This window comes from Hoplias malabaricus, chromosome 4, assembly GCF_029633855.1.
Source record: "Hoplias malabaricus isolate fHopMal1 chromosome 4, fHopMal1.hap1, whole genome shotgun sequence".
Classification (NCBI taxonomy): domain Eukaryota; kingdom Metazoa; phylum Chordata; class Actinopteri; order Characiformes; family Erythrinidae; genus Hoplias; species Hoplias malabaricus.
Genome location: NC_089803.1, coordinates 37,177,328 through 37,463,189, shown reverse-complemented (window position 1 = coordinate 37,463,189; position 285,862 = coordinate 37,177,328). Strand labels below are relative to the sequence as shown.

The window sequence follows — 285,862 nt, the reverse complement described above, 5'->3', positions numbered from 1 at the left end:
TCTCTGTACCATTAGTGAATAATAAGGTACTTGTACAGTTTGTTTCCTTTCTGACAGTGTAAGAGATGCTTTTTCTTGGTACTTGCAATCTCCCCAACTTCCTTTTGAGGTGATGACAAAGACTGTGGTTGTAATACACATCAACCTGAAAGGTATGCAGCCACTGAAAGTGAAAGCATTGATTAACCACAGTGTGATGTTCCATTTAAAATGAGGTTTGTTTTTTTAAACAGAGAGGGTTAAGCTAGAGGCAGAAGACTGTACTGTTTTTGTTGTGTGAATGAACATAGTGGGAATTCTGCCACACAGGAAGCTGGAGCCATGGCCCCATCAGCTGCCATCACATTAGCATACTGAAAAGCAAGAATAGGTTGATTCCCTCCATAGAGCTCTTAAACAGACAAAAACCACTAATGAGGGGAGCACTACAAACAATGGCTCTAAAGCGCACCACTTTTGAATGCTGCCCTTTTATTCATCAAAAAATGTAAACAGCATTTTTATAGGGCTATGGTTTAGATGTTCTTGGTGGTTGGGGTTCAAATGTTCAGCTATTTTTGTGTGTCTGTGAATGGGTGTGTTGTGTGTGTGTGTGTGTGTGTGTGTATGCGCATGTGTGTGCATGTATCTACAGTGCTGTCTTAGTAATTGGGCAGCAACAAAGGTTTTTTTGCTGTGCTCCAGCATTTTGGATTTGAAATGACACATTGACTTGGTTTTTAATTCAGAATGTCAGCTTTAATTAAACTAGGACCCTTACATTTTAAAACATATCTTGATGATTTTAAGGAATTTATGAATTAACATGATTTTTTTTAATTATACTGCAATTAGAACTAGCTTCTAAATCCATATCTCGTCTTGCCTGCAGTGTTTATCCTACTGCTGCAAATGGTAGCCACATCAAGTCAGATCTTGTCAAATCTGTTGTGACAACTGCACAATTATCTTATTGAGGTATCATACCATCTATGGACATTTCCTCGTGTTTTAGCCACTGTTCTCTGGTTTTCTATGGTCTGTATTTCTGGCGCCGTTTTTGTTAAATTTTCATTGCTCCTTAAAGGGGTGTAATTCTGTTATTATGCTTATGTTATAATTATATCAGTGGAATACAGCCTTAAAATGACAAAGTTATTCCTGGAAAAATGTATTGTGTACAAAAATATAGGCCGGCTTCTGTGACAGGCCTATATCAATTAAGCAAATGTTACTCTGTACAGGTTCCTTTCTAATCTGCATCTCCTGTGACTGGGTTTGCTATATTTACCTGTGTACTTGCCCGTGGTCCCTCTGCTAGCCAATTGAGTAAAGGGAGGTTGATTAGACAGACCCCACTTATAAGGCGTACTGTAGGGCCCACAGCTAGCTTATAGGGAGGGGGTGTCTTGGTCATACCCTGTAAAGAGATACACTGTTGATATTCCTGGACTATTTACTAACCAGTTATGTTTCTTTAAGGCCTTATCTCATGTTGTTTTATGTCCTGTTAGGTTTTGTAGTTATTGGTTTTAATTGTATTTATGAATAACTGTGCAGCCTATTCCTATATGGTGGGCACACCCCATGGATTCCATGGTTCACTCTGAGGGCAGGGCCAACCATATAAGAAGAAGGGGAAACGTATTTAAAAAAGACTAGCTGGAGAACACTCACCGCAGTCCAAGAGGGGGGCCACGGGTTGAGGAATAGCTTGGAGAAGGAGTCCCGTGGTCTTGCGACCTGGAACCATACTAACCTTTACTGTATCAGAGTCAGGTTTACTGCTTTAACTGTTTATTTTCATTTCAGTTTTTGTTTGTTTCTGTTCCGTTTCATTTCAATAAAATTGCTCATCATTCACAAGATCCCCAGGAATCATCGTCTTTTCCATCTACACCCATCCTCATTCACACTCGACTACATCCCGGTGGCTTCGTGTCTCCTCATTGGGATTTCGGCGAAGCGTCGTCACACTCCTCCGTAAAAGAATTTTGTCCTAGAGTCAAATCGGCTTATTCTTGTCTATTATAAGCTGTTGTCATCTTTGATACTAGTATCTATGAAAAAAATCTTTTGACAATTTACGATCCTCTTCTTCTGTCTTTAGTGATCTACCAGACTGTTTCCTTTTGCTAAGCTTTCCAAGCTGTGCTTGGTATGTATCAGAATGTTCATTTTCACAGGCCTACATTTTTAAGTAGAGATTGAAAATAGATTGATTTGATTGATTGATGCTAATGTCCTTTACAAAATCTGTTAGCTTCTCTTGCATAAACTTCTAACACAGCTTATAACAAAACTTGTCCAGTACATTTTGGTCCTCCTTATATGTAAAGATTACATATAAAAGCCATGTACCTTGCATTTCAGAAGAAATTCAAACACAGGCTATTCTCATCCGGCAAGTGTGTGTATGTGTTGAAAATGTATTTTATTATTATTATTTAAACATCTATACTATGAATCTATATTTAATTGTTTCAAATCCAGTATGCTGAGTCTAACAGCAAAATCTGTTACTATATAATTATTGAGTGTTTGCGTACATATACATAAACGTGATTGTGTGGTCATGTGTTTGAGCTTGAGTTTGTTACTTTGGGTGTTTATATAATTGAGTGACTGTGTGTGGGGACGTGATTTATATGTGTAAGTATGTGTATGTGTGTGTGTGAGATCGTTGAGTGCTCTATGGTGGTACATTGTCACCCACTTTTACTTACTGTCCATCCCTCTCTGACTTTTGTTTTCTTGTTGCCTAGAAACAATGATTAAATATAGGACTATGCCCTTCAAACTTTCCATCTCTTCTATCCAATGTGTCGCCTTCCTTCTCTCTTTTTCTCTGTCTCTCACGCTCTCTTATGCTTTCTCTCTTATTCTTTCTCATGTTTTCTTTTGTTCTTTCTTGTCTCTCTCTCTCTCTCTGTTGTATTTTTATTTAAGCTCTCTCATGCACTCTCTCTTTTCTTTATTCAGTTTTTGCATCTGTCTCTTCTCTCTGTCTGTCTTCCTCCCTTCCCAGTTGTGTGTTTTATTTTTTAGTTAGCCAGTCCCCTGTGGAACTGGAGCTGGAGGAGTTTTTGGTGAAAGGATGGAAAAGAGGTCCTGGAAGTGCCCCCTGCTCTGGTGGGATTTTCAGTGAGAGGATGGAAAACATTCTTCAGGCAGCACAAGCGCCTGTTGTCAGAGGCAAAGGCCAGCCTCTCTGAGTCACGCACTCTCTCTCACACACACACACACACACACACACACACACACACACAAACAGAACGCACACACACATGAATACTGAGTGACCCACTCAGGCCAAGTGGAGAAATTCACACCTTCATAATAGAGAACAACTCAGTGTTCTCAGTGCAGAGAGAGAGAAAGGACAGTATTATGTTCAGATTTCTATAGGAGCTGTGTGTCCTCAAGGAGGTACGCCACTGGGTGAAGTTTACTTTATTCCACTCGCCACTGTAAATATTTAAAGATACATGCTGCTAAAGATGTGTTCTGTAAAACAGGATGGTGTGCTTTTTTTTTCCAAATGATCCCCAGTTCACTGTCCTTAATCTGTTCGTTATAACCTGTTTGTTAACTAAATTTCGGCTAATTCTGTTGACTGATGAAATATTAATGAATGCACTGAGGGACATTATGCTTTATTTAAAGCTGGAGCAGGTGATTTGCCTTAAATCTTTTTGTTAGAGGCCTTTTTCTTGAAGAACTCTTTGCATCCTGATTGCAATTAAAAAATCTATTTGTCAGACGAATTAAATGAAGGTTCCTTTTTCCATATAAGCTATAGGGACCATATAAAACCCGTCCAAACATTTCATTTACAACAAACGAAATGACTGAATGGCTTGCGTGACGGTCTACAACACAACTCTTCTCCCAATGCAATGCATACTCCAGGCTTGTGCAGAGAGACTCACCTGGAGGCAGAGAGCGGTGCAAAGGCTACGGCTAAACACAGAAAAGAAGGTCTGATGTAGAGAAGGTTTCCAATGATAAGATGGATAAACCCAGTGGGCAGACCAACATGAACAGCAGGGTTGTTCTTTCATGTGAATAAAATATGAGATAGGTGGCTGGTGTTTGAAGGCAAGGTAAGGTCTCTATCTCCCTTCACACAAATCCAGAAATTTTCCAGGATTTACCGAGAGAAGCTGTATGTTTGAACGCAAAGTCCCGCAACATTTGTCACAGACTTTATCTGCTAGACCCCTAGTAAAGGCTCCGGGTAAAGTCAGAGTCAGCGCTTGTGTGAATAGAGCCAGAAATCCTCCACAATATCTCCTGCATGCACCCCATCTTTAAATGGACCACTCTGGGACATCTCCGGCCCTGATATGCTAGAGCTTCTCTGTAGTTATGTGAAAGGGGCTTCTGTGTGACTTATTAAGCAGTAGCATTACTGTTTTTGGGAGGAGAAGTCATGGGGTACATTCCATGGGATTTCTTCAAAAATCTGGCTTAAATTTTGTAGTTCATATAAAATCATCTACTTCAGCTTCATTAATGAATAAAGAAAGTATACCGTGTCAATGATGCAAAGCACAATCGCAGTCACAAAATGTGAGCGGGTATGTGAGAAATAACACCCTTTGTGGTGCTTCTTGTAGCTGTGAGTGCGTTACTAGCTCCATGAATTGGTTCACATCTAAAAATTAATAATGTATTACATACATTTTAGGCAAAAACCTAATGTTAAAAAAGAATGACAGTAAAATAATGTAGTTAAGTTTAACATTATATTTCAATCTAAAATAAACATATGACAGTGGTTCCCAAATCGGGGTGCAGGCCCAGTGTGTGTCTGTGTGTTTGGCAGGGGGCCTCAGCGAAGGCAAATGAACGTCACTTTGTTTGTATGTCACTATTAGTAATTTCACTCTAAAATTGATTTCTCACTAGGGGTGGGAGACATGGCTAACATTAATATCAAAATATTTCAGGATATTTTAGCGATAATGATATTCTTGGCGACATGACAAAGACGCTGGGGCTTCATAAACTCGTTAGGCCATTTTCAAATAAGCAACAACAAGGAAAAAACAATATGTAAACATTTGCTTATTTTGTAAACAACAGAAACTTACCAAGATTCTGATTTTGTGTAAAATAAATAATGTAAAATGTAAATCTGCCACACAACCAAAGTGCAAAAGGACTAAGTGTGTGTGCATATAAACAGCAATGTAAACCAATATACAAAAAAGTAACCTTAAAGCTTCACAGTAATTAAGAAGGCATTAACATAATAGATCTTTTTAGTCAGTGTAGTTCATCTGCTTGGGTTAGAACTCATTGGCTGTTGAACTCACAGCATTTTTTATTTTCCTCGTCTACTACCGGGTGCTTCTGCTTGAGGTGGAGAAACAGATTAGTTTTGTTTCCCCCTTTTGTTGCTACAGGCTTCTTTTATATCTTACAATTACAGTGGTTTGTTGTACATCTGATATTTGTTAACCAAACCAGCTCCACACGACTGAAATCACTCCCATTCCACCGCAGAGCAGCTTTCAACTATACTTTACACCTAAATGACTCACATAACGAATGTATGCCATGTTACGCATAACGGCATGACATCGTTATGTAAACAAGTTAGAATATCACTATTATTATTTTATTGATTTTTTTTTTCATTGTTTAAAAACATATCAATATTATCACAAATTATATGAAAAGACACAGCCTAGTTTGCCACTTTACAAAAATCTATTCAATTAGCAGTTTTATATTAATTATATTTTTTAAAGTGCCATTGGAGTCTGGAAGTAAAAGATCTGCATGTGTGTGTCGGAGAAGGGGGTTGATTTTCAAAATGAATACTTGAAACAAGACTAAAATCCAAATATGTACATAACTGTCACTATTATGCTTTGTCATGGAACTAGCTAAACAGACCAGCTGTTAGCTAAAAAAAAATATATTTTTTAACATACATATAGCTTTAAAACTCCCATCAAAACATTAAGATGAAGTTGCTTTTATAACAAATATCACCAGCTGACTCGCTGGGAAATGTGTCACAGTGTTATTTTCCATATGTACAAGGTTTAATCTGCTATATGGTCTATTTATAGTATGAATACACACTTTACAGGTTCTGAGGTACCAGTTACACACAAGTAACGTCTAGCCTCAGGGAATCCTGTGTACTTGACTTTCCACCACTGAACACCATATAGGTCCATTGTTAGAGGAATAGATTATGAACAGCTTTCTATCTCGGTTTCAGTTTTATAAGTTCAGGACAAGTAATGTTGTCCAAAGGTACACACTTAAAAATGAAGGTTCTACAAGTGTTCTTTATTAAAGGAAATGGTTCTGTATACAACCCTGAACATTTGAAGAACCTTTTGCATGATTAGTGCCATATAGGACCCTTCTATAAAAGATGCTGTATAGAACCATCTTTGGCAAATAATATTTTAATCATGCAAAAGGTTCTTCTAATCAGGGCTGTATATAGAGCCATTTCCTTTAATAAAGAACCCTTGTGGAACCATCATTTTAAGAGTGTAGCATCAGTTTCGTGCCAGCTTTTTCTGAAATTGATGTGTGACTTCTGCCCTTGCAGCCTCATTTCCGCTTTCTGTCACTGTAAACACATCTGTCAAAGTTATTTTGCTTGGATTTACTTTACAGACTGCTTCTCCAATTTTGCAAGAAACAAAGGTGTTACCAGACGTGTGCAGCACTGGACCGGTCGATTGAGTCTCCCAAATTTCATAATTATTTACAAGCAGCTACCTTTATATGTTAGTTAGCAATAGCTAAATTTGTTCTTAATATAAATTAACTAAATCTCTTTGCAAGTCCTGCTGCCATCGGTTTAGAAAGCTTCAAAGAGAGGGAGAGAGATGCTGTTTTGCGTTAATCTCATGGTTGGTGGTAGGACTGTGTATGTGTGTCTGTGTGTGGGTGGGCAGGCAATCAAAATCTTCCAGAGGGGCACTTAAATAGTGTAAATCGGGCAGTGCCAAAACACAAGAACCACCACTCAAGTACTTGCGACGTGTTTACTTACTGATGGCTTAGTATGAATGTACACATTTCCATATTATTTTAGCCTGTGAAGTTCTGTAGTGGTTTTTGTTTAGAAGCCTCTCAACCATGAACTGATCTGCTATTTGCAGCAATCCCTTTAAATCATCTTGTCAATGACTAATTACTTTTCATGCTGCCGACAGTAGTTGAAGCATTCAAGCATATGAGAAGCTGAACCACAGCCCCTCATGGGAATAGAGTCGAGGAAATATGGACTTCCCATGAAGCAGTGGGTTACTGTCTCTAAAGACATTGTTATGGTGATATCATCGTGGAAGTCCTGATTAGTTGTTTATATGGTCTTATTCCGTGCCAGAGTCTATCCACGACCGATAAGTGTTACTGTGTGTGTACACGGAAGGGCAAGGGAACAGGGCAGTGGCTGTATGTGTATTTAACCTGTGTCAGAAAATGAGTGTTATACAAGTGTTTGAAGGGAATTGCCACAACACTGACAGGAAATGTCATTTTAATTCTTAGTACCATGTAGTATTATGCTAATAAAATAATTGTCTTTAATTTCTCTGTACATTTACCTCTCCCAAATTAGGAATGGGCAGTTGGGTTTCACAGTTTTAGTGCATAGTTTTATCATTATCATAAAACCGTTCGTTAAGAGCGCAGTGACAGAGTGGATCAAATGACATCATTTGACTGGCTGAGTTGAGTGTTTTCCTGCGCTTGGCAGTTAACTAGACAGGCAGTTATTAGTCATGCTTACCAGTCAAAACCTACATGCTTGAAACTCATCAAATTTAATTCAGAAATACCTGAATATTCTGCTGTTGCTTAGGTGGGACTAATTGTTTTTCATTTGAGGCCCATAATGGTTGCACTCAGAGCATTCTTCTTTAACACTTTTAATGAATGTTGTAGGAACAAAACAAGTATTTGTACAGGATGTATTTAAATATATTTTAATGTATTAGTATAATTAAAACACAAATAATGCACTATACTTAAGTGAACTGCTGTAGATCTGTCTGAAATTAAGAGAATTTTATTTTCTCACACACACAATTTCTCTCTTTCTCTCTCTCTCCCTCTATAGGCTTGTATTGATGAGAATGCTGAGATGGTGCAGTTTCTTGTGGAGAGTGGCAGTGATGTAAACAGAGGGGACAACGAGGGCTGGACTCCCCTTCATGCAGCTGCTTCCTGTGGATTCATCCAGATTGCTAAGTAAGTGTGTGTGTTTTTATGGTATTGTGTAACTTTGGGGGTGCAACTCAGTCGAATAAATTTGTGCCCAAATGCACTAACTAGAAACATCTGCGTTACCACTTACTGAAACGTAGACATGAAACGGTTAACCTACGGGTTTCATCTTGCAATTCCTAACAGTGAATATTCAGTTTCAAGTTTCATTTAAACATTTCTTTTTGAATATTTCACGTATAGTGTCAACCAAACTTATGAACAGTCTCCCAAATATGGACACTGTACCTGTGCAGCACATTATGTGAATTTTTGTTTTGTTCCTGAGCTCCTGAAATCTCATGCCCCATTCTCACACAATCTCTGGAGGAATCTCTAGAGAAACTCTGAAGTGTTGGGTCTGAAGACCCGGGGGGTTCTTTTGCACAGGTACGCTCTCACAGCAGGAGATGAAGTGCATAGAGCAGCACCTGTACAGTGGGCGCAGGAGAAACTCCGGAACATTTCCCATTCTGTCTTCACATGCACAGAGTTGGACTTCACTGGGGGTCTTTATTAGGGCACTCTTAGGATAAAGTCCAGGTAATGTCTGGGACGAATATTGTGGGTGGTTGTATTCACACATACAGCTCTGCCGGGTAAACTTTGGAATAGTTCTGGATTACTGTGCATGTGTGAAAGGGGCATCATTTAAATGTAAGATGACTATGGACGAGATGAAGCTGCTGTCCTTTTAAATACATGGTTTAGTGATTTGATATAATTTTTAATGACAATGTGATTTTACATTAACTGGCACAGCAGCTTCCATTTCAGCATACAGTTCCACATTAAATGGTGCTGTAATTAGCATAATTTCATATTCAAGTGTTTGTTTTCCACCAACTAAATTGTGAAGAAGTTCTTAGCCTCTATCCGTCTTAAACAGAGATCTGGAACATATTGCTGCTCCTAGGTTCCACCTCAAATCATTTAGGGTCCAGTGCATTTTCTTTTGGAGCTATGTAGAATTAAAACCCCCCTTCTAAATAAATAAATAAATAAAAACAAAAAAAAGGACCTCAATTTTGTCATTGGAACAGTGTCATTTCTGTTTGACTCCTTATTTAAATTACTATTCAATCATCAAAATAAATTTTAATTACTTGATTATTAACATATTAACAGCACTAGATAATATTCTGCCATTTCAGTGTTTGCCACAAAGACTGGAACTGCAGTGTGAAACATTTTTAGCCAAAGACCCAGCCTCACATTCACCATGAATAAAATAGCTCTAAAATTACTTTGAACAGTTCAAATATCTCTAAAACCATCCGTATGGACACGAGTAGGAAGCCAGGACAGTACTCTAGGAGGGGAAGAAACAGGCTTGATGATAGAAAAACCTGAACTTAGTGTTGAAATATTAAATCTTTCCAGTTTTGCTCCTAAAAAATATTTAAAAACTACTGGTGACAAATTTTTCTTTTCTTTAAGGAATCATTGGCTTCTTAAGCAATTTTTTCTGTGTCAGTACTTTTCTGAACTTTTAAACACAATACTAGTTTTTTGATAAATGTAAGTGCCTGTTGAAATTAAAAGCCATTTTTGTATATTGTTAATAACATTTAATTCAAATGCTGAAATAAATGTTAGTTTATTAAATTTGTTTGTATACATTGTCAAATAAACCAGCTAATTAATGAAAAAGATCACCAGATTAATTGATAATAAATATAAGTGTTAGTTGCAGCCCTAAATACCCAAGTCATATGCGCATGTCATTGAAAATAATTTTAATTCTTTTAATTCAGTAATGTATCAATAATCTTTTAGTATTAGTATTTTAGTATAATCTTTTAGTGGCTAATTTACGTCTATGTGCATTGTATTGAGTCATTTGTTCAGGAATGTGACTCTATTCTTCTTGCAGGTACTTGATTGAACATGGTGCTCAGGTGGGTGCAGTGAACAGTGAGGGGGAACTTCCTCTGGATGTGGCCACAGAGGACGTTATGCAAAGACTGCTGAAGGGAGAGATTAAAAAACAGGGTGAGAGGGGAAAAAAGATTAAATACACAATTTGAGTAAAATGAAGTGTGTTAAACGTAATCCTTACAATGAGATGTTTTGCAGAAGAAAATCGGAGAGAGGCAAAAAAAAAAACAGACACACAGAAGGGTCATTTGGCGAATGCACACGCCCCATTAATTCACTCATGCACACACATGCACACACACTAAGCTTCACTTTGATTTCATTGTCTGCCTTAAGTTCTACCTGCTGAGTGTGCACTCATTAGAGCTTCAGAGACTGGTAATCAGGTTTACACAAACACGCATATCGACTGCCAGAGCAGTAGTCTTCTGATCTGTGTATTCTGGATTTTATTTAAAGGCAGCCGGTTTTCCAACTTCAAAGAACAATATAAATGGAGGACACCTCCCCCCCCTTATATTTAAGGAACTTCCTGTTATAGATAAACAATTGGACGTGTATATGCGTGCATGTATGCAGCAGGCAGATATGCAGTTCTGAATCAGCAGAAACCTTTTTGTTTGAAAAATTTAGTACCAAACCAATTCTATATAGTTAGAATACCCTTGCTTCCTTTTTCTATATTTCCCTTCTTTCCCTTTTGTCTCTTTTCTCAACCCCCCCCCCCCCCCTTCTCATATTTGTCCCTGTTTTGCCTTGTAACTGAAAACCTCAGACTGTCCACAAAGGACCAAATAGGCAGTTATGTTGCAGCTTGGCTGGAAGCTTCTGTAACAGTGTGCAATTGCACAGCAGTCAAAAGAAAGACTGCAAAAGAAGGTAGTTTATTCATTTATTCTGTAAATAACCCAAAACACATTCCAATGCTCAGAATTTGTTAATACCTGCAACTCTGAATCATGTGCAGCTCTAGTGAGCATGTAGCGGCATGCCAATGTCAGCATTTAAAATTAATTATTGATTTATTTATTTTATTATTATTATTTTGTTGCGCTGAGATTCTGGACATGTCCCTAATCTCTCCAGAGGCGTGCAGTGTTTAAAAATAGGTGCAGCGGTTTACAGACTGTAGATGCTATGTTCTCCATAAAAACCATTCAGAGATTTTTCAAACATTTGATCTTTCTAAACGTTCACAGAAGACAAGCTCAGTGTTTGAATGAATTATTTTGATTTGATTACACATGGTCTTGTGTCTGGCACTTTGAAAGGATTGTGTGTGTGTTGTTTCAAGAAGATTTTATACCTTTTAAAAAGTTGCCATTGTAAGTTGAGAAAGACATGAATATTTTGTCACCTTCACTCTGTAAAATCTCTTAAATATATTATTAGATTCCGGTGTTCTGTGGTTTTCTCACAAGCGAAGGCAATAATGTATTGGTCTAACCTCAAAAATGTATTTGTATAACATCGCTGCAGTGCTATGAGTTGTCTCGCACTGATAACTTCTGATATGATCAAACAACTGACTGAATGTGTTTTTATAATTTATTTTTCTGTAATAGAGTCTTCTGTTTTTTAAATGAAAGGCTGGTGTTATATTTCTATTTCAAAAAGCCAGTAGTTGCTCATTTGTAATTAAAGTTTATAATGCAAATCAAAAGAGGAAAATAAGTCAAATTTAACAATATCTGGCTCTGCAGAGTAAGTGTACGTTCTTGATTGTGAGAAGAAAGTAACTGGTTTAAAGTAAAGGGTTAAGGTAACTGTAACTCCCTCTTCCTCTGTCTCAGGCGTGGATATGGACCGAGCCAGGAAGGAGGAGGAGAGAGTGATGATGCAGGATGCCACAGCGGTTCTCTCAGGAAGTGGGTCTCTGGCACCTCACCCCAATACTCAGGCCACTGCGTTGCATGTAGCTGCTGCTAAAGGCTACATTGAGGTGCTCAAGTGAGTCCACGCTATAACAGGTCATGCTAAGATGTGTTTGGTGGGCACTACAATTTAATATCAGTTATACTTTTTGACTTCAGTCATTATTTACTTACTGTTTTCGATAAGAATAGACTGAAGACTGAAGGGTTAAAATCAATTTGATGCTGATTTTTGTTCAGAAGCACATACTGGTCCACCATAGTGTTAAGACCACCTCCTTGTTTCTACACTCACTGTCCACTCTTTGAGTTCCCCTGACCACACAGGAGCAATTTGTAGTTTTATAATTACAGACTGTAGTCCACTTGTTGCTCTGTATAATTTACCCCCCCCCCCCCCCCCCAAGTCACCTTGTTCTTCCATGGTCAGGACCACCACAGAGCAGGTACGATTTGGTTAGTGGATCATTTTCAGCACTGCACTGACTGATCCACTTGTACCAGCACAACATACAAACTCACTATCACCACATCAATGTCACTACAGCATTTAGAATGATCCACCACCCAAATCATACTGGCTCTGGGGGGGTCCTGGCCATTAAACAGGGTGAAAGTGGGCCAATAATGTATACAGAACAACAGATGGACTGAAGTCTGTAATTGTAGAACTAAAAAGTGCTCCTGTGTGGTCAGTGGACAGTGAATGTAGAAACAAGATGATGTTATGGTTCATTGATGTATAAAGGCTCAAATTTGTCTTCGCTGGTCTAGTTCATTTGGTAGAATATGTCCTAAATTTGTGTCTTTCTGTGGCAGAGTGCTTTTGCAGTGTGGACTGGATGTGGACAGTAGAGACTGTGATAGCTGGACCCCTTTGCATGCGGCCGCTCACTGGGGTCAGGAGGAGGCCTGCACCCTCCTCGTAGAATATATGTGTGACATGAATGCTGTCAATAATGTGGTGAGGACTCTCTCTCTCTGTTTTTTCTCAGGATTTTGTATGTGCCGTTGTTGTATGAAGACTTTTTAAGATGCATTTTGTGTTCCATAGGGTCAGACTGCCCTTGATGTAGCCGACGAGAACCTGGTTGATACATTAGAAGAACTGCAGAAAAAGCAAAATGCAGTAAGTGTGTGTGTGTGTGTGTGTGTCTCCAGTGTGGTGTACCACATAAGAAGTGCTATCTTATCACTTCTCCCTGTTTTATGTTTAAAAACCACTTTCGCTCCAAGAAAAGGTTATCTGTGCTGGAACGCATTCTGAAAGCCAGCAGTTTGCTGTAGCATGCACAGGAAAGTGAGTTGTGGCTGAACAAATCTCCTCAACCCAGCAGCCATATAAGGTCTTCACAATGTATGAGCACAGATTGTGTGTACTGAATTACAATTTCCTATTTTTTTCCTAGAAGGTAATTACTTGCAAGGCTTATTTTAAAGCTGCTGAATCCTAGTGAGATTATGATGGTTGCAGTGGCGTGTGGGAAGTACAATTTAAGCACTTTATATTAGTGGGGGATTCTGATTTATTGTGTAACTCTTCAGATGCGTACGGAGAAACAGAAGATTCAGCTTTCTGTCATTGATACCAGCCTACCCTTCTCTGTGGCACTAGGTCGTACTCGCAGGTAACACACACATATACACGTGTGTCTCAGATGTGGTTTGCATGTTATTTCACCAGCTCTTGCCTAACAGATTGACACAAACTTTAGTTTGCATGTTTAAACACAAACACAGGGATAATGTAACGGCAACAAAACATGACTAGGCACATGGACAGATAAGTGGGTAGAGAAAAAAAACACACAAAAAGAACCCTGAGTGACCTTTACATTACTAGTTCAGGGTTGAACTCTTGGAACTTGAAACCCATAAATTTCCTTATTTTCTTTGAAAACATTTACAATTTTTTTCCTAAGAACTGTGTAAGCTGTCATGTAGAAAGTTTCCATGTAAGCAGATAAGCACATTGACGGAATGTATTGGTACCCCAGTCTATCAATATTTAGTAATTAAACATTACAAAAACTTTAGCTGATCTTGGTCCATACTGGTCATGAACTGAGAAATGGGATGCCAATATCCTCCTCACTGTTTTCAAACTGCCTGCTCACTTATTTGCTTCACCTATTCTGTTGCCCTCACCCACTGGCTGGTTTGCATGTCACTTGTGCTGTGGCGGCCATGTTGCCCCTGCAGGACGTCCATCTCTCGTATGAGCAGCAGAGAGAAAATTACTCTGCATGAGAGAGAGAAGCACCCACCCCCTGCCCTCCAGACACCAACGACTGAGGAGGACGAGGAGGAGTCAAACTCACAGAACCGCTCCACTGCCCCAACAAAAGCCTCCAGCAGCTCCAGTTCTGATGAGGAGAGCGAATCAGAGAGCGATGCTGAGTCAGGTGGCAAATATTAGCACTAGGGAATTTTAATTATGTTTGATTTATGGTACTAGTTGTATAGACATGTTATTTGTGGCTCTGAATTTTTATTTTTTATTTTTGCCCTATTTCAGAAAAAGCAAAAACCAGGGAGTTGATTAACAACTTGAACAACAAGCGTAACATTGCCACTCCTATAACGACCACCACAGCAGCAGGCAGCACAACAGCTAACCAAGTTAAAAAGGTGAGCATGTGGTTTAGACCGCACAAAACATCATGACATTAGGACACTATCACCACGTGCTTGTGTGGTATGAGGGTGAGGTCATACAGGCAGAACAGGACATAAAATGTTAAGCCTCTTTTGTGCTGTATATTCACGAATTTGCATTGTTTATTACTGGAGACCCATTTAATTTAAAAGAGATTAAAGCCAGTGAAAAGAGACCTTGTTGGAGATATTAAGGCAAACGGCATATTTGAATGCGCTGACTCTGGTGTTTAACTGTTCTGGGTAATTTAATTCTGTTGCAGTTCTTTGAATGTGAGATTAACCCACTCCACCTTGTTTTATCAGAGTGTGTAAACACAGCTCACGTGGTACCGCTAAAGGTTCATATTTGTGTGTATAGTCAGAGCCAGTGAGGGCAGCAGTGAGTGAAGCTCCGGGCTTGTGGAGGACGTCTCTTCGTAAAGCAGGCAGCTCAGTGACCCTAGGGTCTTCAGGAGTCTCTGATACAGCCACTGAAAACCTCCGGTGTCCTGAGACAACCACAGGCATGACCCGCTCTGCCTCAAGTCCCAGACTCAGCTCTGACACTGATACAAAGGTAACACTGTAGAATGCATATACATATGCATGAGTACTTGTATTACTACATACACAATGCAAAAGAAAAGTGAAAATCCAGGATAATCAATTTTGCTTTTGGGAGTGCAGCAGAGCAGCTAAAATCTCCATCTTAAGGTCTTCAGAGATGCAAACTGTACTCATCTCTTGCATCAGCAATACAGTCTAATGTTTTCCTTTCCTTTTCTTGTTTTAATAAGTTCTTTTCAAGCACCCCCTGCTGGCATTCATGTTTTGATTCTACATGTTGCCGGTAGTGCACAGTTTTTGTTCCTCACTCTTTAATCAGTTTGCATATTCAAACTGCACAGTTGTCAATATCTGTGCCCTCTAAGCTAACTTGTATGCAAACAGCTAAATATGCAGACCAGCTAAAGTAGATCAATGGATTCAAAGGCTCTCTTGCTAAATGTGTTACAACATGCCCCCGGCTTTTGTCATTTTAAATTCTTTACCTTGTGCTTTCACTTTGGAACAGACGGAATAAATGTGTGGCAGCAGTGCATGCTCTTAGTATTTTAAGACTTGACATTTACTCAAACCGGTTCCCGATGTTCCATTTAAATCTGGATGAATAGGTTCTGGTTATGGTCCTGTGTTGTCACTGATGCTAAATAACTGAGGGCCGGCTTCAGTTTGCAAAACAATACATGCATTGACCATGACATTTCTGCTTGAATCTGAATGGCAAGATCGAGTTACACATTTCACAATCTGTTATATTTAAATGTTGCTGACACATTTCTGTCAATTTATTAAGTGTTTTAGAGAATTTTCATTTACTTTTCACCAAATGAGGTATTGTTTTTATTTTTTTTAGTGAATAAAAAAATCATCCAATGTGTCCTTTAGGTTACAACAGCAAAATAAAAGAATTACATCGTTTTTCTGTCATTTAGTGACTGAAATGATCCAAAATCAAATGAATTCTTCATGTGTTTGGGCGTTCCTATGGTAAACTGGTGTTTTTAGGGCCCCTGTGCTGCATGACCCTTCTTTTGATCTTCATTTCGCAGTTCAGTTGACATCTTATTTATTTATTTAGTTATATAGTCAGATATGCATACAAATTCTAAGAATTTTAAAGGGTCAACAAACTCCTTAGCACAACTGTACATGTTTATATGCCTGCTTACTCTAGTTTTGAACCCTACACATTTTAGTGATTTTTCCCTGCTTTGCCATGTCTTGTGCAGGAGCCCAGGTTAGCCAGAGTCCAGCCCACTCCTTCCAGACGCTTGTTCAGCATTGCAGACACCAACACCAGCACCGCACCAGACAACTCCGGCAGGTGTGTTTGAGCTTTGTATCTGCACATTTTGTAAGGAAAAAAGTGTATTTACTGAACACCCTTGTCTGATCTGTAAGATTCTGGAGAGCTTTATACTCATCCAGCCAGTGCATCCCATTCAATAGCCAAGTTTTTCTGTGAAAAGTATACAAAGTTTTTTGTGTGTGTCTGTATGTGTGACAGAACACCTGTGAGAGCAGTAGGTGGTAGGATTTGGGAATTTAATGGGAGTTTAATTCACTGAAGAAAAAGGGTGTTTCCAGACTTTTTGGACATGTTTGTATGTATTGTGAGATGATGTTTTTGTGTGTTTTCTTTGGTGTAGCTGGCTGAGCCGGAGCTCTTCATATACACGCAGGTTAAATAGCCAGACAAGCAATGAGCCAGCAGGCCAGAACTCTTTACCTCGCAGGTGAGTTATATATACACACACACACACACACACACACACACACACACAGATTCAACAGCAGAAAAATTTGAGGAAAATTCTGGGTTGTTTTTTTTTTTTAAATGTAATTAGCATGTTCACTGTTTGGTTTGAAACAGGAACACAGAATGCAATACATCAGACTATCAATAGGTTTTGGTTGTGTCACAAGACATGGATGTTTGGGTTGGTTTCCATTTGTCTTACCCATGTACGCACAGCTCACAAGCTTCCACACTTAAAATAAGACAACATTGTTAATAATACTCAGCAGCTCTTGCGGTTTAAAAACAGCCTTCTTTAGATTGTGATGTTTATTTTGGTTTCAGCCCTTTGTAAGAAGCCTGTGGATGTTTTAGTTGGGCTGCTCTAAACTGTGTGTGTCTTTCTCTAGCTCTTCTTATGGAAGGAAACTCGATGAACCCTCAGTGACATCTGTCACCTCACAGGGAACCTCGGGACTAGGCCGCCTCAACAATATCGTTTCTCAGAGGTGTGTATGTTTTTCCTGTATGCGTACGAATATGGATATGATCTGCAGTTCACCAAATGCTCCGTTTTGATCTCACATAGACTAGCTCAGGAACAGTCGGAGAAAAAGGAACCTGTCTCCACTACAACAACCGGCGAGCCGGAGACAAAGCAGAGGCGCAAGTGAGTGAGCATATGTGTATGAGGGACTTTTAATAGGTTTGCTGAGGATGAGTTCCAGGCCATATTTAAACCTTGTTTAATTGAGTCAAACACACTCTGTTTACAAAGTTAATTGAGGCCGTGTGTGTGTAGGTCATACCTGACTCCAGTGCGTGATGAAGAGGCTGAAGCTCAGAGGAAGGCTCGCTCCAGACATGCACGCCAGTCTAGACGCTCCACTCAGGTCAGCTTGCTCTAAACCCCTGACCTTTGACCTTGATGTTTACATTCTGCACTGTTCAGAGACAAGTCTGGCATTTTTTTTTGTTTTGTTTTTTTAAATGAAGCCCCACCTTTTTGAATAGGAGTTAAAACAAGGAGGTTTGAGCATATATGCCTATTTTTACGTTTAACAGTGTTGTTTTGTTTCCAGGGTGTTACACTTACGGATCTGCAGGAAGCAGAGAAGACAATAAAGACTGAAATCAAGGGAAAAGAGAGGAAGAAAGAGGAGGAGGAAAAAGAAGGGAAGCAAAAGAAGGGAGAGGAAGGGGTGAGAAAGGTTGAGTTTGTTCATTTAAAATTGTTCATCCATGTTAAGCTCATCTGTGTCTCACTAATAAGTTTTATTTTAGGGCTGCACAATAAAACATTTTTATCGTTTGCAATATTTCCATGGGAAAATATTGTATAATACCAAAACCGATCAAATTACTGTGAAGTAGTTGGATTACCTGCCACATAGAATTAGAAACATTAATTGCTGTACTTCACCTATGGAAAGAAATGAAATATCTCCTAAGTGCTTATAAAACTCACAAGCACAACTAAAAGTGCTTTATCCTCTACTACTGGTCTGCGTCTTTGAAATAAGACTACTGTAAATAAAATAATGACTAATTTCATAAAAATAAACAGCTTTAATTTGACCTTTTTTATTGCCCTAATTTCAGCCCATTTCAGGTCTTGATGTTGATATAATAGTATCTTTTCTCTATATATTTCTTGGCTCACATGTGTGTTCAGGAGGTGAGTTGGAGGTCTCGTATTGCAAACCTTCAGAAGTCAGATCTGCTGGGACTCACACACCCTCCTGGTGCCCCACGACCTGCTGACAGGAGAGGTGACCTTTTACCTTTGAGCCTTACCCTCTGATTACAGACTGGCCGCACAGATGTGTTTTGTTTACCTTTCGTTGTGTTTTTTTTTTTTTTTTCCCCTCCTCAGATACAGAGGATGTGGCTGCTGAAATTGAGCGGGCAAGGGAGAGGAGGAGAGCGAGAGCAAGGAGGAGAGAAAAACTAGAAGTAAGGAGTAGAAGCAGGAGTGTCTTTGTGAAGAAGTTAGTGATAAATAGCAGGACCAAGGTCTGATCTCCTGTGTGTGTTCAGGGTGAAGATAATGAGCCTAGCGCCGAGGAGGAGAGCAGTGGTGGGCTGGACCCACAGGTTTGTCCAGTCAGTTTTCAGGGTCTCTTTGCTTAATGCAGTAATGCAGACTTCCTTAAGCCTGTCCACAGGGACCCCCACTTAGTCCATGGGTTTGTTCATTCTTAGCTTGTGGCACAAGACACATTACTTTTGTATTGGGAGCTGGAATGGAGCATATGGGTTGCTTGGAAGTCCCTGTGTGCTGGGCTGGGAAATATTGCCCATTATTATAATAAAAATTATTTAACTTGTGCTCTGACGTGTGTATGATTTCTTCATTGCTCTGTGTCTCTCACCTGCAGATGGACAGATATTTGAGCAGCAGGTATGACACTGGCATCTTATCTTTTGACCTAAAAATTGGGCTAATTTGAGAACATCTCAGGTAATCTCTCTCTCTCTCTCTCTCTCTCAGGTCTTCAAATCCAACTTTCAATGACTGCATAATGACAGGGGGTTCAAGCATTAAGGATTATAAAAAGGTAGGTGTTTATGCCACAGCTTCTGTTTATGTCCATAAGAGAATATATAAACATTTTGTCATTTCTCATGTCAATGTTTTTGTGTGTACACTAGTTGTTTGAAGATCTGTCTAGAGAAAACAGTCAGCTGCAGACGCAACTACAAGACACCCAGCGAACTATTTCTATGACTAGAATGGAGCTGGAGAAAGCAACACAAGTAAACAAACAGTGGCATATAATTATGCATATTGCACCCTTCTAAACCACTTATCTCATTGATATAATGTACCAATGTGTGTTTGTGTGTTACAGAGACAAGAGCGGTTCAGTGACTGTACTGCTCTGTTGGAGCTAGAGAAAAAGGTATGTTCCTGCAAAGGGTACATGATGCAGTATTTGATGGGAAATGGTTGGGGGGGTATCTAAAATATAATTGTGAGACTGATGTTGAATTACAAGCAATATTTCAGCTTTATATAACAGCTATACATCTTCCAAATGCAAACCTGAACACCTGGGGTATCAGTCTATCTCGGGGTAACCATGTCACTGCTATATGAGAAAGAGTCCTCAGACAACACTCATGTTGTTGTGCTAAAATAAATATTCACATTTAGATAAATATATTCACACTAATTCTCCGATAAATTTTCGGAACTAGCTTTTGTATAATTTTGCCACAGTAAGAGTATGTGTATCTATTTGTAAATCTAGCATCTGTCTATCTGTCAGGAGCGAATGATATTGGAGAGACGTGCAGCTGAGCTGGAGGAAGAGCTGAAGGTAAGCAATAGTGGTAATACTGGCATCCATTTAGTTAATAATATTGTTTATATAATTGATCATTTTACATGTGAGCTTTTGTTATATAAAGCCCTTATTTTGTGTGTATGTTGTAGGTTTTGGGTGACCTAAGAGCCGATAATCAGAGGCTGAAGGATGAAAACGGAGCTCTCATTCGAGTGATCAGCAAACTCTCCAAATAGACACCAGCAGAAAGAGCAAGTGAAAGAATGAAGGGGGGTGGGAAAAACAGAATGAGGGACAATCCACTCCTCCCCCACCTCACATTCTAGTGTGCCAAAGAAGAAGAGAGCAGAGAGCGAGAAGTAAAGAGAATGTCACTTTCTTACGTGCACCATTTAGTTGAACTGCAGTTTGAATCTGATCCATGCCTGTCAGCTTCAGATGCTTGAGGAATCCCCTACTTTTTTTCTGGTGCGTGGGTGAAGTCACCCCTCAGCACATGAACTAATTCATCGGCATAAACTCTTTATCAGTATCGTATTGAGACTGATACATAGAAATGTCCTCACACACTCAAACACAAAGCTACAGGGCAAGGGTTGCACGATATTCTTCAAAATGTGCACAACATTCACACAAGTGTGCCACACAGCCATCAGTACACATTCCACAAGTCTCTGGCAGCTTAGATCTGCAGTACATTTTGCACCTTACATACACTCTGCACATGCACCCTCACATCAGCTCAGAGTAAAGCTGATCTAGCCAGTATGGAGTGTCCTCCTAGTCTGAGTCTCCAACTCTGGGACCACTTTGTTACACCAATCCAGTACTGCCCCAAAACATGGCAACCCTAAAAATCAATGATATGCAATCAATGCAGCTCATGCACACTACACACATCATCGGTGCAGACTTGCAAACGACTGGCACTCTACTGTTGTGCACATGCCTACCATGCTATGCATCATGTATTTTATTTTTCTTACACTTTTATTAAGAGAAAGGTGAAGAATAGAACGCTATTTTCATGTGTTTTGATTGTTTGCATCAGTTCCTCGCCCCTGTTGTTTTGGAGACGAGGAGGGTAACATTGTTTATTATATAAATGGACAAATATTATTCCCTTTGAGATAACGCCATAAAATATGTAATGTGATATTGCTACCCATTTTCTTTCACGGTTTTTTAATATATATATGAAATGAATGTCAGCACTTAATAAAAGGTTGTGTGTGTTTGTAGCTTATGTCAAGTATGTCCTTTTTCATTTTTTTTTTTTTGTTTGTTTGTTTTGTTTTGTTCTTTGACACATTGCTTTGTCAAGTGTCATGATCCATGTTTTCAGATCAGACATGTAGCACAAGTGGATTAAAACTGGACAGGACCTAGAAGATCATTTAGCACATTAGGTAACTACTGGGTTAACCTAAAAGGTTGCCCCTCTCTCTTGCTCTGTCTAGCTCCCTCTCAACCCTCTCACTCTAACCCTCCTCTGTAATGTATGCTTGTGTGCCTGCCCACCAGATGTCCTGCATCGTTGGGGGGGAAGGAGAGAGAAACAGCTGGAGCAATGGATATAACATTCCCACAGAGAGTGTGTGAGAGAGAGACAGACAGAGAGAGAGAGGAAGTCACAAAATGGAATGTGGATAAACTGGGTGCTAACACTGAAACGGTGTACTGTATCACAGCTATTGGTTGTTACGCTGCTTTGGAGAAGCTCGAAAGTTGTGAAAATTTGGAGAGCTAGATATTTACTTCTTTGACAGTGACTCTAATTTCACCGTTGACTGATGCATTTCTTTGACCAGAGAGAAGTATCTTTTGTGTCTCAGAACATCTTGCACATGTACGTTTATAGGCATGCCTGGAGAACTGAATGACCTTTAGGAGTACGCTACCTTCATCCTCATCTGTTTGTCCCATCTGCGCACACAGACTAGCAGTCTGTCCACTGTCCTACAAGGATAGGATGTAGCTGCTGACAACAAGCGCAGCTCCTAATAAGGTACGCAGAGTTGGCCTTGCTGTAAATATCTCTAAGGTCTGAGAAGGAAAGAGAGGGAATGAGGGAGGGAGAAGAGGAGAGGAAGAGAGCAGTAAAGGGAAAAGCATAGGGGATGGATTGCAGCCTTATAAGGACAAAGCTGCTCTTTTCCCAGGGTTCGGAGTTCTGACCTTCGGCACGCTGCCAAGCTGAACCCAACTGTGTCAGAGCACCATCTGGAGGCCTGAAAGTAAAAGGGCAAGAGAGATCCTGTGTAGCTTTGCAAACCTACTGGCCTTTTGAGGGTAGGTTCCAGTCTTAACCAGCAGACTTGATTCTAGAGTGTATAAAAACCTGTTGGAGCACAACATAGTGTAGTGCAAAAATCAGAGACTGATTTAATTTACTTGACAAAATGGATATGCTTTTTTTTACCATCAAGAAAAAGAAAGCTAAAGTAATAATACAGCAAAATATAATACTAGTTCACTCCCCTACCCCACAATTTACTCTTATTTCCCCTAAGATATCTACTGAACTCCATAAATGAAGTTGGTTAGTTTCCCACTTTTCATGGTCCAAGTATACAAACATATTCAGGGCTGTTGCATCCACTGATATAAGAGTTTCTTCTCTTTTTTTGGCCAGCAGACATAGCTCCTGAACACCAGAACATACAAATCCCCTGAGTCTAAGCAGGTTTGATCCTGACAAGTGCTTAAATGAGATACAGCCAAGGTAAGCTTTGGAAGCGGCTGGAAGCAATGTTGGCAGTCTGTGTGGATCCCCATGTCCAAGTGCTGTGATGAGAACAATGTGCTGAGTAAATGGCACCGTTCTTCGTATGAAACCTAATCCAAGGTCCTGACTCTTGGAGGTCATAAATGATCCCTGGGCATTTCCTTGAAAAGAGTTGAATGACTTCCCAATATCCACTGTTCTGGTCACTTCTGGCCTCCTGCTCTTCCCCAACTTCAATTGGTGTAATCAGTCCCCCTCATCTCTTCTCTATTCAGCAGCCATTGTGTGGTGAGTGTACTGGTGCAGATTGGCTGCATCATTCAGGTGGATGTCGCACACTGGTTGTAGTTGGGGTGAGGCTAATGTCCCAAAAATAATTATCCAGTTCAGGGGTTGCAGTGGGTCCGGAGCCTACCAAAAATCATTGGGAGCAAGGTGGGAAAACAGTCTTTCACAGGGCGACACACACTCGCACCTATGGACAATTTTAGTCACCAATCCACCTACCGACGTGTGTTTTTGGACTGTGGGAGGAAACCGGAGCACCCGAAGGAAACCCAGGTGGACACGGGGAGAATACACCAAACTCCTCACAGACAGTCACCCAGAGCGGGACTCGAACCCACAGCCTCCAGGTCCCTGGAGCTGTGTGACTGCGACACTACCTGCCGCGCCACTGTGCTGCCTTAATAATATATAAATATAACAATTTTTTTATCATTTGTCCACTTACTATTTTCAGTTACTATTTCTTAGTAGTTCCATATAGTTTCAGAGCCACACAATTCTCTTCTCACAGTGGAAAGATAAATAATAACACCTGTGATTCTTTCAGTGCCGTGACTAATTTTGCTTCCTTCTGTCTGACTTTGAGACTAAAACAAAGAAAAAATAAACAGCTAAACATGTAAATGCTAAATTGTAGCTATAGCACTCGTTAGCTAGAATTGATCAATATTTTACATCTTGTTGGAGTGATTCTTAAACAGATCTGTATTTACCTTCTTGACAAAGCATTCTTTAAAATTAAAGAAAAGAAAGTGTGTTTCATGTTGTTGTCCTACTTAAAGATATATTTTATTGTGTAGACTTGTACAGGCTTCTGTGGGTTGGCATCCGAAATGTCATTTCTGGGTTCATGATCTTAACAATTAACACAAGTTCACTGACATCACTGTAAGATCCAGACCTTGATGTCTGTGCGTTACAGTAGCTTTATGCAGTCTAACCTACTCCATGTTTTCGCCACACAGAGTCTATCAATAGTTTGTTGATGGAAAAGCATTCTGAAGTTTACCAAATGTATAGTTTAAGTGTTTGTATAACTTGTATTATTTGAACTCTGAAGTCCTGTTTTTAAAATTTAAGTAATATATCAATTCCGTTTTGGTTTTTAAAAAGCATAGTAAGAAATTTTATATAAAAATCGAATGACAAATTGATACAAGATTCACCAAGAAAAACATCTTGCCCTGAGAATTGAAAAAAAAGCTTTGAATTTGGTAATATACTTATGGCTGCTTTTTCCTATTTTTATATATTTTTTCTCTCTAAAGGTGTTTCTTTCGATCCTTCATCCTGCACATAATGGCCATTCCAAACTGTACTCAACATTTTGCTCTGCCTACATTGTAAACTCCATTGTTCAATAATATATTAATATGGCACAGTGTTTAAAAACCCTAGCAGCACTGCTGTGTCTGATCCATTTGCACCAACTAGTGCTCAGCACAGATTATCTGGCCATGAATATTCCGCAAGTCTGGTTATGGGAGGATTAAAACCTAAAACCATTGTACTTACTTCATTATTAAAACTAAGTTTAAAAAAAACTCCCCGCAGCTCGTCGCTTGAAAACACTTTTTCGTAGAAGATACTTGCATACAGTGTTTTTTTAACTGTATTGTTGCCTGAAAGTACAATTACAGAAGGAAGAAGTTCCCACTGCGATCCGTGTGTCAGTGTTGATAAGGACAGTGTAGATAAGTGGGGGGGCGGACAAATGTAAATCCCCGCTGATCTGAGAACAGTTGTTCTGTTTTCATCTGTACGAGTGTGCTGTAGTCATGAATGAGGAGAACTGATCGCAGGTCAGCAAAAGAAACATTCCCCGCCTTTTCTGAACCGCCCACACTTCCACAGTTGTGCAGTTCAGAGAGTGAGGCTTGTTTATCGTGTAGGCCTTTCATTCATCTTCAGTGAAGTAGTCAGAAACACAAAAAGTAAGCGAGTGGAGCAGCACCACGACCTTTGCTGACACCAGTTGTACTTTTGTAAGCGTTTTTAAAGTATTTTTAAAAGTTTTGTTTAATGCTGTTTTTCCGTGTTTGGTGTTTCTGAGAGAGAGAGAGAGAGAGAGTCAGAGCTAACTGTTCTTCAGTTGTTTAGCCTGATCTAACTGTAACTCTTCTCAGAATATGCTTACCATTATATCGCTTTAAAAGAAATATATATTCCTTGACACTTGAGAGTCATTAAACTAAGATTTCTGTTATTATTTGTAATGACCTATCTTCATCTACGTGTACTTATAACCTCTAACTTCTCTTTTCTTCTATTCTCCTTCCATTAGGACAGTTTGTAAATCGCAGTTTAAATAAACTAACAACAAATAACCTCAGGACAATCCATTAAAAAAAATAATATTTTGCGTTCAAGGAAATTTATATTATTCTAACAACACAAGTGAATTAAAATGAATCAGAAATATAAATTTGACCTAAATGGTAGACTGTTACACGTTGCTTTTGTATATAGTTTGTATTAATCACTTTATATAGATTTTTATTTGACCTATTATTGTAGGCTTGGTGTGGGGTTTCTGGGGCCTCATCAGACCATGATACATTCCTGTAAATTTGATGCAGACTGTACATTTTATTAAGATATTTACTTTACTTTTTTTTTTTTTTTAACACACTGCAGACAGCACTTCTTGATGATGATGTCCGACCCCGTTGACCCATATATTTTCACCTGTGACACACTACCTTCTGACCCCCGTTTTCTGCCCCCACTGGCCAATGGGCTGCTGGGCTGGAGAGTGTTTGGGACAATCATGCATATGGGTGGGGTTTATAACGGAGAGAAAGGAGCCTGCCACCGTGCTGATATACCCTGTCCACTGGAAGTCAAAATGAGGACAGAAGAAGAAGGAAAACACACATACACTTTGGACACACACACTGGTATACGAAACTTACTTTAACACTTGCTCAGTTAATAATTTGTTGTCTCTGTTTTTCTCTGTGAATGGCACGCTTACACAGCAGGTAGTGTCACAGTCACACAGCTCCAGGGTCCTGGGGTTGTGGGTTTGAGCCCCGCCTCAGGTGACTGACTGACTGGTATGTTCTCTCTGTGTCTGCATGGGTTTCTTCTGGGTGCTCTGTTTTTCTCCCTGGTAGGTGGACTGTCCTTTGAAAATTGTCTGTAAATGTGAGTGTGTGATGTGGACTGTTATGCTCTTCAGGGTGTGTTCCTTGCACCCAGTGATTCTGGGTAGCCTCCAAAGCCACTGCGAGCCAGAACTGAATAAGTGGTTGCAGACAATGAAAGAAAGAATGTTCTCCTCTGTATTCTGCTTCTGCATAGCTAGTGAATACAACTCTGACAGATGGCAGAATATAATTCTATTCTCATTTCTTCTTTCATTTTCAGGTATATTTACTCACACTATACTTACTTCTCAAGTGCAGGCTTCTCAGCTCTTTTATGCACACCGCCAGTACCCCAACTTGCTGGTAATGGAGGTATTCCTGAAGCGACAAATGACTACTGAGGAGCCCATCACGGTCACTCTAGATACCTCTTTCACACCACACAGTTATGACATCAGCTTTCAAGACGCTCCTGACTTTAAAGGAGGGAGGTACGTAAGAACCCAGGCAATAATACCTTATACTTGATTAGAGCCAATGTTATGCAGTATGCAGATTTTTACACAAAGAATATCAGCCTGTGTTCCTTTTGTTTCAAGTTCAATTTGAAAACACTAAACTGTTTCTTACAACAGGCATATCTTTGGGCAGACTATATCTCCAGAGGTCCCTGGAGGTCCTCATTCTAGTGTGCATCTTATCTGGACCCCACTGACCTCCTCAGTTACTCTTCTACCTGACCAAAGCCAGTCTCGCTGGGGTTTCCTGTTAGCAGCTGCAGAGAGCTGTGAGAGCGTCCAGACTTGTTTCAGCACTGGACTGGAGCTCTTTGAACATGGTGACCTGCAGACTTCACATCTAAGGGCTTGGGCGGAAATATGGCTGAGTAGCAGGGTGGAACTTGCAGGGCCAGAACCCCTCAGCCGAGCTGTAATTGGCTGCATGTTCTACCTCCTTAGTGCCTTTCCATCAATCACAGAGGCACCAAACGCATTTGGTGGTATCAGCCCTGGAGGACTTTCCAACGGGGGACAGGGACAGGACTACTGGGGACATGTTTTCTGGGATCAGGTAAACCAAAATACTAAGATCTGACTATAGGGGTGTCCAATCATGATATGTTAATAATAATATGATAAATTACATCAATCTGTGATTTTCTGCTCAAGTATATTATAGGTAAATCATTACTTTCATTTCTTTAAGAGCAATGAGGAATTGCCTGTATGAGGACAATGAAAATGATAATAGATTCTAATATGGTTGTATGTTCTCTTTCATATAATTACCGTAGTTTTGCTCTCTATATTTCAGCTCAGTTTGCTGAGTCCTCGTCTGATTTAAAAAAAACCTGACTGATAAGCTGAATAACTGATGAGCCTAATAATAATGATAATAATGAATAGTTGCAGTAATTTTCTGAGTTCCCTGTCTGATTCACTAGGACACATGGATATATCCCAGCATTGCACTATTTTACCCAAAACTGGCCAAAGCTGTCCTGGACTACAGAGTGCGAACAATAGAAGGTGCAAAAGCCAATGCCCAGCAACAAGGCTATAAGGTATAAGAATGGCTATTTGTGTAATTTTTCTGATGTGGCCATGTTGTATTTGATTGTTTTCACCAGTTATTATACTCTGCATGAGTGAAACTCAACAGCAGTTGCATAACATCCCATTCTAAATTCACATACATTAATATTAAACAATCTGATGCCTGTCATTGCCCTTGATGATGCAAGGCTTGCATGCAGCTGCTCACCATGGAAAACCAAGCTATGAAGGTCCTAGTGCACAGCCTTAACATTATGACCATCTCATTGTTTCCATTCTCATGCTCCACTGTCTAAACAGGAGCACTTTTAGTTCTACAATTACAGACTCTACAGTCCCTCTCTTGCTCTGCTTAACACTTTTATAACAGTTTCACCCTGTTCTTCAGTGGTCAGGATCATTCTCAGTGCTGCAGTGACACTGACGTTGTGTTAGTGTGTATTACACTGGTATGAGTTGATCAGACACAGCAGTGTTGCTTGAGTTTTTAAACACTGTGTTCCTTCATAGTCCGCACTGTTAGACACACCTAACTTGGTCCACCATGTGGATGTAAAGTCACATGGAAGCAGTAGCTCATCTGTTGCCGCACAGTTTCTGTTGGTCATACTCTAGTCCTTCACTAGTGGACACAGGGCCTGACCATTAAACAGCAAAGTGGTAGGAGGCTAACAATTTATGAAGAGCAATAGATGGACTACAGTTTGTAATTGTAGAACTACAAAGTGCTCCTGTGTGGTCAGTGGAGCTGAGAGAATGGATCGTGAGTGCAGAAACAATGAGGTGGTCATAACTTTATGGCTGATCAGTGTGTAATATTATTGTTTTGTAAAGGTACAAATGAAACAAAATGCATGACATACAACTGTAGCTCAGTTTTCCTAAACCTTCTGTTTTTTTCTAATTAATATATAATAATATCATTGTAATATATTACATCCAAAACTCTTAAAATGTGTTCATATTTCTGCCGGTACATATAGCATTGTTAATGTGAACCAAAAATTAATCAGTTAACCAATGACTGATTAGTCCATGTTTAAAGAGATTATTAACTGATTCTGATTATCATTAGAGCATATGACTTGACTAAATGTTTGTTTGTTTTATAACAAGGGCTTGAAGTTTCCATGGGAGAGTGCTGTATCTGGTCAGGAAGTATGTCCAGAAGACATTTACGGACAACAGGAGATCCATATTAATGGAGACGTATCTCTTGCCTTCCAGCAGTACTTCAACCTCACACAGGTGCTAAAGCCACACTGCTTCTGTTCTGTTCAGCATGAGAAACATGTGTCTAAATGCGGGAAAAAAATCTCTATTTTTAAAGGACCTTGAGATGTTCAAAGAGGGGCGCGGCAGTGAGGTGGTTTGGGGAGTGGCCGATTATTGGGTGTCTCGAGTTACCTGGAATCCTGAAGATGGACACTACCATATAAGAGGTATGACGAGTAGTGTCATAAATACACACTAAAGGCACACATCTGCTTGAAGGTCGTGTAGTGCTTTTTTTAATGTTTAGGTCACTGTGTACATTTGCTTGTGTGTCCATCAGGAGTGATGCCTCCTGATGAATACTATTACAATATTGACAACTCAGTGTACACAAACAGTGTGGCCAAAAACAGGTTTGTGCACTCCAAATTTCATGTGAAATTTAGCATTTTTCTCTGTGTCAATAGGCTTCATTAGATATCTTTCTCTTATAAATGTATAGTTGGAAGCCTGAACATATTGAGCAATTTTTGTCTGTGTCTGTCTGTCTATCTCTCTCTCTGTCTCTCCCAGTCTTCAGTTTGCTGTGGAGTTGGCTAACCTGCTGCAGCATCCTGTTCCCTCAGAGTGGCAAGAAGTGGCTGATAAACTCAAAATCCCCTTTGACTCTGAACTAAAATACCACCCAGAATTTGATGGTTACAGAAAAGGGGAGACTCTTTTTTTTTAATTATTATTATTATTTATTTATTTATTTTTTAAAGTGACAGTAAAACAAAACATTAAGGTGGCATACTAACTTGCATAAGTAGTGTTTGACCTAATTTTGATAATTAAATTTTAAACCTGTGTGTCATTACACAGGTGTTTCATTATTTATATTGTCTGCTATTGTAAGTATCTAAATACTATGATGGCATATTTTGTATGTTTTTGTACTTACAGGAAGTCCAGTAAAGCAGGCAGATGCTGTGCTGCTAGGTTATCCTCTAGGTCTCACTATGAACCCAGAGGTCAGAAGGAATGATCTGGAATGGTATGAAGCTATCACTGACCCAAATGGACCTGCAATGACCTGGGTAAGGAAATCCCAGTTTTACATAAATATTAATACAAGCTTTTCTCATAACTCTGGCCAAATTCATGGATGTTTATCCAGCATTTACATCTCATATATAAACAAATCACACATGTTGCACCATGTTCTATGTTGCTTGATCTGTACATTTGTGCACGCTAACGTAATTACAACCAGATTGTTATAGTACTGACTCGGATATTTTAAGCAGGCTGATATTTTAGACTAGTATTTTAGTATTTTAAATTAATAGTTAATTGCTGACAGATCCAAAAATAATCAGATTCTTATTAAAATTGCACTGGGGTGGAACTCCCCAAAACACCTTTCTCAGTTGGTTCCTGTTTATAACCTTCATATTTTTTGTGCAGAATTATTTTGCTTTGTTTTGTTTACAATTTATTTTAAATGTATAATGTCTGATATTATTGGCCAGTCAATATATTAGTCAGGCTCTATTGTGTATTTATGTTTGTTGAATTTGGTCACAAGGGGATGTTTGCAGTGGGTTGGTTGGAGCTTGGTCAAGCTGAGAAAGCACAAGAGCTTCTAAAGAAGTGCTATAAAAACATCCAGGGACCCTTCCAGGTACAATTTTTTTTAATGTAAATTGTTAAAAAAAATTCTCAACAAAAATAGTGCACTGATAGAAATGGTATGTGCTATTTATATTAAGATTAATATTTTAATTCGTTTTATGATGGTTTATACTTTATGTTGTAATAGATAAAGTTGATTTTAAATGCCTAAACACACATTGAGGATTATCATTACCTGCAGGTGTGGAGTGAGTCCTCTGATGGCTCTGGAGCAGTCAATTTCCTTACTGGTATGGGTGGGTTTTTGCAGGCTGTGCTGTTTGGATACACTGGGTTCAGGTGGGTACTGACATTTACACACATGCAAAAAGATATATAATACAAACATTACTTTTTCCCCATTAGTGTGCTCCAGCTGGTATGAAATCTCTTCTGTTGTCCTCTGTAGATTACAAAAGGACGGTCTGTCTTTTGCCCCTCTGATCCCTGATGAAGTGGCGGTGCTCAGTGTGAAAGGTGTGAGCTTTCTCGGTAATAAGTTGGACATGTTGGTGGAGAAACAAGAAGTCAATGTTGTAGTGAGGAAGCAAGCAGGGGATTCTGGGAGTGAGGTGTGTCCTCTGGAGGTTGTTCTGAAAAATTCGGGAAACATAATACCTCTCATACCAGGTAACCAAAAATAATCACACACCTTACACAAATAACCAGCAATTACTTTGTCAGTTAGAGAGTAAAAAGGTACATGCTTCAATAATTTCCAGTATCAGTGATACAAACCTTTTTTGAATTTTTGCTGTAGGCATGTTACAGAGTGGTGCATCAGTGTAAATGTTGTCCTATCATTTGGAGATTGCTGGTTTGATCTCTGGTGATGCCACTGCCCTCCAAGTCCAGAAGTCCAAGAAAGCAAAGTTGTACACACATGTAGGATGTGTTTATTTGGAAAAGTCCTAATTAATAGATAGAACTGGCAATAACTAATAGAGAGAAAACTGGGATATAAAAAAATTGTACTGTGATACCAAATTTTAACCATTTTGTATACATATAGTTTGGAATTTGTATGTTTTGGTAGTACAGATAAATTAATTAATATATTTTTTATTCCTACAGGCCAGACTGTGACATTCCCAAGGCAACCTGGCAAGATCCAAAAACAACATACTAGCTCATATTGTTGGCCACTCTGATGAAATATCCAAGAGTCAGAAGCCAAAGTAAACAGCTGTAAACCTAAAAAAAAAACATACAATGATGGGTATTAATTTCGCATAAATGCTGATTTTGTCATGTACAACAGCTGCTTAGTAATGTTTAATCTCATATTATTACATGTACATCATTTTTTTTTACTAAATAAAATAATAAATTCTGACATTCTTAAGGGAAGTTTCATTCATTTTTAATTATAATATAAATGAAATATAAAATGTTGATGTCTTTTAAAGTAATTGTGATTTGAAATGTTTTGAGTATTGTATTTGATTTTAAGTTTATGTTTAAACACATTTCAATTTTGCTCTACATGGATTCAGTATTTTAGTTGTATAAAGTTATATTTCTTAGAAGAACAGAGGAATGTTTACAGCATGGTTAGTGTTTATGGAAGCAAATCTGTCTCATCAGACTTTGAAATATTACCACATTTGAATATGTAGCACTGAAATTATGCATCTGAATTTTGTTGCTTTTGAAAATTATATTCAGATGCAAAATATGCAGAGGTGGAAATTTGAAGACTTAAATTCAAAAGCAACAACATTACAATGCATAATTTCAGTGCCAAAAAATTCAGTGCTACAGATTCAAAGGTGGTAATATTTCAAAGTCTGATGAGACTTGCTTCCACAGTGTTTGCACTGTGGCATGGTAATATATAATAGAACTGCTAGGTTAGCAAACAGTTGTATATGTATTTCACAATACATGAATTCTGCGTTTAGCCTGGTAACCAAAAGTCAGACCTGACCAATAGGAAAAGAGCTGTGGGAGTTTCCTATTGGATGGACCTCAAACTTGGGCTTAAATAATCAGACTACCTGAGAATTCCAATTTTTGTAGAAAATGCGGCTCGTACTGTTAAATAAATTATCATTTTGTGTCAAAACAAAGCCTGAAACTGGTGCAAACTGTTCAGCATAACTCGCTGTATGCGCGACGCCATTTCGTGTTACGTCGTGTTCTTTCGGTAATTTCCGCCGTGTCGCCTTCCTGTGTGTTGTTTATGTCCCGCTTAAAGAAAGTAGGAAGCCATTACATGCGGTTTGTGTTTTAAGGCCTTGTTAAAGCGTTGGAGCCAGGGGAAGAGTGGAGCCTGTGTTCCCCAGGCGGTCTGCGCTGTTGTTCTGTTATATGTGTGTGTGTTAAAGAGGTCTGAGTGTTGATAAAGCGCTGTAGAGGCGGTCGGTTTCTCTCGGCTGTGTTCGGCTGCGCTCGGGCCCGGCGCCTCCGATGGAGCACGGTTCGGCGGCGGAGGAGGAGCGGTTGTGCTCGGCGGAGGAGGAGGAGGAGAGAGAGAGGGAGGGGGCTCCGTCGGACACCGAGTCCGAGCCCGAAGTGCACACGATGACGGTGATGGGCGAAGCGGCAGGCATCGACATAGCCGAGTCCCTGCCGAACTCGCACGACGCCGAGACGGCATTCGCAGGTCGGTGAGCCGAGCAGCTCCGGAAAATTACGGAGAGAGACACAAACACAGCTGGTAGAGGGACAGGGCATTGTTTACACAGTGCGCAGACGTGTTAGCTCTCAGAGCTCAATGACTCAGTGAGCTGTTAACCCCCAGAGATGGTATTCACCCATATTTACACCCGCAGTAAATATTTCCAACGTCAATGCCCCGTCCCCAAAAGTTTTAGTTACCTCTTGTGAAAGAATTCAGCTATATTAAGGTAGGCAGGCTACAACTATTGTGGACAACGACGCTCAGTTGCCCACAATTTGTGTAATCTCCGCAAAATAATGAAAAAAAAAAAGCAGCTGTGTTCCCTGGAGTACATAGCTGAATCCGCTTCGTGATTAATTAGAGTGGGATTGTGATCCAGGGCCTGATCTCACTGATGATCATTTGGCTGAATCCAGATTCACACAGCAAAGTTCCAGCTATGTTAAACCTTTCCAGAAGATTAAATGCTTAGGGGAACAAACTACAGATTAATACCCATATTTGCTCGAAAAACAGTTTAACCGAAGTGGATAGACTTTACTGTGATATACGTCTCTGGTAGATAATAACATAATCTGAATTCTAGCCATTTCCAAAAGACATCAATCAAACGTTTGTGCTTCTCCGTAATTACTGTTTAGAAATGTCTTTAAAAAATGCAAATTCTCACTGCATTTAGGAGGTGTTTAGAAACTTTCAGACATTTAATAAACAAAGCATAAATTCAAAAGATTTAACAAGTTTATTTTCTGTTGAATCAAAACATTTCCCAGCATTTACTCAAAACAAAGTCTAATTATAAGGAAATGGGGTATTTATAACAGAGCATACTTATTTTGAACCCAGTAATTATTTACAGTAAAAATGATCTTTTTATAGAAGGAAATAAGCCTTTAGGAATGTATAAATACATTCTAAATTTGATATAAATGTGTATATATAAAATACTTGAAATTTTTCCCCTAGAGCCTATTTAATCAGACATAGTTATTTGATTTGCCCATCTCCTGAATCCCTTTACAGAGGTGACCACTGTCACTGTCGGCGGTGTCCAGACAGGAGATGACAATGTTTTCTCAACATCCGTTGCTACAGCAACCTCCATCCCTGAACATGTGCTTGTGAGTGTTTAAGGAAGTATCTAAATATATCAAGATGGAATTAGTGTTCCAGTGTTTTGGTGTTTTACAGATGTTGTTATCAACCCTGATTGAATGGAAAGGAAGAAATGTACCATGTTGGTGTCTGGATCTCTTTTCTGGGTTTGATATGTGTAGACAGGTCGGACGACTCTGCAGATCGGGGACAGTCTCAGCACACAGAAGGCCACTCTGATTGTTGTACACACAGATGGGAGTATTGTGGATGCCACGGGCCTGAAGGCCACTGCTGCTCCCATGACTCCAGGTTTGTGTGTGTGTTTAAGATTTGCACAAAGCTATCAGAATCAGCACAATATTTTTAGACTCGAGCTAGAGCAACATTTAAATCAATTTCTGACAGCAATATCTCATCATGAAATTATACGTTACAAATCCCTGACACTACTGTTATATGGACATTTTATATTAATATTGTTCGTTCATTCATACATTCATTCGTCATCTGTAAGCGCTTATCCAGTTCAGGGTCGCAGTGGGTCCGGAGCCTACTCAGAATCATTGGGTGCAAGCCAGGAATACACCCTGGAGGGGGCACCAGTCCTTTGCAGGGCAACACACACACACACACACACACACCTACGGACACTTTTTGAGTCCCCAATCCACCTACCAACGTGTGTTTTTGGACTGTGGGTGGAAACTGGAGCACCCGGAGGAAACCCACGCAGACACAGGGAGAACACCCCAAACTCAGACAGTCACCCGGAGCGGGACTTGATCCCACAACCTCCAGGTCCCAGGAGCTGTGTGACTGCGACACTTCCTGCTGCGCCACCATGCCACCCTATTTTAATATTAATATTAATGAATTAATATCAACTAATCGACTCTTATTTGTGATGTCCAGTAAGCCTGTGCTGTGTCGAGTCCCTGTTAAACTGCTATGTGAAAATCTTGATGGTTAAAAAGTGCCATTCAGTCTAGCCTGAGTATGACTCCTTTTATATGGAAATCTGCCATTATTAGTAATTATTATCATATAATTTATTCTAGGAAGAATAAAGCTACTGTCCATTTTATGTAATTATTAACGACGTTTATTAAATTTATTTCATTAAAGGTCCACAGACTCCTCCTACTCCACTGTCTGCTGGTCATGAGAAAGATGTGTCCAAATATAACTGGGATCCATCTGTTTATGAAAATGAGCTACCAGTGCGCTGTAGAAACACCAGTGGAATCCTCTACAAAAACAGACTGGGTTCAGGTGAGTCTGCCCACTAGGGGTCACCAGCACATTGTAAACTGCAGTCATAGCTTTACAGCCCTGCTGTTGGTGATCTCCTTCTTAAAGAACTGGTGAATTGATGTAGATGTTCGCAAAGGAAAAACACTAAACTCCGTTTGACCCTACAGAAGTGTTTTTAACTTAAAGTAATCTTCTGTTGTTTGAAAACAAATAAACTTCACTTTGTATTTTCAAGCCTGTGTTTAAAAATGTGTGCCTTGTTCTCAGGAGGTAAAGGCCACTGCATCAAACACAACAACAACTGGTACACACCCACAGAGTTTGAAGGGCTGGCTGGAAGGGCTAGCAGTAAGGATTGGAAGAGGAGCATTCGCTATGCAGGACGACCTCTACAATGCCTTATACAGGTCAGAGTGTGAGGCTGTGCAAAATATGCATGCACTTACAGTTGCCCCATAATATATTTAAACATTTGTGCCATAATAAAAATGTATTAAGATTCCCTTATTAGGAAACTAAATGTCATGTCAGGGGAGCCATTTCATTGCAGACTTCTGTTGGTTTGCATTCAAAATGTCTTTGTACTTTTCTTTGAGTTTACAGTTAGAGTATTTTTCCTGAAAAAAAGAAGAACATTTTATTTATTTATTAGAGATAGATCAAAGTTTGTTTAAAAGCTGCATGGGACCTCTGTACACTGTCTTAATACCAGAATCATTATATCTTCGCTGTACAGTGAAACACATATATCTCCCAAAAACATAACTTTACACGTAAAGGAAAAAACCCTTCTTAATTCAGTGGAAGTCAATGTAAATAGATTTTATTCTCAGCAATTTTGGAGCACATCTATTGGGCCATTCATTTTGACATTTTCACAAAGTGTGAATGAGCGCTGCTGTGTTCAGCTGATTTAGTAAACTAAAAATCCACAAAAAATGGACAGTGAATATATGCAAAATACACCTGAAAGTGTCTGGCATTGTGGGATCGTATACACTGTAGCTTATGGGACTGGCTTTTTTTTTTTTTTTTCTTAAATCAATATCCTTATTTGATTCTCAAGATGATGGAAGAAATTAGAGCAAAGGTCATGAAGACAGTTTACAACTTAACAACAGCACACATCAAAACATAACAAAAAAAAAAAGAGGTGTATGTAATGTTCACAATTCACTTTACGTTGAATGGCTTCTTTTTACAGGAGCGCATCATCAACCCCCATGCCGCCTCTTGTACGTGTGCAGCTTGTTGTGATGACCTGGCTGTGGTTAGTGACATATACTCTTAACTTCTGTTTGTTAATAACGAAAAAAAATACTAAGCAGTACTGAAGGTCTTCCTATTTGTCCTATTTATTAGCTCTGGGCTTAAAAACAGTACTCTCCAAACCAGTTTTTCTGGGGCATTCAAGCTTTATGTTTACTGTTTGTTATTTTGATTTTACTTTTTATTCTTGCACCCTCTGTCAAACCTTCTTCCAGAACAAGGATGGATCCTTTGTGGGAGAAAACATATCTATGGTAAAGAGAATGCATTACTTCTCTGAAACATCATTGCTTTAATGTGATGTATTCTTTTATTTTTATTTATTTATTTATTTATTTTAGATGCTGGTTGTAGATCTTTTGTTTAGATCTTTTGTTGTATTTATTCTCTCATACAGACTGGCCCTGTGCGACTCTTTGTCCCCTACAAGAGAAGGAAAAAAGAGAATGAGCGCCCAGGCTCTCCGGAGAAAAAAGAACCACAGACACCCAAGAGCATCACTCTGGCACATGGAGATGCCTGTGAGAGTGTGTTACTACTGCAAAGCTCACTTGTCTTCCACACAGCAGTACATTTACACACATTTATCTCTGAGCTCTCCATAAGATTTGTTCATCAGTAAATGTTGAGGAAATATTACTTCTATTTAAAGCACTTCTTTTCAGCATTAGACATGTAACTATATTAATCTGGCTTGATTATTGTTGTTTAAGAAAAGATTTAAATAGGGATGCATGATAATATATATCTGAACTCATATTAACTGTACTCCAGAAAAGTACAGTAGAGAGAATTTTCTCTTACTGGGTTTGTAACAGAAAATTTAATCTTACAGTTAATCTGCAAGGTGTCCTTTGGTTCCTTTATTGATTCCTGGTTTAGTGCACTGTTTTGTAGCCAAAGCAAAATATTGTTCATAATAGTGCTCTTATCTGTCCCCAGTCACAGTGAGCCCATCAGGTCAGCTGACCACCTCAGGCACACTGACATTTGAGCGGACAGCTACAGGAGACACAACAGCCATCATCTCAGATAGCCCTGCCCCTTCTGATGTCTTCAGTAGCACAGCAGGTAGGTCATAATAGCGTTCTCATATACACCCCCCTCGGGATGCATATTGGTATTGGCTGACAGTTGTTTAAGAAATAACTTTGGACGGATGTTTGAAATTGAGAGATATTTTATACATGTTTGTGTTGATTGTTTGCATTAGCAAATATGCAGATGATAAAATATTGGAAAAAGCATAGCAACAGCATAGATTTTTGCATTTAATTAGGTTTGCCAAGAGTACATTAATCATCTGAGACCTCTCAGAAGTCCTACAAATGCAGACACGTGTGCCCTATTCTTAGAGCAAAGATTGGTTGATTACCGCTCCACAGAAAGAGTCTTGATTTGAAAACTGGAATTGACTCTCCACAGATGGCAGAGTAAATAAGGTAGTCAGTGATATATGAATGGCAGTAATTCGAGGTTACATGTCGGTGCTTCATAGCATTTTGCCCACTTCATTTTATAACTGCCGTCTTTTGTATCTCTTTGTCAGATGTACAAATCAACACAAAGAAAAATGCATTTTAGCAGCATTTTAAAAACACAAAATCAATGTGTGTGGGTTTTTCTTTAATATGACTTTGATTTTATTCTGTCCTTGTAGTAACAGGCTATAGATGTGCATGTTTTCTGGCTAATAACTGTCAAGAAATGTGCTGTAAAAGCCTGTAGCTGTCTAATTAAAATAGCTTGGTTGTAATTTACACAGATATTTCTGTGTTCTGCTGTCAATTACAGTTTATTAGAAAATTGTAAGAATGGGAATTTAGTCTGTGCTTCATTTTCAGAGGAGTTCTGAAATAGACCCTGTAGCACACAAGCGAGCACACACCCAAACACATTTTGAGGTCTACCTGTTTGTTCCTACTCCTTCTGTTCTCTGAGTTCAGAGTGCTATAAACTTGAGTTGGTGTGAGTCAGAATGACTCTTCAAACAGGTGCCTGCTTTTTAAGCTGGAGCACTGTGAGGCTAATGAGGCAGTGAAGCCCCTTCCTGCTCTGTGGGACAGGGCCCTTTACCCTGGACCTGACCTTGCTCAGTTCCTCAGTCATTTCTATAACCTTGCAGAACACTAAAGGACATGTTGCAGTAATATGCAGTAAATTATAGTAAATGAAAAAAATGGGAGAAGGGGCATTCAGTAAGTTTTTTGTTTTTAGAGGACTTTCAGAATAGACCCTCTGGCACACAAGCTCACACACAGACAGGTGCCTCATCAGTGCTGACTGTAGTGTTCCTCTTTTAGCTGGAGTGCTTTGAGGCTAATGAGGCAGTGAAAGCTCGTTAATGCTCACTGAGACAGAGACCTGGGCCCAGGAACTGGCCTGTTTCATCCCAGTCTTTCTGCATAACTCAGAGTCATATATTTAACCCTGTAAGTCCCCTGCTTCTATAAAGTAGCTTTGCAGTATTTCAAATGAACAAGTGTTGTGTTTCAGTGTTCAAACAGTTATTTACAAAATATCTCCTCAACATCTACAGTCCCATTAAGAGCAATTTGTATGTTGGAAGCATATATTTTTCTGTTGTTTCTCATCTTAGATCAAAATTAGTTTTGACAGTTCCTACATATCATGGATGCCCTTGGGATAAAGGAGATGCAACCTGATTAGCTGTGTCTATCAATTGCAAAGGAAAAGGGCAAACATATTCTGTCCTATGATGTCTATGTGGATATTCTCTAATGACCATCTGGCCTGCATTAGAAATACTCTCTATTTCCTCCACAGAGGGACTGATTTCATAACTCTTGAGTTTTCAGCATTGCAAGTAACAGATTTGACTACTGTCCTGATACTTTTGGAGGTCACTACATGTTTGGGTATTCGTGGGTATCGGTCCATTAGACAGATGAGCCGAGAGCACTCAAAACAGCAGTCGTTCTCTGCAGTTAATGCCATTTCTTTTTTCTCTTCACTGATGCCCAGGCTCTATCAGTTTCCCCCTTGAGCGCAAAAACTCTGTCTTCTGTCTCTTCTTTGACATGTATTGATGAGACTACATTGTTTTTTAGATGCCTTCACGCTAGAAAAATGCCAACCAATCGTCTAGACCACAGGAAAAGCTGAAGTCTTAAATTTACTTTCTGGGCTATTTTATTTTCTGTTACACAACCTCCCATCCTGTGTTTAAAGGAAAAAACGTAATAATTTTACCTTAAAATTACAGCTTTAAAATCGCAGTGATACCTCACTGACCGGTAGAATAGGGGAGAACAGGGCCACTGCTAATATTCTGGGCTCAGCACTGCAGAAACTACACTATGCAACTTTTGGAGAAGGGCAGGACATTGTTGTGACATTGTTACTTGGAGTAAAATCTTTACCAATTAACCTCAATTATTAACTATTTTTCTTAATAATCAAAGACATATATATTATATAATTATTGCCCAGTTCCCCTAACAGGACAGAATAACAGTTATGAATAATTTGTGACTGTGGTAAATAATCAAATTGCTCTGCTTTAGGAATAGAATATCTAGTGTTAACCAGTCAATGTTGTTTTTTCCCACCTTGAATTAACATACAACTTAAACATTTCATATAATTTTTTAATGCATGGGGTGTTTGTGTCAAAGAGCCTACTGCCTTGCGGTTTCCTTCAGAAAAGCTTTAACAGTCCATCACCCCTAGACATGCCTTTCCTTCTTTAACCTTTTTCCTCAGATGAAACCGGAAAATGTGAAAGGATGATCTTGACGGCCGGAGACAGTTGACACACAGGTTGAGAGGGCTAGCTTATGTGGAAGGTGTTTATGTGACACAGTGCCCCTTGACAGATCAGTATATTGTTGAGCTCCATTTGAATGCCACAGCATTTTTGATCATAGCTGTCTTCATAACAACACTGCTTCCATCAATAATTTCTTACTTATGGGAAACCACCTGACAGTTAGAAAGTTTTTGACCAGAGGTCATGTTAGGGGCAGCACAGTGGCGCTGCGGGTAATGTCACTATTACACGGCTACAAGATCTTTGGGTCCTGGGTTTAGTGCCAGCCTCATGTCGCTGTCTTTGAGGTGTTTACTCTGTGTCTGCATGGTTATCCTTTGGTGGTGCTGATATTTTCTCACAATAAAAAAACAAATGACAACATTGGTAGGTGGACTGGCTGTGTGAGTATGTGAAGCCCTGAGTAGGACTGGCGTCCTGTCCATTGTGTGTTCCTGTCTTGCGCTCAATGACTCCAGATAGGCTTCAGACAAACTGTGGCCTTTATCCAGGTAAAGAAAACAAATGAATGAGAAATATTGATCAATCACTCATTTGACTATGTATATTATATATACAAACCAGATTCCAAAAAAGTTGGGACACTAAACAAGTTGTAAATAAAAACTGAATGCAATGATGTGGAGGTGGCAACATCTAATATTTTATCCAAAATAGAACACAAATCACAGATCAAAAGTTTAAACTGAGAGAATGTATCATTTTAAGGGAAAAATATGTTGTTTCAAAATTTCATGCCATCAACAAATGTTGATGCCATTTTTTACCACTGTGTGGCATCCCCCCTTCTTCTTACAAACACTCAACAGACGTCTGGGGACAGAGGAGACCAGTTTCTCAAGTTTAGAAATAGGAATGCTCTCCCATTCATGTCTAATACAGGCCTCTAACTGTTCAATCGTCTTGGGCCTTCGTTGTCGCACCTTCCTCTTTATGATGCACCAAATGTTCTCTATAGGTGAAAGATCTGGACTGCAGGCTGGCCATTTCAGTCTCCGGATCCTTCTCCTACGTAGCCATGATGTTGTGATTGCTGCAGAATGTGGTCTATCATTATCTTGTTGAAAAATGCAGGGTCTTCCCTGAAAGAGATGACGTCTAGATGGGAGCATATGTTGTTCTAGAACCTGAACATAGTTATCTGCATTAATGGTGCCTTTCCAGACATGCAAGCTGCCCATGCCACAAGCACTCATGCAACCCCATACCATCAGTGATGCAGGCTTCTGAACGGAGCGTTGATAACAACTTGGGTTATCCTTGTCCTCTCTGGTCCGGATGACATGGCGTCCCAGTGTTCCATAAAGAACTTCAAATCATGACTCATCTGACCACAGAACAGTCTTCCATTTTGCCACACTCCATTTTAAAAGACCCCTGGCCCAGTGCAAACGTCTGAGCTTGTGGAGCTTGCTTAGAAATGGCTTCCTCTTTGCACAGTAGAGTTTCAGCTGGCAACAGCAGATGGCACGGTGGATTGTGTTCACTGACACTGACTTTCTGGAAGTATTCCTCAGCCCATTCTGTTATTTCCTTGACAGTGGCATTCCTGTTTGAGTTGCAGTGACGTTTAAGGGCCCGGAGATCACGAGCATCCAGTAGAGTTTTACAGCAATTGTTCCAGATTCTCTGAATCTTTTGATGATGTTATGCACGGTTGATGATGATAACTTAAAAGTCTTTGCTATTTTACGCTGGGTAACACCATTCTGGTATTGCTGCACTATCTTTGTGCGCAACAATGGTGGAATTGATGATCCTCTTACCATCTTGGCTTCAGAGAGACACTGACACTCTGAGAAGCTCTTTTTATACCCAATCATGTTGTCAATTGACCTAATTAGTGTTAATTGGTCTTCCAGCTGTTCGTTATATGCTCAATTTCCTTTTTTCAGCCACTTATTGCTACTTGTCCCAACTTTTTGGGGATTTGTTGACACTGAAATTTTGAATAAACATATTTTTCCTTTAAAATGTTACATTTACTCAGATTAAACTTTTGATCTGTCATATCTATGTTCTATTACGAATACAATATTGACATTTGCCATCTCCACATCATTGCATTCAGATTTTATTCACAATTTGCTTAGTGTCCCAACTTTTTTGGAATCCGGTTTGTATTAAGAGGAGGATTGTCTTTTGTATGTGCATGTTGTTTTATGATATACTGGAGATTAGGCTCTGTGTGAGATGTGTAGGATGGTGGCTAAAGCCTGATAGCTTACTCATGAGTGGGCACTCCCTTTCTGGAAGGAGAATCGGTCTACAAAGCCCTGGTTGATAAAGAGCTGTTAAGGAGGCTGGGCCATTTGACACTTGAGACTTGCATGTCCTAAATTACCTTTAATTAAAGCTGGTATTCATGTGGGTGTAGTTGACTCCCTGGCCCAGAAAAGGTTCTAAATACAGGTATGTAGACAGAAGCCTAAGTGCAGCCACATAAAAAAGCAAGTTCTGCTTGCCATTAATCAGTGGGAGAGGTTCACTCTCACTTACTCATTCCTTCATAGGCCTAAACACACACACACACACACCAGTATATTCAGTTCACTCACACATCCCTAATTTACATTCAAATTCTGTGCTTCTGCTAAGAGTAGCCTGAATATCTGAATATCTAGTTGGGTCAGGTGTAAAGAGGGGCCGTTTAGGACAGTTCATCTTTTCAGTAGGGTCATCTCTAGCTGACAGGCCTGCAGTGACTTACTAAAGCACAGCAGCAGGTGAAACAACAGGCAATTATATTTCATTTTTTGAATTTGTATCTGTACTTGTATATTTCAATTTACCCACATACACATGGGGCCATTTCAGTATTCTTCTGTACATCAACTGAGTTGGATCATCTTTCTTTTCTCCTCCTACAGTCTTGACCACACTTCCCGCCCTGGCGGTGATTCCTCAGCAGACTGTGGTACAGACCAAAGTTCCCACTGCGGGCGCAGTGGTCAATGGAGTGGAGACGAGTGAGCAGCGCACCTGGCTCTATCTGGAGGAGATGGCTAACACGCTGCTAAACACCGTACAGCAGCTCAAAGCCCTCATCACCCAGGCCAAACAAGCCAGTCAGGCCAACCAGTCATTCAGCAGCAGCCTGGAGAAGAGCTGCAGCAGGAAGGATGTGAGTATTGTGTATCTGTGTTTGTCTTTGCACGTCATCGTTTACTGCACTTAGAAACTACTCTTTTTTGTTGATCAAGTATTGGCTCCCTCATCACACCAGCCAGATCCATGTCTGAAATTTATATCCATGAAATGAAAGCAATAGATAAGCATTAGGCTTTTAAAAGAATGTTTAATCAACTTCAAAGCATTTTAAAACATTTTTTTTTCCTGAATAATATTAATGCACTTTAAAAAGTGATATTGTAGCATATCTTAACACACCACCCCCCATAAAAGTTATATATTCTCAAATATAGAAGCTCAAATATAGCAGCAGAGAGGTTAAACCTCCTGCCCACACAGTGAAGACTAATTAACTGTCTATTGTTAATGATGAGATTCTTTCCTGTACCCAGGGTTGTTTTTCACAAGTCAAATGAGCACAATTGCTTAATGAAAGGAAACAAGCTCATTAGGTCATTGTTCTGGGATGCATTTATAGCACTAAACTCTTGTGTTTCAGACTACTGAACAACTTTGAACAAGTGGTGCTTGTGCTGCTCTGAAATCCCCTCCACCGAACAACTAGTGCATCCTGTTCCGCCGTTCGGATTGTGCAGAATCTCTCTTTACCTAGCCTAATTAGCCTTAAAAGAAAGGGTTCCATAACAAATAGAAAATGGTTCTCTCTTTACAGCTTTAGTGAATGTCCTTCATTTGACTGACGTAACTGTTGACCAAACAAATGTTTGGTGTAATTTATTTTTTCTTTCAGTGTTCAGCATATTAACCTACAATTAAAGGGCATTGCAACCTTGGCCACTCAGCTGGAAGACTTGACTTTGATCAGGATGTTCATACCCTCCACAGAAAGAGCTGTCATTTGTTAGAGCAGTTTTAAGCCTGACGGCACCATGGAGATCACCCCATGTTATCGGTTTTGATGCTGTGCATTATCCTCAGAAACAGAATATTTTCAGTCATTTTTAGAAAAATGTTTTCTAAAACAGTTAATGCACAGTTTATTGTCCAACAACATCAATAGGCTCAGACACTTAGAGAGCGCAGCTGTGGCCTTTGTAAGAAATGGGGAAAGCTGTGTGAGGAGAGTGTAAGTGATTAACAGCATAACTCCACCTCAGTGTCGTCTCTTGTGGCTGTGTCATCACTAATTCGGCTAATCATAAGTTTCTCTACATTAGTCTTTTCCCAGCCAGCTGTCACTTGTCGATGACCCTGAAGGGAAGATTACTGAAATTATCATCAAGGCAAGTGGGTCTTTGTCTCGTTTCCACTCTTTCCCTCTCTCCTCTCTCCTTTTCCCTACAACTTGCACTCTTTCATATATTACTCAGCAAGTGCTCCTTTCTTCCAAACTCTTTTTATCTTGCTCTGATAAATAACAGCTGTATTATATATTGAACACACTTAGATCAAGTTTTAAAATATTTGTGAGTTACCTTACACACTGGTTTGGAATTTGTGTGTCATGTTATTTCAGTTTGTGGAAATGCATTTTGAAAAATGTGAAACATCACAGCTGCTGTAGCTCTGGACCGTCGTTCAGTTTCACTTATTAAGAGCTTAATATCACAGTTTACTCTTCAGAGTTTGAATTCTCTTAGCAGTTGTGCGTGATGTAGAAGTTGTGTGTGACACCTCAAGCTATCGTGCAATGACCATTTCTTTATATGTGCCAGACTTCTGCTTTTGCTCCAACACTGAGAACATTAGGTTAAAAAAAAACCTAAATATGAAATGAACTGGACGTTCAAAGACATCTCTCTCAGTTAAGCAATCATCTACGCTATTGTTCCTCAGTCGTTCGTCATTTTTCCTCAGTGGGTTGTGTAAACTCTTTGCTGTAAAGTACATGTAACTCTCTAAATCATTAAAAGACTATTCAGCTCATAAGAGATTTTCTTAGTCATGGCTGTGATTTAAAGTGCCCTTATTCAAGAATGAAATGTATTTGTCCAAATGTTTGTATAAACACCCTTATAAACAGTGAATTCAGGCATTTTAAGGGTCACCCGTTGTGGAAACTGACATTCAGGTTTGAGCACACAGCTTGACTAATCTCTATAGAAATACAAGGAATCAAATAGTGCACTAGAGCAGTTGCACTTGATGCTTAGTGGCCAGTGTAGGCTAGAAGAGGATAAAACCCATAAGCATTAAAATGTATTGAGGACAAGTCTATACATTTGAAATGAGCTGGAGTGAGATTTGTGATCCAGAGCTCATCCTCCTACATCAGGACCAGACATCACTAATGTTTATTTGGTCGTAAAGCAATCAAGTCTTCAAAGAAATATAACATCTAGTCAAAATAAAAGTAAAAAAGCAGAAGCTGTTATTTCAGTAGATGGGGGGGAAATGGCCCAATAAAATACAAAGCAATCTTCACCCGCTAATCTGCACTATGTGCGTAAAAGTAGTTTAACTGGAGCTATTTGCTTCTTTACAGCACACCTGTGTGAACTGTGGCCGTGAGGCTTCAAATGAATGTACCGGCTGCCACAAAGTTCACTACTGTTCCAGCTTCTGCCAAAAAAAGGTGAGCATTAAATACCATTTACCTTTGTGGCTAAGTACTATTTAGCCTGTGTTGATCTTGAGAACCTCTGGTTTCCCTAGGAGTCCCCTATAATCTACCGATGCTTAATTATGTGAATTTAATTTGAGTTTTTATTATTATGAATTGGGCCTGTACACACCAGGACCATTGTTTGTTAATAGGTTTTGTTCAATATGTTGCTTGCCATCTAAACATTTAGTGAACCCCTTACATTTGTTTTGTGTTGTAACCATGACAATGAAGTTCTCATTGGAAAATCAAGGAGGCTCCAATTAAAAGCAGTTTAGACTATTGGACATATTTTCTTCAATTTTTTACTTTTGTCACTTGTGATCCTTTCACACGAGATCCTTTCGACTCTGGTCACAGAATCTCTACTAGGGGCTAACAGGATATATTCCACGTAGTGTCCAGGACAAATGATGCAGGCGTTTGCGTTCACATATAGGGCTCTGACGAGTAAACACTGCAACATTTCTGGGTTACTGTGCATGTGTAAAAGGGTCTTGAGCCCCAGTTATATCTCTCAGCAGTGGTGTTTGTGTTAGCTGTAAGTGGCACAGGAGGGAAATTATTGTTCCCAAATTGAATGTATGTTTTTGTGCCATTTTCAGGTAAAGACAAACCTTCCCACTGAACTTGAATACATTTTTTTGTGTGTGGACATTCTCATGTTAGTTATAGCTATTGTTTCTGTAACTTGCATCACCGGACCTTTTGAAGTGTAATTTTCTCTGGACAGAAACATAGCTAGCATCCCTTTATATTACAGTAAATTAAATTTACTGAAGAGAACAGAGTTAGCTGAGCAGCAGTGCAGAACTGCATATTGATTATTTGTAATCTGTGGAGTGTTGTTTATTAAAACCAAAAAGGAACATCGACTCCTTTAAATTTGATTCAATTTTTTTTGCTGTACATATTTCACGGTTCTACACAATACACACTGTTTAATGTGGTGCATCTTTTAAACATATCTCTCTGCAGGACTGGAAGGATCACCAACACATATGCTGTCAGTCTGGTGTAGGAGAGGGACTACATGACGAGGATCATATTGCCAGTATGGAGGTAGAGAAAGTCAAGGCTTAGCCCCCAACACAGCGTCCAACTTCAGAACACATCACAGACTCTGATACGGGATGGATGTGAAGGCTTCTGTTTTCTGAAACACTGATATTTATTTATTTATTTATTTATTGGTAATTCAAAGAAAAATCTTTAAGCAGTAGGACAGAAAACATAAAAAATGTGATTCAAAAGTATAAGTAAAACACAGAGATATGTATAACGTTTATTTTCACTAAAATGCTGTTGCCCAGTTTTGGACTATGCATTCTTAAGCCTGAACCAGACATGACTGCAGTGGGCAGGCCAGTTTTTGATATCATATCTGTGTAACAGCAGCCATTCATTCCTGTAGTTAAATCAGTTTCTGTGTTTACTGTCTCTTGTAACAACGTAAACCTTTCCTGCCATATTTTTAAATACCTCTTTGATGCAATTATAGCAGAATGTCTAAAGTCTGAATTGAGTTTGTATTTAGCAGTTATTTTGATAGGGATATTATGGGCTGAACCAGGTAATAAGCAGTTTCCTTACATTTTCCTCTTGTCATTAGTCTTAAAGAAATGCTTTACTAAAGATATTTTGTTGCTAACTATAAATTAACTGTAGCTAGCTGCAGATAGCATGATGTGACCTGTCTCATTCTGAGAAACGAGGGCATGAAAAACAATATAGTGTATTTAATAGTATTTTAAATACAATGGTTGTTGGCAGAGGGGGATGTTACAAGATGAAAATTATATCTAAGTTTCCTAGTATAGTACATCAGCTAATCTGAAGCCAAGAATAGCAATGTGGAGCAAAGGTATTTGATCAGCAATGCACTGTTGATCCTTTAAATTTAGTGATGGAATCCAGTTCTGTAAACATAAAATGACATCCATAACTGTTCCACACCGACTAACACCCACCAAGTATTACACTCACTACAATTACTGTGACCAAAAGGTTCAAAATCAAATCCTAGGAGAGTAACATATTGAGGAAGTGTCATATATTTTTTATTCATTTGTATGTGTTTGTTCAAAGAGATTTAAGTTTGATTAAATGTTTAATGTAGATTTCATGCATAATTATAAATGATAACATTAAAACTATGTTGTAAAAAGTCATTTATTTATATTTGATAATAAATCTACAGACTCTTCAGTGAAGGGTGACCTCTCATCGGTTTTATTGTCCCAGGTTTAGGAATTGGTGAATATAGAAACAAGGTCAAGTGCTTTTAATGAACATGTTTTAATGTTGTCTTATCTGTCACATTCAGCCATACAAACATGAAATCTCCTCTTCAACCTTTGGAAATTTGGTTTACTTTCGTATACTGCAGTTTCTATTCTGTGGGGATTTTTTTGGAGCTGCATATGTCCAAGGGAATCTGCACTGTAACTTGCAAAGACATGACAACTCCTAAGAGAAATGTGTTTTTAAAAGGTAACTTGAAATATTGTGAATTTTGAGATTTAAATGTCTTGTCAAAGGCCATCAGCAAAACTATATAAATATATATAGTGAATAGTCCTTACTATTACTGGTGACATTGCTCTTTTATTGCCTCTCGTGACTGTGTCTGGGACACACACACACACACACACACACATTAGTCTTCTGAATCTTATTCACAAAGTCAGGCTTAAGCCTTGAGAGCATGTGCTTAACAGTGTTGATTGCCTTCCCACATCCCCTTGTCGGCTTGGACTGGACTTACCATTTTCTTATGGCTCCTCCACAGGCAGGACTGGAGAGTGCCTTTATTAATAGCCAATTTATTACAGGGTGGGAAAGGGATTTTTCTGGCACCATAAGAGACGAAAGATCAACTTTCCTGTGTTCAACTGGAACCAGTTGACTATGTCACGGAAGTGGTGTATTAATTCACACAATTGACCTGATCATTTACTCTGGGTTAGAATGATGGATTTTAAAGCACACACATTAGCTAGGCTTACCTCTGAAAAGACTTACTGCCACATAACTGGGTTTCTAATAGTCATCTGGACTCAGGACTGTTAAAGGAACACTAGGGAAGAATGGATATTTTTGCTCCTGGGCTTCCCCTACAATTGCAAAGAGCAATTCACTTTTACAGCACTGTCCTGAAATCAAGGGTAATGATGGGAGGTGGTGGAGGGGGGGGGCAGTTTCTACACTCCTCCAAAATTGATATAGTGAGAGACCCTGTTCTCCCTGTTACAAATCAGTGAAGCATCACAATGATTTTGAAGCTTTAATATTAATGTAAACATACTACCTAGTTAATTTAAAAGTTCATTTAAAGGAGCAAACTCAATAAACATTTATTGATGGCCAATAGCGTTTTTTAGCTTCTGATGCAGATAGTTTCCTCCTCCATGAACCAGCCCTCCCTTGGTCTTCTCTCTCGCAGCTTTCCCTTTTTTTTCTCTCGCTTATTAACGATTTTCTCAAAGCATCGGGAAAAGAGTCTGAGAGACAAACGTGTGGAAGTACCCAGCATGTAATTAAGAAAACAAAGCCATTTAAAATGCACATGTTGATTGAATTCTACCTGCTTTGGCCTGGCCTGGCCTGGGCAGGAACAGTTTCACTTTGTAATTGCAATTGTAAAGTCAAGTAGTATCCTGCTGTCAGAATGACCTTGTCTAAAACTTCAGTCTCTGTGTGGTGATTTAGCCCTCGGGGCACTGCTTGAACAGCCACTGATGTGGACCTGCTGTAGGTGACACAGGACTCTACAGGGTTGTCTAGTCACATCTACCTCCAGGTGATTTGTGAGCACACTATAATTTATTTTCTCCCCTCTGTCTCTCTGTCCGTCTTTCTCAAATCCAAAATGTCTCACAAAAAGTGCTTTAAAGCACTGGCCTTTTTTTCAGTGGAAAACAAGTTGATTTTATTTATTTATTTATTTTCATATGTCCTCTGCATTTAAATCTTTATCAGTTCCATCCTTTTGTTAAGACTCCCCAATCACATGGTGGTCCATGATGGTAGGGTGAAGACTAGCACATACACCACAAGCCACCACATCTATTTTCCAGACAGAATTTGACAGTTTCACTGGATAGTGCAACACACAAGGAGAGCACTAACTGCCCCACTCTATTACATCATCTACCATTTCTAGCATCATGCTGAGTGCAGGCAAGGTCCCCCAGCCACCCTACCCACCCAGAGGGAGCATGGCAAACTCGGTTCTCTTGGACACCCTGCTGAAACATCACCAGGATTTGAAATACACCATTCTCCTGATGCCTTGTTCATTTCTCACACAGTGGAGCCCCCAAACAAGTGAGTTTTAGCCGTCCAGAGTGTGTTCCTGCCTTGTGCCCAGGTAGGTTCTGGACCTTAAACAAAATGGAGCAGTTACAGAAAATGAATGAATGAATAATGATAACCAGCAGAGAATGTACAAATATACACTGTTCCTAGAGCATCCATTCACTCTTTGTCTGTGGTATGCCCTGAAAGTGGCAGTTCATTCATCCAGAGCTAGCAAGTTGTGATGCAACATTTCATGCTGAAGAGTGGTTTTATTCCCCGCTGCCCTCCCTATTCTTTTATCACTGCTGCTATTACAGTTGTACGGTTAAGTGCTGTCGTCATATTGGGCTTCTTCAGGCTCCACAGGGGAATAAAGCTGTCCAGTCGCTTGCTTTTCAGGAATTCCTCGCCTCAATGACTGAGCAGGGTTCACTTTATTCCTGGCCTTTGGAGAAGCCGGGAACATGTATTTGTCTTTTGAGGTGAAAACAGTGGCACCTCCAAAAGAGCAAACTCAAGTCAAGGAAAGGTGAGGGATTTGTTGACAGAAAAGGGAGGTCACCGGGGGTCAGGGTTTCAGTTTTGGACTTACAAAAAACCCCTAACAGCTGAAGGAAGGTTGAGCTGAGCCCCTTTTCTCTGTATCTCACAGTAATCACAGGCTTGGATCTTCAGAAAGTGACATTGCTTGAAGATGTGCTCTTTCAGATGTCTAACCTTTACCCAGGGCACTGGGGCTAAAATAAATGGCCAGGACTTGCAGCAGGATGTAGACAGACTGATTGGCTGCACCTGGAGTGAGGAGGCTGCCAGCATCTGAAGCAAGTGCACTGCGAGACATCACTAATGGCCTGTGTCCTTCATCTTCTAACACGCCCAAGTAAGCAAGTCTACACACATCCAGATGGTGCTTTTTTTGCTCACTCACCCACACTCGCATTCTCCACCAGGGGGAGCTTTTTTTAAATAAGTTCAAAATACTTTAAGTATTAGCAAGACCAGTAATCTAATTCAAATGATCTGATACATATATAAATTAAGGGAACAACTGACTCTTGTTGAAGAATGAAAACCCCGGCTCTCTTCCAAGCTAATTCAAATTTCTCCATCTCATGTTATTTTAGGGTAACTGTCATGTGTGTAGCATTAAAAATGACAACTGTCACCAATTTGACAAATAATAACCTAAATATTAAGTAGTTTGAAAAAGGAAAATAAGAAGTATTTATTAATCACTGCAGGAAATGTGATTTTGCATTGAAATGACTTTGCATCGATTGGTTCTGTTCTTGGGAATAATATTGTATCCAAAATACATGTGATCTATGGTTTAGATGTTCTAATGATGGGTGGTGCAGCAGGTAGTGTCGCAGTCACACAGCTCCAGGGGCCTGGAGGTTGTGGGTTCAATTCCTGCCCCGGGTGACTGTCTGTGAGGACTTGGTGTGTTCTCCCCATGTCCGCGTGGGTTTCCTCCCACAGTCCAAAAACACACGTTGGACTCAAAAGTGTGTGAGTGTTTGTGTGTCTGTGTTGCCCTGTGAAGGACTGGCGCCCCCTCCAGGGTGTATGTAATGATGATCTCAATGTCAGCAATAGTGAATGTAGCATGTTAGTAGTTATATTTTAGTTTAAGGAAGTATATTTGAATTTGGAATGACAAATATATATTACACAAAAACACTTTAAAATGTATGTGTACAATTAATAAATAACCATGCTTTGTATCTGTATCTCTCTGCTAATCCATAGCTTTAAAAAAAATTGTGCGCATTGCACCACTGGAAGACACTGACTAGAACCTTTATTTGGAGGATCTCAGGAACGCACAAACCTTTTATGTCCATAAGTTTGTCGTCTTAAAATATTTTTTTAAATTCACAAACTCTTTACTAGTGTAAGCTTTATCAGAATACCTACGTCAGCTTGCATGAGGACTACTGCAGGAAAAAGTAAAAAAAAATTGCTATGGAAAAGTAGAATTCGGAATCAGTGACACTGTATGTCTTCAGTCCTTCATCAGAGCCATGTGAGAGCAGCCTTGGTCACTTTAGACCCCACTCACCTGTCGGTGTCAGCCGTCACTGACAGGCCTTTTTCATCCACAGACAGAAGCTTTTCTAGAGGGGCTGTTCTTGACCGAGACGGACAGTTCCTGCTCTGAACCTAATAAGAACTGACACTGTCTCTCTCGTCTTAAAATCACCGAAAAATGGACTGACCTTCCTGCTGTAAAAGACATTCTACGCTTTTATTTTGACCCTGATATCACTTTGTGCTTTTTAAAGTTTTCAGGTTAATTTAAGCCTGACATTGGAAGACAGAGTGATTGATGTCTGAAGTAAAATGTGACACACTGTACTTTTCATTGTAGGAACACTTTAAGGTGTATTATTAAAAATAATACTGAGCTAACTATCCCTTGAAATATGTTGCTGCTATCAGCAAAAACGCAAGGAAATGATGAAAACCATAATATACTTTCTTTTTTTTTTTGACTCTGAGGGAAGAGCAAATGAACGTGATCATCAACGGACAACTGTCCCACTGAAACAGTTTTGAGACATGTATTGAAAAAAGTACATATAGAAATACAAAAAAGAACAATGTAACTGCAAGATATACATTCTAGTATGTACAGTATATGAATCACTGCTTATACGATAATTTACAATCATGGTCATGTCATGCTTATAAGCTAGCAGTCCAAATGTTCGTTAGGCATGCAGAGTGACTAGCAGCAATTAGGCAGGAACTTCTTGAAGACCTTCCTGAACTCTGTGTTGAAGACAGTATATATGATAGGGTTGAGAGCACTGTTGACGTAGCCCAGCCATGTGACAATGCTGATGAGGAAACTAGGAATATCGCAGTCCACACACAGAGCTCGCATTGTATGTACCACGAAGAATGGAGTCCAGCAGAACAGGAAGGCACCTGCAGAAATAGGAGAACATAAAGTATGGATCAGATGCTTATTAATATAGTAATATAATATAGGCTGATTCAGTTTTTTGTACACTTACTATAACAAGTAAAAAAAAATACTTTAAAAAGTCATGATATTCACCCTGCACAGCCCACACACGACAATTTGTGCACAATAATTTATATTCATTCTAATTGTATTTCTATATGAGCTCGGGACACTGGTATAATTATATTTAATCATCCCACTTCTAGATAGGAGGCCTGCTGTTATTTCATGTTAAAGGCAGCATACTCAGCAAAAAAGTAACCTGTAGATGCAAAAATAAATTGGCGAAAGAGAATTCTCATACTAGAAACAAATCTCCAGGAGGATGCCAGGCTGGAAAATTAGCCTCCGGTCTGTGAGAACTGATTTGTATTCATTTGGAATGACTGTAACAGGAGTGCCACTGACAGCCTGTGACTCAGTCATCCTCACGTTATGAATTATGGACTAGCCATCTATCACACTGCCTATTGTCGACTAATGAGAACCATCGTCACTCCGTCAAACAGGACTGAGATGAGAAGGGAAGAGACAGTTAGGGCAACTTTACGCAGGGATGACTTCCCCTTATATTAATTATAAACTATTTAGCTAGTTACATGTTGGAGCACTGCTAAAAGATCAGTTACATTCAGCCACATAAACATTAGTCACGTACTGGTGTTGGATGATCAGTTTTGGATCAAACATGAAACTCATCCTAAAGGCAAATGGAAGGTGCTTCATTACCTCAGAGAACACAGTTGCATTGGTTGTTGGGGGATACTCCTCTGGCCAAAACCTGACATTACTCATGTGTACCTGCTCCGTTCACCAGCATATTGGCAATGCTTTCCTATTATGATTACATAGTTCTCCTTCTCTGCAGTCCAATGCAGTGTGGGAGGATTAATATACCTCTAGTTAATGCTTGTAACTGAGCATAGTGATTTTAGGATATTGTCTGGCTGCTCCACTGCTTTCTATGGTGCTTATAGAAACTGTGAGCAGAGTTGAACGTCTGTGTCTCAGTAAAGGAAGCACATTAAAGCAAATAAAATCACTCAGCAGTAGAAATGTCTACAGACTGGACATGCAGTACATCAGTCCCTCAACACATTGCAGGGGGCAATTACAGATCATGTTAGACTCAGCATGACAGCTCAAACCCAGGGAAAATACAGCATAATGATGTTCTGGTGTGTCTGGTTTGATTTTCGGTCCCCAACTATACTCTCTGACTGAGGCTGATAAAGAGCCTGCTCTGGACTGAGCTACTTAGCAGCTCTTGAGTCTTATGGTGGAGACACCCATACCTCGTCACACACAGACAGCACTGAGGCGTACAAATATAGCTGGGCATTAGAGAGTCACTGAGCATCTTTGTTTGTTAACCTGTGTCCTACCTTATCAAGGCGGACCTGTGCGTCAGGCCTAAGATAAAGATTACGTCATAATAGGATTGGAGGATTTAAGTGGTATGATTAGCCAGTGTGGCACAGAGGAGTTTTCCTCATTTCTCTGCATTTCTCTCCCTGTATTTACAAAAAAAAATGATACATTAAAGGGAATGTCTATGATTTTGGGGAACTGCAGTTCTCTATGGTTTGTTTACATTCAGTAGCATTTTTTAAGGTGGAATGGTATGTTTGAGGAGACTGTTTTTAAGTAGCTGAAAGTTAACTTGTCTGTATGTTTTTATTTACTGTATGAATTACCACAGAAACTCGTTTGTAACTCAAATTGTTTAGTTTTGTAGCTCTTTTGATCTGGGTTTACGTTCATGCAGTTAGCGGTATCCCGAATTTACAATGAGCTGCTATCTAAATAATCTGAAAAAGCAAATATAAGTCAGTATTACCCACTTATGTAGCAGGAATAAAGCAATATCTTCATCTCTTTTCATGATTTTCAGTGTTTGGATGTCTCTTTGCTGTTTTTCTGTTGTGAGCAGAGACCTAACGTGTCTTACAAAGCCACTGTTTTTTCATTCATTTAAAAATACCAGGGCTTCCTTAACGCAGACTTAGACCAGTTTCCAGCACTCAAACAGATTGGAGAGTTAGCAAATGGTAAAGAAACATCATCTGAGTTTTATAAAAAGTGTATTTGGATTACAATGATGAGTGTCACCTTTAATTTTAGGCATGCTGCAGGTACTAAAATGCCATGCAGAATTACAGACCACTACATTAGAAATATGTAGAATGATGACCCGCTCACCCACTACGACAGGAAGAACCCTCATGGCCTTCCTCTCCCGCCTATTAATCTTGGCCCTCTTCTTCTCCTGGTGTTGGTCCTGGTTGTGTGCTCCATCAGGGTAAGAGAGTGAGTTCACAGGGCCATCAGTATATTCTGTGGGATAGGAATCAATTTGGTCTGGGTTTTGGTCAAGTTCCTCCAAATTAATTTCTGTGATGTCTCTTTCTATGATGGGGGGCAGTGGAGGTGGGAGAGAAGCTAGTGGGGGTAAAGATGCTGCTGCCTCCTGAAGTTTCTGACTGGCCTGTGTGCCACTCTTCAGCTTGGCTTTCCTTGCTTCTTCCCACTTTCTGAGACCCCGGAATATTCCAAAGTAGAGCATCAGCATGATTGGGCAGGGTACAAAGAAGGAGCAGATGGAGGAATAGACAATGTAGTTGTTGTCTTCCAGTTTGCACTCTTTGTGGTCCCGTTCTTTTACATTATTAATGCCAAACAGCACGGGTGAGGCTACAGCCAGTGCCAGGATCCATGTTGTAGACAACAGGAATATCTGACGTTGGTCTACGTGCTTACGGTTGTAGTTGAGTGGAACAGACACAGCAATGAACCTGTACCAAGCAAAACACAGATGTTAGTAACAGCAGTTAATATGTCCTCTCTGGAAACATGGACCTTCTGTAACCTATTCATACTAGGGCTTCATTATACCACTTTTGCCACTATCATTGATAATGATTTTAAGAGTTTAATAGTCTGAATATAACTAGTATCAGTTAGTATCATATCAATTTGTAAAAAATTGCATGTCCTCACAGGTTTTACACATTGCTTAAATGCCTATCAATTCTGTAAAAAATTTTATTTAATTAAAAATATATTATTATTATAATTTAAGGCATTTTCCAGCTACTCAAATTGTTTAACTTAAGATAATAGAGACTCACAAATTCGTATATGTTTTCTAAATAAACTTTATTTAGCACATGTACGCCCTCAAACAAGACGTGCTTTCTGATGTTTGTATGTTCAAAGCTGAGGTGTTTCCAAGAGCTGTTCTCCAGGTCAGGAGAGTGTGTAAATATGTAATACAGGGGTAAACTCTTATTCTGCAAACTTCAACTCTCAGTCTTTTCCTGGTGCTGTTTTACTCATGTTGTCTCATTAGGGCTTGTACAGAGGGTCAGTGGAAACCGACAATGTCTCGTACCCACCTGTCGATGCTGATGGCACAGAGGTTGAATATAGAGGCAGTACACAGCATCACATCCATGGTCATCAGGCCATCACAGACGGTCATATTCAGTGACCAGACTCCACCCTGAAACTGCAACACAAAACAAGATGTGTGTCTACAGCCACTTTCACATAGAAACTTAATAGAAACTCCATATTCTCACATCCTGAGATGGCCCAGAGTGGTCTTTCCACACATGCAGCAAACAGCAGACAATTTTCTGCACAAGACATGTTCTCGCAGCAGAATGTTCTGTGTGCTTTAGGAATGACACATCAGTGTTTTAATGCTATTGTCCTGTTTATTGTATTCCTGCTTTGTCTCTCTTTTGGTTCCTTGTTTGCCATGTCCTCCTTTGTGGTCCTGTTATCTATCCCAGGTGTTCCTTGTCTGTGGTGTGTATTTAAGTTCCCTTGTTTCACTGTTTGGTTGTTGGACATTCTCCCTTTGTGTGCTTGTTTGGGCTGTTTGCATCTTTCTCTGCTATCAAGTCTGTTTGTACCTTTGTTCTACTGTTTGTATCGCTGTCTCTAGTTTGTCTGTATCTCTCTCTAGTCTGTGTGTATCTCAGTAGCTCCCTGGTCTGTCTTTATTTGTCTGGGTTGTTTGTACATTTGTTATCCTGTGTTCTGTTTATGCCTGCCTGTGTCTTGTTCTTAACTGGTTAGTCTCGCTGTCTTAGTCTCTCTTAGTCTCTGTATCCAGGTCTCTGTTTATCTTTTTGTTAAAATAAATCTGATGTTTTATAGTGTTTGCATCCTCCTCTATCAGTCCGCCCAGTTGTGACAGGTGTGGGCATTTTCCGGGACAGAGGCTGTGTTCACACCTGCACTGATTCTGAATTTACCCGATAGATTTTACTAGGGCGGGCGGCATGGGGACACAGCTCCAGGGGACCTGGAGGTTGTGGGTTCGATTCCCGCTCCGGGTGACTGTCTGTGAGGAGTTGGTGTGTTCTCCCCGTGTCTGCTTGGGTTTCCTCCGAGTGCTCCGGTTTCCTCCCACAGTCCAAAAACACATGTTGGTAGGTGGATTGGCAACTCAAAGGTGTGTGTGTGTGTTGCCCTGTGGTGCCCCTTTCAGGGTGTATTCCCGCCTTGCGCCCAATGTTTCCAGGTAGGCTCTGGACCCACTGCGACCCTGAACTGGATAAGCGTTTACAGATGAATGAATGTATGAAAGAATGATTTTACTAGAGCGCTATGATGATAATGTCTGTGTAAAATCCAGGACAAATGTTATAGGTGTTCAGGTTCACATACAGCTCCTCTGGGTTAGTGCCACCTAAATATTCTGCTCTTCCAGAGTTCAACCAGTATCATCTACTAGTATGTCTGAAATTTCAGTAAAATTTTAATTTATAATTTTGTTTACACAGGCACCTGCCCATACAAGTATGATCCTGATATCATACTTCCACAAATATCATTTCATTTGCTCTGTTCTCCTTCATCTTCACCCACCTGCTTCTAGTAGAACAGCAGCTATGCCTTGTTTGAAATCTATGCATGTTTATTAATCCTGACACACTCCAGGGCCCTTGAGTTGATGGGTAATATTTGGCTCAGCGATGTGTCTCAGTATCAAAAAGAGAGGAAAATAGAAGGTTGGGTAAAAGAAAAAAAAAAGAAGAGGGTTTAATGGCATTTTAATGATGAGGCATGAAGAGTGAAGAGACACTTTAATTGATTTTTGGTAATGGCTCCTCTCTCATGCCAATGACCCATATTTGCCCTACAAGTGGAAAGCATGAGTGCTTGGCAACGGGACATGGAGTATTATAATGAGGAATCGCTGTTGGATTACTCAATGATGGTATCATTAAAGTGAATGCCAGGTATCGTAAACCCCCTCCTTCCAGCTTGCGTTCTTTTTTCACTGGTTAGAATAGGCAGGGTTGGGGTAAGATGAGGTCCACGGTCCCTGTGATCATCCTCTTCAATAATAGATTGTCCTGTCAGAGACTGTTGGTTATTGTTGCGACTGTGTTTTGGTAAAGGGGCTTTGTGCTGCTGCAGACAGTGCCTATTGTATACGTGAGGCTGACGTGGTGGGAAACAGGAGGAGAGTGACACAAACACACACTGCAGGTGGTAGAGCTTGCATCACACAGACCTAGCCAGTCCTGTCCCACACTTCATTTATGGGCTGAGTGACAGCCCAGGAAATTACCCTTCAAAAGTTTTGACAGCAAAGCCTGTCTGTTGTCAAGTGACATTTGAGGGGAAGCAAATTTAGAAAAGGACAAACAGATTATATTTAGCTCATACAGCTTTAATTCTCTTCTTGTAATGAATTCTTCTCATATTTACTTTTCAGGGGATACTTCACTGATCAGTTTCCACTATTGCATTTAATATTTTTCTGTAGACTAACAGTAAAAAATTTTTTTTTTCTCAGCTCAATTCCTGTACTTGACTGTTTCAAGCTATCGCTGTAGTTGGGTCTAATGATAAAGTCCCTGAGCTGAAACTGTCAAAAAAACAACTGCATGTGGACCACAACAGTGAAGTAAGAAACAACCGATCTAAATGAATTCACCTGAATGGTTTACAGCTGAAAATGCTATATTTTGTGCCTTTATTTCTTTTTAATAGGAACTGTGTATACACACCCTTTATAAGGATTTACACAAAGCAATACATTTGTATAAGGGACCTATAGATTACACTAATAAAACCAGAATTTTATAATGAATAACATGTGTAATAGGTATTTTATATATGTAGGGAAATGTTTAAATGTGTACAGCAAATAAGTAGTACAGGAGAATCTGGATAAAAATCGTGTGAGAAAATTTTTTTTAGTTAACGCCATTCCTCTTTGGTTAACACAACAGTAGGATTGATGTGTATTAACCTAATATCAGACTAGGGAACATAGCATCCTGCGAACAAAGACACCTAATGTAACAGGAATTCCATGCAGTGTAGAACTTAAGCTTGATCAGATGTGTATGCAGGGGCAAGTCGGAAATTCAAGACTAGAACTGAAAAATGAGTTGGACTCATCAAACATTGAACTAGAGTTGAGAAACAATTTTAAAAGCACTGAGCTAAAATGGAACAAATTGAGTTAGAGTTGAAAACACTGAGCTACAGCACAGAAACACTGAGTTAATGGTGAGATACACTGAGCTATATGTGGAAACATGTGGAGCTAGATCTAAGAAACAGTGAACTACAGTTGAGAAACATTTAGATAAATGTGGAAACACAAAGCGTTAACTAAGAAACACTGAGCTAGAACTGAGAATCACTGAGGCAGATGTGGAGAAACAACCTCTTGCTACGAAACACTGAGCATATATGTGAAAATGCTGAGCAAACCCGAGAAACACAGAGCTAGAATTGAGAAACATTGAGCTAAAGCAGAGAAATATGAGTTGCGAAACAAGTAGCTTGATGTGGAAACATGCGCTAGAGTTGCAAAACATTCAAATAGATGTGGAAATGCTGATAGTTGAGAAACATTGACACACACAGAGTCTATACCACTTAAGTGGGCTAAATGTGGAAACACTAAACTAGAATCTAGAATCACTCAAGTGAGTTAGATGTGGAAACAAGATAGAGCTGAGAAATACTGAGGCAGATGTCGAAACATAAGACCGAGCTTAAAAAAAAACAGAGTTTGAGGAGGAAACACTAAGCTAAAGCTAAGAAACATTAAGATAGAGCTGAGAAACACTGGGGTATGTATAAAACCACTGAACTAGAGCCTGGAAACACCTGGAAAGGCTAGATTTGGAAACATAAGCTACAGCTGAGAAACACTGAGCTAGAGCTGATAAACTTCCAATTAGAGGTGGAAACACACAGACATGAAAACGCTGATTTAGACCTGAGAAGCATTAAGCAAATCTTAGAAAGAGGGAGCTATATGTGAAAATAGTGAGCAAGTGCTGAGAAACAGGTAAAATTGAGACAGAAGAGAGAAACACTGAGCTAGACATAGAATGACGGAGTTAGAGATGTGAAACACTTAAGTAGGTGCAGGAGCATTTGCTAGAGCTAAGAAACTCTGAGGTTGTTCAGGAATACAGGGCTAGATGTGGAAACAATAAGCAGTATCTGATACACATGAAACTTTGAGCCACAACTGAGATACGCAGAGCAGGATCTAAGAAACAACGGTCTAGGTGTAGAAACACTGAGGGAGACCAAGCTAAAGCTAAGAGAAACACTGAGATGGAGCGGTGAAACTCTGAAGTAGACCATTAAACACTAGGCTAGACCTAAGAAAGACTAGGTGTGAAAACACTGAGCTAAATGCTGAGAAACAATGAGCCAGAGGTAGACGTGGAAACGTGAGCTAGAGCTGAGAAAAACTAAGATGAATGTAGAAACACTGAGGTAGAGCTGAAAAACTTTGAGTTACAGGGTTGGAACATTGAGCTAGACCTGAGAAACACTGATCCAGAAAAATAGGTAGGTAGCTACAAACACTGATAGAGCTGAGAAGCACTGAGGTTGATGAGGAACAACTGAGCTAGAGCTGAGAAACGTTGTGTCAGTGGTGAAAACGCTGAGCTAGAGCTGAGAAACAGAGAGCAGGCGCTCGTTACCTCGGCGTAGACGAAGAGGGGCAGCACGAGCACCGCCAGCAGCAGGTCCGCCACCGCCAAACTCACGATAAAGTAGTTGGTGGTGGTTTTGAGCGCTTTCTCCGCGTACACACTCACACACACCAGTACGTTCCCGCAGATGATGACGATGATGAGCAGCACTCCGAATATGAGCGCGGGAAAGTTGTACTCGGTTGCTGTATGGGAGCTGGTGGTGTATGAGGGAGAGGACCAGTTCCGCGGCATCGCTCTGAGAGAACAGCGATCACTTCAGCAGCAGCAGCAGTCGCCATGGCTCTGCATCTCCCACTACAGCCCGGCGAGGAGAAACTCCCCTCTCATTACACTGACTCCTCCGAGCCCTAGACCCATTCACTTCCTCACTCACACCTCCACTTCTTACCGCTTCCTCTTCACTCCAACATTTAACTAATTCACTGTTACACTCACCCAACTCTGTCTCAATCCTTCACCATTTCACTTCATGTCTTCCACACTACGATACAAATCAGCTTCTCACTCCAATTTCACTCCATCATTCCTTCACTCCTTTACCGTTTCTCATCCTCACTCCTTCACAGTTTGACTGCCTCGCTGCTTTACGTGCTCACTCCTTCACTGTTTCACTCCCTCAGTTTTTTACGTCCTCACTCCTTCAATGTTTCACACTCTCATTACCATTTCACTCCTTCAATTTCGACTCTCTACTCCTTCACTTATTTACTCCCGTCACCTCTTCACTGCCTTAGTCCTGTGCTTCTTCACCTCACTAAACCTTTCGCCTGGTTGCGCTGCGTGACGTTCCGTAACGCTAAGCGCATTAACGCGCCTTCACGCGTGTCCTCCTCCCAAAGTCCCAGACAGCAGCGTCGCTCCACAGAGGGGTGTGTTAGTGTTGGTTTAGTTTAGAGCAGGGCCGTCACTGGAGATGAATGATTAGGGGGGCTAAACTTTTACCAGGGGGTCTGGGGTAATTGCCTCATAGCAGCAAAGTTCTTGGACAAAGTACAAATTTTAACAAAGCCACAAGGTGCCTTTACAAAATAATAATAATAATAATAATAATAATAATAATAAATAAATAAATAAAAATCGAATATACTTCTACAGGTAGAAAAGTATCTCAGTGTAAACAAATATTATATACAAGTATCTGTAAAATACACACAACGCCAATTTTCTGAAATCAAAATAAGGAGCACAGAGGCTGAGGGACCAGTATTGTAAATCCCTTTCGACTCTAATCAATCAGACAAAACCTTTTTGTTGTCAGACATTTATTAAGCCAACTGCCATCAGGACTCTCAGTGTCTGTCAGTACAATGGCAAAGACGTGTTTTTTTGCAACGGCTGTATTACCAGTTTAAAATACCTATTATTTTAAATAGTGAATTAATTACAATAAGATCTGAGGTGAGATAATCTTATTGGTCTAAAAGTCTAAAAGACAGTCTCATCCTCAATGTATAGATTTAATTATTTATTTAGGTTATTTATCTTGTCTTACATTTTGTTAACAGGTTGTTAATGTTATTGTTAATATATAAAATTATTTAATGTTATTTTTATGTATAAACAATTACTGTGATTAGAAAATGTATGTGTGATGTGAAAATGGGAAAATGAACTGTAGTTTCCCCAGGACACGGTGCTAACGTTAGTTCTATCTAAAGCAGAACTGTAGTTCCCAGTAGTGATGTGTTGGTCGCGAACGAACCGGTTCAAACAGTCGGCTCTTTTAAGTGAACGATGAGAGTCGGTTCCCGTCTAAGACCGAGCCATTTTTTTCTAAGGCTTGTCATTCAACCAATCAGAGAACAACAAGCAAAAGAAGGCCATTCAAAGGCCTCGGTTTACCCACGGCTAATCAAGGTGATGGCAGGGCGACTGTGTATTGTAGCGACATCAGTACCCTCTGAAAGGATCTTTTCAAAAACTGGGCAGATATTAACAGAGAGAAAAAACCGAATCAACCCCTCCAAGCTGAGACACTTGGTTTTCCTGAATGCCAATCTGCCTCCCAAAAAATAGTTGAAGAAAATGTTAAATCAGTTAAATGTTTGTTGACTGTTGTGGTTGTTTTAATGACTACCGTTGAATGCTGCTGTTTTGCACTTTGCAGAGTTTTTTTTTTTTTTATTTCCCAGAAACCGATGATTATTTAATAAGCTATTTTGTAATACCTACCTTTTGAGTTCCATTGGCTATATTTCAGAGTTTACAAGTGATTTTTTTTATTAAGGTGTTTAAATAAAAATCCATTCCCGCTCCAGGTGACTGTCTGTGAGGAGTTGGTGTGTTCTCCCTGTGTCCGCGTGGGTTTCCTCCGGGTGCTCCGGTTTCCTCCCACAGTCCAAAAACACACATTGCAGGTGGATTGGCGACTCGAAAGTGTCCGTAGGTGTGAGTGTGTGAGTGAATGTGTGTGTGTCTGTGTTGCCCTGTGAAGGACTGGCGTCCCCTCCAGGGTGTATTCCCGCCTTGCGCCCGATGATTCCAGGTAGGCTCTGGACCCCCCGCGACCCTGAATTGGATAAGCGGTTACAGATAATGGATGGATGGATAAAAATCCAGTTATTTATAAAATTGAATGTGTGAGTGCAATCAGTGAGTTATTACAAGACAGCCATAAAAACAATTGGCCATTACAACACTATTTATTATTTTTAATATTGAACAATAATATTTTTTCCATATAGTTTCCATATAGTCATGTAAAATGTAGGTAATATTGTTCTGTACCAGTGGAAATAAGTGGTAAAACAAAGAGCCATTTAGGAGCCGAAAGAGCCGTCTCTTTATGAAGAGCCGAGCCAAAAGAGCCGGCTCCCCAAAAAGAGCCGAAATTCCCCTCACTAGTTCCCAGTGTTTTAGCTCTGACCTGCTGCTCTCAGCGCCGCCGCAAAACAACCCCCTGTAGGAGGAACTGTGACTCCATTGGCTGCTGCACTCAATGAAGGAAAGATAACTCTGGCTGATTATTGGATAAATAAAGGTGACGACCAATAAAAAGCGTCTTCTCTGTTTAGGAGCCGTGGATAATCTGCCTCTCGCTCCCACCGACAGAGAGCTGTTTGATTCTTTCTCAAACCGTTGCCAAAACAGTGTTACCTCAAATATACGCAACAAAATGCGTCAAATAAAGCAACACAGACCGATATCCAACGGCGTGAAATAGGCATTCAGTAACCGCAGAAGTTCCCCCAGGTCCTAGTATGCCCAAGTTTCATTACATTGTTAATATGAAGACAGCGAGAACCATTGTTGAAAATGAAAGATTTTAGGGGGGCTATAGAACATTTAGGGGCGGGGCTACAGCAGGTAGCACTCCTAAAACAGGTCAAACGACCTCCATGGTTTAGAGCTGTGTGTGAGGGGCTACTGTCCCCCTCCGCCCCGCGCCAAAGACGAAACTTGATAATTCACTACTGTGCAGGAGATTTTAAACTTTGATTCTACTTTACAACAGATGGAATAATACAACACTGACCTTCAAAAGAGAGACAAAGCAATTTCCCAGAGTTTATTCAGTCAGTGGTGGTGCTTTTTTGTCTCAAGTTATATGCAATAGTTTGGTATCCCTGGTCATTTTGCAGCAGCACTCTTAGGGAGAAAACCAATTCGATTTCAGGTGTTGTCTAAGGCTGACCTGTCTCCTTCTCTGGCTGGGTAGGTTGGCCCTCTGTCTCCCCTCACCACAAGCCCAGTGTTAGCCTTCACGAAGCATCTGTTAGCTGACAACAGATAGCAGTTTACATTCCAACTGTTCAGCGGTCCAGTGGCATTGGGTCAGCAGCAGATAACAAAGAAATGGTAGTTGCCTTCACATGTCTCGTAACATGTGTGCGTTTGCCCTCAACCTTCCAGGTTGGTGGCATTGTTTGAATGTGGAAGAACCATATAAGAGTGGAGAAAAAAAATGTATATATCAATATTCAGTTATTTTATATTTAATATAAATATACAAATTGTGGCATGTGGAAACGTTTGGAAACCTTAACCTTTTAGCACTTTGAATGTCTTTGAGAGATAATACAGTTGTCAACCACATTTGATGCCAACTAGGAGTCTTGTCATCTGCACGTCTTTGTAGAATGCTTCTGTTTATCTGATTTTGGACCATATTACATGCACAGAGACATTTCAAATTGATACATTTTCAGTAATGTCAAGATTATGGTCTTCTGGCCAGACACTTCAGCTTTTTTTGCCAAGTAATTTTGGAGTATTAATTTGGGGATCTGGACCCACTTCCAACCCACACATATAAAACAACACAGTCAGTTTTTTTGTGATCTGCCTAAGCCAGAAAACATGAGATAAATCTAGATGTTCTGATTTTGTACTGCATCTTAAACAGATAACAGGCACTCCAGAATTGTGCTGTTTCTTTTTCCGAGTCTGTTTAATAACAGCCCTGAACCCCTCTTTATGTGAAAGCGCAAAGATGAAGTTAAATGGAACAATACAAAACAAGTGCAGAGAAGTTTACTGCACTTCATTTTTTATCCATTATCTGTAAGAACTTATCCAGTTCAGGGTCGCGGTGGGTCCAGAGCCTACCTGAAATCATTGGGCGCAAGGCGGGAATACACCCTGGAGGGGGCAGCAGTCCTTCACAGGGCAACACAGACACTCACACATTCACTCACACACTCACACCTACGGACTCTTTTGAGTCACCAATCCACCTACCAACGTGTGTTTTTGGACCGTGGGAGGAAGCCGGAGCACCCGGAGGAAACCCACGCAGACACCCATGCAGTTTTATAAAAAAAACTAGCTTCAAAGTGATGTCTTATTAGAGCTTTGGAATGTTTGTACGATAATTTCTGAGAATTTGGAAGTGGGTTTCTATTTCAAGCAATGTATATTTTCATAGATAAACCTTTTGTAAGTAATCTTCATCTTCCTGTTGCATTTATATTTTCTTATTTTCTCCATGTTGGTGTAGGGAAGTGTTACATTTGTCATGTGTGCCATCTGTTATTTATTTGGCAGTGAAAAAGCAAGTAATCAGTGATCAAATGGTCATTTAATTAGGTCAGATACATTCTCAAAGGATTTCTTTACAAGTCACATGTATGGAAGACAGTTTTGCCAGTCTTACAATATTATAACCTTTTGTACAGAACAGTGAACTCACGCCTTGGCACTGTAGTATGACAAAGTAAGACAAAAACAACATCTCTCATCACTGTTTCTTCCTCCCCTGATTAATTGGAGCTTTCCTGTGTCTCCTGATGTGCTAGTGGCCACTATGTGCCTCACTGTGTAGCATTTAAACAATGGTCTGTGTGTTTGCGCTTAATCAGACGATTAATCAAAACAAATTAGTGCAGCTTTCACCTAGTGCAGGGGGCAAAGCCAGTGCCTGGAGGGAGGGGCCTGAGGGCGAGCTTTCTGTTTATATGCCTCTGGTCTTTTGAAGTACAAATTAGAGCCTGTGTCCCTCAAAAGGCTCTATCTATACAGTAAGCTTCAGTTACTGCACCAAACTGTCTCTGCTGAACAGGCTGGGGTATAAGGAGATATATATATATGCCAGGTACTGATGTTGAATGATTAGTTGTGGAGATCAAACTCCACTCCAACTCATCCCAAAATTACTGAAACTCTATCAGTCCAGATCACAGATTGGACACTAGGCACAGAAATGGTGTGTGGGAAGTTTCTCCTGGTCGTTCCTCTTTACTCCATTTATAATAATACTTATTTAAAAAAAAAAACGCAAAATCCTTTAATGTGTAATGGAGCATATGGCAGAACTCTAATAGCATAATATTTCAGTTTGTTTTGATGAAAGACCACCTCAAAATTAAAATGAGCAATTATTTTCATGGTCTCTGGAAATTTTTCCATATCGCTTGAGCTTGGGAGCATTTGTCAGAGAACTGACAGAGTACAGTGGTGTTAATTAGGTCTCAGCCTTATCAGTTTTTCACAGCAGCATTATAAATGGAACATATATATATTTCATATATATTTCACTGTAGTATAAAGGCCTTCATGGCAATTCGGTGTCATCCACTTCCATAAATACGTCATTTTATTCATATATCATTGCTTCTTGTAAACATGAATTGGGTGTATATCCTGTCCATTTTCAGGCAATTCTATGATTATTGCCTGAATAATAGGCCTGCAGTTTAAGGGTTTACCTGTGATATTGACATCAGTGTCTTATGCTTCCTCCCCCAGATGTTTTTCTGTCATTGTTTCCTAGACAGTGGCGCACTGTAAGCTGGCATAAGCAGGTGTGGGTGTGTGGGCTGGAATAAGCTGTCCCACTGAACCCAAAACAAACTGTGAAGGCCTCATAAAGGCCATGACAATATGAAATATTATACATCTTTCAGTTTTGTGATTTTCTATCATCTGCACACTTTTGATAGCAGTGACTGAAAATGACAGTTACAGTGAAAGTGTTCACCACATTACTGTCTATAAAGTAAGATTCACACAGAAAGTGTTGTGTGGATGCTGTTGTGTCCCCTGTGATGGATTATTTACTTTAACTTCATATTGTGAAATACAAGCATATATGTCAAACATGGTTTGACTGTCATGCTTCTACTCCAGCCTTGTGTTTTGTTTGTTTGTTTTGCCACGTGATTGCATCCGATCTCTGTTTCCTCATGTGTCTTCTAGCTAATAACTTTACACTGCCTTTACCTTATATGTTTCATGATTTGTCTCATTTATCTGACAGCTTCATCTCTTTATTTGCTTTATTTAGATCACAAACATAGAACTACACACACACACACACACACACACACTATCTGCACTTATATATACTTTTATATTTGTCATCATCAGAGATTTAATTGTTATTTATTCTGCTCCTATTTGATATATGTATATATAAAGCTATGCCATTACACAACCCTAAAAATGAAGTACTGGAAGAAATCATTGCAAAAAGATTTGTGTGTTTGTTTGAAAGCTGTAGTAGAGAGCTCCTCTAGCTGATGTAACACATGGCCACTCCATAACCACAGCAATCAATTTGCGTTTGATGTGCTGTTCACCAGAAAAGCTCACAGGTCTCTTCTCAGTAGCAGTTTTTGTTTGAAATGGTGACACACCTAAAAGTAGGAAAAGTATAATGAGTGGTTTTCATTCACATGATTTCTGTCTTTAAGGTATTGTTTGAAAAATCAGTATTGCACAGCTTGTTCTGTACATGGATGAGGATTATTAAGACGCTGCATCAGTTCCAGTTTTCAGAAAACAAGCAAGTTAACAGAAAATCCTTAATTAATCCCGAATTAATGCAGGCTTTACAAAAGCCAGCCTGAAGGCACAATGAATGCACTCTTAAACCTTAGAAAGAGACAGAGGACACTCTACAGCCCTGTTCCTTGGGAATATGCTGCAAGTGCCTTTAAAGAGAATGCTTGTTTACTTCATTGTTGGATGAAATTCTACTAATATATTTTATGCTCCAAAAGTACTGCATCTGTGTGGCTGCTAAAACATAACAAACAAACAGCAACAACAAATACAACAAAAAACCCAAAGCAAAGACTTTGTCAATGATACAAAACACCACATTTTGGTGCAAGTTCCTTTTAGAGTATAAGAAGCCTGCTAAATATGGGTGAATGAATGAGTGTTTGAGTTAGTGAATAAGTGTCTGTGTTTGTTAATAAATGAATAAGTGAGTGTGGGAGTGTGTGTAAATGAGTAAGTGTGAATGAGTAAGTGGTTGAGTGATTGTGTGAGTAAATGAATGTGTGAGTGAATGAGTAAGTGCCTGGCTAAGTGGGAAAGTGGGTGTGTGAGGTTTTATTCATCCCAGCTGCCCGTTCACCCTCACTGCAGGGTGCAGTGTATATTCCCGGAATCTGCACTCTGTTTTGTATAACTGTTATTATTTGCAGCGGTCTGACAGAGAGTGGAAGACCCTGGCATGCACTGTTGAGTTGTGTTTGTGTTTATTCCGGTGCAGATGGCTGCTGGAGCAGGTGCAGCTGCTGCTCAGAGTTGTGGGCCTGCTCTGGCTGCTCTTACTTTGATTGGCTTGTAGATTTGGTTTTGGTGCATGGGGTTCAGAGCCTGTGAGCATCCAGCAGGGCGGATGTCCAGAGAGGTGGCAGTAGATGCAGTAGACCCATGCAATAGATGCACTTACTCTAACAGAAATGGCCTTAGCAGGGGTGGTGGTGTTGTATGTCATGCTCTGTAAACTTTAGAGCTGCTTGCTGAATGGACTGATACATGTGTTTCCCAGTGACCTGGAACAAGATTGATTTCAGGCTCTGTTCCACCAGGGACAGGGCTTCCTGAAATGTGTGGATTTTTTTGAACTTCATTGATGTTGGCAAAAATACTTTTGGAATGTAGGGTAACACATCATGATATTTTTTATTTGTTATTAAAATAGCTAAGCTAGGGTTAGCTAATAATAATAATAATAATAATAATAATAATTTAGTGTTTGAACAGTCTGCTGTTGGTGTTGATCCAGGTGCGGTTACTTTGAGGTGTTTGTGATAGTAAATGTACTCTACATCAACAGTTTTCCAACAAATAGTGAAACCATGCTGTTTTATTGGGTCTTCCTTTTTACAGGACCACAGTTAATCTATTACAGGACCGCAGTTCTACCTGCAGGACACATTTGACCTGAGATGGGCAGATCAGTGTAAACCATATGTAAACAGAAGTAAACAAAAACCCCAGGAATAGTCAAATTAAGTATAATTAAGTATAGAAGTGTACAATAAAATGTAATTATTTACAGAACTGTAGTGGAGTGTCTTTTAAAGCCCAGCTTCCACTGAAGTGTGTTAGACCCTGCAGGACTCCAAATTCACATTGAGCCTAAAGAAGTAAAGCCACAAATTCGATAATCAGCTGTATCAGTTCTCTCTGTGTGTGTGTGTGTGCATTTAATGGATCTGTCCTTCCAGTGTTTGCCACTCAGAATCCTGCTGAACCGACAAGGGGCTTTTGGACTGTGTGTTATTGCCTGTCCCTCATTCGGAGCTATGTGTGACAGACACACACAGCAATTTAAATCAAGCCTCTGCTGTAATTACCGCAGCTTTTCCCAGCTCACTAAACCCGGTTTAGCTCCTCTAATAGTGTATTATTGTGATATCTGTCCAAACTGCCAGGGAGCAGACACAAACACTTCTACTCTTCTGCTGCAGCTACTAGGCCCAGGCCCTTAGCATCTTGGTGAGAGCCCAGAAGAGAGACTGATTGCTTCAATAAGCTCAGTGGAGTGAGAGGTTTTATTTGGTGATCACTTTTCCCCTTTACTGCAGAGCTGCAGACTTTTAAAGAATCACATCAGTTCACTGTAAATTTAAATTCCTTCAGCAAAAACACAGATGGCCTATAAACCAAAGGAGGGCCAGTTCCTCTGGAGAGGTGGAAGTATAGTATGTGAGCTGGGGGTCTGGAACAGGTCTCTGTCATCATTTAAACCTGTCTGCCCAATGACAGCTGTACAGCACTTTATTTGATTCACCTTCATTTCTATACATTACTCTCTCTCTGCCTTGCCCCCCCCCCCCTCTCTCTCTCTCTCTCACTCACACTCACACCCACCCTCAAACATATCTCCTCCGGATGAAGCAGTTTAATGGGTCCCAGCCGTACTTGTATGCTGCAACTGTATCAGCCATAACATCTCCTTAGAGAGTTTTAAAAAGACACAGCAATAAAAATAGTCTATTTAACAGAAAATGGTTAGTTGGACACTGGTCATGAAATATAATTAAGATTTTAGAGTAGAGATAGAAGATTATTTAATAGAACTTATTATACACCCAACACCTCAAATGCCACCAAATTAATTTACCACTACCCTGTTTCTATACAAGACTCTACAATTGGGTTTTAGGGCCACGGCATTGAAAAAAAAAAAAAAAAAAAAAATATATATATATATATATATATATATATATATATATATATATATATATATATATATATATATATATCTTATATATCTTATATATATATATATAAGATTCAGAGAATAAAGTCAGAATATTGAGAGAAGCACTGTTTTGAGTTATTATTTCTATTATTATAATTTCTATTATTATTATTATTATTATTATTATTATTATTATTGTCTTGCACCCAATGATTCCAGGTCGGCTCTGGACCCACCGCGACCCTGAACTGGATAAGCGCTTACAGATAATGAATGAATGAATGAATGAATGAATTATTATTATTATTAATAATATGTAGACAGACGGACTCTGTGCACATAGAGAGAGTTATGAAAAAAGCAGCCATTGAAGTGAACAGAATTATTTATTAAATGCATTCACACGACATGACGACTAACCCCCGTCAGTGCAGCCCCTGACTGCGATGCATACGTCTTTAGTTTATTCTACGAGTCCCTGAACTCTAACGCGATGGAGCCTCGTGGGCGCCGGAGTTCCACTCGCTCTGGATCCATCATTTTCCTGATCATTACATCATTTACTGATCATTAATTGTATCCTGTGAAACTACAACAGGTTCTTGCGCCGATTAAGGGTTTAAATGATCACAAGCTGCTCCTGATGTGGCAGAGAACCGTGTGTTTATTCCTGAAATCTATAGTATGACTTCAGCAACACACTGCATTCCTCAATGACGCTGTGGTTGTGTCTGCCCCATTGTACCCGCTGTGAATTATTCAGAGATTATCCTCAGAATTATTCAGAGATTATTTTCAGAAATCTGACTTTATTCTCAGAATATTATTATTATTATTATTATTATTATTATTATTATTATTATTATTATTATTTTAAATAATAATAATAATAATAATAATAATAATGCTGTGGTCCTAATACGCCATCGTAAGACACTGATACTGAGGTCTAGTGATGTGAGGTTTAGAGTGTCTGAAAACTCAGGGCCGTTCTCTCTGAGCTGCTGATCTTCAGATTTCAGGCTAACACTGCCACCAGTTGGTCTGTTAGGATTATTAGAGTCCAGCTCTGAGATTTGCTTGAGTTGGTATATATATATATATATATATATATATATATATATATATATATATATATATATATTATTATTATTATTATTATTATTATTATTTAATATATTTTTTATCATTTTGTTTTAAATAACCATCTTTGAATCCTGGGAAACACATAATAACTGCTTGTTCACATTGGGAGACTTGCTTTACCCGCAGGGATAAAAAATAATGCCTTTAATGCCACATGTTAATATGTATTATACATATGTTAAGGTAAATGTTAGAGTTAGAGTATTCACATGTCTGTGCAATTTTCCCTGAAGTCATGAAGACAAGACCATGTGTGTGTGTGTGTGTGTGTGTGTGTGTGTGTGTGTGTGTGTGTGTCTCTCTCTCTCTCTCTCTCTCTCTCTCTCTCTGTGTGTGTGTATGTGTGTGTGTGTGTGCATGTAACAATCATGATGTGGTCCACTGGTTCAGTCACTCCTCCCAGTATTTGCAATCAATGCTCTGGCACATAGCATGGAAAAGCTGTTTCATCTTCTATCAAGTGACTTGACCTTTCGGAGCACTGGACACAGGGCTGTGGGGAAGGCTAATCGGTCACTCCTGTATTCACACAGACAGTGGTTCACTCTTGGCCAAACACTCCACTTCCTCACATTGATTTTTCACTGATTTCAGTCCCAACAGATTGGATTGTAAAATAATAATAAGTGATTGTATCTACCAGTTAAGGAAGTGCTTAGAGCTAATGGTGTTTAACTTTATTAGCAAGAGCACACAGTCTGCCCTGTAACTCTCTGCAGGGTAAAACTCATGGTAAATAGGCAAAATGAGTAATGTAAATAAGCAAGGCCATAAAGGCTGTGGGGTTAACACAGGCAGGACGTGAAAGTTATTTGGCATGAATAAGTGGTATCTCATTTCTCTTGGTCAATAATCCTGGGGTACAAATAGGGCTGGGTGCAGAGCTGCCACCATTGTCCTTCCACTGCAAGAACATCACAGCGAGTGGACTCTTCTGCAGGTAAGCGGGAAAGATTTTAGCTCTGCTTTTAGCTCACCATCACCATTGAGAGGCTGCATGGTGGAGCTTCTGTCTCAGTCAAAATTGGTTTCTCCAGAGTGTTTAGCTCTTCTCCTTAAACGGACTCTTCTTCTGCTCTCTTGAAGGTGTTGTCATGCCTATTTTCCTGAGCTTAGCGCAGGTTGTCCTGCTATCAGCACTTTTTTTCCAGTACACCAGCACTCTTCCAGCTGTGGGAAGGTAGGTTTGTACTCAATTTCAGACTCACTTTCCTCTCAGAACTATATTTTCGTCTTTACCTTTGGGTTTGATCTTTTCCTGTCCTTAACTTGTACAGAAAAGTGTTTGAGTTATGTCTCTGGACTTTGACTGTTGGATGTTGGACTGACTGGATGTTTGACTGTAACGTCCTTCATAATGGGATTCCTGGGTTGGGCCTTATATTGAAGTGTTTGTATACAGGTGGATCAGCTACAGTGTGATGTACATATTATATGTTTTGTTTGTAGGTATATGCCAGATGATGACAACCACATTAGCATGGACAGTCACTTCTGCAGAAGATGTTTGTTTCCTAAAGACGATGCAGATGAAGATGCTGCTGCTGTAGAAGACAGTGGGTGGGTTGTTTTCTCTGTCAGCTCCACAGCTGCTGTAAAGTCTTAGTAACTGCAGTGTTTAAAGCTGCTTTAAAACTAAGTTTCTGTCTGACATTCAGATGCACGTTTTTCCCCCCTTCAGCGTCAATAAAGTATCTATCTATCTACACTAGTGAATTCAAGTACTGAAGCTCACAAACCCCACTCTGTCACATTAAAGTGGTACTGAAGAAAAATCTGTTGGTCTAGAAAATGCAGTTCCATTATTTCACAGATCAGTGCTGGGAGGGTTAATTTAACCCCTCTAGCTGATACCTGGCACTGGGCATACTTGCATTAAGCTCATGTGCAGCTGCTCCATATTATGCTTTTCTATTACGTTTATACATTTTGTGTGAACTATTGAAGGCCTGTGTCGTTAATGGGTGCCCCATGAGGTAACAAAGTTCATTAATGCAATGATAATGTAGTGTCATTATTGTAATGACATCCAAATGTGGTTATGTACTTACTGGGCTACCTCTTGTGACATTCTGTAAAGTGTAATTCATTTTAAATCAAAAGTTTATTGGCTAAAGACACATTCACTGATTAAGTCGAATGGAGCAGGTGAATAAAGACAAAGCTAACTAAGGCTGTGTAAAACACCATGTGCAGGAGCAGGAGGTCCAATCTCCAGATCAGACAGCTGGGAGACCTGGAGTTCACCAACCGCCATGCTGAGCTGCTCAAGTCTAAAGCCAAGCTCTCTTCCATTTGTTCCTTTCTCCGTCGAATGCAGAACAGCAAGAAGAGGTAAGAGAGCGCTACATAACGATGATGTGTTTATGACCAATAAACAATTTGCCACGAAAAATGTAGAAGAAATATAGGAAAATAAGTTAAACGTTAATGAGATTAAGAATTAGATTACTTCATATTAATGAACCAGTTTATGCTCATTAGATAATGTCTCCCACATGGGGATTTATTTTAGTACAGAATCTTTTACACAGCCAAGGCATTAGGTGGAAGTATAACAGCTGATTCATAATTTATAAAAAAAAATGGAATAATTACTTCTGGCTACTTTAGGTTTTAAGAGGTGTATGTAACCTAATGTAGTGTATCCTGGAACTGACATGTTGCCTGTATCAATGTACTTAAAAACACACCCACAATGGGCTCGTAATCTAGAACATGTTCAACCTAAAGCCATATTTAATAGAAAATACTCATAAATGTAATCACATATTTTTTTTAAACATATTTTCTCCTAAATTTTCTGTGTTTGTTGTTTTCTCCCAGTGGGCTCCCAGGCGACACAGAGCGAGTGAACACATTGATGAAACAGTACATGTGTGCCAGTGTGTACCAGTGACGCACTCATCAAACACTGCATCACAGCTCACAGCATGTGAACACTGAACACAATAAAGTCATTATACTGGACAGCTGATTGCACATTTATGGTTCATCATTGCAACTGCTGTATACTTGACAATAAACCTTTCTTTTTCCAAATGTCTCCCAAAGACAGCCTTTAGTCCTGTACACTCCACATTTCTGCTCCTACCAACAAACAAACAAATAATCATCTAGTTAAGACCTTGATACATTTTGTAAAGGAAATCAAATCATTATAAAATATCACACAGTACTGTTATCTAAAGTAGGTTTATATACCAACAGGTTCTGTTCCCACTTGCCATATGCTTGTCTAAATACTGTATGGAACCTTCAAAAATCTCATTTCTAAGCCTGGCAATGAAAGGTATCATCCATTTACATATGAAATTCCACAGCAGGATGTGTGACCTGCCTATTAGACCAGTCAGCAGGAGTTAGTCAGTCTATCAGTCAGAGGTGAGCTTAAACATCAGTGAGAAATACAGCTTGACACGTGGCCCAAAATGAACATATCTGATATGATACATCAATTAAATTATCATCCGAATTCAGAATACCTGTTTTGCAGCTCGCAGATCCTCTCAACCAAACAAGGCTGAAAAGATTTTGAAATTGGCAGCATTTTTGTTAGTCTGCATTTAAAGAAAAAAAAAGCAAATATCACTACTCAATTACTCAAATAATTTTGAATCAGAATTTGCCCAATTTGAAGGAAATTTAAAATTTTGTTAATATTTTCATATAAAATGGTGACATATCTGAGCATTACAAAAATGGACTGAATCTGAAAACATATGTTTTGTATGTGTGAAAGTCTCATGTGAAATACTTTGTAAATCGCAAATGTAACTGACCAAAATATCAAAATTGTACATCTAGGATCCACTGGCTTATGTTGTTAATAATGGTAAAGGTAACAGCAGTAGACAGCAGATTGATATGTCTCTTCTGGACACTACCCAATAAGTTCCAGAAGAATCTTCTGGGATGATGATTCCCTTTCAGTACAACCATTAGAACCCTGCCCGGGAGAGGGTTACTGGGACCTACCCCTGGAGCCAGGTCTGGGGGTAATGTCCGACGGTGAGCGCCTGGTGGCCGGGCAGCCCACGCAACCCAATCGGGTTCAGCCCGAAATGGCAGCGTAGGAGGATCATGTGGGCTCACCACCCGCAAGATCCAGAGTAGGGGTGTGGTGCAATGTCCCCACAATACTCACAAATCCCCAGCGGGTGGCTGTACAGCTGGAGTTTGTCCCAGTAAACAAAAGGGTCACCTCAATGAGGCTCCGGTTTGCAGAGAGGAAAACATGGACTGTTGTGTGTGCGTATGCATCGAACAGCAGCTCAGAGTCTTCGGCCTTTTTGGAGGTAGTGAGTGGAGTTCTAGAGGGGATTCCATGCACTGACTCTATTGTTTTGCTAGGGGACTTCAATGGTCACATTGGCAATGATTGGGAAACCTGGAGAGGAGTGATTGGGAGGAACGGCCTGCCTGATCTGAACTCGAGTGGTCATGGTTTGTCCATAACAAACACCATGTTCGAACATAAGGTTGCTCATAAGTGTACTTGGTACCAGAGCACCCTGGCCCAGAGGTCAATGATCGACTTTGTGGTCGTGCCTTCTGACCTGAGGCCATATGTTTTGGACACTCGGGTAAAGATAGGGGCTGAGCTGTCAACTGATCACCACCTGGTGGTGAGTTGGATCTGATGGTGAGGAAAGCTGCCGGACAGACCTGGTAAACCCAAACGTATAGTGAGGGTGTGCTGGGAAAAGCTGGCAGATGATTCTGTCCATATGGATTTCAGCTCTCACCTCAGAGAGAACTTCTCACATGTTCCTGAGGAGGTAGGGGGAATCTAGTCTGAATGGACCCTGTTCCGGACTTCCATTGTGGAAGCAGCTGCATGTAGCTGTGGTCAAAAGCTTGTCAATGCCTGTTACGGTGGCAACCCAAGAACCCGTTGGGGGACACCAGGGGTGAGGGGTGCTATCAAGCAGAAGAAGGGGGCTTTTCGGGCCTGGCTGGCTCTGGGAACTTCCGATTCCTCAGATGGGTACCGGGAAGTGAAAAAGGCAGCAGCTGTGGCAGTTGTTGATGCAAAATCCAGAGCATGGGATGAGTTTGCAGAGGCCATGGAAAATGACTTCTGGGCAGCCTCAACGAGGTTCTGGAAAACACTCCGACAGCTCGATAGGGGGGACACTGTCCAAGCTGTCCTCAGCAACGATGGTGAAACTCTGAACTCAACTGAGTGTATTGTTGGGCGTTGGAAGGAGCACTTTGAAGAACTCCTAAACCCGAGAGACATGCCTCCTGTGCAGGAGGTAGGGCCAGAAGTGTCTGGGGTGTCGGATTCCATTTCCTTGGCTGAAGTCATTGAGGTGGTGAAAAAGCTTCACAGTAGCAAGGCCCTAGGAGTGGATGAGATTAGCCCAGAGTTATTGAAGGCACTCGATACAGTGGGGTTGTCTTGGATGACACGCCTCTACAATATTGCATGGACCTCGGGAACGGTGCCTTTGGATTGGCAAACCGGGGTGGTGGTTCCTATTTTCAAAAAAGGGGATGGGAGAAGGTGTGCCAATTATCGTGACATCCTGGCATTACTGCTTTTGTTGTGCAATGCAGTCTTGCTTTCACCACAATGTTCCAGCCCTGGGTGAGCGATGACCTTTGAACATACAGCAAAGCACCCATTTTAGAGTATAGCCAGATTGAAAGTGTTGATACTGAATTACTCTTACCTTTCAGAATGAATATGTTGAGAGAGTGATAAACGAGTTGTCTCTCAGGGTTAGAAATTATTCTAAAACAAAAACACTTGCCTTCTCTCATCTGTAACTGGAGGGACATTTATTGCAATGCATACAGAAATTGTGATGTAAATCAGTGATGTGCACTGTGGAAAATTAACATTCTATTTTGAATTATATTATATAATGCAGCATCTTTTCTTGAATATCAAAAACTACAGCTGAGCGGCCACTTATTCCAGGACATTCAAGACTTGAACCACACTGTTCTTACTTTTCTGCTCTAATTTCATTAGTAAACTATACAAAAACATTGATATCGTCATGATTTTTGCTTCATATATATTTTGCGCCTCTCACCATCAATGTTGAGTTGAACGCAGTGCAATGTGCATGGCTGGGAGAAAGAAAGCAGTGGTTAATGTCATAGTTTCCATGATGCGTTGGTGCCTTTCTTTCAGTTATTTAGGCCGGATGTGTTTATAGTTGTTGTTTATTGCTGTTGGAGTGCATTGTGTTCTATTTCTTTCCTACAGAAAGGTGAGCATTCAGTCAATGCCCACCAAGTTCTTGTCAGCGCTATAGGTATGTGTTAAACCATGAAAGAGCCAGTGTAATGGAAAATCTGCTGCCTGTCTCTGTAACTTTGAAAATGCCACTATATGTTGTTTAAAATACATCATGATCCCAAAATCAAATTAATGTGTAACAGTCAAGTGTATTGTTACACTCCTAAGTTATAACAATGCCCATGCCAACATCAAAAGCTGGAGCTGAGGATTGGTGACAGCAACACCACATCAATTTTTTGCATACAGATGAGTTTATGTCAGGGGGGAAAAGTCCATCATGAACAGCAATTTTATGGGCAGTAAAGTGCTGATAAGATCACAAAGGCCAGTCCAGGAGCCTGCTTTCCCTCTTATCAGCCACCACTGTAAATGTGTAGCTTGAACAAGAACCTGACAGAGCAAAAGACCTCCTGATGCTTCACACTTTCCTATAACTGAGCCACCATGCCAGGACTAATGGATCTAAAACATCTGGATTTCTCTGTGAAAACACTGTTGTGTCTCCTGACTGTGTTCTCTGTCAACACATTCGGTCAATGTAAGTGCTGCATGAATCTGTGCCATTTTTCAAAAATAATCCATCATACTCTATAATTTGCACCATAAGTCACTTGCTTTTGTTGGGTTATAATTTGCTTACATGAGAGTTGGGGGCATTAAAAAAAATAATTGTGCTATTATGGAAATGTGATATAATTTGGAAATGAAAACTTCTAGAAAATGGAAGAATGCAAATATGCATAGACTACAGTCAAATTAACTTTCATTATTATAAATATAAAGTGTAGATTTGAGTCATTGTTAAACATGCCATATTGTAAAAATCAACCTTTAAAAATTGTGTAAAAAATGTTGGAAAGTAAAGATAACTTTAAAAAATAATAGGATTAATTCTTTATTACTTGAAAGAAAAAGACAACAATGTTCAGTAAACAGTAATTAACGAAAGAAAGTGAGTTTTATAATGTGACGACCATTTGCTATTGTTTCTTTTTTTTTATTCTTGAATATTAGTCCTAGGTACAGTTTATACAGTTTTATAAAGTAATTAGATGGTAGTTACTGAGCGTCTAGAAGAATCTGCTGCAGTAAGTTGGATTGTCACACTTCTTTTTTCATGCAAAGACTCAGGAGCCTTTATTATGTTTTTTTTTTTTTTTTCATTGAACCTAAACTCTTTTTTAATAAGTTGCTTTCTTTACAGACATACAATTTAATTTTTTTGTAACGTGATGGTTATTAATATTGTATAGTAAATCAAAAAAATATTTTTTAACTTTCTCAATAATGCAGAATTAATAAGACAAATATCTATAACAGAATTTGTACTCAGAAAAATAGGGTGCCCAAGACTTTTGCACAGTTCTGTATATAGCAAATGAAACCATACTGCCACAAGAAGTTTGCTGATGATTAAACAAGCATATTGACATATACAATCAGTACCTTCTCTGCTTATTAAATTAATTATTAATGTTAATTTAATTTTACTGACAAGATAAGCAGATTTCTTAAATATAATTATTTTACAAAATTCTCTAAAAACCCTGTGTACAGAGCTTTATAATATTGGTGAATTCTGGAAGTTTGTTCATGAATCAATGGAGTAAAGCTCCAAAAAATGGAAAATTTGCTCATTATTACTTGATACACAACTTCAGCTGCTCAACAGTCCCATATAGATGTCTGATTTTCTTCTTCATGATACAAAATAGGAGACAGATCTGGATTGCAGGGAGGTCTGTCAAGAAAATGAACATATAAAGTCATATTGGTTTAGCTCATGTAGAATGATCCCATTTGACCACAGCACACTTTCCCACCGTCTTTCAAACCATTTGAAATGAGCTTGAGATCAGAGAACTCATTCGTGTTTCTGTATTGACTTGACATATGGCTTTCTCTATGTTCTTTTCCATCTTGCACTACAGTATGTATTTTTTTGGACTTTTTGGGTTTGGCACAAAGTGGTGAGCTACAACCCATCATCACTTGCAGAAACTGAGCCTTTTTTTGAATACTCCTTTTCTACATTTTTTGTTCTCCTGCCTATTGTGTAATATTTCAGAATTGAATATTCCCCAAAAAATCTCTCATTTGTTGCAGCCCATTAATTATTAATTTGTTTATATATAAACATTACAACCAGTCAATTAAAACAATTTTTACCCTTTCTTATTTCATTAAAGTTTCAAGAGAATGAATAAATCACAAATTCTTGTTGCTCTTTTTAAGATATTTCACAAAATTCCCATGATATATATTGTTTTATTGGGATAGATTTCTTCTACATGTCTTACACTGGTGATTAAAAGTGACTTGTGAGTCAGAATATTCACTGTGTCTCTGTTGTACAGTATGTCAAGTAGGTCAAGACGTGATAATTTTCAAGGAGAACAACACAGTTGGTGCAACAGTCACTGCAATAACATTTCTGCAGATGGATGTGACTCTCAGTATCACAGACAACCCCAATGAGTCTTTTGGCATAAATACAAACTTGCTTGTGGCAAACAAAGTGCTGGACTATGAGGTAAATTTCCATTTCACAGACTCCACTATTTTTTATAATATACAGCCCAAAAATAATTATCCAAACATTTGTAATGTTATTGTACGTAGTAGTTGGTTAGTGGTAAAGAAAAAAACAGAGGCTTTCTGAACCACGCAAAAATGTAAGTCTAATTTTGCTAAGCTAAGCTTGATTACAACTGCATAAAAAGCATTAAAAGTTTTTTAAAAATTACATATTGTGGAAAGACGAAGCTAGTATTTTCACTCTCTATAACTGTATAAGGAAATCCTACATGTTTATGTATGTTTATCCCAGGCCCTCATTGATCCCACGTTAAGAGTTGGACTTCAATGTGTAAAAGGAGGAGAAACAGTAAGTTTAATATCACATATTATCTTTGATATTCCTGCTTATTGATGTCGTGGAACTCTATTATTACTCTGGTGTAAGCTAGCGTCAGTGAAACTTAATCACAAAATTATGCTTTACAGCAAAACCTACATGTGTTTGTGGTTGTGGAAAATATTAATGACAATCCTCCAAAGTTTGCACAGGAAAACTACTTTCTAGAACTCCCAGAGGTAAATCTTACCTTACACTGATCATATTTAAATGCTTGAAAAACACAATGCAACAATTAATTTTCTGACTGGACAACCCACTATTTTATTTATTTATTTATTTATTTATTTATTTATTTATTTATTTATAATGACTTAAGGAAGGGCATTATCAAATGTCACTAAAATGATGTTGTCTCTCTTATAAATAGCTATCAGAAGTTGGTACAAGTGTCGGCAGAATTGAGGCTACAGACCTGGACAAAGACAGACTGTACTACCAGCTAAATGCCCCCATGGTAAAGTTCTAAATGATTTTCAGAAATCGTAATAATAATCCTAAACTATAGTCATAAAACCACAGTGTCAGCTGCCTCATCTCTCTCTCACTCTCTCTCTCTCTCTCTCTCACAGAATGTATTTGGGCTAAAATCAGATATCGACCCAGAGATTCAGGTGAAAACGGTTCTGGATTATGACACCACTCAACAAGTCAATATGGTGCTCTTTGTTCAGGCAAGTCTCAGCTATTCTAGATATAGAAACCTAAGGTGATGTTAAAATAAATAAATAAAATTTAAAACCCTAAAAACCCTTACTCTCTGCCAAGTCGACAGTACAATAAACATAATCCAGTTTCTCTAATATATAACAGGAAAAGGTATGATCTCCATGCAGCATGTTGACATGTTGAAGTGACTTGTTCACAGAAATATCAATCAAGTTTTTGTCACCTAAATTTCAGGATACACCTTTATCATCAATGGAAACCCCTTCACATACTGCCTCAACCTCCATCACAGTTAAAATCATAGACATCAATAACAGACCACCATGGTTCCAGCCTTGCACAGAGAGCACTCTTGGAATCACCAAAATCTGCCTCAACTCTGGATATCAGGGAACAGTCAGACTAAACCAGCTAGAGGTGTGTACCCTCCCAATGCTTCCAACAGTCACAAATAATGCTCATTTCTGCCTTTTGAATGCAATGCCAAATGATGCAATTTTTTTGCAGGACCTTTATAATGGAAAACAAACGTCTTTGCTCTTTTTAAAAAGAAAGTTGTCTGTAGTGTTCATTATTCCTATAGGCTTTAAATTAAGCTATAAGACAAAGTCCATTCTGATAAATTGTTTATGTCATGTCACAAAATCCTGATGTTTACTTATAAATTATTTACCTGTTCAGCTACAGCAGTTTACCTCTAACCATTAAGGACTGTTTTTTGAATGATGGACATTAAGAGCAGCCAATCAAAAGGCAGAGCTATTTCTAAACCATCAGATTAATTGTAAATGTTAGATAATGGTAATTTAAAACTGAATTATGAGTGCTGTTTCCAAGTAAACCCATAAGAGTATCATAACAGACATCAATGTTCAATAAAAAAGTGTTTATTTTCCACACTACTGTGCAAAAAATAAAAGGACCAAGCCCCAAAAAGCAAAATTGATTGATTGATTTGATTAGGAAACAAATTAACCAATAATCTTTGGTTACGTTAAATTTTGAATTCTTGCAGAGATCTTCTAACAGAGAGTGTAGTTCAACCCATCGCTGATGCCTCTGACAGTTGATGAGTTGTTAAATCACATGCCTATAGTTTGTGTTTAATTTAAGATAGTGGGATCATCTCTTTATTATTTAAAGCTGACAAGAACAAAACTCATGGCTGATTGATTAATTCTCAGGTTCCTTCTACACTCTCAGAAAAAAAGGTACGGTAGAGCTACATTACTGGTCACTAAAGGTACAAACTGTTTAAATATACCTTAAAAGGTGCAATGGTGTTTAAATATCCAGTTTTGTTCCTTAAAGGTATATTACATTATCTTCTCCAGAAGGAGCGATAAATGTTTGCAATCTTTCCTTATAGAAATGTGTCATATAAAAGACACAATCTAAGTCCTGGGGAATAAATGGGGCATATTCAGTCAAAACAAATTTAAAATCTACAATTATAATAAATTAAGGTACAATTGTGTTCCCTAATTAAAGGTACAAATATGTACCCTTGAGGGTACCACCACAAAGACGGCAAAAGGTACCACCACAGTGACAAATTTTCTGACAGTGGATGATGATTTTTGCAGCGGGAGCATTGTCTTGCTGAAAATAACGTTTGGTTGTTCCTCATTTCAAAACATGTCAGCTGCAGAAGCAGACCCTTTCTTCTATTTTGTATTTGTTATAAATACAATTAAAGGCTGTATGTTTTGCCAATTTGGGCTTGACTTCACTTTTTTAATGCAAGTGTGTGCATGGGTTCTAACAAAAAGGCATGAATATTAATGACATGGTGTTCTTTTTTTATTTACAGACTGAGGCCTTGCCTCTTAAGCCTGGTCCAGTGCATGCAATAGATGGGGACAAAGGCAGAAATCAAACAATCCTCTACACAATCCTTGAAGGTCAGGCAGCAAATATATATTTTTTAATTATAGCGTTTAACACAGCTGTTCCACAGAATTTCACTCTGAAATGTGTTGCCTTGAGCGCTTTTAGTTGCTCCAGCCAGCAATTGTTAACTGAACTGACCACAAAGTCTCTTTCAACAGGAAACAAGAATAATACATTCAGTATTCATGCAAGCACTGGGGCAATTACAATGCAGAAGCCAGTGGACGTAGCAGGAACAATCACACTGACAGTGATGGTAAGAAAATGCTTGGGGTTTCTTTTAGCTAAAAGCCTGCTTTAAACTATGACTCTATTGCTGCCAAAAATACCAACTTCTCTACATATGCACATTTTTTAACACCCCTGGTGAAGTAATGTTTTTTCTTGTTTTTCTAAGTGAAAGCTTAAACTTGTACTTCTATAGTAACTTCTAGAAGTATAAATTATGTTTGATCCAAACAAACCAAAATTTACCTCACATTTCACCTGTGCAATGTGTATGGAAACATTATGGAAAACATGGTGAATCTGAACTTTTTCTGCAGGCCTATGAAAGTGATACCCCAGACTTCTTTGCCACCACCACTGTCACAATGCAGGTGGTCACAAGCAGCCTGCACCCACCAAAGTTTGTCAAATCCAAGTATGAGGGCTTCATTTCAGAAGATTCAGGTGTTGGCAGCCTGGTGCTAGAAAGCAAGACCAGCAACAAACCCCTGCGTGTTGAAGCCACAGACGCAGACTTTGCTGATGTAAGAGTTTGGATATTGTTACTGATAAAACTAATGTTCATTTGTCCAGTTTTCAAGATCATTTGTCTTGTTTAGAGAAGAGTATGATGGGTCATGGGTTTGCCTGCTGCTAAGTGGCAATAACTCTAAAGATTCATTGGGAATTCAGTCAGTGGTGATGTTTGTCATTCATCTAAGCGAGTGTCATAGGCCATAGTAGAAAGGCTCTGACATGCACTCCCCTGTCACACACCAAATACAAGCCATTGTGAGCATCTGTTACCTGAGACAAATGTTTTGGTCAGTTACTATTACTGTCATGCAAAATAAAAACAAATAGCAGTGACTTAGGAATTAGCTTTCACACTTCCTGCTTGGTAACATGGAATTTGCTAAAAATAATGGACAAAGATTCTCTTTGATACTTTCAGTAATCTGACTTCACTGAAAAACTGACTTTAAGTTGGAACATTAATTCTCATTATTTGTGGCTTCCTTTATAGGGAGTGAACCCAGACATTAGGTTTGAGATTAAAGGCAACAGTCTCTTCCGAATCACTCCAGAGGGCTTCATCCTCACAACAAGTGCAATTCTTACAGGCATGGTGGAAATGGAAGTAAGAATTTGACATACTTTACTTATTTCTAAACACCTGTATCACATTTTACTTACTTTTTTAACTGGATGCTTTTAGCTTTAACTATAATTAAACTTTTTCAAGTGCATTTCATCAGTGGATTTCCTCTTCATTGCTCACAAAAGCTGACAAAATGAGCTTTTTTTTACAGCTACAAGTAATTGATAAAAGCAATGATGAATCTGACACAACTTCCCTAGCTGTGGAAATCACTCCAGGTGAGAGCAGATTAAGATCACATGCTTCTTATTATCTCATCCTTATTACCTTCCACCCTAATGGTGGTGGGAATTATAGCCATAATAGAAACCGAGAAACAATCATGGTGCCCTTTAACCACTTTTAAAAACATACCAGAGCGGGAAGTTACAATACACAGGGAAATATCGCTTGCTTGTGGGGTTGTGAGGGGAGATTGCAGGTGTTGAGAGGCTTATCTGTTTTTTTTTTCTTCTTTTCAGCCACTTCAAGAAATATGTTCTTATCTCAAATGAGGAAATAGATATTTGAACGCTTATCATAATGCTGAGGAACACGCTGACTATTATAGTATATCAGTACTGGTGTCACACAACAATGGTTATTAGCTTTAGCCGAATTAATGCAATAAATCTGTTGAGAGATTCATATTTTGAAAAGCATTTTAGAAACACATAAAACATACAATAGTGTTATGTTTGGAAGTCTGCTTTTTTTAGATTATTTTGATCAGAGCAAAATAGAACAAAATTCCAATCACACATGATGTAAGTAATTTCCTCTTTTTTAAAATTATTAACAGAGTGTTTATTCTTTACATAAATGGTTGCAACTGTAACAATAGCAATTTTCCTCTGGCATATCAATAAAGTATTTCTGAATCTGACTCTGAAAGTATCAATACAGGATTAAACAAATATTATAAAGTATTCTTGGGTCCTGTGAAGTACACTATATGAGTTTAACCTATTATTATTGCTATTATTATTATTATTATTATTATTATTATTATTATTATTATTATTATTTTATAATTTAATAGCCCTGTGAAGGACTGGTGCCCCTCCAGGATTTATTTCTGCCTTGTGCGAATGATTCCGAGTAGGCTCCAGACCCACCACGACCCTGAACTGGATAAGCGGTTACAGATAATGAATGAATGAATAGAAAACAACATAAATTATAAAATGTGCTTAAAATTTTCCATAGATTATTTGTTACATATAACTATCCTCATTTGTATTTATATCAAAAGAACAAATTTCCTACGAAAATTAATGTAATATAACTGAAAAATTATGCTGACTTTTATGGAGAATGCCCAGCAACAGCTGCTCCAGTATAAGCTCTTGAATCAGCCAGACTGCAACGGACTTGACAGGTATTACTGCTCTTCCTTTAGGGGTCCCTACAACTACTACAGAAATGCCCATCACAACCATCCCTACCACTACCATAACCACAGACATGATCACAAGCACTGCTGTAACCACAGACATGGCTACAGACACTTCTATAACCACAGATGATTTTACACAGCTAACCACCAATCCAGAAACCGTTACTTCCTCCCCCAGCACTATCCCCAGTGCTCAAACAGGTACATGCAAAAATAATACAGCTCATAAACAGTGATTAAAGAAATACACTACTTTATTATACAGTTTTTTTTTTAAACACCACGCAATCTCTGCCTGCACCACGTTTTCTGTAAGCATTTTATGTAGAAGCTCACTTCACCTGGGTGAAGGGGTTATTGCTGTAACTGCATGCTTAACTATGTTACTGCTGCTCTATGTACATAAATTCCAATCTAAACTGCTCTTTATCTCTGCACTCTGAGAAAAATGTATTGTCAGTACTATGTAGTTAGAAAGTGTACCATATGCCATTGCATTTAAACTCTTTAAAGGAACAATAGGTAATAGTTTTACCCAAAAAATTACAGCTTCAAAATCATTGTGATGCTCTACTGAGCTGTAACAGGGAGAATAGAGCCTCTGTCAATGCTACTCTTGGCTCAACATTACAGAAACTCCACTATGTAACTTGTGGAGGAAAGCTTTTATATCATGTGAACCTTGATTAACACAGATAATTGTACCTGTACAGTTCCTTTTTCTCTGTGTTGGAAATGTTTAACAGGGTTTGAATTGCACTGAGTGTATGATTCCAAATGATTAACTTCATATTTTAAGAATCCACTGCATGCCCATCTATGAACCTAGATTCCTGATAATGATGATGCCATGAGATTTACCAGTCCAGCACATGCCAAGATCATTATAAGAAATACAGTTCATACATTTCCTAGTGCTATATTCCTCATAATGATGTTGGTGAGCAGCTAGAATCATCAACAGGAATGGAAATTGCTGTTTGCACAAATTCATATTATCACCAATCATTATCAGTAATTCAGTCATTGGTAGTTTTTGGTTGAAGTGAATAATGCCTCCTTCTTGTTGTAAAAGTAATATTGCCTTTCTGAAAGTAGTTTAAAATATCTGTCTTCAATTTCCTTTCAGAGGAACTGCTTGTAGCGGGTGGTGACTATAAGGCAGAGGACATGGCAGCTCTGGGGGCCAGTTTGGCTGTAGTGCTTCTCCTCTGTCTGGTGATCATTGGCCTGCTCGTGTACCGCCTTAAACGCAATGATGCAGACTGGAAGAAACTGTCTGAGGCCAGCATCTTCCGCAGTATGGTAGGCTTTTCATAGAATAAATTAATGGTAAAATGTGAATCTTAGGAAATAGACACTGCATGTTAATAGCGCTTTTCCACTGCATTGAACCTACACGACATTACTCGACTCAGCACGGCTCTTTTGCTTTTCCACTGGCCAAATCTGGTCCCTGGTCCCTGGAACAGTGTCTCCGTGGGGTTCAACTGTGCCGAGTAGGTACTAAATTGTGACGTGTAAACCCTGCAGAGCGCTGATTGGCCAGAGACATGTCTATCACCACAAAATGCAGGGCTCATTCAAATCAAGCACAAACCTAAATATACAACAGCTTTCACATTTATTTTATCGGACTCACAAAGGCAGCATGTAACTTTACCTCAAGGTGTTTTGAAGAGGTTTATATGCTCCTTGGGTCAGGGGCCGACGAAAGTTTCCAGTGAAAGCCGAACGTGCATCTTCTGCTCCTCACTCCTGGGCTCTTGCGCTGAATGTAAGCTGTTGCTCATTTTCATTTAAAGCAGCAGGAGCTAACACTGGGTGTCCTGAATAGTACTGTTTACACAGGGGGAGAATGAAGCTGTTCTTGTGGTGTTTTGACCCAAGCCTTTATACTATGCGATCAGGAAACCAGGAGTTAACTTGTGAAAAAGGGCTATGATATGCTCCCTTCAGTATACACTCCTATAATTTCACTGAAAATTGAACATGGCATTAGCATCAATAGTTTCGTCTGACAATCGTGTCAATTAGACAACACACAAAAATAAATCTATTTTTACTGGTAAGAGCCAAATTACATATTTTACTGTGTTTTGTTAAAGGGGGGCTTATTAGAGTAGATTTCCCATATCCCACTTCCCTTTTAGTTTTAAACCGTGTTTATGGGCAAAACCTATGAATAATGACTGTGCAGTAGTGCTACTGTTTCTCATAGCTGTGTCCTTATTGGTTCCTGTAGCTGAATGGGGGTTCACCTGGGACTAAAGCTGGTGTGCAGTACACAAATGAGGGCTTCCAGAGTGATGATGACTTGTGCAGTGTGAGCTCCAAACAGGCAGCAGAGCTGCCTCTGCCTCTGGGGCCAGGACTGAGTCGCAGTGTCCCAGTGCAGCCGGACAAAGACGACAGCCCTTCAGGTCTTCAGAGCAGAACCAGCAATGAAAACAACTCTCCTCTAGCAGACTCCAGAAGCCACAGCTCCTCCGACAGCATAGACGGTGAGAAGGAGGTGAAACCCATCCTCACCAAGGAACGGCGAGTAGAGGATGGATACAAAGCCGTGTGGTTTAAACAAGACATAGACCCCAGTGTCAAAGAGGAAGTGGTCATCATTCCAGACAGTGAAGTAACGGATATCAACCATGATGATAATGAGGATGAGAATGATGATGATGATGATTATGATGATGATGATGATGAAGGAGAGGCAGACGAGGAACGTGTCAGACACAGCGATATGTCAGTAGGCTCAAAAAATGACGAGACAGATTTGTAGTCTCCAAAGTTCAAAGTTCAGCCAGTGACTGCAGTCTTTGTTCTGGAGAAATAGGGATAAAAATGTACACATTACAAGATGTACTGCTGACTCTTAGTTGTGCTAAAAGAGGTTCTTTGTGAAATGCCAAAGAAGAAACTCCCACTATTGGTCTCTTAAATACATTTTCAGTAATTTTTTTGGGGGGTAATGCTTTGCAATATGTAAAAATTATTAAACCTTTAAAGGACATTCACAAGTCAACCTTTAATAACATGGTTCTTTAAGAAACCATGTGTGTGGCATTCCTCAAGTACCCCTTTGCAGCACCATATTTTTTTATATGGCTGTTATAATAATAAAGACTTTAGTACATTTGCAAGGTGTGTAACAGCTCTGTAGTATCATTTTCACTCTTGCTTGGAAGTAAACATATTCAGTAAGTAAACTATTTCCTTGTAGAGTTTCAGAATACAAATAAATAAATACACTGTAAATGGAATAGCTGCTTAATATCAGACTAGAATAATTTAAGTGCAGATGTTTATACATGTTGGGAAATAACTATAAACATGTATCTGAAACACGTGTAATTGTGGTTGCTGTGGTTACCTTTCTGTAAGGCTCTGTGTTTATGTTAAAGCACTGTGAGCTGTGGACATGCACTCTTTGGCCTCTAATCATAATATAAATACCCAGTAATCATAAATGCCTTATCTCCAAGAAGATGAACTTTAACCATTACCTGAGATAAAGCCCCAGCATTATAATTCATCTCTTCTGATAGCAGGTCACTGTACAACACAATGATGATTATTCCATGACGTACTGTACCAGCTCATATAGGAACTGTTTGAAAATCTTTGTGTAAATGAACTATGTAATTTTTATCTCTTGACATTAAATATTAAGCACCACTTTTACTGTGGGTACCATAATTTGTATTATATGAATTGTAAAAATTATGCAAACACATAATGATACTGCTCTGGAACAATGATAATTGGGATTGTACACTGTTCTTCCAGTAGAACTGAGAAATCTTAGTTTTGTTGTTTTGTAATTTTATGACCTAATTAGCAAATTTATATTATGTTTAGATTCCCTTTTAAGATTTTCTGTAAACAACAATGAGTGAAAAATGTGTCAGCTCAATTTATAAATAACATCAAGGGACATGAATATCCTTCCTTGGTCACAACAATGGCATTGTTAAATGCTTTTGAATACAAATTGCCCTTGTTCAGACCTTTGCTTGGGATTTAAAATCAAACCAGTGTATTTTTTAATTCAAAACAACTATTTTACCATAGTATTTTCAATATTTAAATATGTTGCTCTTTTATATGGATTTTTTATTGCATTGAATTAGTATATACACTAAACAAGGCTATGTTAATGACATGATGGTGTTAAGCATATTCTAATAATTTAAAACAATTTTGAAAATGAGATTTGTACTCTCTGGGAAAGTGAACATATCTGACAATATCTCAATGACTGAAAATAAAGAAAATAATAACCAAAAATTAAAAAACAAAAACCATAAATTTCCCAAATTCAGATTTTTCAAATGTGCCTTTGCATTATTGTAAAAATAACATCTTTTTTTTAACTGAATAATATATTGGTAGAGTATATATTGGAACAGGTGAAAACACTTTTCTAATTCATCTCCTACTCAGATAAATTGTTTTTTAAATGTCAATGTAATATGATATTAGGGGACACAGATGCACCTAAAATGTATTACAAATAAACCGTAGCAGCCAAGAAAATACACAATGTGCGTCCATTATCCATTATGTGTACCATAGTCTACTGGTGGATAGTGGATGGTGTGATGTAAGAACATTGTCATATAGAGGTTGCAAAAGCGAGTGTTCCAAAATAAGTTCCATGCGTTATAAGCAACAGTAATTGGTTCCCTTGCTTTTGAGTCCTTTAAGAGATGAAAGTTTCATTCATGCATTGTGGTGCTGGGTCAGACTGACCTGCCTCGTCAAAGGCCTCTTCAGATGATGGATTAGAGTGGCTTTGGGACAAAGACCAAGATGAATTAAACTCCAAATAAGAAAGGGAAGTTAACACTGTCATGCATGGCAGGGCTAACTGCTCACCACCACCACCCGCTCAATGTGATTTTTTTTTCTGCGGTAGGACATTGCTTCTGCTTAACAAATTAATCACAGCACTATTGTTCATCACTGGAAGAGTGAGGCAGAATGCACTGGGCTCTAAATGGCTTCTTTCCAACCAAAGCATGAGCTGTATCCAAGCAACAGGCGAATTGCAAAGACCTTCAAGATTTTTTTTCCCCAAACTTGAAGAGAAGTGATAAAAACCTGATCCGTTTAAAAAGAGGAGAGCAGGCAAACATCAGCCAGACTAACTCCTGCAGTTGAGGGAAGGACGGGTATCTTGTGGAGATACCAACTCTGCTCAGGAGTGTTTTATTTGCAGGTAATTACGGATCTGCAGTGAAGTAAGTATATTTAATTTCCTTGTCTGACTCTTATTCATACAACAGAATTCAATACCAATGACTGCTGTAATATTCAGTCAGCTGAATGACCCTGATTTAAGTGTTAGAACTGACTTCAAACAAACATTGCTAAACTAACTATGGATTCACTGGAAATACAGTGTATCAATACAGTAAGCTTGTTTACAGAAAGGTTTGGTTATAAGCTGGTTAATTTACCTCTTTAAGCTCTCCAACACAGGCCAGCATAGCTGGAGGGAATTAAAAATATTATGGTTCTGATAAAGACACCTGCTTTTTTATCAAAGAATTTGCATCAAACCCCCCAGAGAACAGACGGCGCGCCAAGGACACAAAGATATTAAAGTTCTTGGGGAGTTCTTCTGAATGTTTTGACTTAAACCGAATGAAGTTTTGGATTTGAAACACTCTATAAATTGTCAGGCTGCCAGATCCATTCAAATTCCCCTTCATGTCAAGGACTTCAGCATCCAGTTGTTATCTGTTATACCATAAAGAGAAAGGTGTAATGAGAACAGGAGGGAAATGCAAGATTTCCACTCACCTTGAAGATCACCGGAATTGTTTTGGCTGTTCTTATGGACACTAGATGGCGTCACTTAAGCAAAGTAATATCCCATTATACAAAAAAAAGTTGAATATCATGTGATCGCTGCCTCTGAGGAAGCAGAGCATTATTGTATGTCAGTCTGTTGCTTCTTCAGAGGCAGGGATCACAAATGTGTGCAGGAATGTACTTCTCCAGAATCTGCTTCAGAGGCAGCAGAATTTTATTTTATAAGATTCTGCAGCTTCCTCGGAGGCACGGTGCACATTTATTCTTACTCAGTCATTTCTCTCCGTCAGAGCAGGCAAACATATACATACAAACGTTTACAGCTTGGTATTTAAAAATCTCTGCTCAGTCTGCTGTAACCAGTCAGAGTCATTCCTGCCTGTCGACTGGTAACCAACAACATTCCTTCTGCCTCGAAGACAGTGCTGCCTCCAGAACCATTTTGAGCAGTGATTTTGCACATGCTTAGAAGATCATTGACACAAAATTTTCCTCAATGTTCAGCACAATAGCACTCCCTTGTGGAGAATTCCCTCAATGTGGGTGAACATGTGAGAAAAAGCACCCTTTGTGGTGCAATGGCCAACTGGGAGTGAGTGAGTGATAGTGCTACAAGCCCGTCCATAAGATATTCTCAGGCATATCATGATTTAAGACAGAATTAGTGGTGAGTGCTTTGTGTACACCAGTTGTTCTTTTATAAATCATTTGTGCATGACATATATGGAGTGAGGAGTAAACACAGAGGTACAGCACTGTAAGAAATTACAGCATGGACCCAAATGTGACTGGCTTACCTCACTGCAATCAACAATATTAATATCATAATAAATGTTCCAAACCAGTGTGTCTTCGTAGAGATAGGGTGACCATTTGACTTATTTAGCATATGAACAGGCAAAGAGCCACAGCCACTCTCACTGTGGGGGCAGAAGACCTAATCAATAACAAAGGAGTAATCAACGACCATCACAGACAAAGGGAACTAAACATGAAGGTGTGGCAGAACTCAATTTCCACTGAGTGGCATTTGCACATGGACTGTATTCAGACACAAATCACATTACATTCTTCAGGAGGAGCTTAGGGAAGGCGGTATTGTCAGTCTATATATGCTGTGTTTTTCTACGACCCAATGTTCAGTGCAGCTCCGCTGAATCCAGGGTACATCATTGTATCTTGCAATTACTTGCTGTAATAAAGGTTTTCCATTTTTTCATCAATTTTTGAGAGACATCCCATTTTTCCTACAGCACACATAGGAGACAACATCAGTCACATTTCTTCGTTCTCTGCTTTCTAATTATCATTATAATTTCAGGAATACGTTGTGTGACTTAAAATCAGGTGAGTTCTTTATTGTTACTCTGTGTGGAATAGAAGGCTCAAGATTGACTCTTCAGTTCTGCTGTACTCATGTTTAGTTATGAGTTAAGTTGTGTTGAGTCACAGGCAGTAAGTATAAAATAGAAGTCTTTGGAACATTTTTAGACCATGGTTCTATATAAAACTTTATACACTTGGTAGTGTTTCAGATTGGTCCTCTACTGACTGACTAATAAAGACGATTAAGATGGAGCAAGAGGGTCTGGCCAAAGCTGCGCTGGAAAGGCCAGGACTGGTGATCATTGCATCATTGCTTCTGTTTCTACTGCTGGTTTTCCTAATGGTCTACAGAAGCAAAGACGTGTCTACAGTACCTGGTGAGTTCAGAAATGTTTAGAACAGAATCACAGAATTTATTACTATAGTCTACTTAACAATGGCAATGAATCCTTTACATCCTTGTGGTACCTTATGCTAAAAGCTTTGAAGGATCAATTCCGGCTTATACATTTAAACTGAAATTTTGTAAATATTAAACTTTTGAAAGTTGGACTTAGAGGCTACAGTTCAACTTATAATTCTAGAATTCCATTCAAACATTTTGCTCTAGAGACTTTAATCAGCAACATGGACTTAAGATGTTTTATGTTAGTTATCACTGGTCAGGAATGGCATGGCATTTTTTTATCCTGCACAGCAGGGGTCACAAGAATCAGATGCAAGTGGAAATTAGTAACTTACCAGTTATACTGTTTCTCCCAGGCCCCTATTGGTTACTGGGTCTTGGCCCTATTCTGAGTTACGGTAGATTCCTGTGGACTGGTATTGGCACAGCCTGTAACTACTACAATGAAAGATACGGCGACATGACACGGGTTTGGATCCTTGGAGAGGAGACACTGATTCTGAGCAAGTGAGTATCCTAAGAACGGAACATTGGTTTGTCTAATACCTTTTGTACGTCCTTACAGAGTTCACTAACTAGTTTATTAGTTTATTAGCTCCTGTGGTCCATCATTGGTGGAAGGCAATCACAAAGTCTTACATATGATTTTAGTTTAATTTTTTACCAACTGAACTTCAAACAAATTGTCACAAAATGTAAAGTCGGTGATATAGAAATGAATGAGTGCAGTAACGGACCCTATTTAATGTAGCAGTAAATATACTAGTCATCGGCCTTAAAACATAACCAAGAAATGTGGGACTCTGTTTCAGGGCCTCTGCTGTGTACTATGTTCTCAAGAGTAGTAACTACATCGCTAGATTTGCCAGTAAAAGTGGCCTCCAGTGCATTGGCATGGACGAGCAGGGCATTATCTTCAACAGCAACATACTACACTGGAAGAAAATGCGTGCATATTTTGCCAAAGGTGAGCCCGTTTTCTTATAAATAAGGCCTTTGATATGTTATGAAAAGTTAAGCAACTGCAAATAAAAAGAGTGTGATGCACCTCTTACATGTGTTTGTGTGGATGTTGCAGCTTTAACTGGCCCTGGTCTCCAGAGGACAGTGGGTGTGTGTGTTAATGCCTCCAATAAGCACATTGATGGCCTGTGTGACTTCATGGATCAGTCTGGTCATGTGGATGTTCTGAACATGCTGCGCTGCATTACGGTGGACATCTCAAACCAGCTCTTCCTCAGAATCCCTTTAAATGGTCAGTCAACTGAATAAATATCTCATAATTATGCCAACCAACCTCAGAGTACTCTATGATTCCTTTGTCTTCTCTGGTGATTTTTTTTTTCAGAGAAAGCCCTGCTACTGAAGATTCACAAATACTTTGACACTTGGCAGACAGTCCTTATCCAACCAGACATTTTCTTCAAGCTGGACTGGCTTTATAGGAAACATCACATATCAGCGTTAGTAACCCACAACACCTAAACCTGTTTACACTGTTGTTTCCTTAGGTCAAGGCCTATATTTTAACCAGAAATCCCACCCTCTTTCAGGAAAGAGCTCCAGGAGGAGATGGGAAGTCTTGTGGAGAAAAAACGTGAAATGATCAGTGCAATGGAAAAGCTGGATGAGATTGATTTTGCAACAGAGCTGATATTTGCTGAGGTTTGTACATGTCTAAACATTAGTAGCTAATTTCCTAGTCATAGATTATAATTTGCTTAAAAGTCAATATCTCAATATACACAAAAAATTTAAATAAGTTTAAAAAACATACAAAAATAAAACAACAAAAAATTAATTAGCATTTAAAATGTCCTTATATTTAGCTCCTCTCTGTTTGTAGAAGTTCTGTTCCAGACGTTCAGAGCGTAGTGGCTGAAAGCAGCATCACCAAAGGTCCTGCTTTGAGCAACCACTTAAAGAGAGGCACTTGAGGATCTAAGAGATCTTTCTGGTTCATAATTCAAAAGCATTTTCGAGATGTATTCTGATGCAATAGCAAATGTCTTATAAACTGTAAAAAGATGCCAGTGTAAAGACTTTATACCTGGTGTAAAATTGGTGTTAATCAAAACCTTGTTTCTTTTGGGATTTACTTTAAAAATCACTTGTAAACACCAGGTGGCTTTTATGCTGAGTGAACGTTATACGGCAAATGAACTAAAATGAACCATAAATGGTCTTTGTAACATTCACTTTCATTAACGTCATTATATACATTATATGTATTTTTTATCCTTTGCCAGTAAAGCTACTGTGATATACTGCTATGACAGTAAAGCCATGATGGCCCCACTCTGTCTCTCTCCTCCAGGACCATAGAGAGCTATCAATGAATGATGTGAGGCAGTGTGTGCTGGAGATGGTGATTGCAGCTCCAGACACTCTGTCCATCAGTCTGTTCTTCATGCTGGTGTTGCTGAAACAGAATCCATCAGTGGAGAAAAGCATAGTGGAGGAAATGCACACTATACTTGGTAACCCTCTCACCTTATGACAGGCTTCTAATAAGAACCAAAATGTATATTCAATGTTATAGTTCATATTCTAAGTAAATATTCGGTAGATTTGGCCTGGTCAAGACTACCACAGTGACTTCATAACACAAAATGAAACATGGGTGTTGTAGTATGCCTATATGTGTGTGTGTGTGTGTGTGTGTGTGAATACAGTAGGGCATATTGCTTTTATTAATGCTGAATACTGAATGAAAAGCTCACTCCTAGTCTCAGGAGGCGTGGCAGGAAAGGGATTAAAACAATTCTAAACAGATTGTAAAAACATAAGTTACTAAAAAAGAAGAAAGCCAGAGTGCTACCTGAATCCTGTAGAGCACATATGGGGAATCCTTCTGTAACATATCTCTCAATAGATTTGTGCCACACCGGTATCATCCAGGCCAAAACTCTGTGATCATATGCAGCAAAGTTTGATGTGCAAAATATTATATAAACTAGATATAAATATTAGATGAACTGAAGATTATCTCTGCATTTAGGTGAGCGGGAGTTGGAGACGGCTGACCTGCAGAAGTTAAATGTGCTGGAGAGTTTCATAAAGGAGTCTTTGCGCTTTCATCCTGTGGTCGATTTCATCATGAGGCGAGCAATCGAGGACGATTTCATCGATGGCCACAAAGTGAGCAAAGGGACAAACATCATTCTCAACATCGGACGCATGCACAAGACTCAGTTCTTTCCCAAACCCAATGAATTCAACCTGGAGAACTTTGATAGAAATGTGAGTAAGAAAGCAGATACAAGTGATCACTTAAAAAACCTCAAACCACTGGTTTTAATGAATTATCACTCTCTGAAAACATGCTACATGCTTTCAATGAAACACTAAATCTGTGGTTTCTACAGGGTCCATATCATTATAAAAATTTCTAATATAAATCATAAATAAGAAAATAGGGCGGCACGGTGGTGCAGCAGGTAGTGTCGCAGTCACACAGCTCCAGGGGCCTGGAGGTTGTGGGTTCGAGTCCCGCTCTGGGTGACTGTCTGTGAGGAGTTGGTGTGTTCTCCCCGTGTCCGCGTGGGTTTCCTCCAGGTGCTCCGGTTTCCTCCCACAGTCCAAAAACACACATTGGTAGGTTGATTGGTGACTCCAAAGTGTCCGTAGGTGTGAGTGAATGTGTCTGTGTTGCCCTGTGAAGGACTGGCGCCCCCTCCAGGGTGTATTCCTGTCTTGCGCCCAATGATTCCAGGTAGGCTCTGGATCCACCATGACCCTGAACTGGATAAGCGCTTACAGATAATGAATGAATAAGAAAATAGGTGAGAGAGGGGGTTTGATATTGTTGCCGTGGCTGATAAAAACAATATAAAACAATATAATCTTCTGGGCATCAAGAAGAGTGCTTTTTTTAACTTTTTCATTTTTAATAAGTGAAGAATAAATTATATTCTCTTCCAATCCTTTAGCAACAAGATTAAACTTGATTTCACTTGAACAAAGACAGATGCACAAGTCTGTGTACTAATCCGATTAGAAACAGAACTACATGATGATTTGTGCCCCTCTCAGGTGCCGAGTCGATTTTTCCAGCCGTTTGGTAGTGGTCCTCGTGCCTGTGTGGGGAAGCACATCGCTATGGTGATGATGAAGGCCATCCTGGTGACACTGCTACAGAGATACACTGTTAGTCCTCAGCCGGGCTGCACCATCAGCACCATCCCACAGACCAACAACCTCTCACAACAGCCTACAGAGGACAGCCCACCGAGCCTGGCCATGACATTCACACCCCGCACTGAAATCTCTCAGCACAAAGCCCAGGAGCAGTGAGCAGCACGTTCACCTGTTATACTCTGTTTTAGAGAACAACAGTGGTGGAATGTGTTTATGTCAATATGCTATCATGGCAGGTCTAGAAAATTTTAAGTTTGACAAATGTGATTTGTTTAACATTTTTTCCTCCTCGCATTTCCATTGAAACATATGATGTGAGATTAAATGTAAAGCTCCAACTTTTGTGCTGACTGCAAGAAGTAGAACTCCATGGCTGAGCATTTCAATTTTGAACCTGCTGTTACCCAAAGACAAAAAAATTCTGACAGCCATGGTTTCTTACATCATAAACTTGGGGGTTGGGACTAATTGCATGTACATAAATCTGGGCATAATGAATGATGGTGAAAGTGTAGGTGTTAAACCTCTTAAGGCATAAAGGACATATATATTTTTTTCCTTGGATATTTAATTTTGATTAACAGATTTTTTAGGGGTTTAATCAATGACTGGAGTTGGACTTTAATCAAAGAACTGGGTTAGTGATCTATAATAAGACATAAATGACAGAGTATAGGATCATTATTACTGCTCCTTTCAAGTAATTAAACAATACTTTATAAACTGAACTTCATGACGGAGTATTATAACTTTTCATAACCTAGCAAAGAGGTTTACATTCACACTATACTGATGTATTTCATAATAGCCCCATGGTATTGTTCTACAGTAAGAATTGTTCTGAATTGTTTATGATGTGTATATAATAGTAACATATCTACTTGAAGGCTTGCCATTGTTTTTTTCTGTTCCATAAAGCATCACTTCCCAACAGCTTTTAAAGAAGAGTTGGGCTTTCAACACAGTACAAAAAAAAAAAAAAAAAAACCACACAAAAAAAAAATACTGGAAAACTCATTTTGTCACGTCAGTAACAGTCCAAACAATACAATGAAAGCAAATGAAAATGGAGGAACTGAAGTGGAGAAAAGTAAAGTAAAAAAAAAAGTCAAAGCATTAAAATCAATAAATATATATTTGATATACAACTGTAATGTAACAACACTAGAGCCCAGCTTCTGAGTAAAATTAGAAAAAAATATCACTGAGATAATAACACAGTGCATTAGAGAAGGACCGTACACATATATTGCTTTACAGTCTGTCATTTAAAGGAAAATTGTAGTGCCTTCATAGCGCACAGATTCCTCGCTTCACTTCAGCACAGTCTCGGCAAGTTAATATCCTTGGCAGAAGGAAGATATTGTAAGACATTGCAGCGAAAATATGATCCAGCAGAAGCTCAGTGTCCCTGCAGAGCTCTCTGGCAGTGGTAGAGGAGGCAGTCAGGCAGAGAAGGCAGAGGAGAACGAAGCCACACAGCCAGAGAAACACCATGCACACGACAATGCATGAGACAAGGAGCGCCACGGAGCAGACGACAGGCCATGATACCCTCCGTCCCTGAGGGGAGAACAGAACTCTTAGCACTCCCAACAGTACAAGTAATAACTAACAGAGAGACACTGCGATATCACAATCATATCTGTATCAATATATAAGTACTCATTATATTGGTATTGGACAGGTGTTCAGATCTGACTTATTACACTCCAGATCTGTGTTTTTCCATTTTACTGTGCTAAAATATCTGCTTTTTATTTCACTGCAATCACATTCCTATTAAAAATATATAAAGGTTTGCTTGACTTTAAGGCTAATCCAGGCAAGTTTAGTCTCTATTTATAAATAAAAATCCCATTTCCAGAGAATTAGCGATGCTAGGCAAAACAACAATGTGGTGGTGTGCATGGCTCCTTAGTAAAGAGTCCAGTCCAGACCTGTTGCTTATTGAAAACATTGGTGTATAATGTAATGAATAACACTATAATGGATACCCCAATCTGCCGATCCTACATCAAGCAAGAATCAGAAGAGTGTCTAAAACTACAGCGATTGGTTTCCTGGGTTCCTCAACATTTACAGAGTGTTCTTAAAATAAGAGCTGATGCAACACAGTAGTAAACATGCACCCATCCCAATTTTTTTAATGTGTTGCTGGCATCAAATTCAAAATGTGCAAAAATGTTTTTAAAAAACCAATAAACTTTCAACATAAGAAAATAATGTCTTTGTTCTTTTTACAATGTCCCAAACATTTTGGAAATTATTTGGATTTTTATTATGTTTTTGCTTAGAGATTAAGGGAACAGAGTAAGCAGTGTGAAGCAATGAAACAGCATGCCTTTAAATGTATAATACAGGGTGTGCCATTTATATGGATACACCTTAATAAAATGGGAATGGTTGATGATTAACTTCCTGTTTGTGGCACATTAGTATATGGGAGGTGGGAAACTTTTCAAGATGGGTGGTGACCATGGCGGCCATTTTGAAGTCGACCATTTTGGATCCAAGTTTTGTTTTTTTCCCAATGGGAAGAGGGTCATGTGACACATCAAACTTATTGGGAATTTCACAAGAAAAACAATGGTTTTAACGTAACTTTATTCTTTCATGAATTATTTACAAGTTTTTGACCACTTATAAAATGTATTCAAAGTGCTGCCCATTGTGTTTGATTGTCAATGCAACCCTCTTCTGCCACTCTTCACACACTGATAGCAACCCGAAGGAGAAATGCTAGCACAGGCTTCCAGTATCTGTAGTTTCCAGGTGCTGCACATCTTGATGGTATGGTGTGGTATATGGGGTACAAAGATAGTGGGGCCATTCTTCATCATTGGAAACCTCAAGGCCAGTGGATATGCAAAATTGCTACATGTTGTGTTTTCCTCTTTATGCACTGAAGCTGGCACGTTCCCTAAGTTTTTCCAGCAAGATGGTGCACCACAACATTATGGGTGTCTGGTCCGAGCATTCCTAGATGAACAGTTTCCTGGAAAGTGGATTGGTCATCGTGGGCCATTTGAATGGCCCCCCAAGGTCTCCCGATCTGACCCCCTTGGACTTTTATCTTTGGGGTCATCTGAAGGCAATTTTCTATGCTGTGAAGATACAAGATGCAGCACCTGAAACTACAGATACTGGAAGCCTGTGCTAGCATTTCTCCTGCTGTGTTGCTATCAGTGTGTGAAGAGTGGGAGAAGAGGGTTGCATTGACAATAAAACACAATGGGCAGCACTTTGAACACATTTTATAAGTGGTCAGAAACTTGTAAATAACTCATGAAAGAATAAAGTTACGTTATTCTTATGTTATAACCGAGCACACTATTGCTTTTCTTGTGAAATTCCCAATGAGTTTGATGCGTCATATGACCCTCTTCCCATTGAAAAACAAAAGTTGGATCCAAAATGTCCGCCATGGTCACCACACATCTTGAAAAGTTTCCCCCCTCCCATATACTAATGTGCCACAAACAGGAAGTAAATATCACCAACCATTCCCATTTTATTAAGGCGTATCCATATAAATGGCACACCTTGTATAATAAGATTGTTATTGTGGACCATGTATGTATCTTAAATATCTTCTTAAAAATTAATACAAATAAATGACAAATGTCCAAAAAGTATTTGCAGGATAAATTGGACAATTCACTGTTAAAACCTGTTAAGCTAGGATGAAGTATGACTGTACTTACCAATAAGGTCTACTATATGTAGCTGGAGGCTGTCTTTCAAAGCATTTAGGGTGGCTGTGAGAGGATCCGCAGCATCTGTCAGGAGTTTCAGGTTCTGCTTAACGTCGTTTGATAAGGACAGCCACAGTTTTCCATACTCCTCCGTGCTTAATTTCAGTGGCCTGTGGGTAATGTGCATGCATTAAACACTATTAATATCAATCTCAGGTCTTGAAAAGCACAAATAAAAAAACAGATATCTAAACTGAGAAATGTCACAGCAAGAGATAAAATAACATAAATCCCATTAAATGCTAAATAGATATTCAGTTAAATAAAGATCATTAAGCAGCTCTCTGGTCACCGCTGGCAATACCTGATAAAGTCAGTTGTAGAAAGTTTGCCGGAGAAGGGCAGCTTGTGGGTGTGTCCAGGCTGTGTTTGGTAAGAGACTGACCCAGTGTAGGCCACCTGAGTTTGAGGCGTCTCCATCAGCAGAGTGTACCGACACACAGATGAATTTCTACTCTCCAGGCTCTCCATCACATTCCCTCTAAGACTTGCCTTCTAAAAGGAGGGATAAAAAAGATGCAAGGTTTAAAATGTAATTTATTATCTTCATCATCATAACTTTTACTTAAATTGTGCTTTCCTTTGCTATACAACAACAGAAAAGTATCATTTTAAAAGACTTAAGGAGTTGTTGCATTGTAGTAGTCTTTTCCCACAAAACAAGTATTTTAACTAACAAGTAATTTTGAGTTGATGCTATAACATTTAGACAACTAGACCATATCAATTACAAATAATTCTTTTTTTGAGTGGCTTCTCTCAGCTGATGTAGATAATAATGGTAGAACTAATTAAAATGTGCTCAAATATGTAAAACTAAAATAATAATAATAATACAAAAAAACACAATTATGGTATCAAAGAGCTTAAAAATGTTTTTTTTTTTGCAAATTTGGTATGGCCATTATGGACTGAATTGAAAATAACAGATTTTGATATTTGTTAAACATTATTTCAAAATTTCTACTTTTAAAAATGAGACAAAATACTTCTCTATAGAAGTGACTACACCCTGTAAGGTATTTATTTTATTGTTGTTTTTTTCCAGTAGTGTGTACTGTGAGGTACATAATTCCATATAAACAAGCAATGGCATAAATATATAAGGAGAAAACACCTGTTGAGTCTTAACAGAATGAGTAACATGGCACCTAGACCACAACCAGGATCTATATATCTGACAAGTTACTAGTATAGCATACCTCTAGCTCTTTACAGCTGAGCTCCACTGCTACATGTTTTAGTGCTGTCTCTGTGGGGTTGAAGAGCAAGAGGACGAGTAACAGAGCGTCTTCTCTGAAGACACGGCAGCAAGAGACAGACAAGTGAGGGTCAGACGTCAAGCTGATGATGTCCGAGTGGGGCAGTTCTCGTAGCTCAGAGGGTAACTGCTGGACAATAGGGTCAGAATTTCGGGGGACAGTGGAAGGATGTGGTTTGTTACAGTTCTGAGGAGGAACTAAGGCTTCTTCTACTAGTTTGTTGGGTCTCACTATAACCATATCACCTAAGATTTGACTTGAGTTTGGCTGTCTGGTGTCTTTTACACTGACAGTGGCACTACTCTTGTTTTCACTTATGGCACTGATGCTCTGGCTGCCATTGGCTGAGGTGGGCTTTAAGGCGTGGTATGAGCCTTGTACGGGTACAGCTGGCTCCTCTTCTAGCAGGCCACCATACAAAAAGCTGTCTGTCGTGTTGTGGGAGGAATGGGAGGAGTTTGAGGAAATCTCACTGGTGCCCGTCAATGATAAGGATGCTGATTCCTGCTGGCGGACCTTTCTTTTGAAACGCGGAGCTGTAGTTTCAGTTTTACTCATCTGACAGGGAGAGAGAAAGCAGTAATAAGTAAGCGGTTAAACCCGACTGAATGTGTAGCATCCATTAGCAACTGGTGAATAAAAATGCAGAAAAATCTTGAATTCTATAAAACTTGTGCTTTTAAAGAGAAAGTTTGCTTAGAAAAAAAAAATTAAACCTGAAATTGGCACACCAACTACAGATCAACTAACATTATGACCACTGTCTATCAATCAACCATAATGTGTATGATCCACTCGTCTACACACACTAACACACCACCCCATCAGTGTCACTGCCACAATGAGAATAATCCACCACCTGAATAATACCTGCTCTATGGTGGTCCTTAACATTGAAGAACAAAAACAAAGTATGCAGAGCAACAGATGGACTACAGTCTGTAACTGTAGAACCACAAAGGGCTCCAGAGGATGGTGGAGCTGAGAGAATGGACAGTGAGTGTAGAAACTAGGAGATGGTCATAATGTTCCAACTGACTGGTGTATGCATTAATGCAGATTGTACAGATAGAAAAGGGTCAGCACTTGTCAAATTCTTCTATAACCTCACCAACGACATAGAGTTCTCAGTGCCCAGTCCAACAAACAGTGATGAGGCCAGCTGCTGTTTCTCCTGATCCAGCCGTGGTGGCTCTGGCTCAGGCTCTGGCTGAGAGGTCTCTGCTGCTGCTTGCTGGTGTGGAGACTGAACTTCATCACTGGGCTCCTCTACAGCAGCAGTTGATCCTGAAGGCTCTTTCTGGGGTATGTACCCTTCTTTCCCCCACACTCTCTTCACGCCTTCCAACATTAGTGTGTTCTCACTGCAAACAAACAGCACTTACAAAATAATTCAACAAATATCTGCAGAAATATATTTGTCTCAGCCTCCCATAAAAATGTCCAAACACAGTAAAGATAGCAAAAGTAAATCAGACACTCAAACAGTAAAATCATATCTACAACAATGACCATATTAAACAGAATAAAAATGAATATTAAAGAAACTGAATCTCTTTCCAAAATTAAGCTTGTTATAATTCTGATCTATTTTTTATTCACAACAATTTAACACTGAATTGTATTATTTAATTTCATTTTTTGGCGCAAAGGCACATTTATTTATACTGAAGATGATTCTCACCCCGTTCTGTGGGAGGGTTCAGTGCTGTTGGCGGAGAGACCGGAGCTCATGGAGAGGAAAGTGGGAGACTGCCTGTCTGTAAGGGTGCAGGACGACAGACTGATCGGCAGAGACAGTCCATATGGTTCCAAACTCAAAGCTAACAACAAACACAGAGAGGAACTGGCAGTAAATACAGCATTCATACACATTTAAAAGTATTATAGTCCAACATGAGATGTAGAGATTTTATAGAATGGCTTGACAGTGGACAAAAGTAATACACTATACATCCAAACATAACCAGCCACCCTTCTGAATTAATGGATACTGCAATGTAAAGTTCACACTTTGCTAGCAATATCATGCAATTGCTCACATACAGGTACGTCTCCAGAGAAAAGCACTGTCAAAAGAATGGGATGCTATGGAGCACCTGCACATGAGCCTTAGGTAAACATCATCAATGCCAGTTTGTCAGCGAGAGGGATATGAAGCTTGTGGAAATATTAGTACCTGATAAATCAGTGTACCAGGACCTGATCTCAAATGCAACTATACTATTTTACACAGCTAAAAACTAATTAGCTATATATTAAGATAAAACAAAAATGGTGGTCTGACAATCAGCCTCTGGTGTGAGTTTTTTTAAAAAACAAACCAAAAATCCCTCAATACAACCAGCAGAGATCCACAGATATATGCTGCCAATATTTATGATCAAATTCAGGCAAATCTCGGTGAAGTACCTCTCTGCTGAGTCAGTTCTTCCTGTCTCTGGTGGGGTGGTTTATATGGAGCAGCTCCTGCAGCTAGTGCTTCAGCTACAAAACCATCCAGGAAAGAGAGGGAGGAGTCCACCTGCATCAAAAACATGCAAAAATATTAACAAATACCAAGACAAATATTTAATTGACTTAACATATGACTGTCCAATGAAAAACATCCATCTCCCAAAATAGCAACTTTACAGGAGACGTAAAAAACCTTAAATTTCATTGAAAGTCAATGTAAAAAGACCTTATCCCAATTTTGGAGCATTTGAAGGACAGCTGTTTTGTTCAAATGACGTAGTAAACTAAACATTGACAGAAATGGAGATACATGAGTTTGATCGGACAGCGGCGATATGTTGTTCCATTACAGTCTGACCAAAAGTGTTTATCTAAAATGTTAACTGGTTAAACGGTAACTTTACAGAAGGTACAACATTCTCAACCTTTACATATGCAAAGCTTTTATTCAAAGTTACTTGGTACTGGTTATATTGGTCAACTGGTCATGACATTTTGACACAATATAAAAGTCATATTTTTAATTTTAATTAAAAAAAAAAAAGAAAAAAAAAGAAAAAAAAGAAAAACAGTGCCACTGATGCTCAGCGCCACTTCTTGTGATGCATTTTGTTAAATCTGAAGGATATAGGTGTTTCTCATCTAAAAATATCAAAAATAGTGAAAAAAGTTTTGTTCTAACATGCATCACTTGTTTCCATGACAGCATGTAAGTTGCATACCTCTATGCTGTCCCAGGGAGCTGCGTGGGGCAGTACTCGAGTGTTGAGCTCGGAATCCTGGCTGAGGATGCCCAGCTCATGTGCCTGCTGCCGGAGAACTGTGTCCAGAGAAGAGGACAGACTCTCAGCCAGCTCCAGCGCTAGCTCAGCACACCCAGGCCCTTCACGCAGCTTAGTAAGAGCAGACAGAACCCAACTCTTAGTCTCTGAGCTAACTCCTTTCTGCTCCAGCAGCTTCCGCAGCAGCCTAAAGGCCTCCTGCTGCTCTACATCCTTCTTCAAGCAGGAGTACTCTCCCAGCACCTGAGGAAGCATAGAGAAGGAGGTGCTCATATGTGATTACATGCAAATACTCCTACATTTTATAAATTATTGACAATAATTTGACCATTATTATTCTTAATAAATAATAAGTCGTTCATAAAATCACACACCGTAAATTATTGTACAGTTCATGTTTCTATAATTGGCTATTTTCTATAAGACCCTACCTAAAAGGAAATATTTAAAGCTAACCTTAAATCCAGTGTTCAGGTTTTACAATAACATTTTATTAAACATAATTCCTCACTTCATGATAATCTCGTATGAAGGACAAAATCTTGTTTCCCTGTAGCCTTCTGCCACATTTTAAGGACCAATTAATTCTTAAAATTAAGTCTTAAGATTTAGATAGAGGATAGTTCAGAGACCATCCTCAGTGGTTCGCTGAGACATATGGAAGAAAAACATGATTAAATTTGTCAAAAAGTATATCCACAGTCATGCAGCTCTAAATGTTATAAAAGTGCATAGAAATAAAAGCTGCAAATTAACTTACATTTTAGAGTGTATCTCAAGGGAGCACTGTGCCATAGTGAAAGGAAGTGGTGCATGCACCTACCCAGCTGATGACCTGTATGAAATGCTGAGGCAGACGAGAGCAGTCACCCATTAAAATGGCCAGATATGAATCCACTGCATATAGCCTCAGCTGCCTGTCTTCGTCCTCGTTCTCTGAGCCTAATACGTACAACCACAAAACCCAAGTCAGTTCATTTATCAAACTGATTTTCAATAAAAAACACTCTGATCCAGACTCACCCTCTGCAAACAGTCTGAGGAAACTGCTGGGAATGTCCGTGGTCATCAGGTCACCACCGAGGGAGAATACCACATTCATAGTCTGAATGAACCACTCATTATCTGGAGCATATGTACAGGGCTATTATAGGAATGTAACCATGTAAAATCAATACAAGTCTTTGCTGATAATATTTTATGGTCCTAAAAATGTTCACTATATGAAGACTTAAAACCACCGTAGATAATTTGGTGTTTTTGCTCCTGGGCTCCTCCTACAGAATGTAATTTACATAGTGCAATTTCTGCAGTGCTGAGACCAGAGTAGCAACAACAGAGGCTCTATTCTCCTTATTACACGTCAGAGAAGTATCACAATGGCTTTGAAGCTGTAATTTTAAGGTAAAAAGACTACCTAGTGTTCCTTTATATAAATATGGCTTAACTACACAAACACTTTTTGTGTTGATGCTTCTTAGAAAAATATAACGAAGGTGCATGAAAATAATTAAAGAAAAAATTCAATATCTGATAACAACAAAAGGATATTTTTCAGCCAGTTCAGCCACTTTTCCCACAAGGTCAATAATGGTGTAGTCATCATCACAGAGTCGCAGGAAGCCCAACATTTTTTCCACAATCACAGTGACATTCTGAGCATTAGTGATCCTGAAGAGCAGCTCTAATGTCTAAGGGCAGCAGCACAGACAGAGAGAGAGAGAGAGAGAGAGAGAGAGAGAGACAGAGAGAGAGACAGAGAGAGTATTGTCAGTTCCAAAGCAACCTAAAATGAAATCAAACATGAACAGCTGAAGTCAACTGAAACTACTGAGTTGTGGCATTACTATTTAATTGATCACAGGCCTTACAATCTTCCTCACCTCTCTCCTGATGATCAGATCAGAGTGGTCCAAACATTCTATAATAGTCATCTGGTGCTGCAGAGCAAGTTTGGCATCATGTTGAACCACATAAGTCAGAGCCTTCAAACCTAGACATTAAAACAGAGGAACTTCAGTGCATTCCCAGCAGAAAATAGAAGGTTCAAAAGTCTTTGGTTTGCAAAAACTAAAGAAAACACAGGATGAAGTTATGAGACGTAGAAAGTAAAATCTTTACCCAAATACTTAAGGTTGATCTTTGGTGACAGCACAAAGTTCCCAATACATCTAGCTGCTTTTTCCAGCAGCTCAGCTTTAGGGTGTATTGTATAGATAGCCTTGACACACTCATATAGAATCGCTGAAAAACAAACACCTGTCAAAGCCAAGCACAGGACAGGAGAATAATAATTTATTTTTACACACCTACTCAGTTCAAGTTAACCTACCATAAGTGATATTGTGGTTCATTTCTGCTCTCCGCAGGGATTCATCCAAGATGTCATACATCAGCTCACTCATGCTGCAAGTGCAAAAAAAATATTCATTCATTTCCCCTGGGACAAAGCAAGTAATAAACATAACCAACAGTCTGTCTGTAAATGTATCCTCCTCCACTCTTCAGACCAGCTGCCCACGCTCCAGCAACCACCAAGTGCCTTGAAGCTGTCCCTACACTGAAGTTCTCATGGACTACTAACTATCATCACCAGTAGATTGACCAGAGGAGGATGGGTCACCCCTTGTGAGCCTTGGTTCCTCCCAAGGTTTCTTCCTCAGCTGGGGGAGTTTTTCCTTGCCACTGTCGCCCCTGGCTTGCTCACTTGAGGGTTTTACATTTGTCTTTACATTTCATGTCAAATCTTGTCTTACTGGAATTCTGTGAAGCTGCTTTGTGACAACATCAGTTGTGAAAAGCGCTATATAAATATAAATGGATTTGATTTGATTTGATTTGATGTATTAGAATCTAATTATTTGCATTTTAAAGTAAAACCAGACTATCTGGACTATGGATACATGTATGTGGACTATGGACCAGTGTATCTGGACTGAGGGCAATTGGTCAGTGTATCTGAACTAAGATTTACTGTTCAGCAAATTAACAAAAATGGCTTCTGACCACTGCATATCGACTATGAATAATGGTATGTAGACCATGGGCTATTGGTTATTATATAAGGACTAGGAGCTACTGGTCCAGTTAAATCTTGTTAAATCTGGACTATGCTTTGCTGTGCAAAGCCCCAGGACACATACCTCTGATCTTCCCTCCCGAGCAGTGAGAGAATGCGAAGCAGCTGGATCTGCAGCCATGGAGCTGGGACACTGTGGTAGTTAAAGTCCAGAGGTAACTTCCCTCCAACCACTTGCCTCAGGATGGTCACAAAACTGCCCGTCAGATCCTTGTAAGTGTCGGGGCTCTCCTGTCAGGAAAAAAAGATATTACTTTTTTTGGATCAACAGGTAATAGAAGCAGACTAGACTAGCATTCACACGCAATAACAACAATAATAATAATATAATTAATATTTTTTTACATTTATAAAGCAATTTTCAAGGACCCAAAGAGGCTTACAGATTACAGTCAGTATGGAAAATACAACAGCAAGCAGACATTCCAAATACAACATAAATAAACTTTTACAATAGCGGGAATGTGAGGGAGCACATCTGGAGAAAGCAAGATCGCCTAGAACACGACATGTTTGAACAAAGAATAGAAAGCTGGCCAGCAGGGGAAGACCTAAGAGTGTGGGTGGGGCTGTAATATTGAAGAAGTTAGGATTAATTAAAGGAGAACTAACATCAATATATTTAACCTCAGAATACATAAATTCTAAAGGAAGTAACCTTTATCATCTGTAGGTAAATGTGTAAGGCAGAAGTCATGACTCCTGGGTCTTTGTCACACAAGGCTTTTCGGAATTTTCCATGAATATGCTGAACTTGATTTGGAGCAATCAGGTAGAACTTGTACAAAGCAAGCACTGCTTTCCTCCTTATGATTTCCCTGAAACAGATTAGAACACAGATTGGAAAATTCAAGTATAAATAGATATGATTAGCTCTTATTTCTGGAACTGCATCTGACTTACTTTGGATGTGACAGTTTCTCCTCTACCATTGGCAGAACGGCTGGTATCATTTCTTTGGGAAATATCTGACTAACCACAGTCAGAGCCATACACACTTCAATGAGGTTGGTGCTGTGAAGATCCTGTAAAAAAATATTTTGCTTTAAGATGTTCAGTTATTCATATATGTGCAGTAGTGAGTGAATGGGAAATCTCATAAGCAAACATTAAAACACACCTACCTTTAATACTGTATTAACCAATAGCAGAAGTAGTTCATGAGTTTCGTTAAGAAACAGGGACACTGCAAGGTAACCTGAAATTGTATGGGCACAGAAACAGGGCGTGGAAAATCAAATACAGATTAAAGACACTTGACAACAACTCTGTTTACATTAAGTGTGTACATACCTACTCTCTTCTCCAATACTGTGCCTTGTTGTGCCAGTTTGATGGCATGGATGTAAGCAAAATCAGCTTCATATCCAAGCATCTCACAGTACATGGCTCTTACCATGAGCTCCCTCATCTGTCTCTAAAAGTACAGTCACATAGTGCAGTGTTGATGTCAGTGCAAACCTGAAAGTGCTGATTAGTGAAACTAAAAACTAACTGATGCTTCAATTTTTCCCTTAGTTTTATGCCCTCCAGCTTGTAACTGTGAGGTTTAATGACTCTGTGTATGTTTAATGTAAAGTATGAATGGTCTAAATCTGCTTTTTCAGTGAACTATTCCTTTCATAACATGTCAAACAGAGATGTAGACAGAACAGACTCACCATAGATGTGTTAGGTGATGACAGCTGATCTTTAATAGCAGCAAGCTCATTTTTAATAAGCTTCTCCTCTTCCTGAAAGGCATGATACAAAGTGCCAAGTCAGAGAGATGGGTGAAATATGTTAAAAGAGCAAGATTATGGGGCTAAATAGCTGCCATAAATAACTGAATCTATATTACATCAGATTTTTTAAAAATCGGAATATTTCATCACCTCACAAGTTTTTAAAAAATCATTGTTATAGTTCTAATTTATGAATGATGCCAATAAACATTTCAAATTCAGATAAATGTCATTCATTCATTGTCTGTAACTGCTTATCTAGTTCAGGGTCGCTGTGGGTCTGGAGCCTACCGGGAATGACTGGGCGCAAGACGGGACTGGAGGGGGCGCCATAAACATAATATATAATTCAGACTCAATAACCTATGACAGCTATTTAGCTTCAAATAATCATTGATTTCCTCCAATGATTTTTATTCACAACTACTGCCCTAGATATTTCAGATATTATCTACATGCTAGCTTCTTAATTTGGTTCCTTAGGGGGTTACAAGGCAATGTTTTGTTTGTTTGTTCCAAAAGTAGCAGTCACTATCTCAAATGATTGTTCTTCGCTTTATGAAATATCTCTTATATACTGCCATGTAGTGCCCTGTGTGTGTCAGAGATTCTGCAGATGTCTACACCCATCTTGGGAGCCCAGAGTCTGAAGCATAAACAGGTTCATTCAGGAACTACAAAGCAGCGTGATTCTTCACTTCATGTCAGATTCACTTTTTAATACATGTCAAAATAACACATCATGACTCGACTGTTATCTACTTTTTGGTGGTTAAAATGACTGACTGAACCTGAGGCACTAAGAATTTAGCCGGTGACAGAACAGAGAGTACACCCAGTGTACGAGTGAGTACTCACATGTTTGGAGGTGAGCTGAGTGATGTTTCTGATGAAGAGCGCTAGTCTGGAGGTGGAGGAGAGTTTGGCGGCTCCGGGTTGAGAGTTGAGCGCCAAGAGAGAGGGCAGAGCGGTGAGGGTTTTCTCCACAACATCGCTCATTTCAGATATCTAGGGAGCTCAGAATCGCACTAACTAACAGCAGCACTCCTCTGTCAGTCACTTACCAACAGGACACCTAAAGGAGAGTCCAGAAAAGCACTTTAAACAGACCGAAATGTAAAATGGTCCCCAGAAAACGAAACAATATTTACAGTGTTTACATCTGAGTTAGAGCTCGAATCAGCCATAGTCACGGCCCGCTCCTTCTACACTCCCTGTACGGCCCTTACAGACACCGCGCTCAACACCGCCCCCCTACGGAGCCCTCACACACTACAGCGAGCACGCTCATACTTATACAAACATATCAGTCCAAACATTAAAACTAACTCCTGGTTTGTACTCGCACTCTCCTTTGTCATCTACAATTACTGTTTAGGAACAAGTTTTAACTTCTGCAGTCACAGATGGTAGTCTACTGGATACTTTGCCTCTTAAAGCTAGTGTGTTATATTTCTCAGAATATTCTTAGCATCCTGATAGCAGCCAATAAGAACAATAAGAAGGCTGGAGTAGTGTTCCCTGTTTTGTCTTCTGGCCTGGAGTGGATGATAGAGTTTTGGGTGCGTCTGAATGGGTCCTGTTATACTGTTAGGATATTTTTTATTTTATTTTATTTTTTTTTTACTTATCATGAATGAGGAGACAAGAGCTCTTACCTAAGCTTATATTTAAGAAATTGAACCTGGATGTTGAGTTCATTCCAAAAGTAAAAAATTATTTCCACCAGGTTGGGGAACCCTTAGTGGCTGTCAGAGGTTGCCTTGACTTTGCCCCTCCTTCGGGAATCTGAAAATTCAAGTAACCTCAGTGCCACCCACAATGGGAGGAAGAGGCAGGTTGGTTGACATGCAAACCTAATAAGATACAGTTTCCTATCAAATGACTAGGGTTCCCAATCATGGTGAAGAAAAAAAAAAAACACTCTACCACAACGGAGAAACTTAGCTCCACTGACTAAGTATTAGGAGAGAACCCAAAATTATCTTTTCAATGATTTTCCAAAAGATGAGAAACTGAATCTGCATGTTGTAGTGTTCCTCCTCTTGTCCTCTGGCCTGGAATGGATGGTGGATTTTTTTGGGGTGTGTCTGAATAGTTCATGTAAGTTTTTATTTATTTTTTTATTTTTACTTACCATGAATGAGAAGACCAGTTGTGACCTAATCTTCCATCCGAGAACCTGAATCTGGATATTATGTTCATTCCAAAATTTTCAGAAATACACTATTATTTCCATCAGGTTGGGGAATCCCCAGGAGTCACCAACTCCTCTCTTCTAATTATTGTATAATATAGTGTTTATAACTTAGAATCTGTATAGATTATCTCAGTTTATTTGAGGGTTTTTTTTGGCTCATGTGCTCATTTTATATTAGAGATGCCCCAAAGAGTTTTTTTTTTTTGGCTATTTTTGCAGTCATCATAGTATTTCCTTGATTATAGTAAAAACTGTGTTTTGAGAATTCCAGCCAGATAACTATACTATATAATCACTGTATTAGACATATTCTAAATGTGCTGAGTTATTGCCAGCAGGGGCAGGGAACTCCACAGTGAATATGGGTAAATGTACATAAATATATAATGTGTTGCATAAGACCTGTGACCATGTATAGGACCATATATTTTCCAAATATGCTTAAATATCCTTTCCTTGTCTAAAGCTTATATGATTAATGCAAAACTACTTATCAGACACTTCTTGATAATGCTCTCTACATCTTCATGATCCTTGATAGCCTCCAATAAATTTTGTGCCCACAATAAAGCTATTATTCTTGTTGCTAACAGGAACCTGCCACTTAAAATGGGAGCAAAACATTGACTGGCTGCTCTCATTGAAAACTAGCCATTCATGTAACTCTCCAATGAAAGCTCTTTTTCAGTTAATTGTAAATTGCTGTTTATATTTAGGTTCATTACTTGGCTCCTCTTCAGAAGGCTTGCAGATGCAAACACAACACAATTTAAAAAATGATTTGAGCAAATCAGTTCAAATGCCTCTCATACAAGACAAGTATAGAACACAAACACGTCAAAATAAACACTAAAGATTTCATAGAGAGTTTGTCGTTCCAGTAAGGAACAGGTTCTGGGTACAATTAAATTCTTTCTTTGCTCCTCATCAAGAATGCCAACTGGAAGAGAATATACAACAAATAACTAAATAACTAATAAAGTGCAAAGTTCCCTGAGATATATACATAAGTGAACGGTAACGTGAACGAGTGCTACAATAACAAACAGCAATAACTTGAAACAAACATTTGTGTGACAGTAAAAGACAGTGGCATGTAGACAGTAAAGAGCAGGGTTATTTCTGAGGTAGGTTCAGGAGTCTGATGGCAGTGGGGAAGAAAGTTCTTTAACCGAGTGGTCTTGCATTTGACACTTCTGTACCTCCGGCCTGAGGGCAGAAGTGTGAACAGTCCATGCTGGGGGTGGATGGGGTCTTTAAGGATGGAGGCAGCTCTCCTGTGGACTCTCTGGTGGTAGATGCTTTGCAGAGAGGGCAGTGGAGTCCTAGTTATCTTCTAAGCAGTCTTCACCACTCTCTGCAAGCGTATGCGGTCCATCACAGTCGTGCTGCTGTACCACACAGTGATGCAGCTGGTCAGGAGGCTCTCGATGACACAGCTATAAAAAAATTGAGGATTTTGGGTGACATCACAAACTTTCTCAGCCTACTGCTTCTATTTACACTTTTACTATTTATGTGATTTACTTTGTACTGAGCACGTACCCACCTGTTATAACTTGCAGTATTTTCTGTGTCTTCTGTCTGATAAGTCCTCCCTTGTTTCTGATTATCTCAGTCAGCTTGCTGTGATGCTTGTCCAAGGAAGCTGAGAAGTGCAGTTGAAGTAGAAACGGTGTGATTCTCAGAAATGTATTATCAATCTTTAAAAAAAATTGAAATACATAAGCCAAATGTAGTTTTATATTACAACTGTGAAGAGCAAACCTTCTTGCCATAGCTTGCATTAAATGTGCTATCCTGGATGTGCTGCACTACCTGAGCAGCTTCTGTGGGTTGTAGACACCGCCTCATGCTACCTCTAGGGGTGAGAGCACTGACAAAATGCAAGTGTGACCAAAACATCAGCCAGAAAGGATGAGAACCTAGAAATGGTCCATGGTCAACACCTGCAGAACCACTCCTTTATAGGGTTTATCTTACTAATTGCCTCTCATTTCTACCTGTTGCCTGTTCCATTTGCACAAGAGCAGGTGAAATTGATTCACAACAATGTTCATTCCTTAACTGTATGCTCTTTATTTTCTTTATTTCTCTGTATGCTTTTTATTTTCTCTATTTCTCTCTAAAGCTTCTTCCCTCCTTCAATCATTCAAACATTCATTTATTCATTCAATCACCTTCATTCATAACATATACCCACATTTAAACCCACCGTCACAAACCCTTCTTCACTCACACCATCATTAATACTCTTGCTCACTGACTCGCATATTGACTCATAACACACACACACGCGCACACGCTGAAATTCTGCTCTCAATGGTTGGGGGATCAACATTAAAAATGTGCCCAAGCTGCCACCAAAGAATCCCATGTGCACTTAAGCTATGCAGGCATTGTAAGACAGAGCAGCCTAAAGACAAGAGCTTTGAAGTTTGATGAAACGCATGACATATGGCTGCCAAAAAAAAAGCAGAGCTACAATTTGGTTTCAGCAAAAAATTGAAGCCACCATATTGGTGTGCAATATGATTTTTTTTAATCACCATGCATACTAGAAATTTGTAGTAGTAGTAGTAGTATTTGGAAAATGAAAAATTTATGAAAAATTGTTCATGACACTTTTGCTCTTGTGAAAAGTTTGATAAATAATATAATCAAATTATCATTACATAACAATATCTAGACAGCAATGATGAGATTTAAATATATTTAAATTGAATTGTAATATTGTAAAAGAGACAAAATTTCAGACTCAAACTAAAAATATAAAAAGACAAACGTTTGATTTGTCTATGTTGTAGTGTATTAAAAAATTAAAAAAAATTTTGTATTTAAAAAAATTCTGATTTGTTCATCCATCATGTTCTTTGTGGTTTCAGACCTGTTTTCAAAATTCTATAGAAGGTAGAAAAGAAAAAGCTTTGCATTTGTTACAAATCAAGATACAAATGTAGATAATGGAATAGTCTTTTGTGCTTTAAGTTGTTATTTTTTGTTTTGTACTGTTAAACAATTTGGACCCCTTATAATTCATTGGGTACTAGCAACAGTGAGGAGCCTGTCACCTCGATCCACAGCAAGCTTTCAGCTTGTTCTAACCACAGTTACCCTTCACCCATATATAGTGAGCGTTCATATACCTCCAGCCACAGTGAGCTTTCAGGTGGTCCCAACCACAGTGACCCTTCACCTACCCATAAGGAAACTTCAGCAATCTCAAAATTAATTTTAAATTTGGTGCCATATAAAGAAAATATGGCACTGTGGCCTCCTCCTCTGTCCAAGCAAAAGAAAAAGATAGTTCCACCTACATTGAGCCTTTAGCCGCCTGCACCATGACTTCAGCCACCTCCAGCCGCAGTGAGACTTCAGCCATCTCCAGCCACAGCATGAACTCAGCTGCCTGGTGCCCCATTGATACATCAGCCGGCTGCAGCCGCAGCGAGACTTCAGCCGCAGCATAAATTTAGCAAACTCCAGCCACAAGTGGAGGAAGATGGTGTAGTGTAACATATATATATTTTTATAATTTGTTTTATAGCCTTGACCTTATTCAAACTCCTCCAATCTCTGATATTTGACTTAATGATATTAATTAAAATTTATAATTGGCTTAGGCAATTAAAACATTAATAATTAGTTTGAGAATGAATAATAATCATGCTAAATGAGTACGTCAGGATTTTCAGGAAAATAATGAACAAATTGCAAACACTGATTTCAAATAATGAGAGTTTTATTAATAAAGAGAAGATATTTAATTAACATAGCGTAGCCTTATAATCTCACGGTATCACAACAGGGAAACCCGATTTTGACCTTAAGGTGGGCTAGGCTCTACTGTCTTGTGATTAAATTGTTGCTAACTAAGGTTAATAAAGGGTAAATTATAAAGAAGGGTTTACTTTTAGACATTAGCTCCTGGAAAAGGTTTGAGATACGCTAGCTTACTCGTTCGCCGTTTCACCGAGCCGTCACGTCCTGCTGTTTAATCTCCGTGCTCTGGGGTTGTTCTCGTCGTTCCCACGTGGTGAGAGGCAGGCCCGCTTATGGGAAGATCTCTTTCGGTTGAGTTGAAAACTTTCGACTTCAAGCTGAGCTGCGTCGATCAAGATTTCCCCTCTTTGGAGTTTCGCAGTCGTGGCTGGTTTTCCACCGGAATGGAGCGGCTTTCTCCGAGTATTAGCTCTTCTCGTTGTTCAGTTTTCCAGGAGTAATGTCTTCAGGAATCAGCTTATAACGTTAATATATCTATTATCGACTGATCAAAAGGTTGATATCTTATTCTGGCCGCAAATAAGTTTCACCCGCTTTGATCACTCGTGAGATCACACTTCGATGGGTAATAACATAAACAAGATTAAAAGAAAAGAAGATATTCAAATTACTCGACGTATTAGTAAAACTTCATACTCTTAGCTAATTTCGAGACGTCTCTCGTAAGCTTTCAATGAAGTCTCTGAGGTTTTCCTTTATTTCGTTGTCGGCGTGGAGACGAAAGCGTTTCTTTGTTGTTTCAAAGTTTCTCGGATCTCCTCGTTGTTGTTGTCGTCGGCGTCCTCTCTTTTCCGCTTTCTTTCGTGGTTCGTTACTTCTGTCGAGTTCTCGGGACTGAATTCTCGTAACTCTGTTGAACTTCGAACTGAGCTCTGTCTTGCTGCTCTGTGAATTCAAGGCTGGCGCGGTCACGCCTTAACGGGAGGTGTCCTCTTTCTGATTGGACACAAATTCAGTCTCACGTGACTCTCGCGAGGGGGAGAGAGTCGAAGGGGGTTTGAATCATTGATTCACACATAAAGAATATGAATTTCGCGTATCGAAATTCTTATACCTGTTATCGACATATAACAATGAGTACACTGGATTATTAATATCAAACGTTTACATAAGGTTCCATCTTTACGTCCCATTTATGATGCTATGCTGGGAAAGAATATTAATTCGTTTAATACTATTCAGAGGTAGGATTTCTCTTCATGATAGAAACAATCCACAATATACAACATTTCATTAGGAGGTAGGCATTCATCTGAGGGTACAGAAAGTGACATTAATACATCTGTTTATACACAAATAATCAGAGTTCGACTATTTTCCGCTATGGTTTCCGGCGGCTCCGAGCGAGGCGTAGTTTCGCCAGTGTCCATTTGGGGTCGCTGTTGATCCATGTGTAGGTTGTCGCTTAGATGAGTCAATGGGGTTCAATTCGAGGTCACCCCCTCTGAACATCTGTTAATTCCCGTGGGAGATAACGAGACATTGAGGCGCCACTTTGTTCCAAGCGGGATTATAACCCTTCCTTTTGTTTGAGATCCCTGTCTCTTAAAAGCATTATAAAAATTGGTTATCTCGACAGTTCCTGTTAGTTAAAAGAGAGAAGGGGGGTGTTGGGGCCATGTGTTACTTTAAAGGGTTCTTTGATGTTTCAGCTTATGTGTGTGGGGCTGCTATGTTGCAGACGAAAAGTCTTCTTCAGAATGGAAAAGTTTTAATTCAAAACTTTTCATTTCTTCATTTCGATCTGGTATTTGTATTTGGCCCATACTCCACTACAATGGTAAAGGAAAAAGGTAAATGTAAATCAGAATCTCCAAATGGCAATGAATATGATTGTCCTCTTGTTGCCCTTTTTTCAGCTGTTATCAGTTTGGCAGAAATAACTGACTTTTTTTATTCTTTCTTTCTTGGGTGGACATTCGCTTTTCGATTTGCTTTTCTTTCACTTCCCTCGTATGTCAGTCTGGTCTGTCCGTTCCTTCCATGTGCTTCGTGTTCTCATTTTGTTTGTCTGTTTGTACCTTTCTTGTCTATAGTCTGTTAGCATTTCCCTGTCTCTGGTCTGTCAGTATTTTCCATCTGTCTCTAATCAGTTAGTGTTACGAACTACCCTAAAAACCAAAGTCAGACAATCCAATATGGAAACCTGACTTATCTTTTAGCTAGCCAGCTAAGCTATACTAATCTACTTGTCTAGGGAAAAACGATTAGCAAAGGTTAGTTCATAGTATGAACTCTATCCCTACGTGATGCGAGGGACGTGAACATCAGCTCTATACTGTGTGTGTTAATCTAGGTCAGGAGCCACAGAGAAGGGTCAACTTACCCATGGTCAATTCTGTCGATTCTGCTTCCGTTTTCACAACGCTGTAGTCGACCAGCACCATTGTCTTCAACGCCCGTCCTTAGGCAGTTCAGTTCAGTTTTTCTTGGTTTTTAGTCGGTGGAGGAAAATAACAAAACTCGCATACGGCGCTCATTGGAAGAGGATTCATTAATGAAAGGGGATTACCGATGGCAGCGTCCTTACACGCCACCAAAATCCAGTCCCCTCCCCCATAATGCAAAGCAACCACTTTATTGGTCACAGGTAAGTGACGTCATCTGTGCTCCATTTGAAAGTCAGTGGCTGTCCCTAACCATGTGACCTACTTCCTAACATCCTTCCACTCTTAAAAAAAAAACCCACTAATAATTCCTCACCATTTTTAACTTTTTTTTTTTTTTTTTTAAATATATGTATATAAACTCATTCTAATATTATCCAAAAATTATTCTACTTGAACCATTTAAACAGCTTACCAATTTTTAAATTCCCCTTTTAATCACTCAAAAAACCACACACAAAAAAAGTGGGAATTGAAGAACCTACAACCATCTCTAGCACCATGGTACTCCTTACTTCCTGACTACTATCCTTCCCTTCTCAAGTTACTGCAGACATCCTAGACAGCATGTCTACAATTAGATTGTCTTTTCCAGCTACAGGCTGTATTACAAGGTTATATGGCTGTAGAACTAAACTCCATCTGAATACTCTTGTTTGGATGTTTGAAACTTTGCTAAAAAGGTGAGAGGAGTGGGGTAAGTGTATACAACTAAATCACCTGCAACATTGGACACAAACTTCAAAATGGCGAATGGCTAAAACCAATGCTAATACCTCCTTCTCTATGGTAGAATAAGCTCTTTGATGCTTAAGCTTTTTTGAGAAGTAAGCAACTGGCCTGTCCACTCCTGACTCATCTGACTGGAGTTATACTGCACCTACACCCACCTCACATGCATCCACAGCTCGCTTGAATGGAGCATTAAAATCAGAAGCCACCAACACTGAACAACATGCCTATTACTGCTTATATCTGATCAAAAACTTTAGCACACTTCTGTCCAGTAAAACTTTACATCCTTTCTCAACAGGCATATCAAAGGTTCTGTTACTGCTGAAAATTTTGGAACAAACCAATTACCTTCCCTTGGTCAACTTGGTGCCCTAAATAGACCACCTGACTTTTTCCTAGCTCACATTTTTGCAAGTTGCCACCAGCTGAGCATTCTGCAGACATTGAAAAAATTCTGGCAAATGCTTTACATGATCCTGCCATGACTCGCTATGAACTACAGCATCATCCAGATAAACAACAAAGTTAGATAAACCTGCTGTAATTTGATTCATCAATCTTTGAAAGGTTGCAGGGGCATCTTTCAACCCAAAAGGAAGAACTAAAGAACAAAAGCAGCGACTTCCCGAGCACAATCCAACAGCGACACCTGCCAATATCCTTTTAAGGTCAAGTTTGGAAACATTTTGCTTTTCCAATGCAATCTATACAATCTTCCAGCCTTGGTATTTGGAAGGCATCTGTTTTTGTGACCCAATTCATCTTCCTATAATAAACACAAAATCTAAATGGGCTTCGGAACCAGTACTACTGGAGAGCTCCAGTCTCTCTGACCAGGTTCAATGACTCCTATCTTTTCCATATAAGCCAACTCCTCCTTCAGTAGCTTCAATTTCCCAGGAGGCAGCCTATACAGATGTTGTTTTATAGGCTTAGCATCCCCCACATCCACATCATGTACAGCAAGTGTTGTTAAGCCAGGAGAATCCTTAAATAAACTTGGGAACTCCTGAACCAAACCCTCAATATCCCTCTGCTGCTCCGATGACAGGTGAGCAAGATGTTTAGACAACTCCTGCAAATTTTCAGAATTCTTCAAACGAACACTTACTAATTCCCCTTGCCCACTATCATCCTGCTCCACCAGTCTATTTTTAGCCCCAGTGACAGTAACCAGTCCCTCCAAATGTCCGTCAGATTCAGGAGTCTGAACCCCACCAATGCGAATTAACATGGCGACAGGCAATCCTGGGCAGTCTACTGGCCCAGTAGGGTTAAGCCCATTTGAGAAGCCTGCAGGCACAGTGGTATTAGCCACTCTTGAGCGGCAATAATAAGTTTTTAACAGATTGACGTGGCAAAGCCTAGTATTCATCCGCCATTCAGAAGTACTGATCACATAATTGCAATCACTAACCTTCCTGATCACAGAGTAAGGTCCTGAAAATCTACAACCCAAATTATTACCCCGTATTGGCATAAGTGCCAAAACTTTATCCCCCACAGCGAGTGACTGCTCTACTGACTTTCTGTCATATTGACATTTCATACATCCTTGTGCAAATTCTCTCTAGCAACCTCACATGCTGACAACCAACGATTCTGAAACAGACACATACTGCAATAAGGTACCTTCGTTCTCAGGTTTCAAGAACATTTCCTTGACCACCTTTAGGGGTCCCCATACCTCATAACCAAACACCAGCTCAAATGGGGTGAATCCTGTTGACTCATTAACAGTATCCCTGAGGCAAACAACAAAAAGGGTACTGCAGAATGAATCCCAATCCCCTTGAAACTGTGTACAGTATGTTTTTAATGTCTGGTGACATCTTTCAATGGCACCTTGAGACTGAGGATGCCAAGCTGAGGAAACTATCTGATCAATGCCAAGCTCATGCATTACCTCCTGAAAAACACCAGATACAAAGTTGGACCCACTTTGACTGTACTTCTCTTGGCAATCCAAAACGAGAGAAAAAGGTTAATAAAGCCTCTAAAATGGTACGAGCCTTGATGTTTTTTAAAAGGCACAGCCTCAGGAAAATGGGTGGTTATATCCATTATAGTCAACAAATATTCATTCCCTTTTTTGTTTTAGGTAAAGCCCCTACACAGTCAATAAGGACCCAAGTGAACGGTTCTTCACATACAGGCAATGGGTACAATGGATATAATGAGATTTTTTGGTTGGGCTTTCCAACCAGCTGGCATGCATGACAAAAGCAACAAAATCCCACTACATCGCAGTGCAACTTAGGCCAATAGAAATGCTGCATAACTTTTTCTTGGGAATGCCTATGTGACCTGACATGGGTGATTGATGGGCTAAACACAAAATTTGTGGAAGCACAATTTGAGCCCTCACACTCTAGTCCTCCGTAGCTGGGCAATTCAGTGGGCGCCACTTGCGCATCAAATCGCCATCACACCAATATACCCCATCAGCTACTACCTGCATCTCTGCAAAGGACATCGCAGTTTCCTCAAGTGTAGCCAAACTAGGGTCTCAACTCTGCTCTTCTATCAACCTTTCTTTTCTAAACTATTTATTACACTCCCCAAGTAAGTTAGCAAACAAAGTATCAGATAGTGCCACAAAAGACTCATCTGATATCTTAGATGATCCCTCAGCTGTAATAACGGCTAATTGCGGCTCAGCTCTGGCCTTTACTATACAAGACTGCACCACACAGACAGAAAAAACTTCAGGGAACTCATTCTCCAGAGCTTCTGTCTCATCAATGCATGGAGTTTCATTCACCACTGGAGTTATGCAAACTTGATCACCAGCAAGGTCATTCCCCAATAACAGGCTAATACCCTTAACTGGTAAGGAGGGCACAACACCCAAAACCACTTTACTGGTCACAGCATTTGGCCTTAGAAACACCTTGTGTAATGGAACAGAGAGATACTCTCTTGCTATCCTTTCTATTAAGACATAAGCTTTCATAGAAGTGCAACTGGACAACTCAATGATACCACTAAGCAACAAAGACTGGGCAGCCCCAGTATCCCTCAAAATAGTCACAGGAACCTCCTGTTCCCCCTCAGCAACAGCATCAGACACAAAAGCTACTGGACGATGTTCCTTTCTAGAATGTTCCATCATTAAAATAGGACATCTTAGCTTTATATGCCCAGGCTTCATGCAAAAATGACAAACAATGTCCTTCAAATGACTACTACTCAAATGAGACTTACTTGGAGGATACCTTAGACCAGAACTTCCTCTCTCTCGGCTCAGCACCTCATCCTTACACTGTTTCTGATTTCTTTCCTTGTATCAGATAAAGGCTCCTGATGCACCAAAATATAATTATCTGCTATTTCAGCTGCTATTCTAGCAGTCTCTATAACTTGTTCATTCAAATGTACAGCAACATGATTAGGAAAACTCTTTAAACTGTTCAATCAACATCAGCTGTCTAAGGTCCTGAAAAGCGGTAGGGGTTGGATCTCTGCGTGGTGACTGACGAGCGGAAGTGGCGAGTCCAATGGCGACAGAGCCGGCCAGTTCATTCGTGAAACAGGGCAACAGTTGATTTGTAGTGTGTTTATGGTTTACAGTTCTAAACAATATTTTAGTACTGTTTTAAAACAAAAAACCATCCCTAGAACTGTGTATTTCTAAAGCTCAAACAAGAAAGCTGTGAAATGGATGACAAAATATGATCAGATCAGGTAGAATAAGCATTTACTGAATCTGTTACTTTCTTTGCTAGATCATGCACAGTCCGTAAATATTATTTTTATTTTCAATTTTTGTAATTATTTTATTGCATACAATAAACATTCCATTCAGTTTTTAAATTTTATTCATTCACTGTGAAATCGATCTAAGAATATTTCATGATATAAAAGTTTAACTGCTTGTATTCAACTATGTCACACCTTGGCCCTGTCTTGTTTGTTCCCACCATGTGCTTAATTAGCACATGGCTGTGTTTGTTTCTGTCTCCAACCTAGTCCTGCCCTAGCTCCTCCCCCTCGTTTTCTACTCCAGGTGTCCCTTGTCAGTGTCGTCTATTTAGGCTCCTTTGTGTTACTTCCTGTTTGTTGGACATTCTGTTTGATTTGTTTTCTCCTTGTTCCACTTTCATTTGTCTTGTCTGTTCCATGATTTCCTTCTCTTCCCTTTGTCTGTCATTACCAGTTTAGTCTATTTAGCTCTGTGTTCTAGTTTACTTTGTTTACCTCTGTCTCCAAATTTCCTCTGTTTAGCTCTCCGTGTCAAGCCTGTTTAACTCTGTGTTCAAGTCTCGTCCATTTAGCGCCTCTGTCTAGGTCTCAGTTTAGCTCCCTGTGTATTGTCTCTTTGTCCATATCTATCTGTTTTTTGTTATCTCTTGTTCAATTAAAGTTTGTTATAGCGTTTGCATCCACCTTGGTCAGTCTGCCCCCAGTCCTTACACAATGTCCAACCTTAAAGAGGACACAGCTAACACAGACAGTTCTTCAGAGGGGCAGCAAAATGTTTCTGTAGGATGCATTGGATTGGCACCTGCTCAGCAAGCTGAGCCGGGTGTAAGCTCCAATTTAAAGCGAAGAACCAGGAAGAAGCCCCGAGACCTGTCCAACTCAGAGTCCTTCAAGCCCAGTTCCTGTTCCCAGTCAACTTTCTAGAGACCTGTCCAAAGTGACCTGTCTATCTCCACACTAACAGAGCTGCTTAGACACTAGCCACTTTACTAAGAACAACATTTCCCTTTATGGTTAATCAGGGAGGTCAGGAACTGGCCCCTTTTCTTTTTAAATTACAGGTTCTGGTGAATCTCTGAGGATGATTGTCCAGAGTTGAACTCTACACAGCTCGGTGCCATCGGACCAAGCTCCAAAGCAAGTCCCATTACTGCTCCAGCAGATCCAGAGCCCCAGGCTGCTCCAGCTGATCACAGTAAAGTTTTAAAAAAAGAATTTTTTTTTTTTTTTTTAAAGAGTTTTCTTTATTATTGACTTGGAATCACAACTATATTTAAAACACATTTAAATCTACATTTTATTTCATAGACAAGTTCTCAATTCCATAATATAATAATATAATATACAGGTCTGCTGACTTTAAAACACGTAAAACATGGTTGGTATATAATTTTTTTTATGTGTTTTGTATGACTAGTTTCAGTAAGATTATCAAACTGAAGCATGCATGTGTACATGCTAAATTTGATATAATATTGTCAGCGCTTTTGCAAAAGTGCTTTATAAATAAATTATTTCTATTAGGTTTTTCCTATAGGTTTTTTCTGAATGACTCGTCTTACTTCTGGACATGCACCCATGTTGTTCACTGTTTGCAAACAGCATGTTATATTTGCTTTGCAACCAGGCTTAGTTAATTCATCATTTTAATTAATAAATTTGATTACAAATTTTTGTATAGAAATAGCAAGTTCAGCAAAAACAAAGATTGTTTAATTACATTCTGATTTCTGTAGTGCAAAATTATTAAAAGTGAAAATAAAAGGGAAATATTTTCAGGTACTGCAAATAAATTACATACTAATGCATATAAAATTGCATCACAACATCAAATATTTGATGTTAAATATTTACCTCTTACGAATATTAAATAACTCCTATTCACCTTTTTTTTTAATAGCTGATATCAAGCTGACACAGAAACCCTCAGGTTTGTTCAATTATTTACTTGTTTTAAAAATGTAATTAGTACGTATTATAGTTCAAATAGACAATTATATATTGCATTCCTTATTTCATAATGACAAAACCTAATCAACCTCCCTATAGTTGAAGAAAATACCTTGGGCACAGTACATTTCAGTGACACAAAGGGAGAAGGCACATTGTCATGGCAGAAATGTGAGTCAATATTCACTTGTGTCAAATCTAAGGAGACATGAAAGACAGCAACACGGCACACAGGAGCGACCCATGATTTGCATAGATCCAAAGAATGGGATATGTAACACCAAAAAATCCCCATGGCACCAGATTTTCAATTCATGTATGTAAATGCTTTCATTCACAGACCTTTCTTTGTGAATTGGAGTCTTGCAGGGACTTCATGGGGATAGCCACTAGAAGTGGAAACCTTGGAAAGGAATGCCTTCACCTAGAGAGGACCAGGAATGCCAAAGTGTACAGTCCACCTGCGTTAAGCAATGAATCATTGCAGGTGATGGTGGAAAAGGGCCTTTTTTCAAAACCATGTCAAGAGTATTCACTGTATTGCTATATATATATATATATATATATATATATATATATATATATATATATAATAATTGGCAGGTGTAGACTTTTTCCTTCTCAGTATACGCTGGGCAAAAAGACAACTGGTGTTTGTTTGCAAGGACACGTGTCACGTTTAACACAGTCAGTAAAATGGCACTGCCAGTGCAGAGGCACAAAAACAGACTGAGTTGTGTACATAGATATGTATCTATCAAGAATGCCCACATCTGACACAAAATGCAGCTGAAAACAATGCTGAAGTGATTGAAGACATTGAAGAAATTGCTATTGAATGAGGACACAGACATACATGTCTTTGCAGAATGATGACTGTGTTCAGTTATTAAGATGACAAATTACTTTTGGACCTCCAAGAAGATTCCAAAACAGCTGTCACATGACTTTTGAACCAGAGAAAAGCCTCTGCCTGAGAAGTTTGAGCCAACTGAAAAAAGTGCCCATACTGTCCTGGACCAACTCCTCCAGATCTTGTGGATAATGAACTTAAAACAAGAAATGCCACCGTTTATAGAATGTATACAGTGAACAAATATACAATGAAATATGCCTTTTTTAAACATTACACCTTTATTGCTCTTGTAAATAAACAAGCAATTACTGACAGTCATGTGTTTTATTATAGGTGTAACAGTGTATGTTAAGGAGTGCCCAGTTTGCAGAATATTGGTCAGATTTCAGGACTATCAGTCTGGTTTCCACAACTTTGATGACAAAGTCCTACTTACAGATAGACCTGTTGTCAAAAAGGAGCACAAAAGGTATGCACAATAAGTATTGTACAATATTCCATTACATCAGTAACATATAATACAATGCATATAACATAACTGATTTCACATGTGATAAATACAAATCTTTGTTTCTACACTTTTTATCCATTTATTATTTCCACTTATTTAGGTGCACTATTTAATTCTGTAACTGGCTCGTCCCTGAATAAATGAATATAAAATGTCTGCATATGACACATCATGGATTCTGTATTTCTGTATTCATGGATTCCCATTTCTGATAGAATCAGATTGCTGTTGGTTGTCTATTACGCACAGTGGAAGCACATTCAGGAATCACTGTCACTCACAACACATTAAGAAAAGCATTCTCTCTTTTCTGTGCCCTGAGAGAGTACTCATATTGTTACTTTTGTTACGGGGTGGTCACCATCCTCCAATTCTGATTAGTGATATCAACTGGAAAGTTGCATTTGACTTACCAGGTGAGAATTACATATGACAAATTGGGCAGCACACCAGAATTAATAGGGTCCCAAAAACAGAAATTTTCAAAGGACTCTCTCAGAGAAAAAAGTGAGCTCAACAAAAGGTCACCTGAAAATAAATGAAGATGACCAGATTTTACAGTTATTGGAATCAAGACGGGTACAGTCTAATTAACCTTAGCAATGACACAAAGTCATGAACCATATTAATAATAATCCAATTTTAATTGCACAATTGTAAAATATTTATTTTTCTAGCCCAAAAAGGAAGATTTGGTCCAGGCCTGCAATGATCTAGGAGTTTCAACAGCAGGCTCACAACCAGATCTCATTAATAGACTTGAGGAACCTCTCCTTTATAAAAAGAGATCTACCCAAAAAAATGTTTGTTAAGCTGCAGACAGCTGGAGGTAAGAAATAAGTACTGATAAAATATAATTTGGTGGAGTTTGTGGATTATATTCTGTCTTTTATCAACACATAACATTATTACACAACTAAGCATAATTTTGACAGTCAAAATTAAATTACATACAACCATTCATGATAAAGAATGTGTCTTATCATTTCATTATCATAGGTGGAGGGCGGTACTCATGGGGTGGTGTTTTACCAATCAGCATTGTGGTGGAAAGAATCTGCCAGACACCACAGAGATGCTGTACTTAATTTCAAACATCCACCCACAGTTTTCATTTCAGATATTGCTGGACGTGTTTCCAGGCATGTCAACAATCGCACACAACAAAGGTTTTTCCAACCACATGATAGGTGTGTTCCCCAACGGAAGTCAATATTACAGGCATCAACTGGAAATCTGATGGTTAACACTGTGTGGGTGCAGAATCTAAAACTCAAATCATTGGCACCTGTGGAAGACAAAAAACAAGATAGATTCTCCTGTGCACATCCTGAGACTGGAACAGCAGAGAGATATTCTCTGTATGACAGATTTCATCAGAAGAGGCCTGAGGAGAGACTATGCAGTTTAAAACTTCTGCCAGACCTGGCATCTCTAGTAAATTCAGCTGCAGCAGAACAAATAAACCACGAACTTTCATCAATAAGATACTCCATATGCCAGATGAAGGACATATATTACATGTTTTCACTGCACCTGTACTAAACCACACTTTCTTTGATAAAGTGCACAGGCTTTCCCTAGAGCCCCTGTTTGTAGGACTTAATGGAAAATTGCTACTCAGTAAAGCAGGTAAGAATTTAAACAAGTTAAAAAGGACAACTCTTAATTTGTCTGCCATAAGTGATCTATTACAATAATGGCTTTTGTTTAATTACAGAGTTTATGTGCAAACTGAAATTATTTAAATATTTTGAGTATTATGTAATTCTTTATATATATTTACAGAGCCACATCAAAGATCTGAAAATCAGTCCCAAGATCCACAAAGTGCAGGACAATTGTTCAGTGACACAGAGACACTAAACAAATTCTCTGTTTCTATGTTCCCAATCAATGAACAAAATAAGGTAATAATAATTTGTACATATAAATTAACAATGTCATGGAAAAGGATAATAAAGAATTTAGAAGAATATAAAAATATATATTTTTATGTTTTAGGAAAAGCTCTCAAAACTCTATGCTGTGCAGAGAGAAAATCATAATTGCCAGATTCTCACGATGTGCCACACTGGAACTTAAAGATGTGAAAAGTGTTGTCCACCTCACCTCCTGCTAGACACAGGAAAGACTGAGATGCCTTGGCTAACTGACAATGTAAGCATTAATATAAATAACATAAATGGGTGTTTTGAGAGAATTCTATAGACAGAAATTATTATTTAGGAATGAGATTACTTAAGCATGAGGTTACATACAATGTGGATTAATAGTATTTTAAAATGTGTATTTTGTCTATGCTTTTTTTAAACAAGCTGTCAGTTGTCACCTTGCACAAACTGCAGCGGAGACAGAAAATGTAAGTCACTCATTTCTAAAAGTAAAATTAGCAGTCCAACAAACACATTCAGAATATCACACTACATATTTTCTTCTTCTCAGGTTGTGGCTGTATCAACAGACACATTTATTTTGTGGCATAGGGACTGGTTGGCTACCAAAACCATTGCAGAGTCACATGTGAAAGTTCTTGAGGTATATAACATCTTGCAATATGGATAGGGATTGTATCCTGTATGTTTTATGTAAGTTTGATCACAGTTATAAGTTAGACATTGTTATAAGTTATATACATTGTAGTATGCACAGAAAATCCTTTGTCCTTGGATAGTTGGAGATGAAGATTCACCAGAAAGAGGATGGCACTTCATACTTTGGGTGAGTGGTGTCATACATGTGACTACATGCTTTAAGTGGTTTGCTACTTCAATGTCCCCTGACTACAGGATAAGCTAGAAGTGTTGCAGACTTGACAACTATTATATCTTCGAAATTACCATGCCACATGCATGATTGAAACTCTACTAGCTGAGGTAAACCTTAATGATATACATTTTAAGTGTATAATAATTACTCTGAAATATGGCATATTACAATTTTTTAGGATTTTCCACCTGACATGGGAATTATGAGGGAAGGTGCAGTGGAAACCAGATGTATTGCACAGGACATAAATGCTTGTATATTTAAAAAACTGGGGAAAAATGTTTCCATTAATATTTATTTATGCTATACAACTGTTTTGGTACTTTGGCAGTTAACTGATTTCTGCTTTGTGTTTGTGTGTAGAGTCATGCATCCAAATGTGAAGCATCTAGAGTGGAGTCAGTGCAACATATGCAATAAGTGGCTGCACACTGAATCTGCAGGCATTATTCCTGCCACAGTGACAACTGACATGCCATTCAGCTGTGGATACAACATTCAATAGCCATACCCCTATGAAAGGTATAAAGCACAACCACATTTTGATAACATATTTGCAAAAGTCATTTTACTCTTAAAAATGGTTAAAAATAATGGTTATACTGATTCCTAGTAACTGATTATTTACTGTTTATTCACACATCAGAAATTAAATAATAAGGTAATGGTAAACACTCAGTAATGAATGACTTATTGATTTGGTAACTCTAAACAAATATAGGTAAAAGAATGTATATTTAAAATTTACACTGTCAAACTATAGAAGAAATCCATGTTCATGGTTTTCAGTACAAACCTGGATTACTGTAATGGATTGTGATATATTTCCTAGACTGAGGGTTTCCACAGGTTCCAATCAGAAATGGCCTTTGTAACGAAAGGATACTTGGATTAACTTTGTACAACTCCCCCTTCCTTTTTTTTTAAAAAAAACTTCCTGATGCCTAGTTCAGGGGTTACAAGTGTTTGTTTTGTCTTTTTTTCCCTTTAATTTTTATATATTAATTTTTCTTGTTTATTTCTTCATTTCTACTGAATAACGTTACATACTCATTATTATTAGAACATAATTTAATACTTAATACTCCTTGGGAACTATAATAAAATATTTTATACCAATTCTGTTTTTAAAATGTATTTTTACAATTATACATCTCCCCTCACCTTTATTGAAATAGTTCATACAGAAATAATAACCGGAGCTGACCATAAAAAAAGGCTTCTGATGTTGTTACCCCTGCACCAAAGTTTGGTGGTCGTGCAGTTTTAAACTAAAGAACTTAATATCGTTACAAGGTTAAATCTCTACAAAAACACCACACGCATTTTAGATTAATTCATCAGTTAATATTAGTTTTAAACATTAGAAATGTATAACTTGCAACAAGTGCACTGGCAGGAATATATTTATCATAGTAGGTACATCAAGATATCGTTTATAGATTATTTAACAATAATTATTAATAATCAAAATATTTAATAAATATCTATGAATACAATTTCTACAGATGAATGATGAGGCTGTAACATTTTCAGGCTACAGGCTCCGCCGATTTTTTTTTATCAATAACGCATATTATTGATTGCTTTATATATATATATATATATATATATAATTAATTTATTACAGAGTTGTTAACGACGAGATATTTTGCACTGAGGAGACAAGGGGTGTGGTGAAGTGGACGTTATTAATAAAACTGCCGAGGAACAGTTGAGATCACTAATAAAAAAGGTGCGGAACTGGCCGGTGTTACACCGAATTCTGTGACCTCAGGGGCGCTCTCTCGCCGTTTGTGTTCTCGTGCACGAGCGCTTTACGCAGACAGTGTAAGCCAGGACGGAGCACCAGGAAGAATCGCTTCGTTCTTTGCCATGCCGCGTTCAACAAGCTTAATGAACACAACTGCGTGTATTTACACGGACTTCAATATTTTACAAGCCTCCAGTGTGTGAATATCATATGGATAAAGACACAGTTTTTACACCTCACAACAGCAGGCTTTCTGTCTGAAGAAATGTAAGATTAAACAAATCAAACCTGGATATTTCCTATAATGAGAAAATCAAAAAAAGAACATATCACAATATTATATTTTTGATACTGTCATTTAAGCTGCCTATGTGGTTTATATTGGGTCCTAACAGTTTTTGATTAACACAAGAATTTTTACTTTTTTTTTTTTTTTTGGAACATATCTGCACTTTATCCCAGAAAACTATCATATACTGAGTATTTATTTCATGACTGTATTTAAGAAAAAAGGTCAGCATTTACCATTCTCTATTGATGACCTTTAGCATGATAATGCACAAGTTTTTAGCTGTTAATGATCTATGCTAATAGTCAATATCAACAAAAAGATATATTTTATGTACATTGCAGAATACATGAATTTTATATATAAAAAAGTCCAAACAAATATTTTAAGTGTCTTACCAAACTTTCACATTTTCATCAAAAAACAACAAAAAAAAAATATTAATTTTTTAAATGGACAGTGGAGCCCTAATATAGCAGTCACCGATTCTGATAGCTGCCATCAGAATATGTGACTGCACTGAATTCTCCATAAAATAGAGTTAATATCCAATCAAATTTTATCAGGTGACTTACCACACACACACACACACACCTCTTTTCATCCCAAATAAGACTTTTTGAATAGAGTGGACAGAGAAACCTTGGCCTACAGGTCACCGATTCTGATAGCTGCAGTTAAAATCCAATCAAATTTTATCAGATAACTTTTTGAATAGAGTGGACAGAGGAACCTTGGCCTACAGGTCACCTGACAACATCTTCCTCTTAATTTCATCACTTTTCAAAAGGAATGTAGTATTACTTCAATGAAGTGTAAGGGGACCAACAATTATGTCTACATCTTTTGAGTCCAGTGTATCTTTTTATTAAAAAAAGTGGAAACCATGTTTTATGTGAAATACTAATATATATAAAGTTCCATTTAAATTGGTTGGAATGGATCTTATTGGCAAGCTTGTCAAGACAGACCAGAACAACCAGTACATATGTGTCATAATTGACTTCTGTACGAGGTGGGCCCAGGCATATGCACTAAGTTCTAAATCTGCACCAGAAGTCACACACAGTATTTTAAAATTTGTTTTGTTCACAAATTCAAAGATTTGAAGTTCCAAAACTATACTATAACAATACTGAGTATTCATATATGATTATTCTTTATATACAGTGGTGTTTGAAAGTCTGTGAACCCTTTAGAATTTTTCTTTTTTTTTTGCATAAATCCCTCAATGGTCCTAAATCCACAGTCAAATGAATTTCACACCTGTTCTAAAGAGAGACAAATTAAATGTATATTTAAAAAATACTTCCGGATTAATTTATTGAAAACATTGATGCAACATCTGAGAGTAGCAAGTAGCAAAGTAGTTAAGTGATAAGTTGATGATGAATTAACAATCAGGTGTGTGTGGGTTTAAGTGTATAATTTTACATGTCATCAATTTTTGGACTTGTGTGAAGTCCTTATGTGACAATTAAGGCAAAGTTTATGCAGAAATGCAGATATATTTCATAGGTAACTAACATTATACCGCTATTTTAAAATCATAAAGTTTTAAAAATAAATGTAATTTTTTTCATAAATACTATTATGCATTAATATTAAATTCTTTCCTTTGTTGAAGCGCAATTTCTTATTATTCTTTACTACTTTATTAATAGATCAACTCACAAGTATGCAAAATACTTGGCATTAGGAGAAGTCTCTGTGCCCCATAATGACCCACAAACAAATGGTTTGGTAGAGAGACTCAATGGCATGATACAAAGATAAAATAGAGACTGTTAAAGATAAACCGGTCCCTTTTATTTGTTTAGTGTTTTCTAAAAATAAATTATGTTAAAACAGCTTTACAGAAGTATGTAACTGAAACCAAAAATACAGAATGTAAAGCTAAAACAAGAAATCACTGTTCTGCTGATCAACAATGAAAGTTTCTTTTATTGCGATTTACTCATAAAACTGTGTATTACATTCAGGGCTCTGAGCAAGTTAGTGGATGAGAAACCAACCAACTGGGACCTGTTTCTAGATGCAGTCATGTTTGGATTACGCACAAAGAAGCAATTAACCACACGGTTCTCTCCATTCTTTTTGATGTTTGGAAGAGAAGCACGCTATCCTGCTGAGGTGCCAGAGAACTATGAGGTTAAGTAAAATTTTGTCCTTTTCTCAGTATATACACTGGTCAGCCACAACTCTAAAACAGTGACCATATGCACTTTGTATTTCTGCAGTATCAGACCATAGTCCACCTACCCATTTACCCTGTTGTTCAAACTCCAGTTACACTATTCTGTCTGATACACTTACATCAGCACAACACACACAAACATACCATCACATTGCAGTCACAGTTCTCAATCATTCACCAATAGTTGTCCTATGGGGGTCCTGATCATTGAAGAGGTGTGCTTAATTTATGGCTCATTAGTGTATACAGGAAATGACTCATTTCATATTTATTTTAGTTAACCTTTTAAATCAGTATTTCAGTGTTTCAGTCACAGAAATGCATCTTCAGTGCCAAGTTTAAGTTTTCAACACGTTTCACACTTCTCTCTGCAGAAATATACAATTTATCACAACTAAATACCTGAAGGCTCTACAGCACTGCAGAATCTCAGAATTAAATCCATCAGAACATTAACCCTATTCTTCTTACAACAGGAATACATAATCTGTCTGAGCATCTCATTCATCTCATAAACACTTTTAAACTATTTTAAAATAAAATAACTTAAGTAAAATAAAACAAAAACAAAAAGGAGGCTGGATTTTAGTCAGGTGAAATAGTCTGTCCAGATCTGTTCCCCTGTCATAATCACCTTAAAGTAATCTTTTGTGATCTAGTACTGATGTGAGTGAGACATTTAGTCATTATTAATTAATAAAGCACAGGGATTAATGTAAGTGAATATAAAAACACAGATTTCTGTGGGGGGAACACTTAGACAGGTAAAAAAACATCTGTCCAGATTTGTTCACCTGTCATAAACAAGTCAAGTATTAGGTTTTATTGAAATAACTCATCAATATTTACAAGTTTAAAACCGACAGATCTGTGACTTAAATGATTTGATTCAAAGAGTCAATTTGTTTGTGAATCTTCGCTGGTGAGTCTTTGCTGGCCTGTGTTTGGAGGAAAAAAAAACAGTGTCAGAATCGTCAGGATGGATCCTACAATTTACACCAAAATTGTTAATTATAAATCACAAGGTGTTTTTCCCCACAATGCTACGAAAGAAGAAAAATATGTAATTAGGAGACGGGTGTTCCACCTTTCAGGTCGTCGGTAAGAACTATTATCCACCACTTTCACGGCATATTAGCCTAATAAAATAGTTCATGCTAAGATGAAGGCATTCATGTGATTTAATAGAAAATACTACATCGTTAACCAGTTTGCACAATTTGCTTTGCAAATCGCTTTTTGATTAGTACCCTTATTTTTGTGCTTCGTTCGTGTATAGTGTATATAATTTGCTTGTTTTTTTGAATAGATGGTCAGCTCTTTCATGTGAGCAAAATGAAAGGTAGTTCAAAAAGACAAAGAAAAGTTGTCATTGGTCCTGAAGAGGCCAACCAGATATTTACAGAATTCCATGCCAGTGCTATAGGCTTCCACTGTGGAATTCACAAAACGAAGGATGCCATATCCAAAAGATTTTTTTGGCCTTGCATGGGTGTGGATATCGAAAAATGAGTATGTAAGATTTCTGTTTTTGTAAAATGAGGTTAAGTATTGTAGTCTAATAACATTTTATGTTACAGGTTTCACAGTGCAAAAATAGCCAACTTTCCAGGGTGACCCTTAAGCAGGAGCCTGTTCACATCCTTATAACAGTATGTGTAATGCATTCAGCACATATCCATACTCATTCATTTTGTCTTAAATGTCATATTTGGCTTATGGGAAAAAGATTAGGCTAGGCTTTTTGTTAAACTGCTTTGTGAAAGTGCATGTTGTTAACAGCTCTTTATAAATAAATAAATTGAACTGAATTAATATCACCCGATTGGAAAATGTTGTGTTGACACACTCTTTAATAATTTGTTTTACATTTTAAGGTACACAGTCCATTTGAACTTGTTGGAATGGATCTGATTAGAAAACTAACAATGATAACACGTGGCAATCAGTACATTTGTGTAATGATTGATTATTACACAAAATGGACTGAAGCATTTGCCACCCCTAATAAGACAGCAGAGAAGGTCACGGAATGCATGGTGCAGTTTTTCTACAGATTTGGTGCACCAAAAAGAATCCTAACAGATCTGGGCAAAGAATTTGTTAATCAGGTTGGTTAACACAACTATAATAATAAAACTACATAATACATTTTTTACACATCATTTAATAATTTATTTTATATATATCAGCCATATCATTAAAATCACCTTGTATCTACACTCGTTGTCCATTTATCAGCTCCACTAACCATACTGGTCACTTTAGTTCTACAGATACAGACTGTAGTCCATCTGATTCTCTGCATACTTTATTATCCTCTTTTACTCTGTTCTTCAATAATCAGGTCCCCTGCAGAACCACCACAGAGCAGTTATTATTTGGGTGGTGAATGATCATTATTACTGTAATGACCCTGATGTGGTGGTGGTGTGTTAGTGTGTGCTTTGCTGCTACAATTGAATCAGACACAGCAGTGCTGCTGAAGTTTTAAACACTGTGTCCTCTCACTGTCCATATTATTAGACACACCTACGCTGTTTGTCCATCTTGTAAATGTAAAGTCAGGGAAGGTAACTCATCTGCTGCTGCAGTTTGTGTTAGTCATCCTCTAAAACACACACTAACACCACCACCATGTCAGGGTCACTGCAGTGATCCAAATAATCTGCTCTGTGGTGGTCCTGATCATTGAAGAACAGAATAAAAGGGGGTGATAAAGTACACAGAGAAACAGATGGACTACAGTCTGTATCTGTAGAACTGCAAAGTGACCTGTATGGTGAATGGAGCTGATAAAATGGATAAAGAGTGTAGATACAGGGAAGGTATTTTAATGAAATGACTGATCAGTGTGCATATACAGTCACAATACTAACTGCTAGAAACTTATAAATTTATTACCAGATTAACAGGAAAATGTGCAGCTTTCTTGGGGTAAAGCGAAGTCTTTGCACCCCATACCACCCTCAGACTAATGGCTTGGTTGAAAAAAAATGAATGGAACAATTCAAAAGGTAATATTTATTTAAGATAAGGTTAATAAAAATAAAGCTTTTGTGTGTGTACATATAATAACACACACACGTTATTTATTTATCATTGTAATGATTATATAAATCTGTCTCTTAATCTCAATTTATTTACTGTAGGGCCCTGTGCAAATTAGCAACTGACCGGACTGATACTTGGGACATGTATCTTGAATCTGCTGTGTTTGGCTTGAGAACAACACAGATAACAACTAAGTTCTCACCATTCTACATGCTGTTTGGTGTTGAAGCATGCTGCCCCTGCAAAGTCCCAGAGATGTATGAGGTATGAATTTAACTATCATTATTACAAAAGCTCTTGTCTGCATATATGAAATATTTCTAGATAATATTAGAATTTTTGCATGTTTTCTTTTACTTATATTACAAAGGTAAGCAACAGTGTGGAAGCAGTTATTGGTGAAGAGATTATCTCCAGGGCCATTCAGATGAGGGAACACATTGACAAGATAGTCAAAAGCAGAAAGAAGAAAAGAAAATTCCAACTCAGCAGAGCCCCTTTTTTCTGTAAATGATAGTGTTGCGGTTTAATGCACAAAGCCATCAGAGAAAAGGTGCTAAATTGGAAAAATCTTGGCTTGGTCCCTATACAATAACTGCCATTCAGGGAAAGGGTGCAGATATTGTAAATGATAAGGGAGTACAATTTTTTTTAAAAATTGATATTGATTTGCTTAAGCACTTCAGAGAGGAGTCTCCACACGTTCCACACAGAATACAGTCCTCCAGAGTGCAGACAACTTTTTGTATCAACTTGTACAGCACATGAACACAGCACTGCAAGGACAGTCGTCCCCAGTACCTGCAGGAGAGCACACAGCACTACAAGTACAGTCGTCCCCAGTACCTGCGGCAGAGCACACAGCACTACAAGTACAGTCGTCCCCAGTACCTGCGGCAGAGCACACAGCACTACAAGTACAGTCGTCCCCAGTACCTGCGGCAGAGCACACAGCACTACAAGTACAGTTGTCCCCAGTACCTACAGAAAAACACACTGAACAGGCATTACAGCCTTGTTTTGTAGGTTCTGGTACTAGAAACACTTCCTTGGACAGAATTCATAACTGTAAGTTGAGTTTTCAGTTAATTGTGCTTGTAACAACAGGCATATGATTCAAGCCTTGTGATTTATTTTGTTATTCCTTATAGCTGTACATTAAATTAAAAATATTAAGAAAAGTCTGCATAAATCTTTTTTTTTTTTTCAAAGCGGATTGTGTTATCCGTTATTTAGTACTTTTTGTTGTGTTTCAGCATCCGTAGATGTAGAAGCCAACAAATTCAGCACTGAACCAAGGCATTAGCACAAAACACTTCGTTATATTTAATCTAACTTCATGATCACACTGCGGCTGACTATTGAGTTGGCTCACCTTTGAACGTGCCAGCTAGTGATCGACCGATATATCGGCCGACGGATATATCGGTCGATTTTTGGTATTTTTTTATAAAATCGGCATCAGCCGATATATTAGTGCAAGAGGCCGATATTTACACAATGCACACAGGCAATGCTGTGGGCAGCTCCGTCATTCTGGCTGTTAGAGCGCCCCTTGCGTCCATTTTGCCATCTTACAGACAGACATCATGGATCACAAGTACAGGAGTACAAGCCTCCAACCAGTAGCTGCATGCCGTCTCAGAGAAAACGGTATGAATTATTATCTCTTCTTCAGCTCTCACCATTTTTTACTGGATGCTCTTTGTAACATACACTCAATAATCTGCATCATAAACAACTGAACTGATAGTTGTAACCTATAAACCCAGTGTTATTTAGCCTCTTATTTTGCTCATTGGTCAGTGGCGCCTATTAAAGAAAAATCACTCATTGTTAAATCCATCTTTATATCTCAAGTACTACAGGTCCAAAGTCGACAGACAATGTACCGAATTAAAGCTTAAAGTCACTGATTTTCATTGATTTAATCATTTTATATGTAATCTCACTCAATAAATAAGTATTTTTGCTGTTACTGGAAATTATGATAAAATAATGACAGTAAAGATTTTCAGATTTTTTACGGCACCATATTTGAGTAATGTGTACATATCATACACCAATCGAACGGTCAGACTCAGGATCACAGGGATATACACTAAAAGCACTAAGTGTAGGACTAAGGAATTAAAGCCAAAAAAATAAGATATTCCAAACTTCCTCTTCGATGACAAAACCGCTGCTTCTCGAAGCCCGAAGAGCCCACAAGCGGCTCACGCAAAGTTAGCAGAGCAGCGCTCAAAATGAGACTAAATCAAACTTCTCCGTCAAACCATTTGTGAGTAATCCTCATGTTTGTGTCAAGTGTACTGACCGAAAGAAAAATCTTGGAGAAAAAAGTATACATTTTCAAAAAATAATTAAAATATGATCCCCGTGGACCCATGTCACTGCAGCGTAGTTTAGGTGCTCAGCTTTTCAATGACATGTCAATCAAATCTGTAGACCAATCAGGGTGGGTATTTAAATACAACAGGGGGTGTGGGGGAGGGTGCCTTGCTCTAGAGCAGGGGTGTCAAAACAAATCCACGGAGGGCCATGTGGGTGCAGGTGTTCTTTTCTACCACGCAAAAGCCCCACACTACTGAAAGTCAAGATCTATTGATTATATCCAATGATTAAAAACAGTTGGAATGAGGTGTGGCTTCTGCATGGTTGGAAAGAAATCCTGCACCCACACGGCCCTCCGTGGATTTGGTTTGACACCCCTGCTCTACAGCCAATCAGAGCGCAGCTCTCGCCTTTTAACACGTCAGTCATTTAAAGGAGCACTGTACTCGGTAAGAAACAAGTGGAACTATCAGAAATAAACTCAGTACATCAGAATAAAACACACCATAACTAAGGGTTTTTACTGTTTGGTGAGGGTTAAATGGCCACTTGGTGAGGGACAGGAGATGAGTTTCTCAAAGAAAGTAAAGAAAAACACTAAGGTGTTGACATTAGGTCTAGACAAGATATATACTGTATTTTTGCAGTAAAAGTAATCATTTTCCTTATGGAGAGCTTGGGGTCTAAAGAGACACTTGAATAACTTCAAATCAGTATGAGGTATCAACTCCAAATTTTACCTGATGAAAGTAGACCCATGGAGACAATTTTAAAAAGAAAAAAGTAATGGGAGTCATGAACTCTTCGGTTTAGTCACTAACATTTTTTCAAAAATAAGACAATCGCCTACATTTTTTTTGTGGTTTTCATTAGCTTTTGACCACTTCAAATTTGTAAAAGAAACCATTTAGAGGTCCTGAAATATATATGAAGTGATTTCTGTAAAAATAAATCATGAAAGTGCCTCTAGTTCCTTCACTGCCTGAGGAATGGGAATATCAGCTTTACATATCAGCCACTACTGCTGTCTAAAAATCGGCATCGGCCATCAAAAAACCCATATTGGTCGGTCACTAGTTCCAGCTCTATTCGAGCCTTCTCCAACTCCAATTCCTTCTCTTTACTTGTTCTAGCAAACTCACACTCTTTTATAGCTTCTTCCCTAGCCAATTCAGCCACTGCATCAGGTATACCAGAGAATAAAAGCAAAATGTTTACAATTTCTGATTTTCTCATATCATCTGAAACCATATCAACATCATAATGATCTACAATTTTAATAAGCTGGGGTTTCGTAAGCTTGATTAGTTTGACACGAGTTAAACTCGGCCATTCTGACCAGTACACACACACACACACAAGTTTGCCAGAATCACCAATGATAGTACTCAAAAATAAGTAAACAATAAGCGGCTCATCTCAAAATAAAGGGTAAGAAAACACGCCGTTTACTGTTTCCCCCCCTACAAATGTCATTAATTATAAATTAGCTAACTACAAACATCAACATCCCCCCAGAATAGATAAAGCCACTCAAGGCAACCTTCGTTCGCCCTTAACACACCTTCACACGGTAGCTCCCACAGCCGAGCTGTTATTCCTGACCACACATAACAAGCGTCCAGAAAATAATAGTTTATAAATGGACCATCAAACTCAACTAGCAAGCTAGTGATAGCTATATTACTTAACCGTATACTACACACACACAAACATATTCCCTCACGACAAACAACGCCAAACCAACTCCTTAACTGCAAAGTAAACACAACACAAACCGACTCTGGTCCCGGATACAGCCCCCGTTACGAACTACCCTAAAAACCAAAGTCAGACAATCCAATATGGAAACCTGACTTATCTTTTAGCTAGCCAGCTGAGCTATACTAATCTACTTGTCTAGGGAAAAACGAGTAGCAAAGGTTAGTTCATAGTATGAACTCTATCCCTACGTGATGCGAGGGACGTGAACATCAGCTCTATACTGTGTGTGTTAATCTAGGTCAGGAGCCACAGAGAGGGGTCAACTTACCCGTGGTCAATTCTGACGATTTTGCTTCAACGGCAGAGTCTTTTCACGACGCTGTAGTCGATCAGCACCGTCGTCTTCGACGCCCGTCCGTAGGCAGTTCAGTTTAGTTTTTCTTGGTTTTTAGTTGGTGGAGGAAAATAACAAAACTCGCAAACGGCGCTCATTGGAGGAGGATTCATTAATGACACTGGAAAGGGCCGCGTCCTTACACGCCACCAAAATCCAGTCTCCCGCCATAATGCGAAGCGACCACTTTATTGGTCACAGGTAAGTGACGTCATCTGTGCTCCATTTGAAAGTCAGAGGCTGTCCCTAACCATGTGACCTACTTCCTAACCGTTAGTAATTCCCTATCCTGGTCTGTATGTAGCTGTCTCCCAGTCTAGGTCTGTATCTGTCTTTCTAGTCTAGATCTCTGTTTAGTCTCTTTAGCGCTCTCTGTCTGTTTAGTTCTCTCTGTTTAGGTTTGTCTGTTTAGCTCTCCCTGTAAAGTCTTTCTGTCCAGGTCTTCTGTTTGATTATCTCTGTTTGTTATCTTTTGTTTAAATAAAGTTTGTGTTATTTGCATTTGCGTCTGCTTCCATCAGTCCGACCGGTCCTGACAAGGGGGGTCTACAGCCCCCGTACAACAAGTACGACAAAGATTATTCTCTCTGCAGCGCTCTCTCTGTGCATACATTCACGTGTAAATTGGGGGAGTGGTTTTGGAAAGAGGGCTGAAAGAATGGGATGGACGTTTTAGTAGGATTTCTTTCTAGGACCACCACAAGCCAGGTTGTGGATCATTCTCAGTGCTGAAGTAACACTGACGTGATGGGGGTGTGCTGCGTTTGGTAATAGTGGATCGGACACAGCAATGCTGCTGAGGTCTTAAACACCAGAGTGTCGGTGTCATTTCAGCACTGAGAAAGATCTACGACCAAAATCATATCTGCTCTTTTGTGGTCCCCCAGTGTCCTGATCGTTGATAAACATGGTGAAAGCGTTCAAACAAAGTATGTCAAATGTTTATAGACAACCCTCATTCATCCATTTTAGCCCCTTGCACACGACACATTTTACCCACTTTATTTATTCTGTATTCACTTAATTTGATACTTGTTAGTCTCTGGGCCTGTCTGGTTGTTTGTATGTTACATGTTATACATGTAGGGTGGTATGGTGGTGCAGCAGGTAGTGTTGCAGTCACACAGCTCCAGGGTCCTGGAAGTTGTGGGTTCGAGTCCTGCTCCAGGTGACTGTCTGTGAGGAGTTTGGTGTGTTCTCCTCGTGTCCACGAAGGTTTCCTCCCTCAGTCCAAAAACACATGATTGGCGACTCAAAAGTGTCCGTATGTGTGAGTGTTTGTGTTGCCCTGTGAAGGACTGGCGCCCCCTCCAGGGTGTATTCCCGCCTTGTGCCCAATGATTCCAGGTAGGCTCTGGGCCCACCATGACCCTGAATTGGAAAAGCGGTAACAGATAATGAATGAATGAAAGTTATGCGTGTGCACTCAACAACATAAATTCCTTGTATGTTCAACATACATGGCAAAATAAATTGATTCTGTTAATCAATGAATTTACATACGTTAAGGTATGTTATGGACAGTTGTGCGTAGGATGTATAATAAGAAACACCTGACATGACATTAAACACTTTCAAGCAGCTGCATGTGAATTTAAGGTCACTATAAAGTGTAGACTGCAGGGGTGTAAAACACCACAACATGGAGCTGTGGAGCACTGTAACTGTTCTCTGTAGTAATGGAGCATCTCTGGGAGGAGCTGGAGTGGCTTTTGAGATTCATCATGTAATAATTCAACACCAGTGCATGACCTCACTAATATCCTCATGCCACAGTGTCATCATTTTTTTCACATAAATGTTCCAGCATCAAGTGCACAGCCTTCTCACAAAAGTAGAAGCTATTACTGCAGCAGGGTGTGACAAGGACACTGTTCATATAATTTGTTTCAGAAGAATTGTTTAATAAGCAGTTGTCTACTTAATCATAAATGTAAATGTAATAATTCTCTAAAATATGAACAATTATATTTACTTATGCATTAATAATGTAATAAATAATATCTACCTAGTGTTATACAAGCAATTGAAGTGCCATAACTTCTTCACATAAATGCAGTACTATGATTAAAATGCAATAAATAATCACAGATGTATATGGGTCCAAATACTAATTATGATGTTTTAATAATAATAATAATATATTACAGTTTATAATACTGAGTGAAGCACCAAGGAAATATTTATGCATCACAGATGGCAAGATATAGTATAATTTTAAAATGTATTTATGCATCAGATTAGAGGCTAAAACACCTTTGGTTGTAGGTCCTTTTCCCATACTTCCACCACATACATCAATAATAATAGAGTAATATTTCTCTGATGATGTGGTAATAAAGTAGGCTTACCTGTAATCACTGTTTGTGTTTGTCACCTGTGTGATGACTGTTTTAAAAATACATTCTTAATAAAAATTCCATTCTTGTCTGACAGGGGTCCAGCAGGCAGTTTAGTAACAAAGGATAATTTTTTCAAAGAATTAGCCATGAGTTTTTTTTAGTTTATGTCTGAAAATTGTGCAAGACAACAGAGGCATGTATTTGTGTACATATATCAAGCAACTTTAATTTAGATAAAGCACATGAAGTGGCCAGTGAGTGGAAGTACAAATAAGGTTCTGATAAAGGGGATAATGAATGTGTTATTAACACATGACCGTGGTAAATAAGAATAGATACATAACATCTTTCAATTTGTAAAACTCATTTATTAATTTCTGATGATGATACTATTATATATAATCATATATACACTCTGCTACAGTAGTAAATTACTACAGTGCAAGTATTACTTCATCACCAGACAAACATATATCAGGGAGTGGGTGATAATGTATTATTCCAACTGAGTATGGATTGTCTGCATATTAAAGTAGCAATCTGCTAGTTTTCCAGCTGGATGATACGTTTGACCAGAGGCTCCCAACCACCAGGCTGGTCCCTGGCTGTGAGTTGTTTGGTAAAACTTGCCAACAACAGCAGGGGGAAGTAGCAGCAATTACCCTTTACTTTTTATCATTATTATAATCATTCATATATTTTAATAGTGTATATTTTGTAAGACTTAATGATTGCAGGTAAAATACTCAAAGTAATTATATGTGATTATAAATATCAGTCTACTGAATCATATGTTGTACCTTCTGCAACAACAAGAAGACTGAACTCTCAACTTTATCGCCATTTCTGTCCAAATATTTGTATGAGGCTGGGTTTATATGACATTAATTTAATAAATGTGAGTTTCGCTCTTCATGAAGCACTCATGGAGTTTCACTGCTCTCATGAAAAATAAATATGTGCATGCTCAGGTTTGCAGTATTCACGCTCAAGTTTATAGTGTGTTCTCATGAACAGATTTCCAGCAGAGTTAATATTAGTCTCTGCTTCCACTGCTCATAACCTGAGGCTGTTGAATATGTCCGTGTTGAAACAGGCTATAAATAAACAGGCTGTAAATGAGAAGAGCAGCAGTAAAAATTTCATTGGTCAAACAGGACAAAGACTTAAGGAACTGATATCCACTTGAACCCAGAAATCTCAGCCAGGTATAGGTGTCGGTCTGTGGTGGTAAAAACGTTGTGAACCCCTGAACTAGACTCTCAAACTGTGTCAACCCAATACACCAGCCTCTTACAAACAGCCATCTGTGTTTAAGAGGGAAGGACAGAGATGCAGTTTAGATATGTTAAGAATTACACAGGATATCAACGGAATATAGATGTATTCACCTAAATGGCCTCAACAAGATCATAGATGTAATGAGTGATTACAGAAAATAATAAAGGGCCAGCAGTAATTACAGAAATGTTGGTGTAAATAAACCAGAACAGTAGGCTGAACACTGGGGAGGCATATATGCAGTGTTCTCAGCCAAGAACCTGGTTCTGATCCTGCATTAGCTATGTTTTTTTAAAAAGAAGCAGATAGGCTTGTGCTCAGATTTGTGCAGTATAAACTATTGTCATTCTCCACCCTGAACTATTCTATTGTGTTTTTCTTATGACTTTCACATATTGAATTTCTAGATATTCTAGTTAATCTTGATGTTGATAATTAAGCCAGACAGCACCTAGCATGTTACACACTCCACCTGATGGTCAGCTCCTCAGGCCCAAACCTGCAGAGACAAAAGACATTCAAAAATAGATTATGTGGAATTGTTTTACAAAACAAAACAGATTACCTGTGTGCATTGGGTATTAAAATTATTGACTTGAATAGCTATCATTCCCAACAATAAACTGCTGACTAATACATTCACTTAACTTCACTTAAGTATTTCTAAAATTAACATGAACCAGATATTATAACATCATAACATGAAGGAAACATATTATAATATCTGGTTCAGGTATATAATATATATATATATATATATATATATATATATATATATATATATATATATATATACCTGAACCAGATATTATAACATGTTTCCTTCATGTTATGATGTTATAATATCTGGTTCATGTTCATAATTTTAGAAATATATATATATATATATAATGCAGCAGAAGCATTATCTGTAACCGCTTATCCATGTTCAGGGTCACGGTGGGTCTGGAGCCTACCCGGAATCATTGGACGCAAGGCGGGGACACACCCTGGAGGGGGCACCAGTCCTTCACAGGGCAACACACACACTCACATCTACGGACAATTTATGAGTCGCCAATCAACCTACCAACGTGTGTTTTTAGACTGTGGGAGGAAACTGGAGCACCCAGATCAAACCCACGTGGACATGGGGAGAACACATTAAACTCCTCACAGTCACCTGGAGTGGGACTCGAACCCACAACCTCCAGGTCCCTGTGATTGTGACACTACCTGCTGCGCCACCGTGCCACTCAAAACATGATCTTATTAATTAATATTAATTTTCACACCCTCTGATTCTTGGTGATGTAATAAAAACAAGAAGTACTTTTAAAATAACCAAAAGTTCTTACCTTGAGAGCTTATCCTACAATAACAGGGTCATGAACTTACACAATGTTTACAATGTTCATTTGAGTTTCAGGCAGATTTTAAATGATGTTTGGAGATTAGATATGATCAGCTAATTCAAGCCTAACTTCAAATATCCAGTGTTTTTCAAATGTTTTGTCATGTGAATATAAATCTGAATTCAAAGCAAGGTCAGACAATGAGTACAGATATCCTCCTCATTCTCTCACCCGTAAAGTGTGGTCCCAGGACCCTGAGCAGAACGCTGTCCCATCAGGAGAAACACGCAGTGTACTGACTCGATTCTCATGGCCAAATAAAATGGACACACGAGTTCCTTTTAAAACATCCCACACATTGATGGTGTAGTCATTGTACCCAGCAAACAGCAGTCGACCTACAAGACATGATATAGATCAACACCATGCAAAGAGGTTTTTTTTTTTATTTGACGAGTAACTGTCTAACTAAACTCTTTCTAATTATTATTGTTATTAATACTAATGCACATTTCAGCATACAGATTTCCAAAATCTCCAAACAAGAATACTAGAGTATTACTAAATCTAAAGTAACACCTCTTTTTACCTAATAAATCAATTAATAAATATGTAAAGCACATACAACAAGCAAACAACATAAGCTGACAATGAAGGCACTTACCACTGAGAGAGAAGTCTACACTGGAAGCTCCAAATATGATGCTCTCTTTGGAATAGATAGCCACCTCTCTGTCTGCCCTCAGGTCGAAAAGACGACACTGAAAAGAACCCAGACTGGTAAAGCTAGAGTAAGGCAGTAACTTCTTAGGGCTGTAATTTTAAGCTTAAAATGAAGGGAAAGGAAAATAATGGGGACACTTACAGTAGCATCGTCTGAGCCAGATGCAAACGCATCCCCACTAGGATAATACCTACATCAGAAAAAAATCAGAACAAGCCGTTTCTTAAAAGGCACATATTTATTGTTCACTCCTGTGAATATTTTCTGCTGCATTAAAAATATGAAGCACTAAATGCACTTTTAAATCTTTTTTTAAATTATTTTCAGAAAATTATATGGACGATATGAATTTTTTAAAAATCATTAAATTATTCATATAATCATTCATCAATTACTCATTCATTTATTAAATTAATTATGAAATAATCTTATGAAATAAGATGGGAATGATAAAAACAATTATCCTAATAAAAAATCACACAGTAAGAAACAAATCATTTTCCATTCCACACAGCTAATTCACCCGTATAAAATCAACACCATTAGTGTAAAAATGTAAACTTGTCAACGCTCTCAGTGTTAATTTAACAATAATAGTGTTGATTTAGTACTGGTGAATTTACTGTGCAGTCATATTTGCTGATTCTGGCCTGTTACAGATAGCTGACATTAAATCTGTGCCATCTCTAGATGTAGCACATAGAGAAAAGGTAGACAACAACAAAGAATTCCATTCATTAAATGGCTTTTAGATCACACAGAGAGGGAGGGACTCACCGTACGCTGTTAATATCCGATTCATGTGTTTCGAATGACTGAATACACTGCCCCGAGCGCATGTCCCATACGTTCGCCTTCTTGTCACAGCCCTGAAGAAGCAGAGAAAAATACAGGTCATTGCACAAGCATAACAACCCATATGGTGTGAATGAATCAGTGTGTGAGAGTGGAGGTATCTTCTAACCCCAGACACGAAGGTGTGGCCGGTCTCAGAGGGGGCAAGGTCCAAGCAGAGTACATCAGCTGCATGACCATGAAAACTTTGTAACAGCTGCCCACTCTCCACATCCCACAGAGCACAGGTTCCATCACCACTCGATGTCAGAATCTGGAAATAAAAATTAAATCACAGACTGCGTCAAGATTCATAGCTTGTGATATCAGTTACAAAACTGTCTGAAATAGGGCTGGGCAATTAATTAAAAATTAATTGAAATCGACATTCAGAACTTCTAATTGACATCATCGTGTCTGATTATATCGATTATTTTTATTCTGTTGTGTACCCACTGTGTGTTCATGTACTGTCTCTTTAAAACCACGCTACCAATCTGTAGTCATGCTTTTGCCCCTATCTGCCACATGGAAGCAACCTAAACGCAGAGGCCAACTGAGCATCTTGAGCAGCTCATACCAAGGAAGAACACAGTGTCTGTGGTGTTGGCATGCTGAATTTTGACTTTAATTAAGATGACACTGTACAAGAAGAAGTCAAATGTGAACGCTGAGAAAAACAGTTTCAGCGACCAAAGCACAATCACACACCAAATACAAACAGTGCCCAAAAAACAAGAAAGGAACGAGCTCCTAGCAACATTAGAAAAAATATCCCAGCTTTAACACTGAAGTAGATTTACAGTACAAGCCTCATCACTATGAGGGTGAAAAATACAAAAACAAAATAATAGTTCATTCATCGCAATCGTGGTAAAATATACAATTAATCATGATATTGATTTGTGCTCATATCGCCCAGCACTAGTCTGAAGCTGTGTGCACTGCTGGGTCTCTGGCTTTTCGGTGGTTGTTACTATTAGTCAAATAGGGAACAAACAGTTGTCTGCTTTGCACACGGTGCCAATGAATAAAACTTTCAGAGCACAATATCCTCTCTGATATCTACCACTTTGATTCATATGTTTCTCTTTTCTTAACAATAGTCTTCCCCTAAATTGTATACAAAAAACAAAGTCTGTGGTCAATTTGTTTTTATGAGTCAAATAGCCCTTTCCTGTAAACGGAGGTGGTTCTAGACCATCCCTCTAATAAAAAGCTGTACTAGTGCAGCACTGCATGATAAACCTCAGTTATGCATTAGGACTGTTTTTCAGTAACTTGTTCTGAAATTTATTACTGAATGACTACTATACATATCTGTGTCTGCCCAAATATGCCACGTTAAATGGGAAATGTTACACTTTTCCACAAGTTCAACACAATTTGGTGTCTTAATGAAACTTCTGTGATCTTTCGGTCAAAATACCAGAAATCAAACAGCACATATCTTACCCTGTCTAAACAGACACATTCAGAGTGGCTGGTTTTAGCACCTTCCTTTAAATGAAAATGAGCCACTGTTTACTACAAACACCAGAGAGCCCAGCAGTGAGAGGCCAAAAAAGAAACACTGGTATTTATTCATTTTTGCTTTGTTCTCTTTCTTCTCTCTTGTCGTTTTTTCATTGATTAATCAGTAAATGTACTTCTCTGTTCCTATTCTGTTTATTTTTCTCTGTTTAACCTTCTATATGTGCTTTCACATAAATGTGGGTCCAATTATGTGACTGGAGAAACCCAGACGAGCAAACAAAGTGCCTGCACTCAATGTTAAATGCAGTATAATTTTAAAGAATTAATATGCTGTTTTAATATGTTGCATATGATCTAAAGAGCAGATGTTTGCAGGTGACCTCTGTGTGAAGAGCTGACATATTTTTAAACATATGTCCAAACCTGCATGTCAGAGTTGGTGAAACTGCAGGCGGATAGGTAATTGGTGTGCATGGCCACCGACTTCTTCTTAGCTGCCAAGTTCTCGTTCTTGTCCAGGGATAACGGGTACACTGAACACTTGTTGTCAAGACCACTGGGAGACACAATCAGGAGTACATCATTTTGACAGATGTTAAAGACCAACTATTCAACTCCAAATGTATTAGAGGCTTCAAAACTAACAATATACTCAGTAACTACTCTCTATCTATCTATCTATCTATCTATCTATCTATTTTGATGTAGATTATGCTGTAATGAGACCAAAGAATTTATACTGTAGTTGAAGGGTTAACTCCACATTTGTATCAATAATCAAAACTTAATTGGAAAAAAGCAACTTTAAGTTTTTCTCCAGAGAATTTGTGACAAATGTGTATTTCTTCATAAGAGAACTCCTTCATAAGAAGGTCCCAGCTCCTCACCCACAGGCAATTGCACATCCAGATGGGGCATATGCACAGGCCATCACCCATGTACATGGCATAGTTACAGCATGCTCCTACAAAAGGGAGAGAAGAAAGTACTTAAAAAATCTGCAGATTTAAAAAACCTCTTCGTGTTTGACTTCACATGCCTCTGCTTACTTTTAATGCCCCTGAACATAATTACCTTGTTTGTTGTGAAAGCATCCCATACAATCACTTTTCCATCCTGGAGCAGAAAAAGAGGACACAATGAGTATAACACACATCTTTGGAGTTGAATGTGGACCAAAGTGGTTCACTATGAGTCTGTCTCAAAACTTAGACAGCTCCTACATAGACAGCAGTTTATGTCATAATATCCACACTTATTTCAGAAAAAAAGTGGGGTTTATCAGAGACTACCTCCAGAATTTGGGAGTGGAGAGGATGGAATGGCCTGCCAGCTCCTGACCTCAACCACATTAACACACTTATGGGATCAGCTTGGGTGTGCAGTTCATGCCACAGTGACCAACACAACCACGTTGGCTGACTTGTAACAAAGGCTGGTTGAGGAATGGAATGCCATCCCAAAGCAGTGTGTAACCAGGCTGTTGACCAGCATGAGGAGGTGCTGCCAGGCTTTTGTAGCTGTATATGGTTCTTACACATGCTACTGAGGCTCCTGTAATTGTTAAATTTCCTATATGTCTTTTTCTTAAAGCTTCAATCATCCAGTCCACCAAACGTGTCAATGGCAGAATAAGATGTTTGGCATTGGCTGAGAGGATATGCCAAATTTTTTCATGGGCACAAACCACATACTCAACTCTACTGCTCATCTCACAAATGCATGTTCCTTACAATGCCTAAAAGCATTGTTACAACAAATAAAATATTCTACCAAACACAAATTTCCTTACTTTTTGTGCTATGTTTATTTTATATAATTTGAGGGCGCGTCTGACACATCCTCTAGACTTTAATTCATTCATTCATTGTCTGTAACCACTTATCCAGTTCAGCGTCGTGGTGGGTCCAGAGCCTACCTGGAATCATTGGGCACAAGGCAGGAATACATCCTAGAGAGGGCACCAGTCCTTCACAGGGCAACACACATTCACTCACACACTCACACCTATGGACACTTTGTGCATCGCCAATCCACCTACCAACGTGTGTTTTTGGACTGTGGGAGGAAACCGGAGCACCCGGAAGAAACCCACGCAGACACGGGGAGAACACACCAAACTCCTCACAGACAGTCACCCAGAGCAGGACTTCAACCCACAACTTCCAGGTCCCTGGAGCTGTGTGACTGCGACACTACCTGCTGCACCACCTTGAGAGACTTAGAATTGATATTATTACTGTCTTACCAGAGCATATCTATAACAACTCTTATGAGCCTGGATGTGGGTTAGAACACTGACTACTTAGAAATCTCACAAGAAAGTGAGATACACTCTGTATGTCCAAATGTGTGTAGACACTCATTATAATTGCAATGATAAGCTTCGTTTGGTGGGATATAAAACCCCCAGTGTTGGGTCATGGAGCATGGGAACTGTCTATTCTGGAGTGATAGACCATCATCATCCAATACCTTTGGGTTGGGCTGCATTTCAAAACTTATCATCCAACATAATTAGCTTACCTGCTAATATTTTCATGATGGATTGCCAGATCCTCAAAGAAATGCCTCAGTGACTTTTCTAAAGGTTTCTTTAAATGTAAAAGCCACAGGGGAAAAACTAATAATCAATTTAATTGATGTCCACAAATTTTTGGCAATGTCCACAAACTTTTGTCAGTGCTGTCCTTTTGTGTTTTCCCCTTCAGAACCATGGATAGGGGTTAGCATGATGCTTAAGGCTCTTTCCTCTGTGGTAAAAAGTTAATAGAAATAAAAAAGAAAAATCAGTGCTAAAACAGTTCACCTGTGAAGAGCTCACGATTCTCCTCTTGTCTTTACACCAGTCCATACAAAGCACCTTATTGCCGTGGCCCTTCAGGGTTCTCCTGGTCTTCATTACGAACTGACCCAGAGGCTCCACCTTCTCAGCCACTTGGTGCACTGTGTGAACAACCACAGCTTTATTTACTCACCCGTTTATTCAGTACATGTTTATATTAGGTCATTTTAACGGTCAACTCTTAGTATTTCGTACACTGCTACATTTATAGGCCACTGAACATCTACAGGGAAGAGGGGGGGGGTCTCAATAGCGAGCTGCCTTATCGCCTTTGAACGAGAAAACAACGATTTTAAATAATGTTATTGAGTCTGTGTGGATTAAAATGAGCGAAGACCGTCAAAATAGATAAATATAAGATATACATTCATTATTCCAAATGATTTCTATATATTGTCGGTTGGCTGGTACTGAGACACCGTGATGGTGCGGGAGACCCTTAAAGACATAAGTACCGCCGTTTGGCTCCGTACTAGGCTCCATATTAAAGACCTAGAGCTCAGAGAAAACGTCGTAATACATCGCAGTAAAGGCACAATGATGATATACAGCATAAACATGACCTAACCTCATCTTGCTCCGTGGAATGAGCAGCACACACACACACACACACATAGCATAATGATATAGTTTGAGAACACCGCTCATATAAACAAACAGCGTGCTGTGGACCGTCCCTGTAACGGTAACTTTACAGGAGAATGAAAACACGTTCTCTGCTCTGAAGGGAGTAAACGGAAACGGACATTTCCCCAAGCCATGTTGGAATCCCTCTATTGGTCTGTTCTTCATTAATTTTTAACACAGCGCAAATGGCCGCTGGCATGTTCACATAATGTCAAAAATCATAATGAGATGAGAGACGAGGTTTTGACCCGACCGCGGTTTATCTGTAAAGTGGTGTATGTTGGTAGTGTGCCGGGCCCTTATGCGGCTCTTACGCTCCACATCGTGCAGTTTAGCTCTCTCCTCCTCGAGCTTGGTTTTCAGCGCCTCGGACTCGGTTTTCAGCTTCGTGATGGTTTCACTGGGCTGCAGCTCCTGAGCAGCCATCTTCAGCACCCAGCAGAACACACCGCACCTGACCACACTACTGAGAGAGTGTTTTTCCGGCCAGGAAAGGGGGGGGGGAGAGAGAGAGAGAGAGAGAGAGAGAGAGAGAGGGGGGGGGGGGGGTATGCTGGAAAGGCAACAGCTGACGCAGCTGTCGTGACGTCACCAGAAGGCTGCTCTACCCAGGGACCTGAGGGAGTTCAGTTACTGCCCTCTGCTCAACAGAGACCTTTCATGGAATATATTACAAAAACAGTGAATACAAACGGAGCCAAAATTTTTTTTTAAATTATAAGATATCATTATACGATAGACAGCTTTTAAACTGTTATTTAATCTTTCCAAGAAGACAACGGAAGGCACTTGGTCTTAAAGGATGTGCAACTGCCAAGAAGCTGTTATGGAAATAAAAGCTCATTTATGGCCTGGATATTTTTAGGCAGTGTGATATCCTCAGCCCAAAAGTAACACAGAGATGTTTATCAACTCCCAGAAGAACTGCAGTGCAGAAAACACACACACACCCACACACACACAAATCCAATGTTATTGGATTCTGAAGGGCTATGTTCTGATCTATGGCAACACTGGGCAGCAGGTTCACAGAGGCTCCGCACTTTCCCTGATTTTACTTTATATTTGATGGAGAAACCTGGACAAACCTCTCAGACCGAGCATAAAAATGCTGGCACACCACTGACTAGACCACTGCTGGTCCACCAACGGAACACTCTGTTCGGTACAAGATATAACTCATTTATAATCTCCTCAAACAGATTTTAAATTCACAGAGACTTTTATTCTGGAAAACAAACTAAAGCCTGATATAAAAAGATTATGCTGAAAATGTTGACACTGTGCTTTTTTTTTTTTTTTTTTTTAATTTTGGATTAAAATTATTTACTGATCTTATTTATAAAGAATAACAAAAGAACCCAATGAAGGAAAAAATGTAAATTGGACTGTGAATGGAAAATGCTAAAATGTGGCATTTAGTCTAAAATTCTGTTTAATCACCAGTGGTCCGCCCAGAAAACGCTGTGCAAAACACTAATGAACCTCCAACTTTGTCCTCAGTGGGTCACAGTGGTCCGCCGTCTCCTTGCTATTAGGGGTGTAACGATGTATATCTGCACCAGCCATAACTTTATGAAATCCTTGTTTCTACACTGTGTTTTTATTAGCTCCACTGACCACACAGGAGCACTTAGTAGTTCAACAATCACAGGCTATAGTCCATCTATTGCTCTATTGCATCCAACGGTCAGCCCCACCACAGGACTGCGGTTAAGCCAGCCGCCGTTTGAGAAAACCCGGTTAAACTAGCCGCACGTCAGATTTTAGTGCGCGTATACTAGTGACATACCGGTAATACTCAATGCGCGTGAAGACCTGAGCTTATGCCCTTCATTTTAAAGAAAGTAACAGCATTTAACCGGTTTATATATTGGTCATTTCTAGTAAGTAGTCCAAACAATCAACAGATATCAGTTCAGGGTTTATTACACTATGTATCTATGAAATATGAAGTGATTTTACTGTATAGTTTTTGAGTAAATGATATTCAAAATCACAATAATTCTCCATTGTTTTTAATGACGACTCAAGTTTACTGCTTTATAAAATGATCGTTTCTAATAAGTAGTCCACACAAACAACAGATATCAGTTCAGGGTTTACTACACTATGTATCTATGAAGTATGAAGTGATTTTACTGTATAGTTTTTATGTAAATGACATTCAAAATCCCTATAATTGTCCATTGTTTTTAATGTTAACTCAAGTTTGATGTTTTATAAAATTGTAATTTTGAATAAGTAGTCCATACAACCAACAGATATCAGTTCTGTGTTTACTATACTATGTGTCTATGAAATATGAAGTGATTTTACTGTATACTTTTTGAGTAAATGACATTCAAAATAACAATAATTGTCCAATATTTTTTTTTAACCTGAGTCAAGTTCACTGCTTTATAATATGGTTATTTCTAATAAGTAGTCCATACAACCAACAGATATCAGTTCAGGGTGTACCACACTATGTACCTATAAAATATGAAGTGATTTTGCTGTATACTTTTTGAGTAAATTTTTTTGAGGGCAGGTGTGATTTGGGTGGCGGTAGAAACAAATGAGGTCTTGAGGGTAGTAGGCGTACTTCTACAGTAGGTGTATTTCAGTTAAATACGGATTAGCCATGTATTAGATGTTTTAAAATGTTTTGTATGTGTAACATATAATCATAATTTAAAATGTAAATATTCTTTGCAAATTTTTAACGAATATTGAGTAGTTTGAAAATGTCGAGCGAGAAGAGTTTATCACTGAAATCAGGAGTGTATGAATTTTGAATTACACGTTAAACAACGATGTACAAATAAGTTTGAAAGCATTTAATACTTTCCTTACCTCTTAAATGCTTTTATGTCTTGTTTTTCAACATTGTTTTCCGAATAAAAACTGAAAAACTATTATAAAATAAAGAAACTGTGTGAGAGCTATTCCCTGCTTCACTCAGATGTTCGCAACTAAACCATTTTCTGTTCTTTGTTTCACACCTAAATAGTGAACACTGATCCTGGGTCGTCTGTGTGCTCATTCTGGAGAGTATGACTGCTGTGATTTCTGCAAACCGCCAGATGTCACTGTTTTAAGCTTTAAATCTTCTGGCCAATCAGGATAAAGCTTCAAAACAGTCTCCACCTTTTTGAGACTTGAATGATTACTAATTGGAGTCAGCTGTGTTGTCTCGTTTCAGTTCAGCAGATTTCCCAGCAGTCTTGTTGCTTTCTGAAAATAGGATCTTGTTTTGTTGTTGTTTTGGTTGTTGTCTTTAGATGAGGTTGAATTTGTGTTCTTTTGGGTAAATGCGTTTTAGAGATTTCTGTTTTATTCATTGCTTGGTTGATTTACCAGCTTGACACAATGAATGCTGTAAACAAGGGCTGTTTGTAGATTGTGAAGTTCACTAGCTCTTTATGAATTGTTTTTAGTTTCATTGGAGATTTGTAGTTTTCTTTTATGATGAAATGTGTGGTTTTATTCTGTGGAATCTTTTGGGCTATTTTATTCTGTGGAATCTTTTAGAGACTTCCAGGTCTTTGTTGTTTGTAAGGGCTTTTAGGTGTTAACCCAGGTCCATTCAGTAAGGGGCAATAAAAAAACAAGACTTTCCATTCAATCCACTCACATCTGAAAGGGCTTGGTTCCAGTCTGTATGGCCAGTGTGATCCTCTTAAAGTGTTCGAGCCAGGTCTATGAAGCAAGTCAGAATCTTTATTTGCTCTCTTGTGTTTGTCACCTGACATTTGGCCATGGCCTCTCAGGTGGCTATGGAGGCCACTTGTTTTTTGGGGCAGGATAAGGAGCTGGATGGTTGCTTTGAAAGTCTTGGTACAGGTCTTTGGCGCTAATGGGATCTTTCTAAACGGTTGGATTGCGTTCCATGAGGCCTCCCCACTCTCTCTCCAGTTTATAAAGCAACAAACTGATGGACTGCACTCCATCATATAATGTAGATACCACAATTAACATGATAAAATGGCAAATAGGTGGATGATGACAGACAAGACACACAGACCTGTAAACTGACTGACAAAGATAAGCCATTCAGAATGTGTATACATGGTGTCATATGCTGGGATACTTCTTTGTAATTATTAAAAGGTCTTAGAAGATTTACCAAGAAATAAATTATTTCATCAGCTGTGAGAGAAGCCCGGAATAGAAATGGAATGTAGGCAGAGAAATGGTAACAATTTATTGAAAACTTGTATATATATATAATTTATACTACATGATAAATAATATATGTGACTTCAATAATTTATAACACCACATTAAGCATACTTCTGGTATGCTGATCTGGTTCGAGCAAAGATTAATTAAAAATTGTTTGATTTTGACAATGTATAAACACTGATTATATTTTTTGCCTTACAATAAACAAATTTCTGTTTCCATGAGACTAGTGTTTATACATAAAGTGGTTGTAATAATAATAATAATGATAATAAAATTAAACACATGGCACTATTCCATGGCACTAAATTATAAGTTATAGCTTAGTTACTATTCTCAATTATGAATCATAAAAAATAGTTAATAGTAACATACAATATTGCAAAATGAATTTAATATATTATTAATAAGATGTTGATTCTGGTTTTGATTCAAAGTTTGAAGCTGAAGAATTAGTCAGTGGTCTGAAGCTGGGGCAGTGGTCATATTCTGTTGACAAAGTCCAGGTGAAGGCTGCTGGGCACCTGCAGGAGTTCTAGAGCTTGAGTGGAGGGGCAAAAAGGAAAAGTGACCTGAAATCTATACTGTGCGTCCATCATGAGGTGATTGGAACCTTCACGCTCCTGCAACAGCGCCTGTGTTACAGTAAAAACCAGACATCAATACACAGCCAGAATCAGTGATGTCAACTTGCAGTGATAATGTTAATTCCTTCCTTATATAATGACAGAAATCAAATTACCAACTAATGAGCCTCAATAAAACACTTAAGTCTACTACAGGATCCTGTTTACATTTTGCATTATCATACATCTGCAGTGGGCTAAACTCTGAGATCTGTTGACCTCCTGAAAAGCCAGGTTTAAATAACCCCAGGAAGCAGTCAAGCCTTATTCAGAGGTGATCAGAGATGGATGTTGACCACATTTTTACACAAATGTAAATTTTCATAACATTTTAGCCCACTTGTATTAGCCAGTGAGAAACCATGTGTACAGTAGAAACTAAAAAGGAATCTATGTATGTGCAGATGTGGTTTATATGTGGGAAAGTTGTGTATATATATATATACACACACACATACACAAAATCTTTAAATGAAACACAATAACGTGTGTTTAGCATGTTCTCTCGGATGATAACAGTTTTCATGTGTACAGACCAAGGAATATTTACCTGAACTTTGCGTACAAATGATGGGGCAACCCTCTTTTCAAAATCATCGATGGGTGTGTATGAGTTGAGGATTTTCACAATCTTAAAAAAATAAATAAATAAATAAATAAATAAAGAGACCATTTAAAGGAATAGGCAACACACAAAGACAACTGAAGCATTTGGGATTTCAGTTTGTCCACTTCTTAAAGTACAAACAAATCATTCAGTCACAGCTTAGAAAATTTAAACAGACATCCATCTAATGTTTGCTCCTTTTCAGTGCATTCAAACCCTAACTACTAGATTTGAGGCTATGCATCTCCTATGAAGTGTGTGGATGGATACTGTACCTGGACAGATGAGAGCTCAAAGCATCTCTGCTGGATTTCAGCTGCATCCTCATCAGTGCTTTTGTTCACCTGCAGCAGCCAAGCAGCTTGAGAGAGTGGTCCTAATGTCTCCATCACACTGCAGCCCTGTAAATCCTTCTCCCTCAGCCACTCCTCCAGATAACTAATATTACACCTGCAGCAGAGAGACACAGACCCTGATAAGAATACAGGATTGCATTGACATAAAAGACCCTAAATTGAAGTGATGATCGTTTACTTTCCACAAAATAGAACATAGAGCAGTATGCATGGGCAGACGTAAATGCACTGACCTGATCTGCATGCCTTTGCGACAGGAGCAGAGATCTTTGCGGAGGAGGATGCTATTGAGGGATGTAGCTCCTATCAGGTAAAAGAGCTGGCGTATGGCCTGACCCTGCAGCTGCAGCTCCATGCCCTGCTGAGCCATGCTACTGTGGAATGCATTCAACAGCTGCAAAATGGAGGCGACCGTGTAAGCCTGACCCTCACTGCGTCCATCCTCCAGCAAGCTGTTAGAACGCTTACGGAAACCTGTGGGTTTCATACTGGAGATGCCCTGTAGACTCTCATGCTCCAGCATTGCAGGAACTGCAGACACATACAATACCCAACCATCACAGGGCTGCAGTATAATACACTAATAATACAATAAATGTGGTCACAGGATAAATGTAATTTAAGAATGTTTTTAAAACATATTTTAAATTTTAATTTCCACTTTTTACAGACATGGATTATCAAATCAAATTCAATGCATTTAAATGCAAGACATGTATAATGATAAATAACCACCCAAAACACACAGAATCAAATATGCTATTCTATAATGTTTATGTAAATAATCTGTTTTTACACCATACAATTTTCAAAAGGCTGTGAGCTTAAATGTACAAAATGAACCTGTCTCTCTCACTGTGAGAGAGAGAGGGCTAAACTGCAATAGGCCAAATATGCAGTAATATATAAATGTGTCCATGGTTATGGTATAACAACCCTGGCAAATACTAAATGGCTGTTTTTTTAGCTGTGTGTTCATGAACTGTTTGTACTGAAAACTGAAGAACTAGGAACATACTATTCCCATAATATCCTTCAGTAGCATGTTCTATAATGTTATAAGACATAGTACTTCTTGCTATCCAAAAGTAAGTTAATCCAAATCACTGCAAGATAACATACTTAACTGAAAATGCAGAAAGAAACTTACCAATCATAGGAAACAGGGCATCCTCCATGATGTTTATGAACTGGTGATAGATGTGGATGGCAAGATCACTGAGGATCTGTCTGTGCTCTGACAGGTCAAAGTTCTGCAGGCAATTCTTATTCTGTCGAGGTGTGTTGTGCTTCATAAACTCCTGTGGCAACAGAAAGACTGTTTAATCTCTTAACAAAGCTTTCTAAATGTATTCACGTGTGGGTACGGTGTTAACAGTGAGTCAGAAATGGTGGGACTCCACTGAAAAAAAATGGCACTTTGAATGTACAAAATGTTTCCATGTGATAATTTGCATAATGTTAAATCATCTACACCCAGATCTCAAATTTGAGAATGAGTACGTTACTCAAATTATGTGTCTAGATGTTTTTACTTTATGCAACTTCTAACAGAAAAAATAAATTCAAAATGGAAGGCCCACTTCTTCTCCACTGTACTGTTTGAGGCAGTTGAGCAGGTAGTATGTATTCGAGAGCCAGAAGGACAACATCTCAAAGCTTTCTTGATGATTCTGGAAACATAAAGAGAAGCAGTTCAGGTCATTATTTAGAGAGACATTCCAGTAAACAACAACAAAAAAAAACATACTTATGTTCCCCACATTTATCCTTTTATAAGACATCATTACTAAGCAGCTAAAAACTACAGCAGTGGTAGTCATCAAAAAGCATAAATTTCCATGTACGTTTGGTCATTTTCAGAGCTCAAAGTGTGACCTACTCTAATGATTGCTGTGGCTAATATTGATGTCAAAGGGAAAGTCAGTCTGAGATCTTTCTAAGCTACCCCTTTTCATTTACCATATTATTCTGGAACAGTCAGTGCTTACCGTGATAACCTTTTTAATTCCAGTGATGATGGTATGCATTAGGGACTTAAGCTTGTTTCCATCATTGAGGTAATCAGCATGCCTCACACACATAAAGAGGAGATAGGCTGCCAGTCCAGGGATCATATTCACCACCACACCCCTCGGCTTCAGTTCTGCACAACACAACAGTCTCAAGAATGTGGGCATTTGTGTACGTATTTGTGGATTTTCCAAATCATAAATGTATTTTCTGTAATGATTATAATACAATAGGGAACATAACTTGAATCAAAAAATAAAAAAGTAGTTTTTGCATATATGGTGCAATTACATAAATATTACAGTATAATTCACATTTATTTAAATTTGCACGACATGCTATTTGAACACATTAGCAATGATATCAATGTCCCATGCAGAACAAGAAACAAAACTGCATAATTTAAGGCAGTATTTCAATTTTTCATTATCACCGAAGTCACTGGCAATGTGTTTATAACCTTATTAATTTCAGTATAAAATGGAAAGATCTAAAGTTTATTAAATGTACCACAAACAGCAAAAAAAAAGAAAATTTGTTGGTGAAACCAGTCTTTATTTACAAACTTTAAACTGAAAGTGGCATTCTTTTCTATTTTCAGCCCTGCATTCTTAGTTGGTATGTGTTGCAGTGAAAAGAGAGTTTACCCAGTATTAACTTGCGCAGAAGCTTGTCTTCATCCTCTTTCTTAAACTCCAGCATGCCAAGGTATTCTTTAGGAAGGGCTGGAGCAGCTTTCTGGCTGACTGTAGAAAAGATCAAACACAGGACACAGTGAACAGGTGTTCCTTCATCTAAACCCAGACAGTAGGTCACAAGCAGCTAGACACACACATATTACCTTTCAAAGGTGCCTGAAGAGCTTTGATTTGGTCCTGGAGCCTCTTTATTGTTCTGTCTTTCATATCTAACTGCTCCTCAAATTCCTGCAGACAGCAGTGGATGTAACAAATGTTATTTTTTTCCTCTTTTCCCCTAGTTTTACTAGATGACATTAACTAACAATGTATTATAATTGCACATTTTTTATAACGATATGTTCATTAATTTAATTTATTGTAATGGAGCCAACTTTAGATAAGTTCAGTTAATCCATTCATCCCAAAACGACCTCCTAGTATAAAAGGTAGATTGGGCACCCACAATGATGCTTATGAAATGGAGATGATATGGATGATAAGGTGTGATATGGTACATTATAGCAGTGATGACAGACTATTTTTTTAAACTTGTTGGAGACACTTGCTTTTTTCTTTACAGTGGTATGAAAATGTTTGGGCACCCCTGATAATTATCACGATTTTCTTTTATAAATCCATGGTTGTTGAGATCAGCAATTTCAGTTAAATATATCATATAGCAGACGAACACCGTGATATTTGAGAGGTGAAATGCAGTTTATAGAAAGTGTGCGATAATTATTTAAAGAAAATTAGGCAGGTGCATAAATATGGGCACCCTTGTCGTTTTATTGATTTGAAAACCTTTAGCACTAATCATTGGAACACAACATTTGTTTTTTAAGCTCATTGACCCTTGAGTCTCTTGGTTTTCATGTTTACCCCAATTTACAGCTGCGTGTCTGAGTCCCCCTGTCTGTTCTAATTTAGTTTTATGTAGTTAGTGTTTTACACCTGCTCATGTTTGTTTTTGTATTAGGTTCATCTTGGTCCTGTAAAATAAAGTGATTCCTTATGTGGACGTCCACCTCCTTGTCTTCTCCGGCCCAGCCGTAACAGGAACATAGTGAGGAAATGGAAGACCACAGGCACAGTTCTAGTTAAGTCCCGAAGTGGCAGGCAAGAAAAGTCTCAGATAAGCAGAGGTGAAGGATGGTGTGAACAGTCGTAGTCAACCCACAGACCAGCTCCAAAGACCTACAACATCATCTTACTGCAGATGGTGTCACTGTGCATCAATCAGCTATTCAGCACATTTTTCACAAGGAGAAGCTGTATGGGAGAGTAATGCAGAAGAAGCCTTTTCTGTGCACACGCCACAAACAGAGTTGCTTGAGGTATGCTAAAGCACATTTGGACAAGCCAGCTTCATTCTGGAATAAGGTGCTGTGGACTGATGAATCTAAAATTGAGTTATTTGGACATAAGGGGTGTGATGCATGGCGGAAAAAGAACACAGCATTCCAAGACAAACACTTGGAACCACCACCAAATTTTACTGTGGGTAGCAACGCGCTGTGTGGCCAGTGCAGGTACTGGGAATCTTGTTAAAGTTGTTAAAGGTTCGCATTTATTCCAGTCAATATCAGCAGGTTCTTGAGAACAATGTCCAAGAATTAGTGACAAAGTTGAAGTTGCGCCAGGGGCTGGATACTTCATCAAGATAACGACTCTAAACACTGCTCAAAATCTAAGGCATTCATGCAGAGGAACAAGTACAATATTCTTGAATGGCCATCTCAGTCCCCAGACCTGAATACTAATGAAAATCTGTGGTGTGATTTAAAGCAGGCTGTCCATGCTCAGAAACCATCAAACCTAACAGAACTGGAGATGTTTTGTAAAGAAGAATGGTTCAAGATACCTTCAACCAGAATCCAAACTCTCATTGGAAACTATAGGAAGCGTTTAGAGGCTGTTATTGCTGCGAAAGGAGGGTCTACTAAATATTTGTGTAATTTTTCTGTTGGGGTGCCCAAATTTATGCACCTGCCTAATGTCACACAAATATCACTGCTATATGATATATTTAACTGAATCTGCTGATCTGAACAACCACAGATTTATAAAGGAAAATCCTGAAAATTATCAGGGGTCCCCAAATTTTTTCATACCACTATAACTGCATTTTTTGTTGTTACATGATACAGAGGACCTGGGGAAAAATGGTTTATTAGGTGTATTAAAATTACAAAACTTTAGCTGTTTACAATAAACCAATTAAACAAGAACACTCTAAATAGCTCAATATAATGATGGAGAATTAGGAAAAAAGTGAGCATCTGAAAAATATATGAATCCACTTATTCATAGATCAGGCATCAAGCAAAGAATATAGAGACATGTGACTGTAATAAACAAATAATATAGAGACATGAGAATTATTTTAAACAAATGAGTTTTATGGCAAAAAATATTAAAATGGTCAAAGGGATACTTGAGTTTATAACTCAGGCCTGAACTCTATAGAAAAAAAGTGGTGTAGCGTGAGATTGTCTGGTACAGTATGAAATACGACTTTCTTAGAAGACAATGATACTTTTTAATTGGGCTATGATATACTGCGTCCTTGGGGAGATAAGGGTACCATTTTGTGTCCTATGGAATGCAACCTAATAGGAGGGGAGAGATGACCTCACCCCAAAAAGGTGACTATGTAAGCTGTGGTTGTGGCTTGTGTCTTTGTGAGTGACTCCTTGGGAGGCTTCTGAGACTGCTCCCCAATGCTTTAAGAAAATAAAGAGCCTGCTGATCTTCCAAGAAGCCGTCTTCGTCTTTCAAGTATTTTTTAACAAAACTAGAAACTTTTATTTGAACTTTTTCTTTCAAGTATTATAGTTAGACTAGATACAAGATTAACATGTCGTGGTAACAACAATAACGAGAGCTTTCTTCAAATTCAACACAAAATGTCCCTTTTAATGACTACTGCAGTCACTGAATAATTCAATCACCTCAATACAGTCCCTCTTAAGAACACACATTTGCAAATCGGGTGTTGTCTCAAACATACCCTCATGTAACTCAAGGACTGCATTATCCGTATTTATCACTGGCTGACACCAGATTCCTGAGGAGTCAATTGATCAAAATCACTCAGGTGACTGAAAAAGATCTGCAGCAAATTTGTTGGCAGCAGGTATTGAGGTTTCTATTTGCACAATGGATAGCTGAAAGTTTTCATGTCCAAACTCCAAGATGCACGACTCTACTGACGCAAAAGTACAAAGCAATTTAGCTCCAATATTCTCAAAACCAGAGGCCACCAATCTTATCCACAAAGGGCCAATGTGACTGCAGGTTTTCATTCCAACCAAACAGAAGCACACACTGTTTAACTTTTTAGAAAGGAGACTAGCTGATTAAACAAATAGAATCAGGTTTGCTCTGCTTAACTGGAATGAAAACCTGCAGCCACACCGGCCTTTTGTGGATAAGTTTGGTGACCCATGCTCAAAAACATATAAATTAGTCACACAATAGCCCTATTCGGACAGGATTAGTAATTATTACCTGAGTATTTTAATCCTGTCTGAATATACCATTTCAGTCATTTTTCCAGAGTGTGTGCTCTCGTTTCAGACAAGATTGAAGATTAAACCTTTTACCTACTGTAAAACGAGTAGTAAAAATGACCCCAGGTTATAGTAATCCCATCCGAATTGAAATGTTGGGTAATTTTGCGTCTTTTTTTCACAGGTTCTCTTGAGAATGAAGGAACTGAAGAAGGCCTTTAGTGATGAAATATATGGTTAAAGCAAAAATGACACACAGGACATTTTTCATCTTATCCTGTGTATGATTATAATTACCTCTGAGACTGCAGTAGTCTGTTATATTATTTGTATTGAGCTATTAAAATAGTTAATTCATTCATTCATTATCTGTAGCCGCTAATCCAGTTCAGGGTCGCGGTGGGTCCAGAGCCTACCTGGAATCATACACCCTGGAGGGGGCGCCAGTCCTTCACAGGGCAACACAGACACACACACACATTCACTCACACCTACGGACACTTTTGAGTCGCCAATCCACCTACCTATTAAAATAGTTTTATTTTGTTAATTGCAAACAGCTGAAAATTTGTAAACTTCGCTAATAAACCTATTTTACTATGGGGTTGAATCATTTTGATTGTATTTCTATGTGCATTATATTCAGTTTAGTTCAGTTCACTTCACTTCATTCAAGTTAAATTCACACACACATTACTCATGACATGTGATGTACACAGACTGGTTGGGACACGAAACACACACAAACGTACCATGTTCTCAGCAGTAAGGCGGGAAGCCTCCTGCCTGAATTTGTTCTTGGCTTCACTATCTGTCTGCTGGAGTCTCTTCAGCTGCGCCATCTCTTGCATAAGTTCCTCCAACCTCCTCTCCATCTGCTCTTTCTCTCTCTCACTCTCTCTGCTCCTCTCCTCCAGGAGCCTGTGGGTAGAAATCAACACAAAATATAAATGTACACACAACATCAGCTCTAAAATTAAAAAGTGTAGGGTTTTATTGAATAAGTGATATTTACCTTCGTTGGGAGCGTTCCTCCTCAACTTTGTTCTGAAGTTCATTTGAAACTTTCAATATTTTTTCTGTAAAATAAATTTGGGTGAAAACATCACAAGAATCCCAACCACAAGAGGAAGCTATAACAAAGAAATTAAATTGTCAAAAGTTATCCAGTGTTAATTTGTGCTGATGTGCTCACCAGACATCTCAGTGCTTTGATCATTTAAATGAGCCTCTAGCTCTTGTCTGTGTCGCTGTAACTCTGCGACCTGCTGCTTCAGATTTGGAATCACCTAAACTCAAAAAAATTTTAATTATGTATTTTAAAAAGGCACATATTGGAAATCTTTTTCTGAGTGCTGACATCATAACAAAAAGTGAACATGTGTGTGCTATATGTCACACTTCCTTCTCCGTTTCTGTGTTTTGAGTTCTGTTGTCTACCATGTGCTCCTTTAGCACGTGGCTCTGTTTGTCTTGGTTCCTGTCTCCATCTTAGCCCTGCCCTGTCTTTAGTCCCTTGTTATCCTTCCCAGGTGTTTCTTGTCTGTGCTCCTTATATATACCCCTTTGGTTTCAGCGCTCCCTTGTCTGGTGTTGTGCTTTTAGCTCAGAGTTTCTATGTCTTTGTGTTTTGCATTTGTCTACCCCAGTTCACAGTTGTTTTCTGTTCAGTATTTTCTTGTTTGTTGTTTTCTGCCACTTGTGCTTGTTTTCAGACTGTGTTCCCTGTTTATATTTGTTTGTGTTATAGATTTCACTTTCGTTACGGGAGGTGCACTGAATCAGGTATGGGGGAGAATGTAAACCCATAATTCTAGAGTGCTGTGGCCATCCTTCAGTAGACGTGAACAATAACGGTTTATGCACCATCATATTTGATGAACTGATTGCTCAGCAATATCTGCAGGCTTAAAGAAACACTATGTACAGCTTCTAAATGATTGTAATATTTCACAGAGCTGTAATAGGGAGAATAGAGCCTCTGTGGCTGCTACACTGGAGCCTCTGCTTGTTTACTGCACTAAGCAACTTATGAATCACGGCAGAGGACTCTTATGAGAAATGTGTAACACTTTACAGGACAAATCTCATGGGTGGTTACCTAGCTACAGGAAGAATCTATCTCAATATTCCTGGTATGGATATTATGGCAGAGAGAGCAAGGAGGAGAAGGAGAGTCACTGTGCAGTGGGACAGGGATTGTGACTGCTAACTTTAGCAGATTAGCAAACTTCACAACGTTGCACATTGATTTTGTTAATAAGTGCTTTTCTGTCAGTTGCAGTGGTTATAACAGGTAGTGTACCACCAAAGTTACATTTTATTGTTGAAATAATACTGTACAGTGTGTAATATGAGTGATATATGGGTGTTATCATGGAGTCAATATGTGAATGTGATTTACACTCAGTAGCAGGTAGGGGGAGCTCAGGAGACAAAAAAATGTTTACATTGTATTCCTTTAACATTTTCCAACATTCAGAAACCTGAATGAAAAATGGTAAAAATTGTCTTTGTAAAAAAAAAGGTGACTGTGTGATGTCCAACAATACCATGTTCTCAGCTGTTAGGCGGGCCACTTCCTGTCCAATGCTGTAGTTGACATCATTCTTCTCCTGAAAGAGAGCTTGCAGTTGCTGATACTCTCTGGTGAGGTGGTCATTCTTAAAAACCAGTGCCTCCAGCTGACTATCATAACCTTCCTTCTGCTCCTTAAACTGAGTCTCCACCACTCTACATCAGAGAGAAAGAGTGAGAAAGAAAGATAGATAGATAGATAGATAGATAGATAGATAGATAGAGAAACAAAGAAGAAACAAAAAGGTAGAAAGCATAATAGCAAATATAATGAACAATTACTAAACAAAAAAACACCAAAAGAAAATGTATACATTGAACTTTCAAACCTAATAGCATTCTGCAGCCCTTCAAGTGCAAATTGAAAATCTCCATCGGAAGCATTTTCTGAGGCCTCTTTCTTCATCCTAAAACATGACCAATCACTGATATCAGAGCATGCAGAAGAACCTATGCCTATGAAAATGTATCATTATTGGAAAAGTTTTTAGCTGTCTAAAGGACATAAGTCATAAGAGTTAGTTTTGAGTAGAAAAACGTATTCCCCCTCATTTGAATTCATTTGAAAAAGTAAGCAGTATGACAGAACCTGAGAATAAGCTCCTCTTCTTTAGCTTCACAGAGAAGCTGCCTCGTAATCCAGTTAATTTTCTCTGAAAATTTTTAAATATGTTTCACATCAAAACATGAAGAATTGATTTAGAATGTACTACCCATATGTATTACTCATTATACTCATACGTACCTGTAGTGTGCTGAGCTTGCACCCTCATCTTTTTGTCTGATTCAACTTTCTCTGTTTGGAGGCTGTGAATCTCCTTACGTAAATCTGGTATCACCTAGTAAAATAAACAGTCATATCTATTCCATTAGAAACATTTATATAACACGTGTTATACAATTACACAAAAATAAAAACTGATTAGTTATTTAGAAAACCAAATGGCCTGTCTGTTTTTCACATACTGTATACCGAGTATAAATAGGATAATCTTACATTTGAAAATGGTCTGATATCACAAGGCTTTTGATTATGATTCATTATAAGTACTTTACTTCAATGCTAATAAATTACCATTTTGATATAATTAATCAGAAAGGCTGCATAGCAATTCTACTGTGTCTGTGCAATTTACTGTATACATTTGCTTGTGTATATTGCTGTAATTTCACAGAGAAATATGATATGACATTTACAATGACATACAGTTTTCTTAAACTATATTATGTATTGGTGTGTATTATGTATTGGTTTGAAATCTAGTATCTCTCGCATGCATGCCAGTTTACTGCATAGTTAGCAGTAATTGTAAAAGGTAACTATTCCAAAACTGTGATCAAACGTAAAAATCCTGTGCGGTCCACCTTCACATGTTTGGCGAGTTGAGTGAGTTGCTCTTGCAGCTCTTTGTTGACCAGTGTGTCCTCTTCAGCTTGCGTCTGCAACTGAAACTTTTCCTCCTTGAGCCTGCGGTTCTCCTCCTTGAGAGAAAATATCTCCTTCTCTAAGTCTTCTCTCTGCAGTTCACTGCTGTGCTCTGCCACCCTGACAATCCACAGCACAACATCTTCCACTGAATATTAACAATAACTAATCCTTACACTATTACTGCCAATAACAAATGTACATTGTTGAGTGAACAGTTAAATCTTGCCATCATTTTGTCATTTCTTGAAATAGACTTAAATAAAAAGCAAATTGTCAGCAAAATATATATTTTTTTACTTTCGTAGCCTCTCTTGTCGCTCCAGGTCCTCTCTGAGCCTTTTCTTGACTTCTTCAAAATCGTCTGCAAAAAAGTGACATTTTATGCTTTTTGTCAGTTGGTCGAGAGCGTGGCTTAATTTTTTTTTAATTTGTTACTTTAGTCTACCTGTAATTTTCTGTATTGAGTCTTTGAGTTTCTGCTGGAGAGCCTGATTCTCCAGGCTGGCTTTATCCATCTCAACATTAAGCTGAGCAATCACCTTACAGAGTCAAATGCACACATGGTCAGAACTGTTCTTCATTACCATAATTAATGTATGCCTCTGGATAAATGAGTAAAATGCTCTCTGTAGTTGTCAAAGACTACCAACGATGGTACGTGTTGTTCTATGTACACACAAATGTAAGCTATTTTCTACAAAAACTCCAGTTTAATGTGGTGGGTAGGACGTGAGGTTAAAATCTAACCCTTATCTTACACCTATCTGTTTATAATCAACAGAATTTCACCATTAATGAAGCCTGTGTAGGAAATGTATAGAAGCCTCTCACAATTGAAGTGCAACTGAAATATATTTGGATGTTTTACCTGTTCAGTCTTTTCTTTACTTTTCCTCTCTCTCTCCTCCACAGTTACCTTCTCATATCTTATTTTGCTAAGCTCCAACTCTTGAGCCTGAGTCCTGTCCAACGCCTGAGCATGTGCATTAGCCAGACTTGTCAGCCTTTCCACAAGTCCACGGTTCTCTTTAGTCTGAACAGAAAAGAGTCTTATATAACTTGGTGTTCTATATTTTTGTTTAAATTAATACACTAATAACAGTGTATTACAATTTTAATAAATGTTTTTTTTAAAGTACATAGGTAAAGCATTTATATAAAGCTCAGTTTTTAATTGAGCTTTAAAACTAAACATGATTTACTAATTTTCTAAAACTTACAAATACATACTGATTCGTTTAGGAACAAACCAATATATAACAAATAAAAGCAGATGGCAATGACTTCTAGCTTTCCTGTATGTGTAACTACTAGTAATATATAAGTAATATATAGACCAATGTATTAGTTTGTGTCTAATTCAACGGCATATTTCTATTATTAGTAGTTGAAAGTTCTGTTAAAATAACACTCATAAGCAGAAATAATGTTACAATACAAAAGGTCAAAGGGGCACAATTATAAAATAAAAAACACTTAACTGAAAACTGTATATACCTCTGTTAAAGATACATTGACAATGTTATTAAAAAGAAAGATTTAGGGGCTTCTAAATGGTAACAGATTTTTTTTCTTCACCTGCTCCTCTATTTTCTTGCGTAGTTGCTGGACTCTGTATGAAAGCTGTACGTTTAGGACAAGTCTGCGCATGGTCTGAAAACGTCGCCGCACCAGCCATGCCCGAGCATACTTTTGCAAAACCATAGCCTTGTGCTCTTCCACCATCTACATCAGTGACACATGTATACACACACACACACATACACACAATTAAATGTTATTTAGACAAGTCTAAGTTCCAAGTTTATATAAATGAACTATTTTATACAAACAAAGTCATTGCCTTTTTGTAGCGCTTGCGGGCCATCCACCCTCTGGTATAAGCCTGGATAGTGATGGTAGCGACACGAAAAATAAGGAAAAGCCGTCGTACAAGATAGCCACGGCTGTGTCTTTGGATGACCACTGCTGCCCAACCCTGCTTCAGTGCAGCTGCTGTCACTGTGTGCCTAGAAAAAAAAGCAAGCCACAACAAACACTGACACTGAGATCCTAATAATTCTCTTTGAGGAGTGTCTGTTCTGAAGCAGAAGCCTACTGGTGTTTTGGCCTGAGATCCCAATCACAGTGAAGTTTGGTTTGATTTAAAATTTATACCCAATTACAGTGAAGGTTGCACAACCCGGGTTGCCAGGTATGACACACAATAGCAGACACAAACACAGTGTGCTGCAGTCAATGAAGTAACAAGCAAGAAAACAGACATATTAGATTTTACTGGACCTAAATAGCCTCAGCATCCTCCTTCAAAGCTTCATGAGTAAAACAATTCTAAATATTTTGGCAATGTATTTGATATGTGGAGACAGCTTAGAGCTCAGCAAGACTACAGGACAGATGCCAAGTTAACTGATTTTCTCCTGAACAGGTAACAGCATGTAATTTCCACAAAACTATAAATAAACAGATGCACATGTGTGGCTTCAAAGTGTAAATTATGTGGTTTCTGGGCTTTAAAAGAAGAAAGTGAGAAATAAGAGTTTCAAAAGCTATCTTCAGCCTTGCATAGTTCCCTATTTAAAATGATAAATAAAAGCTGGCGTATAATGCAATATTAGCTGCTTAAACTGACGCATTTTAAGTGGTACCAAATGTTTGACTAAGAAGCAAACACCTGCCTCCTAAAATGACACTGAAGTTGAAAGGGCAAAATCAAAAAGGAGATAACATCAGTCTTGTCTAGTGGCACATTTAAGATGGAAAAAGAAAGTCAAACATGAAACTGGGAAATACAGGAAAAATGACAGTGGCTCATTCAATATTTTGCATTTCACTAGCGTAGGTAGATAAATTATTGAAATGACGAACACTTTCCTGTGTAGATATGTTGACCATGGCATTCTTTTAAGCTATGATGGTCCACAGTTCTTAAACCTGTCTTGTGCTCAGTTGTGTAAGTTGAATACTTTATATGCTTTTGTCCATGTTTACTGATGACTATAATCATTCATTGCATGTTAGCTACACCAGCCTTGTATTCCAGTCATCAAACATGTTTTGGTTGATCTACATTATTTCAAGTTGGGACTTTTTGGGAGGAACTGCTGCTTTAACTGAGAAAACTTTCCAGAATGAATATGAGTAGAATGTGTGACTGATTATACATTACTATGAGCACAACATGTCATTCATGCATACGTTCCTGCCTTACGCCCTGTGATTCTGTGTAGGCTCCGGACACACTGTGACCCTGAACTGGAAAAGCAGCTACAGAAAATGAATGAATGAACGTTTTTACACATTTATTACCTGATCTGCCTCTTTCCATGGATGTACTGCTGGATGATGATGGCAGCTTGTTTCATGCGAAGATATCTGCTTCTCTGGCTCCATCCCCTCATGTGTTTTTGGATGGTTATACAGGCAGTCCGCAGACGATCTAAACGTAGCTTTTCCAGGTATGCCACTTGCCCTGCTCGGAAGAAAATCTTGGTCCGGCCAAATTTATACTGATTTGAGTCCTGTTTGGGAGTTAAAAACTCACCGTCAGTGCTGTTCACTTCTTAGGAAATCTTTTTAGGTGCCAGTTTAACATATTTTCCAGATTACATTGATCAAACATAAGATCATTAATTAAACACAATATTAATTAATATTAATATTGTGTAGGTCCCCATGTGCTACCAAAACAGCTCAGACCCACAGGAAACCCACACAGGGACACAGGGAGAACACACCAACTCCTCACAGACAGTCACCCGGAGCGGGAATCGAACCCACAACTTCCAGGCCCCTGGAGCTGTGTGACTGCGACACCTGTGCCGCCGTGCCGCCCAGATGTTAGTAGTGAATTTTATAATTCTTATAAGTTGCAAGGTGGGGCCTTAATTGACTGGACTTTATTCAATACATTTTACAGATGCTTGATAGGATTGAGATCTGGGGAATGTGGAGGCCAAGTCAACATCTTACACTTTTTTTCCATGTTCCTCAAACCATTCCTGGACCATTTTTGTAGTGTACTGTTATAATGAAGTAGTTTAGTTTAGGAAATTTGTATGTTTCAAATTTACATTCACATGAATGCCATGATCAGAGGTTTCCCAGCAGAACATTGCATCACTCCACTTGCATCATGGTACCATCTCTTCCCTACATATGTGAATCGCATGCACCCAGCTGTACTCATAATATAAAAGAAAGTCCTTCTTTTTCCATTCCTCCATCATCACCAGCTGTCCGTCTTTGGATGGTATTTGGGCGGTATTAATTATGGCATACTGTTAACACTACACAAGATATGCACTTCTGGAAATGCTTTGCCTCAGTCATCTAACCGTCACTTGGCCATGTCAACATCCTTCAAATTCTTCTTCTTGCCCATTTATCCTTCTTCCAACACATCAAATTTAAAAGTTGACTGTTCACTTGCTGCCTAATATGTCCCAGCCATTGACAGTTGCCATTGTAACAAAATAAACCAAAGAGTCTGTGGCTTTAATGTTGTGGTTGATCCATGAAAACAAACTCAGTTTAAAAGAAATCATAAAGAATTCTCTTTGTTTCCTCTAAATTAGCATCAAAAGAATCTAAACATATGGAAAGTTTGTATACTTGATTAATATGTTATTAGCTACAGTTGGACTGGTTTCCTTACAGTGATGAGTCTCTGCAGCACAGTTTTGCAAATCTGCTTCTTCTCCCCTGCCCTGAGCTCTGTCTGACTCATCAAAATACTGTAGCGGCTGTAAAACTCTATATACGTCCATCTGCAAAACAGCATAAGCAGCTCAGGTTCACATCTAAGTGCAGTCAGACAAATGATCATTAGTGATTCCATGAATAATGCAGTTCAGCTTTAACAATAATTACATTTTCTATTTTGAATTTGAAACAATATTCTTAGTTTTTCCAAATTTACATCTGTAGAGATTAACAAAATATTTGGAAAAAACCTATACAATAATTAAAGTCTTTACCTCCCAGAATTCACAGCAAAGTACAAATAACAAAGTGTAATTTAAGAATATAGCATATTATTGAATGTAACATTAAAGCATCTATTTACAGTGTAGATCAACAACATTGACATTTACCTAATGGCCTTAACCAAATCACATTACCATCTCTTACCCTCTGCAGAGCAACATAAGTAAGGTGAAATACAGAAGGATTTTTAAAGCAGTGTTGAGAGTGAGACTGACACAAGTTACCTGGATGGGTAGCTTTGAGCACTGATGTGTACAGTCTCCAACACACCACATGCTCGCAACTGCTGCACCACACGCTTTGAGTCATATCTGAGCAAACACACACACGTCAGTAACATAAGGTAAGATATGAATAATGATGAGAGCCTACTTAAGATCACTCACTCAAAAGGCAGCTTGTCTTCATTAGGCTTAATGCAGCGGACATAATGGGGTGTGGTGGCATTCAGTGTTTCCATCAACAGATACAAAGACCTGCGAAACTGTCAAACAGACAAGCAGAAGGAACACAAAGTTTCAATTACTGTGAACATTGACAAAGTGGGAGGATACTCTCATTTAACTTAACTGATCTGAGCAAATGTTTAACTCCTTTAAGCCTGGGTTTATTATTTAGCTTTAAATCTTAGACTTTGTAATTCAATAGTTATTACAAAAATTCAATACATTTTACTGCTCTCTTTTCTTCTATATACGGATACACACAAATCAAGCATAACTCAGACATATTCACACTTAGCCACAATAAAAAATAAAGTGCATAATTGTGCACCTTGTCTCCTACAGTGCTCCGAAGCTGTTTATTGGCTGGTTTGACTACAGGCCGTGCTGCTTTCACTTTGACACCCTTATTTGCAAAATAACTCTCCTCTTCACTGAAGAAATCTGCCAAGAGAGGAAACTAAGAAAACAACATGTTTCATATCAGATGCAAAAGTAGAAAAAAAAGCAAAATTCTAAAAAGGAAAAAATTGGTGTTGGAGCTATCGTTACCTTGCTAGCTCTCATGGTCTGCACCAGCTCTTCATACAGGGTATCTCTGTTTTTCTCTAAGAATCCTTTACACCGATATTCTACCTGAAGAAATGAAATGTGCCTTGAATAGCACCATCGTTATTCATCCACCTGACAGTAAGGCCTGTCTGACTGAATGTGCATTTATTACAAGACATATAGCACATGTTCCCACCTTGTCTGCAAAGTGCTGAATCACAAATGCCTCATTGGACAGACGAGGTTTCTCAAACAGAGGATTAGAGCCCATAAAATTATAGAGTTTCTGCAGCCAGTTCTTATCTGTCCCCTGAGGAAACTGTGGCAAAAACAAACAGCACATGAGAGAAAGAATGACACTGCAATATAGTACAAGACCAGGTCTAATCCATGTTTAGGAATCCAGCTCATTGTGTAAAGAAAGATGTTTATATTTTTTACCAGACATTCCTCATCTAGCAAGTCCAGGATACCCATCTTAGACTCAATCAGATCAATAACTGGTTGGTTGTCATAGAAATCTATTAATGTCCATGGGATATCTTCCTTCATGTACTCCTCTTGCTCTAGTTTAAACACATGCTACAAAGAGAGTGACACAGGGTTAAACTGTTGTGCCTCTACCAGTTTGAAAGAGGCTGTTACAGCAGTGAGGGAACGGAAATGGAAGGTAACATACCAAGTTGAACTGATGTTGCAGCTTCTCATTGGCATAATTGATGCAGAACTGCTCAAAACTGTTCACATCAAAAGTCTCAAACCTATAAAATTCCAAATGCGATGGAAAAGAGTTAATCCTCAATTTTTTCCCCAGTGGTCCCTTTTTGAAGAACTCACACCAATAAAAAAATAGCTAACACAGTTAAACCCACTGCAATCCTGAACTGGATAAGTGGTTACAGAATATGAATGAATGAATGCTTACCCATAGATATCCAGCACTCCAATGAAAGAGTGCTGTTTTCCAGGCACACGCAAAGCTTGGTTGATCCTGTTGATGATGCAGTCAAAGAGATAGGCATAAAGATGTTTGGCCAGTGCATCGCGGGCGTTGATGGCACGTTCTCTTGGCTGAGGTTTGATCACTGTCTCAGAAGCTAGGACAATACGCCGATGACATAGCCAACGGCTCATGTCTTCTGCTCTGACTCCCAGAAGCTCACAGAACACTGCCAGGTGAGAGTCAGAAGACTATGAAAAAGAAAAAAGTCAAATAATATTGCTGTTTCCATGACAGGAATATCCAGAAAAATGAGGTAAGTATGTTAAGGAATATTAAATGAAATAAAAATATTTTAAAACCATTTATTTATTCAACAAATATATCTGTAATTCTTGATTTTTCATTCAAGAAATTTAAGTTATTTATGTAATAAATACATATAATATTAACATTTCAGAACAGAACTTTGCATCCATTTGTCTCTGTTTTTCTTAATTTGAAATCTACATATTTACAGTCTAAAAATGTTATGATATATGGACCAATGTAAATCATCCAGAATTACTCAAAAATAAAATAATATCACTTTACAATATAAGAACATTTTAAATCTGTAAATTACTTTGTGGGAGATACAAGGTTTACTAGTCACATAGACATTGTATTGTGATATACAGGATTTGTGCTTTCCCATCACAAATTCGTTTTTAAAACACACAGCTTAAAAATATCTTACACTGATAGAAGACTGGTCTGTGCCAGCTGCATTAATCACCACATTTCCCAAGTGCAGAATTCCAGCCAACATTTTAAATACATCTCTCTGAAAGTCCTCCATCAGTCCTAAAGGGGCAACAGGACAGCAACATCATACAATAAGAAGCAATAGTGAAAGGGATCCTGTGTGATATCGATGTGGTTGTATTTGCTATTGAAGTGAAGTCACATAGACAATAACCAACACACAAGTTCCTGCTTCTTACCCAACAGACTGAAAGTACGGCGGGTTTCTGCCATGTCAGCACAGTCGTCTACTCCTGGGATCTCTGAGTCACCTCCCATGCAGGTGTAATTAAACTTATCTGCACTCACTAAAGGGATATATAACAATAGAGGAGTAAAATACACACTATCCCTTGTATATAATGTAGCAAATACTAACAAAAATAAAAATTCATTCTGAAATTACATTAATATTATTTTAAGGAATTAAATGGCATAGAATATTTACTTTTTCAAGGTATAGTCTTAAAAACAGTACATTTAACATGACATTTTGTCTATCTCAGTACAGCTTGCAAAAATTTTATATGAGCAAATTCATTTAAAAGTTCATAATTAAAAACATAGTAAAAACATCGGATTATACTTTTTTCATGGAAATACATAATGTGACCTGCCACATTCTATGTGACTTGGCAATACATATCACTATATGTAAAAAAAAATCAAACAAAGAGGAAATACACTCACACAGTCTTAGGCTTTTAAAATCTGCCTGGTCCGCACAAGCACACATCTGGTAGAATATGTGATAGTTTCTCTCATTCTCAGACTGTAAGAAGTTTCATTAAAAGAGAATGCAGTGTCATTCCAACAAATGCATAAACAAACAATAAAAGTCATCATATATCAACAACACACCTACAAAGTCATGAAAAGTTGTTTACCTGAAAAACAACCCTTGACTTTTCTAGGAGGTACGTCCTCATGTTGGCACCAATGATTTGATATCTGCTGTCAAAGCTGATTTCAGTGTACTTTCCAAATCGACTGCTGTTATCATTCCTTGTGGTCTTTGCGTTACCTATTGCCTTAAAATATACACATCATTATCTACTGCCTTCTGTATGCACTCAAACACTGATGTGAAGGCTTTGAAATGCACAGGATGTATACTGAACTTTAAGCACATTATCCCTTTTATATAACAGCGTGTTATGAGTATTGTGGGTGTACAGCAATACCTCAGTGATAGGATTTGATGCTAAAACTTTGTCTTCCACGCGCTTGTTGCTACTAGATTTGCTGACAACTGCGAAGTATCTCATAGCGTAGCGAGCAGACACCGTTTTCCCTGCTCCAGACTCTCCACTCACAATGATAGACTGGTTCCGATTGTTTCTGAGTAAACACATGAATGAAAACAGAATGACAATAACAAGCAGGGTAAGAAATTGTACCTTCGTATATACAGAACTGTTTCAATTTCACTGATCTTACTGAACACAAAAATAAAACTACAATGAAACAAATATATGGCCTAACACGATAGAAAGAATAATTACATGATACAGGTGTTTGTTTGACTGATTATGTGTAGATTTTATGGCTTGTCTTCCAAAGCTTATCAAGGCCAGCTTGTTTTAATTCACATATAATTTTACCTTGCCATCTGTTTGTAAGCTTCTTCGGCCACTGCAAAAATATGGGGGTCCAGGTCTCCCATATTCTGGCCAGAATAAGCATGAATGACTGCATCTCCGTAAATGGGGAGCTGTTTATATGGATTTACAGCCACCAGGATAATGCCTGAGACACACAATGTTAAATTGAGATTTAGTTATCACAAAAAGAGGAATTACAGGACAGTTCCTCAAAAGTGAGATAAAGGTGTTTAATTGACCAGGAACAGCAATCTATGCACTGTTAAAAAAAAAAATCAGTATGTATTTATCTAGTATTACTATTTACTCAGTTACATGTACAATAAAATGTTAATGGATTTTCAAGTTATAATACTTTTACTTCTACATGCCATATGGGACTCTTTTCATTGTCTTTCAAAGCATGTTACAGGGAGCACACATTGTCATGGTCACACGCTGGATGTCTTTATCTCAAAGAGTCTTAACATATCGGCCACTGTGAAGGATGTTGCGTTGTCAGATCACTACTGTGTGTTCTTTCATATGTGGGCCTCACCAGTCATAATGGGCAGAAAATTATAAAAGACTGCACAGCTGCAATTTTCATGAGTAAACTGTGCACTACACCATGTGAACAGTCAGACTCTGTTGATAATCTGCTGAATAGTTATAATTAAAAAATTGTCAGTGTAGTACCCTATGATGAATGTACATTAATTTTTGATAAAAGAAATATGACTTTTTGGGATTTTAATACTAAAAATCTATATGGCAAAATTCAGAGACCTAGCCTCTTTTCACAGCCCAGATTGGAATTTGAGATCACCAGGCAGAAAAGGTAAACCACACTACAGGAATGGAATGACCCAAGATCTCGTAGGGTCAAGAGAAGATGGCAGAGACACTCCAAGGATCAGTTTATGCTCTCTGTAAAACTGCTTAATCTCAAACCATGGAATTAAATCTTAATTCCCATTGGTTTAAACAGTTTGAAGTTGCATATGAGTACCACTGTGTGAAATGAATTCCATTCATTTCAAAATGGGTGGAATTAATTTACATGTGTTTAAAATCACCTTTTTATATGAATTTACGTATGAAAAAAAAATCAGTATGTATTACTGGGTAGCCAAGGTAGCCACATACTCTGTGTGTTTTTGGGTTAAGAATTATGTAAAACATGGTTTTGTCTGGATGATATTATTTTGTGTTAACATATAATCTTTTATATTGCAAAAGTATGGTTCAGAATTCTTGGATATTCATTCAACAGGAATCTTCCTTAAGTCTTTGGCTTGTCAAGTGTCATAAATTTCATGTGATGTCACTACCAAGGAAACTACAGAAAACCAATCAGGAGCAAGAGGTACTCCAATCCTCAATCACTGAGGACCAATCAGGCATGCAAGGTGTGTTTCCTAAAATCTGGTTAAAAACCAGTGGTGAAGAATTTGAATACTCAGTCAGTTCAGAGAGAATTCTTAATTCTTGGAGAGATTGTTTAGCTCTTCTCTTCTCTCCAGGCCAGAACATAGAAAAAGTGTAGAGAGAGAAGAAAAGAGGAGGGGTGGAAGGAAGGAGAATTCACTTCCAGCTCTGAAGCTCAGCTAAGACATCCCAGATATTCCAACCTGAAGTATTCTTTTTATTTCTAGTTGAAAAGCTATAGTTTAAACCCAGCAAAGCTCAATGCCATGCCCAGAGCATGAAAAAGACCTCAGACCTCTGACCCTCAAAGTGGTGACAAGAGCTTCAGGATCAGCAATGAAGAAGAAGGCCACAGGCTCCCTCAGAAAAATCTTCTGAGCAAAGGCGCAGAAGAGACCTGCATAGACGTGTCTCTCACAACGAGGCAGATCAGCAATGATGGAGAATCCCCACAGAGACCTTCAGAACGCCACCAGCTCCAGCAAAGTGGTGGCCGTATCTAAGACTGTGTCTGTGACCAAAGCCAAATCGAAGAAGAGGAACAGCCGCTGATGCAATGCTACAAGGCCTGTGTCTACAATGCTCCAGAAAGCCCAGCGCCAAAAATCCCTGCACGTCAGCGACATCCTACAAGCAATCTCCATGGACACGTAAGGTCGCATGGTGTCATTTCCTTCATAAGCTCAGGAGATTGGTGTTGAATGCTTTGATGGGTTAAACTATATCCTTTTTAGAATTTAGGGTAATTATCATAGAGAAATTCCCTCATATATTAATCTCCCTGCTCCCTCATGTATCGCTGTAATCCATTTCATTATATGAATGTATAATCAATATTCAATATTGAATATTACATTTAATAAACCAGTTGTATGATAAAACTAATCCTTGGTGATCTGTTGGTGTGTGCACATCTCTTGTACTGAATTATTACTTTTGGGTCAGATTCAATTTCAGAGCCAAGAACCTACAGCGGGTAAATGAGCATAATAATTCATTAATAATGAATTCTAGCTAATTCTGCTATATAATATGTAACGTCATCCAACATGATGACTTACATGTTCAAGCTAAAATTGGACAGGTAAAGACACTACATATTATTTAATGGCTCCCAACCATGGAGCTTAGCAAAATCAATCAAACAATTAATTATTAATCAAATTATAATTAATTATCACTGACTCCGCTACATCAGTGTTATGGATGAGCTTGCACCAGTTAAAGTGAAGGCTATGTCTTGCAAACAGAAAGCACCATGGAGAAACGCTTCTGTTGTTCAAATCCAAAAGAGGGAATATCGCAAGGCAGAATGAAGATGGCGTAAAACGAGTCTTCATATTCACAAAGAAATCTACAAAGATAGGTTATATGAATACAATACAACAATATGCAAAACACGACAATCCTATTTCTCTAGCATCGTCATGAACAACACTAACATTAACAGCAAAATCCTTTTCACCGTGGTCGACAGACCGACACAAATGACCCCTGAATCAGTATCAACTGAGAGATGTAATGAGTTTGCCTTCTTTTTTAACATTAAAATCCAGAATATCAGATGATATATTAGTACATCCACATCCAACAATCTGTCTTGAGTCTGTACCCTCCCCATCACTTCATAAAGACACCTTAGTTAAAATGTCAGAGTACTGTTAATAATGAAATTTTAATTGACACAGTTAGTCATCTCAAACCATCCACTTGGAGTTTTGACAAACTACCAACCAAATTTTAAAGAGTGTACATTGTAAACACCACACATTGTAAACACCTCACTCATGTCAGGGGTCTTTCCGGGCTCACTAAAACTGCAGTTGTAAAGAAAAAATTAGAATAATCTCAGATAAATAACTACAGACCAATTTCTAATTTATATTTCTTTGGCAGAATCATTGAGAAAATAGTTTTCAGGCAAATCACTAGTTTCTTGTCCATAAACAGCAGCCTAGGCAAATTCCAGTCCAGGTTCCGGTCTAATCACAGCACAAAGACTGCTCTAATTAAAGTAATTATAGACATTTGCTTAAATACAGAGGCTGGAAAGGTATCTTTTCTATTACTTCTTGACCTCATTGTTGATACCACTGACCATAAGATTCTTATAAATAGACACGCAAACTGGGTTGGAATCTCAGGAACAGCCCTAAAGTGGTTTGTTTCATACCTGCAAGGCAGGAACTACATTGTAGACTTAGAAAATAATATTTTGGAGAACATGCCAGTTACCTGTGGTGTCCCCCAGGGTTCTATTCTTGAATCACTTTTATTTAATATATACATGCTTCCTCTTGGCCAGATTCTACAAAACTATGGGCTATCCTATCACAGCTATGCATATGATACTCAGATTTGCATGCTTATGCAAGTGCCTCGAACACATCACTAGCGGGATGGGACACAAATTTCTGCATTTGAATAAGGATAAAACAGAGATTATTTTATCTGGGGACAGCAATGAGAAACACAGATTGGCTGCATATCTGGACTCGAGAGCCCTCAAATCTAAAGAACTGGCTTGCAGCCTTGGTGAATTAATGGACTCAGATTCAGAATCAGAATCAGAATCAGAAATACTTTATTGATCCCAGGGGGAAATTGCAATTATTACAGTAGCAACCCGTTGTAAAAGAATAAACACTCTAATTAAAATTTAACACAAAAGGAAATTTACAATATGTACACATCTATAATAATAAATACAGATATACTGTATACAGCAGTAAGAGTATTGCACATTTGAGTTGTTACACTCATAATTAAAAAATTTGTTCTATTGTTATTACTGTACATGTGAAAGGTGTCGTGCTTTAAGTGTGGAGTTATAAAGTCTGGTAGCCACTGGTAGGAATGACCTCCTGTGGCGCTCTGTAGTGCATTTTGGCTGAATGAGTCTTGCACTGAACGTGCTCCTGTGTCTCATTACCATGTGATAAAGAGGGTGGGAGCCATTATCCATAATAGCCTGCAGTTTAGACAGCATCCTCCTCTCAGACACTGCCGTCAGCGAGTCCAGCTCTACACCCACAACCTCACTGGCTCTACAGATCAATGTATTAAGTCTGTTGGCATCTGCCACCCTCAACCCGCTGCCCCAACATGCAACAGCATATAGGATGGCACTGGCCACAACTGACTCATAAAAAATCCTCAGCATAGTTCTGCAGATGTTGAAGGACCTCAGACGCCTCAGAAAATAGAGACGACTTTGGCCCTTCTTGTAAAGGGCGTCAGTGTTTTTAGCCCAGTCCAGTTTATTGTCAATGTGTACTCCCAGATATTTATAGTCCTCCACAATGTCCACACTGACCCCCCTGATGGACACAGGGGTCACTGGCGTTTTGTCCCTCCTCAGGTCCACCACCAGCTCCTTTGTCTTTGTCACGTTGAGCTGCAGATGTTTCAGCTCACACCACGCAACAAAGTCGTTCACCGTCTCCCTGTACTCATCCTCATCACCCCTGCTGATACATCCAACAAGTGCAGAGTCATCAGAAAACTTCTGGAGGTGGCAAGTCTCTGTGCAGTAGTTGAAATCAGTGCTGTAGAGGGTGAAGAGGAAGGGAGAGAGGACAGTTCCCTGTGGGGCTCCAGTATTGCTGACCACTCTGTCTGACACACAGTGCTGCAGACGTACATACTGTGGTCTGCCAGTCAGGTAGTCAACAATCCAGGACACGAGGGGGGCGTCAACCTGCATCACGTTCATCTGGTCACCCAGAAGAGCAGGTTGAATGGTGTTAAACGCACTGGAGAAGTCAAAAAACATGACCCTACATGACCCTCACAGTGCCGCCTGGCTTATCCAGGTGAGCATACGCTCGGTTCAGCAGGTAGATGATGGCATCCTCAACCCCCAGACGAGGCTGGTGGGCGAACTGGAGGGGGTCTAGAAGTGGCTGGACCATGGGCCGGAGGTGATCCAGGACAAGTCTCTCTATGGTCTTCATGATGTGGGACGTCAGTGCCACCGGCCTGTAGTCCTTGATGTCACTGGGCCGCGGAGTCTTTGGCACAGGAACAATGCAGGACGTCTTCCACATCACCGAGACCCTCTGGAGACTCAGGCTCATGTTGAAGACATGCTGCAGGACTCCACAAAGTTGGGTGGCACAGGCTTTAAGCACCCTGGGGGGAACACCATCAGGGCCTGCAGCCTTGTTCGTGTGGAGTCTCTGTAGCTGTCTTCTCACCTGGTCAGCTGTGAGATTCACTGTAGAGGTCCCTGGTGGGGGAGGAGAGGAGGTGTGACGTGGACTATCACAGGAGGGGGGGAGGCTATCAGGAAGGGGAGGGAGGGGAAGTGGAGTGGGCTGTTGAGGCCCGACAGCAGAGGAGTCAGGGAGGGGAAGATCAGGGCTCACAGTGTCAAATCTGTTAAAAAACAAATTTAACTCGTTGGCCCTGTCCACACTGCCCTCTACTCCCCTGTTGTTGCTGGACCTTAAGCCAGAGATGGTCCTCATACCACTCCAGACCTCCCTCATGTTGTTCTGCTGGAGTTTCCACTCCAGCTTCCTCCTGTATCTTTCCTTAGCCTCCCTGATGGTTCTCTTCAGTTCCCTCTGAATCGTTCTCACCTCCTCCCGGTCTCCAGCTCTGAAAGCCCTCTTCTTCTTGTGAATTAATGATTAGTAGTCATATTAGTTTTAGTAGTCATATTAAAGCAGTTACTAGATCAGCATTTTGCCATCTTAAGAACATCAGTAAGATTAGAGATTTTCTGACTAAACCAAACCTGGAGAAACGTATCCGTGCTTTTATTTCTAGCAGGATTGATTACAGTAATGGTCTCTTAACTGGACTTCCAAAAAAGACCATTAAACAGATTCAGCAGATTCAAAATGCAGCTGCCAGGGTTCTCATTAAGAGCACAAGAACAGATCACATCCCCCCATCCTCAATCCTTACACTCAATACCAGTCTGTTACAGAATAGACTTTAAGGTGTTATTACTGGTCTATAAATGTCTAAATGGTGTAGGACCAGAGTATTTATCAGATCTACTCCAGAGATATGAGCCAAGCCGAGAGAACTAGTCAGGAACTCTAGGAACTAGTCAGTTAGTCCTGCCTCAGGTTAAAATTAAATATGCAGCTCTTAAATGGAACAAGCTAACTGAGAATATTAGAAGAGCCCTGACTTTAGACACATTTAAATCAAGACTTAAAACATTCCTGTTTGAACAAGTTTACAGCTCAGTTTAAAATGCTCTGCACTTTTTATTCTGTAATGGCACTTTAGTTCTTTTCTTTTATTGTATCATTTTAAATAGTTTGAATCATTTTTATCATGTTTTCTTTTACTCTTTTTATGTATTTCCTTTTAATGCACTGTTTTAATTGTTTTAATGGACTTTTATTATTTTAATTTTTGCATTTCGTTTTACTGTTTTTTCTGTAAAATGATTTGAATTGCTATTGTATGAAAGGTGCTCTTGTCTACTTTTTGTATTGTTTGTATTGTTTTTTAATTGTTTCTACATTCTTGGCTTTTAATTATCAAAGTATAATGCTGCCACCACAATGCTTCACTGTGGGTATGGTGTTCCTATGGTAAATAACATGCAATTATATGTCATTATGAAATATGCAACAAGATGTGTTTTCCGCATTTAATCCCTCTGTTCCTACACTCACAGCACAACCAGTTTTCCTGCCAGTCATGGGAATCGAATCAGCAACCTTCCAGTCCAAATTCCTGTAATGTTGCAGTTGGGGTCTTGGCAGCCTCCCAGATCAGTTTTCTACTTGTGTACTCAATCTTGGAGTGACGACCAGTTCGACCACTTGTTGATGACCGTCTTCACTGTGTTCCATGGAACATCAAATGGCATGGAATTACCTTTATCTTGACACTTTGTAATACATTGCGACAGTGAGATTTTGAGATCTTTAGATATTTTGTAAGCTCTATTATGGACCACAGTTTTGCATCTTAGTAAATGTCAGAAAAATTATACTAGAATAGCTGAACTAAATGTGGGGTTAAAATGTGGAATCTATGTCAAGTGTACACTGAATACTGAACATTACATGTGTAAATGTAATTTTATAATCTTAAACACAGACTAAGTGGGTGTCCACATTTACACAAACATTTTAGTTTATAACTATTTTCCCCTTTAAATAATTTCAGTTTCTATATCAATTTAATTGCAGATTATATGTCAGAGTAAGGGTGGAAATTAATCATAGATTGATTTTTTTTAAAACCTGGCATTATAACAGCAGTGTGTAGTTGCTGAGGTAAAGATGTTGGTCATGTGTCTAAAAATGGATCAATTTATTATGGGTGTTTCCTTAATTTTGACACACCCGAAATATAGACACAGATCAGCCATGACACCATGGCCACTTTTCTCATTGTCTATTCTCTCAGGTCCACTGACCACACAGGAGCACTTTGTAGTTCAACAATTACAGACTGTAGTCCATATACTTTGTTAGCACCCTGTTCTTTAATGGTCAGAACCCTAAAGTTACCACCACAGAGCAGGTATGATTTACATAGTGAATCATTCTCAGTGCCGCAGTGACACTGACGAGGTGGTGGTGTACAACACACACTAACACATCACCACCACATCAATCCAAATCACCCAAATCATACTTGCACTGAGATGATCCTGACCATTGAAGAAGAGGGTTAAAGGGGCTAACAAAGCATGCAGTGAAACAATTCCTAATCATTGAATTCAAGTGTTCCATTCAGCCTCATTGCCACAGCTGTATGAAATAAAGCACCTCACCATGCATTCTGCCTTTACAAATATTTGTGAATGACTGTGTCGTTCTAAAGAGCACACTGAATCCTGTTGTAGAATACCACTGTTGTAACAAATCTTAGATACTCCACGATCCACATAAATATTACACAATCCATGTGGTATTGTTGGAAAGTGGAAGTGGAACCACAGCAACTCACCCTTGAAGTGGCAGACCACATAAAGTTACAGAGCACAGTTGTAGATGGTTGAGGCACACAGTGAGCAAACGTTTTCAGCCCTTCCCTGACTCAATAACTGCAGAAATCCAAACTTCCTCTGGCATTAACATCAGCACAAAAACTGTGGGCTGGGAGATTCATAGCATTTCCTCACCAAAAGCACTGCCAAGCGTTGGATGGAGTGGTGAAAACCATGCCACCATTGGACTCTTGAGCAGTGGAAACATGCTTCTCTAGCTGGCAGTCTTATGGATGAGTCTGGGTTTTGTTGAATGCCAGAAGAACTTTACCTGACTGACTGCACTTTCGATCACTTTGGAATGAACCAGAACAAAGTGTGTGAGTCAGGCCCTCTTTTATTGGATTTATATGATATCAACCAAAATTAAGAAACATTGTGATATAAATTTTGACCATATCATCCAACCCTAATAACACATGCCACACACCTTGTTTCTAGGTCATACATTCTTTTATTTTACACACTTTAGGGAACACAACTGGACTTTTTAAAAGTTTCGTTTACAATGTTGGTACTTTAGTGACAATAATGTTCATGTACCATACGTTTAAGTATAGTGTGTGTGTGTGTGTATTTAGCACTAAATTAAACTAATTTCAAGAGTTCCACTGATTCAATTCCTGTCTGCACTCACTCACCACAGTATGTGTAGATGATTCTGGAGTCCACAAATCTGACACGCAAGTTGTGCAGCACTGCAGGCTCATGGAGGTAGCTCAGCGCTGTCAGGTCATTCTCTCCCACCAGGATGTCTGGGTTACGGAGGTGAGGTAACTGACTGGACACCTCCACAGGGTACTGCAGGACCTGAAACAACACATAGATACCTACATCATCATGATAAGCCTTCTATCCTTGTGTTCGGGCATTTAGGGGTGTCATGGGCTTAAGGTAAATGAGCAAAATATAAATGAATCAAATCCCATTCATTTAAAGTATTTGGAAGAATTCCATATTCATAGAGTGTCAAAACAAGACAAACATGATTTTATGTTTCTAAGTCTATTAATACTTAAAGAGTTCATGTGTCTTATATAAGATAATGATGATTAGTTCTGAATAATTCTGAGATTATGCAACTTTTCCTAGTGAAAGTCCTAACTCTCTTTAAGCAATCCTTATTGATTAATTTGAATCCTTGTTTTTGTAACAACTACAGGAAACTTAGTTTAGCAACGTATGACTGTCTGGTCCTGGTGATGTTATATTTGATGTTCAAGATCTTATCTTAAAAAGATATCATCACTAACAGGATTTTAAACAGCAAGTAAAATTGCGCATCCACAATAGGTCACATTTAAATGAGGGGAAATCTCTATAGCAGGTCATATAACCCCCATGGACGGTCCAAGGGCAAAGAACTTCTTGGATATAGTGACCCACAAGAGTTCTCTATTTTCAGAAAGAAGTTAAACACATCTGAACTAATACATATCTGAACACTATTTACACATGCCCACCAAGAGGTACAATGAACTGTCTGGGCAATGATGTTCAAGCTCAAATCACTGATGCATGTCTCTGATGTAAAGCATTGGGTCATGACCCATTTTGTTAAACACCAGAGAGTGCATCTGTAGATATGGAAGTCAGCCACAAGCCATTTCTATAAGGTGCTTCACCTCTAAAAAGTAAACACAACCTAATAATATATTCATTTATGACCTACTTCTGCATTTCTCAACTTCCCCACCCAGCACCTCATAGGTTCCGCCAATGCACACAGCTCAGTGATATCATGAGCTAATAATCAACCACAGCTTGAGCGGTTTCAAGTGTTAGAGAAGGAAAAATACAAGAGTGTAAATTACACAGGGGTCTCCAGGACTAGTATAAGTGTCTTATAACGGTGTTCTATGGATTATTTATAAGGGTCCTATTGATTATTTATATTCTGTGTTCATAAAAAAAAAAAAACATTACTTTGCTGAATGTAGTTTTCTCAAATATGTTTATGGATTAATTTATACATACATTAACAAAAATAACTACACTATTACCATTGTTACATGACACAATTGTTATTATTATTGTTATTATTACTAATTATAGTAGTATTACTACAAACCACAATTACAGAAACGTTAGGACACTGCAAAATGAAAACATATTGCAATGATGTGTAATCATTTAAATCCTATATTTAACTAAAAACTGTAAATACAATATTTCAAATGTTAAAACAGAGAAAATTTGGTGTGTTTTTTTTTTTAAATATATGCCCATACGTTATGTAATGACAGCAACATGTTCCAAAGCTGGGACAGGGCACAAAAAGCAGGTAAGGTTGTGTAACCCAACAGAAAGAGCTTAACTGGCAACAGGTCGGTGACATGACTGAGTTTAAAAATGGGTCTTTCAGAAGTAAAGATCATAGGGAGGTGTTCACCTTATTCTGCGGGCAAGTAGTGCAAAAATCCCAGAATAATGCTATCAACTTAAAATAGCACAGAACCTGAAGCTGTCATCATCTACAGTACATGATACCATTAACAAATTCAGAGAATCTGGATTCATTTTTATCAGTATGGGACAAGGCCTAAAATAGGGTGACCAGACGTCCTCTTTTACCCGGACATGTCCTCTTTTTTAGACTTAAAAAAATGTCCAGGCGGAATTTCACAAACATCCAGGATTTTGTTTTTCTAGAGCTTTCATAGAACTTCGAGAAGCGTTTCGTTCACAAACTAGTCCCACCCTCCCCTACTCCATTTGGTTCGCTTGAGTGAGAAGGGGGAGTGGTGAAGTAGCCTAAAATCTTCTGATTGGACGGTCTGACTGTAGAGCTACCGTTATTGGTTGATAACCTTCTCTGTAAACATTTAATTGGTCAGTCTGCACGTCAGTAGTCCTTGTTTACGTCAGGCAAAGCTCATGTACCCACCCTCATCTCGAGCAGCTAAAAAGAAATCCCCATGTTTTGTGTAGCAAATAAAGGTGTAAAGGAACTAAAAGCACACATAGGTTCAGCTAAGCATACAACTGCAGTGAGAGACGAGAGCTCATCACCCCCCCCCCAACTCCCCCACCCCGAGACGTGTCCTGTTTTTCACCATCTCAGATCTGGTCACCCTAGCCTAAAACCAGTTTTAGCTGACTGTGGTGTTCAGGCCTTCAGGTGGAAATCACTCAGAAACACTTCCCAAAGCCACTGTCTGTGAACACATTTTGTCACTGCATCCCCAAATACTAGTCAAAACTCATAAATACAAACACGAAACCATAACAGGATTTTAAACAGCAAGTAAAAATGTGCATCCACAACAGGTCACATTTAAATGAGGGGAATTCTCTATAACAGGTCATACAACCCCAAAGGGTGGTCCAAGGGCAAAGAACTTCTTGGAACCCATAGTGAACCACAAGAGTTCTCTATTTTCAGAAAGAAGTTAAACACATCTGAACTAAAACATATCTGAACACTCTTTACACATGCCCACCAAGAGGTACAATGAACTGTCTACGCAGTAGTGTTCAAGCTCAAATGACTGATGCATGTCACTGATGCAAAGCATTGGGTCATGACCCATTTTGTTAAACACAAGTGAGTGCATCTGTAGATATGGAAGTCAGCCACAAGCTATTTCTATGAGGTGCTTCATCACTAAAAAGTAAATAAAACCTAATAGAAAAAGCTATACATCCTCTGGCCTGAGCTCATTAATTTAAGGACTGAAGCAAAGTGGAAAATGTTCTATGATCCAGTGAATAAAAGCCAATGTCTGTGATGGTATAGGAGTGGAATAGCACGCATGGCATGATTGACTTGCACAATCAGTCCAAGGTCATGGTGGGTCCGGTGCCTACTCAGAACTCCCGCATAGGAACACTTGAGTAGTCAATCCACCTACCAATGTGTTTTTGGACTGTGGGAAGAAAATGGAGCACCCAGATGAAACCCACGCAAACACGGGAAGAACACACCAAACTCCTCACAGACATTCACTCAGAGTGGGGCTCAAACCCACAACCCAGGGACCCTGAAGTTGTGTGACACCAACACTCCCTCCTGTGCCACTGTGCTGCCCCAATTAAAAACTTGTATTTCCCAAAGTAACTTTACAGCAGACAGAAAAATAAGCACTTTAACATTCAATGAAAGTGTATGTAAAAAGATTTTATTCCAGGTAATATTGGAACATTTCTACTGGTCCATTCATCCTGAATTTTTCACAGAATGTGAAGGACCGATGCTGTGTTCAAATAATGTAGTAAATTAAAACTCAACAAAAATGAAGATACATGTTTTTAATTGGACAGCGATAATATACAAGTTATTTTAAATTAGAGCAACATGCTGCCATGCAGATGTGATTTTCTGGGAAGGCCTTATTTATTTCAGTAAGACAAGGCCAATCCATATTCTGCATGGATTACAACAGCTTGGCTTTAGAGACAAACCTGTCACCCACTGAAACCTTGATCTCTTAAGCAGCCGTTGTACTATGTTCACTGCCATGAATGGGTTAAGTGTAGAGGTCAAATTTCACATTTAAATCCTTGCAGACAGTGACACAATGTGAGGACCAAACCCAGAACCCCGGGAGTTGTATGGTGCCAATGCCTTGCTATAATGCTATAATATTGCCATAGTACTGAGTTATAGCTAATGTGCTGTGGTGAAGTACAGCATTTTTTTCTGTAACTGTACAGATAATATTTATAACAGCTGTTATAATACTTATTGTATTAAAGCACGACACATAGTAATGTATGTCTGCATCTTTTCCAAAGTTACTCACAGTTCCATCCTCGAGTTGTAGATGCAGAGCTGTGTCTCCTGGAGTGAAGTCTCTGAGGATTTCAGCAGATTTCCACACCTGCTCCGAGTCGGGAATCCACACTCGGTTATACTGAAAAACCCAGAGCACAGGAGAGTTCACTGAGAGCGTTTATACAACAGCGGAAAAATGGAAAGGATTGAATTGAAATGACAGCGTGAAACACCCGGGGACTACATTATACACTCGACATTTAGTTTAGTTTTGATACATTACAAGATGGCTTCACGTTTGAGACTTTCTGCCATATGTTACATTATTGTGAACGTTGTCATAGAAACAAGCCAACGAATCCCGACAGTACACAACAGGAGAAAAGTAGCTACACTACAGAAAAAAAATTACAAGACACGAAGTTGGCTCCTTTTTCGCCAGTTATCCGTTCCGCCTTAAATGCGGTCTTTACTCGCTGGCGGCTGAAGGTAACTTTAACTGCGTACGTTAACGTTAAATAAAGCCAACTTCAGCCTCCCGCAAAGACTAGAGAGTGAGTGTGTAAATCTGTTGTAGGTGCAGCACTTTCGTTTTCTGACGTACTTTAGTGTAGAGCTCCTGCAGGGCCATGACCGCGCTCCCCGGACCCTCCACACACTCCCGGTCTGTGAGAGGAAACTACGGATAAATATCCCCCCACATCGTAAACTCTCAGTCTCTCCGCCGCCGCTGCTCGGACTTCGTCTCTTTCTGGCCGTCCTCAGGTCTTGTGACACCTGCTTACTGAAGGGGTGTGTTCATTTGAACAAGGATTCAGAAAACAAAAGAAACAGGATCCTTACTCTAGTAGAGCTGAGGACAGCATTCCTCAGAGAGAGAGGAAATATGGGTGAAAAGAGGGAGAGACAGAAGAGAATGGAACGGGCTTCTATAGAAGAGACATAGAACAAAAGAGAAAAAATTATTAAAAACAAGAGACAGAATTTGAAAAGGGACCGAGAGAAAGTTGAGGGAATGTACAGAGACAGGAGAGAAACTAGAGTGAAGAGATAAATGTAGTTCTCCCCATCACGTTGAGTGTGTGTGTGTGTGAGAGAGAGAGAGAGAGAGAGAGAGAGAGAGAGAGAGGTCTCGTATGGACAATGATTGTGAAGTCAGTGTTATTAAGGAAAAAAAATGTACTACAGGATCTCAAGCAACATGGATTCTGTGCCTCTCCTCTCTTCCTCCAGACTCTGGGACATTGATTGCCAAAGGAAATGCAAAATTTACTTTCCTCAGAGATGACAGACCACTCGGCAGCAGTCCAGTCCTTTTTGAAAGCGAGACGCTTCTGACGCTGTCTCTTGTTGAAGAGTGGCTTGAGATTTGTTGATGCCATGCAATTTTGAATCAACATATTTTTCCTTTAAAATGTTACATTTACTCAGATTAAACTTTTGATCTGTCATATCTATGTTCTATTACGAATAAAATATTGACATTTGCCATCTCCACATCATTGCATTCAGTTTTTATTCACAATTTGTTTAGTGTCCTGGGTGGCACGGTGGTGCAGCAGGTAGTGTCGCAGTCACACAACTCCAGGGGCCTGGAGATTGTGGGTTTGATTCCCGCTCCGGGTGACTGTCTGTGAGGAGTTGGTGTGTTCTCCCCGTGTACGCGTGGGTTTCCTCCGGGTGCTCTGGATTCCTCCCACAGTCCAAAAACACACGTTGCAGGTGGATTGGCGACTCAAAAGTGTCCGTGTTGCCCTGTGAAGGACTGGCGCCCCCTCCAGGGTGTATTCCTGCCTTGCGCCCAATGATTCCAGGCTGGACCCACCGCGACCCTGAATTGGATAAGTGGTTACAGATAATGAATGAATGAATGAAATGTTTAGTGTCCCAACTTTTTTGGAATCCGGTTTGTAGACTGAGAGACCATTTAAAGGCTTTTGCAAGTGCTTTGAGTTAATGAGCTGATTACAGTGTGGCACCAGGTGTCTTCAATATTGAACCTTTTTACAATATTCTAATTTTCTGATAAACTGAACTTGGGGTTTTCATTAGTTGTCAGTTCTAATCAAATTAAAAGAAATAAACACTTGAAATATATCAGTCTGTGTGTAATGAATGATTATAATATTCAATTTTCACTTTTTGAATGGAATTACTTGAACTTTTTCATCATATTCTAATTTTATGACCAGTACCTGTATGTAAGAATAAAGGAACACTAGGTGATTACTAGGTAGTTGAATTACAGCTTCAAAATCATTGTGATGCTTCACTGATCTGTAAAACGAGAGAATAGTCTCTGCCATTACTACTGTGGGCTCAGCACTGCAGAAACTGCACTATATAACTTTTGGGTGGAGGATAGGAAACCATCACAGAAATGCCATAAAACATTCTGGAACTGTACAGGGAACACAGGAGCAAAGATACCAAACTTTACCTTGTGTTCCTTAAATGTGTGTCAGGGTTTAATTACTGAATGGTCCAGTGGGAACAGTGCCCAGGGGCCTCTGAGGGAATGAATGAAAAAAAATTTTCTCTCTCAGGCCCCTCAAGCTTTCAAACGTGATTGTTTTCTGTGTGTGTGCGAGAGAGTGTGACAGAGAGAGAAACAGACATGGAAAAAGTATATAACTTTAAACTGTGGTGAACATAATATCTTCCAAGATTATTTACTGTAGAAACAGCACAACTCGTACTGTAATTATGAATGAGTGTTAGAACAAGTAAACAACTTTTATTATTTAATATTTATTTTTACAAATTCAATTACTAGTCAAAGTAACAGTTTAAAATGGTACTTAAATATCCTAGTTTGTTTTAACCATACACATAGAAATATATATCAGTACATAAACTGTCTATAATTATCATTTAATAAACTGTGCATAATAATTTAATAAAATAAACATGTAAACAAGCCCAGGAAATGCAAATAGGTTTTACGCTGCTACATATGTCAAGAAAACACAACAGTTTTGGTTCTTTCAGCTCCTTGACTTTATATATAAATGACAAATTAAATCATATAAAAACAACAACAAAAGTTAATTTAGAACAAGCAGATACTAAGAGAATAATGACAACTACCAGACAACATTGTCCCAACATCATACATTACGAATCATAAATACATTAGAAAAGTTTTTATTTTATACTTAAGAGGCAATTTAGCCAACAGAAACCTCAAATCAGCTTTGTACAAATGTTATATTCAACTCAAGAAGAGATGATTATTCCAAATACTCATCAGCACCATCTGTTGACCAAGCAGCATTTTATTTTTTGGCAATAAGCTCTTTCCTCTTTTAGTGCTAATCATGAATAGTTCACTCTAGAAATTTCCCCTACAAACCTGTGATGTGTGTTTAAAATTTTAATTGGAAAAAGTGTTTAAATTCATCAACCTAGTGAAATTCTATAAAAACTAGTGCTTAATAATAAACAGTGACTATGCGCGGGACAGTGAAGATACTGGGAATATAAGTTACATTTAGCTCCTGTTAAGCTACAGTTGGCATGAACAGTAAAATAAATTCCAGAGCATTTGCTGAGTCAAGTCTTGAGTAGTAGGTCAGAACATATATGATGCAGGAAATCGGGTGAAACTGTAGAATGAGTAACTTTGGTCATCTTGCTGGTTGAATTAACATATATCAAAACCTTAATATAACCATAGTGCAGAGATTCCTTTGCCTTCAAGAAAATCCAGTTAAGTTCTGCTGTGGCTGTTTAGAGGAGAGTGAGGAAGCTGAGGTTGAGGCTGGTGGGTATCTGAATGTTCTCCAGGGCCACATGAGATGGGTTAAATGGGAAAGAGACGGGGAAAACTATTTTACTGTCCATCAACAACTGAGGGGACTCTTGGCGGTCCTTTAACAAGGCCTATAGGGAGCAGAGAGATATAGAAATTATGAAACATGCATACAGTGCATACATTCATAGATACATACAGTCAACGAATAACCTGGTCTCACCTGTACAGCCTTCATGCACGAGACCGATACTCTCTCCTCAAACTCATTGACAGGTGTGTAAAGGTTGAGTATCTTTAGAATCTGTTGCAGGAAAAAAAATTGCACTGATTACACTGTATTTTTCAAAGATATATCTAACCTTCAAGAACAATTAGCCTTCTTTTTTACATTTTTTAATAGAACAACAAGTGTGGCAGATGATGTTGGTTTTATTCTTGCATAAATGATTAATGGAATGGTTTGGTTTGTCAGTTTCCCTAAATGTAGATAATACACAGAGGGATACTTGGCACCCACATTTAGTTTAGTTTAGCTAAAAAACACAACAGGGAATAGTCAATTAAATATTTTTATTATAATTACACAGAACACTTTCCTCAGCCTTCTGAAACCTCATCTAAGTCTTTACTAAATTCTCACAGACCTGTTAAAATCGTCTGATTTATGTTTGTGTGATTATTGACCTTCAGCATTGTTAAGTTTGCAGCTTCAGCTCTGTTTAAAGATGCAAGTCGGACATAAATGAATCCTGAACTGTCTAATACCGAGTAAGTATTTTAATCACCAGGTCAAAAACCTTTGGTACATATGCATTACTGTGGATTTACCATTAAAAAAAAACATTCCTTATTAATAAAGGCTCTGACTTTTTTTTTTTTTTTTTTACATACTTCTCTATATTAAGAAATTAAACAACCTACCACAGTTTCTAGTGTAAGCTAGTGTTCAGTTACCTGTGCAGCTGTGAGAGCTGTACACATGGTGGCAATGGCTTCTGCATCTTCCTTGCTCTTTTTATTGACCTGCAGCAGTTTTGTAGCCTGAATGAGAGGCTCCATCATCTCCCGCACTACACCACTCTGAATTTCCTTATCCATGAGCCACTCCTCCAGCTGACTTACATTGTATCTGCACACGCAAACACAACACAAACTCTATACATAATGCCAAGTTAAAAATTAATCGTGTACAAACAGACGTTTGAAAAATATCAAACATCAACATGTGTTCATCTTATCCTGGGGAAAAGGAGTTTTGCTATTTTTCTCCAGTTCTTTATACCAAGAATTTTTATACTAAATGAACTGGCCAGAAATACTTCAAAGGTCATGAGCTGCTCCCATGTAAAAAATTAGTCCCATCCCAAAAGAGCTTAAGTATATAAAGGAGTTGGTTCTTTGAAGCCCCCTTGTGGTCAGTACCTGATCTGCAGCCCTTTGCTCCAGGAGCACATGTCCTTGCGCAGAAGGAGGCTGTTGAGTGTAACAGCGCAAATGAAGTAAAATTGCTGCTTGACCACCTGTCTTATGAGGTCAGGGTCATTGCCATGCTGCATCAGAGTGGAATGGAGGGAGTCAAGCTGTTTGATAATAGACTCGAGTGTGTAGGCGCTTTCCTCTGGAAAACTGGAGGTACGTTTCCTCAGTCCTGTGGGCTTCTGCCCTGACATTACTGGGATACTGTCCTGCTCCAACATGCCTGCCACTAGGGGCAAGAAAAGCAGGAATTTGTAAGGCACAGAATGGGTTATCGGTAAATACAAGTATGGACTTAACACACAAAAATTTGAAAATGAAGAGAGGGAAAGGTTGTAAAGTGTTCTGAAGAAAAGTAAAACGGAAAAAAATTTCATTAAAACAGATTAAACAGTTCTGATGAAGTAGAATGTGGCCCCTACCAATCATAGGCTGAAGGATGTTCTCCATGCACTTGATGAGTTGCTGGTAGATTTGGATGATCAAGTCACTCAGAACTTGCCTGTACTCAGCCAAGTCAAAGTTCAGCAGGCACTGCTCATTCTGCTGAGACGTGTTGTTCTTCGTGTAGGTCTATTCAGGTAGAAACAGAGGTTTAAGGCCAGGGCTTCTTACACACAAGCCACATTGTTACTAGTACAGACAGACATGCACAAACAGACACTACCTCTTCTCCACTGTACTGTTTTAGGCAATGTAGTAGACGGCAGGTGTTGGCCAACCAGAATGAAACCGTTTCAAAATCATCCCCTTTTTTCTGTGAAAAAAAGGACAAGTCAAAACATTTTTCCTTCATTTTCTAAATCAGCAAAAAATCTAGCCTTTTCACTAAATGAGATCTGAATTCATTGTCATGCTGTAGAACACCTCTATTGGTATTTTGCTGTAAACAAATATATTTGAAATATACACTGTAACTCTTACTTTCAGGACATTCTTGATGCAGTTGATGGAGGAGTTGAGCAGTGTGCAGACTCTCTGGTCATTATTAGTGTAATCAGCATGGCGCAAGCACATAAAGAGGATGTAGGCTGGCAGGCACGGGATCAAATTCACAGCAACTCCTCTGGGCTTCAGATCTGTCATACAGCAGTACAGTCACACAAAAACCACAGAGAACTAGAAGTCTACTAGGAACAGGTTGTAAAACCAACTCTCAGTCTCAGAAATCTGAAAAACTATTAGTCACTGCACATTTTGATGGTATGGTGTGGTATGTGGGGTACAAAGATAGTGGGGCCATTCTTCATCATTGGAAACCTCAAGGCCACTGGATATGCAAAATCGCTACATGATGATGTGTTTTCCTTTTTATGCACTGAAGCTGGCACGTTCCCTGAGTTTTTCCTGCAAGATGGTGCACCACCACATTATGGGTGTCTGGTCCGAGCATTCCTAGATGAACAGTTTCCTGGAAAGTGGATTGGTCGTTGTGGGCCCCCAAGGTCTCCCTATCTGACCCCCTTAGACTTTTATTTTTGGGGTCATCTGAAGGCAATTGTCTATGCTGTGAAGATACGAGATGTGCAGCACCTGAAACTACGGATTCTGGAAGCCTGTGCTAGCATTTCTCTTGCGGTGTTGCTATCAGTGTGTGAAGAGTGGGAGAAGAGGGTTGCCTTGACAATCAAACACAATGGGCAGCACTTTGAACGCGTTTTATAAGTGGTCAAAAACTTGTAAAAAAACTAATGAAAGAATAAAGTAACGTTAAAGCACACCATTGTTTCTCTTGTGAAATTCCCAATCAGTTTGATGTGCCACATGACCCTCTTCCCATTGAAAAAAAAACAAAAGTTGGATCCAAAATGGCTGACTTTAAAATGGCCACTATGGTCACCACACATCTTGAAAAGCCCCCCCCCATATACTAATGTGCCACAAACAGGAAGTTAATATCACCAACCATTCCCATTTTATTAAGATGTATCCATATAAATGGCCCACCCTGTACAGAACTAAAGTAAGGCCAGTTATATAAATAAATAAATAAACATCCTATAAATCTAAATTCCAGGTCCTGGGTGCAGCAAATTACCTGTGATAAGAGTCTTGAGCAGCTTGCCCTCGTCCTCTTTCCTGAACTCCAACATGCCCTGAGAGTGTCGTTCTTTGCGGATGACGCTGACTGCGTGTGTTGCTTCAACTGCCTTGTTGTCTGGAAATGGCTGATCTATCTGAACAACTGATAACAAATACCATATTCCATCACATATTAAAGGATAGGCATATGTATAATTTATCAGCTTAAAGGCCACATACTTTTAAATAATAATAATAAAATTTACTGAAAAGAACTCACATTCTGAATCCTCAGCTTTCTTCATATAAAGCTTCAGCTGTTTCTTCAGCTTGCGAATGATCTTGTCCTGCTTGTCCACCTGCTCCATTAGATCCTGGAGTTATCAAAAATGATCATCATTCAGTATTCCTTAAAAGCCTTAATGAAGGGGCTAAATGTATAAACTAGCTGTAAGCCATTTTCTCTAATGATTCCTCTTCTTATTAAAAAGAGGTAATTACACTGCATATTTTGAACATGGTCGCCCCATCTGAAGTACATTATCTTGTTTATTCCTGGACTACAAGTCAATGAGTATTCATCTCATTTGAGTTGCATTTAATAAAATGCAAAAATAACAAATAATCACTTTTGGTAAATGCTGTTTGCTACTAACTGCTTTATAGAGCTGACAGAAATACAGAAGTTTAAAGCACACACTATATTATTGCGAGTGAGATGAGTAATCTCATGCTGCAGGGCAGCGTTCACACGAGCGTCCTGAGGCAGCTGCAGAGTCTGTGAGAGTAATTGCTGCTGCTTGTCTCTCTCCTCCCTCATTGCCTGCAGCTCTGCTCTCAAAGCCTGAAGTTCATCAGCGTGATCCTGTCTCTCGGCCTGAAGCTGGGATTCCAACAATCTACAAAATATTGGCAGAGGGAAACAGAATAAGAGGAATATAATCAAGGGTTCTGCACAATTTTCTTAAATCTGAACAATTTCTCAGCCTCCTCCCAATTTACATTTACATCACAGCAATTTCAACCCAGCCATTTTATTTCCACAGTGCTACCAAACCGAATCATAGGGTCAACACTTATAAGCTCAACAGCTCGATATTTACTCTTTTATTTTATTGATCTACTAAAGGCCACTACACACTGATGTAATATTCTCCAACAATCACCAACTGAGTGAATGAGAAGAGAACATTCTTGATCCATGGTTCTCAAACTGTGGAAGCAGCAAGTGGTGGTATGCCGGGTGACCTCGTAAAAATTACAACTTAATTAAAAAATTAATAAATAACTGAAAATCTGCAGCTGAAATATATTTGTGTGTAAACTACATAATGTTTCACAGTTTTCATAATTAAGCTTAGTTTAAGCTAAATGTAGTTTGTGTAAAAAAAAAAACAAAAAAAAACACACAACATGGGCTAGTAGGGCTACAAAGAAACTGTATGTCTGTAGGGGAAGGGCTGGTGCAGCATACCCCTGCTTCTTATTTCCAGGGAGGGAACACAGTCTCCCAGTATTTTGCAAAACCCATGTAAAGAAAGCCCAGTTTCAGCTTCTTACTAAATGTAAGCAAAAGCTAGAGACAGAATGAATAATTTGGATTTTAGTGCAAAAACAGCAATGTAGAAACGAGAAAAACAAACTGAGACCAACCCCAAATACTCTTAAGCCCAGAAGGACTAAATCTAGAGGCATATATAGAGACTTACGTGTAATTAACCCTTAACTGAAACAAAACAAAGTGGCCAATCTTGTCATCATTAGAGTCCTATAGTCTATTAAAGCACATATTAAATTGTTCTCTCTTCACATTTTTCTTTCTTTCTTTTATTGTTTTCAAAATTCCCCAAAATTCTATATGGTCTCATAAGTGTATAATGGAGTTTAAAACACTGTTTAAGCCAAATTTTTAATTTTTAGTAATTATTTTGGAATAAGTTGGTGTAATGCATGCAAATTACAAACATTCAAGCAAGACATGGGATTGATAGGTGGTACTTGGAGGTTTTGATTTGATAATAGGTGGTACTTGGAGAACCACTGTGCTAGATCCTTCCAATAGTATGGAACAGCAACCATGCTGTTTGCAGGTGTTTGTCTGGTAAAAGTAGTCTGGCCTTAACATGGTAGGAAATGTTTGTTGTCACCAAGTTGACAATGGACCCCCACCGTACTAATACCTGTTTAGCAGTAGTCCTGTTGTGGACTTTTAGCATTTATGGATGAAGGTAGATGTTAGCTGCTCAACTGTGCATCAACACATAGGCTATAGCAAGACCATTCCTACAGTGTTCATGCTTGTATGAGTGTGTTGTTCACTTTAAGTTTACCTATTAGTTTCTTTCAAGCCCTCATATACTATCCACAGCTCTCCATCCTCATTCAGTTCACGCAGATCCAGAGTGGGGGATCTAAACACAGAAGAAAAGCACAGTAAATAACAGGGCTACTGGTCCACACAAACACTGGAGGAGAATGTGATCAGAGAGGAGTACGTGGATGAAGAAATACCTGCTGGAATCTCCAGAGTAACCTTCTGATGCTACTTCCTGAAACAGACCAAAATGTGACAATAAGATGTGCACCTAATACTAAGATTGTGAAAAGCAATGGGACATCTGTATCACTCTAGTCTGTATTATGTATTATTTCATAGCAGTTTTGATGAGAATTGGTGCCTAGAGGCCAGTTTCCTACATAACCATCTAGGACAGCTCCTTTTTTAAACTTGCACTGAACACAAAAAAAAGCATCTGCATTTGTTTTATGATTTTACCTTATATTTACTGGCCTCTAAGTTGACCAGTTCATTGCGTAGAAGAAGCACCTCCTCCTTGCGCACTTCCAATTCCTCAGTGATGGAGCTTAGCTGCTCCAAGAGGACATTATAGGCTTGAGATCCCCGGCCAGATCCTTTCCCCAGAGACGACCGCAGCTCATTTAGATCCTTCTTCAGTCTTTTATTATCTGACTCTAACTCCTGCCTCTGGAAGAAAAGAGACACCAGATAATAGATGCTATTTTTACACCAGGTAATTGACACCATTTCAACAGTCAAAACACACAGCAACAAACAACAAGCTTAAACCTGACTGGCTGAACCTTTAATAAGGTCTTCCTTAAGATTTAAATGAGGTACTTTATCTGGACAGCTCGAGGATTTAGGTTACAAATGACAACTATATTTGCTCAAGATAAATCCTTAATTTAACTTACTCATTAATTATGTTAATAAAGATATCTTAAGTTACGGAACTACACAAAGTTATTTAAATGTAATTGCAATGGAGAGACAAATTAGTTGATTTCAATATATAAAATAAAATACAAACACCTGTGCTGAGACATACCTTCTGTGACTCATAGTCTTTTTCAGATCTTAATGTCCTCCGACAGGCTTCCAGTTCCTGAATACCAAAAATAATTGCAAGTTGTAAGTGCTGTTGTAACGTAATAAATTATGTTTGGTCAGAAAACCACTGTGAAATTAGCTAATGACTTAAATGACAAAAAGTCTTGAGGAGATTTTCCTCACAACACTAACTAACAACAATTTAAACCAAAGTTTCCAGTCTTATCGCAGGCTGCTTGAGAGAAGTCTCCCGATTACGAAGAACTGCTGAGAAGCTATTCTTGTACTAAAACAAAGAGGTTTCTGTGATCTTTCAAGATGTGCAGTGCAATGTGAAGCAATGTCATTTGATAGAGTACAGAGGAAATGTTGTTTTAAACGGGATAATTTAATTCTAGCCAGGACATGGTAAAGAGCATGACATTCTTTATAGCAAAAGTATTTATGAAAGGGAGTATTTAAAATGTTTCACAATGTGAAGAAAAATCACTGAAGAAAGTGTCTGATTACAGAATCACATGCAAAACCCATGATGGCAAATGTTATGTCTATGTGAATGATATGAAAAGGGTCTCTATCCAGTTCTGTTCTGTTTGATGTGTGAATACCTTGATGTGTTCCTGTTGAAGCTTCTCCTCTCTGGTGTCAAATTCATTCTGCAGGCTCAGCTTCTCCTGCTCCAGCTCAGCCACTCGCCTCTGTAGCTTCAGCAGCAGAGACACGTCGACAGCTCCCTGTAGTTCATCCTAAAGTAGACAGGAGAAAGAAGAGCTAGTAGACTGGAGAAAGAGTTCTCTGTATGTAACAGAAGCTACATAGCTTAAGCACTGGCATTCTGTGGTAGTCTGTTTGTAGTTCCCTTCAGTATTGAGACTTAAAATACACATTCATATAAGAACATCATGACTGCCGCGGCTCCACTGACCACATACAACAACACTATGTAGATCTATAATTACAGACAGTAGTCCATTGGTTGCTCTGTATACTTTGTTTGTCCCATTTCACCCTGATCTTCAATGGTCAGGACCTCAACAGGATCATCACAGAGCAGGTCTGATTTGGGTGGTGGATCATTCTCAGTGCTGCAATGACACTGATGTGGTGGTGACATCTTAGTATGCATTATGCAGGTACAAGTTGATCAGACACAGAAGTGCTACTGGAGTTTTAAACCCCTCAGTGTCACTGCTGGACTGAGAATAGACCACCAATCAAAAACATTCAACTGACAGTGTCCAGTGTCCACTAGAGGACACTGTTCAGCAACAGACAAGCAACTGTAATTGCAGAACTACAAAGTGCTCCTATATGGTAAGTGGAGCTATGAAAAAGGACAGTGAGTGTACAATCAAGGAGGCTGTCATCATATTCTGATATGACTGTGCATATCTAGAATTTGTTATGTATAATGAAAGTATAAACAGTGATGCAGTTCTAATTTGTTACTCTAGAACTGTGCAAAGCAATTGAGAAACAATTAAGTAGAATTTGAATATTATCAGGGAAAGAGTACAGTTAAACTCTTACCTCTTGACCATGCAAGCTGACCTCTGACCCTGTGAACTCAGAGTAACGAGTATATTCTGATTCATTGATGCTGTAAGCAGAGTCTGTCCTTAAGTGACCAAGTTTGGATTCATTCTGAGGAAAAGTGACGAAATGACATTTTTCTTACTTATTTCATAGCAATTATAGCTTGTTACAAAAGTCTGTAAATGCATACCACTTACAGCTGTAGCCTGCTTCTCTGACTTTAGATCAGCATGGATCTCCTCCAGTTTGACGTGTTCAATCAGAAGATTCTGGTAGCGAGTGCGCTCTTCTTTCAGCTCTGTCTGCAGATGCTCTGTGTACTCCTGATGGGTCTTTTGCAGCTTATCTATTAATTTATGCACATGTTTTAACAGGACTGAGCAACATGATGGTCAACTACATGTCTACTATATACTTAAGCTCTTATAAAAATATCAGAAAACCAGATAGTTTAGGAAAACTTGATCCCCCACAAAAATGCAACATTATACATAAAACACAATCCATAATAACCAGACATATTCAGGCCATGAAATGTGAATTTTACAGTGAGAGAGAATTCCAGAATTCTAATGTAAACTGATGCTGATCTCAATCAATCTGTCACAAATAGTTTGGTAAAGTACTTGGTGTATTTCTTAAAAGATTGTTTTATTTGTGTTGACATTAGTTTGACAAGACATGACAATAAATAAAAATTCAAACACAAATGTACTTACCAGTAATCTGCTGGCTTTGTTCCTTTATCAGTGTGTTCAACTCATCTTTCTCCCTCTTCAGTAGACTGTTCTTCAAATTCAGCTCTTCAACCATCTGTAATTTATAAAAATCTCCTGGGTACATTTTTTGTTTGTTTATTCCCAAAATTTAGCCATCAATGAGTCCCTTCCTCCACCCCCAATCTCACACAGTAATTGGGCTGAACGATTAAATTGTTTTTATATCAAAACTGCAATTTAAAAGAGAGTTTAAATGTTCAAAAATGCCAAAACTCGAATTTTAATTCTATTCTACATTATTCAAAACAATTCACTTAACTTCAAATTGGGGATATTTTACTTATATCCCCTCTATATAACAGAGTTAGACCTGTCAATCAAACACTGAGCTGTGTACCTGACAACAACCACAATAATTACAGCCTGGCACTCTGTATTCAGAATTCTAATTTAAAGTCATCTCTTCATGGTCTCCTTGGTTAGAGAAAAAGTCCTGAGCCTTAATTTACAGAAGGTAGTTGCTATTTAAATCACAAACGCAAGGCACAATTAGATATTGGATATTAGATATTTACCCAAATATTTGAGCCCTATACAGTGCAACACAAGTTCAAGATACAAAATGCCAACCCACTGCTTCTTTTAGATGTGCCACTAACAACTTTCTGATGGCACTTAAGAGCCAAAGTAATTACTTAATATAATATTTTACAATATGATATTTAAAAATAATTAAGAATCTTGACACAAGTTTCAAAATATATTCTGCAGCAAACCACTGAATGTGAAAGAATATGTTTAAACCTGAATAAATACACATGAATGTATTCAACCACTTATTTACAGCTTATAAATGTAAAAAAATTTAAAACAGAGCACATCCTACCTTTCTATTCCTCTCCAATTCCTCACGTGTAATTCCCAACTCCTCTTCGAGGGTGGACACTTGCTCACCAAGACGTCTGGCACCCTCCTCCACTCCCTGCAGACACTCTATTTGGGACCGTAACTTCTCCAACTCAGCCACACTACTGTTCTCAACTACAATCAAGCGCTCTAATAGCTCCCTGTTCTCTTTGTGCTGGAGTTTGGATCACACAGAGAAACAATGTCTAATACTCAAGGGAAGACGTGTGTTGTTAACAAATGGTAATGTAAATAAATGACATACACCAGGTCATAACTTCTAAAAGTAAATTCAATAATGAAACATACCTGATCATCAACTTTCCTCTGCAGCTGCATGATCTTGTTCTCCATGCCAAAGTTGAGTTTTTTGTAGTGCTCAACTGACCGTGCTTCAATTTTGAGTCTCTTGAGCTCTCTGCGTGCCAGCAGGCGGCGAACACAGCACTGCAGATACACCACAGCTTTCACAGTTCTTCTATAGCACAATCGTGCTAGCCACCCACGAACCCAACGCTGCACAACCACCACTGTCTGCTCGTACCGTAACTGCACAAGACACACAAAAAATATGTAGACAGGGTTTAATTTCCAAAGAATTTACTTATTTTAAGATTAGATTAATTGACTATTAATTGCCACAGAAATAAATGTGATTCAGAATTTTGTTTTTCCTTCATATAAACCTGCTTTCCACCCTATGCTAGAGTACAAATCTAAAATTCTTACAAGGTGTACATGTATGTGGGGCACTGATCATGGATTTTTCTGGCTAATTCCAATACTAGTTTCTTTACAGCCAAATTAACTCATGCCCAGTATTTGACTGATTCATCTGAGGTAACCAGAACTCAAATTCCACCCATTATCCACCCATTATCAGATTTTTATATTGGGTGATTTTCCCATAACATAATTAAAATTAATTTACACCCACACACATTAAAAAGCAGGATATTTAACAGTCTTTACATTTACACTGAGCATGTTAAGCACATTGATATCCTTTATACCTGTCTATATTGAAGTCTGGCAGCATGGCCACGGAGCAGGCGCTGAAGAAGCACTGCTGCAGCCCGTTTCCGCTTGTACAAGCGCCTGGCAGCAAACATTCGCTGATACTTCTGAATGACCACAGCTGCCTTTGTCCTCCGCAGGTACTTGTACAAGCTGACAAGAATAAAAAAAAGTCTTGTTATGCAGCATTTAATAGTTATGCTAACTATTTAGATAAATACATCAATACATGTTTATATCATTGCCCTTAAGTTCAATGATGACAAAAGTAATACATCAAAGTAGCAATCAGCCATTTTCTCCAAGGATCCTTCCGTTATACTGACACCATAATCTGGTTCATTCAAGTACTAGATTTATACAGAAAAAATTATAATAATAAATAATCATCTTCATTAATATAATTATTGGTCATTAAAAATGACTTACTCGTACATTAAACTAAGAAAAACAGTCTGCTCGCACTCACGCTCGAGCCTGCTGTCCCCGCACATATCTCTGGATGGTGACTGTGGCCTGCCGTAAACGCAAGTATTTCTTGCGAGCGAGCCAGCAGCGGATAGTCTTCTGGATCTGAACACAAGCAGCACGTAGTTTGTCTGCCCGAAGTTTCTCCAAATATGCCACTTGTCCTGCTCTGAAAAAGATCTTTGTTTTCCCAAATTTGTACTTATCTGGGTCCTGCAAAGACAAGAATAAAGTATGACATACAAAACATAAAAGAATTTCAGTTTAAAGATAATTTTTTTTTTTTACTTAGTAGTTAAAATATCAGACACTGGCCTCAGCTCTCATAACGATGCATCTCTAGATTCATTACGAAGTATTGAAATGGGCATTCTAATAATGCTGAATGAGTTACCTTTATCAGTTGTTGTAAAACATTCTGACAGGTAAGCTTCCTGTCTGAGAGCACATCTTTCTGTTTCATCAGCACTCGGTACCGGATGAAAAACTCCTGATAAGTCCACCTGACAAAGCCATAAACACAAACTGGTCTATCAGCAACCATGTCAAAAACATCCATACCTGCAGATTTAGGCATACATAGTGCTGATTGGTTGGGTATAAGCTTCCATTTTGTCATATCTATATGCATTCATGGCAATAAGAAGCTTTATCAACAAACAACACAGTCAACATAAGCTCTTGTTTTGGGTTTTAGTTGGATAAACCTTGATGGAAAGCCTGCTGCTGATATACGGATAGTCTCCAAGACTCCACATGCTCTCAACTGCTGCACTGCTCTGCCTGACTCCATCCTGTATTAGGGAGAAGGACACAGAGCACTGAATTTTAAAATGGGATATTTCTTATTTGACATGCAAAATGATAGTATGAAGGTTATAGACTCTAACATGAAAGGAGATTTGTGGTCATTGGGTTTGATGCAGCGCACATAGTGAGGAGTTGTAGCGTTCAGGGTGTCCATGAGCAAGTTTAGAGAGTTCCGGAACTAAAACGCAGAGAGAGGAGATTTTTTTTTTGTGTTAAAAAAAGTGTTTGGAGCTAATTAACTAATCACTTTAATTTAGTACTTTAATCAAGCAAATACAAGCCAAAATGTGAAAAATACAGTATCATCCTTCAAACCTGAAGCCCAACAGATTTCTTGTGCTCTCTGAGGGACTGTCCTGCACGTCCCATCTTTGTGCTGACAGATGCTGCTGGGCCAGTAGAAGCTTTCTCCTCCTCTTGGAAAACTTCCAGCACAAAGGCGAACTGAAATAAGGGTATGTAAATGCAGAGGCATGTAAACAGAAGTACATTTAAGGATGAGTCCACAACACTCCTGCCCTCCTTCAAAATTTATTTAGTGCTGTTCTAAGCCCAGAGTAGCAACAACAGAGGCCTTTATTCTCCCTGTTACACATCAGAATGATTCTGAAACTGTAATAAGGTAAAATTCTACCGAGTGAAAATATCTTAGCTTTGCAATAAAACAAGGATTTTATTAAATGTTATTTAAAATATTTGTAAACAATATCTCTACATGGAAAATAGTTTGGCCTCTTGATATTACAACTTCATTTCCAAAAACGATGGAATGCTGTGCAGAATGTAAATAAAAACAAAATGCAACGATGTGATGAAATCATTTAAACCCTATTGTTAATTTGACAAATAGTAGAACACAATATTTTTAGGGTTGAAATTGAGACAATTTATTTTATTTTGAAAAATATTTGCCCATTTTTAATTTGATGCCAGCAACATATTCCAAAAAAAAAGTTGGGACTGGGCGTGCTTACAACTAGCTGGCTGATCCCTTGCAGTGGTTTCTACCATAGAGTTGTTTCTTTTTTTATAATTCTAAAAGTCTCAGCCTCTCTGAGATGCTCTTGTTTAAATCCAATCACGCAATGACCTCTTGCCAAATAAGAATTTTTTTTTGTAAAATTACACAACTATGCCAGTATTTTGTTTCCCAAAAGCAGATGGCAGAAGCTTAGGAATGAAGGAGCACTCCAGGGGGGAGGAACATATCCAAAACAACAATCCAACAGCTAACACATCAGCCAAAAAAAAAAAAATACCTCTCACAAGCTGCAGCATGTTGCTCCTAAAGAGAACTCAGAGCAGAACTAAACATTCAGTACATGGAAGAGCCACTCTGGGCTAGACAAACCTTGCTTGACTTCAGAACATTGATCTGCTCTTCATTCACTGTGTCTTTGTTTTTCTCCAGAAACCCCTCACACTGATACTCCACCTGGGGCCCAGTCAAAAACAAAGAGAAATGAACAAACAAAAGCCAAAAATATTGTTTGGGTTTAATAAAAACATACATGCATGCATGCATGCATGCATGCATGCATGCATACACACATACACACATACACACACACACACACACACACACACACACACACACACACACACACACACACACACACACACACACACACACACACACACACACACACACACACACACACACAAAATAAATTAATTAATTAAAAAATAAAAAGTTTGTGCACCCTGTCAGCAAAATGTTGGATGATGAAGGCTTTGTTAGACATGCGTGGTTTGTCAAACTGTGCACTCTTCTTCAGGTGGGTGTTATAAAGCTTCTGTGCCCATGAGTCATCTGATCCTTTTGGCATCTGAGGAGATCATGGAAATATTAGAAAATTACAATGATTTTGTGACAGAGGTAAATAAGCATAGCACTTTCTTTATCAATTTATACATTCATGTGTATCTGAATGTACTAATATGCAAGAAAGAACATGTGAACAATTTAACATTGTAATTTAATCTCAGTTAATACCCCTTGAGTGAAAACATGAAATAATTCATGTACATATAATGCTTACCATGCACTCCTCATCAAGCAGATCCAATACCCCCATCTTAGCTTCAATCAGATTAATGCATGGCTGATTGTCATAGAAATCAATCAGAGTCCATGGGATCTGCTCTTTCAAATATTCCTCTTGCTCCAGTTTGAACACATGCTGGACAGAGAAGGCTTTGGCTAAGCAATAATACAAACATGCTTGAGGTGTTGTGGAAATACATTCTGTTTCTGTTCAAGCAAAGCCCTGAAAGCACAGACAAAACATGCCATACTCACCATGTTAAACTGTTGCTGGAGTTTCTCATTGGCATAGTTTATACAAAACTGCTCAAAGCTGTTGATTTCAAATGTTTCAAACCTGGACCACAAAGTACAAGACTTAACTGCAAACAAGAAGCATCTCTTTCTATATAAAAGGTTGTTCTTTATGAAACATTTATAACCAAATCTTTCCCTTACCCGTAAATATCCAGTACTCCGATGAATGAGTGCTGTTTGCTGGACGATTGCAGTACTCTGTTGATCTGGCTGACTATCCAATTGAAAAGTCTAGAATAGATGTATTTAGCTAAAGCATCACGGCCATCCACTGCCTCCATTTTGGTTAATGGCTTGTTGAAGGTTTCTGTGGCCGTTTTTAGTTTTTTATGACACAACCAGTGCGCCATGGATTCACAAGACACCATCATCAACTCACTGAATACAGACAGGTGGCAGTTGTCAGCCTAAAAATCATTATACAGACAAAAATAAAATAGTATTAGTGGCATGCAATTCAAGAAATTACTATACATTTTGCATGCTTACTCTGTTAAAACCTGAAGTATTAAGACTGCCACACCTTGAGGATAAAAAAATATTATCATGGAGTGCTTTATTGCACAACAGGGCTCAAGATGGCTGCTACTATTGCTTGTGCCACTGCTATTTCATGTTGTAAAGTTTTATGGACAACTAAACACCACAAAGAACACAATCATAAACAACTTGAAGTTTAACACAAAAAAAAAAACCTTCACATTTCCCTTAGAGTATATGTGTAGCTAAATTTAGCCATCACACATGCTTTATGAGCATGCATTTAAGTTCAGATTAGAAATAATATATCTTGCCAAATGTTTGCTTATATTTTTTTCAATGCTACGTTTCAAACTCACAGAAACACTGCAGTTTCCTGAACCCCTCGCAATCACTTCCACATTGCCTAGGTGAAGAATGGCTGCCAAGATTTGGAATAAATCCATCTGTTCTCCTTCAGTTATTCCTTCAATAAAGAGAACAGAAATTAAAATGCTTAAATGTTAGACACAGTACTTCAAAGTGAAACTGTGCAGCATACTGTATCTCACGGAATAACCCACAACACTTGGAACAGAAATTCACTCTAAAATAACAGAAAGATAATAACAGAAAGAATGTTGGAGTATTTTTACCCAAAAGCGAAAAAGCCCTTCGAGTGGCTTGCATTTCCTGCGCGTCATCTACTCCGTGTATGACTGGGTTTGTACCTTGATTTGTACAGTGAAAGTCATCCGCGCTGCCTTCAGAGAGATGCTGGTTACTCACAGTGAAATGGGCAAGGCACAATAAAATGATTCTACGCTGAAGCAATGAAGAAAACCTTATCCACTGATATACATCACATTAAATGAGGAAACATGGAAATAAGTCTAAAGACTCCAAAACAGAAATGTTCTGCTCTTGAACATACTTATAAGACATATACAGAGCACTGCAAAATACTACAGTCCAGATATATATTGTGCATTTCCTGGCTTCTGGAAGCTTACGTGAATTGAAATATGTTTATCATAAACAGTGAAACTCTCTAAATCAGCAAAAGCAGTTCATTCCTTTAGACAAGACTGAACAGCCACATACCTAACTGCAGAGCTTTATATTCAGGTAATTGTGCACAGGCACAGAGCTGGTAAAATATGTGGTAGTTCCGTTCTTCGCTTGCCTGAAATAGGGAAATAAAACATCTTATAATCATGCATATATGAAGAGTAAGGCAAAGATGGTGAAAGGGATATTTATTTAAAAACTAAAGCTGAAGAATTTATTTTCACACAAACAGCACCAGAGCATGTGGCACCAGAAAAAAAGCACTAGTCTTCCTTTGATTTTCTTTTCCCCAAAACAGGCTAAGCCTCTTTCTCTTATATTTTCCCCTCAATCAATTTATGTCATTCAGGTTAGTACCTCCCGAAAAGGGAATTTATGTTTAAATATAAGATCATTCATATTGTATTAATACTGCATACCCTAAATGTGAGCCAGTCTTGATGCTGTGTGTTTATAGTTGTTTACAAAACAGTTTATTATTACAATATAGACATTTTGTCTGTGTTTCCTGAATAATTAGGGATTTTGTAGCATTGGGCTTTGACAGCAGAATCGGGAAATTCCCCAAAAGTGTTCCAAGAATATACAAGAAGAAGAAGAAAAATTCCAAAAGGCAGCAAATTGAAAATAAAATAAAACACAAAATTACCTGAAACACCACTCTGGACTTCTCCAGCAGGTATGTCCTCATGTTAGCACCTATGATGTGATGCTCCCTATTAAATCCAATCTCTACGTATTTCCCAAAGCGACTGCTGTTGTCATTCCTTGTTGTCTTTGCATTTCCAAATGCCTAGTTATAAAAGCATTAGTCACATCATGAGGAAAAATTTATTCACTATTTCCACAAGGTTAATTATTTACATTCATAACAATTTAGCTGACTAAGGTTACATCAAACTGACAAGGCTCCATAAAGTCCATAGAAAGCTAGTCACAGCTGTCATCAATATTTTTAATCAACTAGTTAAATGAAAAGAGCTACTTGAACCATACCTCCATTATAGGACTGGAGGCCAACACTTTTTCCTCCACACTGGTCTCCTTGGAGGAGCCACTAACTGTTGCAAAGTAGCGCATGGCATATTTAGCAGAAACAGTCTTCCCTGCTCCTGACTCCCCACTCACAATGATAGACTGATTCCTTTCATCTCTTACAGGAAAAAGAAAAGTCACCAAGCTATCCAGATTATTATGGAATGTTTAATGACATTATTTAGGGCTTCAGGCCACATCTTTGTAGCATACAATCATTTCATATCATTTGTCAGACTGTTAAACAAACAAAGAACGATTCAAACAATTCATTCTTTCCCAAAGAGTAATAAAATATACTATGCAATACTATGGATATTGTAATAAAATATGCAAGTATGAAAACATTACTGTTACTGTATTTTAATTTCATACATTTCAGTGAATGAACCTAGGGGGGCAAGCTACAATTTATGCTAAAGGTTTGCAAACTTTTTACATAAAATTACAATTCATTCACAGTTGAAAATGCAGAAAACTCCCCATTAGAAACTTGGAGAGTAAGTTTTTGTGAAAAAAAAAACCCAAGACACAATTCTGTGAAACAAAATTCAAGATTTTGGGCAGCAACTTCACAGAGTCATATAACAGACATAATGTTCTATACTTAATTAGAGAGAACATCACATACCTGGCCATCTGTTTATAGGCTTCCTCAGCCACAGCGAAAATATGAGGGTCCATGTCCCCCATATTCTGCCCACTGTATGCACTGATGATATCTGCTCCATAGATTGGCAAGGACTCATAAGGATTGATGGCCACCAAAATGATTCCTATTTAGAAACAGTCATTGAACACTATGGTACCACAACATACGTTTCAACAACATAAGACTTAAAAGTGAAAGTGAGAAAGTCACAGATACAGCTGGCTAGACTTTCGTTTCCAGTTTCAGTTTCTGATCCACCCTGGGGATAACTTCCTCTATATGGTCTATTACTTCACTTTGCATATAGTGATCCTTGTGGCATGGGGGCATAGTCACAGTTAACAAAAAGCAAACTAAACTACAGTTCACAGGACAGCTCTGTAATGCCATATCTACAGGTACTGAAAAGGAAGAGAAGTCATAAATGCGACTCCAAAGTCAATAGTCCACACAGTTCAAGCCTGTGTGGCTCTAACCCTGCTGTTGGCTCACCACAATAGGTGTAGATAAGCTTAGAGTCGATGAATCTGACGCGCAGGTTGTGCAGCATTGCAGGCTCATGCAGGTAACTCAGAGCTGTCAGGTCATTCTCCCCCACCAGGATATCTGGGTTACGGAGTGGAGGCAGGGCATCGCCTTTGGGGTCCAATTTATACACCGACTCCTGTGCAAAGGGGATAAAAGCAGTATTAAAATGTAGCAGTAACAGTCACAGAGTTTGTTTGAAAAGGGAATATACTATAGATTAGAGAGTTGGGTGATACTGTTATTGCTATAAATATAACACATTTTAATATCATATTACACTATCTCAAGAACATCTTAGTGGTCAGTTTTTCTAGGAAACTGGCCAAATGCTTGATTCATAAGAGTTAGACCAACTGCAGAGAGCCCGTAAACAAGGACCAATGGTGTCGGCATGCATAAATAAATAAAACAAATTAGCAATGCAGAATAATGACTGGTATTTTTTTCTACAGGTCGTAATTGTGATATATAACATCAGATTATGTCAAAAACACTGTTAGGGACACTGAGATCACTTTATGAACAATGGTCAACTGGATATATTATTGCAAATATTATAAGTAGTCCCATTCTAATTCCTACTACTGTTTTGCAGCATTCTTTTGGCACTGATGTTTTCTCCTGGGGCATTGTGTCTGTTTCAACTTGTTCACAGAACTGTGATGTCTGGTGCACATTAACAAATGTTAAAAGGGTGGGATTCTGTGCAGTGGGGTAAACTGCATCATATTTGGATTTTAGATCAAAATGTCATTTTCAGTAGCTTGGTCTCCAGCACTGCAGGTGTGCTCAGTGGTCAGTTGAATTATGAGCAAAACATGCAAAGCAGTTTACTTATCAGCAACACATTTGCAGACCACAGATAAATGCAAACCTTTTAAAATTGATGACAGCAATGCAAGTCTCAAGACCCGCTCTGGATGACTGTCTGTGAGGAGGTTGGTGTGTTTTCCCCATGTCTGTGTGGGTTTCCTACAGGGGCTCCTACAGTCCAAAAACACATGTTTGTAGGTGGATTTGCCATGCAATAGTGTCCATAGTTGTGTGTGTGTGTGTGTGTGTGTTGTCCTTTGAGGTACTGGCGCCTGATCTAGTGTGTGTCCGCGACCTTGAACTGGATAAGCAGCTAGAGGCAATGAATGAATGAATGGCTCATATTTTTGATCCCGGTTCGTACATAACCTCTGTTTGTTCAGGAGTGTTTACAAGTGCTAACTTGGTACTACTGAGTGATTACAATGCATTGCTATTCCTGAAAATGCACACACCCAGACTTCCTGACTTCTTTCACAATTCATTTCTTGCTCACTCTTTTCAAATGTTCAAACACGCAACTCAATCACCATTTCCACCAGTTTCCTGTTACTCATGTTCCATGTTCCCCTTAAAATTAAAAAAATGACTTATGTCATCATATTTCCCCTGCACTTCCAAGAGTAGGCCACAATAGAAATAAAGTGAACATCATACATTACACGCATTTAGGTAATTATTTTATATAATTACAAATAAAGGCCAACTAATTTCCTCTCTTCACTAGTATGTACAGCATTATTAGAGTCTCAGTGACCAGCTCTAGATCAGACAGCATAAGAAAAGTTCTAATGCAGCATGTATTGGAGTAAAGAAAATGGTGAATAATGGAACTGGTTAACTCACAGTGCCATCCTCAAACTGTAGCTGTAGTGCAGTGTCTCCTGGGTAGTAGTCTTTGGTCAGCTCAGCTGATTTCCACACCTCTATCGGGTCAGGAATCCAGACCCTAGCATACTACAAGACAAAAACAGTCTTTTTTGTGACCGTAGCAAAGATTTATAAAAACAATGTATATCTACAAAAAAAAAAAACAAAAAAAAAAAACAAAACAAAAAAAACTCTGAGAACCAAATGTTGAAAAATCCAAAAAAATCCTCAAAAACTGATCTGCAGTATAACACTCAGTTTCCATCAGTAACGAAAGTGAGTATGAGTTTATGTTTTTTCAGAATTACATTGCCTCAGGCTAACAAATCTCTTCTAATGCTAATTTTGGTCTTAAATGATCACTGAATCTCAAAATTGAGCAGTGTACAGACGTGCAGAGTGACATGTTTGGATTTGATCAAACTGATCTATAAAGGTCTTTTAGAACTCTGCAGTTCTGTAGGGAACAGATGATTGAAAAGGACTGATATTTCAAACTGATAGCCTATTCCATTATGTATGTACTGTGGGCTACTACAGAAGAACTGACAGTGTAAACAAATGGAGCCTATACTGCTTTTGCTATATTTGTAACCCATAACTATATAGTCTTTGTTTCACTCTATAGCGAACACTAATAGATGTACTCACAACCTGAGAATTCTATAAATCGTATAAATCATCACTCCCACTCAAAATCATTTTATGTTCATTTTAGCTTTTCTGCATAACTGGAAAGCTCCAGGTCAGCAGAGAGGCGCTGCAGGTAGTGTTGCTGAATCTCGGCTTCAGGGTCCTGGGGTTCTGAATTTGATCCTCATCTTGGGTCACTGTCTGTGAGGAGTGACCGGATATCATTCCACAATCGAAAAACACATGTTGACAGAAGGAACTGCTGTATGAAAATGTCCAAAGGAGTGAGTGTTTGAGGGAATACGTGTGTGTGTCCTGCCTTGCGGTGAGCAGGTGCCGTGAGGATGTATTCCTGCTGTGAACCCAAAGATTCTGGGTGGGCTCCCAATCCCCTGTGACCCAATCATGAAGAAGCAGAGTACAGATGAAGAATGAATAAACAAATAAAAACTCATAACAGAGATTTCATAACAGAGGGAAAATAATTATCAAAAATAACTTGGAAGCAAATCTTGTTACATTCAATAAATTAAGTGTTAATAGCTAGGGTTTCATTTTCCTTCTGCTGTAAATTTACCACTTTACATAAATTTTCAGTGTCTGTATCAACCTAGAGTTCTTATACATCTTATATTCATGTGTCTTCTAGTGCTAATTTTGTCTGTGTGCACAGCGGTCCAGGTTTCACCAACAGAAGAGATAAAGAAAGAAATCAAGCAAAATTAAAGGAAAATATAATAATTTGAAAAAGTACATGAAATATTCATGACAATAGCAAGCTGAAGTACACACTCGAGCCTGGTCCACTTCATGACTGACCTAAGACTGGTTCACAAAAGACACTTGTGCAACTTTTTAAGGCTCTTTTTTAAGGTGGCAGTAACTATCCCTACATACTGAGGGACATCTGTCTTTACATGACTGCTACAGTCAGCGTTTAAGATAATCACACTGCTTTACACGTACACGAAGGCTTAAGTCCTTCCGCGTGTGATAACGGTACAAAAACATAACGTAACTCATTAAAAATAACTTATAAATCTGACGAAGGATATTTCTCAGGTCTGGAGCCGGGAGCAAGTACAAAGACACTCTTTCAGTTCTCCGACGGGCGGATGGCGAGAGTTTGAAGTATGAACTTGAAGTTGAGTGTATTTTTACCTTGGAGTAAAGCGTCGACGCCGCTGCCATAGCCCTCTTTCATTCAGTCCACAATTACACTCCTCAACTTACAAAGCGAAAACCCGCCTCATGTGGAGAGAGCTCAGCTCGGAGCTGATCTCTGCAGCGGTCTCTCAGCACCCCTCCGCCGGATAGAGGCTGTAAATCTGCCTCGCTGTCTCAGAGGTATTCTGGGTATAGGTATGGGTCTCAGAAAAACCGCTACAAGCTCTGAATGCGGAGAAGAAACAGCGCCATCTGTCGGACTCCACCTATTACATCAGTGCTGAAACCATCCGGAGATTCAGGACCTGTTTTTTTTTTAACAGAGTGGATTTCAAGGTTATTTTTAGCCCTTAATGTTGATATATCACACGTTTTAAAGGTTACAACTGTGGCATAATCTTTAGGAGATTGTAAATTCAATCCCCAGTATGCCCAGTCAACTAAGGCCCAGACTGGGATTTTTAAGGAACACTACGTAAGATTAGGAATGTTTGTTAATGGGCTCCCCTAATGTTTTCAGAGTGTAATTCACTTTTACAGCACTATCCTGAAATCAAGAGTTGAGGCGGGGTGGAGGGCTGTTCTTTTCTAGCCCCCTCCAAAAGGCACATAGTGAAAGAGGTGTTGACAAATGCATTTATTTGTTTGCTTATTGAACTCTATAACATATAACATATGCACATTAGGGACGTGCCATATTTTATCGTTCACAATAATATTGTCTGTTTTTAAAAACTATTTAAAAATAAATATTGTGATAATAGTGATATTCTGACTTGTTTACATGAGTCATTTTGGCCCCTTGAAGAATGGATATTAGTGGCTCTGAGGTGGAGGAATTTGCTCCTAAAAGGAGAGTGACTTCAGTAGTGTGGAGGTGGTTTGTTTACAATAAACCATGGCAATATGTAAGAAACTGAAGAAGCCCATAACAACAGAACGGGGAAACACAAGTAATCTGTTTCATCACCTCAAGCAGAGGCACCTGGTTGAGGAGGAAGGAAATCCTCCATGAGCGCCATGAGTGCCATAAGTGCCATGAGAATAGTTCAACAGCCAATGAGCTCTAACCCAAGCAGATAAACTACACTGACTCAACACAGCTACTATTCTGTACTTGTTTTATTATTTACTGGGAAGCTTTATGGTCATTTTTTGTATAATTATTTACATTTGCTGTTTATATGCACACATTAAAATTTTCTGTACTTTGGTTGTATGGTATTTATATATTTTAAAACACAAAATCAGAATCTTGGTAAGTTATTTTTCTATATAAAATAAGCAAATTTAGCAAATTTTTTGTAACTTCTGAATGTTTGGAACAATTGATACAAATGTAGTAAAATAAAATATTTTAATAAATTATATATATATATATATATATATATATATATATATATATATATATAATGTCATATAATTAATATTAATATAACATTATTTTTTGCTAAATTTGTCATGTCTACAAGAATATTGTTATCATCAAAACACCCTGAAATATTGTGATATGATTTTAGGGCCACCTCTAATGCACACATTTGAATCAAGCTCTTTTGCCCTATGGGCCTGCATGTTATTGCAGGATATAAGTTAAATTGTGGGCTAGTTTCATTGGTCAGGATTGTCCTCCAAGGATGACCATTACTCAATAAAATCCTAAGCAATAGAGACATCTGTTAATTGTACTCAGAAATGAGTACTCCTCCAAGCACTTTTGAATAGTTGGGTTATACTGTTAACAACAATCTGAAAAAGAATTAGTGGTTGGCCTGATGTGTCCCAGGTTGGCAAATGGTGTATCAGGTCTTACATCTGGTCTCTTCAGTGGAAATTGGCACTTATTTAAAATTAGGAGAATCATCTTGGTATAAATGTCTGCTGATCACCAAGGTGTTGAAATGAGCTCCATCGCTACAGAAAACACAGTTCCACTGCTCCAAAGCCCAGTTGGTGCTAGGGGGCTTCATAATTTAATAATTAAATCAATTATTTTCGATAACCATTAAGCCTTCCCAGAATCACGGGGCACCGGAAAGGAACACATCCTGTACGGGGCACCATACACTTACACGTTCACAAATATGGATTCGCTGAAACAGTCAATCCACATACCAGCATTTGTTTATAGACTGTGGAAAAACAGAACAACTAAAGGAAACCCACACAGACACAAGGAGAACACACCAAACTCTTCAGGCAGTCACCTGCTTGATCCCACAACCCTTGAACCCTAGAGCTGTGTGCCACCCTAAACAAGTAAAAACCTAATAAAAACTAATAATTCAGACACAAAATATACATTTTGATTTGACCTGCTGTAACACAATTGCCTTACTCAATGACAGAAGGTAGATCAGTTTTAATGTAATTTGTTGAATACATGATTTCCTTTAAAAATTCTATGTTGAAGTATACAGCTCCAGGATTCTAGGTTTGTAGGTTCAAACCTTGCTGCAGGTGACTCGTCTGCCTTTGCACACACATATGAACATGAGTGACATGCCATTCCTAATCCATAGGGTTTAATATAATGTTGGCCCACCCTTTGCAGCTATAGCCGCTTCAACTCTTCTGGGAAGTTTTAACAAGGTTTAGGAGTGTGTTTATGGGAATTTTGAACATTCTTCCGAAACCACATTTATGAGGTCACATGCTGATGTTGGATGAGTAAGGCTCCGCTCTAATTCATCACAAAGGTGTTCTATCCGGTTGAGGTCAGGCCAGACAAGTTCTTCCACACCAAACTCACTTATTCATGTCTTTATGGACCTTGCTTTGTGCACTGGTGTCCAGTCATGTTGGAACAGGAAGGGGCCATGCCCAAACTGTTTCCACAAAGTTAGGAGCAAAAAATTGTCCAAAATCTCTTTGTATGCTGAAACATTATGATTTCATTTCACTGGAACTAAGGGGGGCGGCACGGTGGCGCAGCAGGTAGTGTCGCAGTCACACAGCTCCAGGGGCCTGGAGGTTGTGGGTTCGATTCCCGCTCCGGGTGACTGTCTGTGAGGAGTTGGTGTGTTCTCCCCGTGACCGCGTGGGTTTCCTCCGGGTGCTCCGGTTTCCTCCCACAGTCCAAAAACACACGTTGCAGGTGGATTGGCGACTCGAAAGTGTCCATAGGTATGTGTGTGTGTCTGTGTTGCCCTGTGAAGGACTGACGTCCCCTGCAGGGTGTATTCCCGCCTTGCGCCCAATGATTCCAGGTAGGCTCTGGACCCCCCGCGACCCTGAACTGGATAAGCGGTTACAGATAATGGATGGATGGATGGAACTAAGGGGCCGAGCCTAACTCCTAAAGAACAAGCCCACACCACAATCCCCCACTAAACTTTACACTTGGCACAATCCAGTCAGACAATCACCATTCTCCTGGCAACCACCAAAACCAAACTCATCTAACGGATTGGCAGACAAAGAAGCATGATTTGTCATTTTAGAGAACACGACTCCCCTGCTCTAGAGTCCAGTGACTTTACATCACTGTATCCGATGCTTTGCATTGCATCTGATGATATAAGGCTTGGATGAAACTGCTCAGCCATGGAATCCCATTGCATGAAACACATTACGCACTGTTCTTGAGCTAATCTGAAGTCTGGAGGTCTGTAGAGATCAATTCTACAGAAAGGTAGCAACCTCTGCACACTATGTGTCTCAACATCCTCTGACCCCACACTGTCATTTTAAGTGGCCTACCATTTTCTGACCGAGTTACTGTAGTTCCCAATCGCTTCCATTTTGTTATACCACTGAGAGTTGAATGGAATATTTAGTAATGAGGAAATTTCATGACTGGACTCGTTGCACAGTTGGCATCATATCATGGGACCATGCTGGAATTCACTGAGGTCCTGAGAGCGAACCATTCTTTCACAAATATTTGTAGAAGCAGTCTGCATGCCTAGATGATATTTTGTACACCCTACCTGAATTCAATTATTTGGACGGGTGAGAGAATACTTTTGACACTACAGTGTAAGTGCCCTGGGTGTGTTACTGTGCTCAACGATTCTGGGTAGGTTCCAGACCCACCATCACACTGAACAAGATGAAACAGTTAAAGGAAGTAAGTATTTTATTACTAAAACATAAGTGCCATACAAAGTAATTTGCAACCTACTTGCATATCTTTTTGGTTTACCACAAACATTACATGGTAGCTTCTGAGGTTTTGACACTCCTGTGTTAGCTCAAACTGAACTTGGAGAAGATATTGGAAAGCACAGAAAATGTTGTTGGGCAGGAATTAGTTAATAGAACATGTCTGACACTTTCATAAGTGTTACTTTAAAATATAAAATCTTCACTGTCCTAAAATAAACACCATCTACAAATAAACACATTTATAGGAGAAGGGGAAAAGGTCTGTGGTAATAAGTGTAGTACACTAAAGAAAACAAAAATGGAGATGTCTTTGGACAGTGCTGTTAAAATTTTAAAGAGCATGTTTAGCTAGAGACAAGACAGACACTGCCAGATTTTTCTTTTCTTAAACAATATAATGTGCCAGTCTTACTCACTATATACAGAAGCCTAGATAATTACCTAGATCTTTTCCACACATGTAATCATCTACATTAACAGAGCTGAATGTTTAACTTCAAATCAGTGTCTTTCAGCACCATGGCTTTTAGGTAAACACATGGATAGGAGTATAACAAAAGAGGAAAAATACCTGCCAGATATTGTGCAAAACTATTTTATTTACAAAACAAATGGCACAGCCTCGACAGTAAATGCTTGTGCACAGTCAGAATATTATTTGAGTGGGCTGCTCTCGCAGATGACCTAAATGGCAAAGAAGAAAGAAATCAGAGACCAATCACATCAAGCTCTAGAGCCACAAAGTGCTCCCCTATAAGAGTGGGCAAATATTGCCCAAGAGTGACTGTGACAGATACCATTAAGGCCACTTCCCCAAAAAGTACAGGCAGGAGGCTATGAACATGCCTCACAAAACCTCCGCATCTCACAAGACAGCTTTGACCAATGATTGGTATATGCTCACCATTCAAGGTCTGCTCAAATCTTTCAATCAAACAATGTACATGAATGACTGCAGGGGAATGAGTGAATAAAAATGTAAAACCGTAAAATGTTCACTTGTGTCCGTCAGCTTTCAGCATGATCACACCTGGGAGTAGACTGTGACTAAATCTACTTCAACAGCCAACATTTCATTTCCACAGATGCACAGGAGAGCATTCAGCAGTAAACAAACAAGTGTCTTAAATGTTTTACCTTTATCAAAATGTTTTTTTCAGAGCAATTAAACAGCCAATAGAATGTAAGAAAGTGTGACAGCAAAAGGAACAAAAACACAGAAAACTGAGGTTAAAGGGAGATCACGACATCAGGAATGGTAGGAGGAAAATTTGTCCACTAAGTTCATTTCAGACAGCCAGTTTGCTGGCAACCAACGAGGGCTTCCTTTGGGGCAGGTCCTGAGGAGTGGGGATGTGGTCTCCAGTGATCTCAGTTTTTTCAGCTGTGGCTGCTGGGAGTTGTTTATTCTTCATCTTGGCTTTGGCCATGTTGTAATCTCCAGAGTCAAAATACTTTTGCTGCAAAAAGACAGACGTTCCAATGACACTACTATTCAGTATTAAACACATTTCATTCTTAAACGTTCCCGTAATATTCGTCAGGTGTAAACAAAGTAGGAAAAGCATATACCCCTTTTTGTAGTCTCTTCCTCAGCAGGTCTGAGCCGCCAGGTTTAGTCCTCAGATGCGGGTATCGAGCCTTTAGCTTTATTTCCTCTGCTTTCTCAGGACTCACAACCGTGTCGTCCATCTCCTGTAGAGTATGAAAATCATGTGGAAAGTGTATCACACAAAAGCACACTGTCGCCAAGTGAATAACAAAAAATAAACGGCAAAGACAAAGTGACACCAAGCTAGGGAAAAGAACTGAGACTGAGAAACACCTAATTGAAGGCGCTGAAGCTGGGCACCTATTAAATTACCCGCTCCACCTTAAAACTTAAGCCTCATTGCCCGAGCAAAGATTAGCTTACTAACCCTTAACGAACAGCCTGCAACAAAACAGCTTTTATTATTTCTATGGCCCACAAGGCCTGAACACTTTACCCCTCAGACTGTGATACTACAGCGGTGTACGTGAGAGTTAAGAGTGTGAAGTGAACACCGGAGCTCCTGCAGTGTCCTTATGAAGACAGTTAGCTCGCTAGCCCTGCGTGCTTCTCTGTTTTTTTTTTCTCGGCTGTGTTTGTGCGGTTTACGGCTAAACAGACCTGCTGCTCCTCGTTGCTCGTCTCCTCCATGGCCCGGGGTGTCGTCTCCGCCTCGGTAGACATTAAGATAAATGTGAGGTTAATATTTCGGCGTTTCCCCGCTCACTCTAGGTCCAGGTGCTCCGCCACAAAGCCGCTCTTCTGCGGGCGAAGACAGAGGGAAATCAACTTGTTGGACGCTGTCCACATGCACGCGCCTCTGTGCGCGCTACCGCCCTCTACATTCCTGGAGCTCCGCTTCGCTTCCGTCAACAAAACATGCCCTACCCCGCTTATACGTTGAGTAAATTGCTATCTGTTTTTAAAAAATATACTATTCAATACTAAATGCTATTTAAATATTTGGAAATAATACCTTAATATTAATCTGAACAATAATTTGGAGCTTCTGTTTAGTATTGTCAACTACAGACCAAAATAATGAGAAACATAGACATTCTGAACGAAACACCTTTAGATATTTTCGCAAAATAAAGATATAGCAACATACTGCAGGGAGGAAAACAAACTATTAATTTAATGTGGGATGGTAGGCGCAGCAGGCAGTGTCGCTGTCACACAGCTCCAGAGACCTGAAGGTTGCGGGTTCAAGTCCCGCTCCAGGTGACTGTGAGGAGTTTGGTGTGTTCTCCCACAGTCCAAAAACACGCGTTGGTAGGTGGATTGGCAATTCAAAAGTGTCCATAGGTGTGAGTGTGTGAGTGAATGTGTGTCAGCCTGTGAAGGACTGGCGCTCCCTCCATGGCGTGTACCTGCCTTGTGGCCAGTGATTCCAGGTAGGCTCTGGACCCTCCACAACCCTGAACTGAATAAGTGGTTACAGACATAGAATGAATAAATGAATTGAATGTGGTGGAAATGGGTTTCCTTAGTAAGAGCCCTGCTGGTGACCACCCTGCATAAGAAAATTAGGACATGCTGCTAAGGTGTGAGAAGCATAAGCAAGGGTAAGGTGGTAAGGCAAGGGGAAAAGGTTCCGCACACTGTATTTAATCTTGCCTTTGCAATAAGATGTTTATAATTTATTGTGAAGATCTTCATGGGCTCTGCATTCCACAAATTACGATTTTATAGTTAGCCTGTTAACTTAAGACCAAAGTGTGCACCATCCAGTATGAATGTGCCCTAACTGTTGTTTAAGTGTGAGTTATAGTGCTTTGGGGTATGCTGGGCCTTCTGGGTGCGAAATTATGACTGGGTGCATATGGACCTGTCCAACTATGCACATTTCTTGTAAATTCACAAATATTTAACTGCACATATTGTTTGTTTAATGTCCTTTACAGCAACTGCACATGATGCTAATTCGCCAAGCCTGTTATTAGAAAAGCAAGCCTTGTATATCCTATGTGCTTCTTGCCCAGCTATACCAGTGGAATCCACCCAATTATTCCAGAATATCTGTAATATGGTGAGTGTTTTCTAGTCCAACATATTGTTTGATCAACAGTGCCATTGTGGACACAGTAGATGACAAAAATATGCATGATAACATGGACAGTCTGCAAACAAAAAGTAAACTTCTAAGAAATAAGCGGTATCTCACAAAATTATGTATGAGTAAGCTGCTGAATCTTAAATGGATACTCACTTTACACAGTATAGCTTTGATATTCGTCCACATGTCCATAAATCCCTGCATGATATGTGTGAAATCATGCTTTGGGGAATACTGCTGCACCATTAGGTTTTACAACTCTTGCATGTGACTGTGTGTATGCACATATCCATACATTTGTGGATATTCTTTTTATCTGGAGTAGTCATTCTTCTGAGAGCACCTGGCGGAAACCCACACATACAGAGGGAGAACAAACCACACTCCTCAGTCACTCAAGTTGGACCTCAAACCTGCAACCCCAGGACCCTGGAGCTGTGTGACAGTGACATGAATTTTTTACCACAGTACTGCCCAGATATCAACATGGTTTCCAGAATTAAGTCACAATTTGTGTTACTGTGTTTTTAGTTTAGTGATACAAGTGCTATGTTACGAAATCATTTACTAAAGTAGGACCTGTAATGGACCGAATGAGGTCAAGGAAGACATCAAAGGAATAGAAATGGACAAGGATCTATTTTTTATTCCGTAACAGAAAAACTAAATATTATGATGTATCTAAGGTTAAAAGTAAAGAATAACTCTGTGTATTATTTTTCTTATTTTGTTACATAGTAAACAATAAACAATTATATAGTCCAGCCATACAAGATTTTAGCCCTAACACCCTCAATTCACTACTGTATGTACACAACACAATTTGGATAGGTTTACGACAACAGACATTTGTCTAGTACTCATGTAATTTTAAAACAAAATGTTCTTTGGAAAAAAAAAATTAATTTAATCTTGTGAATCTATAGTCTGCAAACATCTCAGAACAGAAAGTAAAAGTCTTTGTTGTTTAACCAATAACTTTCAGTTCAGTTAACATTTGAAATATCCTGGGGCCATGCCAGCAAAGCACATCAGTAAAAATATGTTCTTGTGTAAACAAGGACAAAGTACTTCACACAAAATATTGTTCTTCCCATAAAACTGAGAAGATAAATAATCAAAATTATCTTAAACTTTAGTCATTTTTGCAATCTGCTGACAAGATAGTAAAGCACAAAGAATATCAGCACTAGACCTATGGATACATAACACAGGATCTTTCGGTTATCTCTGCCAGAACGGACCATTGTGGAAAACCTCTTCACACTCCCTGACAACAGTCCAGTTGCACTGAGGAAGTTTGAGTCCTAAGGGAAAAAAATATATACGTTGCTAAATGTTGTTTAAACACCACATATTTCTATGGTATTATACCACATTGCCAAAGAATAATATTGTATTAGTCAGCTTTAAAGACCTTTTTACTAAGCACATATTTTCTCTAGTCTTATACTATTCCATGGTTTTAGGACTATATGCAGTCTAACAGTATACAAAGAATATTGAGTCCATTACGCATACCATGCCATCCAAGTAGGAATTCTGTTCTTCAGCCTCTTTGTCAATGTCAAATGCCAACTGTGGATGATGAGGAAGACATGTACAGTTACGCAGGGGCATTATTTGTTCTGCCCAATATTGTTAATATTATGATTCTGACTTACCGACTTGAGTCTGGATACTTTGCTCGCAAGATTATCAGCTATGCGTTTGTTTTCTGCATCCAGCATATCATCAACAGCTCCATGTCCTGGTAATACAAGGTAGATAACGGTTCAGCTAAACACAAACTGAGCAGATTCAATATCCAGTTGGCTAAAAATGCTTTCATTTGGTTTCCATTAAAAGGCCCTTTTAAGTGGAAACCTATTTTCCAATTTTATGCTATTATTATGTTCTTGTGGTTTGGTTTAGCTTCTTCTATATATGCTAGAATATGTGAATGAATGCGAGAATGAGTGAAATAAACTTAGTGTTATGAGTGTAATGGCTGAGCTCTTGCTAAGCACTTCAGCATGTCTTTCTAGCTTCAGGACAATGGCAGAGAAATAAATGGACAGTGTCTGGGATGAATTGCATATTCATAGATTGTGTGTACTGAATGAAGCTTGTGACAGATGAATTTTTAATTGATTATGAAAGGATGATTTTAACTTTCATATTTCATGAATAAAGATGTGTGTAGAAAAGGGAAAACATAAAAAATATACAGAGAAAGCTGTCATGAGAACTGAGACTGGAACAGTCAAGTCAGATTCATCAAATGCAACTGAGCAGTAGCTCTACCTTTCAGCGATGGAGGCTGTAAATGAATGGTACTAAGACAGGGATTCCTCTTGTCTTCTATGTGTTTGCCATCAAGGTTAAAGGTAAATTTCTCTGATATGTCAGGACATATGTCTATTTCAACCATAAACCCAGGATCCTATTACCACCACCATTATAAATATGAGAGTTGGCAGTTTCTTCTAAAAAACACCATTTATCGTTAAACCAATGTGGATAACTTTGTTCACATTTGAATTACAGAAATATAAAGGCAGTGGAATACCTCTTCAGAGGATTAGCTAAAATATTCCGTCTGTAAACATGTCAACAGGATCCTCGTGAATATTGACACAGCTTCCAGAGTGTACACAGTAACGACAGAGATGATTATCGCCTGTTTATGGTTCAGCTCCAAATCAATATTCTCAAAAAGGTCTGCGATGAATGGTCTTGGCGTTTTAGAAATTGGAGGAAGACGGTGAAGCCCTTCCCAAGTTTACAAACAGTTGTCTAGGACTATGCGACGTGTCACTCACCCCTGTTCCAGTGATCAGCCATTTTTACAGACCAGCGCTTTACTACAGATGACAGACAGAGCGAGGGAGCCGCAGTCCGACAGGAGAGAAGGCCCCAGAACACACACAGACAGAGAGAGAGAGAGAGAGAGAGAGAGAGCAGTGTTTACACTCCCATTACTCTTTCACAGCGGAGTGAGCGAATCCGTCCAGAGCGACTCGGGTCTCTCCCAACTCTTCTGTTGTGCTCGAATCAAACGAAGCACGCACGGCCCCTACGTCATCACGCACAGGAACTAGCTTCATCCAATCAGAGCCACTTGCGCCTCCACAGCTTCTCTTCTGCGTTCCCGCATCAGACGTGAGCTGTTTCCTGCCTAATGTGTTTTGTAGATCGTGAAATAACAGCGTCTGCCACAAAATAAAGACTTATAACTCTAATATAAGGCTAGTTTCCGGCAAAATCACATATCTTATATTTAGTGCACTACGTGTATAAACCAGAGTATTATTTTACAGAGTAGGGAGTGACATATCTGCCTTATACACTCCAGAAAATGCTGGAATGAAAGACCCCCTCCAGCTAAAACTAAGTTTGCCCTGGTGAACATGTGTGTGCTGTGTTATGTATGCGAAAATATGTATCACAAGTGCAATAAGCAGCAAATGCCATGAATATGCCCCTCGGTTTTCTCAAAGCCAGAGTGTCTTACGTCATATAACTTAATTATAAGTTTAAGTATAAATTGGGCTATAAATGAGGAACAAATCCCTGCAACTTTTGAGTAAATAAAGACAACGACTAATTGCATATTCCTATGCATATTTAATTGAAAAAATAAAATCACCTAAATATATAATTTTGATAAAGAGAGATTAGTTTTCAGGTGACAGTACCCACGAACAGTGTAAATTATACTATATATGTGGGCTATTATTATTTGTCATTGTACAACATAAAACGATGTGTCTTCTGCACCCATCTGTGGCAGAGAACACACACACAAACACGGGCACTAAGGCCTGTGAACACACACCCAGAGCAACTACCCCCGGCGCCCGGGGAGCGTTTGCGAGTTTAATGCCTTGCTCAAGAGCACTTCAGCCACGGATGTTCCTGCCAGCCCTGGGGATCAAACCAGCAAACCGCTTCTAGCCATTAGGCCAAGGCTGCCCATGAACATATATTTATTTCCAAGAATTACACATGAATAAATGCACATAAAATTAAAAAACTAATGCATAACAAATGCAAAATAAAAACAAATAAATACCACATGTAAGAGGCAAATATTAAATTAATATAAGTAAAAAAATATATATATTCTTTATTGCCACTTAATGTCCTTTTTTGTATAAGATATATATTTAAGAATTGCATATTGTTTAAAGCTTCCAAAATGTAGGAGAGGTTAGGTTTAGAGACGGACCAATGTAGAGTGTAATGAATCGAAAAAGTGTTTTCACGGTGGCTTTTACAATAACGTCAACACAGTGCCAATATATGAAATATATTAAACTAATCGTGAAATATATATCTACTTCCAATTAATCGTTAACCTATTTTCCTATGAAGTCTTGTGTGTACGCACTCAGGTTAAGTAAGTAAGTTTACCCCCGCCCCCACACCTCCCCCCACCAGTAAAAACAACTGGTGCCCTAGGTGTGCGTGACATCAGATCACATGCGAGGCCTGGGCTTCGAATCATTGCGCCGTATCGGTTCCGTAGATTCAATTCACTCGGTGGTTCGGTTTGAATGATTCTGATTCTGATTAAGCGCACGGCTCGATTACGAACCCAGGAGAATTATCGGGCAGGGAGCTGCGGTGTGAGGGATGCTGAGCGCGGAGGAGGATTGTGGGATGTGCGGGTCCTCCTGTGCGTGTCCTCTCTCGCTGAGTGTAAAATGGGGCTGACTGTCCGCTTTACTTGCTCCGCTGCTGCTGAATACGGAGGCGTTGCATAAGATCTCCTGCTAAAGACAGCTCCCCCAACATCTCCTCCACACCGAACACACAGGCGAGTAACCCACCTTTATTGTCATACTGACTTTGGCTGATTCTAACGAATCCGCCGAGGTGAGGGGTTGTTGCGTTCGGCCTCTTTTGGAAGGGAGGGGGGTCAGAGAGGTGAGCTCTGGCTGGTGTGTGGTGGCTCTGGTGTTGAATGGCGGACAGATGCTGAGCTCTTTAACCATCCCGACCCTACATAAACAAACCACAGCCTGCTGGACGGGCATAAAGGTTCATGGCTAGATGGAGATTTATTGCGCTGCAGCACTGTTCCTAGGATTAAACGTGACTTGGGATTTGTTGTTGTAACGTTTGCTTCCGTTTGGATGTTACAGTATTTACAGTGCCGTCTGCTACAGCCCTCTCTATAGACAAAGCTTTAGATATTATTCAGTTATCAGCGCATTAAGGAAATACAGTAAGGTTACATGCAAAAATAAAATAAACGAATGCTCTTCGGTCATTTCTAGGACTTACAGGGCTTCAGTCAATGTAGATATAACAATAAAATCTACTGAGCAAGTCCACGATGTTAAATAATCCTGTTAAACGTCGTTACACCTCCACATTAACAGCTCCATGAAGTGTAAATGGTGAGTAGATTTATTTTGCAATAATCAGGAGTTGTCCTCCATCAAAGCTGAAAATGTTTACAAACACTGAATAATTCTAAAGCAAATCAAAGTGTAACCAGACCTTATGAAATCGTATTGTCATACAAAATGAATTAAACCCAGTTAGGTTTTAATAAATCATATTAGATTGCAAACAATATACTTTTGTATAAATATTTGCTTTGAACATGTACATTTTACTTCCCAATTAATTGTAGAGTTTTTTAGGCGAACAGATCAAATACATTAATTAATTCAAATTTAAAATATATGTCTTTTCTAACCCGATAAGGAATGGTGCTTTATCCAGTGAAAAAAGGTTGAAAATTAATGTACATTTTGACTAATATATGTTATAATATCTGATAGTTTATTAATAGTTTATTAATAATTTTCTGTAAACCTGTTTATTAAAGGTGCACTAAGTCATAGTACACATTTTATAACATAAAGAACGTGGGTAAAAATAATTATTTTAGCAATGGAATCATAACAAGAATATTTGGTGCCTAAAAAGCCTGTTTGAGAAAACATACTTTATGGTTATGGTTCATCTTCTTGACTAATGCAGTATTGCATTGGTTAGGATTCAGAATGGTCAGCTTCTGAAAGCTAGGTAGCTGAACTATAATAACACCAATATGCACGCTGTGGTGTAAATGACTACTGTACCCCTAAATAAACACTAAATAAATGAATAATTTTTTCCAAAGAGTAGAAAAATGTTAACAATCTCTGATATAAATTTTTATTAAGTAAATTTGTATCTAAATAAAAGTAACTTCTGTTAAAATGAAATGAATAGTAACTTTATTTCAGCTTCACGATTTCTAGTTATGTTTGTGTGTGTACTTTTCTGCTGAGCCCAACCAGACTGTTCTGAGCATTCTCAGTTTAGGTGAAGTATTTTCTGTAGTCCTCTGAAGTAAGCATGGCTTATTGGTCCTGCTAAGTGCCATGAAATATCCTAAACCCAGTAAGGGGTTATGGTGGCCAAGCAAGTGAGTTTTTTCATAAATGTAAGCGTAAAGTGTTCAACTTTTGTTCTCTCATTCTAAATCCAGAAAATGGATTATATATATGGGGCGGCACGGTGGCGCAGCAGGTAGTGTCGCAGTCACACAGCTCCAGGAACCTGGAGGTTGTGGGTTCGATTCCCGCTCCGGGTGACTGTCTGTGAGGAGTTGGTGTGTTCTCCCCGTGTCCGCGTGGGTTTCCTCCGGGTGCTCCGGTTTCCTCCCACAGTCCAAAAACACACGTTGCAGGTGGATTGGCGACTCGAAAGTGTCCATAGGTGTGTGAGTGTGTCTGTGTTGCCCTGTGAAGGACTGGCGTCCCCTCCAGGGTGTATTCCCGCCTTGCGCCCGATGATTCCAGGTAGGCTCTGGACACCCCGCGACCCTAAATTGGATAAGCGGTTACAGATAATGGATGGATGGATGGATTATATATATATATTAAAAAATATATATTTGTGTTTGTGTGTTTAATATATATATATTAAGCTGTATTGTTCCAGTTAAATGCATGATCAGATTGAAAAACTGTTTATCTCCATTGCTAGGACTGGGTATGTTCCTTAGTTGCAAGGCCTCTTTTTTGTTTTGTTTTTTTAATCATCTAAAAACAGTACATTTTATTCTCAGCGATGTATCAATCTTTTAAATGAAATACTGTTTCTGCTTCTTTTGCCACAATCATTATAACAATGGACATTAATGTAGTAAAATGTTTAATCTTTTAGTTTAATAGAGTGAAACTGAAAACCCAGAAATGTTGGCTCGGAAAGGTCTGCTGCCGGATGGATTTCTCTTGACCCGACTGGCTGAGGATTCCACACAGCCCAACCGTTTCCGCACCAAATCCCAGAGAGCTCGCTTCATTACCAAGAGTGGATCCTGTAATGTTGCTCATAAGAATATACGGGAACAGGTACAACACTGTACTTCAGCAGAACATCAAAAATTGTTTTTGCATTTTAGAAGCTCCACTGCAAGTATTGTTGCTCTTTTCAGGGTCGGTTTCTTCAGGATGTTTTCACCACGATGGTGGACCTCAAGTGGCAGCATTCGCTCCTCATCTTCACCTCAGCATTCCTCTGTTCATGGATGCTCTTTGCCATGGTGTGGTGGCTCTTGGCCTTTGCTCACGGTGACCTTGAGCCACGTGACCCCCATGATCCTGGACATGTGCCCTGTGTCACTGCCATTCACTCCTTTACCTCAGCATTCCTCTTCTCTATTGAGGTGCAGGTGAGGAATTGCTCTGAAGGACTGGAATCATTAACATGAACAGCTGAGGGACCATTCAAAATGTACAAAATGCAATAGAATATCATACTTCTCGAGAGTGCTGGGAGTAATCCCAACTAATATGATTTTTTTTTCTTGCAAGGTGACCATTGGTTTTGGTGGGAGGATGGTGACTGAGGAGTGTCCGCTGGCCATCACAGTTTTGATCATCCAGAACATTCTGGGCCTCATCATCAACGCAGTTATGCTAGGCTGTGTGTTTATGAAGACAGCTCAGGCTAACAGACGAGCAGAAACACTCATCTTCTCCCGCAATGCTGTCATTGCTCCACGCAATGGCAGACCCACATTTATGTTCCGTGTTGGAGATTTGAGGAAGAGTATGATTATCTCTGCTACAATTCAATTGCAGGTAAGAAAAGTCTCCACTATACACCACAAACCCAAGATCACAGGAATTACCTGCAGCTTAGGTTTAGACGTAGTTTTGCACTCACTGTAGAAAGAAAAACATGCTTCTCCACAATAATACATGTTTTTATTGAGATAAAACCATGACAGTATGAAAGGGCTTTAAGAAAAGTGACAAAAGAAATTGTGGGGAACTGGCCCATAGCAACTAGATATAGTTTACATAGTCTAGGTATTAGATTTACTTGATAAATCACATGCCTATTGGTCATTATCTGCCCTTCTGCTCTCAGGTAATTCGGAGAACAGTGACAGCAGAAGGGGAGGTAGTTCCAGTCTGTCAGCTGGACATCCAGGTGGAAAACCCCCTCAGGAGCAATGGCATCTTCCTTGTGTCACCGCTTATCATCAGTCATACCATTGAGAGAGGAAGCCCCCTCTATGAGGTCTCTGCCCAGTCACTGCTCAATGAAGACCTGGAAATCATTGTCATATTAGAAGGTAGGCTGTTTCAACAGCAGGCCACTGACCCTGATCTTCGTAGTGAGTTTTAGGATTTTCAAAGTAATCGTGTTTTTGTGGGTTAACACCACTCACACCAAACATAGTCAGCCATGTGGCACTTAATGAAACCCCCTCTATGATTGTGTAGAATAAATATCTTAAATTCATATATAGAAATAGTGCTGCTGTCTAAAGAAAAATGTATATCTCAAAAACAGTAACTTTACAGTAGAAGTAAAAAATCTTCTTCACTTTCAATGGAAGTTCAATGGAAAATATTTACTCCAAGTAATTCTGGAGCATTTTTATTGGCCCGTTCATCAATAAATTTCCACACAGTGTGAAGGACAGCTGCTGTGTTCAAATGATTAAAAATTCACAAAAAACTGAGAAACATGTTTGTCTGTATCAGATCATTTACATCTTTAAATGGCCAGTATCCATTGGCAGGTCTAGGCTTCCCATTCTCCCTGCTTAATTTTGAGAATTTTAAATTTTAATTTACTTACTCAAGAAAAACTATCAAGTCAATGCACATCATTTATATGTTATTACTGAATAATAAGACTTAGCATATAATAACCCTGGGATTGTTAGTAAATGAGGGGTATGATAATCAGTTTTAAGGAAGGGAAGAGTCCAAAAGACCCAAACTCTTAAGATAATAAAACTGTTTTCAGATCAAATTAAACAGTGTCCAGATCTGTTCAACATGTGATTAAAAGGATCTGTCTGTATATCTGCAGTCATACTCTGTATCAAACTATCATTCAAAAGCTTGGAAACAGACTTAATCTAATAATCTATATGTACATTATTATTCCAAAAACTAAACAAAATCTCAAAAATTTTATAACTAGAAAATTAAAATATTTATATCAGCTATTTTCTATGATTTATATAAGTAGGTGTGTCCAGTCTTCTAGTCAGTGGTGTGTATTATGTTTGTGTGTTTGGCAGGTGTTGTGGAGACCACCGGTATCACCATGCAGGCGCGTACGTCTTACATTCCAGACGAGATCCTGTGGGGTCGGCGCTTTGTCTCCATCATGACGGAGGAGGATGGGCGTTACTCAGTGGATTATTCCAAATTCGGGAACACGGTGCCAGTGCGGATGCCTGCCCTCAGTGCCAAGGAGCTGGATCATACCAGAGGAGTGCAGGACAATGGACCACACGAAGGCAAGCCCCAGGGCTGGGGGTTAGTGCGGGCTGGACGTGGGGGCTACAGGAGGGGCGGCAGCCGGGCCTGTGAGGATAATGCAGCCAGACCATGGTATGTTCCAGCAGAAAAGGATGATGAAGAGAAAGGGAAAGAGAAGAAGGGCCAGAAGAAAACAGTGAAGCTAGAGGTAATAGGGAGAGAGATTGAGGAGGAGACCACGGAAGATATGAGTGATTAAAAAAATAAAGCTAATATAGTGTACACTGGTTATTGATGGTGGAGGGTGTATGCTGGACCTACATTTGAGTGTATTCAATGCTGTTGAGATATATTATTTGAATATGAACTATGTTCAAAATGTATTATACAGTATTTTGGATGAATGGACAGTAATTTAGGGAAATGCTTTTTGTAATGAACTTTTTTAAACATTCATTTTAATCAACTATTCCTCCCATATCTGCACTTTACTGAAATAAGTGGTTGTTTGATGCTGAAGGAATGCTCCAGCTAGTCTCAAATCTCAAAATAAATTTCCTGCATCTACAGTAAACATAGAAAAAAACATTTCCCTGTGCTTAGAAAAAAAACAGATAGTCCATTTCAGAACGTAACAGATGCAGCATTTTATCATTGGTGGAACATCGTTTTATCTTTATTTTTTAAGAGGATTTCACATAATTCGTAAACCCAGGTGTACTTTATATTTGTCAAAATTTTATAGCAAAGGGACCAATAAAGTTTAAATTTCTAAAATTGTTTCTAAAACACAAACTTGTTAAATTATCTTACACTGAAAATAAATAAGGGATTTCTTTCTCCTGTAAGGTAACTGTTTTGGAAGTCCTTTCTGAAAGTATAGAGAAAGTATAGAGCTGGAGTATTCTTTTGAGGTTCTTACTTTTACCCTCAGGAACTCAGCAAAAGTTTGTTGAGACCTGTAGAATCATGCACACAAAGGCAGCTGTAAGTGGCGTGACTTGATTCAGTTCCTCATACACTTGATTATAAGTAACCTGTTTAATTCTGTGTTTTGGTTATTTATTGATGTGGTTGTATATGCCAGTTGTTTGTCATTGCTCCCGTTTAACAATGTGTTCACTTTGTGTGTTTGTTGTGTTTTCTTGTTGTGGACTTGTGTTGTCATGTAAACTGAGCACCGAATGTGAGAATTCCTTCACTTGTTCACATTTTGTTTTTTTCTTGTGATACTGCTGAAACTATAAACCAGTCAATGGACCCCTGTGCATTATACTAAGCTGAATGCTGAGATTATTTATTTGTGTATTTATGGAATAAATTAAGGTATAAATGTTTAATAAATGATTTTTTATCTGATCTTATATCATTTTATGCCTATTTTGTTCCCACTGCCTTGTACATATTTATTTATTTTATTTATTTGTAAATACTTGAATTTCAGACGAATGTTTGCATTATCATTATCTATGCCAGTCCAGTAGGGGGCCATAGTACCTTTTAAAGAGAGACATCAAAATACCACAAAGCATGAGAATAAAACAGAGTTTTCATCCCAAATCACTCCATACTCCCTGTGTAGTGCATTACTAGATCTTAAAAGTCAATTATGTATTTGTAATACAACATTTCTATTTATTCATATGTGGGAATCGGAAATCAGGTGCTATATCTGCATGTATACATTGTAGTTTTATGACTTATATAATTCACTATACAGGGAATAAGGATCAAAGGATAAAAAAAAAAAAAAAGGGGGGGGGGGGGTAAAATAACTCTTAGCTCCTTTTAGTCTGTGAATCTTGGCGCTTGTTCTTAAGTTCAGAATTATCCAGAAGAGAAGGGTGCCTGATGTTCTCCTTTAACCCAAGCCATCTGAGTGGATAGTAAAAATAACAAATTTGACTTCATTGCCCACCTACTTTTGGAAGGTACTGTACATGCAACATCACGTTATGTCACCAGATTACCCCTCAGCAGCTGGGCACAGGCGGCTATAAAAGATTATTTGGATTTCCTCTTCTTGTTTTCCACACTATTTTTGTCTTAATGTACTGTCAAGGCTACCACATGATTTCTGAGGTTTCATTCATTCGTTTCAGAACCACTGAGACCTAACACAACAGTCAATGGACCTCAGATCTGTTTCAGGAATCCAGACTTATATGTAATGACAATATGATTATTTATTATAGTGTAATGAATACATAGACTCTTGTTTTTAAATAATATATTTGACATAAATACTACAAAAATGTGTCGTCTGAGATTAGTTCACTGTATACAGTTATTTGCAAACACAAGAGAGGACAGAGATAGCCTTCCATTGTTGCATCAGTAATAAAAAATTACATTATCTATATAACACTACAAGAAACTGTAAATTTTTAAAAATAGATCTTTAATGTTATTGTCAGCATTTCCACCTGTTTGATATTTTTACAAATTAAAGAGTTCATAACTCAATAACTATGATTCCAGAGTTGATTTACTGAAGTACATGTACTTGGGTAAATTATTTGTGGATTTATAATTTTTTTTATATTTTCATATCATAATATTTTACCTCATGTATATTAGGGAATAAAGGAATCTGTTTTACATTTACTTCATTTGGCAGATATACTTATCCAGATGGACATACATTTCAAACAGTTACAGATTTAGGGGTCTTCCCTAAGCACTCATATTGGTGTAGTGTTGAGCTTACCCAGGCTGTGAATCAAATCCAAGTCTTCTGCTTAGAAAGCAGCTTCAGAGCATTAGTATTAGCATTAGCATTATTGTTTAGACCAAAAGGAACAAAAAGAGATTTCATTTCCTGTGCTCTTACATGATGCATGTATTCAGAAGTTTCACTGCAGATCTATTTACTCAGGACTTCAGTAACAATGGTTTCCTTATAATTTTGGGAAGGTACTTTTAGTGCAGTCATCAGTTTAAACTACACTGCTGTATGAAACCACTGATTTAAAATTTAGTTTTTTGAGTGTTGTACTATAATCTATGTTGTAATAATCTGTGTTTTACTATAATCTATATACATTTAATTATAATCTATATATTACTATATTTCTAATATATAATGCAGATTTCTGTAGTCAACCATATTAACTAACCTGAATAACCGAATAATCTGAATTTACAAAATTTTTTAACCCTGTAAAAAATCCACTATATTTCTGGACTGGAATTACTAAATTTTATGAATGTATTTTGTGTGTAGTTTGTATGGAATTTTTCTGTTATAAAATGACTGAAAGTAGGTTTAAGCTCAAGCTGACGTTACATCATGACCCAGCAACAACACACTTTACTCTAAAAATGATTTAATTTGATTGAGCTCAAAACACAGAGGTCCAAAACTGCAGATACAACAAGATGTTAATGGCTGCTATTTGAAAAACACAACAAAGCATAAATATGCAAAGATGTCCAACAGCTCCACAGCTAAGAAACATTCATATGAGTTTTGCAGAATGGATTAAACAGGGTTTTATTAAAGTTTGTAAATGGCAGTTTAGCAGCTCCAGTACAGAGACAGCAGAGAAATGAGCAGAGAAAGCAGTGGGGCATCTACGCTGATGCCACTGTTGCACAGATTACTGTTGCAACACCTGTAGGTGAAGCCGGACACAGCTGGAAACATCTGGGACAGGCGAGAGTTGTTACAGTCTGTGTACCTGATGCACTGTTGGATGGTTTTCCCTCCTGCTCCACAGGGAAAGGAATGTGATTGGTAATGAATTTAAGGCAGCTATCAGTTTCAATTCAAGTAAGAAGGCTTACCTTTCTCATGCAGATTCAGACAGGAGTCCTCGTAAGAACATTCCTGCACCTTGTCACACCTCCTGCCGTAATAATCTGAGCACTTATAACACTTCAGAGATGAGCCTACAGAGGAGAAGTGCATTCCATAATGCTTACTGCCTGTTTCGAATATAAAACACACCAGAGTCATCCACAAAAACCTGACACAGCTACTGCATGGTTGAGGGTTTTAACGCCACTTACCAACACTTAGAGTCACTGAGCAGACCACCACAAAAAGCCCAATGGAGTACTTCATTCTGCTGAAATTCTTCTTACTTGCAGATGAAGAATAGTTCACATTAGAAAATGAGTGCAAAGACTATAAACACAGTCATATTTATTGATAAAACATAATTACCTAATTTATTCATTTCTCTGTTAAAGTGATGTACATACATTATATCACCTACATATGTTGACACCGAGTCATCCAAAATTTCTTCTGAAAAGTATTTACAGAATTTGTGTCCTCTTTTGCATTAAACGTTTCTACAGTCTCAACATTTCTGTACTACAACACTAGTATAAGTGAAGTCAGGACCTAAAGTTGGATGATTAAAAGTTGATTACAGAAGCGTTCCCAAAGGAAACAGAAGCGTAAAATGGTATTCCAGGGTACAGAGGACTGTAGTTCAGGGTACAGTAGACTTTAGTTTTAATAAATCCATGACCAGCCGGAACACACTGTCCTCCTCCCTCAGTTTACGGCTAAAGTGCCCTTGAGCAACCAGAACTGTTCCCTGGGCACTGGGGTTGGTTGCCTGCCGCTCTGGGTGTGTGTTCATGGCCCCTAGTGCATTAGTGTGTGTGTGTTCACTGCCACAAATGGGGTAAATTTTGAAGACACATTCCACAGTCCCCTTTTATCACAGTGTATACAAAATTCAGCTTGTGCCAAAAGATGAGACTTCTTCCGCCTTATCAGAGACAAAATGCTTTAAAACTGAATTTACACTGTTTAAACACAGAGATACTGAGCAGAAAAGAAGACACATTAAATAGGGTGTTGCTTACCTGCGTAGTATCCCACTTCTGACACCACAATGTTAGAGGCTGCTAACAAATGACCAGAAACTTCGGGTTCCCACTGCCACAGAGGGAGATAGAGAGTGAAAGAAAAAGAAAGGGAAGGGTCAAGTGCACAAGAAGAGGGAGCAGACATTGTGATGTAGTTACGTCATTGTTGACAAGCAGAGACAGATTATTCTTAACTCAGAATGGAAATTAATGTATAAAGAGTTTATTCAGAGGTTTTGGAGCAATTTTATTAGTCCATTCATCCTAAACTTCCTATGCAGTGTAAAGGGCAAATAAAAGTATGTAGACGTCAAAAATGCAGATACATGTTTTTCATTGTACATCGATGATAAATCACAACTAAATTCACAGTGTTACAGAGACATATATTAAAATAAAAATATCTGTCCAGTGTTGATAATTTTATCTGCTGATACTTGTATAAATCTAAAATAACTGCACATCTCTAGACAGATCTTCCAAAATGTCCTAAAAATAATAGATAAGCACGGTGCCAAATGTTATTACCAAGTGCATCACATAAAACAGCAACAGCAATCATCCGACTCTTCAGAGTTCAAAAGTGAGATAAGACAATTAAGCCAAATATTATTACTTACCAGAGCAGTTCAAATGTTGGTAGAAAATGAGGCAAATCTCTCCAGAACACACCCGTCTAGCACAAAGCTCCCAATCATTCCTAAAGACTCCTCTTCAGTCCAGCTCTCGCCCAGCCTCACCCCTGCCCTGCTTCAATGATGTCATTGATCAGAGTTGTGGGCATTCTGCATTTACCCCTGCCATGCCACACAGAGCAAAGAAAGACCTACACACCAGACTCCAATACAAGGTCTTTTCCAAACACATCCACCCATGGTGCCCTTATATTTCTTTAAATCATTAAACATTCAAGTATATATATATATATAGTTAAAAACTATTAGATCTGAATGTGTAATCGAACATGTGGGGTTGCAGGTATTTATGTGTGTCAATATTTATGGTGCATAAAAATATCAAAAGATTCGCGGAATATATTAAGGTCAAGGTCAAAATAGTAAACAAATGCCCAAAGACTTGTGAGTTAGTTGTGAGTCCCTAAATTATTATTAAGTGTTGATAAAAGGTGATGACAAACATGTTGTTGCTGCAAAATCTTTGGAAAGTTCCTTGTTACAGTATTAAATGTTTTCTGTTTGTACTGAAACACTCTCAACCAGTTGAATTGATCAAATTACAATGTTATTGTGTTTATTTGTGTTGATCATATTTCAAAGCTGATTAATGTCTATTTACCACAGAAAGATACTTGTACATTATTTCACTCTCTCACTATTTATGGCTTGGGGCATGGGCTACACAATGGTGTCAGGCAGGTCTGTAACGGCATGTTTGCTTTAGAAAGTCCAAAGGAAGCTATAGCTTCTTGGTACAAGCCATTCAGACTGGACATTTACAGAACCCACATACAGTTCAAAACAATGTTTTATATAAGTACAGGGCAAAGACTGGTGGCAGGGGATAGACACGTATTCAGCATCTGGAGCTGCAGCTGGGGGTGACAATAAGGCGCTGTGTCGGATTTTCCACAGACTCGCTGCCACAGACTTTCAGACGCTTAGTGGAGCTGGTTTCTTTCAATGGATCTTTTCAGCAGACAAATTCTACTATAGTCATTCTAACCGAAAAACAGCGAGTATTTGCTTGCCTTGTTTTTTTTTTGTTTTTTGGCCTCCACAAATTCCACACCCTAATGTCATCATGCCTGATGCAAGGTCGTCAGTTAGATTTGACATAATTTGCCTTATTTCTCCTCTCATAAATATCACAACCCTGTCATCTGCACAGTTGTCAGCGTGCTGATAGAGATGTGACAGTGACATGTTATTTGTCTTGATGCCAGGCAGCAGTCTGAACAATGAGTTCAATCAAAGAGCCCTAGACCTCTGTGTACCTTCAACAGCTTCCAAATCTTTAGGTCATGGAAGGTCACAGAAGTAAACATATTATGGGTAATTGGGCAGTAACAATCTTTACAAAAAGACATAATTTTGGTTGGTAATTCCCAAATAATAATAATAATAATAATAATAATAATAATAATAATATATTTATATAGCACTTTTCAAAAACCCAAAGATGCTTACAATAGTCATACATTAACAAACAGTACAGAACAGGCATGAATAGATTAAGTTAGAGGAGTATTATAAGCAGAACCAGAGGGGGAAGGGACAGTGAGCATCCCGGTTGAAGAAAACCTGATAGTGCTCATGGGTTTGTAAGGACGGAGAAGAGCAGACAGGTATGAGGGAGCAAGGTTATTTAGAGCTGTGCAAGTGAGAAGAAGTATTTTGAAATGAATCCTGTACTTTATGGGGAGCCAGTGAAGATGTTGGAGAACAGGTGTGATGTGTTGGTGAGAGCGAGTGTGAGTGAGAAGACGGGCAGCAGAGTTCTGAACAATATGAAGTCTATGGACAGAGGACGCCAAAGCTAATGAGGACAGAGGACAGAGGATGCCAAAGAGAAGAGAGTTGCAGGATTTCAGCAGCAGATTGAGAATGAGATGACCTGAGTTTGGCAATATTAGGCAAATGAAAATATGACGTTTTGATTATAGAACTGAAGTGAAAGAGTTGAATCAAGGATGACACCCAGATTACGAAACAGGGAGATACACTTGAATTATCAATGGAGAGAGAAAGGGAACCTACTTGTTTGAGAATTGATTTGGAAGCGATTAGCAAGAGTTCAGTCTTGTCACTATTTAACATGAGAAAGTTGTGATTCATCCATTTCCTGATTTCTGATAAACAGGTTTCTAAGTGGGTAAGAGGTGGATTTTTAATAGATTTAGTAGTAAAAGAAATCTGGATGTCAACTGCATAGTAGCGAAAGTCAAGATTAAAATGATGCGAGATATGACCAAGGGGAAGCATGTAAACAATGAAAAGACCCAAATGACTGATCTTTGAGGTACCCCTTGAGTAACAGATGTGTAAGAATTGTGACCAGAATTCTGTCAGTTAGATAAGAAGTGAACCAATCCAGGGTGTAACCATTGATGCCCAGCTCTCGCAGCCTGGATAGAAGATTGGGGAGACTTACTGTTTTAAACGATGCACTTATAATAAAAGGATAGAGAGAGACAGAATCCACAGCTAAAAGAAAATCATTCAGTAATTTATTAAGGCAGATTCAGTGTTGTCGAAGGGACTAGCGACAGTGCATTCTAGGACTTTGACCAGAAAAGGAACATTAGAGATAGTATGGAAGTTAACTAGAGCCAGAGGATCCAAACCAGGTTTTTTGAGTAGAGGAGTGACTGCAGCGATTTTTTAGGTAGATAGAACCTGACCAGTACGCAGTGACTGATGCAAATCTTAATTGAAAACTGGGGAAGCTGCAGCCACTATGGCACAAAACTCCGGTACGCTCTTCTTGATGGGCTCAGAGCTATTTCATCTTTGAACATCTTCTTTACCTTCAAAATGAATCTAAAGATATTTTAATTTCTATCATGGATATCCCAAGGACTGATTAACAGCTTAGAGGTTGGTATTACTTCAAAGCAGGATATTATCAAGTCACGTTTGCTGTTCAGTAGATGAAAGTGTCAATTTTTTAAGTTTTAAAATTTGCTAGCACTGAGTAAACTAAGAATTGATTAACTTGGAGTTCTTCCTCACCTAGGGTGCCAGAAAACTTCAGACTCATGGTATAATCTTTCTTTTAATTGTTAAATTATTTGTTAATTTTTGTTTTATAACAACTATGAATCTTTTTAATCATGTCTATTCTTTTATTGTGCTACTTTGATTGTTACACTGTTTACCTTTACTTATTTTCTTAAATATATTTATATTATTTTGGCATTATAAGTCTCTGTAAATCAGACCTCCCAGCAGATACCCACTGTATTCAGCAGTTTGTTTAATGCATTCACATGATTATTTTGTTACATCAAATAAAAACACACCAAATGAATAATAATAAAATACAAAATCTTTATTAAACCATTATATGCGGAATATATAATTGGTAAGTTTACATTTTGAGTGGATTTATACAGTACATGACCACAATCTCCAGCTATATATATTTCCTTAAATTCACATATATTTTATAGCTATGAATTTCCAGTGTTACCATGAATTCATGCAAATGCTAAAGGTGTATAAAGTTGTGTAAATGTTCATAATTGCTGACATGACTGACACACAAAAATGGTAAAAACAATATAATATAGCAATCATATGCATTGAATCATTTGAATAGAAACCTGAAAATCAAAAATGCTTTTTGTTCATATCAAGCTTAAAACTGTTGCTCCACCAAATCAGGTGAGCAGACAAAACATCAACAGCATATAATATGGCATCAATACAAAATACAACACAGGTAATTGTGAATAATGCAATAGAAGATGTAAATCATAAAGTACAAAAGTATGAATCTTGATTTGGAATCTACGATTTGGTACACAATGCTTCAGGAAAAACAAATGAAATGCATAACTATAATGACCTCAAGCTTGATTTTGGCTCATGATAGAGAGAGAGAGAGAGAGAGAGAACAACACACTTTAAACAACCATTCTGAAAATGAAGGAAGGATAGACAATAGTTCAATAATTGTAAATTTTTGTGCGAAAGAAAAAACAAAAATAAAACAAAGAAATCCCAAACAACATGTAAAATTATTTTATCTTTTAAGAAGTGCAATAAAAATAAAAGATTCACTATTACATTTGGCTGAATGAAAGCGCTAGAAGCGTTTAAAAAAAAAAAGCTTCTCAATTTACTGACATACCTCACTATGAGGCAACAACATTCAAGCTCACAATACAGCACATGAAAAGGCTGGAGTTCAAGTTAAATCTGAACTGTAACTAAAGGATTTGAGGAATGCTATGCCATTGTTAACTCTGAATTTGCTTTGAAGGACCAACTTTGAAAACATACACTACGTGCCCAAATGTTTGGAGACACCATTATAAAAATGATTTCAGCTGCTTAAAAGGTGCACACACTGTGGACACAGATGTTCAAATGTGCACTTGCCGTTTGTATATTCGCAGAAAAGCATGAAACAAAATGTGAGTCAAAATTCACCATACTCAATGCAGTGTTGGTTTGATGGAAAGAACTCCACCTGCCCCCAATTCTCTGAGTTGATTTGGAGCAGCATTTAAAATCCAGAGCTAATGATCCAACATCAGAAGCTGACCTCAATCCAGTCCTTGTGCCATCAAATTACAACATTTAGTGTAATGCCTTCTCTTGAAGTAGGTGTTACTGCAGCAAATGAGGGGACAAAACTACCACATAATAACCATATTTTCAGATGAAATATTGGATGAGCAGGTGTCTGCAAATGTTTGGCCAAGTAGTATAATGTTGCTAATACATTATGTGGAAGTACAAAGGTTTAGCATGGAAAAACTGGACGACGCATTTTGCTGAATTAAAGCTTTTCCCAAGTCCTCCATCAAATGAATGATCCAATCAGGAGAGCAGCACATAAGCAAAAGACGTTTCTGCAGCCATGAGCACATGCAATAGTTCAGAGATCTGTGAAAAACCAACAATGTTAAAAAATAATGACTGTATCACACTGTAGGCGGTATCAATTGTTTTATACAAATTTCTATAAGAGTTACAGCATCAAACTTCATTCTTTGCAAATATAAAAAACCCCAAGTGTATTATTTGTTTGAACTATATTAAGTTGTGCAGATAACATGCAAAACTACTGCATTAAGATTTTCACACAAAGTTAAGACAAGGTTGTGTACAATTAGAATCATTTCAACAACATATACTGCATAGGGCTACAGCCTCTGTTTAAGTGCCTCTTCAGAATGAGATATATGACACACTTGTAAATTCATTGTGAAAATGTTTACAAAAAGAATCTATCGCTCTTTATATTCACCCATTTTAAATCACCGTTTCAGCAGAAACTTTGGCAACAAGGGTTAAGACTTTGTTAGCAGCATCACAATGCATTGAATTCTTACCCCAGAGCAAGGTAAATATGCCACATGTGGTCAAAAAGCAAAAAGACTGAATCCCATTACATAGCCTTTTTGTCCATCTCAAACTTCGAAATCCACAGTATTCCTCACTGAAGCACAACTGTTCTAACTCTTAACATTTAGAAAATAACAACAACGTCCCTAAATGTAGAATACAATGAACACATTATCAATGTATTTAATGGCAAGCCGAAAAAGTACACTGTAAAAAAGATGTAGCACAACAAATACTCAATGTTCTACTTAAAAGTGTCAGCGTATCCAGGCATAATACTATGTCTTCAAAAAGTTTGTTCTTTCAGTATTGAATAGAGACTGAAAACAAAGAGAAATTTGTTTGGATATTGAATTGTACAATAACATCTCCCAATGGCCACATATTACCTATACAGCTTAAAGCAGGGGAGGAGAGAGAACATCAGAAAAACAGCAACATCAAAACTCATGAGTATAAGGCATTAGCATTCTTGCATATTGCATTTTAAACCATGTTTTACATAAACTGCACCGTGCAGGGTTATGATTGCATAATGCATTATGGCACATCCATAAGTCATCAAAAGGATTTTGCTCCCGCCAAAAAGATGATACAGACTAAACTTTTGCTCTTGGAGCAACCCTTTCGAATTTGCTAAAAAAAAAACCCTCTTGAAAAGAGAACATTTTACATCTAAATAATGTGGCAAAATATTGTCTCTTTGCACTTAAACGAAGGACTAATAGCATTTAATACATGCTACAACAATCATGTGCCTTGCGTTTATTCAAGAGTAATATAAAATAAACGGTTCTTAAAAAGCGGAAAACGGAATAAATCGTTGTTAAAACAAAATAAAAAAAAAAACCCACAAGCTTAAACTGTGCATATTTATGCAGAATATTGTAACTAGATATTTTGAGATTAACAACTGAAAATAGCCAAAGCTCCAGAAAATGTCATATTTAATTTCTCTGTGTCTACATTATCAAACAATAAGTGCTTTCTTATTCTTTGGAGCATCAAATCACATGAAATGACAAAAAACATTCCAGAATAATCGTAGGTGTGCAAGTGCCATTGCCCTGCAAAGGCATTCCTACTATTTTTAATAGGATGAAAAATACAGCTGGCCAGGCCATTGTAGCAGCAGGGCCAATGTCATATTGGCCAATCACATAATAGCCCCAGACCAGCTCATGTCCACCGAGATGGCTTTTGTTTTGGAATATTATTGGCTGAAGAGCAAGCTCAGATCAATCAAATATCAGGATAAAACTCTGAATTCACATCCATCATGTTCAACACAGGCTTTTGTTCGGAGTTGGACATTCTGCTCAGCACTTCTGCAGAGAGCGTGTAGCTGTTCCCTGACTTCTCCTCAAACCAGCTGTCCAGTGGCCTCTTGCCATCAAAGCTGGCAATAGATGGCCCATTCACAGCCAGGGTCAGCAGGTCATTCACCTGCTCCAGTGCTAGCCTGGAGTGGTTGTTCCTTCGCACCTTGTGTAAAGATCCTCGTCCCTTTTCACAACAGGCAGTTGATGTTGGCAGGACCCTGACCAACTGCAGAATTTGATTCAGCAAAGGAAAGCGCTGTTTATATCTGCAGATATGACTCATCACTTCCTTAAAACTGTTCATGCTATAGTAGTCTGCTTTGAGATCCCTCCATTCTCCTATCAGGCTTCCTCGCACATCTGTTCTGTCATGGGAAAGCTCACAACTGGATGAGGGAACCGTCTCTAGATGGTCCAAGATGAGCAGGATCTCTTCCTCCCCATACGTTCGAAGGTCATCCCTATTGCGTGGCCATGAAGCTAGATCAAGAATCTTGCAAGCCTGCACAACAGAACGGCTGCGTTGGTCAAAGCGCTGGGAGAGAATGCCCTGGCTCCGCTGACAGATTTTTTCTCTGATGGACTGGAACTTGGATTCTGCCACCCGCAGGTTCTTTAAATCCACACCATTGAAGCTCTCTCGAAAATTTTCCTCAAACTCCTGCAAGTACTCTCCTGGAGAATCAACAAGCTGGCCAATCTCATGAATTGCCTCCTCAATCTTTGCATCCACTTGGGACACTAGAAGATAGTCTCCTTGAAAGACAAAGGCAAGGCGTGAGAGAACAGCAATGATATCCAAGAGAAAATAGATCAGCTTGACAGACTGGTAATCCATAAGAAACTGCAAGAGCGATAGAGCAATGGCTGATGCATCTGCCCTCTGGGTTTGACCGCTGATGCTCTTAAGATGGGTAACTACTTCGAGATAGTCTTTGATGAGGGCATTCAGGACATTAGGCTCCCCTATGATCCACCGGACTGCTCTTATATCCCCAAGGAACTCTGTCTCCTCTGACAAAGTAGGAGCTGTTGATCTCAGCTCAGCCATCATACGAGGGGAATATCTGTAGAAGCTCAATAATTGCTTCAAGTTGTTCTCCAAATCATCTAAGCATGCGAGTTCCTTCCCACATATGGCATCCAGTATTTCCAGATGGGGACGATGGATCATAACCGGTAGATACAAGACATAGGGGATGCTCTTCCGTAGGGTTACATACAGGTTTGCCCGAAGGCCAGAAGAGATGTTAGACCCATCGATTCCCAGGCCAACCACTATCATGTCTTGGAACCTCAAGCCCAGGACACCAAAGGCACGATCAACTGCCTGGAGATAGCCATCTACAGTTCCACCACTCAGCCTCTGTAATGAAAGAAACTCTGTAGCAGGTGGGCCATCTGCAGTGATAAACTGCACATAAACTGCGACTGTGTCTGCCAGTAAATCATCATTTTGGCCATCCATAATTACCCCAAGGAAGGGTGAGAGGCGGATCTTCTCTGCCAAGTCCTCTTTGAATGCTCGAGCAATGTGGTGGATAAGAATTTGGCAGTCGCTCTCATTCATGTACTGATCAACTACTTTCAGTTCACACTTCTTCAGCAGCTCTGCCAATGGACGAAGGTCAGAATAAGGCCGTCCTTCTACCGCAAGATGGTAGGCTGCATTGAAGAGTGTCATCATATTTCGGCACATCTCCTCCGTCTTCTCAGGATGCATGCGTAACTTGTACAATTGTAGACACTTCTTGTGCAGGTTGCTCTGACTGTGTAGCTTAATGGTATGAATTTTGAACTGCTTTGAGCCAATGATGAAAGCAGAGGTTCTTGATGATTGTACCGTATACTGCCGACAAACATGGCACCACATCTCATTCAATGTTGGAGAATAACGCAAGAACCAGAACTTCTTTAGCCACTCTTGCTTGAAGCGGCGAATCCGTCTGCCTGGACCAACAGACAGTTTTGAAGAATCATCTGCAGCTACCATCATGTCAGCAACTATGGACTCGTCTGCGGAGTCAACATCCTGATCATCTTCTTCCAACACAACTGGGATGGGTGTCATGGCCTCCACTGCTGCAAAGCAATAGAAATAAATGTTTACTTTTACTGACAGATATATTCCCGTCATTTTCCTGTGGCAATTTCTTTACAAATACACAAACAAAACTGAATTCAACACCATTTAGAGCAGAAAACCTCATAATCACTAATAAATTTAGTCTCTTCTTTTAATTAAATACGATTTTCAGATTATCAGAAACAATGTACTATCAATAATAGGCCCTTACATAACATGCTATCAATAATCAGACAGTAAAATAAGAAGACAATGTTTCTTTTTTCAAGTATTTAATAAACAGTTTAAGAGACAACAGACAACCAGGACTCTAATGGAAACATGATTAAGGATTTGAGAGACCCAAGACAGGAATCTAGATAAGAATTCAAGAAGTATCTTATCATATGTACAACTGCACATTTGAGTGAGGTTTCAGCAGAAACCTGAGACAGCATGACATCAATCCACAGCTTATTCCACAGCTCTCGCCCAGGTGAAAACCTACCTCTGAGGTCATCACTGGGCAGGGGCTCAGTTGGGGCCAATGACTCAATCTGCTCATGTTGTTTAAAACGGAGTAGCTCTGCCTCCAATTCACGTATCCGTCTCTTCAGTCTCACACAGTTTGGGCAGAAAGATGTGGATGGGCCATCATTAGTCATAATGGGCTCTTCCTCTGCATTCTCCATTTTGATATATCTTTCTTCATGGCTTTCTTTCTGCTCCACCGAGGCCAGTCCAGAGGCCTCAAGAGGCACTTTACTTTCTGTCTGGCCAAGTACTGACTCTGCTACATGATGTGAAAATGGACTGGATTGGTTGAACACGTTGCTGACTTGTGTCCTTGCTCTTGGTAATGACAAAGTGCTGTTGAGAGGATTGTCTCGGCTTTGTCCTGCTTCCAGCGATGCCTCTAGTACTTCTTTGAATATGAGATCAATCTTCTTCTTCTTGGCCTGAGGCTGGCCTTCTGCCTCATCATTCCCATGCTTGCTGAGGGTCCTTCTACCATGAAGGGCTGAGCAGAGAACTGGGCCTTGAGCTTTGTCTTGGGGTTGGGTGATGTCTTCTGAATTTAATCCTATAAACCAAGACGTGTTTGTAAGTGAGAAAGATATTGCATCACTTGTCACGTGAAAACAAAGGTGACTAAGAATATAATATGAAATCGGAAGAAAAATACGATAAAAGCAATATGACTGAAAAAATTCAAACTGTTTTACTTACCTGAAAAACCACTGCTGGTAAACGGCCAGGAACATATCCTCTGTGACAGTTTATTTGTTGACAAATGCTGTTAACGCTCACCTTACAAACACCTTTAAATACCTGGATTATTTTTAGGAAGGGTGAACTGTTCTTTAATTTGATTTTCTACTCATTAATTTGCATAGTTTAATACAATCATGGCAGTTTATTCACTGAGCTATAAAAATTAACCTGCAATGCAACTTTACTAATCTAGACTGCAAGCAGCTACTTTCACCCATGACTCTTATTACTAGCTGCAAAAAAAAAAAAAAAAAAAAAAAAAAAAAAAAAAAAAAAAAAAAAAAAACAGTCCTCAGAAAGTCCTTAGATAACATTTGCTCTATTCCATTTGTCCAACTGAGAACATTTAAGCAGGCACAGAAGCAGGTATCTCACCAGTGTCTAAGTTGTGGTCAATGCTGTTCTGGGACACACTCTGTAGTCGTTTCATGTAGTCATCGCTGTACCACACACGCAGTCTCTCCCTCACTGCCAGTCTGCGACACACACGAAAGTAAATGTGTTCGCCGTGCTGGAATGCACTCAAGTTTCTCTCACTTTCCTCTGAGGACATTCGAATATATCTGAAAAAACATACATAGAGTCAGCTTACTTAAAAGGGAGGACACCTGCATCTAAATCCACTTTTAATTTATAGGGAGAAACAGGACTTTGATCTCACCTCATCCAGTTGGCTACAGATTCATCACTGCCATCAATAGATTTGTATGTGTTGTCCTCATTAACAATCTAAAAGAAATGAAAGATATGTTGAAAATGTAAAGGAAATCTAGACATAAGATCTAATAAGTTCAGAATGTGCAAAACTGGATGTCCAACAGACCATCCAGGAGTGCATTCCTGATGGTTTGTCCTGGGATATCAGTTGGCCTTGGTAAGGGCCGAATAGCGCTCCCTTGGGAATATTCTCATCCATGCAGCAAACATCCACATCTTGGCCCTCTTTAATGATTTCTATGCCTGAAGGTACAGTGAGAGCCGCGTGATCTGGTTCACCCAAAGCAACCGGAGTATCAGGTACAAACACAGGGGGACCGTGGTTTGGGCATTCCTCCAGGAAATACTCCTTACATTCTTCACAGACTACAGGAAAACAACAACAAAGCATCTTCATTTATGAAAGTTCATGTTTTGCAGATATGTTTCATTAAATGGAAAAGTTTGCAATAAAGATATACTGTTCTTTTGAGGACATAATACCTACACCAGAAGTCAACGTTTGGTTGCCCCACATCAGCACAACGCTCATGGTTAACTTTTAATTTCTTGTTTGGTTCCTCAGAAAAAACGTCACCGACGACTCTGAAAAATGACACAGAATGTCAGTCATCCAAACAGTCCAAGTGACATGAAAAAATAAATATAAAAATACATAAATAAAAGATGGTGTAGTCCGGTTTCATAACTGCAGACATTTTTACCCCAACTCCAAAGAGATGCTCTAGTGCTATTGTAAATGCTGGCTTGATAGTGCCTCTAAAGGCAGAGGAATGAGGGCCTTACAGAGGGCAAACTGTTATACACACAATATCTTAGTCATGCCCACTTAATTAATTATACTTACTTGTGTAGTTCAATTCAATATTTTGCTCAATAATTTTCAAGCATAAGCAAGTTTAATATAGAGTTACAACTATTTCACAAACGCTTTTAATAAACCGGTAAGAAAAACAGTGTTCCCACTGCAAACAGCATAAAATACTAAGTACTAAGATGAATCAAGTTACCCTGTGCTGCAGTCTGGCTCAGTTTCCATACATGGCTCAGTCTGATAAGTGACAGGGTCTGCCATGGTCAGTGCAGGCAGAGGGCCAGTCTCTGGGTGCCCTTTTCATGCAAACATCTTACAGCTGAGGAGAGAAAGTCAGAAGGTCAATCCACTGACGCACCTACTTTTAAAACTACATGAAAAGGAGTTCAATAAGTGTGACTGTGCCATTCTGTTATAATTTAAGTTATACTATAACTATATTTCTGACCGTACAGTCAAAACAGATGGATAGATTAGAGATGTTGTTCATCATATAATTTATTGAGTTATTTCTTAGCACTGCAGTGACACTGACATTGTGACAACATCCGGCCAGTGAAGATGATAAAAATGGACAATGAGTGTAGAACTAAGGAGGTTATCTTTATATCACTGGCTGGTGTATAGTGCTCTGTACACTAGTGTACAGTATGGTGTATACAGTCTGGCGTATAGTACTAGTGTAGAGTATAGAGTTCTCATGAGCAAAAATATGAGAGAAATGTTGCTTTTTTCCAGTAAATTAAATTTCATTACCTTTTGTCTTATGTGTTTTAGAACGTCTCTAATCTGTTTGTTGCACCACATGTCACATTAATAACTCTCTGTATTGTGATTTGCCTGTTTGCCAGATTGCATATGTTAAATGTCTGGACAATTAAAATTTGTTTCCCATCAGAGTTTGTCTAAAAATTAGGGGGGTCCTAATCAGTCAACAACAGGGTAAAAGGAGACTAACAGTATGAAAAGCAGCAAGTGGACTACACTTAGTCTTAACTGTAGTACTACAAAGTGCTTCTGTCTGGTCAGTGGAGCAGAGAGTCTGGACAATGAGTGCAGAAACAAGGAGGTGGTCACAATGTTATTGTTGACCGGTGTGTATAGTGGTCTTTTAACACGAAGTGTAAATACAGGATAGGCATTCCTAACCCAGGGAACATTCAGTTTAAAGGGGATATGTTTTGTGTGTGTGTGTGTGTGTTTTGGGGGGTGGGCATCACTATTTGAGTGCATTATCATATTAATTTGGGGATTTGGTGCCTACCAACACAGACTGATCTGAAACATCTGAAAACATTGGAAACAACGAGTCATTCTGATTTTGTGCTGTGTCTTAGATTAAAGGCACTTCATTGTGTTCCTGCCTCCTCTGCTGAGTTTCTTCAATCACAGTGCTGGACAAGGTTAAAAAGTACAAAACAGACACAAAATACAGAGAAATTAGTGTACTGATTAAATATGGTAAAAATGAGAGAGAAGGAAAAGAACCATTCGAAAGTTATTCAAAACTAGCATTTCTGCTCCTTGCTCTTCACACCTGGGCACCTCTATTTTGGTTCAGTCTCTCGTTCTCAACAGACACTAAAACTAGTTTTCTAAAAAGAGATTTTTAAATGGGTAAGGAAATGCTGTGTTGTTTGATCCTTGTGGCAGCTTGACCAAAGCATCATGTATTATGACCGCGGAGAACTGTATTAACATGTGGAAGAAAGGTTACAATTAATCCCATCACATAGAAATACTGTTTATCAAAAAGACATATGAACAAACACCACCACACACATTTTAACAAGATATTTCTTTTTATCTTGGAAAAAGCTCATATTCAGTAACGTTGGAGGAATGTGTTTTTTTCCCCCAGGTTGCTGATTAATTAGGCTACATTATAAATCTTATTAACCAACTGCATTTTTTAGTGCGCTCAGGTTTAATTTGACCATCTTGATAGTTCATATTCCTAAATGGAAGTGACCTGTATCTGTAATATGAACAAATCTGCCACTGAAATGGCATGCATAATATGTCCATGCATCTCAATCCCAAATGAATCTGTAAACATAAACGATGTAGATTTTTAAATAAATAACAGTTTTTACACTCAAGGACCCAAAGTTCAGGGCAGTTTCCCATAAACAGTAGTGTTAAGAGCATCTCAACAGGGAGTGTGTGTTCATTTAAGGGAGGGAAAAAATTAAAAAAAATCTGATTCTAATCATTTCTGCCTAGTAACGTGAACACAGCCTGAGTGTTTCAAAGGGTCCCAGTGTTACATGCTGCAGCTCGTGCCAAGGTGTGAGCGCATACTCAAAGGGAGATCTGGCTGAGTCAGTTCGACTAATAGAATTGAACTTTCTACTATGATGAACGCGGGGTTCCAGAACGCGATTTAAAAGTGGCGCTGGGCTGAAGTTCCGGGTGACCGCTCGGAACACCGCGGCGTTCCATGTTTACACCGTCCCCAAATTCCACTGTCCCTCGGTGTGAAAGTATTTGGGCGGGAGAGGCTGAGCGCTGATTGGCGGAGAGCGGCGTCGCTCAGCTGCTCTTTGCGCTGAGGAGAGTGAACGCAGCAAACTGGGTAGCGACGACGGTGCCTAAAAACCTCCAAAACTCCTATTTCTCCGACGGTTTCAGACTCCTGTCCGGGGACGGGCGACGTGGCGGAGGGTCCCAGGGCGTGTGCGGCGGTTGTGGTCAAGGGGCAGTGCGGTTTAAACCCACAGGCTCTCGTGCGCAGGCCACTGGCAATTCGCCTGGCGCTTTCGGAAGCCATTTTCATTGGCCATAGTGGCGAGTAAGAGAAACTCACCTTGTGGAGAAAAGGCAGCGGCTCTGCGGCGATCCGCCTTTACACAACAACCTCCGCCTCGGCCACAGAGCACGTAGCTCCGCGGCTCCTGAGCAGCCGCTCAATGCCACGGGGCCGGGGCGACGCAAAGTTTACCATCGCAAACATTTGTAACGAGTCAGCTGCTTCTCTCAGCTTTGACCACCATCTTTTTTATTACAGGAAATGACATGGAAAAACGGAAGAAAGCTGCGTTTATGGAGGAGAGGGGGCAACATGCGAAATGACTAGAAAGAGAAAGTTGACGCTCACACACGAAGCTGAGCTGGACGATTCCGAGAATGGCTTCCCCCTGCCTTAACTCCCCCGACAGTAATCTAGGGGAGAGGGTGTTCTTTAACTCCTCTGAATTTACAGGAAAGTTTCTCTCTACAGAAGGTGCTCTATGCAAACTGACCCTGATGTCTAACAGCGTGCACAGGTGCCAAGATTTTATCACTGCCCTCGAAAAAAACTAAAACCCCACCCCCATATGCAATTTCAGCCTCTATTCAAACGTGCAATAAAGTGTCCTTTGGACACTGATACACAAAGAACAACTTTCTCTAAAGAATTTTAAAACTTTTCAACACAGGGTCCTTTAGAAAATTGACATTATTATTACTGGGGGTAAATTTACCTGAGTGAAGTTTACAGAACTTTAATATAATATGAAGCTTTGAGGAGGGGAAAAAACGTCCACATGAAATGCACATTGCGTTTACAAAAAAACCAAAAAAAAACTACATTCTTGTAATCGGTAAGTAAAGCAAGGACTTGGTAGAAAAAAAAAAAAGCCCACCAAGGAAATGCATTTTTTTTGATAACCAAAATTTCCAGCACCCCAAAGTATTAAACAGTAGTATTTTGTCATTCAAAATATGTGAAAGGAGACAATTTCTTGCTCAATTTATTAACAAAATGATAAAATAAATAAATACAAATTGATCAAATGCTCCTAATATCAATTTCGTCTCATGTTCCCTACAGTATTTCTAAACACTGCATACAAACAACTCAGCACAGGCTCAAATACAGGAGAGAGGTAAGAGAACCAACTGATTCACTCACAAATGTCAGGCAAACGCACAAAGCAAGAGCTCTGTAAAAGAAATAAGTCAAAAAATAAACACACTCCTTTTTAAAATCATTATGAAAAAATACAAACAATTTTACAAATATTCATATTGTGTAATAAACAATTTACACATAGTTCAGCACACCAGGTGAACGGTTTAGTAATTACTCCGATCGCTACAATGCATCCTCTTTTGTGTTTCATTAGTGGAAGATGTTTTTTTTCTCCATTTTTCCTTTTTTGCACGCGTAAACAGAAGTCCTCCAATTTAACAGTTGATTGCAAATGAGGTAAAACACAAAACAGACACATACCCCCACACACGCACAGACAGACGACAGGGTGTACAACACCAGGGAAGATACAACTGTATAGATGAAATGTATCAGCAATACTAGAAGGCCACAGTCATGACTGAGTATAGTATAAATGAACGAAAACTACAATGAAACATGTCACTGAGGAAATATAATGCACATTTGAGAATATGTATTATTTAATCATTAAAAGGATAAAATTAATGAGATGTACATCTGGAATGAGTCTGCAAATGCTCCCATTTTATGCATAAATGTGGTCCCCTATTCTCACACAAACTTAAAACTTACGAAGACCCAAATTATACAGCATTAGATAAAAAAATAAAAGAGGGAAAACCAAACAAACAACAACAGCACAGTTTCACCTCTAACATGATGTGGTTAGCCTTTAGCAATAGCAAAAATGGACAGTGACTCAATGTTACTGATATGTATTTAAAATGCATATAAAAGAAGGCTTCCAAACAGCAAAATGTACATTTGCGTTCTCTTTGGGTAACTGACCATCACAAATGGGGCTGCCCAGCCCCACCCAAACCGTACACAGTCTAAACATTGGTCCACCTTCCTTTCGTCTTTATCCCTCTCTCAGTGATTCAAACTTAATATGGTTCAGTCATGATGCACTTGTACAGGCAGAACAGATTAAAAATATATGGTCCATCACAGCACAAGAAGTCCACCTTCCTTGAGGATTCTTGCCATGTAGCTGTTAAGAATATGGCTGATAAACTGTAAGCCCAAAAATATCGTTTTCAAAGGGTATTTGTTCCTCAAATGCAGAAAACTCTCAGTGTTCTTTAGAGACATACATCATGCATGTACATGTTTTTGTTTTGGAATCTTTCTGCCAGAAATGTGAAAAGAAAGAATGACAATCTGCATAAAAATCTTACAAAATAAAATCAAAATCAATTTTTTTAAAACTCTGACAAAACATTTATATAAAAAACTTGCATAAGAAGGTGTGTCATGTCGAACAGATTATGTATGTGATGTTTTGTTTGTTTCTAACTCTAGCCAGTCAACTTGCAGAATTTCTTTGATCATTCTCAAATTGCCTGAATTATGCAGGTTTTCAAATACCTGATTAACTCATGATTAACTCAAAGTCAGGAACAGGGAGGTGGGGGCGGTATGAACTGTAATGAAGTAGCTATAGGCAAAGAAACTATGGAACTGGTACAGGCACAAACTTACTTAAGTTACTGACATATAACCTTGTGAAAATACCTCAACCTTTGAAGATGATGAAAGTTTCAGAAACAAACAAAGGAATACTTTCACTGAACCTCGATAAAATTGTTATAAAGATGGGATATTTCACCACTGTCAAAATGACACTGAAGATTACAACTAATCCCTAGAGCCCAGTTCAGTTAGTAACATATGACCTGACAGTGAACTGTGAGAATATTACTCAGTGTACTTTTGCTAACCCAGGGCATCACTTCTGAAAGCGCATTAAAAAAAGAGAGATAAAATAAAATAAAACAAAAAATTAAAAGATATAAACGAACTAAAATATATGCGTTATACTCTTCAGTCATCACAACTGACTGTTAATGGAAGGGACTCATTTTGTAATTTCACAACATTACGAATGTTTCCTTGACATTTTGTGCAATTACTTTGATAAATACAATTTTTGTTCAGGGTTCTTAAAAACATAATAAATTGGGGGGGGGGAGACCTCTTAAGGCAATTCCATAGCTGAACATTTGTTCTCCAAAGGTACAATTTAAAAGGGAGCTGTGAGGAACACTAAAATAAGTCCAGACAGCCAGACAATATCTGACAGTCCATACTAGCAACACCAAAGTATATTCAATTTGCTTCTTTTATCAAATAAAAGTCACAGTCTGTAACTGTGCTTCTGTTCTGAAGCCTGAAGGAGGGCTTTGGCCAGAGTAAATGTCACTTCAGCTCATTTGTGGTAATTTAATGGTAACACAAGACAGGGACTATGGGGAGATTATACTGTATGTAAAAAAGGCACCTGTACAGGAAGGAGTTAAGTTGTTTTGTTTTGAAACATTGTCCTTTTGCACTCGTGATGCACTTGACAATGACAAGCTTGGAAGGCCATCAATTTAATGTCCTTTCAGGTTATATGAGTTTATACTATGATAACTGCTTGCCATGATATGAAAAAGTGTTACCTTTTTACACAGTCCTAGCTCATAAGGTAACAGTGTTAAAGGAATGCTCAAAGATGATCAATGTTTCACAGTAGACTGGAGAAACTGCAGCATGCTTTCAATGGTAGAGAAAAGCGATAAGAACAAGAGGGAATAAAAACAAGTCTGTTGACCTCATACTACACACTGTAAATAGCAAGTACACTATGTCATTTGGTTATATCTTAATGAAACAGTCTGAGTGAACTAGGCCTATCCTGCAGTAGCTGTGCACTGTAATTTACATGGTGTAATGAATAGAAGCACTTTTATTTAGTCCCCCACCCCCAACTTTTTTTTTTTTTTTAATCTTAAATGAGTCTGATATTTATTGTTCAAAAATATCCTTATGGTATGGTCTGTCAAAACAGATGACGTTCAAAAGAAGGGCTCAGGACAAACGTGAAGATATGTCAATTTGGAATGAAGTGATGTAAACATGTTTGAGGTGCCAAATGTGCAGTACCATGAAGAGGCAGGTCAACTCAGGACAACTAAGAGAATGAAATAGAATCAATGCAGAGGAGCTATTAGGTTATTTTGGGTCTATTATTTTGGTCTTGAGGATGGCAAAAAACAAAGGCTTATGGTGGCTAAGTACAAAGCCTTAAAGAGGATCACTCCATTTGCAAGGTAATTCAGCATCACAGCTTCATTACACGTTCTTCAAACCGAAGAAACGTTGGCAAGCACAATGATAAGGAACAGAAAGTTCATTCACTTTAAAATTTGCCATACCTAACAAAGTCTTTGAAGAAGTTTTTAGTGCGTTTGCTTTAATTATTTGCATTAAGCTTGTGCTTTAAATTCAGGGTTTTATGCCTTTGTCTTATTACTACATTTGGCTCAAACATCAAACCCTCAAGTTTAAGACAACAAATTGTGAAACATTATTATTGTTTATGTATGGTTAGAATCCAGGATGATGTAGGGAAACGGGTGGCAATATTTTTGTGGTTTCCTAGACTATACATAGCATATCCTAATGTAGCTATATTCTGGATTTAGAAAAAAAAAAATATTTGGCAGATTAGAATAATAAAAAAATAAACATTATGAAAACACTCATTATGCAATGCACCCTCTTTGTAAAAAAAGAGAGACACTTGCATAAATGATGCCATTTTAACACCTTCAATAACAAATTACTGTTTCAAGAAACAGAAAAGCACTTTTTTGTGAAGACTAGGAAGACCTGAATACATTTTCCTATAAAAAAAAAATACTCCTCAGACATGGACACGTTTTCTCCCCTCAAACAGTGAGCCTGTAATGTTTCACATGAAGGGTGCAATAAACACCAAGATCACTTTCACACTCCTACAAAAACCTGCCTCAGCAATCTACCTGCCTCTCTCTGGGTCGTTAGTCTGAGGTGTACTCATACAAGATATGGATCTTCACTAAGCCATATCATCTCAGTATGATGTGAAAACCAGGCTGCAGGTGGAGGTGGATGGACAGATGCTTTGTGACAGTCCTAATCAGTCCCAATTTAGTCTAACAAATGCCCGTGACTTTTGAAGCCTCGGTTCTCCACACCGTTGGAGAATACTGTTGCAACACGTCCTGCTAAGGAAAAGAAGCTTTTGGTTTGGGATGGGTCCTCTCAGGCCTGGCCGGAGACTTGCAGGGGTGAGCACAGCATGCAGTCTTTGGACATGTGTGACCTGCCACTCTCCTCCCAGAGAAAATAAAACTAAGAAACAACCTAAGAAACAATTCCCATGAGATTCAAGGGTAACTGTTGCAGGCACACACTGGTGTGATGTGATATATTAAACGATCTTCTTCCTTCATTATTACTAATTTAATTCTTTGTTGTTTATTCATTTTTTAAATAATCCACTAATTGGCATGACACTGTGTTATTAGCCCCCCTCCCCAACACCCACTATTTTGGGAGCAATTGTTAATAAGAACTTGACTAGTTCACCTTAGATGTAGAACAACTGTTGACACAGTCTCACCTTACACAAAAAAGAAAATAATTTTAAAAACCTTTGCGTGTATATATATTTATATATATATTTATATATATATATAGATTGGCAACTTGATGCACCAGTGCAGGGTGCATTAAAAGTTGTTTTAAATGTTTGTGAGAAGGATAACTGTACTTGGTAGATCTGACAAGGCTGGACATTATTTAGAGACTTCCACATTGTTGAGTGAAGCTGGCGAATGCTGCTGGGAGGGTTCTGAGGTTTTGTCGTTGTTGGTGCTGTTGCCATTTTTCGCATCCTCTGGTTGCTCAGCCTCCATACTGATGACTTCATCCATGCTACTGTTGGTAGCAGATGGAGTTGCAGTGTCAGGGGTATTTACAGCACTTTCCTCCTCTTGGCTCAGAACAGGACTGTCCAAGTCCATGGCCCCATTTGTTTTTACCTCTGTCATGTCCATTGGCTCCACCGTTTTCCCCACTGCTGTCTCATCACTTACTGCTGTCTTAGGGGTCTCTGACACCCCCAGTTCTACTGGCGCCGTCTCCGGAGTGACAGCAGTAGCTGACTCGGCCATCTCTCCCACTTCAGGTTCACCATGTATGTCTGGCACTGTGCCAGGAGCAGGAACATGAATGCTTGCAAGTTGCAGCAAGTTCTGTTCAGGCCCAGAAGCATTGGCACATGCGTGTGCAATGGGCTCCTTGGGCTCCTGGGGTTTGTCACTCTTGATCTCTGTGTTGCTAATCAGGGATGCCTCCACCTCCATAGGTTGAGACAGGTTAAAGCTGTGAATGAGGCGCACCAAGTGTTTCACTTTTTCCAGCGATCCCTGCATTTCTTTCTGCCGGGCCAGAATGCTGTTCTTGGTCTCCATGCATTTCTTTGAGAAGGGAAAAGAAGATATGAAATTGACAACACTAGGAAATACCTGATCCAGAATTCACTAGTCTCATAAAGTTTCTTTGGTAATGTTAAAGGTGCATCTGAGATTTTACACAGTTATATATCATTATATGACTCATTTTAATGTAATGGTATAGAGGTGTTAAGGCATAATGAACAGAGAAAGAAGCCACACTTCTCTGTTTTAAGACCTTGTTTTCACCCCCAGAAGACATAGCTCCGACCTCTGGGAACTTGAGCCCTCCCCACATTTGTTTTGTCTTCCCCAATGAGACTAAACTGAATTTTACGATATGGAGAAGTTCACTAAGTTCTCCTGAAAGTCTCCAACAGGACTCTGAACTCCAGGTTATTCTCCAAGAAGTGCTCTCACAGGTCAGTGACTCCTCTCCCCACTGATGTGGGGTGATGGTGCACTGTGGAATACTACTTTCTCTTCTTCAGGAAAATTCCACATTAAAAACTTCTGTAAATTAAACTTGTAAAGTTACACATTGTATTGTTTTCATTCAGTGTGTTTATTTGCATTCAGAGCATTTTATTTACTTTTCTCAGTGTTACTCCCTCATGACGGTGAAGTGTGCTCACTCTCAGGCCACTGCTGCACTGCTTTCACACAGACTGAGAATGACTACATTCTGCGTCCAGACACTGAATCCACTGAGCAGAGTATCTACTCCTGTTCTCCCTGGACTTCTATATTCGTGTTGGTTTGTGTCCTTTGTGTCAGTGCTTGTGGACCTCTGGAAGTGCTTTGAGTGATGGAAAAATACCAAGTAAATATGATTTTTTAAAAAATATTATATTTTATGTCTGTTTTCTTGAGTGACTGGCATGTTAGCTGTTATGGATATTGTGATTTTGTTGTGGGTGAGTCAGTGTGACATTTTCAGCTTTTACTCTCAGCAACGAGAAGTTAAGACAGGAGGTGTGGTTGAGGCGGGAAAGAGTGGGAGGCAGAAGAGAAGGGCAACGCAGAATTACCATTTATGTTTGCCTCTGAGATGCTAGTACAGCATCTGCTGAGAAAATCTCGAATAGGGCAGCTTTAAATAAGGGGCATAACTAATCATATTTATTAATGATTCTTTTGTTTGACATTTTAAAACAAACAATGCACAAATTGTTAAATAATGTGGTAATATACATAATATATTTTTACAGGTGTATACCGTTATAGAGTTGCTGAGTTGTTTGACTCTTTGTTCCAGTTGCTCTCGCTCCAGTTTGAGCTCAGCACTCCACTTCATCAACTTCTGCTTCTCTTCTTCTTTTGCTAATGAATACAAATAAATATATGTTTTCATATTAAAGATTTTAACACACAATAGATTGTCCAAATATTGGCTGTACAAAGAAAACCATGTATCTCCATTTTTGTAGATTTTAGTTTATTACATCATTTCAACAAAGCAGTTGTCCTTAACATTGTGTGAAAATGAATGGACGAATAAAGATTCTCAAAATGACTTGGAGTTAAATCTTTTACATTGACTTCCATTGAAAGTTAGTAAGGTTTTTTGTTTCCTGAACAAGAACTTTGCCAAAACAAAGAACAGGTGTACAAATATGCTTCAAGTAATGTGTATCCTCCATACTTTCCTTCTAAACAGAAATGAACAACTTCCATTACGTTCATAGAATACATATGCACTGGAATGTTATTTCTAATCATTTGCTTTCAAAAGTATATTTATATTCTTTATATTCTTTTTTTATATTCTCACTGCTTTATGAAAAGTAACTTTTAATAATATCAACTGGAATCAAACTTTTACCTTCTTTATATGCAATGTAAGAGTGCACAATTGCCAAGGTGCCAGGCCATGGAATCGCCTCTTCTTTCTTCAGTATCTGAAAAGGAATATGTTATTAACACTGTTGCAGCACTGGATAAAGCTGACCTTTGGGACATACAAACACAGTGCCCCCTCCCCAGTGACTGCAAATGATGCATTAATGAACAACATAAAGTGTTCAATGAGAGTGTGCCAGCTGCCATTTCCATTTATGTGGTGAGTGAAATAAAAGGAAAATAATTAATCAGACAATATGAAAGCTTACAAAAGAGAAAACAGCCTTATTTTTGTTGTGCTTTGGGGCAAATAGTTGTATTAATTAGGGAGAGGACAGGTCCTCTTAGATTAACTGATTATGTTACTGTCCTTATGTGCCTGCGAACCTGAGATTACGGTAGCAGAAATTGCTCCAGGGAGTTTGGGGCTCTTTGTAGCAGAGTGGTGTGCTTTACCTGGTCTTGACATTTAGGACAGATCCACATGCCCTTGGGAATGTTTTTGAGGGGTGGGTCCAGGCAGTCAAGGTGGTAGACGCGTGAGCATGTGTCACACATAAGCAACTGGCCACTGCGTCTACACACAGTGCAGAAGTCCTCATGGATGTCTCCCTGTTAGGAAGAATGGCACGGGTCAGTACCACTGGCCCTTGGTGCCGGACCAACTATTCGAGGTTGGGGAAGGTCAGGTAGGCAAGGCAGGATGGGACAGCTTTTGGGTAATTAAACATCTATTTTTATGATCTTTTTATTATTACTAATCTTGAATAAGATTTACATTAATTATAGCACAGATGTGCATTATATTGCTATTACTGTAGTAATAATAACAACAATAATAACAGCAACAACAATAACAACAACAACAACCACCACAACTACAGGTCTGATGCTGACCCCCTTAATATGATGTAAATAATTAACCTGAAAAGGCTAGGGGCTTAAAATTTAACACGTTGAATCACTATCAAAGAAATCATATTCTTCTGTCCAGTGGGGGAGACAAAACACTAAGACTGTTTACTTTGTAAGGCTGTTGGCTCCATTGAGATGAAATAACATAAAGACATGGATGGTGTTCATGGAGGTCAATCTGCTTCCATAAATGGCAGGAGCAGTAAGTAGTAAGACCTTGTGCAGTATAGTGTTAAATCTACACCACTTTAGTACAGTATGAAAAGGGTCAATGTAATAAGAGGAGTAGGGGCCTCCAACATGTATTTACAGTGCTCTAGAGCAGAGTGAAATGTGGGGTAACCTCTCCGGCTACTTACATCCCCGGAGCTGGGGCTGGGCTGAGGGAGAGTGTGGGTGTGAACAGGGAGGGGGATGCCCCCGATTTCGGGCCGCTCGGCGGCTGGGGAGGCAGGGTGACTGCTGGATGGGGAGAGCAGGGGGTGGCAGCCCAGCTCCGGCCCCGCCGCACTGCTGCTGTATTTGGGAGGGCGACCTGGGTGAAATGAGACAGACAAGAAAAGGAAAACCAAACAAAACAAAAAACAAACAAAAAAAAACACAACAAACAACAACAACAAAAAAAAAAAAAAAACAGGAAAAAGATGGAAGGGGTGGGGGGAACAAAACAAAAACAAAAAGATGAAATAAAACCGATGACATATATTGGTTGCAACATACCTTTGAAAGGGGGTCCTCATTGGCTAGCATGAAAATGGAGGAATGACAGAAAGCATAATAGGGAGAGGAGGGCACAGAAAGCATTTAGTGCACCAGACAACAGCAGCATGCAGGGAGTTAGAGCAGAGTACGTTAGAGCACAGAGAGAGCTTAGCTACAATACACTAATTTCCTTCCTTCCTTTGTTCTTGTGTAGATTTCAAGACTGAATCGCTGTGTGACTTACAGCAAACAATAGAGCTCCAGTCTCTTTCTGAGAAACAATGTCAAATGGGTTTGATAAGAATCAAAGAACACAATCCTATCCAATCAATAGGGACCCTTGTTTAATTCTAGAGTTAGGTGCCACGGAATTTTGTCTGTCTTTTTTTTCCTCCCAGTATAAACTTGTGACTCCATTATAGGGCCTGCCAGTTAAAACCTACACTTCATTCAGGGTGACCCTCAGTCATACTTCTGTCACTCACACATCTGGAAGAATATTTATGCAGTCTAGATTAAAAGAAAAATCTGCAGTAGTACCCTCTTTTTCTGGAAATGCTAATTTATTGCCAGTTACACAGAATCAATCTTGTTTGGGTGTCGCAAACAAACTAAAGCAGAGCAGGTTTATAAGTGCTGATAGAGCACACAAATTAAGGATTACTATTCTGGTCATCAGCACAAAACTATTTAGTTTGCAAACATGTGAAAGGAGGAGGGTGGTTAGGGTGGTTACAAGACAATACAAGTTTGACAAGAGCACAAGTGTAGAAAAGTTTTTCAGAGCTAAAAATACTGCAGTAACAAACCTCTCTTTCTTGTTCCTTGATGTAGTGGAGTGTTCAGATAGGTGACAGCACTCTTTTTCCTCTACGGGGATAAAAGTTGATAAACAATTAGGATGAACATTTATAAAGCCACAACATGACTTTCTTCATCAGGAGCAGGTAGTCTTCACAAATCCACCATATAAAGTTTTGAAGGAAATATAAACCCCAAGACATTTTTCCTATTAACAGATGAAAGGTATTATTTTTAATAGTAAAATATACAAGGTTCTTTTATAATGTTTAAATTTATTGCAAAATTGTTCAAAAACATTTAATTGTGGTCAGTTTTGCCTCTTCATCACCACTCCATTTTTCCTATTAGAAACACTATACCAAAATACAGTGATGTCACAGTATGAAAAATAATGAGCCAGTGTCCTTGCTCCATCCCACAGCTCCCTGACAATGACCCACATGTTTTTCTTCTAGACATAGTAAGAAAATACTCCCTTGTGCTGTACCTGTTTTTTTCTTATTATGATTTTTTTTTTTTTTTTAGTTTTAAACAGTGTTTCCTTACATTAAATTGTTTTATTCTATAGTTATTTGTTCTCAGTGTGTTTGTATTTTGCAAATACTGTTAATGGCTTTTATAAGTATGCTTGACTGACTTTTTGAAATGTGCATGTGTAACAACGGGTGGGGACAGAGTCCTTGCCATTTTCAGGCTCTTAGGAAAAGCCTTGTGTCCTTTATTAGGCAGTATCACATGACATGTTGCATGAAAACGGAAGCTTACATTTTATAGCATTTTTATTTTAAACACAGTACATTACTCACAAATTACTAAATTATTTTTATATATGCACTTTGTACCCACATGAATGACTGCCTTTCTATTACTGAAATATCAGCAAAGCTTGTGACAAATGATTTGTAGCCGATTGTGTTCAAACAAAATAAAGGCTTGCTTGTTTTTGTTAACCATATAAATTCCTCTGGTCATTTATCTAAATGTAGATAAAGAGCATTTCTTTTTAGCTAGAGATGTGGAGACAGGAAGCTTTTTGTCCTTAATGAAGTACAAATTAATCATTGAATAAATCAATCAAATAATCTTGTATAAAGAAACAACCACCTGTATTCCAGCATCGACCTCCACCTGCCTCTATGTCAGCTTGATTCTTTACCTGTCCTTATGCCAGCCTGAGCCTGAGCTTGTCTCTGTGCCATCCAGAGCCTCCACCTGTCCATGAACTGCCTGCGCCAAAAAGAGCTTCTGCCTCCCCTATATTTTATCACTTGTCCTCTTTTAGTAGTTGTCAGTTGTTTGGAGTTTTCTCAGGAAGACAAATTAAGCCCTGCCCTGTACAGTTACAAAATTTCACTGATTCAGCACACCTGATGGCACTCCTGAAGGGCTTGATAACTCCAGTTTATCTGATGCACATTTTGGACTGAATGTCACTGTAAATTTTGACTTTGTGGTACTTCATCTCAGAATGTTCCAATTGCCAGTTTGGGACAAGGTTTAATAAATCAAGAACAATCCAAATAATTCCCTTTGCTATACAGGTATATCACTGATGATATTATAAACATGACTGTTAACACATCTTACCTCTGATGCTGCAAAAACATAGCAAAATGATTGTTTACCAATTGTAATTGTGATAAAATTGGGCAAGGAACACTCTACGCCATTTCCATACCACTCCATGAAGAGTGGTAAACTAGGTCATAAGGATGTTTAAAGTTTTGTATGTACATCTTTAGAATGCAAATTATGTAAAATTATGTGGAAAAAGGTTTTACAATGTACCTCTGGCTCAAACACTGCTCCACTGTATACAGGGTTGGCTGTTGTTCTCCTTTTCCGTTCTTGCCTTCGGCTTTGAATCTCTGCAACAGAAAAAAAATGAAAATAAAAATACCTTAGAGTTTGAATAAAAAGGTTTATAAAAACTACTGCAATACAAGTATCTGAGAGTCACCTACCTTCAAGATGGTCATGTGTCACTAACCCAAGAGACACCATGAAGGCAAGTTTCTAAGGGTGAATATACATTAATAACATTAAGAAATCACCTCTCCCTTAAAAGGATTTTATATAAAACTAATATTGAGGTTTCACTGAATTATGCTAAATGTTTATGTTGCTGATGGGTGAGGGGAAAAAAATCCCCCAGATTCACTTTACCTGTGGACTCTCCTCTCGCTTAACCTTAGGCAGCGGAAGAGGAGGTGATGAAGATGGCATGCTTGTAAGCACTTGTTCTAAACCACCCTGAGATTTCACAGTCTGGCAAAGCAAGAAAGTGAGAAGATAGTTTAGATGCGCTGTCCCTCTTATGTAATTGCTTTTAAAGTTACGAAAAAAAAAAAGTTTGATAAAACTAGTTAGTGAAAGAATAAGATTTACAACCCCATTTAGTCATATGCAAATAATTTAAACACTGCTTAATTGACAGATAATTGAAATATATTTGGCCATTTGGAATTTAATGACGGCAATATTTTTACATTTAATCTTTACTTCTGTAAGACTCAGCCTCCCTGGGATGCTTTATTTAAACCCAGTTTTTTCACAAACTCTGTGTCTTAAATTTTTTGGAATGTGTTTCAGGCATCAAATTAAAAATGGTCACACATTTTTCAAAAACAATTATATTTCTTAGTTTCAGCATTTGAAATGTTGTCGTTGAACTATTTTCAATTGTACAAAAATAACAAGTTAAATGTCAACTTTTGTGTATATATATACACACTAACAAGATGAACATGCATAAGTTTTATATCTCTATGTTGAACGAATGAATGAATAAATAAATATCACAGATATGACGATTGTTTTTAAGAGCTAAACAAACTGGCTTTCTGAAACATCCCTAAAACAAATTAAATCAATTCACTGAATTAATGCCAATTTGCCGTATCAAGTGCTGGTTTTTGTTTAGCTTTTCTGTTTGTAAATCAGATTTCATTCAGCTGATTTCTTATAGCTCTCTCGCAAACAAACTCTTGTTTATACTAATGTTATGTGTTTTCTATTTTCTAAGATATATTGCTTTGAGTTTTCTATCCTGACACTTCTAAGTGTTCCTTGGTCTACACATATATTTTCCTTTTATAACCTTCCCATTTTGTTTATACACTGCACTGCTAACTTGGAATAAACATTATTTTAATACATTCCATTTTGGATTTCCTTCCTTTCCATTTTTTCTGTTGACAACTCCTGTTGGGGCCAAGGAAAACAGCTGGTCTAAAAGCACTTCCTATAACTTCATACCTTTTTGCATTTTTAGACTTCAGTCAGTACTTGTTTTACAAACACAAATAACAAAGTGAGCCCATAATTTCCCCCCCTCAATAAAGACTGCTTCCTAGTTTTTTTCTCCTAGCATTGCATGATTCCATAATTTGTCACTCTAACTTGTCTGGACAGAAGAATACATAATTAATTAGGCAAGTTTCACATAGTTATTAAACACAAAGCTATGTTCAGCAAATATTAGGAGTTAAACAAATATTTTGTGTCGCAGCTGTGATTTGTTAATTTTCTACTGAGTAAAAAAATTGTGTGAACATCCTCTGAAATGTGATGATTTTATAATTTTTTTCAGAGGTAGTTGGCTTAGATTAATCTGGGTCATATAAATCTTAAGCATATTTAAGCACACTACTACAAAATCCCAGGGGTAGCACCCACCTTTATATCTGTGTTTAAGCTGCTGATCTGCAGAGTTTGCATGGGGCCACTGATAACAATGCCAGTCAACTGGGCAGTTGTGGCTCCTGCGGCTGTTGTGGTGGTCTTGGTAATGGTCTGGCATGGCTGGCCGTTGACAATGCGGACCTGGTGGATGGGTCCCGCAGTAGCTGACAGCGCTGATGTCAGTTTGGTGGTGAGCATGACAGGCCGCTGAAGCAGCTGTGGAGCTGCCATCATGGGGGGAGGGGGAGCTGGGGCTATGGGCACATTGTTGGGGGCAGCAGGTTTCGGACGTACCTACGAAAGTAAGAGTTGAGTCAGACTGTAAAATCAGACACATTAAAATGCAAAACCCTTGTTCCCTTGTTGTAAGGATAGAAGTTCTTTTAGGGAGCAATTCCATGCCCTTAACAAGCACCATGCCTACATGTTAAGGAACACCTAAAGGTCATAAGTAATGCCAATGAAAAAAGCTGCAGTTTGATCAGTTGCCTGAGAGCATGTTCACGTGAATGCTTATGACAATAAGGCAAAGGCAGGCATCCTAGAAAAGCCCAATTGCATTAAATTTTGAAACCACAGCACAATTACCACAATAACCACAAATCAGAGGTTAGGCTACTTTAACAGGGCATATCCTGACATTTCCATTAAATTAAGGTTGTACCACCAATGGACATTGACTCACCCATTGGTTAGAATGTCTAATATTTACCCAAAAAAAAAAAAAAAACTGCCAAGCTTCCAGTGGCATTACCTATTTTCACAACATCAAAAGGTCATTTAAAAAAAGTCAGCACTGTAACAGTTAATGAAAGGGTCAGCCAAAGCACAACTAAAGTTGCTAAAAGGGAAAAAGAAAAAGTCAAACCATCTTGAAGGACAAAGTGCAAAACAACAGAGTGACAAACAGAGAAGTAAACCCCTGGAAATACTGCATCAAAACTTACAAAGATATAACACACTGTAAAACGGACACACACAAAAGAACACAGAGTAAAGACAAATGCAAACAGTACAACAGCAGCCAAGCACTGGGTCGGAGTGCAAATGTGCACGAATAACCGGATTTAATACTAAGTCAGTGTCAGCATTATTTAAAACCCATGATTTGTCTAAGTGTGAAGAACTTTATATGCAACATCAATCAATTAATAAAGAAAGTGGGAGGAGTAAGAAATATTCTAAGATTCAACATGTTGAGCACACTGCATTTTATCAAAGTGTCAAAAACATGTTTTGGTCAATGTGGGTCAAATGTGCTATGATGCAGACGGACGGTTGCTGACAACTTTGACCTTACTGTGAGACAGAAATACCCTGTACACAGAGTTGACAAGGAGCACGTCATCCAAATCTAAACCTATTCTTTGTTCTTGGAGCCCCTCTAGTGGCATCTGTGTTGAACTGCACACAGTGTGAGAGGGAAAGGAGTGGGCGGTTCTTACAGAGACGCACCTGTGGCAGAAAGGTGGGTCGAGGCGTCAGTCTAGGAGGAGGGACAAACTGGGGAACTTTGATAGGCTGAGCCGAGGTGGTGCTGGCCTGCACCTGTGACAAAACCAGTGCTTTATTTGCAACCAAAATGCTGAGAAGCATTTAATTGTTTGGGAAACTAATTGCATGAGGAGAAAATTAAAAAGATAAAATCCTGTAAGTTGTACTTAGTTTATGTAAACATTACCAGCTTAGGCCTCATGAACTTACAACTACATATTTATCTTTGTTTTGGATTTTAAATCACAGATGAATGCCACCTAACACCACAGCTTGGCGCATCGCGACAGAAGTCATCTCACTTAAACATCTTTTTGTATTTAAATGAAAAAATTTGATTAAAGACACAGAATAAAATAAAACATAAATAAGAGCTGAAGACTATATGACACTGTTACTTACAGTATTAGTTTTTTGCACTAACATAAGACATGTATATGTGCTAAAGGAATACAGGGACCACAAAGAAGAGATTCAAAGCAGCAGTTTACACTCACTACGATAACGTTCTTGGATACAACCCGCGCTGCCGCCTCTGTCTCTTGACTGGTTAATTTGCTGGCCACTTGAAGGTTGATTGGTGTACTGAGGGAGTCTATGTTCATGGTGGGCCTGGGGGGATTGCTGATGGCAGTGACCATGGCGACACTAGGGCGTGGTGTTGCCAGGGAAGCAGGTATGGCAGAGGTGGCAGCTTTCAGCACTAGAGGTAGAGTCTTCGCCGTAAGAACTGGTGTGACGGTCAGTGTCTTCTGTAAAATTGAGAGACTAAGTTATAATGAAAAATAGAGGATCAGCAGGAAAAAAAAAGTCACAGCAAGACTATAATTTTTGGTGATATTAAAAACAAAAACAAGTTCTTTTAGCACAGTGTAGCAATGCCTGAAGGGTGTGTGTGTGATATTTTATAATTCTAAACTAAAAGTATCAGCTATCATGGTTATCTGAATGTTGGATATTGCATATCCTCACTGTTCCATGAAATACATCTTTATATAAAATAGCACCTTTACAGGTGAAGGAAAAAACCCTAAGTTTCTATGGAAGTCAAAGTGAAAAAAATTTATTCCAAGTAATTATGGAGCACTTCTATTAGTCCATTTAAGATGAGATTTTCATACAATGTGAAAGGCAGCTGCTGTGTTCAAACATTATTCATGTAGTAAATTAAAAATCTACAAAAATTAAGATACATGTTTTTCATCAGACAGTGGTGAAATGAAAGGAATTACACAGCAAGTTTTACATGCATGTTTAAAAAATAAAAAAGACAGTCATGCATAATGTAAAAATCTTCTTTAAGATGCTCTCAGAGCTGTATTCAAATGATTATTTCTTGCTATTTTTATATTTTAAATCCCATACCTGAGCTCAGCACAGACAGGGAAGAGCCTGACCTTGGAATAACACTCTCACTGCGATTCTTTGGGAATACCAGACCAGAATGCTGATGCTCTATTGCAATTCTTACAGAGTGCCTGGCTAGGATTTTGTGAATGTTTTGCTAGGCTGGAGCAGGTGCTTTTTACCTGTTGAGCTGCCTGGTTGTGAAGAAGCCCTGTGGACTGCTGCTGTGGGGCCTGGCAGGAGGGTGTGAGCAGAACAGTTTTACCATCCACAGCTGCCTGCACTGCCTGCAGCTTGATCTCTGGCTCCTGCTTCACCAACAGTTCTTTCCTCAGCTGTTCAACTACCTTTTTCTGGGGGTAGGGGGGGGGGAATCATGTTATTTAAATAATCTCTTCAATAGGTGATTTTATGGATGGTTGAGTTCTGAGAAGGCAGAAGAAAATCCCTGTTACCATCCCCCACTACATTTTTTTCTAAATCTGTAACACAGCCAGTTTATATTCAGTGCCTTTTTCTATCCACTGCAGACATGGCTCCTGTTCAGCTTAGAGACAGTCAGTGCCAAAAGATCTCTCAGGTGTGAAGCACAGTCACACAATGTCAGAGGAACCTATTCAATAAAGGCCGCAGGAGTCACTCCACATACACACTCCAACATTGAAATTCATCTCACACACTCTGCTGCCTCCAAGCCCACTGGAGCCAAAATGCACCTCTGAGAGGACTAGAACACACACAGAGAAAATAACACCCTCTATCCAGATTCCTAAACACAGTTTAACCACAGCTGACAGTCAATGTAAAAATTTTTCCCCATAAAAATTGCATTATAAAATGGTAACAATTAGTAACTAACAACCAGTTGTGGGTTTATATAATTTTTTAACTTTTAATTTAACCAGGTAAATCATTAAGAACATATTCTTATTTACAAAGGCAGTCTGGCAATTAAAATATTATTTGGACTCCTGTAAAATAAAAGTGCCAAGCCATACAGCAAGGACTTCTATTCAGGTTAATTCACGACAATATAAGCACTAGCGTTCCACTGTCTATAACCTGAATCTATTAAACCAGTCTGACTTCATATTTTGTGCTCTATACTATCGAAAACACAAATTTTAATCCTTAAAGACATTAAAGTTTCAAAACATAATGTTCACTGTTCTGCCCATAAAGTACATATAGAAACAGTAGACTGTAAAACAGCCCATTATGAAATTTCAGTGCATATACATGTATCCATGAATTCTACCTCTAGCAGTCCTACATATTAGCATTAGCGTTATAAGATATGTTTCAGTTAGGATTGCTTTTTGAAGGAGACGCAATATCAGTACAGAAATCATTTACATACGTCAAAGAAACAGCAGTTAAAAACAGGCTGTTTAAAATAAAAGGCTGAAAAGTGGTCATGTGGCACAGTTTGTATTTCAAAGGCCCAGAGAAAATAATTAGAATACCAGAAATATGTCGGATAAGGGCGCACTGAAGTTAAATTCACTGCCATTTTTTTTTTAATAAATGTATTTTTTATTTAGCTAGTACATGTAGGATGCACAGCTTGTTAGGATTAAATGTATAGAACTTCAGAAACATTCAATATAATATAATGCAATATTATATATTTAGTATTATATTATTAAATTAAATATAATGCAGGTAGTATTTTGATACATTTCTACATTCACTTAGCCTTATGAAGTAGAAAGAAAATTAGATACAAATACAAAGCAATTTCCCTTTGAAATAATAGTTCGCTGGATTTAGGCTAGTCTGAGGATGACAGAACCAAGCGCATATCCTCCCACCCTCTGTCTTTAAATGGCAGAGTGTAGGCCTGAATTAGTATTCACAGCACTGTCACAACGTTTCATGTGCTAATCCTTGTCTGCCATGACTGGAGTTGTGTGTGCGCGCACACATATACACAATTTACGCAGCCTAGAAGGAGTTAGAATGTAAACATAAAATCAGGTCTGCCTAAAGCGACATCTTTTAATTCCACCATCTATTCTCTCCTCTCTTAATCAAAGCAAACTCAACTATGAAAAAAAGAAAAGAAAGAACTCTTTGGAAAATCTACTGTCAGTGCACATTCAATTGTTCAAAATAAGACTTTGCAGAGTGTTTGACAGAAGCTGAAAGAGGTGTTTTAAATACATCATACAGCAAAACCGATAAGACTTTATTTGTAATAATTGTACAGGCAAAAGCCTTTTCAGGCAAAATATGAACTGATCTTTGTGTCTATTATGATCTGGAAATTCAGAATACTCAGCATATCCATATCAAATATACATTTATTCATAGGTTGACAGAAGGAGCTATGTTTCCGAAACAAATTCACCTTCACTGACCACATTTTCATGTGTTCTTTATCTTTACTTAATAGTTTTTACAATAACAGCTTTTTCAATAAAAAATAAATTCAGGGAAGGAATCCAGAAGAGAGGATGTGATTTTTGAAAAAAGTTAAGGACAAAAATGCCCACATGAAGAAAGATTTTTTTTTAATCTGCACTGCATTGTATTAAATGTGGTTTGACTGTTCAACATGCTTTCTTATTCAATACACTGTGTGAGATATAATTCTTCCTATTCATGTGCCAGGACTGCAGTAAACTTTTCAAGCTGTTAGGGAAAGCAGCTTGGAAAGAGATATTAAATGTAATGTGATGGCCTGGCAACTTTGCAGAAATGTAAATGGTCAAACTGCAGCAGTACTGGAGATAAATGAGTAGAGTTCATGTGGGAAGCCACAACCAAATAAAAAAAAAAGCCAAAATCCAGATTCTTAAAGTACCATGGTGTACTGCTGAACCATGACTGCCCCCCTGCAGTGCTTAAATTCTATCCTGGCTTTTCCAGCATCTAATAAATAAATGAAAAATTTGACTGCAGCAAAAATGCTTTCAGTCTGCCACCAAAGCCATTTAATAGAACTGCAAAGGACTGACCAATAACATACAAATCAAAAGATATAAACAAATTTTTGAACATATTTTGTAATTCCTGTCATATTTTAAGGTCCTTTTTGAATGCTCCAACATTAACAGTTTTTGTCACTGAACATGTATTTGACACCAAAGGACTGTAAAAGTTTTTAAATATCCAGTTTTATGCATAATTTGCTGCATCACATCAACTTTTCTGTCTATACAGGCATTATCTTACAGCACATGCTTGCCAAATCAAAGAAAAGAAACCGAAATATATCAGCATACCTGTTTTTCACTCAGAGCAGTGATCTTCGCCTGAAGTTCATGCAGCTGTTTTTTCAGATCAGCATTCTAAGGAGGAAATTAACACAATGTAATTACAAATCCTCTTAGAACTGCCTCAATGACTTTGTGCATAGGGTTGTGAAGTATCATACCAGTCGCACATAAACCCTCAAATCAAAACATAAGCCAAGCAGCAAAATGAGAATCGCTTTTATCCACCGGTATGTGTTATAAACATTCGGTGCAGCCTATCACATAACAAGAAAGTAGGGCACAAAGTTTTCACAACAGAGAGAACACAAACAAGACTATTTCACATCAAGGGGAAAGCATGCTACACAATTCAAAACACACATTAAAGATGTGATAACGTACGAAGGTGTTCCTCTGACAGTTTTTCGGTTCTTTCAATTGCTGTGATGTTTTTTTCCCCACTCTTGGAGAATTCGTCTTTGCTACAATTTTCACAGATGGCAGGCCCTTGGAATCTGAAGGCCTCAACCATACTGGCAAATTCATTGCTGATTTTGGCTGCATTTAGAAGTCTGTCAACGTTTCATAAACTGAGGTTAGACCAATAGGTCTGGTATCATATGCCATTTTCAGTAATTTCTCCAGTTAGTAAAACACAAATGAAGAGGTTTATGTCTTACATAACAAGAATATGGTGTCATTTATGCAAAGCAATAAATGGTGTGCCTTTTGGGGCAATTCTTAAACGTGCACAAGCCACAAAATTACAAGGAATTTCTAAGAGGTAAACTATATTGCCAGATGTATTCACTAGTCTGCCTGTGCACGCATATGAACTTAAGTGACCTCCCATTCTTAATCCACAGGGTTTAATATGATATCAGTGCACCCTTTGCAGCTATAACAGCTTCAACTTTGTTTTTGTGGCTTTGTTGAGTGTGTTTATGGGAATTTTTCACCATTCTTTCAGAAGCACATTTGTCAAACACTGATGTTGGACGAGAGGTTTGGATTGAGGTCAGGCCAGTCAAGTTCTTCCACACCAAACTCACTCATCCATGTCTTTGTGGACCTTGCTTTGTGCACTGGTGCACAGTATTGTTGGAACAGGAAGGGGCCATGCCCAAACTGTTCACAGAAAGTGTTTTTTTTTTTTCTATTTTAATTATCCATGTTTAGTATGCTGTAATATATAGTTCCTTAGTTCCTTTCATTGGAACTAAGGGGCCCAAGACCAACTCCTGAAGAACAATACCAGGCCATTATCCCCCCTCCACTAAACTTTACACCTGGCAAAATACAGTCAGTTAAGTACCGCTCTCAAGGCAGCCGCCAAACCCACACTTGTCCATCAGATTGCTAGACAGAGAAGTGTGATTCGTCACCCTAGAGGTGTTCTACAGTTTATTGGCAGCACGCCTTACACCACTGCATCTGACGCTTTGCATTGTGCTTGGTGATGTAAGGCTTGGAAGCAGCTGCACGGCCATGGAAACCCATTGCATGAAGCTCTCTACACACTGCTCCTGAGCTAATCTGAAGGCCACATGAAGTTTGGAGGTCTGTAGTGATTGACTCTTCAGAAAGTTGGTGACTTCTGCACACTATGCACCTCAGCATCCACTGACTACCACTTCATGACTGAGTTGCTGTCGTTCTCAATCACTCCCCATTTTTTAATAATACCACTGACAGTTGACTGTGGAATATTTAGTAGAGAGGAAATTTCACGACTGGACTTGTTACACAGGTGGCATCCTATCACAGTACCATGCTGGAATTCACCAAGCTCCTCAAAGTGACCCATTCTTTCACTAATGTTTGTAGAAGCAGTCTGCATGCCTAGGTGCTTGTTTCTATACAACTGAGGCCATGGAAGTAATTGGAATAACTGAATTTAATTATATGGTTGGGTGAGTGGAGTGAATACTTTTGGCAATGTAGTGTAATATGGATATAAAAACTGTACTAACATCTTATACTAAATGCTCAACAACAGATAAATTAAAATAAGAATACACCCACTTGCTATTCAAAATCAATAGGTTCACTATATTATAGGTTCAATATAACACTTTTAAACTCTTATAATGTTTTTCACTGGTTGTTTTGGAGAACAATATGCACACAAACTTCCTTATAAAGGAAATTTTAAACACGGTTGTTGAAAAAACAAAACAAATACTTTTATGCTTTGCTACTGCCAGCTCACTGAACAGTCACAAATATCCACCTAGACTGCAATGGTTTTACTGGAATCGCTGTTTTTTTTTTTTTTTTTGCTAGGAGAGAGGGGAGAGGTAGAAGCAGCCAAAACCGTCAGTGAATATAAGAGCACTGTAATTTTTAATGCTTTACATTTGCCAAATTTCCAAATGAAAATATTAGGAGCCAGCTTCCAGATAAAGTTTAATAAACGCACGATTAATTAATGTTTTTTTTTTTCTGCTGCACTTTCTTTGCAACAAAATCACAGAATATTTAGCCTACCAACCAATGACTGATAGTTTTGTTCTTTGGTCATAAAAAGAAACTTGAAATTGTCCATAAAATGTACAAGTGAATTAAATACTTGTGTATATTTACCTGTGGGTCCTGCTTCATTTGTGCGACCAGTTTCTGTGACAAAGAAAGTTAGATTAGAAGTGCCTCATAACACTTAATATAGAGCACCAGTGACACTCCTAGGCCAAACTCCGCACTACAGCATGATACACGTCTGCTCTAATAGATGTCTTCTATATAGTCAGTAGGTTAATTTTAGAACATGCCAACTGACAACTAAAACAATATTAATAATAATAACTTTCAAAGATATATAACTCATAATAGATGTTTTCTCATGTAATATCTTCTGTGATTTGTAAATAACTTTTTGTCCACTAGAATGCAGCATTGAGTCAAACTACCTAACAGACTGAAATTAATGGTAGGGCCTGTGTAAAAGAATGGGACTGGCTAGGAATAGAGCCCTGTGTCCCTTTAGACAAATATCCACATGATTCCACAGCACTAAAGCCCTGTACAGTCAACATAATAAAGAGGAGGAAATAAGAAAAGCTAATTTTTACAAAAACAAACAAACAAACAAACAAAAAAAAACCTGTTGGATCCTGCTAAACAACAACAACAAAACCATAATATCTGGGATTAAATATAATTTCAAACCCAGTACACCATGCAGTCCAAGAATACCAATTCTCATTAACACATACCTAGAAGCTCTAATAAGCGTAAAATTTAGCTAGTGTGGTCATTCTGACAATAATGCTGCCATTATCCCGACCAAATCCGTTTTGCTTTTTAGGCTCTTTTTCTACTCCTTTAGGCTCGGGTTCTACCTAAAACATACTTCTAAATATATTTCACTGCCAGTGCAATAGAGTCGCACGTGTGTGTATTTATGTATAAGTAATTATACTAATATATATACACAGTTACAAAGTAACACAGTACATAGTAATCTTTCTCTCTCAACTTATTATTTTTTGATTTTCTGCATAAGGTCTTTTGGATACAGCAGAAATTCTTAACTGTGCAGCACAACCCAACCCAGAGCCAAGTAAGCAATTTTTGGATCAGGCACATTAACTTTGAAACTTTCAGATAACCTAATTAAAAGCTTTACTTGAAAATAAAATAGGATTGCACCAATTAAAAAGTTAGGGTATCAAACCTGATGAACTTGTATTTCTACTTTTAGGGCCTCCTGTAATGTTTGTAATTCCATCATTGATCCAGTTCGCCAGCAAATCGGTCCCAGAAATCTTTCAGCCTGTTAAAGAAATCATTTAAAGAAAGCCTTCATAAATAGACTATTGTTGTTTGTTCAGCGGTTATTTAATCAAATTGGTCCCTTGGGAACCATACCAACAAAACTGGGTGAATCACTATTTATGCTATAATACTGAACTATGATGGACCTAATAGAGACTGTTAAGAAGCTTAAAAGCAGCAATTTAAATTTGACCATAAAAGTGGCCTTTTCAGGCATCTGTAAACACTACAAGTTAACAATAACTGGTTTTGTTCTTTGTTGTCTTAATGCATGTGCTTTATTTATTTATTAAAGAATGCTCAAATGACCTAAGCATGATATTATAAACAACCATCTGCATAGCTAAAATAAAAAATAGAGCAGAATTGGACAGTGGGGGTAAAAATAAGTAAATAAAAATAAATAAAATAATAAAATTAAAATTACCCCGCACACCCCCCCAAAAAAAAAAGAATGAAGACAAAAAAGTATATGGATAGACTTTTAACGGCAATATCCATTTGGCTCTGCATAGAGCATCACAATTACTCCACGGCAATGACTTGTGTGAAAGTGAGTCAGAGGCAGCCTTACAGACATTCAGTCCCATTGATTTTGGTGTGCGAGGCACTGAGCCAAGAGAACAATTATAACTGAAGCTATTACAGGACTCACCAGCTGGCAATGAGACTGGTGTCCACTCACTCTCCAACTCCCTGTGCAAGAGAAAACACACACACACATACACACACCCTGTTAGGCAGAGGGAGAAAGACTCTCAGAGCCTGTGGGACAGCACAGCATTCAACTGTCGGTTCATTACTGGTTCCACCTGTGAGCTAGCAGTTCTACTACACAATAAGCAGACAGAATCTATTACTGTGTCTCATCTCTTTACTCCTGAGTGCACACACACATCTTGCACTGAATTTAGAGGCCTGACCAGAAACTGCTGCATCTACCAACTCAGCTTATTATACTGCAACACATTATTTCCAGAAAAAGCAAAGAAGAATCTGTAACCAGTAAAACATAATGACTATGTCTGTATGTCAAGGGCTGTTTGGAAACTCAGAGCCCATCTTGTGGCAGCTATGGCACTTTTAAACCTTAAATATATTCAAACTGCTGGCTATTAGCTTAGCACACTAATAAGACAATTAGACTGCTAAGGTTTGCATTGCAGCCATTTATCACTTCCATAAAAATATCACATAGCAAACATCATTGTCAACCACATAAAATACATAAAACACTGCATAGTTCTTCTTGTTTTACTAAACAAAAGTTGTTGTTTTTTTTACATCTAAATGTGTTGTGATGCATTTTACAATACAGTAAAACAATAAAAGGTAAATGTTTTTAGCTCAAGTCACAAAACAACATGTTTGTCCCAAGTTATAATAACAAGCTAAGACACTAGTCATGAAACAATTATTCTACTGCAATATTTAATGTCATGTTCTTAGAAACAACCTAACACTGTTGTGCTTAAAATACATGATATATAAAAGTCAATTCTGAACTATGCCAGATTTATTTCTTTATTTATTGTATTTACAGTTATGTCAGCCTTTTATGATTACCGTTGTCTGGTGTCCAATTTCATATTGCTGATATTTATGATTACATTATGTAGTGCTCAATATTTAAGCATGAAATTCTAATGATCTGTAGCAGTGCATTTCTGATCCTGAACATTAGACAATCTAAATAAGATACTTTGCTTCCTACTAATCCTTTTCCATTGCTTTCCACTTTCACGTGTCCAGAAGTGTAGTCTGTATTTTGATTTCCTGAAAGCTACCAATAATATCATTATTACTTCAGATGTCTGTGAGGTTTATGGGGGCGGCCCCTAGATAAAAAGATGCAGTGCTTTTTTGTGATCTTAAAATGTGCTGTGATCTTAAATTATAATTTAAAATACAAGAATATGAAAATGTGTCCACTTGTTTATTTACTTTTCTTATAGTGTACAAATACTTTATACATTTTTTTAATATTTACTTGCAGATCATAACTTTAATACCACAGGTACATGTTACTGACAGGGATTGAGGTCAAACTCCATAGCTTATATGGTCACATCACACATGCATACAGCACTGTAAATTCTACAGCTTTATGGCTAATAGTTGAAACATAGGGGTCCTTTACAACTTTTCCTGTTTCATGAAATTCCATACAGATGATATAGCTTTTGTTACTTACAAGGTATCGATTAAAACAAAATGATACACAAAATGTGTAAAACAGACTACACTCCCAGACATGTCTAAGACTGTCCTTCTCATATCTAAAGGAATATCATCTTTCTAGGAAACAGAAAGCCTATTTGTGAAAACTGATTACAACATGGAAAGAAGCAGCTAACCTATCCCTGAACATTTAGTGTCCTGTTACAACTTTCCACATTTGACTTTGGATGAAATTGAAGAGCCATATAGGACCTACAAACATTTTATTGATCATGAATTTATTTATTTTGATAAAAAGCAGGTGAGATAGTTAAATTGTACAATTTTAGTAAATAATAAGCTTTCATTTGTTGCAAGCGACTCCACAGACCACCGCGTTTAAAAAAATTATAATATAATTTTATAATATAATAAAATTATTAAATCTGTTAATTACAGGTTTACAACAATTGAATTTTAAAGTGATGTAAAGATGTTTTTACCAGTTATACATTTCTTAAGCATGGTAAAGATATGACCCAGGAGATGTGATGCTATAAATACATAATTTATGATCAAAAACAATCTGAGAAGCTACATGTATTTTCTAACTTTAAATATGTAACTTTGCTCATAATATTAAATGTGTAAACGTGCTTATCATTTTGTTTCTTAAACATCTGCAATCATATTATGATTGTTTTTAAATGACATTTTTGGCCAAACACTTTGCCCAGAAGTACTGCAAATCAATGTCTAAGGTGACACACTGAGTGTTTGTAAAATATGTTTTTAAAATAAAACTGGATGGAATTCCCTTTTAAGCAACACTCTTAAAATGTAAAAAAAAAATTAAAACAGTAAATATGAGCTCAGCTAACATGGAGCGTCCAAACAGAAAGTTTAAGTCGAATTGCAAGGCGTATATTACGGCCTACAAGAAGAAACTCGTTTAACAGACTGAAGGGACCTGCAGATTTTTGCATACATAATTGTTATTATGTATCGTGGGGCCATTACATAAACGTCCGCTAATTTTGTGAAGAAATACTTTTACCTTATCCAGATGTACTACTAGCCTAACCCTAAAACGGGTCTATACGTTAAAATGTAATGATTTACGCTGTGAGGACTTGAGGTATATACGTGACATATTCCTGGTACACAATCAGAGAGAGGGGGGCACACTTTAAACCAACCACCCCTGAAAAAAAAGTCTTGATCCCATTTTAGTGATCCTTGTATATGTCACTCGCTGAGAAAAAACTGGAACTTGATTCAGTCAATCATACGTGTTTATACCTGGCCTGAGAGTGGTGGATAATGAGGAAAAAGTTGTCATCCACTTAATTAGGCCTACAACAGTGTGAGGATGTGGGACTCGGAAACAACGAAGAGGGGGCAAAAGTGCAGTTTATTGTAGCACGGGCCTCGGAGGCGGATACAACCTGTGTTACTCACTGCTGCAGGATAACAGAGCGAGAGGGGGGAAAACTACCCCACAACTAAGTTAGCATACAATGCTTAAAGTTTGCGGTCGAGTTAAAGCCTCTCCGACAAAGTCTTGTGTGCGATGCTCCACAAGAATCTGAAACGGTAGCTTTTTATTCGAATTCTCAGTTCCACCTTAAACGGTGCAGTTAGTTACACTCTGCCGCCTTGTGTAGTGTAACTGCCGCACTGTTTAAGGTGGAAAGGAGAATTGGTATAAAAGAGTCACAACTTCAGCCTTGTCGGTGCGGTCGACTTCTGGACGTCTGGGTGCAAGCTAGCGAGTCTATCAACTCCTCAAAGTGGACACTATTAGACGACACTAATGAAAGGAGGGCTCTTGAAGAGACTCTGCTCCCGAACAATTCCTCATAAGTTTCAGCAACAAATGTAGGTTATAAACTACGGCACTAATAAACTCCCTTAATGTGTGTCTCTCACTCTCAAATACACATACACTCTCTCGCCCTGTTACACACTGATGTGGCAGGCTAACAGCTCTTAGTTGAAGTCGAGCTAACGTTGTCCACAGATGAGGAGCTAACGCCGCTTGCTAACAGGCTAACAGTAGCCAATTGAAGCGACAAATAACTGTTAGAGCAGCGGCTGCGAGCTAATGTTAACGGAGCGGAGCTCGGCTTCACAGACCCGCTGCTCAAACATCCACTCCACAACACACTCAGTTTCCTTCTTTTCAGTTTTCTTTCCCCATCTCCTGCTCATCCGCTGTGTTCTGTTGTGAACAGAGCTGGTGGCTGTAAGTTAAAATCGGCCCCTTTTAATGTTCGTCCTCCAATGAGCTCTGCACTCCGGAGGAAAACCACTCAACTCCTAGAATAAGGAGAAACGAAGCAGCCACACTTACTCACAACACACACACACACAAATATCTCCAGATACCTAGAGTGAAGCACAGCATAGCGCCTAACAAAACAATCAAAGTCCCATCAAAAGCCGAGGGACGAGAATAAAAGTTATAATAAAAAAGATCCCAAGGTGCACTTACCCTGCACTACTCACTTGAGCAGTAGTCCTTCTCTCCTCACAAATTATTTAAATAAATATTTACAAAACACCCCAAATATCTCGGCCAAGAGTACCTGATCCGGCCCGGTACATAACTCTAATAACACCCTGGATCGAGCTGGGTCAGCCTAGCCAGTCTTATTTATTGTTTGTTTAAATTTAATGTGTGTGTAAAAAAAGAGAGAAACTGAGATACAAAACAAGAACTCTTCTTCAATCTCATTCACCACAGCCGCAGCACTCAAATTATCAATGCGCGCAGGAAGAGGGAGACGAAGGGGCTACGAAAAGTCAGCGGAAAAAATACTCTTTTCGGTCGGCGGTGGCTCAGAGCGATTCCCGACACACAGCGGGAATGTAAAAGTGAAAAGAGTCGCTCCGGTCCGCCTCGGAAAGGAGAAAGAAAACGTGTTTTAAAACAGAACTACTTTTTGTGACGGTGCGGCGAATTTATTTCACTTTGCCTAGGGAACGGTGGTGCTGCGTCTCCCATTGCCTAGGGAAAAACCCGGATGTAAACTCGGCGAAACTCATCTGGAGACAGAAGTGTCCATCTAACTCGACTCAACTCAGCGGACAAGTAGCGCATAGGGGGTCTTTATTACCCCACACCGCAGTATTTGCCCCAGAGAGAGCCTTCTCTTTGCCATGGAGCAGAGAGACTCACTTTTAGAGGGGGAGCACACGTTTTCTGAGGGTCCCGCTCTGTGTAAAGCCCCTCGATGCACGTGCATATCGCTGCTGCGTCTCAAAGAAACACAGTGAAACAATACCATACAAAACAGCGGAGAAACATCACAATACGGAGCAGGGTGCACTGGTGCTACGGAGAAAGGAGGCAGGCGGGCGGCTGGGCTCTCTGTGTTATGAAAGAGGATGCAGCTCCGTTAACCAATGAAAATGTCTGAAGCCACAGTTTTCACTGGGCCGCCATGACATGTTTGAGGCTGACCGAAATAATGGCTCATTTTAGACAAGCGTTTTAACTTCGTCTCCAATCCCACATTCGCACTAATAGTGAAATATAGAGTGTTACGTCTGGAACAACATGAAACTAATCACCCCTACACAGTTAATAACTGGCACGGGTTGTTAGAATTACAGTTCAGAGCGTCTTCCAAAAAGCGTTTAAAACAAATAAAACGGGCTCCAATCTGCCCCCTCCTCCAAACTGAAACGTGGTTCAGCGGAGTAGCCAAGAGATTGGCTAAGGACATGATAAACAAACAAACAAAATATATATATACAAATATCTTCCGTGTATTCCGTTGACTACTTATAACTTAGCAAAAAAATCTGCTCAGTTGTTGTCAGTAACACCTGAAACTTTAATTTAATTAATTTTTTTTAAAGATGAATCAAACGTTCCAAACACGTCCAAAACAATGCTAGGACAGTTAAACAAAGACGGATTTATCCCAGGTGAAAATAAATGTATGTATTAAAGATACTTTCATTTTTATATGATCATTTATCAAACAGTCATGACCAGCTCTGGTTTGTGTGTGTTGGGTGGGTCTGCTTTTGGGCAAACACCTACTCAAATGCCTTAATAACCCTCTCC

General features: G+C 38.7%; 16 protein-coding genes and 1 long non-coding RNA gene across 35 annotated transcripts in view; 7 read left to right on the top strand and 10 right to left on the bottom strand.

Moving 5' to 3' along the window:
- zmp:0000001167 (protein phosphatase 1 regulatory subunit 12A) overlaps positions 1-21,460 on the top strand; it is a 25,498-nt gene extending 4,038 nt beyond the window's left edge. The window contains exons 2-25 of one of the 3 annotated variants that reach the window (XM_066669034.1): positions 8,087-8,217; positions 10,109-10,227; positions 11,907-12,063; positions 12,807-12,951; positions 13,042-13,116; positions 13,533-13,615; positions 14,190-14,392; positions 14,506-14,618; positions 15,007-15,204; positions 16,421-16,515; positions 16,841-16,927; positions 17,340-17,438; positions 17,519-17,599; positions 17,732-17,822; positions 18,012-18,131; positions 18,605-18,701; positions 18,806-18,885; positions 18,970-19,026; positions 19,311-19,333; positions 19,424-19,490; positions 19,585-19,689; positions 19,785-19,835; positions 20,205-20,255; positions 20,372-21,460. In XM_066669034.1, coding sequence (XP_066525131.1) covers positions 8,087-8,217; positions 10,109-10,227; positions 11,907-12,063; positions 12,807-12,951; positions 13,042-13,116; positions 13,533-13,615; positions 14,190-14,392; positions 14,506-14,618; positions 15,007-15,204; positions 16,421-16,515; positions 16,841-16,927; positions 17,340-17,438; positions 17,519-17,599; positions 17,732-17,822; positions 18,012-18,131; positions 18,605-18,701; positions 18,806-18,885; positions 18,970-19,026; positions 19,311-19,333; positions 19,424-19,490; positions 19,585-19,689; positions 19,785-19,835; positions 20,205-20,255; positions 20,372-20,458 — 2,415 coding nt within the window. In that variant the 3' untranslated portion in view covers positions 20,459-21,460. Of the gene's footprint in view, positions 1-8,086; positions 8,218-10,108; positions 10,228-11,906; positions 12,064-12,806; positions 12,952-13,041; positions 13,117-13,532; positions 13,616-14,189; positions 14,393-14,505; positions 14,619-15,006; positions 15,205-16,420; positions 16,516-16,840; positions 16,928-17,339; positions 17,439-17,518; positions 17,600-17,731; positions 17,823-18,011; positions 18,141-18,604; positions 18,702-18,805; positions 18,886-18,969; positions 19,027-19,310; positions 19,334-19,423; positions 19,491-19,584; positions 19,690-19,784; positions 19,836-20,204; positions 20,256-20,371 lie in introns of all 3 variants that reach the window. The other 2 variants (XM_066669033.1, XM_066669035.1) reach the window with 2 other exon arrangements.
- Positions 21,461-25,083: 3,623 nt separating this feature from the next.
- On the top strand, positions 25,084-32,093 carry pgghg (protein-glucosylgalactosylhydroxylysine glucosidase). Of its 2 annotated transcripts, XR_010802239.1 has the most exons (15): positions 25,084-25,223; positions 25,876-26,138; positions 26,611-26,821; positions 26,966-27,401; positions 27,775-27,894; positions 29,003-29,134; positions 29,217-29,328; positions 29,442-29,514; positions 29,675-29,812; positions 30,048-30,180; positions 30,672-30,767; positions 30,960-31,057; positions 31,167-31,387; positions 31,518-31,642; positions 31,832-32,093. XR_010802239.1 is itself a non-coding variant. In XM_066668572.1 (14 exons), exons 2-14 carry the CDS (start codon positions 25,889-25,891, stop codon positions 31,906-31,908), a joined length of 2,097 nt encoding a protein of 698 aa, XP_066524669.1. In that variant the 5' UTR covers positions 25,084-25,223; positions 25,876-25,888; the 3' UTR covers positions 31,909-32,093. The 2 variants fall into 2 exon arrangements, 1 of the variants encoding a protein (XP_066524669.1); XM_066668572.1 differs by lacking the exon at positions 31,518-31,642.
- Positions 32,094-32,762: 669 nt separating this feature from the next.
- Positions 32,763-48,636, top strand: deaf1 (DEAF1 transcription factor). 3 transcript variants are annotated; one of them, XR_010802250.1, is made up of 13 exons: positions 32,763-33,365; positions 34,407-34,504; positions 34,661-34,790; positions 35,607-35,753; positions 36,003-36,142; positions 36,940-37,005; positions 37,220-37,258; positions 37,402-37,531; positions 37,947-38,075; positions 43,668-43,921; positions 45,108-45,177; positions 46,376-46,465; positions 47,474-48,636. XR_010802250.1 is itself a non-coding variant. In XM_066668684.1 (13 exons), exons 1-13 carry the CDS (start codon positions 33,170-33,172, stop codon positions 47,576-47,578), a joined length of 1,584 nt encoding a protein of 527 aa, XP_066524781.1. In that variant the 5' UTR covers positions 32,763-33,169; the 3' UTR covers positions 47,579-48,636. The 3 variants fall into 3 exon arrangements, 2 of the variants coding, with proteins under 2 accessions (XP_066524781.1, XP_066524780.1); XM_066668684.1 differs by having other exon boundaries at positions 37,402-37,525; positions 45,108-45,173; XM_066668683.1 differs by having other exon boundaries at positions 45,108-45,173.
- A 4,653-nt stretch (positions 48,637-53,289) lies between these two features.
- drd4a (dopamine receptor D4a) lies at positions 53,290-62,644 on the bottom strand. The gene is made up of 4 exons (XM_066668563.1): positions 61,763-62,644; positions 57,173-57,285; positions 55,977-56,569; positions 53,290-53,734 (listed from the first exon to the last, which is right to left on the bottom strand). Exons 1-4 carry the CDS (start codon positions 62,006-62,008, stop codon positions 53,532-53,534), a joined length of 1,155 nt encoding a protein of 384 aa, XP_066524660.1. The 5' UTR covers positions 62,009-62,644; the 3' UTR covers positions 53,290-53,531.
- Positions 62,645-79,527: 16,883 nt separating this feature from the next.
- Positions 79,528-90,079, top strand: cdhr5b (cadherin-related family member 5b). The gene is made up of 15 exons (XM_066668837.1): positions 79,528-79,609; positions 81,429-81,604; positions 81,902-81,958; positions 82,078-82,167; positions 82,359-82,445; positions 82,561-82,662; positions 82,892-83,074; positions 84,471-84,561; positions 84,709-84,806; positions 85,096-85,302; positions 85,785-85,898; positions 86,071-86,137; positions 87,301-87,504; positions 88,442-88,602; positions 89,543-90,079. The coding sequence occupies exons 1-15, from the start codon at positions 79,528-79,530 to the stop codon at positions 90,077-90,079; spliced, it is 2,256 nt and encodes a 751-aa protein (XP_066524934.1).
- A 2,332-nt stretch (positions 90,080-92,411) lies between these two features.
- cyp19a1b (cytochrome P450, family 19, subfamily A, polypeptide 1b) lies at positions 92,412-100,101 on the top strand. The gene is made up of 10 exons (XM_066667267.1): positions 92,412-92,543; positions 94,648-94,823; positions 95,209-95,359; positions 95,665-95,819; positions 95,931-96,107; positions 96,201-96,315; positions 96,406-96,517; positions 97,170-97,332; positions 97,854-98,095; positions 98,888-100,101. Exons 2-10 carry the CDS (start codon positions 94,694-94,696, stop codon positions 99,146-99,148), a joined length of 1,506 nt encoding a protein of 501 aa, XP_066523364.1. The 5' UTR covers positions 92,412-92,543; positions 94,648-94,693; the 3' UTR covers positions 99,149-100,101.
- Positions 100,102-100,387: 286 nt separating this feature from the next.
- On the bottom strand, positions 100,388-113,312 carry ap4e1 (adaptor related protein complex 4 subunit epsilon 1). 3 transcript variants are annotated; one of them, XM_066667264.1, is made up of 22 exons: positions 113,215-113,312; positions 112,913-113,129; positions 111,992-112,063; positions 111,624-111,747; positions 111,455-111,528; positions 111,234-111,355; positions 110,989-111,148; positions 110,395-110,561; positions 109,584-109,657; positions 109,373-109,495; positions 109,135-109,244; positions 108,803-108,942; positions 108,275-108,387; positions 108,075-108,193; positions 107,192-107,494; positions 106,425-106,536; positions 105,697-105,835; positions 105,124-105,376; positions 103,953-104,570; positions 103,055-103,245; positions 102,700-102,860; positions 100,388-100,555 (listed from the first exon to the last, which is right to left on the bottom strand). In XM_066667264.1, the coding sequence occupies exons 2-22, from the start codon at positions 113,051-113,053 to the stop codon at positions 100,395-100,397; spliced, it is 3,477 nt and encodes a 1,158-aa protein (XP_066523361.1). In that variant the 5' UTR covers positions 113,054-113,129; positions 113,215-113,312; the 3' UTR covers positions 100,388-100,394. The 3 variants fall into 3 exon arrangements, with proteins under 3 accessions (XP_066523361.1, XP_066523362.1, XP_066523363.1); XM_066667265.1 differs by lacking the exons at positions 112,913-113,129; positions 113,215-113,312 and having other exon boundaries at positions 111,624-111,745; XM_066667266.1 differs by lacking the exons at positions 111,624-111,747; positions 112,913-113,129; positions 113,215-113,312 and having other exon boundaries at positions 111,992-112,049.
- Positions 113,313-145,247: 31,935 nt separating this feature from the next.
- On the bottom strand, positions 145,248-157,106 carry gnb5a (guanine nucleotide binding protein (G protein), beta 5a). Of its 2 annotated transcripts, none has more exons than XM_066667794.1 (11): positions 156,977-157,106; positions 153,476-153,612; positions 151,741-151,782; positions 151,554-151,630; positions 151,090-151,222; positions 149,321-149,464; positions 149,134-149,225; positions 148,498-148,546; positions 148,297-148,393; positions 147,864-148,030; positions 145,248-146,797 (listed from the first exon to the last, which is right to left on the bottom strand). In XM_066667794.1, exons 2-11 carry the CDS (start codon positions 153,566-153,568, stop codon positions 146,786-146,788), a joined length of 906 nt encoding a protein of 301 aa, XP_066523891.1. In that variant the 5' UTR covers positions 153,569-153,612; positions 156,977-157,106; the 3' UTR covers positions 145,248-146,785. The 2 variants fall into 2 exon arrangements, with proteins under 2 accessions (XP_066523891.1, XP_066523890.1); XM_066667793.1 differs by lacking the exon at positions 156,977-157,106 and adding an exon at positions 154,453-154,586.
- Positions 157,107-158,347: 1,241 nt separating this feature from the next.
- Positions 158,348-193,403, bottom strand: myo5c (myosin VC). Its single transcript, XM_066666862.1, has 41 exons — positions 193,130-193,403; positions 192,554-192,664; positions 188,450-188,618; positions 179,426-179,570; positions 179,006-179,162; positions 178,709-178,852; positions 178,512-178,593; positions 178,022-178,129; positions 177,775-177,881; positions 177,021-177,286; positions 176,775-176,856; positions 176,537-176,677; positions 176,292-176,414; positions 176,096-176,179; positions 175,875-176,003; positions 175,487-175,584; positions 175,325-175,411; positions 174,769-174,880; positions 173,421-173,632; positions 171,955-172,120; positions 171,690-171,836; positions 170,980-171,144; positions 170,557-170,650; positions 170,409-170,472; positions 170,048-170,228; positions 169,428-169,521; positions 169,272-169,335; positions 169,012-169,089; positions 168,658-168,838; positions 167,301-167,394; positions 167,121-167,184; positions 166,858-167,026; positions 162,752-162,836; positions 162,558-162,656; positions 161,889-162,043; positions 161,481-161,570; positions 161,048-161,198; positions 160,131-160,428; positions 159,817-159,991; positions 159,485-159,565; positions 158,348-158,943 (listed from the first exon to the last, which is right to left on the bottom strand). Exons 1-41 carry the CDS (start codon positions 193,154-193,156, stop codon positions 158,791-158,793), a joined length of 5,232 nt encoding a protein of 1,743 aa, XP_066522959.1. The 5' UTR covers positions 193,157-193,403; the 3' UTR covers positions 158,348-158,790.
- A 1,900-nt stretch (positions 193,404-195,303) lies between these two features.
- myo5ab (myosin VAb) lies at positions 195,304-218,308 on the bottom strand. The gene is made up of 40 exons (XM_066667157.1): positions 218,155-218,308; positions 216,337-216,447; positions 214,642-214,813; positions 214,129-214,273; positions 213,459-213,615; positions 213,112-213,255; positions 212,496-212,577; positions 212,048-212,155; positions 211,772-211,878; positions 211,074-211,339; positions 210,891-210,972; positions 210,631-210,771; positions 210,292-210,417; positions 209,940-210,023; positions 208,904-209,032; positions 208,669-208,766; positions 208,486-208,572; positions 208,173-208,281; positions 207,780-207,991; positions 207,307-207,463; positions 206,603-206,842; positions 206,274-206,468; positions 205,388-205,481; positions 204,866-205,014; positions 204,663-204,776; positions 203,741-203,878; positions 203,131-203,187; positions 202,557-202,766; positions 202,292-202,329; positions 202,111-202,191; positions 200,481-200,679; positions 200,061-200,154; positions 199,797-199,943; positions 198,683-198,837; positions 198,426-198,515; positions 198,181-198,331; positions 197,705-197,987; positions 197,237-197,411; positions 196,503-196,583; positions 195,304-196,410 (listed from the first exon to the last, which is right to left on the bottom strand). The coding sequence occupies exons 1-40, from the start codon at positions 218,182-218,184 to the stop codon at positions 196,258-196,260; spliced, it is 5,391 nt and encodes a 1,796-aa protein (XP_066523254.1). The 5' UTR covers positions 218,185-218,308; the 3' UTR covers positions 195,304-196,257.
- Positions 218,309-222,274: 3,966 nt separating this feature from the next.
- arpp19b (cAMP-regulated phosphoprotein 19b) lies at positions 222,275-224,622 on the bottom strand. Its single transcript, XM_066668953.1, has 3 exons — positions 224,423-224,622; positions 223,843-223,965; positions 222,275-223,730 (listed from the first exon to the last, which is right to left on the bottom strand). The coding sequence occupies exons 1-3, from the start codon at positions 224,483-224,485 to the stop codon at positions 223,560-223,562; spliced, it is 357 nt and encodes a 118-aa protein (XP_066525050.1). The 5' UTR covers positions 224,486-224,622; the 3' UTR covers positions 222,275-223,559.
- Positions 224,623-224,625: 3 nt separating this feature from the next.
- LOC136695122 (uncharacterized) lies at positions 224,626-226,355 on the top strand. Its single transcript, XR_010802252.1, has 3 exons — positions 224,626-224,700; positions 225,709-225,833; positions 226,186-226,355. It is a non-coding gene; the product is annotated as an uncharacterized lncRNA (long non-coding RNA).
- Positions 226,356-226,541: 186 nt separating this feature from the next.
- On the bottom strand, positions 226,542-228,944 carry bet1l (Bet1 golgi vesicular membrane trafficking protein-like). Of its 3 annotated transcripts, none has more exons than XM_066668955.1 (4): positions 228,825-228,944; positions 227,525-227,610; positions 227,382-227,438; positions 226,542-227,167 (listed from the first exon to the last, which is right to left on the bottom strand). In XM_066668955.1, exons 2-4 carry the CDS (start codon positions 227,588-227,590, stop codon positions 227,000-227,002), a joined length of 291 nt encoding a protein of 96 aa, XP_066525052.1. In that variant the 5' UTR covers positions 227,591-227,610; positions 228,825-228,944; the 3' UTR covers positions 226,542-226,999. The 3 variants fall into 3 exon arrangements, with proteins under 3 accessions (XP_066525052.1, XP_066525053.1, XP_066525051.1); XM_066668956.1 differs by lacking the exon at positions 228,825-228,944 and adding an exon at positions 228,412-228,646; XM_066668954.1 differs by having other exon boundaries at positions 226,547-227,167; positions 228,665-228,935.
- Positions 228,945-230,435: 1,491 nt separating this feature from the next.
- Positions 230,436-237,251, top strand: kcnj11l (potassium inwardly rectifying channel subfamily J member 11, like). Its single transcript, XM_066667697.1, has 6 exons — positions 230,436-230,664; positions 233,016-233,203; positions 233,287-233,523; positions 233,666-233,935; positions 234,228-234,435; positions 235,399-237,251. Exons 2-6 carry the CDS (start codon positions 233,045-233,047, stop codon positions 235,839-235,841), a joined length of 1,317 nt encoding a protein of 438 aa, XP_066523794.1. The 5' UTR covers positions 230,436-230,664; positions 233,016-233,044; the 3' UTR covers positions 235,842-237,251.
- Positions 237,252-237,369: 118 nt separating this feature from the next.
- On the bottom strand, positions 237,370-241,163 carry cd59b (CD59 molecule (CD59 blood group) b). Of its 3 annotated transcripts, none has more exons than XM_066669304.1 (5): positions 241,033-241,163; positions 240,410-240,482; positions 239,597-239,670; positions 239,372-239,512; positions 237,370-239,293 (listed from the first exon to the last, which is right to left on the bottom strand). In XM_066669304.1, exons 3-5 carry the CDS (start codon positions 239,649-239,651, stop codon positions 239,103-239,105), a joined length of 387 nt encoding a protein of 128 aa, XP_066525401.1. In that variant the 5' UTR covers positions 239,652-239,670; positions 240,410-240,482; positions 241,033-241,163; the 3' UTR covers positions 237,370-239,102. The 3 variants fall into 3 exon arrangements, with proteins under 3 accessions (XP_066525401.1, XP_066525402.1, XP_066525403.1); XM_066669305.1 differs by having other exon boundaries at positions 240,410-240,486; positions 241,034-241,105; XM_066669306.1 differs by having other exon boundaries at positions 237,371-239,293; positions 239,372-239,476.
- Positions 241,164-244,437: 3,274 nt separating this feature from the next.
- On the bottom strand, positions 244,438-255,899 carry prdm11 (PR domain containing 11). Of its 5 annotated transcripts, XM_066669546.1 has the most exons (9): positions 255,453-255,899; positions 253,908-254,037; positions 252,840-252,962; positions 252,317-252,414; positions 251,936-252,195; positions 251,774-251,841; positions 251,488-251,675; positions 250,346-250,921; positions 244,438-249,854 (listed from the first exon to the last, which is right to left on the bottom strand). In XM_066669546.1, exons 3-9 carry the CDS (start codon positions 252,902-252,904, stop codon positions 247,693-247,695), a joined length of 3,417 nt encoding a protein of 1,138 aa, XP_066525643.1. In that variant the 5' UTR covers positions 252,905-252,962; positions 253,908-254,037; positions 255,453-255,899; the 3' UTR covers positions 244,438-247,692. The 5 variants fall into 5 exon arrangements, with proteins under 5 accessions (XP_066525643.1, XP_066525642.1, XP_066525645.1 ...); XM_066669545.1 differs by lacking the exon at positions 253,908-254,037; XM_066669548.1 differs by lacking the exon at positions 253,908-254,037 and having other exon boundaries at positions 244,438-249,851.
- Positions 255,900-256,376: 477 nt separating this feature from the next.
- phf21ab (PHD finger protein 21Ab) lies at positions 256,377-285,088 on the bottom strand. Of its 3 annotated transcripts, none has more exons than XM_066669550.1 (18): positions 284,966-285,088; positions 280,277-280,317; positions 279,521-279,619; positions 278,431-278,463; positions 275,872-275,937; positions 272,824-272,994; positions 271,792-272,046; positions 271,256-271,348; positions 269,795-270,094; positions 268,283-268,384; positions 268,081-268,132; positions 267,905-267,984; positions 266,122-266,182; positions 264,970-265,145; positions 264,152-264,307; positions 263,679-263,754; positions 263,073-263,176; positions 256,377-261,877 (listed from the first exon to the last, which is right to left on the bottom strand). In XM_066669550.1, the coding sequence occupies exons 1-18, from the start codon at positions 285,072-285,074 to the stop codon at positions 261,194-261,196; spliced, it is 2,658 nt and encodes an 885-aa protein (XP_066525647.1). In that variant the 5' UTR covers positions 285,075-285,088; the 3' UTR covers positions 256,377-261,193. The 3 variants fall into 3 exon arrangements, with proteins under 3 accessions (XP_066525647.1, XP_066525650.1, XP_066525648.1); XM_066669553.1 differs by lacking the exon at positions 284,966-285,088 and adding an exon at positions 284,279-284,484; XM_066669551.1 differs by lacking the exon at positions 271,256-271,348.
- Between the last annotated feature and the right edge of the window lie 774 nt (positions 285,089-285,862).

Bases quoted from the DNA above. Each gene is read 5' to 3' on its own strand.
- ap4e1 (XM_066667264.1), bottom strand. From the start codon at position 113,053: ATGAGCGATGTTGTGGAGAAAACCCTCACCGCTCTGCCCTCTCTCTTG. The intron at 109,245-109,372 runs GTAAAGATTTTA...TTTAATGTCTAG, and splicing joins GATCAACCTTAAGTATTTGG to GTTTGAAGGCTCTGACTTAT. The intron at 106,537-107,191 runs GTATGCAACTTA...TTTTTGATGCAG, and splicing joins CTCCCTGGGACAGCATAGAG to GTGGACTCCTCCCTCTCTTT.
- deaf1 (XM_066668683.1), top strand. From the start codon at position 33,170: ATGGAGCACGGTTCGGCGGCGGAGGAGGAGCGGTTGTGCTCGGCGGAG. The intron at 36,143-36,939 runs GTCAGAGTGTGA...TTCTTTTTACAG, and splicing joins CTCTACAATGCCTTATACAG to GAGCGCATCATCAACCCCCA. The intron at 37,259-37,401 runs GTAAAGAGAATG...TCTCTCATACAG, and splicing joins TGGGAGAAAACATATCTATG to ACTGGCCCTGTGCGACTCTT.
- drd4a (XM_066668563.1), bottom strand. From the start codon at position 62,008: ATGCCGCGGAACTGGTCCTCTCCCTCATACACCACCAGCTCCCATACA. The intron at 57,286-61,762 runs GTAACGAGCGCC...TTTGTGTTGCAG, and splicing joins CCCTCTTCGTCTACGCCGAG to TTTCAGGGTGGAGTCTGGTC. The intron at 56,570-57,172 runs GTGGGTACGAGA...TGCTTGGTACAG, and splicing joins TGTGCCATCAGCATCGACAG to GTTCATTGCTGTGTCTGTTC.
- kcnj11l (XM_066667697.1), top strand. From the start codon at position 233,045: ATGTTGGCTCGGAAAGGTCTGCTGCCGGATGGATTTCTCTTGACCCGA. The intron at 233,524-233,665 runs GTGAGGAATTGC...TTTTCTTGCAAG, and splicing joins TCTTCTCTATTGAGGTGCAG to GTGACCATTGGTTTTGGTGG. The intron at 234,436-235,398 runs GTAGGCTGTTTC...TGTGTTTGGCAG, and splicing joins AATCATTGTCATATTAGAAG to GTGTTGTGGAGACCACCGGT.
- myo5c (XM_066666862.1), bottom strand. From the start codon at position 193,156: ATGGCCCTGCAGGAGCTCTACACTAAA. The intron at 170,651-170,979 runs GTAAAACATCCA...TGACTCTGTAAG, and splicing joins GTAAAGAAAAGACTGAACAG to GTGATTGCTCAGCTTAATGT. The intron at 169,522-170,047 runs GTGGACCGCACA...TTATTTTACTAG, and splicing joins AACTCGCCAAACATGTGAAG to GTGATACCAGATTTACGTAA.
- prdm11 (XM_066669546.1), bottom strand. From the start codon at position 252,904: ATGGCAGACCCTGTCACTTATCAGACTGAGCCATGTATGGAAACTGAG. The intron at 252,415-252,839 runs GTAACTTGATTC...GTCATTTTTCAG, and splicing joins GAGCCAGACTGCAGCACAGG to AGTCGTCGGTGACGTTTTTT. The intron at 252,196-252,316 runs GTAGGTATTATG...GTTTTCCTGTAG, and splicing joins ACCAAACGTTGACTTCTGGT to TCTGTGAAGAATGTAAGGAG.
- phf21ab (XM_066669550.1), bottom strand. From the start codon at position 285,074: ATGGTATTGTTTCACTGTGTTTCTTTGAGACGCAGCAGCGATATGCAC. The intron at 271,349-271,791 runs GTGAGTGTAAAC...GTTTTGTCACAG, and splicing joins TATCCAAGAACGTTATCGTA to GTGCAGGCCAGCACCACCTC. The intron at 265,146-266,121 runs GTTTGTTACTGC...CATTTCACCCAG, and splicing joins TCAAGGAACAAGAAAGAGAG to GTCGCCCTCCCAAATACAGC.
- cdhr5b (XM_066668837.1), top strand. From the start codon at position 79,528: ATGGATCTAAAACATCTGGATTTCTCTGTGAAAACACTGTTGTGTCTC. The intron at 81,959-82,077 runs GTAAGTTTAATA...TATGCTTTACAG, and splicing joins GTGTAAAAGGAGGAGAAACA to CAAAACCTACATGTGTTTGT. The intron at 82,663-82,891 runs GCAAGTCTCAGC...CCTAAATTTCAG, and splicing joins ATATGGTGCTCTTTGTTCAG to GATACACCTTTATCATCAAT.
- arpp19b (XM_066668953.1), bottom strand. From the start codon at position 224,485: ATGTCTACCGAGGCGGAGACGACACCCCGGGCCATGGAGGAGACGAGC. The intron at 223,966-224,422 runs GTCTGTTTAGCC...CATACTCTACAG, and splicing joins CGAGCAACGAGGAGCAGCAG to GAGATGGACGACACGGTTGT. The intron at 223,731-223,842 runs GTATATGCTTTT...GTCTTTTTGCAG, and splicing joins GGAAGAGACTACAAAAAGGG to CAAAAGTATTTTGACTCTGG.
- cyp19a1b (XM_066667267.1), top strand. From the start codon at position 94,694: ATGGAGCAAGAGGGTCTGGCCAAAGCTGCGCTGGAAAGGCCAGGACTG. The intron at 95,820-95,930 runs GTGAGCCCGTTT...TGGATGTTGCAG, and splicing joins GCGTGCATATTTTGCCAAAG to CTTTAACTGGCCCTGGTCTC. The intron at 97,333-97,853 runs GTAACCCTCTCA...CTCTGCATTTAG, and splicing joins GGAAATGCACACTATACTTG to GTGAGCGGGAGTTGGAGACG.
- bet1l (XM_066668954.1), bottom strand. From the start codon at position 228,686: ATGGCTGATCACTGGAACAGGG. The intron at 227,611-228,664 runs GTGAGTGACACG...TTGTATTACCAG, and splicing joins GGCTGATCACTGGAACAGGG to GACATGGAGCTGTTGATGAT. The intron at 227,168-227,381 runs GTATGCGTAATG...TTTTTCCCTTAG, and splicing joins ATTCCTACTTGGATGGCATG to GACTCAAACTTCCTCAGTGC.
- myo5ab (XM_066667157.1), bottom strand. From the start codon at position 218,184: ATGGCAGCGGCGTCGACGCTTTACTCCAAG. The intron at 203,879-204,662 runs GTAAGAGTTTAA...TGTCTACTTTAG, and splicing joins TCAGCTTGCATGGTCAAGAG to GATGAACTACAGGGAGCTGT. The intron at 200,155-200,480 runs GTGTGTGCTTTA...TGATAACTCCAG, and splicing joins ATCTCACTCGCAATAATATA to GATCTAATGGAGCAGGTGGA.
- gnb5a (XM_066667793.1), bottom strand. From the start codon at position 154,564: ATGGCTGCTCAGGAGCTGCAGCCCAGTGAAACCATCACGAAGCTGAAA. The intron at 149,465-151,089 runs GTTTGGACATAT...TTTTATTTCCAG, and splicing joins TCACCAACTCTGACATGCAG to ATTCTGACATCGAGTGGTGA. The intron at 148,547-149,133 runs GTGAGTCCCTCC...TTTCTGATGTAG, and splicing joins TCGGATATTAACAGCGTACG to GTATTATCCTAGTGGGGATG.
- pgghg (XM_066668572.1), top strand. From the start codon at position 25,889: ATGATGATGTCCGACCCCGTTGACCCATATATTTTCACCTGTGACACA. The intron at 27,895-29,002 runs GTATAAGAATGG...TTTTATAACAAG, and splicing joins CCCAGCAACAAGGCTATAAG to GGCTTGAAGTTTCCATGGGA. The intron at 29,515-29,674 runs GTTTGTGCACTC...TGTCTCTCCCAG, and splicing joins AACAGTGTGGCCAAAAACAG to TCTTCAGTTTGCTGTGGAGT.
- cd59b (XM_066669304.1), bottom strand. From the start codon at position 239,651: ATGAAGTACTCCATTGGGCTTTTTGTGGTGGTCTGCTCAGTGACTCTA. The intron at 239,513-239,596 runs GTAAGTGGCGTT...TATTCGAAACAG, and splicing joins CTCAGTGACTCTAAGTGTTG to GCAGTAAGCATTATGGAATG. The intron at 239,294-239,371 runs GTAAGCCTTCTT...CCTGTGGAGCAG, and splicing joins TCTGAATCTGCATGAGAAAG to GAGGGAAAACCATCCAACAG.